At 37.2% G+C, this 288,358-nt stretch overlaps 14 protein-coding genes across 25 annotated transcripts; 6 read left to right on the top strand and 8 right to left on the bottom strand.

Annotated features, from left to right (window-relative positions):
- Window positions 1-27,477: 27,477 nt before the first annotated feature.
- On the top strand, window positions 27,478-28,095 carry LOC137949377 (secreted RxLR effector protein 161-like). Its single transcript, XM_068795449.1, has one exon. The coding sequence runs from the start codon at window positions 27,478-27,480 to the stop codon at window positions 28,093-28,095; it is 618 nt and encodes a 205-aa protein (XP_068651550.1).
- A 43,303-nt stretch (window positions 28,096-71,398) lies between these two features.
- Window positions 71,399-77,812, top strand: LOC137949871 (uncharacterized). Of its 2 annotated transcripts, none has more exons than XM_068796097.1 (8): window positions 71,399-71,519; window positions 71,628-72,771; window positions 73,747-74,054; window positions 74,458-75,192; window positions 75,700-75,828; window positions 76,672-76,875; window positions 76,960-77,160; window positions 77,397-77,812. In XM_068796097.1, the coding sequence occupies exons 2-8, from the start codon at window positions 72,507-72,509 to the stop codon at window positions 77,520-77,522; spliced, it is 1,968 nt and encodes a 655-aa protein (XP_068652198.1). In that variant the 5' UTR covers window positions 71,399-71,519; window positions 71,628-72,506; the 3' UTR covers window positions 77,523-77,812. The 2 variants fall into 2 exon arrangements, with proteins under 2 accessions (XP_068652198.1, XP_068652199.1); XM_068796098.1 differs by having other exon boundaries at window positions 71,613-72,771.
- Window positions 77,813-84,611: 6,799 nt separating this feature from the next.
- On the top strand, window positions 84,612-98,936 carry LOC137950093 (uncharacterized). Of its 2 annotated transcripts, XM_068796467.1 has the most exons (4): window positions 84,708-84,723; window positions 84,989-85,216; window positions 86,948-87,070; window positions 98,572-98,936. In XM_068796467.1, the coding sequence occupies exons 2-4, from the start codon at window positions 85,063-85,065 to the stop codon at window positions 98,787-98,789; spliced, it is 495 nt and encodes a 164-aa protein (XP_068652568.1). In that variant the 5' UTR covers window positions 84,708-84,723; window positions 84,989-85,062; the 3' UTR covers window positions 98,790-98,936. The 2 variants fall into 2 exon arrangements, with proteins under 2 accessions (XP_068652567.1, XP_068652568.1); XM_068796466.1 differs by having other exon boundaries at window positions 84,612-85,216.
- A 438-nt stretch (window positions 98,937-99,374) lies between these two features.
- Window positions 99,375-143,135, bottom strand: LOC137949563 (structural maintenance of chromosomes protein 3-like). Of its 4 annotated transcripts, none has more exons than XM_068795639.1 (30): window positions 142,741-143,135; window positions 142,382-142,425; window positions 142,213-142,288; window positions 141,934-141,972; window positions 141,707-141,774; window positions 141,541-141,612; window positions 136,913-136,992; window positions 136,740-136,818; window positions 136,539-136,656; window positions 136,279-136,454; window positions 135,893-136,138; window positions 135,655-135,776; window positions 135,415-135,559; window positions 131,012-131,184; window positions 130,798-130,897; window positions 130,527-130,663; window positions 130,219-130,420; window positions 111,996-112,083; window positions 111,746-111,895; window positions 111,362-111,513; window positions 111,099-111,290; window positions 110,833-111,016; window positions 110,679-110,749; window positions 110,437-110,588; window positions 109,410-109,578; window positions 109,150-109,296; window positions 107,184-107,279; window positions 106,815-106,989; window positions 105,057-105,248; window positions 99,375-99,666 (listed from the first exon to the last, which is right to left on the bottom strand). In XM_068795639.1, the coding sequence occupies exons 2-29, from the start codon at window positions 142,394-142,396 to the stop codon at window positions 105,058-105,060; spliced, it is 3,615 nt and encodes a 1,204-aa protein (XP_068651740.1). In that variant the 5' UTR covers window positions 142,397-142,425; window positions 142,741-143,135; the 3' UTR covers window positions 99,375-99,666; window position 105,057. The 4 variants fall into 4 exon arrangements, with proteins under 4 accessions (XP_068651740.1, XP_068651742.1, XP_068651741.1 ...); XM_068795641.1 differs by having other exon boundaries at window positions 99,375-99,618; XM_068795640.1 differs by lacking the exon at window positions 99,375-99,666 and adding an exon at window positions 104,704-104,814.
- Window positions 143,136-144,585: 1,450 nt separating this feature from the next.
- LOC137950858 (uncharacterized) lies at window positions 144,586-152,709 on the bottom strand. The gene is made up of 7 exons (XM_068797511.1): window positions 152,427-152,709; window positions 151,659-151,701; window positions 151,490-151,582; window positions 145,343-145,405; window positions 145,163-145,258; window positions 144,921-144,998; window positions 144,586-144,846 (listed from the first exon to the last, which is right to left on the bottom strand). The coding sequence occupies exons 1-7, from the start codon at window positions 152,549-152,551 to the stop codon at window positions 144,760-144,762; spliced, it is 585 nt and encodes a 194-aa protein (XP_068653612.1). The 5' UTR covers window positions 152,552-152,709; the 3' UTR covers window positions 144,586-144,759.
- Window positions 152,710-160,046: 7,337 nt separating this feature from the next.
- Window positions 160,047-163,215, top strand: LOC137950885 (3-ketoacyl-CoA synthase 11-like). Of its 3 annotated transcripts, XM_068797544.1 has the most exons (3): window positions 160,047-160,100; window positions 160,333-160,346; window positions 160,788-163,215. In XM_068797544.1, the coding sequence occupies exon 3, from the start codon at window positions 161,208-161,210 to the stop codon at window positions 162,735-162,737; it is 1,530 nt and encodes a 509-aa protein (XP_068653645.1). In that variant the 5' UTR covers window positions 160,047-160,100; window positions 160,333-160,346; window positions 160,788-161,207; the 3' UTR covers window positions 162,738-163,215. The 3 variants fall into 3 exon arrangements, with proteins under 3 accessions (XP_068653645.1, XP_068653646.1, XP_068653647.1); XM_068797545.1 differs by lacking the exon at window positions 160,333-160,346 and having other exon boundaries at window positions 160,058-160,100; XM_068797546.1 differs by lacking the exons at window positions 160,047-160,100; window positions 160,333-160,346 and adding an exon at window positions 160,400-160,456.
- Window positions 163,216-163,462: 247 nt separating this feature from the next.
- Window positions 163,463-174,291, bottom strand: LOC137950886 (probable histone H2A variant 1). Its single transcript, XM_068797547.1, has 2 exons — window positions 174,075-174,291; window positions 163,463-163,961 (listed from the first exon to the last, which is right to left on the bottom strand). Exons 1-2 carry the CDS (start codon window positions 174,177-174,179, stop codon window positions 163,665-163,667), a joined length of 402 nt encoding a protein of 133 aa, XP_068653648.1. The 5' UTR covers window positions 174,180-174,291; the 3' UTR covers window positions 163,463-163,664.
- Window positions 174,292-174,798: 507 nt separating this feature from the next.
- Window positions 174,799-188,039, bottom strand: LOC137949513 (uncharacterized). The gene is made up of 8 exons (XM_068795575.1): window positions 187,500-188,039; window positions 187,216-187,413; window positions 186,381-186,516; window positions 183,790-183,871; window positions 176,149-176,324; window positions 175,531-175,668; window positions 175,307-175,446; window positions 174,799-175,198 (listed from the first exon to the last, which is right to left on the bottom strand). The coding sequence occupies exons 2-8, from the start codon at window positions 187,331-187,333 to the stop codon at window positions 174,927-174,929; spliced, it is 1,062 nt and encodes a 353-aa protein (XP_068651676.1). The 5' UTR covers window positions 187,334-187,413; window positions 187,500-188,039; the 3' UTR covers window positions 174,799-174,926.
- A 6,162-nt stretch (window positions 188,040-194,201) lies between these two features.
- Window positions 194,202-210,898, top strand: LOC137949512 (26S proteasome regulatory subunit 8 homolog A-like). The gene is made up of 9 exons (XM_068795574.1): window positions 194,202-194,508; window positions 195,375-195,472; window positions 207,974-208,198; window positions 208,331-208,393; window positions 208,893-209,056; window positions 209,243-209,399; window positions 209,528-209,626; window positions 209,875-209,985; window positions 210,317-210,898. Exons 1-9 carry the CDS (start codon window positions 194,316-194,318, stop codon window positions 210,455-210,457), a joined length of 1,251 nt encoding a protein of 416 aa, XP_068651675.1. The 5' UTR covers window positions 194,202-194,315; the 3' UTR covers window positions 210,458-210,898.
- Window positions 210,899-216,116: 5,218 nt separating this feature from the next.
- Window positions 216,117-225,389, bottom strand: LOC137949982 (uncharacterized). 4 transcript variants are annotated; one of them, XM_068796286.1, is made up of 8 exons: window positions 225,294-225,386; window positions 225,018-225,191; window positions 224,659-224,912; window positions 222,937-222,989; window positions 222,657-222,803; window positions 222,324-222,447; window positions 216,875-217,161; window positions 216,117-216,736 (listed from the first exon to the last, which is right to left on the bottom strand). In XM_068796286.1, the coding sequence occupies exons 3-8, from the start codon at window positions 224,825-224,827 to the stop codon at window positions 216,644-216,646; spliced, it is 873 nt and encodes a 290-aa protein (XP_068652387.1). In that variant the 5' UTR covers window positions 224,828-224,912; window positions 225,018-225,191; window positions 225,294-225,386; the 3' UTR covers window positions 216,117-216,643. The 4 variants fall into 4 exon arrangements, with proteins under 4 accessions (XP_068652387.1, XP_068652384.1, XP_068652385.1 ...); XM_068796283.1 differs by having other exon boundaries at window positions 216,118-216,736; window positions 222,937-223,022; XM_068796284.1 differs by lacking the exon at window positions 225,018-225,191 and having other exon boundaries at window positions 216,118-216,736; window positions 222,937-223,022; window positions 225,294-225,389.
- A 13,693-nt stretch (window positions 225,390-239,082) lies between these two features.
- LOC137949376 (EG45-like domain containing protein) lies at window positions 239,083-239,576 on the bottom strand. Its single transcript, XM_068795448.1, has 2 exons — window positions 239,477-239,576; window positions 239,083-239,372 (listed from the first exon to the last, which is right to left on the bottom strand). The coding sequence occupies exons 1-2, from the start codon at window positions 239,574-239,576 to the stop codon at window positions 239,083-239,085; spliced, it is 390 nt and encodes a 129-aa protein (XP_068651549.1).
- Window positions 239,577-245,455: 5,879 nt separating this feature from the next.
- On the bottom strand, window positions 245,456-251,195 carry LOC137950590 (uncharacterized). The gene is made up of 6 exons (XM_068797147.1): window positions 250,973-251,195; window positions 250,049-250,207; window positions 249,186-249,353; window positions 248,896-249,050; window positions 246,240-246,409; window positions 245,456-245,711 (listed from the first exon to the last, which is right to left on the bottom strand). The coding sequence occupies exons 1-6, from the start codon at window positions 251,133-251,135 to the stop codon at window positions 245,657-245,659; spliced, it is 870 nt and encodes a 289-aa protein (XP_068653248.1). The 5' UTR covers window positions 251,136-251,195; the 3' UTR covers window positions 245,456-245,656.
- A 9,478-nt stretch (window positions 251,196-260,673) lies between these two features.
- LOC137949374 (boron transporter 4-like) lies at window positions 260,674-263,670 on the top strand. The gene is made up of 11 exons (XM_068795447.1): window positions 260,674-260,756; window positions 260,889-260,971; window positions 261,097-261,289; window positions 261,373-261,511; window positions 261,594-261,759; window positions 261,842-262,008; window positions 262,081-262,254; window positions 262,337-262,432; window positions 262,533-262,649; window positions 262,749-263,068; window positions 263,163-263,670. The coding sequence occupies exons 1-11, from the start codon at window positions 260,731-260,733 to the stop codon at window positions 263,668-263,670; spliced, it is 1,989 nt and encodes a 662-aa protein (XP_068651548.1). The 5' UTR covers window positions 260,674-260,730.
- A 17,704-nt stretch (window positions 263,671-281,374) lies between these two features.
- On the bottom strand, window positions 281,375-288,124 carry LOC137949619 (potassium channel AKT1-like). 2 transcript variants are annotated; one of them, XR_011111879.1, is made up of 12 exons: window positions 287,766-288,124; window positions 286,295-286,660; window positions 286,091-286,148; window positions 285,660-285,977; window positions 285,136-285,381; window positions 284,945-285,043; window positions 284,792-284,824; window positions 284,494-284,679; window positions 284,206-284,400; window positions 284,028-284,103; window positions 281,652-282,986; window positions 281,375-281,561 (listed from the first exon to the last, which is right to left on the bottom strand). XR_011111879.1 is itself a non-coding variant. In XM_068795721.1 (11 exons), the coding sequence occupies exons 1-11, from the start codon at window positions 287,948-287,950 to the stop codon at window positions 282,106-282,108; spliced, it is 2,643 nt and encodes an 880-aa protein (XP_068651822.1). In that variant the 5' UTR covers window positions 287,951-288,124; the 3' UTR covers window positions 281,375-282,105. The 2 variants fall into 2 exon arrangements, 1 of the variants encoding a protein (XP_068651822.1); XM_068795721.1 differs by having other exon boundaries at window positions 281,375-282,986.
- Window positions 288,125-288,358: the final 234 nt, after the last annotated feature.

Genomic DNA, 288,358 nt, shown 5'->3' with positions numbered 1-288,358 from the left:
CATATGAAACAATTTGTTTCTTGATGTAATATAGAGATTTAGGGCTCGATATATAGTATGAATGTATGAAAAAAATAACCAGAAATCACTTATATTTCCATGGTTGAATCTCTTCCTTCAAGAGCACCTTGCATGAAACCTTCAAAGGTACTTAAGCATCACTTCAACATGGGAATCCTAAATCATTAGCTCAGATACCATGTAGAATTTAGGACTCTTGACCGCGAGCCAAAGAGGGAGAGGAGAAGGAGAAGAAAGAGAGGAAGAAGAGAAGAAGAGATAAAGGAGAGAGACTTTAGAAGATGGGTTCAAGTCCACACGTCCATGGAAGAAAGTGTACATGTCCAAGAGGTGGCAAGTTGGTAAATAAGAAGCCTTCTCATAAAGATGGCATGAATATGTAATTACATGTCTATTTATGTCTCTTCTCTTGTAAGGATTGTATCCCTAAGGGAATTGTAGTAATTGTAACATACAATAAAAAAACTATAAATAGAGGCCCTTGGCTAAGAGGTAGAGCATTAATTTCTCTCCTCTCTTTTCAAACTCGTCCAAGCTCTCCTCTCCCTTCTTGTGGCAGCTGAGCTCTAAACTCACTCTCCTTTCTCTCTTCTTCTCTCCCTCCGTGGCTCAAGATCAATATGATGAAGTCCTAAATTCTACATGGTATCAGAGCTTAGGGTTTAGGATTCCCACATTGAAGTGATGCTTAAGTACTTTTGAAGGTCTCATGCAAGTTGCTCTTCAAGGAAGAGATTCAACCATGGAAAGATGAGTGATTTCTAGTTTTTTTTTTTTTTCATACATTTATGCCATGTACCGAGCCTTTAATCTCTATATTACATCAAGAAACAAATTGATTTCATATGAGAAGTTGTGAAAGTTAATACTTGGTGTTTAGAGGATATTATGACCTTGATCTTCTTGTACTCAAATATTGCAAGTTTGATCAAGATAACTTGCCTACAAGTTCTATGAAGATCTATTGATTACGAAGTTGATGTTTATATGATGGAAAATTATATGAGACTTGCATAAGACTTAACTTGATCTCTCATTATTAAAGACTAGTAATTTTACTTTATTTTTTGGATTAAACAAAGTTGCTTTATGGTTTATAGTACTCGGATTCTCCAAACATGAACAAATTGTTTATGGGATTTTTTCGATTTCAAAGAGCAGTTGTTTTTTGTGATTTCTGAAATTTGGAAGTTGCTAAGAACTGAAACTGTTAAAATTTCATTTTAAGCACCTTTATGAGCTCAATTGTTTGACTTGTAGTTTCCCTTTGAGAATCTACACTGTACAAGAAATATTCAAATTGGCATGCTCACACTAGAGATACGTGCATCCAGCCTTGCGAAGCTGTCAAATTGGCCATCTACACCATTTTCCAGCTGAAAAGAAACATAAACAGAGTTTGGAATTAAAACAGAAGAAAGCACAATCTTCTCTCTCTTTGTCCCCTTCCTAATTCCTAATTTAAAGGAATATGATTAAAGAGGTTTTGGTTACTAGATAGAGTAAATGAAGCTTCCATTGTGACACTCCATAACAAAACAGAAATTTAAAGAGAGCCACATTTCATCAAAAAATAGTTAAGCTTTGTCCTTTTCTTCTTCCTCTTGACTTTTTCTTATTTTTCAGAAACAAATCACTGCTCACTTTTCAAATTAGTGCCCCTAAACCTTTTTTATCTAGTCACTATCAAATTTTCCCAACTATTTTGAGGTTAATAGCATGAATCCTCCCCCATTCTGCTTTGGGACTAAACTAATTACATTCATAAGTTAGTCTTTTTAAAGTCCTTTTTTTATCACCTTCATCTATGTCAATATTTGGCCTTCCTCCAGCTCACATTGGTCTGTTAACTGACATGGACAAGACTTACCACATAATTGAACTATTTTGTTCTCCTTGGGTATGTCGAACCATCTGATGAGTCTTATTCTTTCTACTTGCATACTTTTGCATCCATCTCAATGGTCTCATGTATGTGACCATAATATTTTAGGGTGTTGCTTCCTTATTGATCACAATTCCGCACCAAATAACACATGTTTCCTAAAAATTGTAATACTAAATATTTCCTTGTTAATCATTTGTAGAGTTGGATTTAATACAACTTTGTGAATATAAGAAAATAGGATTACACGAACAAAAACAAATATGATATAGAGTCAAAACTAACCTCACTTATTGTCTTTCTATGTTGCGCATCCTGATTGGACACTCCCCTCTTGAGATTGAACGGTCTTCCATCAATCTTTATAGAAGTTAATATCCCAATCAAAATCAGGATAATAGAAGATGAACGGGAGATCAACAAGGAGTTCTATGATATATGATTTTCTCACCAGAATTTCTCTTGGGATACAGTTTTATCTGGCGTACTTGTCAATTCCGTGGATGAGGTCTGGATTCCGATTGCTGACCATGGGCCTCATCTCCTTCAGTGCCATGGATTAAACTGCAAGAAAGTAGACCTTCATGGAAGAAGCTATGGAAACGAAGACGTCGAAGAGCAAAGACGAACATGGCAGATAAATGAGAGACACGACAAGATCACTCCTATTTTGTTGTTATTGTTGAGGGAAAATCGATGGAGGTTGCTCTAGTTTCTCAATGTTTTGCTGAATGCTCGCACGGAGAGTCTCGACGAAGGACTCCTCTCTCAAACAATCCCCCTGGCTCGCTGGTTTAAATAAATGAGCCGGTTTGTGAGCTCGCAAACCGAACCATCTCTCATCCGAGTTCGGCTCGTTTACTTAATCCAATCTTGAACTCGAATAGAGATCAAATTTTTTAAAACCGAATAGAACCGAGCCGAATTAAAGCTATTTGCAAACCCCTACTTATAAGGAAAATGTAGTACTTCCTTCTCTTTCCTCTTTCTCTAGCCAATGGTACCACTCGTAGATACGAATTGATCAGCTAGGAATATTTGAAGACAACTTCCATTAGAAGAAGTCGAATTATTTTTACTCAAATTGGTCTAGTTAAAAAAAAAAAAAAAAAACAATGGTGTATGTATGTGTGTGTCTGTGTGTTGTGTGGAGGAGGGGGAGTGGGATGGTGGGTTCCCATCTTCGTCTCATAACATAATTGACTAACTACTACAATAACTCATAAAAAGTGACAAAAAGTGTCTCAAGATTTCTACATATACTTCCAAGATGAGATTTGCTAGTATCAGGGAGTAACACCAGGCTAGTCTCATAATAAGTAAGCTAGAGCAAATGGGACCATTCACATAGGGGAGAAAAGTCCAATTCCACACTACACTAGTGGTTGGATAGGACTGGTCTCATGATGCTCCATGGAACTAGCAAATCCCACTCCAATAACTACTTGAGTTCATTGAAGGTCAAAGGCACAAAAAATTACTTACTCTACATAATTTTTGCCTTGAAAAACCGACCAATAAGTCAAAGCATGCCCCAAGAGTTCACCCAAGCATGTACTATTTATGCATTAATATTTTAGCTTTTTTAACCCTATCAAAATGGAATACATTATTAAATACTTTTTCTTCTAAAACAAATTCTCTACAAGAAATAAGTTATTTAGTAACAATTGAAACTCTTACCGAATGTTAACAAATCGTTATAGATTCTTTCATGACTATATTTTGAGTTGTTGCAATTTGTTTAAAAAGTGTGTAACAAAAAAACTTTTATAATGAATTTTTTGCATAGTTGTAAAATAACAAGAGGAAAATAATATATTCATTTCTATTTAACTCCCCATTTTGATTTGATCCACTATATCTATAGCTAAGTTGAGGGTGATACCTAAAATGAACGAAACATTCTTCTCCTTCATAAATTGGTCGAAGTCTCACGGGCACTATCATTTGCTTGATGAAATCACACAATTTGAAGAACAATTAAAACTGAAACCTATGGAAAAGAAAAAAAAAAGAATTTGACCATTATTATTCCCAAAAATAGTCAATAAAAAGAAGAATTTGATCATTATCTCATTTTTATTAACTATGTTCTAGAATAATAATGGTCAAATTCTCATTTTCTTTTCTATAGGTTCCAAACAAACCCAAAGGAATATTGTCGTTTGGGTAACATAACTGGTAGTTGCATTGTGGATAACCAGGCATCTTTCTCTCTCTAAAAAATATTGATATTGGTTCTTTAATCTTTTTTGTGTTCCATTGGCACATCTGTTTTGTATACACGTCCTCCATTAGGAGAATTAAGGAGAAAGGCTTTCGTTATATTTTTCTCTGTTGAGAACTTAGACTGATTTGCGTCATTTGATGTCGAAATGCATATAGAAAATGTTGAAATGGATATATCTTCCCATGAAACTGGCCAATGTCATCCATGGACTACAGAATACCAAGAAATAGAGAGGACTCGTCTCGTCTTCCTCAGGACGTAGACGCGACAAAAGTCATTTGAACCAGAAAAAGATTCTAGCATCCATCAACGAGAAAAGCGTATAAACCATTGACGTTCCTAACGAGTAACAGTTCCCGGAAGACTGAAAGACTAAAACACAAAACGAAGAAAGGACCCAATAATGCATGGTCTTGCCTAACAAGAATCAGGGCTCTCTTCCCTTTCATGCGGCTGGAGCATAATCGTATCCATCGTCGTCGTCATCGCTGTCGCCTTCCGTCGAGCACCCATGAGCGCAGACCTTATCCCCATTATCTTCAAACGATAAGAAGAAGCAGTCATCTCCCTCCTCCCTTCTCGGCGACCTCATCCTTCCGGTAGTAGGAACTTCTTGAAACTTCCAAACAGTTGCAGAGAAGAGACACGATCAGACTTTCAGATTTCGATGTCTTAATGACAGTTTGGGAAGGAACTGGAAACAGTTACAGTCAATTTAAAGGGAAGGGGAACGTGTGTCATGTTCTGGCAACATGTCTGCTCTTGTCTGGAGTGTGCTCGGGTGTCTCTGGTGTGTGCACTGCACGATGGCCTTGAAACGTTGTACCAGGATATTTCGTGACTAGGCATGCCACGTATTGTTCCACGTGTAAGCTTTCTCTCCAAGACAGCAAGATTCTCTCTTAAGCCACTTTCGGTGGTCAGGCAGTAAGTGGCCAAGAGTTGAGAAACTAGAGAAAATCTGACTAGGTATGCCACGTACATGGAACTTTCATTTTCATCTCTTTCACTTTCATGGCTTGGGGAAGTAGCCTTTAGCAAGCATATCCCATTATGCCATAGCAACTGGTGTTTGAACTTTAAGGCTGAGTTCGGAACACAGAAAGTGGAGAGAAAAGAAAAAGAAGAGAATCGAAAGAGAAAGATAAAGAGAAAGAAAAGACTTGCATAATTTTCTCTCTAATTTCTACATCTTTTCTTTTTTCCTTAGATTCCATAATTTTGTTAGAGTAAATTTATTAACTAAGTGAGAAAGTGATTTCCTCTCTCTTATTTTCTTTTCTTTCAATGATTATTGGCCGCCAAACAACAGAAAATAACTTTCTCTCCCCTTTTCTTTTCTTTTCCTTTCATTTCCGTGAGTTCCAGTTCGGAACCCCTAGAAAAAAAATGGTTTTTTTTATCTTATCTGGATGTCCATGGAAAATAAAAGAGAAATATAGTTTATTTTATTTGGATACACGTGAAAAAAGAAAAAAAAAAGAAAGTTATTAATATTTTAAAATTTTGATGATTAAAATTTTCTCTACCCCTTTATATTTTTTTTCTTTTCTCTTGGAATTCCATCATTTTAAGATAGAAAATATTATAACTGAGAGACCCTAATGGACCCAATAATCAGTTGAAGAAGATGAGCCAATCCAGTATAAATGACGTTTGAACTTCAATGATGAACTTCAATGGCTCCAATCATCAGTTAAGAAGATGAGCTAATCCTATTATAGTTTCCCACTAGCTTATCTTTTATGTGTCTGGTCATGCACAAGGAGCCAGGAGGGACTGATGACTCCTGTGATGTGATTAACTCTTATGCATTCATGACCTCAGCTTCCACTAACCTCTCTTGATGAGCTGCAAATGAACACGTTCCTTGAATTAATTAAGGCATCTAATGACACTGGAAAACATTCTCTTATAGAATATAAGCAAGTGTGATGCCCTTGTCACATTTTCTTTTCTCTAAGTGAAGGATTGTGGACTATCATCTCCAGTTTGTAGACATCATATGTGAGGGCACAAGGATGTATATCATCTCCACATGCATTAATAGAACAATATAAATAAAATTATGAAGGCTTAGAAGTACTAATATGAACCCATGTAATTAAACTGGGCAAGGGCATATTTACCATGTTGGATGGGTAGAAAATTAGGACAAAATTGCCCCTACATAGGTGTAGAGATGGAAAAAAATTCATTAAAAAACCCTAAGTTTTATTGAAGGTCCAGGTCAATTATTGAGATCAGAATTCAGCCAATGGTTAAGATTAAGGTGAACATGGGTTGCACCCAGCCATCAAAATAAAATTGGATGCTTTATGAATCTCTATGATTAAATCCCATGGTCCATTTCTTATAGATGGGAAGTGGACCAGTTTATTAAAGAAATGACATTGAATCACACTAAGCCACCTAAGAGAGTGAGATGGCCCCAATTAAGAAGACAAATTTCTTCTCCTCATGGAAAGAGAGTGAGTCATCCAAATGTCTCTCTCCCCTTGCATGTGGAACTAGTCTAAGAGAGAGGGAGATGATAAAGGAGAAGGGTGGGTGGTTGAACAAACTCCTCACCTTATAAATTGAAAACTTCCCTAAACTTTGATGAAATTTTTTTTAAAAAGGTAGAAACTCAAACTGTTGGAGCAAAACTCTACCACAACTCTGCCAAAATTTCTTTATGGAGCTTGCAACAAGCAAACACTCTACTGTAATTCTTCTATACTTTCTAGGATGGTCAAACATAAACGAGATCAACGTTCTCTTTGTGAATATGTGGCTCAAGCTTATTATAAGTTTCCAAAATTTGATGATAACAAACCAAGATAACTAACCTTGGTCTATGAGTGCAATTTGGCAGAAAACAAAAGCATCCAAACCATTTTTGAAAAGGATTTGAATCTACAATAAAGGAGTTGAGCATCAACAAGAATTGACAAAAAAAAATGAATTGAACCCCACTTACAGTAAGATCCGGATTTAAATAATATAAGGAGTCGACCCTTGTACTGAAGCTCATAAGGATTTGAGTACATAATGTAGGAGTCGACTACATAAAAAAAAGAAAAAGAAATCAAATCCCGACCAACAAAAAAAGAAAGGAGTTGACCCCCTATGTTGAAGATACAAAAGGAGTTGAACCCATAAAGTTGACTTCTTTAGATATGTAGAAAATAAAAAGGAACAAATCTTGCTAACAATAAATTTTGGAGTAAAATGAGGAGTCAATCCCTATAGGGAAGAGCACACAGTAGGAGTTGATCCCACCTAAGGCAAAGGTAAGAAAAAGGAATCAAATACCACTAATTTTAAGTTTTGGTTTAAAATAAGAAGTTGACCCATGTAGGAAGTAGAAACCAGAGGAGTAGAGCACAGAGAAGGATTAAACCATTGAAAAAACCAGTTAAAGCAAAAAGAATTCAACCCTAGGAAAAGGAGTCGGCCCAAATACTAAAAATTCAGCTTTTCAAAATATCATCAGTGGATTCAAAAGGCTATAGGTCCTCAAGTTTTGTAAGTGGCCTACCAAAGTTTTAAGCAAAAAAATAATGTTTATTGATTATTTTTCATAATTTTGGTGCTTATATTACCTATTTTTATAAAATGTCAAAAGACCTTATCCACTTATAACAACTACTTTTTTAAACGTAAGGAAATGTGTTATATATATCAAACCTCACCCAAACTTCAAGATATGCTTGCTCACACAATTTTCAAAGCTCCCAACTTTTTTCAACTGTTTTCTCAAGTGCTAGTGCCATTTAGAGCCAAAGAAGAAGTGTTTTTGTAAAGTTTTAGTTTTCCATTGAAAGCTAAACATTAATGAGCATTTATTTTAAAATTTTGGCTAGAATACTTGGTTTCTAATTTTTAGATGTTTGGTCTTACATTAGCACATCATTACAAACTCCAATTTCCACATTAATTGTAAATTTTTTTAAAAAAACTTCCCATATAGCTAGTAGAAGCAAAGTTTCAATTGCACTTATTTTAACATCTAAATTAGTAGAACTACTAATATTGCTAGTATATTCACCTTAGAATCAGGTGTAATCATTTCTCATATGCTAGATTATTTTATTTCCATAACAAGAGGCTTATTGTACTTTGAATAGAAGAGTACGCCACCCTTGCAAGAGAGGGTGGCATGATCGTAGATAAGAAATCATCTCATAAAGATGACACTAATATAATTAGTTGAAGTTTTTGTCTCTTCTTCACTCTTCTAGGTGTGAAGCGCTTAATTATAATATTGTACATTTTTTTATCATTTATAAATAGAGATTCAGGGGGAGAGTTTGGACACAAGTCCATAACTTCATTCATCCCCCTGTTTTCTCTCCAACATGTCTTCTCTTCTTTTCTCTATGGCGTAATTCGTAGAATCTTGAAAATCAACAGGCAACAAAGGTTAGGGCTCCATGCATAGTTTTAGAATGAAAGGGCTTCATGCATAGTCCTAGAATCAAAGCATTAGTAGAGTTACTTATAGAATCAAAGCATTTCTAGACTTTCTAAACTCGATTGATCATGAACAAAAAAAGACAAAAAAACTACATCTTTTAAGATTTCCCTCCAAATGCAAGTTGACAATGCCCAAGTTGTTACAAAAATTTTCAACATTTTCATGTCTGGCCACCCTCAACTCCTCCCCTTGTCTTTCATGCCCTACTTCATCTTGGAACCAAGGGCTGACCTGCAACCTTCTAACATTCAATAACATGACATGAAAAAAAAAAGGCAGGACAATAATACGAGCAAAAAAAGAAAGAATTATTTATGACCAAAATATGTAAAGTATTTTTTAAGCTCTTATATTCAGAAAAATATACTAGCCGGATAAATTTTCAAATAAAATATCGAAAACATTTCAATGAAGAGCACAATTTGGGGAAAATCTCTTCGTGTTCTTTTACAACAAAGCAATAGCGCCAGAAAAGAAAACATTCTCTATAGAATATGAAAAATAAAGACAAAGAGGACTTCGTATTTTAATCATTCACTGCTTTCTTTGCACATCACAAAGCAGACGATTGACGAGCGGATCCATAGATTGTTCGATGCCAACGATATTTTCTTTAAAGATACTAATTTCTAACGCCAATAGGAAGCATTTTGAACACTTCTCTACTAGTGAAGGGCAATGTTTCCTCTTTCATGTCCAAACAAGGACACTCCATCTACTGCGGTCATCGGTATGCAGGGATTTCACATTTTTATTACGGTTACCCTAGTTTCATCATTTGCTTCTGAGAGAGGTTAGAGAAAAAAAACATGAGTGTGTGCGATTTCTCTTGTAAACTACTTCATCATCATAATAAAATATTGCAGAGATGGAAGATAGACAAGTCTCACCTTGAGGTCACTTGTATAAATCTTGTGCTGTTTTTTGTGCTTAATTATTTCTTCTTATGGAAATTTATAAAGAAAAATGACGAATAACTCTTGCCATAAATATAAATAGATGCAGCATCGGAAGCAATCCATATATCAAGTAATAAATCTAGTCATGGTTGGTATCGTTTTAACGAGAGTTTTGGTTCGTATTGTGCTCCAATAAACTGACAACAAGTCTTAAACCCAGTAAAGAGGTCTTTAAGCCCCAAGTCGAAGGGGGCTTCCTGATTAGAAGCCAAAACCTTTTAAACCAAAAAGCACAAACCCACCACTGATGTAACCAAAACCTGATCTCTTTCCCAAGACAAGACACAGCAAAAACCCTCGGCTCAAAACCCTAGAAGGTACAATTATTATCTTCGGTCATGTGAATATAGCGGATTACACATATATGCGTAGCCACTGTCGTCGTCGTCTTCATCTCCATCACCTTCCATTCATGCTGCAGGGGCGTAATCGTAACCACTGTCATCGTCATCATCGCCATCACCCTCCAGCAACACTGGGGAGAGAAAATTACAGACATCATCAAAGATACTATCATCATCTCTATGACTCTTGCACCACGACCTCATCACACTAACGGGGGCCATCTTCTTGAAAGGGAGAATGTAATGTTTACACTTCTCTCTCTCTTTCTCTCTCCCTCTAGGAAGTTAATGGGAAATGGTTCTTTAATGGTCTGTTAGGATTTTACAGGGGAGATGCTGTTTAAATAGAAACGAGGAACGCGGCTGCTCGGTAGGGGCAGCGGGTTTTCTCGTTCCGGAGTGTGCCATGGCTGTGCCTTCTCTGTGTAAAAGTGACAACTCAGATGCCATGTGTCCAGAGAAGTGCACGTAAGTGTAGAAGATAGTCTGCTGCCATGTGTTGTGCGAGGGTGAAGCTTTTTTGCGTTAGTGGAAGAAAGTGGCCATGAAAGGCATCTCATCCAGTAGAAATATATCTTCGTAAAGTAATTTGATCTGACTCTCTTGGAACTAAGTGTCCACTTGTTGAATATCATCCTTGACCATGGGAAAAATCATATTATAGAAAATAGAGAGAAAAATCAACAAAAGATCATCTACCTCCAAACAAACTCTCTACATCGGGGAAGGGGCACCCTTTTGCCTTTATGCCTTCCCCCCTTTTTTAAAGCTGAGGACTGAAGGGAATGGATGGAGGGCTCTTGTATATAAATTTTAAATTAAACTAATAAAGAAGTGATGTGTCCTTCCGGAAGGATGTCTTCCTTCTATTTTAAGGGTTTTTCTAGGGAGGGATGCAGTGTCCCTTCGCATGCTAGAAAAAGTTGTGTGATGCCCCCTCCTACCAATGATCAAAACAAGGGTAAGGACTCCTTTTCTCTCTCTTTCTCTGGAGAAGAGGAAGATGGAGAACCACTTTTTTCAGTAAGAGAAAATGGACCCCCCCAAGGAGACTTAAAAGTGTCTTCCAACATAGAACTAACAATTTACATCTCTTAATCTCTGCAGGTGCATAATTGTAGCCACCACCGTCGTCGTCATCTCCATCACTTTCCAATGATGTCCAATAATACAGCTGCAAAGAGAAAACCTAACCATCATCAACGACGCCATCCCCAGCCCGTTGCTTTGCCTCCTGAACCACGAACTGGTCATATAATAGTAATGGAAACCATTTACTTGGTAGGTAGAGGAAAATATTTGCCACTCTTCTCTAAAGTAAAAGAAAAAGTACTGTTTTTTAATGGTTTGGTGGGGTTTTACTGAGGAGAAGTTGTTTATATAGAAGAGAAGAGGAATGTTGTTGTTCACTTGGGCCAGCAACTTTTTAGTCCCTGGAGTGTGGGATCGAGGAGTCCCAAGTGTGTAGAAGGACAATTCAGATTTCATATGTCAAGAGCATGGCAGACGAAGTGGAGGTGCACCAAATTGTCAACACAAGGTCTTAGTTGTTAAAGTTGTTAGAATGAACTATTCCTTCGGTAGATCATTTCTTTTGGAATGTTAAACAAAAGAATTTTTTGTTTCTCTGTAAGGCTATTTGTAAGACATTTTGATTTTTGAATAAACGGATTTTTCAGCTCCCGAATTCATGCTTTGTATACGAAATATTCAACATCTGGTGTCAAAGCTGGATTAGTGACTCTGGGAAAAAAATTCAGTTCGGCCACCACTCGTCTTCCTGCGCCACAGCCGTAGAAGGAGAGAGGTTTGACATCAAGAGAAAAAAAAGGAAGAAAAGAAATTTGAGAGAGGGAGAGAACGAGATCCCTCTAGAAAAGAAAATTTCGTTCGAGAAGAAAATCTTGAAATCAGAGAGAGAGAGACCCCTCCCAAAATTAGAGACAGCGAGCGAGACCCCTCTAGAAAAGAAAGTTTCGTTTGAGAAGAAAATCTTGAAATCAGAGAGAGCAAGACCCCTCCCAAAATTAGAGACAGCGACCGAGACCCCTCTAGAAAAGAAAATTTCGTTCGAGAAGAAAATCTTGAAATCAGAGAGAGCGAGACCCCTCCCAAAATTAGAGACAGCGAGCGAGACCCCTCTAGAAAAGAAAATTTCGTTCGAGAAGAAAATCTTGAAATCAGAGAGAGCGAGACCCCTCCCAAAATTAGAGATGGCGACAGAGATGGAGTTCACCCGCTCACCCATTGAGGATATTTGATCCTTCGTCGGAAGTCCCTAAACCCTCACCCACGAGATTCTCCTCCAACGAGGAGAAGTGGCCGGAGAGTTCCTTCCAGAGGAGAGTGCACCTATTCATGAGCATTGTCTGCCTTTCCATGTCCTCAAAGCTAGCTTGCACGGGGTGGGTCCATGCCTACCGCGGCAGTCCCCATATTCCCTTAATTCCCTGGCACAGAAAAGACCAAGAAGCAAAGAAACCTTAAGCAGGGCTGAGATGGATAGAGACAGAAAGAGATAGAACCAGGAGAAGCGAATCGAGTGCAGACCAAACCCGGACTAGACCGAACCGGATAGGAGTTGAGCCAAGTCAACTTTTGAGGCTTAGTAAATTGGAGCAGATCAAACCCAGATAAGACCAGACCAGCGACCCAGACTGGACCAGACTAGAGTCGAGTCAACTATTGAGGCCTACTAAGAATGGCAACTGAAAGTATCCTTACTTGACCAACAATTTCAAAGTTTGATGAACACTATGATCACAGGTGTATGCTCATGGAAAATTTTCTATGCTCGAAGGAATATTGGGACTTGATAGAGGAAGGGATCCCTACACCAGAAGGTGATTGAAGATGCCAAACTGAAGGATTTGAAGGCTAAGAATTATCTCTTTCAAGCCATTGATCGATCAGTCTTGGAAGCTATTTTGAACAAGGATACATCGAAGAATAATTGGGACTCCTTGAAGCAAAAGTACAAGGGGATGACACGGGTGTAGCGTGTACAACGACAAACACTTCGAAAGGAATTTGAGGTGCTCATCATGAAGGTAGGAGAATCTGTGAATGAATATTTTGTTCGAACCCTTACTATAGCCAACAAGATGAGGGTTCATGGTGAGAAAATGGAGGATATTGTGGTAATTGAAAAGATTCTAAGATCTATGACTACAAATTTTGACTATGTTGTGTGCTCTATTGAAGAGTCGAATGATTTAGAAACCTTATCCATTGATGTGCTACAAAGCAGTCTTCTAGTGCATGAACAACACATGAATAGTCATGTTGTGGAAGAACAAGCATTGAAGGTTACTTATGAAGGACAATCAGGATGAAGAGGACGAGGTCGTGGAGGATTTAGAGGAAGAGGACGAGGCAAGCAAAACTTTGACAAGTCTACCATTGAGTGTTACAATTGCCATAAGCTTGGACATTTTCAATATGAATGCCCAACAAAGGGGCATAGACAAAGATACACTATGCAGAAGTTAATGAAGAAGTGTTGTTAATGGCATATGTGGACTCCAAGGAAGCTAGCAAAGAGGAGCTATGGTTCCTTGATTCAAGTTGCAACAACCATATGTGTGGCAAGAAGGAGTGTTTCTCCATGGTTGATGAATGTTTTAGAAATTTTGTAAAGTTGGGAGACAATTCAAGCATGGCCATGATAGGAAAAGGAAACATACGAATGTTGGTGAATGGACTTGTACAGGTCATCACTGAGGTGTTTTATGTTCTAGAACTGAAGACTAATTTACTAAGTATTGGACAACTACAAGAAAAGGGGTTGCAATTCTCATACAACATGGGAAATGTAAAATTTATCATCCTGAGAGAGGATTGATCATGGAGACTATTAAGACCTCAAACAGAATGTTCATCTTATCTGTCCAGAAATAGCAAAAAGAAGAAATATGTTTTTCTTCTCGGCTCTGGCACATTTAAGCTTCAATGGCTTAAAAACTCTTCAACAAAAAAGAAAGCACGTGGAGGGCTTCTCAGAATCTTAGATTGGTGCTTGCAAACGTCTATGGACCAATCAACCCTACATCAAACGGCAAGAAAAGATGTCTTCGCACTAATCGTGGAGGAGAATTTACATCACACGAGTTCACAAATATTTGTAAAAAAAATGGCATACGTAGACAACTGATTGTAGGATATATTCCACAACAAAACGGAGTTGCAGAGAGAAAGAACCAAACCATTATGAATATGGTTCGAAGTATGCTTTCGGGTAGAAAGATTCCAAAAACTTTCTAGAATGAAGCAATCAATTGGACTGTCTATGTTTTGAATAGAAGTCCAACTTTGGTACTTAAAAACATGACTCTGAAAGAAGCTTGGAGTGGAATTAAACCATCAGTCGATCATTTCAGGGTGTTTAGCAGCATATCACATGTTCATATTCCTGACAATAAGATGACTAAGCTTGATGACAAATGTGTGAGATGTATTCTACTCGGAGTTAGTGAGGAATCGAAGGCATACAAATGGTATGATCCAGATTCTCAGAAGATAATAGTAAGCAGAGATGTGAAGTTTGATTAAGAAAACCATTGGGATTGGAGCAAGAGTCATGAAGAAGCTATTATAGCTGATCTGGACTGGGGAGAAAGTGGCCAAGGATCTCTCCCATTAAATAACAATAGAGGAAACATTGAAGCTGATCACAGAGAAAATTCAACAAAAGATATAGAGGGTGATAATTTAGATGAGTCAAATGAAGAAAATAGGAGTAATGACAATGAAGAAAGAGTCAAAAGGCCACCAACTTGGATGAGAGATTACGAAAGTGGAGGTCTTTCTGAGGAAGAAAATACTGCATTCTAAGCTTTGTTTGTATGTAGTGATCTAGTCTCATTTGGCGAAGTTGTGAAAAGTATGAAGTGGAGAAAAAAAATGGATTCAGAAATAGAAGTCATTGAGAGAAATGATACGCGGGAGTTGACAGACTTACCTGCTGAAGCAAAGAAGGTTGGGGTAAAATGGGTTTATAAGACAAAGGTCAATGAGAATAGAGAAGTGGATAAATACAAAGCCTGGTTGGTCATAAAGAAAGTAGATTATACTGAGGTTTTTGCGCCTGTAGCTCGGTTAGATACAATTCGACTAGTGATTTCTCTTACAACTCTAAAGGAATGGACAATCTACCAATTAGACATAAAGTCAGCCTTCTTGCATGGTGAACTAAGTGAAAAAGTATTTGTCGATCAACCACCTAGCTATGAATAGAAGGACAAAGAGCAGAAGGTTTTAAGATTGAAAAAAGTATTGTATGGACTTAAACAAGCTCCGAGAGCTTGGTATAGTCATATAAAGTCCTATTTTATGAAAGAAAGATTTGAGAAATGCCACCATGAACATACTTTATTCATCAAGACTGGAAATGAAGGTAAGATCTTAATTTTGTGTCTCCATGTCGATGATCTTATATTTACTGGGAATGATGAATGTATGTTTGCTGAGTTTAAAAAAAAAACATGATGATTGAATTTGATATGACTGATCTTGGAAAAATGAAATACTTTCTTGGCATTGAGGTGATGCAAAGGTCAAATGGCATCCTTATTAGTCAAAAGAAATATGTACAAGAAGTGTTGGAGAGGTTCAACATGGACAAGTGCAACCCAGTTTGCAATCCAATTGTTCCTGGATTCAAGCTTATGTGGGAAGTGAGGATAGACAATACTTTTTATAAGAAGATTGTGGGAAGTCCTATGTATTTGACTGTCACTCATCCAGATGTTATGTTTGTGGTAAGTCTCATAAGTAGATTCATGGATTGCCCTACTGAACTTCATTTGACTCATCTGAATGATCACCCTCTATATCTTTTGTTGAATTGTCATTGTGATCAGATTCAATGTTTCCTCCTTTGTTATTTATTGGGAGAGATTCTTTGTCATTTCCAAACAGCATAGAGGATATTAAGGTATTTGAAAGGTACTATTGATTTTAGTGTGTTATACAAGAAGGGAGGAAGTGAGAAATTGATTGCCTACACAAATAGTGATTATGCTGGGGATTTAGATGAGAGGAAAAGCACTTCAGGTTATGTGTTTATGTTGGGCTTAGATGCAGTGTCTTGGTCATTGAAGAAACAACCAGTAGTCACTTTGTCCGCTACTGAAACTGAGTTCATTGTTGCAACCTCATGTGTCTGTCAAGCAATATGGATAAGAAGGATATTGGAAAATCTCAGTCATGCTCAACATGATTCCACAACCGTTGACTGTGATAACAGTTCAGCAATCAAGCTTTCTAAAAATCCTGTGATGCATGGTCGCTGCAAACATATTGATGTTCATTTTCATTTCCTTTGTGAGCTAACATAAGATGAAATTGTAAAGATGGTTCATACGCAAGAACAAGTTGCATATATAATGACTAAGCCTTTAAAGCTTGATGTGTTCTTGAAGATACGCGATCTGTTGGGTGTTTGTTCGGATCCAGGCGTAAACTGATTGTTAAAAGCATTCAGTTTAAGAGAGGATATTAAAGTTGTTAATGTTGTTAGAAGGAACTATTCCTTCGGTAGACCATTTATTCCGGAATGTTAAACAGAAGAATTTATGTTTCTCTGTAAGGCAATTTGCAAGCCATTTTGATTTTTGAATAAACGAATTTTTCAGCTCCCTAATTCTTGCTTTGTATACGAAATATTCAACATTAGCTGCCTAGCGATGGTTTTGTGGCTACTGAAAAGCTGAGATTTTTGGGGTTAGTAGAAGAAAGTGGACAATGAAAAGCATCTTGAATAGTTAGATAAAGCAGTTTAATCTCTATGTCATATTTTTCTTTAGCCAAGGAACCGGTTGAATTATATTAAACAAGAATCTTTTTATGTTAAATTAGGTATCAATTTAAAGATATTTGAGTCTAGTTTCAATAAGTAAATCTTTGTGCTTGGCCACTTGTTTAAGATCCTACAAATCACGAACAAAGAGACAAGGGTCATTCAACATTCAAATGGTTTCCTAAACACACTAGTCGTGAAGAGAAAATCTAGCCTCACTCCCTCTCACTAGTCATTTTTGGCTTGAACTTTTTCTCTCTTTTATAAAGTTGTGCAAAGAGTTCATATCCATCAGCTACTTGTGCATCAAATTATTCAATCAATGAAAAGATAATTGTATTTACTACAAGCAGGTTTTCAAATAGAGTAATTTTTATAACAAGAGCATGAGATAACAAGAAACCAACTATTGATAGTCATTAGGATAAATGTACTTACTCATCCACATGATAATTTTGTAAGTTGATCAGTGTGGTGGAAGACACCACTGACACCTTGACACAATGATTCCTCACACTAGGTTCCCAGGGGCTTTGAAGCCAGGGCTCCTCACCCCTCTGAAATGTTGAACCTTTGTGCATAGTAGAGGAGAGAACAGGGATCCCTCCCCCATCAGTAGATAGAATAGGGAGAGGTTAGGCTATGTTCCTCCCACATCTCAAAAACTTGGCATGGAGCAGGGTTGTAGCTCTGTCCCTTCCTTAGAGGTTTGACCCTCACTTTACTTTATGTTTACATATTTTTATTTTAAAATGGTGTCATTGTGAATTCAACCAATAACCACAACCAGATGGCCCAAATGTGCTACATTTTTAGGTCTCTAAGCAACCGGATTTAATAACAGTGCCTATATCATGTTAAATGATCTTAGATTACGTGAAATACTAAACAAAACTCTATCCACACATGAAGGAAGGAGATTGAACGCAATAACGTCAGGCATTCTCTTAGAAAAAAATTAACCTAATTGGCGAGGCGAGATCGTATGTTTTGCCTGCATTATATTGAAGTTAATACATGTAGATGACCTTACACCCTCTTTAACAAACAGAAGAAAAATAAAAAACAGCTTTCGTTATCTCCACAAGCTACTGAGCGAGAAGTTACTAAAAACTACGAAACACTGAGCATCAACTGGCCTTTCATCTGAGTTCTAAACCGGAAGCTATGATCTTATCTCTCGTTGCGTGACTAAGTGAAGGACAAGAGCAGCTTCTAGTCATGCAGCTGGTGCATAATCATAGCCGCCATTATCGTCATCATCGTCTCCATCTCCATCTCCTTCCTGCAATACTGCGTACAGAAAACCATAGTCCCCATCGATAGTATCATCTCCATAACTTTTCTTCTTCTTGCACCAGGAGAGGTTTCTAGAGACGGGAGCCATGTAATTGTTTCTATCTGCTTCTCTGTTGGGGTAGGAAAGGGTAGCTGCTATTTAAATAGAGAGAAGAGAGGACACGGTGGTTCGTTTGGCAGCTGGTTTACTAGCAAGAGAGTGTGCCATGGCTGAGTGTTGGGCGTGTCAAGGGACAACTCGGATGCCATATGTCATGAGAAGGGATTTGCAACATGTGGCTGCACGAGAAAATCTGCAGGAGTTTATGCTGCCATGCGTTGGTCTTGTGGCTTGTGAGAAGGTATGATTGACTCATCTTTTAAGCTAGTGGCTGAAAGTGGAGGACCAAAAGCATCTGCACGTCGTAGATAACCTATAGCTTTGTAAAGCAACTTGAACTCCTTGTGAGATGTTGCTTTCTTTTCCCTGTAGTAGGCATCTCAAACTTTTTAACAGATGTTTGTTTACTCGAACAGATGCCAACGAATAAAAAGACCTTAATCCTTTGATTTGGATATTTGATGTCTAAGCCACAAAATTTTCGCATTTCAGATAAACACTCAGACAAGGTCATTATTCTGGGTAAGATCTGCTCGTAGTTTATTAATACAATCATTATCTCTCTCTCTAAGGCTCTGCAATATTTTGCGATGCATTCCGTAGTTAAGGTGCAAAGTAATTCTTACCAGCCATGGCTATCCAATCTTTCTCGAGTACACTCAGAAGGCATAGATACCTTGCTAATGCCGCCGGAGTTTAGCTTGCAAATTTAGAGATGGAAATTCTTGGGCTCATGAAAGATATACAAGAGTATTTTTTTGCATTGTTAATGTGAAAGTTAAGGATATTATTTGGGTTACATTCTATTTGAGGAACATGCTTCATTAAAATTCCGTATAGAATTTTAACTGCTTCCAGCGTTCTGCTTTGGATGTCTCCTCGCTTGAAGAGAACCCCATGAAACGATTCTTGCTTTCTTCCACTGACACAATCAAACACCTGAGAAAACACAAGATTGGCGACAACCAGTGGATCATAAAGTAAAATAACCAAAGTTACTCTTTTCACTGTGTATCTGTAGGCAAATGAAGATCTTATACATCATCAGTTATGATAAATCATGTCCATAATTTTGTAATATCAATCACCAAGTGGGCTTGTACCCACTAGCCCAGTTTATGAGGTATCTAAATGGACAGCCATTACACAAACTTGTTGGTAGGGGTAGCATCAAGCCAAATTGGCTCGTAAACTGTTCGAACTCAGCTTCAAAAAAACTCAACTCAATTCAGTTTTTACTTGAACTCAGCTCGAGGTCAAACTTGAAATAAAGTTCATTAAGTATAAAAATCCAACCTAGAGATTTTCCAACCTTGACTTATTAGTTCATGAGCCGACTCGTTAGCATAGATTTTTACGAAAATACCCTTTACTCTAATTGTTCTCTTCAATTCGCTCTTCAATTGGTTGATAATTGCTCTTATTTACCTCAAACCTCAAGGACGATTGTTCATTCAACCTTTTTGGGTCTCTCAACATATAATGTTGTTGTTTACCAATGAAAACTATAGATGGAGGTGTTTGCTTTTTTTTTTTAAGTTATTAAGCCGGTTGTTATACATTAATATGCTATTTTGCAAAGTCTTGGATTCTTCTGTGTTAACTTTCAATTCAATGATATTAAATTCATCATAATATTTTCTTTATTTATTTTTATAATTTTTTATTTTTGTAGTTGTAAATGTAAGTTGGAACTCGAACCCGGCTCGAGCTCGAGCTCAAACTCGGTTAAAATTTTTAGGCTCGAGATCGATTCCAATTTTAGTCTAGAGGCTGAGCTCGAGCTCGAGTTCAAAGTGTTCAGATCAAGCCACGCTCGAACATATGTAGGTTCGAGTTTGGCTCGACTCAATGTCACCCCTACTTGTTGGCCATATAAGGCTTCACAAGAAAGGAAATCAATTTTGGTGGGATCTTTGATGTTGCCAAGATTAATCTCAAGTAATTACTTTTTGGATGGAGAATTTTCTCCTCAATCCACCGAGGACATATAATTACTTTCCCTAATGGTTAATGGTGATGATTGAAATCTTCTAGAGGATTTAGATTAATGTTGTCAAAACTAGACCGGAATGGTTGGTTCAACAGAGTTAAAGTGAAACTAGATCTTTTTTCAAAACTTATTTAAGTAGAAACCAAATTTACCTTAAAATTAGATGACTTGGTTGATTGGTCCAGTCCAACCAAAATCGGAATGGTTGAATTGCGTCTGGTTCGATAATTAGTGTAAGAAACTAAAAAAAATTGTTGGAGGGAGAATTCAAAATAGAGATCAAACACTTATAGAGAAAACTTCATATTAACTTACAAAACTATTGAGTTGTATTAAAAGTTAATGGAATAGAAAAAAATATAATAAATCTAATGGTAGCATCACACTTTGATCAAAACTACAGTTAAACCTTGTCTAACTCGATTACATCAAAACCAGCCATCCTACTGGTTTGATAGCCGGTTTAGTTTTAATAACATTAACTTAGATAAACACTATGAAAAAGTGTTCTCTCCCCTTCCTACAATACCAATTCCATGATAATCTCTAAGACAGTCCATGAGAAGAAAAAAGAAACATTTCTAGCCTCGTTAGAGAAGGATCATGTGAGGGGAATTAAGGTATCATATTTTTTTTCTTGCTCCTCCAAGTGACTAGATTGCCTCCAACTATTATACAATAACCAGAGGTAGATTTTCGATCATCAGGAGACCCTTCCCAATTTGCATCAGCAAACCCCTCAATTTCGATGTGTCCATGATATTTGTATAGCAATCCTTGTCCTGGACTCTTCTTTAAGGACCAAATGATTCTTTCCAATGCTTTCTACTGTGATTGTTGAGGTTGTTGCATATATTGACTAATAACACTGACTGGATAAGATATATCTGGTCTCGTGACTGTGAGATACTGAAACCGACCAACATCAACATCACTCCCAGTTCCACCACATGGCTTAACATTAAGTTCCATGGGTGTATCCGCTGGCTTACATCTAAGCAGCTCGGTTTCCTTCAACAGATCAAGTACATACTTCCTTTGTGATAGAATTATACCATGTCTGGACTAGAGAACTCCAATCCCTAGGAAGTACTTCTAAAGCCCAAGGCCCTTGGTTTGGAACTCCTTGTTTAGGTCATGCTTAACCTATTGATGCCACTAAGATCACTGCTCATAATAATAATGTCATCCACATATTGTTGTTTAACCTACTGCGAGGAGAATAAGTACTCAGTTGGTGTTTACTCACTTGACAGTCTTCACAATTGACAAGTACATACTTCCTTTGTGATAGAATTATACCATGTCTGGACTGGAGAACTCCAATCCCTAGGAAGTACTTCAAAAGCCCAAGGCCCTTGGTTTGGAACTCCTTGTTTAGGTCATGCTTAACCTATTGATGCCACTAAGATCACTGCTCATAATAATAATGTCATCCACATATTGTTGTTTAACCTACTGCTAGGAGAATAAGTACTCAGTTGGTGTTTACTCACTTGACAGTCTTCACAATTGACACTTGTAATAGACTACAAGGTGGGAATAATATGTTTGAGTGACTGAATGGATGGATGTCCTAACCTGTTGTGCCACTAAAGAGTTGTATGTTGAGCACTAGTGGTGGTTGTTAGTGTAGGTGAATCAAGATAGTAGAGTAATCTAAAACAATAGGAGCACCAATCTATCCAGACATCAAAGGAGGCACCAACCTTATCAAAGCAGATACCAGAATTTATTCATGCATGAAATAGGTGCCAAAGACCAGTATGCAAAACCTTTTTCATGGAGAAGTAAAGAGGAAAAAAACATATCTTTTCTTAATCAGTATAGGCAGTCTTCTTCAAACCGAATGACCATGAAATATTCAACATAAACCATTATCTTCATGTCTCATAATCCGAGAAGTAATGAAGGAAATTAGAATCCTAAAATCAAAGCTATGATACTAGGTTGATTTTAGGATTCCATAATATTAAGTTCTTCAACTTAGAGTGTAGGTGAGAAGAGGGAAGGAGGAGCGGAGTAGTGATGTGAGTGAATGAAGAGAGAGGTGAGGACGGATATGAGAGAAAGAGTGAGAGAGATGGACACATAGAGAAGACAAGAAATGGGAGAATAAGGGTTGTGGAAGATATCAAAACCCTCCGCCTTGGCCTTTATTTATAGATGTCAAGAGTACATCAATTACAAGTATATCTTTCACCCTAAAGAGTGAAGAAGAGATAAAAAAAATTAAGATATTTACAATAATGGCACCCAAGCTTGTCTATGTCTTTTAACATAACTCAAATTTGATTGTGAATTTCTATAACACTTGGACTCTAATATTTCATTCTTCATTTCTTCTCTTTTTAGTGCTTCTTCGAGATGACCTGACACATTAATAATGCTTGAGGTCTTAAGTTGCAAATGTTTGTTCTTTTGAAAAGACGTTATTTTTTGTCTCTTGAATGAAAGGCATCTGAACGGCTAAATTTATAATTGTTAGCATTATTAAGTTTTTTATCATTTAAATATAGATGGGAGTCAACTCTAGTCAACAGATAGCACTCAAGAAGGGGAATAAAATGTGTATTACAATTTGACTATCTTTGTTTTTTAAAAATTACAACACTCTATGTATGAGATGTGCTAGTAAGACATGTTATGGATTTCCTTAGACAATGGCATATGTATGCAAATAAAAAAAAAAACTCAATATCCACAAGTACACATGAGATTCTTACAAAGATCCTCCACCATTAGAATAGTCCTCGCTCGAGTACCCTACTTGATTTCACTTAGAAATTCCATGTGGATTTAGCACATATTTTTTTCTAACACTTACAATGTGCACTAAGCACACGCCTTGGTACAATTTTCCTCCAATAAGCTTAACTCTCTAAAGATTCCCAAAGAAAAATATCTCTTATTTTCACTGTACATGCTAGTCAGCCATTTGAATAAAAATGAATATGGAAGTTGAATAACAACCTAAGTAGTGGAACTTACTGATTTCTATAACCAAGAAAAACAAGTAATGAATTACAAAAGGTTTAAGGTGAGTTTTTTTTGTATAAATACATTGTAGGATCTAGTGAACGATTTGCAATTTGTAGTTTAATAAAATTGAATAAGTTTTGCTACAAAAGGATTTGTGAAAGTTTTAAACTGAGGAATGTAAAAATTTATAGAGCAAGACCCTCTAAGGGTCTGTTTGGAACCCCTAGAAAAGAAAATAAAAATTTGACTATTATTATTCCAAAAAAAGATAGTGAAAATGAGATAATGATTAAATTCTCCTTTTCTCCTTATAGACCCTAAAGGTGGCCATAGTACTTGAGAAAAATCCCAAACTCGAACCTCAAGGTGACTCAACCACAACATGAGAGCATGTCAACTTTCTATCAAAGGTATATGCGACTTAACCCCAACATGTGAGCAAGAGAATATTTGTGAGAGAGGGCAAGGTGCCCTCAGTATGTCTTGAGGCCCCTTGAAGGCAAATTTAAAATATTTGATTTTTCTACTCTTGATGAGTCTCGTCCCATTCAACTTTTAAGTGAACTTAAAACTAATTTCTCCATAGTGATACACTCATCCTTAGAAAAGAGTTTACCCAAATTTAAGAGCAAACATCATACCTAAACTGAAAAAAAATACAAGTGGAAATTCAAGTCTTGGTATTAGGTATCATCTTAATTGCCTTCTTCTCAACGACAACTTTCAAGTTTAAGGTCTTCAATTAGCTTCATGAATTTTCAAAATTCTTGGTCAATCACTCACCATTTGGGCTGCAATTAAATAGGTCAAACTCAAATTGAAGACCACATCACCCATATGTAATCCATTACTAATCAGTTTACAAAATTTTCACCCATAAACACTATTGTGGATTAGATTGGATCAGCTGAATTAATATTTATTTTTCATCTACGAATGTTGTGAATGTGATAGAGTAAATTTGAAAAGCACATGTGTGATCTTTTTCTATGCAAATAGGATCGGGTGCAAAATGGAGTGGATAATAATGTAGATGGAACAGATTATTTGATATCTTAATTAGGTTTATCACATACTACTATTTGATTCAGTTAATAAATCAAATAATAAAATGGAGACATTTAGAGCTTCATAGGATAGCAATGCTTGATATCAATGTTATTAAATTATAATCTTCATAATTAATATATTAATTTTATAAATAAATAAAAAATAAATTTTTTACTTATTACATAATATATTCACATATTAGACTGGGTTTAAATTTTTAAGATTCAATGAAATCCATTTTATGTCACAAATTGGATCAATCCAGGTTTAATGTTCCTTGTAACACGTCCAAACACTCATCCAGAATTTGCATCATTATTTATTACTTAGAACATGATTTTATAGGCGACAAGTAGGAGCTATGAATGATGATCCGTAATAACCGTAAGACCATTTCCCAGCTGAAGACCAGTTTGCATTACCGAAAATAAAGGACGAAGACCGGATCGAATAATTGTAAAATCTTTTTGTAAATTTTATTATTAATACATGTAATCCTCACCATTTAAGGTGTGGTGATCGAATTAATTTAATTCAATTATTTATAATGTATCAAGAGTCCTTGTCGATCCTGTCTCTTGATTAATTTTTTTTCTCTGACGAGTAAGCCCTCTTTCATCGTTGTAGTCACGTTGTACTCGCCATGGCTCTGGTCGAACCCGTGGCCGAACCAATTGATTTTGGCCGCCATTAAGTCAACTAGGGCCGAACTCATTCTGGACAAGGGCACCACCCTCCTCGTTGCCAAATATGATGTCTTGACTATCATTATGTTGATCGATGCAATCTGCATTATGCCCGCAGTGAGTCTAGTGAGTTTCATGCCCATCTTGTTGAGGCTTTCACTGGATTGTGCTCTCTCACTGGATTTGCGCCCTCTAACTAGTTCTTGGACACTACTAACTAGTTCTTGGACACTAGGGCTTCCACTCATATGTGAAATAACGCATCCATCCTGGATCAGTCCGCTCCGTGCACGAGTAAGGATTCTGTAATTGTGTTGAATGGTGCCTCCTTACCTATCTCACATATTGGTATTCTCTCTCCTACCCCAAATATTCAGTTGTTAGATGTTTTAGTTGTTCCTCATCTCACAAAAAATCTTCTCACCATCAGTAAATTAACATATGATTTTCCTTTATTCGTTACCTTTACTAATAATCTTTTCACTGTTCAAAAAATCATCTCACAGGAATGGTGGTGGCAACCGGTAAAAGAGATGGAGGCTTATATGTGCTGGAGCATGGCAACCCTGTCCTTCATTCTGTCCTTAAAAATAAATCTTTACATGCTTCCTATGATTTATGGCATGCTCACCTTGGACATGTAAATCATTCTGTTATTTCTTCTTTACATATACAAGGACATCTTTATCTTACCCCTTTATTGCCCTCTCCATCACTGTCAACTTGCGAAAAATCATTGTATGCCTTATCCACATCATGAACATAGTTCATCTCATGTGATTAGGTCTTATTCATTATGACATATGGGGTCCTATAAAATCTTATTTAGGATTTGCATATTATGCTATTTTTATTGATGATTTTTCCCGTTTCACTTGGCTTTATCCTCTGAAATTCAAATCCAATTTTTATGATATTTTTACTCAATTTCAAAAACTTGTGGAAAATCAATATACAACCCATATTAAAAAATTTCAAAGTGATGGCTGGAGCGAATTTACTAGCACTTGCTTCCAGACTCATCTTCGTCCATCTGGAATCCATCATCAAATTTCTTGCCCATATACACCTGCCCAAAATTGACGTGCAAAACGCAAACATCGTCCTGTGACTAAGACTGGTTTGACACTTCTTTTTCACTCCCATCTCTCTCTTTGCTTCTGATTTGAAGCCTTCAGCACCACAACTTACATCATCAACCATTTGCCAACATCACTTCTTGAAGGTAAATCACCATTTGAACTTTTATGTGGTTCCTTTCCAAATTATGAAAATTTTCATCCCTTTGGTTGTCTTGTTTATCCTTGCTTACGTGATTATATGTCTAATAAATTTTCACCTCGTAGTATTCCCTACATTTTTTGGGATACAATCCCACTTATAACGGGTTTTTCTACCTTGATCCTGTCACCTATCGGATCTACATCAGCCACCATGTTCAAATTGATGAACACAACTTTTCTTTCATAAAATCATCTCTAGCTCAACCCCCTTCCTCTCTCCATTTTTCCAACTTTTTGGAACCGAGTTTTGTCCAAACAACAGCCCCTCCTTCTTCCTCCTCACACCATTCTCCGTACATTATTCAATCTGGATTTACCCCATGTTCTTTTTGTACTGATCCAGTCGATGAGTCCATGCAGGCCACTGAGTCTTTTGTCAATCCATCCTTGCCGCACCAGGCTTCCTGCCCAAAACCTATCGAGGCACAAATCACTCCTGCTCTTGGTTCTACACTACCTTTGGGTTCTCACCCCATGCTTACACGAGGTAAAGTTGGTATTTTCAAACCACCCACATCCAATCAACCTCAGCATCGTGGATCCTCTAGACTTCTCTTCGCTCTCAATGCCTCTACAACGCCTAAAGGATTCAAAATTGCCACTAAAAATCCTATTTGGCTTGCTACCATGGATGAAGAAGTTCAAGTTCTGTAAAATAATCAGACCTGGATTTTAGTCCCTCAACTTGCCAATACCAATATTGTGGGTTCCAAAAGGGTGTTTTGGACCAAATATCTTCCTAATGGATCCATTGAGCGTCACAAAGCATGCCTTGTTGCCAAGGGCTGCACTCAGCTCCCTGGTCTTGACTACACTAACATCTTTAGCCTTATGGTCAAAGCTACTACTGTCCGAGTTGTGCTCTCTATTGTAGTGACCAACAAATGATATGTTCACCAACTTGACATAAAAAATGAGTTCCTCAATAGTACTCTCACTGAAAATATTTATATGAAACAACCTCCTAGGTACATTGACCCTCGTTTTCATCATCATGTTCGTTAGTTGTAGAAAGCTCTCTATGGTCTCAAGAAAACTCCTTGTGTGGTTCCTGTGCTTCAACTCCTTCATCACTCAACTTGGATTTTCTTGCAGTCATACTGACACTTCTCTGTTTATCTCTCATAAGTACTCTGGCACTATATATCTGCTCCTTTATGTTGATGACATCATTATTACTGGCAACAACTCAGCTCTTATAACTAGGTTCACTTGTGAGCTTAATTTTGAATTTGCCACTAAAGATTTGGGTCCGCTCAATTACTTTCTTGACCTTGAAGCTTCACAAATTACACATGGATTATTTATCAGTTAGCTCAAATATGCATGGGATATTCTTACTCAAGCTCAGTTACTTGATCGCAAACTGGTTCATACACCTATGCTCAATTCACAGTATTTGTCCGCTGATGGTTCTCTATTTTCGGATCCCACTCTTTATAGGTCTCTCGTTGGCGCCCTTCAATATTTGACCATAACTCACCCTGACATAGCCCATGCGGTCAACTCTGTTAGCCAATTCCTACATGCTCCCACTGAAGATCATTTTCTTGTTGTTATGTATATTCTTCACTATGTCAAAGACACCATTCGCTTTGGCCTTACCTTTCACCCATCTGCAACTCCTGGCGCTCTAGTTGCTTACTCTGATGCTGATTGGGCTGGTTGTCCTGATACTCGTCATTCCACCACTGGTTACTCCATTTATCTTGGAGACAATTTGATATCTTGGAGTGCTAAAAAGCAACCTACAGTATTATGTTCCATTTTTGAATTTGAGTATCATGCTCTTGCGCACACTGCAACTGAACTTATTTGGCTTACGCAGCTCCTTTGCGATCTACATGTTCCTATTCCACAACCACCTCTTTTCTTATGTGACAACAAAAATGCAATCTTCCTCAGCTCCAATCCAATTTTTCTCAAGCGCGCCAAACATGTTGAGTTAGATTATCATTTCTTTCGAGAACTTGTGGTTGCTGAAAAATTTCACACGTAGTATGTGCCATCTCACTACAGATTACCAATATTTTCAACAAAAGTATTTCACGCCTTCTCTTTGAATTTTTTCACTCCAAACTTCACGTCTATTCCAATCCGACGCTCAGCTTAGGGGTGTGAAAGATAACCCGTAACAGCCGTAAGACCATTTCCCAGCCAAAGATCAGTTCGCATTACCGGAAATGAAGGGCAAAGACCAGATCAAAGAATTGTAAAATCTGTTTGTAAATTTTATTATAAATACATGTAATCCTCACCATTCAAGGTGTGGTAATTGAATTAATTTAATTCAATTCTTTACGGGAGCGCGGATCTACTCTCGTGTTGATTTCCCCTTCACCTTGTTACTTCGTAATGAGATGGAATCCTTTCAGGTGATTTGAATCACGGGAACACGATCAAGGGACGATATGATATTCTCTGTGTCGATCGATTTGTCTTTTCCAAGAACTATCATTTGTTCATCTTACATGGGACAAAAAATTATTCAGTAAGCTTTTGCTGCATTTACCACTTCAGGAGTGAATGGGCGCAAGTAATTTGCAAGTTGCTTCGTGTTTCAGCCATTCAAGATCACAGAAAGAAAGCCTTTCTTACCTTTGCATTCTCTTTAGAGTCCTTTCTAAAGGGTAAAAATCCTCCGAACGAGCAGAACGAGCACAGATCAAAAGAAGAAAAAGAAACTAAAAGAAGAAGAAACACTCGCATGATATCTTCAAACTCTTGACTACAAAGCCAAAATGGAAAGCACCGTCGGAGAAAACTGGTTCTGAAACGACAAAACAGAAACAGTTTCGGAAACAGAGACAAGAATTCAAATTACTGAGAATAATCCACGTAGTGTCAGCAGGTGCCTTCTATCGCCGTGAATCTCTCCGTCGAGTTGCATTCTCTCTGTATTTGCATTCCACTTATCTACAGGTAAATTCACATGGTGTGCCTCAACGGCACGATTCAGAAGAAGATGATTGAATTCTCTGGACGAGAAAACTCGAAGCCTCGATCTTCAATCTGTACCCAGTATAGCTGAATCCAGAGGAGAAGATGATTAGTAGGACCCAGTCATCGTCACTACCGAATCGGAATGACAAGATGATTCCCTCTTCCCAGTTTCAGGCTTTCGGATTACCAAAGCGTACTTCCTGTTGACTTGTCTTGGCACGAATTGCAGGGTAAAGGCTGCCATTTTTTTTCTTTTTTGTTGTTAAACGCTAAAGCCTGCCCACGGTTCAGTATCTTTGGATCAGGCTTGGTTTAACCAACTGGCCGTGACAACTCATATTTGTTTATTATTTCTGTATTATATTATTACATTCGTGACACTTCCAACTCAGGAATCCCATTTTCACCTACTCCTAAGTGTCTCCTTCAATCGGACTAGATCTGGATTTCTATTAATTTTAACTTGGGCAGGTTCGGTGGGCTTTTGTTAAATCACCTTTTGAAGAACTAATCTTATTCAATGAATAAATATTAAATAACAAGCATTTAATAACTTACAATTTATTTTCTTTTTAATCTTATTTTTTATTTTTAAATTCAAGCATTTAATATTTATTATTATTATTATTTATTAATTTCAACAGTAAAAAATTTTAATTGCAAGATTTTCCCTCATTTTGAATACTTCAAATAACACAGCTGATCAAATACGAAAATCCATTTGGTACAAAACATGTGAAACAGATTGATCAGACGGTTGCGATAATCATTGATCGAACGACTGCAATAGCCGTTTATCGGATTGTTAAGATTGTCATTGATCAAACGACTGCAATAGTCATTGATCGAACAATTGAGATAGTCATTGATCATGATCGGGTGGTTGAGATAGCATTTCACATGTTTCACACCAAATCGCTTTTGGCATCTCACGTAATGATTAGGTGGGGGAGTACAACATGATTATGCATTTAATTAATGAAGATGGGTTTAATTAATTACAGAGACAGGGTGTGTGGAGGTGGAGCTCATGGGGCCGAGAATCGTCTGAGAAATTTGACCCCTTACGCAAAGTTATTTTTTAGGGGATGTAGAGGTCGTACCGGATTGAACCGTGTTGGACTTCCCAAGATGATAGAAGCAGAGGTGGGGCCAGTCGTCGCTAGGTAAGTAGATGAGGTGACAGCTCGTAGAGTATGTTTTCGAGTCCTTTGGTTCTTATGGTCCAACCACGACCTCCACAATGGCTAACGGTCACATTCTTGAAATACGGTCGAAGTACTCAAAGCGTTAAAGAAGCAAAGACCATTAGCTATCGAGCAAATCAATTCTAGTATTTGATTCGAGTAGTACCTTCATGGGTCACCTCTAATGTGTCTCAAATTTATTTGGCAGTTTTGAGTGTGGAGACCCTATTGAACTCATTGGGATCCAAGGCACATAAGAGAAGGGTTATGGCCTTTGAGTTTGTTCGAAGTTGGTTTTTGTCTTTCCTAGTCAAGTTTCCATACTCCTTGGAGATAATATGACCATCAACTAATTTTTGTGGTTTGAATAGGTTATTTTTTGTTACATGTAAAATGTCCCAATCCATGGATTGAAGGACGAATTCTACTTTTACCTTCCAATATATATAATTTATCCCATTAAACATTGGGAGACGATTTGTAGATTGTCCTTCAAGCAGAATCAATCTATCTTGAGATGTCATTTGAAATCTGTTACAATGTGGGACCCACCATGATGCACGAGCTAGTGGGACCCACCATGAGGATGTGGGATGTCAAGAAGAGTCCTCATCCAAGCTAACATGAGTTAAGAAGATAAGAGGCACAAGCTGAAATGAGTTAGAAGACTTGAAGATCAAGTGGGACCCACAAAGATACCATGAGCTTGAATCTTATCAATATGAGCTGGAAGATCACGTGAGACCCACAAGGATAAGGCCACAAGTTCACCTCCTCCCTTATTTTCACGTTATTGAAGAAGAGTTATAGTTCGACTTATATTAGAACTCTATTAGATTGTGTTATCCTTTCAAGATAGACTTATCTTAGAGACTTAGAGTTTGAATGTAATTAGGATATTTAAAGGTCAATTATATAAGGACTCTATCACTTCCTCTACTATAAATAGAGGTGTTTTAATTCGGAATTAATTAAGTTCTACAATTTTCTCTTGAGTAAATCTCTCGCTCTTTGCTTGGCACACACCTTGTTCCTCTTCTCTTCTTCTCTCTACCCGAGAGCCTTCTTCCCCTTTTCTCATTTTTTTCTTTCTCTCTTCCCTTGCTTGGATTATTGGAAAAGGGATCCTAAATTAACATGGTATCAAAGCATTAAATTTAGGATCCCTACATCAAAAGGAATGCTCTAAGAAGATATGATCAACATCACTCATAGAAGGCTCCTTGTGAAAGAAGATAAAAAAGCATGAGATAAGTTCCATCATTATTTTTTTTTATTACTTCATGTTCCTGGTTTCCAGATTTAGAAGATAATTTAAAGATGAGTATGTGAATGTTTTTCATCTTATGAGAAGTGGATATGAATGCCTCTCGATCTAGAAGAAGCTATCAAAGCAGTTTTGTTAGTTTGGAATTTCTGTTAACCGAGACCAGTCCATGATCAGATTGTTGAAATTTTTTTTCGTGGGAACAAGATTCCCCTGATATAGAAGATTGATATTGAGTCTATTATGAGTAGTTATTTACTCAGAAAAAATCAGAATAATAATTGTTTAGTATCAATGCTAAATTTCTCAATGCACCAAATTGTTTGAAGAATACTACTTGGATATTTTGATTAGAATTTTTTGGAGAATTATTTTTTTGAAGTGCCTATTATGGCTAAAGAAAATGTGAGTAGCAACGGTGGTATACTCAGAATTACCACAATACCCTTACGAAGGGTATCAAATTTTATGAGTTGGTCCACATTGGTTCGAAGGTTTCTTATAAAAAAGGACCTACTTGGTCATCTCACCAACCGTGGACCACCTATTGATCAAGAAGACATTTTTTATAATAAATGGTTAAAAAATGATACCATTGTGATTAGTTGGCTAATAAAAAACATGGAAAATTGTGGAAAGAATGCACTCATTGTGGGAGATATCGATACATATTATTAAAAGGAAATGAGTTATTGTGAAAAAAATGGTCACTATGGAGAAATATGTTATAATGTTAATGACAACTCAAACTTGACAAAAGCTAATCAAGCCTTGATAGGTGATACAAAGGAGGATCAACCCACAAAAACAACTGAAAATAAAAATTTTACTGATGAAGAATATGAGTTGTTTCAGAAAATGATGGGTTCTTCTCAAAGTTCCTCATTAAATACCGCGGCCACCACTGCTTCATGTATGCTATCTGGCTCATCTTCATCCTGGATAATTGACTCAAGAACCTCCAAGCATCTTACAGGTAACAGACATTTATTACATTCTGTATCTCCGTGTCTTTCACATAAGTTTGTTACCATAGCTGACGGTTCTCAAACCAAGGTTCAAGGGCAAGGATCCACTTCCGTTACACCATCACTTCCGTTTACTAATATTCTATTTGTTCCTACCTTCTCTTGGAATCTGTTAACTGTTAGTCAGCTGACAAAGTATTTTAATTGTTCTATCACCTTCTTACCCACTTCGTGTATTTCAAGATCTTATAACGAAGCAGGTGATTGGTGGTGGCCATGAACAAGGGCGGTTATACTACCTGGATGTGCCAAAAATAAATATTGTTTCCACCAGTGAAAATGAGACAAGGTTATGGCACAACCGGTTGGGACATCCATCTTCACAATCTCTTCATTATATGTTTCCTACTCTTAAAGTCAGGTCCGAGTTTCATTATGAAGTTTGTCAACTAAGAAAACATCAAAGGAGTCAAAAGTATTACTCCATTTTCATTAATTCATACCGATATATGGGGACCCTTGAGCATCTCAAATATTTCTCAAGTCAGGTATTTTATTACATTTATTGATTATTTCACTCGTACCACTTGGTTGTTTCTATTTAAGGAACGTTTTGAGATACCATTGATTTTTAAGTCTTTTCATGCTATGGTACTTACTCAGTTTGGTTAGAACATAAAAATACTTCGGTCTGATAATGCCAAAGAATACATTTCAAAAGAACTTGATTCTTTTTGTCAAGAAAATGGCATTATCCATCAAACATCATCTGCCTACAGTCCTCAACAAAATGGTGTAGCCGAATGAAAAAATCATCATATTCTTGAGGTAGCTCGAGATTTATTATATGTCATGAAAGTTTCATACTTTTATTGGCCTCATATAATTATGACTGCATGCTTTCTTATAAATCGTCTACCATCTTATGCTCTTGGTAATAAATCTCCTTACTCTATATTGTTACCAAATGATGATCCGTTTTCACTGCCCTTGAAAATCTTCGGGTGTCAATGTTTTGTCCATATTTCCTCCCCAAAACACAATAAACTTGATCCTAAATCTATCAAGTGTATCTTTCTAGGATACTCTTGTACACAAAAGGGTTATGTTTGTTATAGTCTCACTCTTCAATGTTTACTTATGTCCAGGGATGTCACATTTTTTGAAGACTCTCCATACTATTCTAACAATGCACCTCCAGATTTATGTTCAGTATCAGGTTCTCCTCGACCGGTTGTGCCCCATGCTATAGAAACTTCTCAGACCCCAGAAACACCAAATGACACCATACCTGCTGAGTTTACGGATCCCACCGAGGTAAGTCCATCTTTTCCAGTTGTTTTTGGCCCACAATATGATACTCGTCCTATCACATAAAGAAAAGAACCCAGATCATGCACCATACCCTCTACGTCTCATCCCATATCAAATTGTGTATCTCATCATCGTCTGTCTCTTGCATGTTGCCAATTTATCTCTACTATTTCTTCCATATCTGTACCATAGTCCTATCAGGAGGCTCTCAAACATCCAGGGGGAAGGCAACAATGGATGAAGAAATGCAGGCCCTTTATGAAAATTAGACATGGGCTCTATCCCCAATTCCATTAGATAAGAAACCCATCGGTTGCAAATGGGTGTTTACTATGAAACACAATCCGGATGGGTCTGTGGCTCGGCTGAAGGTTCGCCTCGTGGATAAGGGTTATTCACAATGTTATAGAATTGATTATGAGGAAACCTTCTTTCCAGTGGCAAAAATGAAGTCGGTACATGTTATTATCTCTGACAGCTAACTCTTACTGGCAGGTATATCAACTTGATGTGAAAAATTCCTTTCTGAATGGGGACATCAAAGAAGAAATTTATATGCAACAACCACCTGGGTATGTGGTTGAGGGGGAGTCAGTATATCGTCTAAAAAAATCTTTGTATGGTCTAAAACAGTCCCCTCGTGCATGGTTTGAGAAATTTAGTCAAACCCTCATACGGACAGAATTTACAGATGCTCTGAAGATCACTCAGTTTTTATTAAAAACACACCTAGAGGCAAGGTAATTATGGCAATATATGTTGATGATATCATTTTAACTAGTAGAGATTCCGAGGGCATCCTAGAAACAAAATAAAAAATATGTGCTGAATTAAAGACAAATGATCTTGGACTACTCAAATATTTTCTGATATGAAGCATTACAATCCAGACATGGGATTGTGCTATCCCAAAGGAAGTATGCCATTGATATACTAGAAGAGATAGGATTGCTGGGATGCAAACCAGAAGACACTCCTATGGACTCAAATACAAACATATGTGCAGGTATTGGAGAAGATGTAGATATTGGGAAATATCAGAGACTAGTGGGAAGACTTATTTACCTATGTGTAACAAGGCCAAATATATCATATGCAGTCAGTGTGGTCAATCAATACATGTACAAACCACAACTTAGTCATTGGCAAGCACTTGACAGGATATTACGATATCTAAAAGGAGCTCCAAGAAGAGAGCTTCTCTATAAAAATCATGGTCACTTCAACATCGAAGGATTCTTAGATACAGACTGGGCCGGATCCCTGGATGACAGGAAATCTACTTTGTGATTTTGTACGATGGTTGGAGGGAATTTAGTTACATAGAGAACCAAGAAGCAAAATGTAGTAGCACGGTCTAGTGCAGAAGCAGAATACAGAGCCATGACACACACCGTTAATGAACTCCTATGGATAAGATCTCTTAGCACTTAATTGGGATTTTACAAAGAAGCTATGATGGATCTATATTGTGATAATCAAACAGTTATACACATTACATCGAATCCAGTCTTCCATGAAAGAACAAAGCATATTGAAGTGGACTGCCATTTTATATGAGAAAAGTTCCAATCAGGACTTTTATCTCTAAAGCATATATCATCACAAATTTAAGTTGCAGATATTTTCACCAAGTCTGTCACTCACAAGATTAAGTCCACCATCTGCAACAAGTTGGGCATCTACGATATTTTCTCACCCCCAGCTTGAGGGGGAGTGTTACAATGTGGGACCCACCATGAGGATGTGGGATGCCAAGAAGAGTCCTCATCCAAGCTAGTATGAGTTAAGAAGATAAGAAAAACAAGCTAAAATGAGTTAGAAGACTTGAAAATTAAGTGGAACCCACAAAGATACCACGAGCTGGAATATCACATGGGACCCACAAGGATAAGGACACAAGTTCACCTCCTCCCTTTATTTCTACGTTATTGAAGAAGAGTTATAGTTCAACTTATATTAGAACTCTATTAGATTGTGTTATCCTTTCAAGATAGACTTATCTGAGAGAGTTAGAGTTGGAATTTAATTAGGAGATTTAAAGGTTAATTGTATAAGGACTCTATCACTTCCTCTACTAAAAATTGAGGTGTTTTAATTTGGAATTAATCAAGTTCTATAATTTTCTCTTGAGTAAATCTCTCTCTCTTTGCTTGGCGCACACCTAGTTCCTCTTCTCTTCTTCTCAATACCCGAGAACCTTCTTCCCCTTTTCTCCTTTTTTTCTTTCTCTCTTCCCTTGCTTTGAATATTGGAAAAGGGATCCTAAATTCAACAAAATCAAATGTGGAAATCAAATAGGTTTTTAATTTCAAAGAATGGCCTACTCTAATACCAATTGGCCTAGGTGGCTTTTCCAGAGGGGGTGAATTAAGAATTTTTAATTAAAATTTGAGTGATTATAAATAAATCAAATGCAAGCAAGGCAAAAAACAAAGACGCACAATAATAGGCGACAAAAAAAATATATTATCGATGTTCCCCTATCAGTAGTCACTACCAAATAACCCTGGTTTGTGATAATTTCACTAATAGCCCAATGAGCTGAAATTTACATAAAAGAAATTTTGACTCTCTTTAGAACCACATGCATGTTCAAATACACCAATGTAAATCTCTCTTTGAGATTAATCGGCTATCTAGAAACCTTTGATGCAAGTTGGAGAGACAGCAATCTTCTTGAGATATCCAAGTCTCCAACCTTTGATACACAAGAGAAAAAGTTTCTAGACCTTAAATTGCAAGTATGCATAGAGAATTTGAGAGAGATTGAGAGTCTATGCAAGTATATAACTCTTTTCTCTAAAAAATAGGTTTATGAAGAAATTTCCAATATAAACAATGGTTGAATGCAATAAATTGTCAATAAATGCTCTCATTACTGTTCATAAGACATTTGGAGAGGTATTTATAAGTTTCCCATAAAACTAACCATTTATTGTTTGTTTTCAAAAAGGTGCAAAAATATTTTGATCAATCAACCATGTATAACGACTATATTTTTCTGTTCCCCAAGCTTCTTGATTTTTCGATCACTTGAATTTTGAACCTTTCAAAGATGATCGGTTGATCAATCAATCTCATTAGTTTGTTTCATCATGCTTTATGGGCCTGGTAATGCAGAGTTTTGGATGATTGATCATGTTTAGGGTATGATCAATCATGTTTTATAGTTCAATATGACAGGTTGTTGGATTATCAATTAATCGGTTACATTGATCGGTCATGCTTTATGTGTTTCTATCAATCTGCATTTTGTATGACCGATCAAGCCTATATAGGTTGATTGATTATATTGTTTGCCAAATTAGGAAAATTTGATTTTAACCATGATGATGTAGCTGAGGAATTTTTCAAATTTTAATATTTATAATGCATCGTTTAAACATGATTGTGAAAAATATGCCTTAAAGCACCAAAGTCTCTTGTTTACCTCAAAATCGAAGTTTGGTGATGTCTTCTTTACATGGATAAAGTTCTTGAGATGTTTCTATACATCCTAGACTCTCTTGCAAATATGAGTACAAATATAGATGCAAGTCAATCTAGGTCAACAAATTATTCTCCTACAAATCTTCAACTAAAATTTGTTCCACTAGATCCTTCAAATCACGAAGAAAGGGACAAGGGTCATTCAACATTCAAATGCTTTCCTAAACACACTAGTCATGAAGAGAAAATCTAGCCTCACTCCCACTCACTAGTCATTTTTGGCTAGAACTTTCTCTCACTTTTATAAAGTTGTGCAAAGATTTTATATACATCACTTACTTGTGCATCAAATTATTCAATCAATGAAAAGATAATTGTATTTACTACAAGTAGGTAGGGGTGGCATTGAATCGAGCCGAGCCTGAACTTGCCTATGTTCAAGACGAGTTTGATTTAAATATTTTAAACTTGGGCTCGAGCCGAGCCTAGCCTCGAGCCTAAAATTGTAATCAAGATCAAGCCCAATAATTTTATCCGAGTTCGAGCTCCAACCTACATTTAAAACTTTGCATAAAATACAAGTCAAATAAATTATATATAAAATTATACATATATTTTACGTAAAATTGGGCATAATCTCTACTTAAAATTGGACATAACCTCTGTATATTAACCCTGAATAAAATTATCTATACACTATGCATAAAATTATTCATAAAAGCTGCATAATTATGCATAAACTTTATTCAATAATCAAACACAAAAAAATTCCTTGGAAAAGCAACGCTTGTTTTGTCCAATTGTACTCAATTAGATCGTTCTGATTCAAGGACTTGAAAACCAGATAATCGAGACAGAGAAAAATTTTATGAAAAATGATTTTGGATGACTTAATCGTATGTCCATTTTTGTTTTTTCTTCGAAGTATGGATTCATACAACAGTACTTCTTAAATGCTACCAATATGTTCTTCTAAAAAACTTGAGTGGAGTTAGCATTAAGAGAGTACCTCAAACAATTTTAGCCTCTTCAAGAGCCATGAGGAAGAGACAACTGGAGTTCAAGAAACAGTTTTTTTTCAAGTGTTTGAGATCTCGCACAAGCGACGGTCGCACGTGGAAAATCACACCATGTCTTCGTGCGTGCAAGGGGAAAAATTATTTCTCCCCTAACTTAGGTCTCTGGTTTTCTGCCGAGATGACACGTGTGGTAGGGGGTTTAGTAGCGCCAGCGAGGAGCTGTCGTCGGGGATGACGGCTACTCCAAAAGCAGCAGTGAAGGTAGCAGTTACCGAGACAATGCGGGGTTAAGGGAGTCTGTGATGAAGGCGGCCCGCGAGCAACTGTCGATGGCAACCACAACAGCGGACGAGAGGGGATCGGCAGTGATAAGGATCGGCTACGGCAGACGAAGGGAGGAAGAAATCAAATTCGAACTCGAAGATTCGAAGACGACTCCCACTTTCGGCTCCCACCTCTCAGGCCCTCGTTAAGTCAATGAACCGGTTTGCGAACTTTCGAACCAAACCATGGTTTGGTCGAGCTCAGCTTGTTAACTCAAATGAGCTTTATCTGGATCTCGACCTCGGTTTGAGATCTAGATAAATCAAATTGAACCGAGGTGAGCTCGAGCCGCTCGTAAACCAACTCGGTTCGGTGCCACCCCTACAAGCAGGTTTTCAAATTGAGTAATTTTTATAAGAAGAGCTATGAGATAACAAGAAACCAACTATTGATAGTCATTAGGATAAATGTACTTATTCGTCCCTATGTATAATTGTAGACAATATAAGCTATTAGAAGAAGTGCCACTTCAAACTTACATATGATAATTTTGTAAGTTGATCAGTGTGGTGGAAGACACCACTGACACCTTCACACAATGATTTCTCTCACTAGGTTCCATGGGGGTTTGATGCCAGGGCTCCTCACCCCTCTGAAATGTTGAACCTTTGTGCATGGTAGAGGAGAGAACAGGGATCCCTCCCCCATCAGTAGATAGAATAGGGAGAGGTTAGCCTATGCTCCTCCCACATCTCAAAAATTTGGCATGGAGCAGGGTTGTAGCCCATAGAGGTTTGACCCCTCACTTCACTTTTTGTTTACATATTTTTATTTTAAAATGGTATCATTATGAATTCAACCAATAGCCACAACCAGATGACCCACATGTGCTACATTTTTAGGTCTTTAAGCAACCGGATTTATAACAGTGCCTATATCATGTTAAATGATCTTAGATTACGTGAAATACTAACAAAATTCTATCCACCCATGAAGGAAGGAGAATGAACGCAATAACGTCAGGCATTCACTTAGAGAAACTTCAACCTAATTGGCCAGGCGAGAGCATATATTTTGCCTCCATTATATTGAAGTCAATACATGTAGATGACAAAAGTCTTACACCCTCTTTAACAAACAGAAGAAAAATAAAAAAGTGCTTCGTTATCTCCACAAGCTACTGAGCGAGGAGTTACTAAAAACTACGAAATACTGAGCATCAACTGGCCTTTCATCTGAGTTCAAAACCGGAAACTATGATCTTATCTCTCGTTGCGTGACTAAGTGGAGGACTAGAACAGTTTCTATTCATGCAGCTGGTGCATAATCATAGCCGCCATTATCGTCATCATCGTCTCCATCTCCATCTCCTTCCTGCAATACTGCGTACAGAAAACCATAGTCCCCATCGATAGTATCATCTCCATAACTTTTCTTCTTCTTGCACCAGGAGAGGTTTCTAGAGACGGGAGCCATGTAGTTGTTTCTATCTGATTCTCTGTTGGGGTAGGAAAGGGTAGCTGCTGTTTAAATAGAGAGAAGAGAGGACGCGGTGGTTCGTTTGGCAGCTGGTTTACTAGCAAGAGAGTGTGCCATGGCTGAGTGTTGGGCGTGTCAAGGGACAACTCGGATGACATATGTCAAGAGAAGGGATTTGCAACATGTGGCTGCACGAGAAAATCTGCAGGAGGTTTATGCTGCCATGCGTTGGTCTTGTGGCTTGTGAGAAGGTATGATTGAGTCATCTTTTTGGCTAGTGGCTGAAAGTGGAGGACGAAAAGCATCTGCACGTCGTAGATAATCTTATAGCTTTGTAAAGAAACTTGATCTCCTTGTGAGATATTGCTTTCTTTTCCCTGTAGTAGGCATCTCAAACTTTTTAACAGATGTTTGTTTACTCGAACAGATGCCAACGAATAAAAAGGCCTTCTTCCTTTGATTTGGATATTTGATGTCTAAGCCACAAAATTTTCGTCTTTCAGATAAACACTCAGATAAGGTCATTATTCTGGGTAAGATCTGTTTGTAGTTTATTAATATAATTATTATCACTCTCTAAGGCTCTGCAATCTTTTGCGATGCATTCCGTAGTTAAGGTGGAAAGTAATTCTAACTAGTGAGAAGATTTAATTAAATCTTTGTAATCACCACGAATAGATGGTGAGGTTCGCGGAATTTACCCCCCTCCACCCCACAAGTTGAGCGTTGGATTGGAATAGACATGAACCTTGGAGTGAAAAAATTCAAAAGGCGGACATGGAATACTTTTGGTAAAAATGTCAGCAACTTGCAAGTCAGATGACACATACTACGTGTGAAATTTGTTAGCAACAACAAGTTCTCGAAGAAAATGATAATCTAATTCAACATGCTTCTCTCACTTGTTAGAAACTATATTGAAACTCAGGAAGATTGCACTTTTGTTGTCTCATAAGAGAAGGGATCGTTGTGGAATAGGAACATGAAGATCACAAAGGAGATCCATAAGCCAAAGAAGTTCAGATGTAGTATGCGTAAGAGCACGATACACAGATTCACAAATGGAACGTGATACCGTAGGCTCCTTTTTAGCACTCCAATAAATCAAATTGTCACCAAGATAAATGGAGTAACTAGAGGTAGAACGATGAGTGTCAAGATAACATGCCCAGTCAGCATCAAAGTAAGCAACTAGAGCACCAGGAGTAGCAGATGGGCAAAAGGTAAGGCCAAAGTGAATGGTGACTTTGACATAACAAAGAATTCACTTAATAGCAAGAAAATGATCATAGGTGGGAGCATGCAGGAATTGGCTAATAGAGCTGTCAAATATTAAAGTGCGCCAATGTTAGACCTATAAAGAGTAGGATCCAAAAAAAGAGAACTATTAGTCGACAGATGTTGGGAATGACCATGGGCATATGAACAGGTTTGTTGTCATGTAATCAAGTGAGAATATCCCATGCATATTTGAATTGACTGATAAATAGTCCATCGACAGTTGGTGAAGCCTCAAGGCTAAGAAAGTAACTTAACGGACCTACATCCTTAGTGGCAAACTTAGATTTGAGCTTACAAGTGAAGTTGTTTATAAGAGTTGAGTTGTTGCCAGTAACAATGATGTCATCAACATAAAGGAGTGGATAGATAATGTTAGAGTACTTATGAAAGAAAAAAGAGAAGTGTCAACCCAACTGCATGAGAAACCAAGTTGAGTGATAAAAGAGCTAAAGTTCTAGAACCCGGCACAAGGAGCTTGCTTGAGACCATAGAGAGCCTTCAGCAATTGATAAACGTGATGAGGGAAAGGAGAGTCAATGTACCTAGGAGGTTGTTCCATATAAACATTTTTAGTGAGAGTACTATTGAGGAACGCATTTTGACGTCAAGTTGCTTAAGAAGCCATTTGTTGCCCACGACAATCGAGATCACAACTCGGAAAATGGTAGCCTTTACAGTAAGACTAATGGTGTTAGTCTAGTCAAGACCAAGTACCTAAGTGTAGCCCTTGGCAACAACACGTGCTTTTGAGATGCTCAATGGATCCATTAGGTAGATATTTGGTCTAAAACACCCATTTGGAGCCTACAATGTTGGTGTTGACGAGTCAAGGAACTAAAATCTAGGTGCGATTATTTTACAGAGCTTGAACTTCTTCATTCATGGCAGCAAGCCAATCAGGATTCTTAGCAGCAAATTTGAAACCTTTAGGCACAGTAGAGACAAGGAGAGTGGAGAGAAGTCCAGAGGATCCCACGATACTGAGGTTGGCAGGATGGCGAGTTTTGAAAATACCAGTTTTAGCTCAAGTAAGCATATGGTGAGAACCCAATGGAAATGTAGAAGCAAGAGTAGGAGGAGTGATCCATGTTGCAGTCGGTTCTGAACTAGAAGCCTGGTGCGGCAAGGAAGGACCTACAAAATAATTAGTGGCTTGCAAGGACTCATCAATCGGATCAGTACAAATAGCACACGGGTTAAATCATGATTGAGTAATGGGCGAAGAATGGTGTGCATAGGAAGGAGGGGGGTCTGTATGGAGAAGACTAGGTTCCAGAAAGTTGGAAAAATAGAGAGAGGGAGGGGGCTGAGCCTGAGAGGTTTTGATAAAAGGAAAATTGTGTTCATCAAATTGAGCATGGCAGATGATGTAGAACCGAGAGGTGATGGGATAAAGGCAACGAAACCTTTTATAAGAGGGAATGTAACCCAAAAAAAAGCACGGAATACTAAAAATTGAAAATTTATTAGACATATAATCATGTAAGCAAGGATAAACACAACAACCAAATAGATGAAAATTTTCATAGTTCAGAAAGGAACTATATAAAATTTTGAACGGTGATTTACCTCCAAAAAGTGATGTGGGCAAACGGTTGATGATGTCAACCCAGAAACGAGGAGAGAGATAGGAGTGAAAAAGAAAAATCAAACCAGTCTTAGTCACATGACGATGTTTGTGTTCAGCACAACCATTTTGGGCAAGAGTTTATGGACAGAAAAGTTGATAGTGAATGCCCGAGCTACAAATATGAGTTTTGAAACAAGTGCTAGTAATTTCGCCCCCACCATCACTTTGTAAAATTTTAATACGGGCAGAATATTGATTTTCCACGAATTTTGAAATTTGGTAAAAACATCATAAAATCGAATTAGAATTTTAAAGGATAAAGCCATTGAATTATGAAAAATCATCAATGAAGAGAACATAATATGCAAATCCTAATTTGGATATGACAAGTGAAGAGCCCCATTTGTCACAATGAATAAGATCTAACGCATTAGACGACCTATGTTCATGATGTGGATATGGCAAATGATGATTTCTTGCAAGTTGACATGTACTATATAATGATGGAGAGGGTAATAAAGATGTCCTTGTTTATGTAAGGAATAAATAATATAATGATGTACATGTCCAAGGCGAGTATGTCATAAATCATAGGAAGCATGTAAAGATTTATTCTTAAGGACAGAAAGATGGATAGAGTTGTCACGCTCCAGCACATATAAGCCTCCATCTCTCTTACCGGTTGCTACCACCCTTCCCATGAGATGGTTCTGAATAGGGAAAAGATGTTTAGTAGATGTAATGGATAAAGGAAAATTAGACGTTAAATTACTAAGGTGAGAAGATTTTTTGTGAGATGAGGAGCAACTAAAACATCTAATAACTAAATATTTGGGGTAGGAGAGAGAATACCAGTGTGTGATATAGGTAAGAAGGCACCATTCCCCACAATTACAGAGTCCTTACATGTGTATTGAGTGGATTGATCCAGGATGGATGGGTCATTGGACATATGGGTTGTAGCTCCAATGTCCACGAACCAGTAAGAGGGATCAAATCCATTTAGAGAGTTTGATCTGAAGAAAACCTTAGCAAGATCAGCACAAGACTCATGGGACTCCCTACGGGCATAACGTTGATTGTACCGATCAACCTAATGATCGTCAAGAAGATATATCTAGCAGTAAAGAGGGAAACGCCCCTGACCAGAATGGGTTCAGCCTTAGTTGGCATAATGGCAGCAAGAACAATTGATTCAGCCATGGGTTCGACTAGAGTCGTGGTGGGTCGACCGGTCAGAAACAGAGGATGAGCTAGTGAAAGCAGCAGCAGCAGGAATAGGGCTTCGGAACAATTTTTGGAAGAGGTCAAAGCTCTCAGGTTTGGAGACGAGGTTAGAGAAATAGGGGAGAGGCATGAGGGCCATTTGTGTGATGGAGAAGGTGGATAAATCGACTCCGTGTCCATGGAGAAACCAATGGAATTTGTCGATGCTATAGACAAGTCTACCAATCACTTGAAGTTGGATGTAGAGACCCTTGAAAACGCAGGTGTAGATGGCTATAGATTGATTTCGATGATTCAACTATCGAAGGTCGTTCTTGAGACGGATTTCTCAAGTCTTTGACCGGTGGCTGAAGGCATGTTCCAAAGTGAACCAAACTTCGCTTGCAGTAGAGAGGCCAACAACTTCAGCCACTGCCTCCTCGGTGAGGATGGAAAAGAGGAAGCTCAGAAGGCGTTGATCCATCTCTTTCCATGCAAAATATTTGGCAGTAGGAGTGGTAGAATCGGCTACAAAAAACTGAGGTGGAAGCACTAGGTTTCCATCCACATTGCAGAGGAGATTTTAACTCTCAAGAAGGGGAAGAAGTTGGCTTTTCCAAAGGAGGTAGGTTGTGGGGGAGAGTTTAATGATAATCATGTAAATAAGGGTATGAAAGAGGAGAAGATGAGGAAGGGATTCAACGGCCATTGAGGAGGTTAAAGAAGATGGATTTCAAGGAAATCGTCAGGAGCTTTTGGGTCACAACATCCGTTTTCATTGAGAAGTTAAATCAGAGACAAGAATTAAATCATCCTTGGAATTAAATCAGTAGGAAATTAAATCAATTAGAGGATACTATAAACTTCCTCGGCATTGACAGAAGTAGAGGAAGGGTCTTCCTTTTGGGTAGCACGTGATGGTGCTACGTATCGGCATCAGGGAGACTACAGCTGCACGTAGGGGTGGCTTCGAACCGAGCCAGCTCGAGCTCGACTTAGTATCCTTGGATCTCGAGCCAAGTTCGAGATCTGGGATCAGCTAGTTTAAATTAACGAGCCCAGCTCAACCGAATCCAGGTTCGGCTCGATAGATCTCGAGCTGGCTCAAAAATTTAACGACTAGCACGGGATTTGGCGGATTTGAGGGAGTCGGGAGCGGGGAACGGGCTGCCAAACGGAGCGGGAGCGAGAGCGAGGGGCGAACACTTCTTCCTCCCCTCATCACCGTCAACCCCCTCTCGTCTGCTGCCTTTGTCGACGTCTACAGCTGACTTGCCGGCCGCCTTTTGCCTTTCCATCGCCGCTCGATTTCTTCCCCCTTGTCTGCCTTCGCCTTTGTTTCCATCATTGTCGTTTTCATCGCAGACGCCTCCATCGCAACTGTTATCCTTGACCAAAGTTCCTTGTCGACGCCGCTAGAAGCTTTTCCCTCCGCGTCGTTCCTCGCCCTCGGTAGAAACCACAGGACGAAGGGAAAAAAATCCCCCTCCCCCTGCGAGAAGGCGATTTCTCACATGCGAGATCATAAACAAGCGAAAAAAATTAATAATAAATTCTAGGGACTAAACTATTAGTGGTTTTTAAATAAATTTTAAAAAAAAACATTTTTAGTAGAAATACAATTCTAGGGACTATTAGTGCCTCATGTTTTCTTGAAATATTTTTTAATTGGAAATTCTTATTAAAATATCATATATTTTTCTAAGTAAGATTTTCCTGCAAAAATTGAATAGAAAATTTTTGAATAAGTATTTGACAGTTGATGTTGTAATACTTTTAGCATGAGGAAATTTTCATAGCAATTTTGTGTTTGACATTTTATTTTATTAACAAATTATTTATAACTATAGTAATATATTAGATTAAGTATAATTTTTATTTATTTCCCTAGAAGAGGCAATAAGAGGTCCATTTAACTTTCCTAAGAAAATTTTAAAATATTTCTTGTAATTTACTAGTAAGTCACTAATAGTAATAGGATTTTATTTAAAGGTTTTTTTTTTAAATATGTATCCTAGAAAAAATATTTCTAGTTTTTCCTAGAATTTAAATTTTCAACTTGTGGCACTAAGGAAGCCATAGTAAATTTATGGCCAGATTCAAAAATTACAAAATAAACTAGACAACATTTGGGGTAAAAAATATTATTATTAGTGCGTTCTAATCCATTATCGAGATTCAATCCCGAACCTCCCCTATCATCCTTTTTAATCAAATATATGCATAATTTCATGTATAATTTATTTGACATATATTTTATGTAGAGTATTAAATGTAAGTTAATCTCGAACACAGCAAGAGCTCGAGTTTGAACTCGATTACAATCATTAGGCTCGAGCTCGATTACAATTTTAGGCTCGAGGTCGGGTCGAATTTGAAATATTTAAATCATGTTTGGTTCGAACATAGGAAGGTTCAGTCTCAGCTCAATTCAATGTCACCCTTATGCCCAATTTTAAGTAGAGGTCATGCCCAATTTTATGTAAAACGTATGCCCAATTTTATGTAAAATGTATGCATAATTTTATATACAATTTATTTAACATGTATTTTTGAAAAGTTTTAAATGTATGTTGGAGCTCAAACTCGAGACATGTATTTTTTGAAAAGTTGAAAAGTTTTAAATGAATGTTGAAGCTCGAGCTCAGCTCGAACTCGCTTAAAATTATTGGGCTTGAGCTCGATAACAATTTTAGGCTCGAGCTCGAGTTCAACATATTTAAATCAAGCTCGGCTCAACCATAGGGAGGTTCGAGTATGGCTCGGCTCGATGCCACCCCTAGCTCCACTCTTGCAGAGTGACTTGTGCTTGATGTTGAGAGAGTGTTGCAAAAGCTTGACGCCCTCCTGCCTCTATAGGCGAAAAATACGGAGTGATCTATGGTGGGTTCATTAGCTATAGTATGGCCACACAGTTCCCATCAACGATCTAGAAGGTGATGTTGTGTTGCATCGGACCGTGCCTATAGGAGAAGGACTTGGCGGAGGGGCTTTTTGTAGTGAAGGACTTGGATGAGGCCGCTAGCATTCTAATGTTGTAGACCCCCAACAGGCTCTAGCAGCTGTCTTTATGAAGCCAGCAAAGAGAAGAAGGTGCTCGTCAAAATTTTGATGCTCTATGGGGCCGATGCACAAATCTCCATCGAAAAAGTGAGAAATTCAATCACAGAGAGGAAGGGATTGATGAGGCACTCTAATACCATGAGAAGATTTAATTAAATTTTTGTAATCACCATGAATTGATGGTGAGGTATGCATTTAATTTATATGGATTTTACAACAGAAAAATTACAATGGCTAACTGGTCTTCTGACTCTAATTTTGGTAAAAGAAACCTAGTCTTCGGGATTCTATTACAGCACGATGTCCTCCACAACCAATACATACTAGTGTCAATCAAATATACTGATCTCAGAATATGGTTAGCTATTCAATCTTTCTCGTGTACATTCAGAAGGCATAGATACCGTGCTAATGCCACCAGAGTTTAGGTTGCAAATTTAGAGCTAGAGATATACAAGGCGTAGGTGAGCAAATAAAGCTTGTAAGGAGTGTTTTTTTGCATTGTTAATGTGAAAGTTAAGGATAATGTTTGGGTTACATTCTATTTGAGGAACATGCTTCATTAAAATTCCTTATAGAATTTTAACTGCTTCAAGCGTTTTGCTTATGATGTTTCCTCGCTTGAAGAGAACCCCATGAAATGATTCTTGCTATCTTCCAGTGACACAATCAAACACCTGAGATAACACAAGATTGGTGACATCTTGTGGATCATAAAGTGAAAAAACCTAAGTCACTCATTTCACTGTGCATCCAGTAATCCACGTTGTAGTGTAGGCAAATGAGGATGTTATACATCATCAGTAAAATTATTCCATACCTACTCTTCAATACTCCCCCTCAAGCTAGAGTTTATAACTTCAACTTGCAACAAAAAGAATTTTTGGTCTTCAATCTTCTTTTGCTGAAAAAAAAAAACTCTTCATAGATGCAAAATTCTTCATCTTTTGTGCTCTCCCTTTCTTAAATATTTTGGTCACAGAAAAATTACCATAACATGTGGAATAAAATATCTCTTTCTTGTATTTCTTCTTTTACTTCTTCCCCTCAAGTTGGAAGGTATCAGTGTAATCCCAGCTTGAAACAAAAACATAATTGTATTTATTATCTCCTCCATCAAGGCCTCCAAAGCATAAGAATTCAATCGGACACATACTCCCAAAAAATAAGATGGGTGATGCATGTATAAAAAGGTCAAAACCAACCTTATAGAATTTCAAACAAAAGTAGTGAAAATATTCACTAAAAAAATTAATGCATGACACTCAAAGGACGACAAAAAAAAACCCACTTAAGGGTACTCATAACAGAAAGACTTAATAGACTTAAAACACCCATATGTATATAAAAATAGAAACCAACCAAAACAACGCACAAGAGGTTGGCCCAAAGGGGTATGCGAGGGTAAAAAAAATTATGGTAGAAGAAAGGTAACCAATAAAAAAGGGTATGTGAGGAATGTAACAAAAAAAAATAACCACCTCGATAATAAGAAGGAGACTGTAACGATAGAAAAAAACTTAACAAAATTGACCAATTATGACCTCATGATAATTTCATGAGGGTGAGCAAAAATTTTCAGAGTTGACAATGCAGAAAAAATACAACCAAGTAACAAAAATACAAAACTCAAAAACAACATTGACAGTGGAAACTTTGATAACTGCATAACTTAACTTACAAGTTTCTATTTCCAAATTGATAAGCCCATATGGGGAAAGTTTCTAATCAAATACTCAACGAATTGCTATCTAGAATACTTTCCAAATTTGGCATAATCAAAACAAAAACTTTCCAAAGATAGACTTTCCTGAATTAGCAACACTATCCTAAATTAGACTTTCCAAAGAAAAGAGGTTTCTAAGATACAAAGAGGTTTTAAAAAAGAAGAGTATTGAAGTCGGACCAAAAATCTCTGTTTAGAAGACAATTTTGTCTAAAAAACTCAGATTTTAGGTGAAAATGAAACACAATTCATGTCAATGTCTGGAGAGATAATAAGAGATAAAATAGGGGAAAAAAGAGATTTTTGGTAGAACTGACCTTTGGTAATTTTGATATCAATATCTCCAAAAATATAGCTCATAATCACAAATGGTTTATTGTACAAGAAGCTTCTCTCGAAAATCTTTAATTTTATACCTAATTTGGCACAAAAATATTTGTTCTTGAATCTTTTATGTCCTCTTGATTCTCTTTGTTCTATAGTTTGACCTTTGTCGACTCCAATACAAATATCTCCATAAATATATATCAGATTGACATAAAATTTTCGCATTCTGAAACTAGAATTCAATAAATTTCATCCAAGTATAACTTCACTTCAAAAAATATAAATATTTTGATAAAAATAATCTAATAGATTACGGACTCTGTAATCTGGCCAAACAGAGTACTTTCTTCCGTGGCCTGCATGACCATTGACTCTTCTGAGATTGATATTTCCATCTGGAAAACTCAAATTGAGAATTGGTTGAATACGTAAGAAAATCAACTTATGGATATTTATTTTCATATATAATCTCCACATAAAGTCTCATTCATGATGACATAAAATGGCTTGAAAGTTTAACCTTTATGTTGTTGGTCGAACCTCTCCTGCAGTCTGACCTGTTCTAATTCAAATACCGATTTCTCTTTGTAGAAAACTTTGATTACCAAAATTATTTTTGTGTTAGAAATTACACTCAAAGATATTATCATCAATATATAATTTTCAATATGAAAAGATCGGTATGGAGGTGCAAACGCCAAGATAACAACAGGTACTGGGTCTAGAAAGAGAGAAAAAATGTAGAATACGAACATAAAATTCTAGAGATCATAGATCCGAAAAGGATCACATTATCTCTCTGGGTTGACCAAGTCAACTCACTAAACCTGCTCTGATATCATGTCGAATTTTTGGAAAAAATAAAAAATTCATTAACTTGATGTAATTTTAAGTACATGGGCATCTATTTATAATAGAAGAAATAAGTAGAATCCAATTACAAGTAAACTAACATTGTCCCGGTTACACCCAAAGTTAAATATTAAAATATAAGCCCTAAAATAATTGAAAATTTGAACATAAATAGAAGACTAATATAGCTAAGACACCTTTAATTGGGACTATTCTATGAGACCTCCTTCTGTGAGACTCCTATAAGACTCTACCATATAAATTCTGGCTCTGTGAGACTTCTTACTGCAAGTGTCATGTACTTTCTCTTCAACACTTTAAAAGCAAGAAACACACTTTTGATCATTCCAATCGCATGTCTTTGAGCATTTCATTTTGTCTTATATTTATTTAGACTATAAATTGATTTTTTTCCCAATAGAAATTATAGCTTATTTTCATAGTTTGAGTCACTTACCTCTTCCAAAGTAGTTGAGTTGTCATCTTCAATAGCCATGAGACCCACATCACTTTCTTCTTCGTCAGAGTGGCTGGACTATTCTTCCATTGCACCCCAAGCGTCAAGACTTTTTCCTTCTTTTTCTTTTCATCTTTGCTTGCGAATGGGGTTCTACCTTCTATGTGTGGGCATTTGTTTCTTCTATGCCTGAGTTTTCCACGCTCATAACAATTATCAATTCTTGTAAAACATTTATCATTTTGGTTCTTGAATTGGCCTCTTATTAAAAACATTATTTTTCCTATACATCTTTTGAAGATGCCTAGTGATAAAGCCACTTAATCGAAGATTTCTTTCTAGTGTCATCATTCACACTAGACTTGGTCTTAAGAGCAAGAGTCTTCATTTTGGGTTTCTCTTCCTCTTTTTTCTTCAAGGTCCATCTCATATGCTAGGAGGATCCCAAGTAGCTTTTCTGAGCTCATTGTCCTAATATTATCATTTTCATGAATATTTTCCTTCTTCATATCCCATGATTTTGGAAGGGTGTTCAGAAGCTTGTCATTTTGTCCATACAATGAGATATCCTCTCTTAAGATATTCAATTTATTCACTATACGAGTGAACCTAGAGTTTATCTCAACAATTAGAGCCTTTGACCCGAGTGGTTCCCTCATGGGTCACTTCAAGTTTATACCAAAAAATTTTGGTTGTTTTACATGTTGAGGCTCTATTGAACTCATTTGGACCTAAAGCACATAATAAGAGGTTGATTGCCTTAGAGTTTGTTTTGAGTTATTTTTCGTCCTCCCTAGTGAGCACATTGAATTGTTTTATTATCATGCAACTACCTTCTAGTTTTTGTGGCTCAAATGGGTCATTCTTGATCACATGCCAAATGTCCCAATCCATGGATCGGAGGAAGAACTCCATTTTTTCATTCCAATATTCATAATTTACTCCATTGAATAATATGGGATGGTTACCTAATTGTCTTTTGGGAAGGAACAATTTTTTTTTAGATGTCATGAAATCAAGATTAAACAATAACTAGGATTTTATTTTCAAATGTATAAAGGTCTACTCTGATACCAATTGTTGGCTCAGGTGGCTTCTTAAGAGGGGGGTGCATTGAGTTATTTCAAAATAAAATTAAGTGTGCCAATTTAAAAATTAAAGAAAATATGAAATCTTAAAATGCACATACTAAAAATTAACACAATGATGTTTTGTTATTGATGTTCCTCTGGTGTTATTCACCACCCAAGGACCCCTTGCATGGGAAATTCCTCTAATTAACTCTTTTAATTGTAATTTTAAGTAAAAGAGATTTTAGCTCGCTTTTAAGCCTCAAATACATGATTTACAATAATCTCCCCTGAGATTAATAAGCTAGATTCTAGCTCTAGTAAGCTCTTCTATCTAGAATTAAACGATCTAGATCAACCTATGAAGTAAAAGATAAAAGTACAAAAGAAAAAAAGGTTTCACCCTTTGAGTTTGGAGGAGAGATGGCCTTCTCTTTGAGATTTCTGAGCCTTCAACTTTGAATCACGAATCAAAATGAACTTTGAGGAATTTTGCAAGGTCTCTAGCTCTTTTTTTTTCTTTCTCAAAAGTGGTTTTGAAATGAATTTGAAGTAGGAACAACTTTGAATGCAGTAGGTTTACAAATAAATGCTCAATAATTCTCCTAAGGCATGTTTGGTGGAGTATTTATAACTTTCCCAAGCCAAAGTAATAGTTATTTGGTGTCTGCAAAAAGCTAACAACTCAATGATCAATCAATGTAAAGGTATGATCAAGTAATTGTGTGTAATGGCTATATTTTTTTTTCAGAATTCAAGCTTATTGATTGATTGATTGATAAATGCCTTAGAAATGAACTCGATCGATCCGTCCACCTTGACTAATCAATTATACGTTGATGCTCTGGTTATACAAAACTAAGTATGATCAATCAATGAATTGTATATGATTGATCATGCCTTGTGTCCCTTATTGGTATACTTTGGTATGATCGATCAATACTATAGGTATTATCGATCATACTTCATCATTTTTCAATGCCTGGACATGGATGATCTATCATATAGTGGAAATGAAAGATCATGCTTTATAGCTCATTCTGGCAAAGGTCTATTGTTCAAGTAGTTTGAGTGGTATTCAATGTGCTTACGAGAGTGAGTGGCATAAGCTATACTGAGTAGTTAGTTTAAGTGTTCTTTTTTATTCTTATGTATTAGGGCATCTATGCCCCCCCTATATATATAAATAAATAAATAAGAGAGAGGGGGGAGGGGAGGAGCCTCATTCTTGTGCTCTCTCTTAACCCCTAAAGTTTCTCTACTAAACCTGTGCCCTTGCCTTCTCCTTCTCATCTTATCTTCTCTTCTTCCTTCTTCTTTCTTCTCAAACCAAGTTATCTATAGATTAAACCCTAGAACTCAACGATGTATCAGAGCAGGAATTCTAGGGTTTAAAGTAAAGTTGATTAAGTTCTGAAATTTTAGTGAAAAAGGAACTCAATTCATCCTTGAAGCAAAGAAGGGTTCAGCTAATTTTGAAGAGAAGCAAAAGGCTGAAGTCAATTCAGCAAGTGTTCTCTTTATTCAGATAGTTTCACTTTATGTTTCACATTATGAGGGATTCAATACAAGTTTTTGATACTCATAAAGTAGTTTTTACTCAAGCCTAATAACCCCCGTCAAAGTTCTTTTTTTTTCATATTGAATAGTTGAAATCACCTTTTTTGTCATGCACATGAATTTCCTTCATTCCTTGTTTGTTTGATTTAATATTTATGCCAAAAAAATCCTCCTTAGGAATTTTGAAAGTCCTCTTGTAGCTTTCCTTAAATTCTGGTTTATTGAAGGAGTGGTTGAGCAATTATGTTGTTAAAACCCTAAGTTAGGTTTTGAAGAATAGTTTTGGAAAATAATCACTAGTTCAAGTTTTTTCTTATTACTTTCTTACCAACACCTAGTTCATTTTTTTTAATCACCATTGGTTATTGAATGGTAAGAATTCTAGTTTAGAATCTCCACCACCAAAAAAATTTGAAAAGGTTGTCATGCTTGTGTGATCTATTGGTTGGTTTCTTAGCTTGTTACTTGTTGAAGCGAACTTGAATAAATATTTTTGTATTTTCGTGCTTACTTTTTTCTTCTTCTGCGATTATTATTATTGCTCTCATTAGTTTGGAAATAGGGCACCTAATTCCTAAAAAGTGGTATAAAAGTTTTGGTTCGTGATTGAGAGCAATGGTTGTCGAAGAAGGATCGGTACTTGGAATCAACAAGTTTGATGGTATGGATTTTGAGTTCTGGAGGATGCAGATCGAAGATTATCTGTATAGTAAAAAGCTGCACTCACCAGTTTTGTATATGAAACCAAAAGGTATGAAAAATTATGAGTGAAATCTCCTTGATAGACAAGTGTTGGGAGTGGCCCAATTGACATGGTCAAAGAACGTGGCTCATAACGTGGCATCGGAGAAACTACAACAGGAATGATCAAGATTCCGTCTGATATGTATAAGAAGCCTTCCGCAAATAATAAGGTACATCTCATTAAACAATTGTTCAATGCATTTGAATGAGGTTTGCAAGATTATCAATCAATTAACCTCTATTTAGATTAAATTTGATTATGAGGTTCATGTCGTAATTCTTTTATCGTTTCTACCAAATTGTTGGGAGCCTATGAGGGTTGCAGTCAGCAACTCTATACGCAATGGGAAGTTGATCTTTAATGATGTTCGGGATATTATTCTTATTGAGGAAGTTTGTAGAAAAGACTCCAGAGAATCGTTGACATCTAATTTTACTAAATGTTGATACTAGGGGCAGGAACTTCGAGAGGAATTCCAACAAGGGAAATGGTAGAGTGAAGTCAAGGAATGGAAGAAGCAAGTCCAAATTCGGAAGGAATGTCGAATGCAGGAATTGTGGCAAGTCTGCTCATATAAAGAAGAACTGCAGAGCATCGAAGAATGATGAAAAAAATGATGTTGCAAATGCAGTGACTGAAGAAGTGTTGGAAGATAGGCCCCAAGCCCACACGACCAAGGAAGGCCCACTTATCCAAGTGTGTTGGAAGATGGGTCAAAGCCCATAAGACCAAGGAAGACCCATGCATCCAAGAGATATAGAAGACGGACTCAAGGCCCATAGATCAAGGAGAAGGCCTATAGGCAGAATGGTAAATAAAGAGTCATCTCATAGAGATGGCATTGATGTAATTAGATTAAAGTTTCAGGGTTAAACCCCTAAACCCTAAGTTCAGGGGTATTATTGTAATATAGTAGTTTGATTAATCTATAAATTGAGTGTTAGGGGAAGGGTTAGGATAATCAAGTCCATAACCTCTTCTCCTCCAGTTTTCTCCTAATGGTGTCTCTCTCATTTTTCTCCATGACCTAAATTCATGGAGTCCTGAAAATCAACATAGTATCAGAGCATTGATTTTCAAGACTCGTAGGTATAGTTTTTTCAAGATTCTTGAAACCCATTATTTTTATTTTCTAGATGGTTTTTAATAGTTGTTAGAATTTAGTTTTTAGATTTTGTTGCTCGTTAGATTTTATTTTCTCAAAAATGTCAATTGTAGATAAAAAACTCCCTCGAGTTTTACTTTGACCGTTGATCATCTCTTCAAACCTTAAACCCGCCTCAAAAAATAATCACCACAACGTTGACTCCAACAATCTCTTGCCGATACAGTCGTCAATGGGTCTCTGAGTGACGGCAACCAGGTTGGAGATTACATGAGTCAGATGGTTCTCGCCCTTGGAAAACTCTTCAACCTTGAAGGATTCGTCCGTCAGGCTGATAATCTACGGCAACAGACCCTACACCAGATGATTCAAATTCTAACCGTCCGGCAAGCTACTGAATGTATCGTCATCTTCTCCTGAATCCAAAAAAAATTATTTTGAACCAGCTGAGACGTAGTCCCGCTCAGTTCGTCGTCGGGGAGGAAGACAATGATTTTTCAGCCAACTTAGGTGCTGCCTTGCCGTTATGCCAATGTTCAGTTATGTCAGGATCTCACTGAAAGACTCTGTTTGGCGCCGTTGCCGAAGAAGAAGAAGAAATCGGCCACCAAACCCGACGAGATTTTAGTCTTCTGCCCAAGGCGCATCATCCTAGTCCGAGTTAGCTCGGAATATTGGTATTGCTCTCTGCTTCGCTGAATTATTTCCTTTGCCGCATTATCTTCAGAAAATTATAACTGGTTCATTGTCGTGGCCGTGACGATACGTCTCATCTCTCTCTGGATTTCCGATCTGTTCAGAATCGGAGAAGACGACTCTATTGTCCGAGTCCTTCAGCGCCGTGGGGAAGAAGGAAACTTTTTCCCGATTGTTACTATTGTCGATGATATTGGGAAAGAGTACAGAATCCGGGAAATGTTTTTTTTTTAAGAGCCGATCTGTTCGGCGCCGAGAGGAGGAAGAAACCCTGGTGAAAAATTTACGTTTCTTAACTTTGAGCCTATTAGTGTGCAGCGTAAGTGAAATGTATTTCACTTACGCTGAGGAAAGTGGGCCGAAACGCGTTAGTGCGCACCGTATGTGACGGGGGAAAGTGAAATATAGTTGTATTTCGCTTTCCCCCATTTCAGGCATAAAATGATGGTAAGTGGAATTAGAGGGGTCGAGCTCTATTTTCACTTACCATCGCTCAAATACATCTCGGGCTCGAGCTGTCAGGGAGGAACCTCTGTCTAACGAGGGTTTCGAAGAAAAAAAAATTTCTCCCTTGTTCGCTCGCGACCTTCAGAGATTGCAATCGCCATGCGACCTTGTCTCTAGCACTCCTCTCGCCGTCCCCAGCTCCAACGACCTTCGACAACATCTCTCCCCTCTCTCTGCAACCTCTCCGACTCCTTCCTCGCTCACGACCGTCGGCGATTTCAATCGGCCCCTTTGTGGCCTCTCCCCGGCGCTTGATTCTCTTCCTCTCGCCGTCCCCAACACCGACTACCATAGCTGAAACTGTCTCCCCTCTCTACAACCTCTCCAGCTCGATTCAAGGCTTACCATGTCACTATCATTTTCCCTTTCTAATATCTTATTTGTCCCTCAATTTCCATTGAGTCCTATATCGGTTAGTCAATTTATTAAAAGACTAAATTGTTCTGTTACCTTTTCTTCCATCTCATTGTGTATTTCAAGTCATCAAGACGAAACAAGTGATTGGTGGCAGCCATGAGAGAGGGGGCCTTTACTATATGGATCCTATGACATTGACAACAGTAACAACAACCACAAAAAAGAGGCTTCCAAATTGCATAAAAGGCTTGGCCATCCGTCATTGGAAATTTTTAAAAAGTTTAGTTCCTTTTCTTCATTCAATTTCACAGTTGTCATGTGAATTTTGTGAGCTTGGGAAACACCATAAATCGGTTTTTCAACTCGGGCAAAATAGTATTGCTTCTAGTCCTGTTTACTTTAGTTCATTTGGATGTGTGGGGGGACCTATTAATATCCCAAATATACCTCAAGCTAAGTGTTTTTTTTATATTTGTGGATGATTACTTGAGTGTAACATGGTTATATTTGATTAATCACAAGGCTGAGGTATTCCCTATTTTCACCTCCTTTTGTGCTATGGGGGAAAATCAGTTTAAAACGAAGGTCAAAATCTTTTAGTCTGATAAATTGAAAGAGTATTTTTCCACTAGCTTTCAAAAATTTTGCAAGGAAAAAGGGATCATTCATCAATAGTCTTGTGTTTATACACCTCAAAAAAATGGTGTATTTGAAAGAAAACATCACCATCTTGTAGAAATTGGCCGAACTATTATGTTGTCTATGAATGTTCCCCTGTTTTATCAACCTTATGCAGTCCTCACTGCTTGTTTTTTAATTAACTGTATGCCCTCAAGTGTACTTAAAGGTGTCATGTTAATCATTTAGACAATACTACCCAAAAGACCGGCCTGTTAGGAGCGGAAGGCATAGGTACTTAACCCCAGGACCATAACAGTACACCCCACCTTTGCAAGCTGATGTCCACAGCAGCTTAACACTCAACGACGGGTGTCGGGTCAAGATCCCATAATCCCTTATGGCAACCACGATCGAGGGCTCGCGACACCCGCGTCGAGACTCCCATCGGGGATTCGAATTCGCGACGTGGGAGCTCGCTCTGAAACCAAATGTTAAGCACCTAGTCAATACTACCCAAAAAACCGGTCTATTAAGAGCGAAAGGCATACGTACTTAACCCCAGAACCATAACATGTCACCCCCCCCCCCCCCCCCCCCCTCCCCCCCTTCTCCACATTGTTTCCTAATTCAGTTACCTTCCCGTTGGCACCTAAGGGTTTTGGGTGCACATCTTTCATTCACCACTTGGGCTTCCCCAGGGTAAATTCCTTCTCCAAGCTGTTAAGTGCATTTTCATGGGGTATTCCAAATATCAAAAAGGTTGTGTGTAACTCTTTGTCCTTGAATAAAATATTTATCTCAGCCGATGTTTCTTTTTTTTAGCATCAAACCAATTTATAATCTAGCTCTCCTTCTGGTTTTTCTTCATCTACAAGGATGCCAAAGCCACTTATTTTTGTGGATTATGATTTTTAAACTGTGGACCAACCTTTTGAAGACCCTCTCTCTACACTCGTTGATTAGACACATGTGGAGTCTTCAGATGATCCTGAGGTATGTGTTAAGTTGTGGAGCCTAATTAACGCCCTATGCTAAGTTGGCCCCCAATTTTTATGTTAGCTCTCTTCCACAATATATTAACTGTTATTTCATTAAGGGTAGTTTGGGAATTTCACTCTTGTAATGTGATTGCCCTAATTTTCTCTTTATAATTGAGGGGTGCCACTATTAGGGTTTGAATCATCTTATACCGAGGAACATCTCGAGTTACGGCCCAAAAGGTTAGAGAGAAACACCTATAAGTGTGTGATTTCTCTACTAAAATATTTCATCTTCATAGTGGATTACTGCAGCGGTGGAAGATATGACATAGTCTCACCTTGAGGCGAACCCGTATAAATCTTGTTGTGCTTTTTCATGCTTGTTTGATTTTTCTTTCTTCCATGATTATTATTATTGTTCTCATTAGTTTGGAATTAAAGCATTTAATTCCTGACAATATGTTCTCCTCCTTCATCTCCAGTAGTTTATGGACCACCTCATGATACTAGGCCCATTGCTCCTCGCAAAGAGCCATACTCCACTGCTATTAGACCTCCATCCACTTCACATCTTATCTCTTAATAAGTTTCCATTCACTGTTTGTCTCCGAGTTGTGCCCCTTTTTTCCATAGTATTTGTGAAGTTGTGAAGCCTAATTAACGCCCTACACTGAGTTGGTCGCAGATATATTAACTATTATTTTATTAAGGGCAGTTTAGGAATTTTACTCTTGTATAGCGGTTGCCCTAATTTTCTCTTTATAATTGAGGGGCGCCGCTATTAGGGTTTCTGAGGAGCGTCTCGAGTTGCAACCCGAGAGGTTAAAGAGAAACACTTATAAGTATGTGCTTTCTCTTGTAAAGTATTTCATCTTCATAGGGGATTACCGTAGCGGTGGAAGATAGGACGTAGTCTCACCTTGAGGTGAACCTGTATAAATCTTGTTGTGCTTTTTCATGCTTATTTTTCTCTTCTTCCATAGTTATTATTATTGCTCTCGTTAGTTTGGAAATAGGGCATTTAATTCTTAATAGTGTTTTCTTCCACCATTCACAACTACTATGAGATGGCCTTCACTGATCTGAGGAAATCTGCCATGGATGAAGAGATTTAGGCTATGTACCACAATTCCACTTGTGTTTTAGCCACTCTTCTGCCAGGAAAAAAGCAATTGAGTGCAAATGGGTTCTCTCCCTAAACTATAATTCAGATGGTTTTGTTGCTAGATATAAGGCTTGGTTCGTTGCGAAAGGTTATACTTTGTCTTACGGTGCTGATTGTGATGAAACTTTTTTCTCTCATTGCCAAGTTGAACTTGGTTAGAGTTCTTATTTCTCTAGCAGCCAATTTTAAAAGGGACTTACATCAATTAGATATCAAGAATGCTTTCTTGAATAGTATACTCTCTGAGAAAGTTTACATGTGCCAACCAGCTGGCTATGTGATTGAGGGGGAGAAAGTATATCAGTTGAATAAAAAAAATATGGGTTGAAACAATCTATGTGGGCTTGATTTGATTAATTTACCATTGTGGTTACAAAACTTGGGTTCAAGAGGTGTGAAAGTGATCACTCAGTGTTTACCAAAAACTTGTCAAATGGCAACATTCTTATGGTGATATATGTGAATGATATTGTTATTAAAGACAGTGGCCTTAGTGGCACTCATAAGGTAAAGTATGACCTTAATAAGGAGTTCCAAACCAAGGACCCTGGGCTTCCCAAGTACTTCCTTGGGATTGAAGTTCTTCAGTCCAAATATGAAATAATCATATCACAAAGGAAGTACATACTTGATTTGTTGAAGGAGACCTGGATGATTGGATGCAAGCCTACGAACACACCTATGGTACCTAATGTTAAGTTGTATGCATGAACTGGTAGTTATATTCATGTATGTCGATTTCAATGGTTAGTTGGGAAGCTGATCTATCCCATAGTCACAAGACCAAATATTTCTTATTCAATCAGTGTTATCAGCTAGTATATGCATCAATCACAAAAACCACATTGGGAAACGTTGGAAAGAATCCTTTAGTATCTCAAGAAAAGTCTAGATCTAGAGCTGTTATACAAGTATCTTGGTCATAAAGAAATTGAAGGTGTTGCTGACTAAGTTGGGTTCCCTTATGACAAAAAATCCACTTCTATTGGGAGGAATCAAGTCACCCGAGGAAGCAAAAAACAAAATGTAGTGGCTAGATTGAGTGTGGAAGCTGAATATAGAGTTATGGCACTTGCAGTAATTGAATTATTATGGTTAAAATCATTCATGATTGAGCTTGGATTTCGGATAACTAAGCCTATATAGCTTCATTGTGACAATCATATAGTTATCCATAATGCAACCAATTCAGTCTTTCATGAGAGAACCAAGCACATTTAGATAGATTCCAAAAACTTGATCGGTGCAAAACTGCAAGTGCATAGTATCGTAATTTTATAATAAAGTGATGAGAAGAGTATCATCCTCAAGGATTGGTAACTTACTTTTGACAAATACCGAAATTATACTAATCTTAATTTTATCTAGAGAAATCACTAAGATGTTTGTAACTGCAATTCAAAATAAAATCAATTCAAAGAAAAATACGCAAAGGAAAAGAAAAATGATGTTTGAAGATCAAATTAATGGGAAAAAAAACTTCTAGGAAATCGATTTCACCTGATTCCTCATTATGCTTTACTCATCTAACTAATTTAATTTAAGTCTTTCTGTTTATTAGCAAATCTCTAATTCATCCAAAAGCCTCTTTCGATAGTCAATTGGAAATTATTCTTGTTCATCATTTTACACAAGAGTATGCAAATTGATAAAGCAAGAAAACAATAAGACTAATGATTTAAATACTACATAGGTTCATACAATCTTTCAATCTTTATATTTACCTATGCCAAAATATTCAATATCTATCCTATAATTCCCTCTTTCCATAGCAAATCATAAGATTAAAATCATCTAATTAATGGGCAGTTAACTAGAAGCAATAAACTCAGAATAAATCAGATAAACAAAGAAAGAATTACTTTAAATTAGTATCGAAAATCAAGCATAGTTCAGAACTAGATTACATCGTTTTCCTAGAACAAATAAAATTTAGCTCATGCTAAAAAATAAATTTAACATAAACGAATTCACCATAATTTTTCTGAGAATAATGGAAGGAAAATGAAGAATGAAAAATAGTCCTCGCGTTTCAGCTCTGTTTCTCTTCCGTCTTCGCATTCGCAGTTCTCAGTCCCCGCGTCGCAGTCGCTCTGTTTCTCTTCCGTCTCGCAGTTGCCGTTCTCAGTCCCTGCGTCGCAGCTCTTTTTCCACAAACACTAGGAAAATATTCACTATCTCAGCCTCCTCGTCGTGCGTCAACTCTTTTTTCCCAAAACAGATCTCCCGAAATCTCTATTCTTTCGTAGTTATTTTTGTCGCTTGATCAGCAGTCCATTCCGATTCTCCTTGCTATTTTTCGGAAGTCTCACTGGATTCAATTCCGAGTTTGGTTTACTGAATCCGAGTTTGTCTCGAATTTTCGTTGTCCCGCGCTATTCGGGAGCGAGCATTGCAGAGAGGAAGATCATGAAAAATCAGATTTCCTAAGGAAACCTGATTTAAATTTCTGGTTCAATCGGCTGCCGAGTCTCGGACCAGACCTTGTCGGGTCAACAGCGAACCTGGCTACCCTTCTTGCTGCTGTCGAGCAGCACCTATCAACTAAGTTACCTCAGGCCAACTCGGTCCGAGTCAACTCAGTGGGTCAGCTAGACTTGGGCCACTTATTTTCATGCCTCGGTATATGTGTCTTTAGCATCTTAAAAATATCAAACTTGATTTTTATCCTCAAATTGCACCGGTAAAATTTAGATCTTTATTTTCTTCAAATCTGACATAAATTTTAAATAACAAGAATGAAACCTAAAATCAATGAAAATAAATAAAATTAGACTAAGTTTTAATGTAAAGAGGTGATAAAAATATATTAAACTATGCCAGTCATCAATTGTCATTTCATACGAGAAAAACTTCAAGCCAGAATAATGTCTATGCAGTATATCCCTTCAAAGAATCAATTGGTGGACATCTTCACAAAGGCTATTGTTGCAAAGTCACTCACAAATACCTGCTCCAAGTTGGGAATATTTCATGTTTTCTCCCCAACTTGAGGGGGAGAGTGTTGAAGTAGTTTGAGTGGTATTATTCTATGTAATTATGAGAGTGAGTGGCATAAGCTGTAATTAGTAGGTAGTTTAATTTTTTTTTTATTCTTATGTATTAGGTCATCCATGCCCCACCTATATAAATAAGAAGGATATGGAGAGGAGCACCTTCCTGTTCTCTCTCTTAACCCCTAAAGTTCTCTCCTCAACTTATGTTTTTGCCTTCTCCTTCCCATCTTCTCTTCTTCCTTCTTTCTTCTTATTTATTTTTCTTATTTCTTCTTCTTTCTTCTTCTTCTTCTCAAACCAAGTTATCCATGGATTAAACCCTAGAATTCAAAATCTATCTAATCGATCAATAACCCTGATGGATCGATCATTCTTTATATTTTTTGCTTGGTTGCATTATGGATAATAGATCACTGTGAAGTAACGATTGATTATGCCAAACCCAATTTTCTAATTTAGGCTTTGAAGCATGATAAAGCTATCCTAAGTGATTCTAACATGTTTAAAACTCTGATATGCATCGATAAAACATGTTGTGAATGAAATATGCCCTACAGTCCAAAAACATTATTTGTACCTCAAATTTGAAGCTTTGGATTTGGCTTCTACATAGTTAGAGTTCTTGAGAATCTCTACATAACTTGGAATTTAATCATTCATTTTTTATTTCTTTACTTGTTGGTGCATCTTCATAGTGTGTATGAGTGTGTGTGATTTCTTTTGTAAACCATTTCATCTTCATAGTGGATTCTTACAACGACATAAGACAAGTGTAGTCTCACCTTGAAGCAAGTCTGTATAAATCTTGTTCTTTTTCTTCGTGTTTGTTTTTCCTTCTTCTACGTTTATTATTATTGCTCTTGTTAGTTTGGAATTAAGTCATCTAATTCCTTACAATTAGAATAATCCTTGCTCGAATACCCTATTGATTTCACGAAGAAATTCCATGTGGATTTGGTACATATTTTTTCTAACACTTACAACGTGCACTAAGCATACGCCTAGGTACAATTTTCCTCCAAAGAAAAATCTCTCTTATTTTCATAGTACATGCTAGTCAACCATTCAAATAAAAATGAATATGGAAGCTGAATAACAACCTAAGTAATGGAACTTCCCGGTTTCTATAACCAAAAAAAACAAGTAATGAATTCCACAAGGCTTAACATGAGAAGTTTGTATAAATACATTGTTGGATCTAGTGAACGATTTGCAATTTGTAGTTTAATAAAATTGAGTAATTTTTGTTGCAAAATGATTTATGAAAGTTTTTAACTCATTTGAGGAATGTGAAAATTTATATAGCAAAAACGCAAACTAGTCATTTTCTGACCATTGGAAGTTAAGCCCCTAAAGGTGGCCATAATTCTTGAGAAGAATCCCAAAGAACAATCTCAATGGTATATGCCACTTAACCCAAATATGGGAGCAAGAGAATATTTGTGAGAGAGGTCAAGGTGCCCTAAGTATGCCTTGAGGCCCCTTGAAGGCAAATTTAAGATACTTGATTTTTCTACTCTTGATGAGTCTCATCCCATTCAACTTTTAAGTGAACTTAAAACTAATTGCTCCATAGTGACACACTCATCCTTAGAAAAGAGTTTACCCAAATTTAAGAGCAAACATCATACCCAAACTGAAAAAAAAAAAAAAAAAAAAAAGTGAAAATTTAAGTCTTGGTATTAGGTATCTTCCTAATTGATTTCTTCTCAACCACAACTTTCAACTTTCAACTTTCGACTTTAAGGTCTTCAATTACCTTCATGAATTTTCAAAATTCTTGGTCAATCACTCACCATTTGGGGCTGCAATTAAATATGTCAAAGTCAAATTGAGGACCACATGACCATATGTAACCCATTACTAATCAATTTACAAAAGTTTGACCCATATACATTATTTTGGATTAGATTGGATTAGGTGAATTAATATTTATTTTTCATCTGCGAGTGTTGTTAATAGGATCGGGTGCAAATTGAAGTGGATTATAATGCAGATGGAACAAAGTATTTGATATCTTAATTCGGCTTATCATATAGTAATATTTGATTAAGTTATAAAGTTGAATGTACTCTTATTAGAACCACCATAAAGGGCAAAATATCATGAATCCAACACACATATGATTATAGTTTGCTTGGATTTTTAAGTATGGACATAAGTTCCTATGGGGACATTTAGAGCTAGGGCTTGAAGAATGATATAACGAAGGAACCGTTTGATTGTGATCAAGAATTGATCGAATGGCATAGGTTATAGGATAGAAATGCTTAGTTAAAATGCTTGATATCGATGTTATTAGATCTATAATCTTCATAATTAATATATTAATTTTAAAAATAAATTATTTACTGATTACGTCATATATTCACATATTAGACTGGGTTTAAAACCTTAAGATTCAATCAAATCCATTTTATATCGCAAATTGGATCAATTCAGGTTTCATATTCCTTGTAACACGTCCAAACGCTCTTCCAGAATTTGCAGCATAATTTATTACTTAGAACATGTTGTTTTCCCCTTCACCTTATTACTTCGTAATGGAACTCTGTAATCACACTCCCTTTTTCTGGAAATCACACGCCAGAAAAGAGAAAATAGTTCATTCATGGAACATTTTGTATTTTGGCTGTTGCCTATGATGAAGATAATACAACAAGTGCAGACGAAACCAGTTTTATGTCGGAAGACTTCAAATCGTCCATTTCCGAGAGAAACGAGTAAAAGAGTCGAAGGCAAGGATTAAGATATCAACAGAGCTGGACAAAGGAAGACGAAGGTGTCAGGCGTGTACGGAAAAGCTACGATCGCCTCATTAACAATAACCTCAGTGCAGAAAAAGAATCAACAGAGATTGCGAAGGACACCCAGATATGCAGATAGGCTCTGGATGGAATCCTTTCAGGTGATTTGAGTCACGGGGACTCACGATCAAGAGACGATATGATATTCTCTGTGTCGATCGATTTGTCTGTTCCGAGAACTATCATTTGTTCATCTTACATGGGACAAAATATTATTCAGTATAAGCATTTGCTGCATTTACCACTTCAGGATGTTTCAGCCATTCAAGATCACAGAAACAAAGCCTTTCTTACATTTGCATTCTCTTTAGAGTGCTTTCTAAAGAGTAAAAATCCTCCGAACGACCACACTGCTCACAGATCAAAAGAAGAAAAAGAAACTAAAAGAAGAAGAAAACACTCGCATGATATCATCAAACTCTAGACTACAAAGCCGAAATGGAAAACCACCGTGGGAGAAAACTGGTTCTGAAACGACAAAACAGAAACAGATTAGTAGGACCCAATCATCGTCACTGCCGAATCGGAATGACAAGATGATTCCCTCTTCCCAGTTATTATATCTCCCGTTTCAGGCTTTCTGCATTACCAAAGCGTACTTCCTGGTTGACCTGTCTAGGAACGGATTGCAGGGTAAAGGCTGCCATTTTTATTTTTTTAATCTTTTTTGTTGTTAAAAGCTAAAGCCTGCCCACGGTTCAGTATTTTGAGATCAGGCTTGGTTTAACCAACTGGCCGTGACAGCTCAGGAATCCCATTTTCACCTACTCCTTCGCATTGTCTCCTTCAAACGGATTCGATTCTGTATTTAATTAATTACGGAGACAGGCAGGGTGTGTGGCGGTGGAGCTGGAGGTGGAGCGCGCGAGGCCGAGAATCGTCTGAGAAATCTAACCGGGGATTGAACCGTGTCGGACATCCCGAGACGCGTCTGAGTAGATGAGGTGACAGCTCGTAGTGAGTATTTTTTTCCGATCACTTTTGGTTTTTATGGTCTGACCACGATCTCCACAATGGCTAACGGTCACGTTCTCGAAATACGGTTGGGGAGTACAGAAAACCGGAAAGATGCAAAGACCGTTGTCTCCTACTAGCCTCTATGAGGGGAGTTCGGAATGTCTTGTTCATACAGAGTGTGGATTGACGAAAATGCCCTCGCAGGAACCTTTTCAAAAAAATTAAATAATTTAAATACCTATCACTAGGGATGTTGCCAGGTGGAGAATTAGATAAAATATATATTTTAAATTGACTATAAAATTTGATTTCAAAATGTGTTTTGAAAAATGATAAAAATTCTGTTTTTATTTATAAAAATATTTAAAAAAATAAACTAAAAAGTAAAAAGATATAATTATAAGAATCTGTTAAAATTTTAATAATTTTTATTTTTATTTTTATTTTTGGTGGTACAATTATCTAATCGTCAAGGCTATTTAAAGCTTTAAATGTCGGTGCCTCAACAGAGGAGTGCCAACGCAAGGAGCATCTAGGGGTGAATTGTGGTTGCAACCGGAGTGAAGACCGGTTCATTCTTGGTTGCATGGGACCTATTGACTCAAAGGTGACCTTGCCCTAATCAAACTATAAAAGGTTAGACATTAAAGCAATAAAGATAGGTCACTAAAGCAAGCTTTAAGGTCATTAAGGGGGTAGCCTGTGTAAAGTTTGTCATAAAGCAAAATTGCAACCTACGTCGTTATTGTTGGTCTCTAACCGACACAAAGGGGGATATGTAACGTTGCCATAAACCCCATTGATTTTTAGTTTTTATCTTGCTTTGTGTTTTGCTATTTTTTTGCGTCCGTGTGCAACATTTTGGTAGGTTTACTAGCCATGAGAGTTCCATTTAGCAACTGGGCCACATGATTTTTGTTTAGAGTTTTTTGTTAGCAATCCTAATGCACCTAATAACAACTTGTATCAAAGCAGGATGAAAATGGCAAGTTCAGAAGTCACTTAAGAGCAATATTGTCTAAGAAGAAGAGAATTTCATCCAAGAAGGAAGCAGTGGAAGCATATGAAGCTTGGAGGCACTACTAGAAACTATAGAATTTATGGAAAAGAGAAAAACTTTATTTACTTGTTGTTATCAGAGTACATGAACTCTTATCTATAATAGAGGAAAGTAGTAGAATCCAATTACAATTAAACTACCCTTGTCCCGATTACACCCAAACTTTTACACTTAAAGATAAGTCCTAGCATAATTAAATAACTCAACATAAATAGAAGATTAACATAACTAAAACACCTTTAAAGTGAGATACTCTTGTGAGACTCTTGTAAGATTCCACCATATTAATTCTAGCTCTGTGAGATTGCTTACTGTGAGAGTCATGTAAGAGACTTTCATATCTTCACTTCAACACTCCCACTCAAGCTGGAGTTTATAACTTCAGCTTGCAAAAACGAGGATTCTTGGTCTTCAATTTTTTTTGCTGAAAAAAATTCTTCTTATATGCAAAAACTTCATCTTTTGTGCTCCCCCTTATTCTTAAATATTTTTGTCACATTAAAATTACCACAACATATGAAATCAAATACATTTTTCTTGTAATTCTTATTCTACTTCTCCCCCTCAAACTAGGAGGTAATGGTAGTCATCCCAACTTGAACCAGATAACATAGATGTAGTATCACATCTACCGTAGCGATGGTTGGTGCATGTTTTGTCCATATCACATCTGCCATAGCGATGGTTGGTTTATATTCTGCCAGTGGGATTTCCTGGGCCTAAAGTCATTCTATGAAGCTTGGGGGAAGGAATAGATGCCACTATATGATGACGGATTCGATGAACCTTGGGGACAATTATAGTTCCATGAAGATGGATAGAGAGGCCTTTCCTCTTCCAAGAAATCTGTTGTAAGTTATCTTCTGAATATTTTGCCAGCCGACCTTCTGATCACTGGAAAATTTGTCGCATCACTGGAGAAGAACGTGCTCTGCCTCATCTAGCCGCCCCTTTTACCTCTACTGATGGTTAGATCAATTTCTCATATGCCTTTGAGTTAGAAATTCAAAAAAATGAAGCCTCAAAATCTTACTTCAAAGAAGCCAAAATCTTGTTCTTATTCTGCTGGTAATTATTAGAAAAGTAAAGGTAAGGATCTGTCTCAATTCAAGACTACCACATTGACTGATCCGCTTGGACAGGATTCGGTCAGAGAAGCCAACAACCATTTTTAGCATATCGTCATCAGGAGCTTCTATTATTGGCAACTTTGTTGGTATATTTTTTTCGAAGCACCTATGCTGATTGATCCATTGTCATCTAACTTGTTATGCACTGACGGAACTTGCTAGTTCATCATTGGTTCATTGCCAGCCTATATATTCTTCTGAAGATTATCTTGCTGGATCTCATCCTCTTATTACGATGGATTGATTTTCGAAAAGTTTCCTTCACACTGCGTATTTTGGAACAACTGATCTCTAGCTAGCTGTTATTATCTCTACTTTTTCGGAAAGTCTCATGACCTTCCTTCGTGTTGCCATTTCTGGATGATGACTCTACTAATTTTAGAATCTCCTTGTTGGTCCTCGTTGTAACTTCTGTAACTTCTGAAGATAGAATCTCTTTGCTAGCCTTTCCTTTGGCAGCTTTGGTGACGACGACGTTGTCTCAAGTTGTTCGGCGCTCGGGGAAGAAGAGATACTGTTGCAAAATTAAATGTTTCTAAGTTAGGAAACTAGGTTTAATGGAGTGCGGGCTTTGACTAGTGACCCGAACCGGGTCTATTCTATTCCGCCAGGTTAACCTAGCGAGTGTGCGCTAGACTCATTCTGTTTCACTCAGGTTAACCTAGCGAGTCTGGGTCAACTCGATCCAATAAACCCGACTTTCCCACTTATTTTTTTCCTTGGTTATACATGTCCGGGTCCCGAGGTCTATACGTATTTCTTCCGTGACTCGGGTTGACTTGGTCCCTTTTTCTCCGGCTGGATTATTATTTTGAAGTATTGGCAGCTTATTCCCTGGTCAACATATTATTTGGTGCACAGACTCGCAATGGATTATTTTATGAGTCTTTTTTATGGATTTTCATTATTTGGTACGTGTTATTGGGCCTAGGCTCATTTCAGCTGTTGCTATTGTGTCTCTTTGGCCGAGACATTATTATTGAAGAAGGACTTCTCTCTTGTTAACTGTTGTCAGCATTGGTTATCCCGATGAAGAAAAAAGTACATGGTGGCCCCAAAATATTATCTTCTGGGTGATTACTCGTTATCCCCCTGAATTGACATTTATTACTCCTACCATTTGAGAGTCGGTGTCTTGTGGAGGGACACGGTGATGGAGGAGTTTTACTACACTTCTGAGCAATGCCTATAGACCTACTACCTACATAATATATGAGTGTGCCCAACATCTAGCATGAGTTATTTGACTGGAGTATGGAGCGATGTTACGATTAGGAGTGATTTTACTCTCACTTATATTATGTCAGATGGGCCTCATGGAAGAGACCACCAACTTGAGGGGGAGTGTTGGAAGATACAGTGGACTACCATTTTATACAAGAAGATCCTATACACTATTTACAGCAAGCTAATCATTCATGATGTTCTCACACCCCCTACTTGAGGCGGAGTGTTGGAAAATGGGCCTAAGCCTACATGACCAAGGAAGGCCCACATATCCAAATGTGTTAGACAATGGGCTCAAGCCCATAGGACCAAGGAAGGCTCACGCATCCAAGAGATGTGGAAGATGGGCTCAAAAGGCCCATAGACCAAGGAGAAGGCCCACATAGTGATGGCAGGATGGTAAATAAAGAGTCATCTCTAGGACCAATTGACTGAAAGGGGTGAATACACATCCTTGATTATTTTGCTACATTTTTATATTCTTTTTAGTTTATTTTTTGTGTTCCCACTTTCGAACAATTTCAATCCTTGTGTAGGGATTATTGAAACTAACTTTAGTCACTATTTATTATAGATGTCGTTTGCCTCCCCGAACATTATGAATTAACTTTTGAAGTAGAAATACCTCAAAATTTGATTAACAATTTGAGTTACACCACTCAATTAACCATAATAATTAATTTACAATGCATACCCTCACATAGATTTATAATACATTGGGCTCTCCCATTTAGAATCGCAAAGAGAATTTCTTGTAGCTAACTAAACCCACTTACCCACTTACCCACAAAGTGATTTATTAGCAACACTTACCTACACTCGGACTTACGACTTCTACAATAACAAACAAGATCTTCTAGCTTATGCCCTCAATGAGATATTAACAACCAACTATGCGACACAAATTAGACCCACAAAGGGTTTATCAACAACTTAGCCTCAGCCACAATGATTTATCTCAACAATTTTTTTATAGGGGACATTCTTGCTTACACAAGGCTTGAACAAAGCTTGCAATAATTACTTGCTTATAATTCAACCCTTTACAAATGTGTATTTTCTTAGGCAAAATTTATAATATAACCATAAACTAGACAAAAGCCTATGCACCTACTCTATGTAATAGTAGTTCAAAAAATTCTTAATGACTTGATTTTAAAATTAATGCTCGAAATAAAACTTGGATTCATTTTCAAATAGGGGAAACACTTAAAGCAGCTCCATGCTAACATAAATTTTAAAACTCAAACTAATGATCTGAACAAAGTAATTTGATTTCAAAGTAAAAAAAAAAAAACTCTAGTTGACATATACTAGACCAAGTATAATCAATTAATTTTAAAATACATGCATGTTGACACTTGGATTCCTAAAATCTAGCTCCAAATCTTAAAACCCTAGAATGAACAAATATCATTTCAAAGTAGAGTCCTAAAAATGCTTATTTTTTGGGAGATTATTTGTTTGAAAATGTGTGAGAGTGCTTGGAGTGATATTTGGTGCCTTAGAAATTGAGGGTATAAAAAATTGGAGTGAAAGCAACTTAAATAAATAAGTTCTTGTAAAATTTGATGAAATCTCAACTAAAAATTATGAGAAAATACTTAAAAATTTGTTTTAAGTCACTTGTAGATTTGGGAAACTGATCTTAGCAGAATCGAAACATGAAATCTCTTCCTGCAACTTTTTTATATCGCATCATATGAATCCATGGGGGTTATTTGAACCGTCTTCTATACACAGTTTTTTTCTCTGCTTTCAATTGTTCAATTATTTTGAACTGGTCACAGTATCCTTCCTCTTTCATGATCGGTGGCTCTGTGTTTTCTTCTTTTTTCTACATTTTCATCGAGATCTTTCTCTCTTACAGTGACATTAATTCCTTGTTGGGTAATCTCCGCTTTCTCATCCTCGCACAAGAAGCAGCTCTCTCCCTGAATTCGCCCTTTCTTTCGGAACAAGAAATGCCACGACTCCAGCAAAAGCATCACTTGCGTGGTGGGAAAAACTTCACTTCTCAATCATCTGCTCCATCTGCATCGTATTCCGAGGAGCCAAAACTCTCGCAATATCGTTGTCGCTGAGGTGATTTTCTGGACCTTCAATGGTGTCTTGACGCTCTTTCATTATCTATATTTTGGGTCAAAAACTTATTATTCGAACTAAGAAAACTGGAAGACTTTTTTTATTTAGAAAAGCCGCCACCACCTTGTCTGCCACGCGAAAAGATTGATGCAACCTCCGTGAAAGATTGATGCAACCCTCTTGAAAGATTACCTCCACTGAAGTCTCGTCTTCAAAGATCAAAAGAAAGATGTCTCTGTGTTGAAGTTGATCGATGCACGACCCGAGATGAAAAAACGATCGATCACGATCACGATCACTTCGTTTTATCTTTACAAAATGCAAACTGGTTCGTGATACAGCATTTCCTACTTGAGATTTCATGTCTTTGATCCAGTGAGGGTAGTGCGTTACTGCTCTTGGGATTTCAAATGGAAGGGTAGTACTGTCAGAAAAAGAGGAGGGCAAATGGGCAAGAAGATAGATTACAGATGTCATGTCGCCACAAGGAAACTCCATTAAAAGCCAAAATGTGTGTAACCTCTTTCCGTTAAACACATTTTTAATTGTTAATTACGGGATTAAAAGTGAAAACCAAGAATACAAAATTTCAAAACAAATCAAAATCCAAAGCTTCAAATAACAACCCATGCTTCTCTGTCTCCGAGCAGAGAGGCTGGGAAGAGAAAAAGTGCGGATTTTGTAAAGGAAGCGATTGGGAGACTGAAGACACTCTCTGCCGGCCTTCTACGAATTTGAAACCCCTAGCCATGGCCTCCTCTTTATGTCTCTGCTTTTAGCGGAAAAACTGTCTTTTCAGGTTTTGGGGAAATGGCCCGTAAGTTGCAGTCGCCAAACTCGGAAACCTTGTGTCTTAGGGTTTCGATTCTCTCTCGATCCTCTTCGAATTTTTACGATTGTCGACCGGCGGAATCGCGAGCCACTTGATAGCCCCGAGGGCAGAGTTTTTTGTTGGTCAGATCCGGTTGCTGCGGCGACGTTGAGGTCATGGCTGCCGCAAAGGGGAATGTGGAGCGGATACGCAGGGCTTTCAGAACCATCCTTTTTATGTTAACCATGGTCTTTTCGCTTATAATGTTGTCTGCTCCGGTCCTTGTCGCGGTTGTGGACGTGTTGGTACCCTGCGTTCTGGTTTCTAGCTTTACATGCGTGAGATGTTACAGCTTTAATGGTCATTTGGCGAGATACAGCTTCAGACGCTCTTTGATGGACATTCCCGTTGCGTCGATTGTAAGGTCGCTAGCAATTACTTGTAAGAACATTTTCCCTTGTTGCATTTCATGATCTCTATGCCCTTTTTTTTCTGCCCACGTTCATTGTTTTCCCAGGCGAAGATTTATATGTCTCTTTTGTTGCAAATGTTTTCTTAACTTAGCAGACTTCTTCTTATAACAAGAATTATATTTTCGTTTTTCTTCGTAATTCCGGAAATTGTACTAATTTTCTCAAACTGGGTTTTCGTGCTGGAGGGTCTTTACCGTTTTCATGATCATCATTTCACCAGTGACGGGAAGTGGAGGTACTTTTTTCCATAAAAGCTTTAATTTGAAGTTGGAGACGTAAAAAGTAAATTAATCATGTTGTCTTTTATGTGCATGAACTCGATATTTGGACCTCTTTGTGGCTCATTTCTGTAAATAGTTGAAGCTCAAGATGCTGAAAGATTGAGATTTCCTCCAAATTTGTATAACTTAGTCAAAGTAAGCTCCTCTTTGGTGTATGATTAATTAAATAAAAAAAGAAATTAACTTCATACTCATTCACGATCAATGATAGCTAACTCCTATAGTTGATTTTGTGATTACCTGGACATATTTTTATTTCCTTATCCATAACTGAGCTTCCTCAGGAGCCACTTCTCAGATGTTAGTACCAGAAATGCATACCAAATAGTAGAAAAAAGGCTTTTCTATGGTTGCATAAGAAACGGTATATGTTAACTGAGTTGAATTATCTCACGTTTATGATTCTCAGTACTGTTTGAATTAAAACCAAAAGCTTTGATTGAAAATCTTCTTTTGGCAAGTGGAATGAACTGTTTGTGAAAATCTGCAAGCGTCATACTTCTTTTTATTTTTCCTTGTTTTGGTGCATGTAAGTTCAAATAAGAAATGTATTAAAGAGCAGAGAAAAAGAAACGTACTGAAACAATTTATACTTTCATCTTACAGTTTCCTTCTGCTCCATCATTGCTTTGGATTAAGAGGTGTTAGATTTGTGATTTCAGGTGTTTACTCTTTGTGTGATGGGCCTGGACTCTCCCACGGTCCTTATCTTGGAACGACAACACTCTGTTCATTTATTTCTATCCTCATCTTGTCTGTGAAAGCCTGTCTTTTTACTACACATTCAGAAATTGAAGCTGAGACTTCATCTTCATTGGCTACGCGGAAGCTCCATTTAAAGAAATCTTGGGGGATGCCTGTTCTTTTCCTTTCTTCCCTAGTATTTGCTCTTGGTCATGTTGTTGTTGCTTATCGGACTAGCTGCAGAGCGAGGAGGAAACTACTATTCCACAGAATTGATCCTGAAGCGGTAACTTTTTATTTTATTTTTCTGAAGTCAAATTCTTTTGCAACTTAAGTTTGCCTAATGCATCGGATAGAGTAATTTTTTGTCTGTATGGTGCAAACTGAAAACCTGACAGTTGTATTTCATACAATGCTTATCACCTGAATGGTTTATGTAAAAATTGCTACTTCAATCTCTTCCCATCAACCAAGAATCCGAAAGTGGCAAAAAACATGAGACAGTTTCAAACTCTTTATTCTTTCATTTTTTTTTAATGCCGCTGAGTTTACTATATCCTATTTAATTTTTATTTGTCTCTTGATTTGAATTCAAGTCTTACTTGATGCTGTTTATGTTATTTTTTAATCCATTATCATCGCAGATGATGAAGTCAGAGACTCACTACTTTTATATATCTTTGTCACAGGTTCTATCTTGCAAGAACGTTTTTTCTGGTGGCTACCAAAAGGTCCCCCGTTCTCCTACTCCTTCCACTGGGAAAATCTTGAAAAATGACATTGAAACAAAAAGACGACCTATCTCTAACCGTGATGAAGGGGAGCTCCCAGCTAGATTACTTGCTGACTTTGACAGCTTATTTATCTCCTGTCAAGGTCTCCTAATCCATTACAAGCTCAGCCTGCCTGAATCATCTCTCTCTCGCTCCCTGACCTCAGTGACCTTCATCGAGTCCAATCCCTGTGTTAGTCCGGAATGTATCAGCCCTGGAGGATTGAAATTTGATTGGACACCTCTAGCAGCCTCATCCAAGAGTCATCAGTATCATCTCCATAGAAGTTTCAGTAATCATTTCCAGAGTCCGTCCTCTCTGTATGCCCCACTTTTGGCTAGTTCTGGATCTTCAACACATTTTTTTTCTGATGAGATTCCAACTTTGACCCTAGAGGATTGTAATAAAGATGAGAGTCTACCTAAGTCTGTGAACTTGTTAAAAGACAGGGAAAGTGGGAAGTTTGGTATAGTTCTTATTCATGGTTTTGGGGGAGGGGTGTTCTCATGGAGGCATGTGATGGGACCACTGGCTCGGCGAGTTGGTTGCACTGTTGCAGCCTTTGATCGACCAGGCTGGGGTTTGACTTCTAGGCCACAACGGGAGTGGGAGGAGAAGCAATTATCAAATCCTTATACAGTTGAATCTCAGGTTATTTTTGTTTCCACTTTTTTATAGCTCCTTACAAGTGGAAAAATTGAAAAAAAATTAATGTTCACTTGATCGAACAAAACAAGCAATGGTCTATCCTACATAACAAGTTTTGTCATCAATGTAAATTAGATACTGTTGCAAAGAAGCTTCTCTCTCTCTCTCTCTGTGCCTCTTTCAATTTATAATAAGATGTCTGAAGGCACAAACACTTCAATAAATTTTCTCAGAGGAATTGGTACAAATGGTCTTATTGAACTAGGTGACCTTTTCTCATTTACGTTTATTTTCTCTAAACCTATTATCTATTGATTCTTTGCATTAATATCATGACAATAGTGTGCAAAAGAGCAGTTGTATTATTTAATTAGAAGTAATGGTATGAGAAATTTGGGTGTACGTTAGTGATCACGTGCTTAACAAAACTGAGAAGTTCATTCAAATTCATTTGGGTTTACCTCTGTTTTTGCATTGTTTACATCTGTGTCTTTTGGTGTAATGTTTCAGGTTGATCTACTGCTTGCTTTCTGTTTGCACATGGGCTTTTCTTCTGTGGTGCTAGTTGGACATGATGATGCGGGTTTACTCGCACTAAAAGCTGTTGAGAGGTTTCAAGCATCTGCTAACTCGATCAGTGTAAGCTGTGGTGCTTGCTTTCACGTGCCAAAAATTACTAAAACATTTCCGGCACACTGTGTCTGGTTGATTACTCAGAAAAAAAGCACTGCACAGAAAAAGAGCAACAGTAATTGACTTTTATTCTGTGATGACTGTAAAAACTGTTCGCTTTGAAATGACCACCCTGGTCATTGCTATACCTTGGAAACTGAGACAGGTTTCCTCAGGCAACTTTTTGATAAGATTGTTATTAATGCAATATTGTTGTCATTAAAAAGTACTATTGCATAGAAAAATATAATATGAAAAAGAGAAATATTGTAGTTAGTCCATATTATTGTGGGATAACCAGATTTTATAGTATGACGAGATTGTAATATTGATTTGGTTTTGTGACTGTATTAAATAGTATAGTGAAAAACTATTGACTGATGCTGCAGTAGATCCCATAAAAAAAAAGATACAACAATAATAAGGTGGGATCAATCTCATCAAACTGGCCACATCCATGTGGAAGAGATTGGTGAGTTGGAGATTTGCCTTCTCTTCTGGCTTTTAACCAACAAAGCTATATGATTATGGAACAAATCTCTAATTAGAAATTCATACTGTGAATCTCTTTAAAAATTATTGAGAATTTTTATTATAAGTCAAATTATAATTTCATTGTATGTTGCAACTTCTGCTTTATAATATTTTTTTACCAAATAATATATGACTTCCTTGCTAGAATTTAAAACTTTAAGAGAAGTTGCACCTATAATCAAGATACTAATTCTTTTGGAAGATCTCCAGCTAAAGCTGTGTAATTAAATCAAATGTGTGGCTAATGTTTTGTTCCTTTTTCATGTATTTATTCAGGTAGAGGTGAAGGGAGTGGTACTACTGAGTGTCAACTTGTCAAGAGAAGTTGTGCCAGGATTTGCTCGTATCCTGTTGCACACTTCTCTGGGAAAGAAGCATATGGTCCGTCCTCTATTGCGAACAGAGATAACTCAGGTGGTTAATCGCAGAGCATGGTATGATGCTACCAAGCTAACATCAGAGATTTTAAGTCTCTACAAGGTAAATGCAATTAAGGTTTGTTTTCAAATTGAAGTCCTGTTGGCCTCCTATCACTAACGCTGGTCTCTTATTGGATTATGGCAGGCACCTTTATGTGTTGAAGGATGGGATGAAGCTCTTCAAGAAATAAGCAGGCAGTCATATGCTACAGTCCTTTCATCACAAAATGCAGCTACCCTGCTTAAGTCAGTTCAAGACTTGCCAATTTTAGTGGTTGCAGGTGCTGAGGATGCACTGGTCTCACTAAAATCTTCCCAAATCATGGCTTCAAAACTTGTAAATTCTGTAAGTTCATGTTTTTTGGTTCTTTTAGTTGATCCTCTTTGATTAGGTCTGCCATTTACTATGTGAAATTTGACTCTTAAGATAACTGGCCTTCTACTTGAGGGTTTTTATCGGTGACATTGCATGGAAAAAGGAGGTTCAGTCATTTCCAAATGAGGAGATCAACTGACCCTTTGTGCTTTCTCAGGTATCCTGACGAAATGGTTTAATTTATATATTATTTTTATTTTTTGCAGAGGTTAGTAGCTATCTCAGGATGTGGGCACCTTCCGCACGAGGAGTGCCCAAAGGCACTACTTGCAGCACTTGCCCCCTTCATAACCAGATTGCTGTCGTCAAGAAGACATCAAGAGGGCTCATAAAAGCTAAAAAGCTTTCACCATATTGCTTCTCTTCGTGGGTATTTTTGGAGGGGGAGGAGTTTGGAGCCAGACCCTCGTTTAGGGTGTTGGAGCTCCCAAATGTTTTTGTTTTTTTCTCTCCTTTTGTCCATCGATTCCTCTCCTCTTCTTCTGCCTTCTCTCCCTTGTTAATGTTTGTTTTAACAGTGCAGCTATTTTCCACTACGTGGGGTGGAGAATATCTCATATTATGTACATTTATTATCAGTATTGATTGCAGATGCCAAAGGAGCATTGTTTGCATTTCACAATGATTCAAATTGGAGAATATCTCATTTTATGTACGTAATACACACACATATATAGGATAGACAGAGTATTAAGTTGTCACATTGCCTTTGGATAAATGGATGAGCAAGAAAGACATATATCATTTTGGTGTGATGTTGTTGTTATTGTTGTTTGCTATCCAACATATAACACCAACCAATATTTTCTTATATTTACACCGTTGAACCATCATGGCCAAACAATGAATATTGGTGTTGGCTTTATTAAAGATAAAAAACTGAAACATTTTTTTGGTTGCTTGAGACAAGGTTGGAAGTAATGTCTAGGCATCCATCTAAGGCTATCATCACATATTGAATAGGTTGATAGAGAAATTGGATTACATGTTTTCTTAATTGCACATATAAGTCTATTAGTCATAGTGACTTTGAGATGAAGTGAAACCATATAATAGAAGAACATGGTTTCCAAAATAATGAGTGGTCATGATATGTCTTATTTTTATGGCAAACATGCATACTACCAAAAGAAGTGAAAGTGTAAACTTTTACCATGATAAGTGTTTGACAAAGAAGACTACATTATCATATTCTTTGTGTTTTGAGAGTACACTAAAGTGTATTAGACAGCGTAAATCTGAGGCGGATCATGATAAACCACAAGTAAAGACAAAATTTGACATAGAAAGACAAATGGTTTGCATATACACAAAGCTTATTTTTATAAATTTTAGAATGAAATGGTTGAGAGTATCATGTATCATTTATTGTACATTGGGGAGAAGAGTCTTACTGTATACATGAGGGGTCTAGAACTATGTTGTCATAACCTGTAAGAAACATGATACAAAAGGATTGGTATCATCCTCATAAAAAATCACAAAATATAATTTTATGTTACTTAAATTCTAAGGAATCCCTTTTAGGCATATTCTCATTGTTTACCATTTGCCAAAGAGTCTGATCTTAAAAAGGTGAACAAGAGGATGCTAGTGGTGTTGAATTGCCTAGATTTAGATGAATAAAACTGCGTAAAATAAATGAACTTACTAGAAAAATAGCAAGAGTTTTAGATAGAGCTTTCTATTTGATGAAGGATACTTACATCCTATGTAGAAGATTGTGCTCTTTTTTAAGAACTTAACCCAATTCTCTATAAATCTAAGTCAAAAATTTGTGATACCTGAAAAAAAAAAATACAAGTATATCCTCTTGATGTTGCAAGAACAAGACGTACAGGGGAAAAACTAAAGGGTGGCCAATAAAGGGCATTGGAGCAATCAATTGAAAAAACTATACTTTACCACAGATGTGGTGCACATAGTGACCATGACAAAATAAATTATCCAAAACTAAGAAAAATGTAATTCATTTTATAGGCTAGCATTACTGATCATTTTTAATTTTCTTTTAAGAGGTACAAACTATAAATAAATATGTTTTGATAGGCTCCAAACAACTCTAATTGCATAAAAATTCAAATGAGGATTTACAACCTTCCGAATGTGAATCTTATAGTCAAAGATTGTTAGAATGATTATAAGCCACCTTATTTGACTGTCTTGACTTTTGCAGGTACGTAAATCACTTGTTGCAGATATTGTATTTCAATGTGGGATTAAGGGGAATTTTTTTGTATAGAAATGATATTTTCTATACTATGCAACAAAAATTTGTGTACTGACAATAAAATTGATATTTCTATGCACTAGAAAAATCGATTCTTTTTTTACATTGATCTATGTGATCATAGAGGAAAAACATTGAATGAGGTGCATACATTTTGTATGGGAAGTGTTTGTGTGGGAAGTTTTTTGTCTACCTTGGTGGAAGATACTAGCTGAAAATCAATCTTTCATGATAATAGCTAATCAGAAGATATCTTGGTAGAAACTTTTGTCAATGTTCTTACTTTTATGTTATCAATTAGGTAGAGTTGCTTACTAAATGTTGAGCTCCATTTTATTTTTATTTAGTTGATCTACTTGCTCTATATAACTTCTTTTAGCTCGTGATTTTCTAAGTTTTTAGTAAGAAACCTCTTTCCAAGTTCATTTGTTCTCCTTTTTTTTTTTTTTTTTTAATCTCTACTTCTTGTCTAGTTTCTTCTCTTTGTTTCTATTGTTAGTGTAAGTTTCTCAATTATCTAACCACAAAGGTTTATGGTTTCATTGTGAATGCAGATTGATACTTGCATGTTTATTCATTGATTTCCTTATAGTTGCAAATGAATTTTCTTGTTAACGATATCTAAAGGTAGTGCGTTGGGATTTAATATGCATTGATCTCCATATTCTGTTTGATTGATGATTTTGAGACCAAGTTTGTGATTCACAACTCATATGCATTTCCCTTATTCAAGGATCACAAGTTTGAATACCTATAATAGGTCTTCGCTTAAGGTGCACAAATATTTTTAAAATATTTTTTCATATACTTTCTTTTGTGGTTTTCTAGTGTCCTTCATACTTTTATTATGCTAGGATAGGTTTAGGATGCATATTATTTTAATGTAACTAAAACAAAGTGGTATATACAAAAAGACATGGATGGAGTAAGACCTTGGAAGCTATACTCAGATATGTTGATGTAGCAAAATATTTAAAGTACATTACACCCACGTATCTAGAAAACTGGCATAGCTCATTTTTTCACATTCGGATTCCGAGAAGGAAGAGGAATGAGTAAAATGTATTTTTTATTTTTTTTTATTTTTTTATTTATAATGTTGAATTTGTGCTTAGTCTAACATACCAATTCAAGAAGTTTTTCCATTCATTTTTGGCCGACTTTTTTCCAGAGTATTTGGTTACTTGACTAAATCATATTAAACATCAGATAGTCAAATCATATAAATTTTACTTGTAAACGAAAAACATTGAGATTGAGGGCATTAGATGATTATGTATGCTTAAAGTTGGATGTGCTTTTTGTGCCTATTAATCATTTCTAATTTCTTAGTTTTGAAACATTGCAAATACTAGTGTTCAAAGTAGTTGTGAATAACATGCGATAAACACCTAGGGATGTTTTGTTTTTATCAAAATATTTTCTCATAATTTGACTGTCTTCATTCTCTTTGGATTGGATATCCCAAAGCAAAGAAAAGTCTTAAGAAAACTATAACATTATCACCCTTAAAAGAGTGTTATAGATTATATTTTATGGTTTTCATTGTTTAGTCAAACATTATAAACCCTTTTAAATAAAAATTTGTGAAAGACATATCTTTGTGGTAGTGACAAAAATTTGAAACATATAACCCTAAACCTTGAAACATATCGCAACAATTTTTTAATCTTTCTTTCACATCATCAAGCTAAGGAAGGATGAGTGTTTCCTCTACAACTAAGTGTGAAATGCTTGGCAGATGGCCCCTAACAATGTATTAGAATAAGAGCAAAACAAATCAAAGGCATCTTTGTTTTTATTCTTAGTGGCTATGGACTCTACACCTTTGTACTTAAAATTTAAATCGAAGATGATTGTGGTAGCAAAAAATGGTTCTACATAACACTCAAATCAAAACCATAGAAGCGGAAACCATAAAGAGGATGAGAAATGGTATCTTTCTTAAAAGGTAAAAAACTAGCCACATCTTTGTGCAATTTTTAGAAATATACTGCCATAGAAATCAAGTATAAGTCCCTTGTCATACAATTGATCCAAAGGCTATTACATATTTCATGGATAGAATTTTACTAGGAATTGAACCTAAAATCTCCAATTAGACTATTGTATTATCCAGTAGGCTGCAAAGTCTTAAAATAATACAAGGAAACTAGTTATGGTAACATAAAAATAATAAAAAAAGAATCACATAATGTTTCCTATAAAATAGAGGAGTCACATAATGTGAGTAATAACAAATGACTTTGGATGGTTATTCCTCTTAGTAATGTTGGTGGACTCTACTTTTTTTGTATATACTTAAAGTTCTTTGTCTACCAATCTTAACCTTATCTGCACCCTTTTTTTTTCCCCCTTGGAAACCTCATTTCATTAACAAAAATGCTATTGAGTTTGTTATATTTATAATAAATACTATTATCTATTATTAAAATTGGTTATAAAAATTAAAAAAACTCAAATATGCATAAATATAAATGCATGGGATACTAAATCAATGTAAGATAAGATTCATTCAATTCAAATTTGATAATTAAATAAAACTTAGGTGCACCTAATTTACTTTTGTAGACTTAGGCTCATATTCTTTTCCAAATTTTAGAGCATTACATTTTTCAGTCGTCTTGCATCACATTTATATGTCCACATTGTGGCTTGTATTTAGTATGTTTCATTTTTTTTACGGGAGGAAAAACAAATCTTCCTTTTATAGGAGTTCCATTTTCTAGTTTCACCACATGCAAAGTTATTTTCTTCTCTTCTAGAATGAAAGTTCGAAGTAACATCTTGTTGGGGAGTATTTGGCTCCTTCAAGAATTTTTTTTTATTCTATAGAAGCTTGCTTGAGAAGGCCCTTTTCAAAGAGTTGTTCTCTTTCATAATCATATAACATAATATTTTTAAAATTACAATATTAAAATAATTTTTTACATTAAGTTTTATAATAAAGTAAATATAATATGTAAGACATAATTTTATTATAAAATAAATATTATAGATTTAATAACCAATTTAAGTGTTGGATTACATATCCACCAATTTGTAGGATCATTGGAACCTGTATCACATGTGTAAACACATATTAGGTAAACCTTTTTATGTATAATTTGTTTGTAGGTTTAAAATATGTATGAGCCATGTTAATGAGTTTTTTTTGTTGTTGTGTCTATTTATTGAGGAATATATATATATATATATATATATGCAATGTGGTAATATATTATAATATATATTTATTAAATAAATATTATTATTTTCTAGTTTTTAAAATAAAAAAATCATTTTTACCTTTTTTCTTCTTTGAAAGAATTTTTTTCCAAACAAGAAGTAAAGGAAATACATTTTCAAACACTAGAAGTACATAGGAGTAGGGGTGGCATCAAATTGAGCCGGTTCACGAGCGGCTCGAGCTCGGCTCAGTTCAATTCGATTTATCTGGATCACAAACCGAGTTCGAGATCCAGATAAGGCTCGTTTGAGTTAACAAGCCGAGCTCGATCGAAACCATAGTTCGGCTCGAAAGCTCGCGAGTCGACTAATTAACGAGCTCAGGAGTGGGGGCGGGAGTGAGAGCAAGGGGGAAAAAAATCTTCCTCCCGTCATCACTGTCGAGCCCCTCCCATCCGCTGTTGTGGTCGCCTCTTTCGCCGTCGACAGCTACTCGTTGGCTGCCATCGCCGCTGGTCGATTCGATTTCTTCCTCCCCTTGTCTGCCTTCACCATTGCTTTCGTCGTCACCTCCTCCATCGCAGTCATCAACCCCGACAATAGGTCCTCACCGACATCTCTAGACCCCCTTCCCTCCGCATTGTCTCGGTAGAAAACCAGAGACCTAAGTTAAGGGGGAAATAATTTTTCTCCCCTGCGTGAAGTCATCGTGCGATTTCGCACGTGCGACTTTTAACACGTGCGAGATCATAAGCAAGTGAAAAAAAAAACTTTTTCTTGAACTCCGGCTGTCCCTTCCTCATGGTTCTTGAAGAAATTGAAAAAATATTTTTAGTAGAAATACGTTTCTAGGGACTATTAGTGGTTTTTTCAAGATACATTGAAAAGACATTTTTTTGAATAAGTATTTAATAGTTGATGCTGTGATACTTTTAACATGAGGCAATTTTCATTGTAATTTTGTGTTTGACATTTTATTTGATTAAAAAATTATCGATAAGTATAGTAATATATTAGATTGCTTATTAATTTTTATTTATTTCCCTGTAGGAGGCAATAAGAGGCCCATTTAACTTTCCTAAGAAAATTTTAAAATATTTCTTGTAATTTTTTAGGAAGTCACTAATATTAATAGGATTTTATTTAAAGGTTTTTTTTAGAAATATGTATCATAGGAAAAACATTTCTAGTTTTTCCTAAAATATAAATTTTCAACCAGGGGCACTAAGGAGGCCATAGTAAATTTATGGCCAGATTCAGAAATTACAAATAAGTTAGACAACATTTGGGGTAAAAAAGATTTATATTGGTGCGTTCTAATCCATTATACAGATTCAATCCCAAACGTCCCCCCATCATTTTTTTAAAATATATGCATAATTTTATATATAATTTATTTGACATATATTTTATGTAGAATATTAAATGTAGATTGAAGCTCGAACTCAGTTAAAATTATTAAGCTCGAGCTCGATTACAATTTTAGGCTCAAGGCTAGGGTCAGCTCGACTTCGAGTTCGAAATATTTAAATCAAGCTGGCTCGAACATAGGAAGGTTCGAGGTCAACTCGATTCAATGTCACCCTTATGCCCAATTTTAAGTAGAGGTCATGCCCAATTTTATGTAGAGGTCATGCCCAATTTTATGTAAAATATATGCATAATTTTATGTATAATTTATTTGATACATACTTTTTGAAAAGTTTTAAATGTATATTGGCTCGAACTCGAGACATGTATTTTTTGAAAAGTTTAAAATGAATGTTGAAGCTCGAATTCAGTTAAAATTATTGGGCTCGAGGCTGGACTCGACTCGAGTTCGAGTTTAAAATATTTAAATCAAACTCGGCTGAAACATAGGCAAATTTGGGTTCGGCTCTGCTCAATACTACCAACTTGTTTAAAACTTTAAAAGACATGCCAACCAAGCTCGAATTCGAAATATTTAAACAAACTCCGCTCTAACATATGAAGGGGTCGGCTCGGCTGGCCCAATGCCAAAACAAGCTTTAGAAGCCGTGCCAAGCGCAATAGGAAGGATCAAAGGACAGGTTGTTGGTTTTAAAACGCGCTATGCGGCCTAGGGCTTGGAAAGCTGGCATTCCCACAGTTTCTTCCGTAAAGATACTATGCCGGTAAATACATTTTCTTCTGTTATTGGCGTTCTACACGGCGGTCGCAAACTCGCAGCACAAAGTTTCCGGGCGATATAACTGCTGTTTTACCTTGCTGCTGAAGGGTGGAGCTCCCTCTATATTGCTGCGGTCTTTGCTTTATTCTCGATTTTGATATAACTGCTGTTTTACCTTGCTGCTGAAGGGTGGAGCTCCCTCTATATTGCTGCGGTCTTTGCTTTATTCTCGATTTTGATATAACTGCTGTTTTACCTTGCTGCTGAAGGGTGGAGCTCCCTCTATATTGCTGCGGTCTTTGCTTTATTCTCGATTTTTCTATTGAATAATAATTGTTAGACAATGGGAGCGGGTCGAGAGGTGTTGATATCCTTGGATGGAGTAAGGGACAAAAATATTATGCAGCTGAAGAAGCTCAACGCCGCTCTCTTTCCGGTTCGTTACAATGATAAATATTACGCCGATGCCCTGTGCTCTGGAGAGTTTACTAAGCTAGGTATTGATGAACGGGTTATCTGCAACATGATGTTTTCATTTCCTTCTGCTTTTGGTTTCTAATCCTTACAACAAAATCCAGCTAGCTCGTGGTTGTGCTATTTTTCATAAACTTCAGTCTATTTTGACGGTCTGTGCTATCTCGTTAACCGTCGTCAAATTATCTTGTTTAAATTTTTTTAGCTATCCTTGTGCACGTGGATGCGGTTTTCATGAGATTCTAGTTTGTAAGCCCAGGAAATTGGGCGGAATCAGATATACTGATTTTATGTGGGTTTAATGATGGGAAGGCAAATATGACTGACTACATATTGAATGATCAAATAAGATATTTCTTATTAGATGGGGTATTTCGTGTGTGATATAAAGGATGGAATTTATCCGTGAATGGCCTGAAAGACTGTAGGGCTATTTTGCTTGTGCAGTGAAGCGCAGAGAAAGAGGATCTGAGTGACCAAGATGAGGATGTTCTAGTGGGCCGATAGCAAAACTAGAAATAAACATAACAGAGAAATACAGAAATAAAAGAGGAGAGAGAGAGACATTCGGCTTGGATGGGTTAGGTTATGTCATTCTTAGTTGAGGGACTAACAAGAAAAGAGATCAAATTTTGAAATGGATGGTAAACGTGACAAAAGATTGAAGAAGACCAATCGAACAAGGGGTGGGATTTACGAAATTGACTCTAATAAGGTGAGGAGGTCAAAACCTCTCGTGTGCAGCAGCTTATTACTGATGCCATGTAGCATTTCTCTAATGGGTGTCATCCTGGCTTTCAAACCCCAACGATCTTATTTGCAGTAGCTGGTGTCTCGTGGCCTCCTAGCTGCTGGATGAATCAAGGTAATCTTTGACAGGTGTGCCAAGGACAATCCGGGGCCAGCCGGGTACGGTGGTCTGTTATGAAACCAGGACGGGGATGTGATCCTCTCTTTCTTGTGGTCTTCTGGGGCAGACGTATTCTGTTTCTGCTGAAATTAATGCGATCCTCTATGGACTTAGATTGTACTGGCATTACTTTTCTGCCCCCCTTGAGGTTGAAGGTGATTCAAAAGCAGTAATTAGTTGGTGCCAGAATGACAGAAAGCCTCTGTGACAATATCTCACAGTGTTTCTTGAGATATGTAACCTTGTTTCTAATGTTGCTTGAAAGTGTTCTCATGTCAATATAGGTGCTAATGGTTCAGCTCATAAGTTTGCCAATGAGAGGCTGGCTAAGCAATCTCTCATTGTTTGGGCGTCCACCTCCCTGTGATTGCCTTTGCTGTCTGGCATCTTGGCAATAAAATCACTTATTTAAAAAGAAAACAAAATGGTGAGGGACTGATATGACATTGACAGTGTTTTGCCTTCTTTTTTTTTGAGTTCTCATTTTCTGTTTGGCATTTTTATTTGATGAGCTTCGAGGCATTTAGTTATTCAAAACAATCAATTTCCCTATCATGAAAATATAACTTTGAATGGCATTTTATTTCTTGAGAATGTGTCAAACATATTCCATTGTAACTGAAAAGTCATTTTTATACATAGTATTGTAGCTTAAAATATCAAGCATAGAAACTTGATTGCGTTTTAAAGCTCACCTCCATGATATAGTTTAACAAGTTCTAAGAAAAGCATGCACTGAGAAAAGTTTCTTCCTCAAAGTTGGATTTACTTATATTTCTGGTTGTTCTAATGATTAATCCACTAGTGATGACTGAGAGGACAAGTATGCTTTGCTTCTGTGCAGCATATTTCAGTGATATTTGTGTTGGTGCGATTGCATGTCGCCTTGAGAAAAAAGAAGGAGGAACAGTTCGTATTTATATTATGACTTTGGGTGTTTTGGCTCCATATCGTGGGTTTGGAGTAGGTGAGCCTTAATTCAAATTATTTCTGCTTTAGACAGTGATTTTAGCTTTTCTTGTGGATTTCCTTTTACTTTCTCTTGGTTTAAAGTGCATGCCATTTCAAACTGGAACCTTGTTAGTTTTTTTATAAGTTAATGGAATGAGTTAAGTTTTAAGATTTTCTGTTTAAAAATGTATGTGTTTAGCTACTCCTAGTTAAGAATTAAAGAATGTATGAGTGGTGGCTGAAGGCTATGTTATCTTTTTCCTTGATTTTTCAAATGGCAAAGCAGCAATGACTAGGTGGAGCCATAAATAAAAGTTAGCTCCATTCATGCAGCTTTGTTGTCAACCCCAATTTTTACCTGGTATACAATGGCAATAGTGTTCTGCCACCGTTACTGCACAATCAAGGTTTCTTTCTTGTCTGACCATCATGTGCTTGTGGCAGATCATTGTTGCAGTTCACCTGTTCTCATTCAAATAAACTTGGTCCTCGAGGTTTGAAAATTGTCATGCCACTTCTCCACAACCTGCTGTTGACTACCTACAATTTTTGCTTTAGATGCTTTTGAAAACAATGCTCTTGTCATAAGTCCTCTTTCTTAAGCAAGTAAGTCCTGTCAAAAACCATTCACTAACAAGATCAGCGGTTTACCCCAAAAAGAGTCTCATGTACTGTACTGTCCTCATCATATCCATTTGTACCTGTTCTTGATGAAACTCTCGTCCATCACTTAACTTCAAAGAAAACGATAGGAATTGTTGTCTACTTTCTTGCTTGCAGATTTTTGTCAACAACAGAGAGATCTAGTGATACTGTTGGAACTCTCATAGCCTGGTTCTCTTTGTCAAAGCCATCTCTCGTGTGTCTTGGTTACTCCAATAAGCTGAAGTAGCCTCTTGTTTCAAAGATACTTGGGCATCATCAAAGTCATGGGACCTGCCACTTCCTCTTTAGTACAAAAGCATCGTAATCAGGCAAGTAGATTGCAGAGGTGCAGAGCTTCTCTTCTATCTTGATTTTCTGCAGCCGTTGGCAATTGTAATCTGTCTTGACATGTCTTTTGGTCGCAAGTCCAAGCAATGTAATCTGTGCTGGCCTGTTTGTCCTTTTCATTGTTTTCCTTGCCTTCCCAATTTACAAAATCTTCTCTTTTCGGTCCTATACTCCTCAATGACTGCTTTTATTGTAGTTTAAACTCCACATAACCTCCAAACTGTCCAAACACTGACAGATGCTGACAATAATTTAAATTCATTCCTTGATTGTTTTGCCAGATTTGAAGTCATTGGTATTGAGATTTCTTTCAAGAATGTTGGTGAACATCTTGTATGCTATGCAGCCTTCTTTTTAAGAACTTTCCTCTAAGACCTATTGTTCTCTTCGTCAAACCAAAAGCATTCTCCCACCCTTGTTGTGGCCTCATACTTGGTGTTCCACAGTTTGCCTCCTGCCTGCTTTTCTTTTTGGTTGCATCTTGAATTTTGAAGCGTAACGACCTTGCCTTTTTTCTTGTTCCTACACCCTGCTAGTATTTCTTTAAACTCTTACAGTGCTGCTTGTCTTACTTTAGCTTATACACTTGAAGGCGTCCAGCTTCCAACAACCAAACCAATGTGCAACCTAGGTGAATTTGCTCCCTGTGATGTGCATTGGCTTGCATCCTGCCTGTGTGCCTTGTGTCTACACCTTCTGTCTTACTCCTTCGTTTTTCCCAAGTATATCTTCTTCTTTTCCTCAATGTCACAATTCTTCTATAATAGCGGAAAAAACAAAAAGTTAGCTTCTTTGACACCAATTTTTAGGGTCTTGTCAATAGTTTATGTACTTCAGGATTACCATAAAGTGGGCAGAAATGGATTGTATTGGTGATGGAAATGGATTTGGCATGTGATAACTATCTTTGTTCAATGGGATCTCCTAGATCAGTTGGTTGATTGGTTTGTTGGAAACTCACTTGCTGGTCTCCTTTATGTAAAGAATAGCTTAAATACAAATGGGTCCTGATATAAGTGGTGCTGGCACTTATATGGTGTGCTTAGCCCTTGCCCGGCTCACTTATATGGTGTGCGTAGCCCTCGCCCAGCTCACTTATATAGTATGCTTAGCCCTTTTATGAGTCCCAAGTAAAAAATAGCTGATTCATTGGCAAAACAAGGGGTCTCCCTCTAATCACTTGTTGTAATGGGAGACCACCTTGCTTAGCCTTTGTAGTTTTCTTCTTGGTTTTTACCATGAATAAAATTCACCTTTATGAAAAAAATAAAGGGTGCCCGACCTTTACCCTAGCTCACTTCAATCTCTAATCTAGCTCTCAACAGCTCATCCCCTTATAAAACACCCAAATGATCAACCTAATCTCAGACTCATCCTTATTGCCTACTAACCACTTGCCCATTACATATCCATTATTGACGAACTACTGCATTGCCAGTATCTATCCTCCTTAATGTTGCCTGTATTGGTGCTACATGTAACACATTGGATGACATATATCAGGTTTATAGTGGGCAAAATGATGCCATACAGTTAAATATGTTGTGCTTTTCATATTTCTTATTACATATTTTACCCAACACCCACCTGATATGGTACTGATAGGTGATATGTATAGGTGTGTCATATCAGATATTAAGTGTCCCATTTCGTTTCCTAACACCAATATGGCACCCTGATCCATCTGATTCTGTTGCTCACTAATAGACATTTGCTATTTTGGTTCCTCCAAATAAGCTGGAAATCAGTAACATCTAATTTCATCACTTGAGTGGACCAAAACACTCACTTACTTCTCTAACTCCCCCATTTGGATTCATTGCTCTCAAAATAGGACTTTGAGCAATGTTTGAGCGATTTTTTTTTTTTTTTTGCTGATCTTGAGCACTGTTTGAGGTAAAAAAAGTGTGCTCATCTTCTGAATCCGTAATCAAAATAGTCTTTTCTACATGAAGTTTCTCTGACCTTCTGTGGCATTTTGGATGCTTTGATTTCTGCATGAACTTTTGCTACTCTTTTGAAACATCAAAGGCTTTAGCAGGTGGTGCCATTGTAATGAGATTCCTGTGCCTAATTGATGTCTTAGTACAGTAAGAACTAGAGAACAGGAACGCTGATTCGGCTATAACATGTTGTATGAGGTAAATAAAGGCTGACTAGTTGAAGGAGTTTGAGGTAAATCCTGATGTTACATTGGTCTTCTAGGAAATTAATGCAACTGTCCAAACAAAAAGTCAAATTCTCACTTATTAGGTGAAAGCTGTTTTTCTCTGGATCTGCTGGGATCTTATTATAACACATCTTTTGTTTGTCACAACAACGGAGTAAACCAATATGTTTTGTCTGTGTCTGGATTCAAGAGTTCTAATCTACAAGTCTTAGATACCTTCTAAGGATTAAGTCAATTTTTCTGCTTCAGAGAGGAAGTGATAAACCAGAAGTCTTAGCAATAAAAGTCACTTAAGTTGGTGTAGAGGGCCTGGCACCTGGTTATGGGTATATCATTTCAACTTCTTTTCACAATCTGAACTCTCCTTTCCTGCTGGACAAGATTCCTTTCCCGCCCCTCCATCTAGAGCCCACAAGGAAGGAGAAAAAGAAAGGAAAAGAGAAAGTAAGCATGCAGATCAGTAAGAAAGAAGTAGAACTTCTCAACCTGACCTCTAGAGGCTTTATGGAAAATTAACGCAAATGATTCTAAATAAAAAAACGTGGAACTCATTCTTTTAAAAAACTTGCACGAAACTTGTCTATTTGCATCAATTTTTGCTGGGCTTGATGAGGAAAATGTTAGGAAAGGCCTTAATTCCAAACTAACGAGAGCAATAATAATAATCGCAAAAAAAGGAAAAACAAGCACGGAAAAAAAAAACACAAGATTTATACAGGTTCGCCTCAAGGTGAGACTACGTCTTATTTGCCACCGCTACATGAATCTACTAAGAAGATGAAATAATTTACAAAGAGAAATTGCACACACTTACAAGTGTTTTTCTCTAACCTCTCTTAGGCTACAACTCAAGGTCCTTCTCCGTGATGATGATCAAACCTTAATAGCGGCCCCCCAAATATAAAGGAAAAATTATGGCAACCGCAATACAAGAGTGAAATCTCCAAATTGCCCTTAATGAAACAACAATAAATATATCGTGAACCTTTTGGGGGCTCCCTACCCCCTTTCCAACCCGCACGGTGACTTTATCATGAAGGTCAATCCATGCACTAACTCAGCGTAAGGCATTGATTAGACTCCACAACTTAACAAAAAAGATTCTCATGAACTAGGAGCATATATTCCTAGGACCCATGTGTAATTTGAACCATCAAAACTTGACATTCTTTGGGTTTCCTTGCATTTGCATTTACTATGACTTTTGACTTCATTTAAAAAAAATAAGTTTTGATTTTATCCAGGTAATCTGTATCAAAGGTCTAGTGCAATCACATCTACTATTTGTCACTGTTGATTTTTAAGAATCCATATGTTGCACTTTCTGGTAAAGAAGAAAAGGAGAGAAAAGAGAAAGGAGACGACCAAGAGGAGAAGAGAAGAAGGTGACCATTTTGAGAGAGAATGAGGGAAGAATTAGGGTTGTGGAAGATATCCAAACCCTCTCCCTTAACCTTTATTTATAGATGTTGAAAGTACATAAATTAAAAGTATACCCTTTACCCAAGAGAGAGTGAAGAAGAGGCAATAAACATAAGAAATTTACAATAATGCCACCTCAGCTTGTCTATGTCTTTCAACACTCCTCAAGCCGGTGGTGAAAAAACATCATATATACCTAGTTTGGTACATGCAGTGGAGAGAATTTTGGAGTTGATTGACTTTGTGAACATATCAACAAGTTGTCTATGAGTTGAGACATGTTTAAGGCTTATGATTCCTGCTTGCAATTTTTCTCTTACAAAGTGACGGTCCACGTCAATATGCTTAGTTTTCTCATAAAAAACTGGGTTGGATGCAATGTAGATTGCTGCTTGATTATCACAATAGAGTTCCATAGGCCCTCTTTGTGGAATCCCAATTCTGCTAGAAGAGATTTAATCCATAGAAGCTCACTTACTGCATGTGCCATGGCTCTATATTCTGTTTTTGCCTGGACTTTGCAACCACATTTTGCTTTTTACTTCTCAATGTAACAAGGTTGCGTCCAACTAGAGTACAATATCCTGAAATAGATTTTCTATCATTTGGTGATCCATCCCAATCCGCATCAACAAAGCTTACAATATTAAGATGGCCATGGCACTTATATAAGAGCCATTGTCTTGGTTCCTTTTTCAAGTACCTGAGAATCCTTTCCAATGCCTACCAATGAGACATATGGGGTTTATGCATAGACTGACTGACCACATTGACTGTAAAAGAAATATCCGGTCTAGTCACAGTGAGATAGATAAGCTTGCCAACTAGCCTCTGGTACTTGGCCACATCAACTTCTTCTCCCGAGTCAGCACAAAGTTTTGTATTTGTCTCCATAGGGGGTGTCAGTAGGGCGACATCCCATCATTCCTATTTCTTCAAGCAAGTCAAGAACATATTTCCTTTATGCTAAGATAATACGATGTTTGGATTGAAGAACCTCAATACTAAAAAAATACTTAAGAAGTCCCGTCTTTTGTCTTGAATTCATTGCATATCTTGGTTTTTATTTGATTGATGTTATCTGTATCACTACTCATCAACATAATATCATCCACGTATACAACTAGTACAACTCCTTTCTTAGTATGCTTGACAAATATAGAATGGTCCACAGAGCACCTTGTGAACCCAAATCGAATCATTGATTGACTAAACTTGACAAACCAGGCCGGCGGAGATTGTTTTAGACCATATAATGATTTTTTAAGGTGACACACCAACTCCCCCTCAACCACATATCTAGGTGGTTGCTGCATATAAATTTCCTCCTTAATATCACCATTGAGGAAGACATTTTTACATCTACCTGAAAGATATGCCATCGAGAATTAGCAGCCTGAGATAATAAGAGATGCACCGAGTTAAACTTGGCAACTGGGAAAAGGTTTCCTCATAATCAATCTCATAACATTAGATATAACTTTTAGCCACAAGGCGGGCCTCTATGCCATCCGGATTTTGTTTGATAGTGAAGACCCATTTACAGCTTACCAGCTTTTTGCCAGATGGTAGGGGAACAAGGCGTCATGTAAAGAGCCAAAAATAGGTGTAGGGTTGGCCAATGCTTCAAGGGGTAGGAAAGGAGAGCCAAAAATAGGTGTAGTGTGGGCCAATGCTTTAGGGGGCAGGGCAGGTACATCAATACGGCCATGAGTTGCGAAGTCATCAATTGTCACAATAGGTTTAGAAAACTCATTGGCGGCTGAAAAACTAGGTGGGGCACTGATGGATAGATAAAAAGGTTGGTCCTCAAAAAATGTGACATCACTAGAAACAAACAATTTCCGAAGGGACAGATTGTAACAAACATCCTTTCTGAGTACGAGAGTACCCCAAAAAGATATATTTAATTGCTTTGGGGTCCAATTTAGTAGTATGTGTGGAAGAATTATGAACAAAACAGATACTCAAAAAAACTCTCAAAGGAAGAGAGACAACTTATCACCAGAAAAAATATAAGAATATGGTGTCTATTGACCAAGCACTGAAGAAGTTAACCTGTTAATAAGCTAACTTGCAATAAACAATTTTCGAAGAGACGGATTGTTACGGACACATCCTTTCTGAGTACGTGAGTACTCCAAAAAGATATATTTAATTGCTTTGGGGTCCAATTTAGTAGTATGTGTGGAAGTATTATGAACAAAATAGGTACACCAAAAAATTCTCAATGGAAGAGAGAACAACTTATCACCAGAAAAAAGATAAGAATACGTTGTCTGTTGACCAAGCACTGAAGAAGCCAACCTATTAATAAGATAATAGGTAGCGAAGGGCATGGGGCCAGTAGAAATGAGGCACATGCATATGGAGTAGAGGACGGGCAACCTCAAGGAGTCTATTTTTCTTTCAGCCACACCATTTTGTTGTGGTGTGTAGACACAAGAGGTTTGGTGAATGATGCCTTTGTCTTGGCAAAAACTTTGGAATCGCTTTCGATATAGCAATTAAACTTCTTGTTTGAGTCGTTATAGCTCTTGTCCTAGGCTTTTTAGATAGTTCACTCTACTTCAGGCCGAGGCCGGCTTTTGAGTTTCCCTGTTCGAGAGAGCTTTTGTCGTCTTAGTCATAGTAGTCGGCATTCGGATAGGAATGCCTCCTTGGTCGAAGAACCTGCTCAGCGTATTGGTAAAGTACCCAAAGTTGGGATTAGGTGTTTGATACTGCTGTTAAGGCTGTTCATGCCCTTCTTTTTCTTTTTCTTTTTCTTTTGTGGCCAAGGAAAGGAAGCGGAGGGGAGTTTCGGGAACAAAGCCCCCGGATTTCAAAGTGCAGCCCTATACTATAGTAGAGTATCTTTTCCCTATCTAAGCTATATCAACATAGCCAACTAGAAAACTCATTTGCTTGTCAATTCCTTAGCATTATCGGAGCGAATAGCCTTTAAGGTAGTGTTGAATTCAGTAGACACCATGGCACAAAAATACTTAAAAAGAGGAAAGACTTCTGATCTCTCTTTTAATAGGAACAACCATGTGGCTCGGGAGAAATCAATCACAAATGTAACGAAATACTAAAAGACCTGGAAACATTGGAGATGTTTATAGGGCCCCATATATTAGTATAAACTAAAGAAAATGGAGCAGCACTTTTGGTTTCACTGCGAAGAGATTAAGTACTTTGCTGGTGTTTACTCACTTGACAATCTTCACTGTTGAGACAGGAAATAGACTATAATGTAGGAATAATCTGCTTGAGTGACTGGAGGGATGGATGTCCTAACCTATTATACCACTGAAGAGCCGTATGTAGAGCCCCTCTTTTACTTCCTCCACCAATAACTTGCTTTGTCTTCAGATCCTGAAGAACACAAGAAGTGGGAGAAAAGGTGATGGAACAGTTAATTTTTTTTGTGAGTTGACTAACGGATAAAAGATGTAATGGAAACTCAGGAACAAATAAGACATCTTTTAAATGAAGAGTAAGTGTAGCGAATGTGGACCCCACCCCACACATATTGGTTTGGGATCCATCTGCTATAGAAACAAATTTGTCAGCTAAATAAGAAGATATAGAATTCAGGAGGGTACCATTACCTATCAAATGCTCAGAGGCCCCAGAGTCAATGATCCAGGATGGAGAAGTAGCTGAAACCATACCTGTTATAGAAGTTGCAGCAATAGGAGAAATCTTGTTGGAGGCGGTCTAGTTGTTTGTATAAGCCATCAAACGTTTGCTCTTCTGAAGTAGTGCCAACTCAGCGGCAGAGACAATCTTCTAGCCTCTGGTGCTCTTAAGAGCCATTGTAGTGCAAGCTGACAACAATAATAACCGAGGATAATCCAAGGTAATAATGCAAGATAATAATCACGCTGATAGCAGATAGTAGATAATAGCTTTGATAGTGAGTGAGTGAGTCAAGCCTAGTTAATTACCATAGGATCCTGAGTTAAGCCGAGTCACAAAAAAAGTCACGCTGAGTCGAGGCCAGCCGTTACTGCTCGATGGTGTTGAGATCCAGAAATTGAAGCTTAAATGGCTGAGACAAAAAATGGGGTTGGTCAGCCAAGAACTTGTTGTTTAACAAGGCAATCTGATCCAATATAGTGTAACTGTAATTGCCTTGCTGCAAAGGTTCTATGACCCAGACTCTGGTCGAATACTGCTTGGAAGACAGCTGCAAAAAATCAACCGGAGACTTCCAAATCCGACTGAAGTGGAAGATCAATAAACTCACTGAATTAACTCGCTGAATTACGGTGACACGCTGGAAGGAAGACAGAGCTTTAATCCATCCACATGGGCAACTGAATTAATTGAAACTGGAAAGCAGTGACGTGGTCATAAGTGCAAAGAGAATACAGCTCCTTAGGAGATCATCATTTTAGCTCGCATAGATATGTGCTTTAATGAAAGAAATAGCAACAAGACGATTTCAGAATGAATCTGAATGTAAGGAAGTCTAGATGAGAGCTTCCAAAAATATAGGGATGCCCTTAATCCAGCTGGCTAAACGTTATCGAGATATAAATTTGATGGAGCCAACAATGCCTTTAATCAGCATTAATCTAGCACAATATTGGGTGTCTAGACAGCAATGCAAACAAAAATTTTTGCTGTTAAGGAGATACTTATCTGCAGTAATTCAGATGGAAATTCTGCTGCTAACATCTCAATCTTAAAGGATTATGATTCGGAATTGCATGGGCCCTCTGATAAAAACAGGAACTTCCCAAATGTAGAGTAATACAGCACACCTCCGAGTTGGCTAATTACACCATCTTGATGATTTTCATTATTGCTTTTGCAGCAGCAAGGAATGACGATGATGATAAATCAATGTGATGTCAAGACCACCACATACTAGACTGTCAAAAAGACTTCTTCTCCCCCTTCTGAGATACCATAGAGATTACTAACGAATCCGTAGAGAGTCAAGCTTCCTTATACACAAATCTGATCAGGGTTTGGGCAGCGATTGGCTGCAGAGAAGAAACAGATAAAATTAGTAGAAGCTTCAATCCTAACAAGCTCTGCCTTGTCGTCATCGTTTCCCAGTATTCATGATAGAGTGTTGTTGGAATCTTCTTTATTTCACCCTAAGGAGGTGGTGGTTCATGATAGAAGGTAGGCAGACTCTGAAACTATGACATTGGGCATATCCATCTTGCCCAATGCCAAATAACAGGACGCCAGAATTCCCGTCACCAAACTATCGCAGGTGCACCTTCTGAACCAAACTAAAACGACATTCCAATTCGTCACCAACCAAAGCGAATTCCCAACTTTCGTGACGGTTATACAAAGCAGAAGGCAAGAGTAGCACACTGGATTCTGGTGGAAAAGCCAAAGGTTTTGTAGAGTGGAATAAGCATATCAATCGATCTCAGTTCTCTGTTCATCGATAGGAATGAATTCCTAGATGATTCAGAACCCAAACAATTGCAAGCACCAGAAACCATAAACATATCAGTCTTTAGTCAACGCCCAACACTGCAGTGCAGCGATGCTCCAGCTTCCAGTTGAAGCAGTAACTTCAATTAGCAGAGGCTCAAAGATAACAAAGGCTTTGAATTGTATATGCTATCTATTAAGTTGGGTCCAAAGCCCATCGCAAAATGACTAGCCAATTTAGGAAACTTCTTTCCCAATTGATAAACTCAAGATCTTTGTACTCACTAATCCATGTGGGGCTATTCCTTAATACTCCCCCTCACGTGTAGGCCCTCTTTTGTGGTTCTAAAAGTGGATAATTTAAGTGTAGGCCCTCTTTTGTGGCTCTACAAGTGGATAATTTTACGTGTAGACCCTCTTTTGTGACTCTACAAGTGGATAGTTTAGGTGTAGACCCTCTTTTGTGGCTCTACAAGTGAATAGTTTAAGTGTAGGCTCTCTTTTGTAGCTTTACAAGCGGATAGTTTTAGGTGTAGGCCCACATATGAGTACTTGCTCTGATACCATGTGAAGTTGGGTCCAAGGCCCATTCCAAAATGACTAGCCAACGTAAGAAACCTTTCCCAACTAAGAAACTCAAGTTTTTTTTACTCACTACTCCATGTGGGATTATTAATTAACACTATCAAGCAACCAACAATAGTTATCCAATACCATCAACACATGATTATCAAATATTAAGAGAACATCTCGAAGAAACCAAGAGACCAAGAGATCGCCATCCAATATCAAGTTATGTAAAAATGAAACTTTCTTAAATAGTAGTAGTAAGTGGTGGATTACTAAGGATTCGTCATGGACAAAGGCCTGTTAAGGACAAAGCATGCAGACTATTGCGATATTAGAATAAAGATGATTAGCAGTAGCATCTTTTGATTAATCATGCAAAAGGGAAAAAAACTGATTAAGTCCTAAAAATCATAGCTGTGATACCATGTTGATTTTTAGGACCCCATATGTTGCACTTTCCGGTAAAGAAGAAAAGGAGAGTACGAGGAGAAGAGAAGAAGGTGATCACATTGAGAGAGAATGAAAGAAGAATTAGGGTTGTGGATATCCGAACCCTTCCCCTTAACCTTTATTTATAGATTTCAAAAGTGCATAAAGTATAAATATACTCTTTACCCTAGGAAGAGTGAAGAAGAAACAAAAAACATAAGATATTTACAATAATGTCATCTAAGCTTTGTCTGTCTTTCAACAATCACCATTTACAACTATATAAATATTTGGTGCACTTTTCCCAATGTAAAGATGGTGATATTTTAACCTTAGGCAGGAGAAGAAAGGTGAACAGAATGAGACACCACGTAATTTGGATTCTAACTTTCTTTCAAGATTATTTATTCCACTTTTTTGGACATTGGATATATCTAGGAATTTGCCTTTGGATTTGATGCTTGATTGCTATTTCTGTTTTTAAGGATCAAGTGATATGTATCTTAAATTTGGACTGATCTACTGTTGCTCTTCCTTAGGTACAAGACTCTTGAACCATGTTTTGGATCTGTGCTCAAAACAGAATACCCTGGAGATCTACTTGCATGTGCAGACAAACAATGAAGATGCTATCAATTTCTACAAGAAATTTGGCTTTGAAATTGCAGAAACAATTCAGAACTACTACAACAACATCACTCCACCAGACTGTTACGTTCTTACCAAAATAGTTGCGCCTACTAATCCCAAAAAATGACTCAATTGTACAAGTTACAGAATTGATCCAAGTAAAATACACGGGAACAATAGATCAGGTGTCTTAAGAGAGCTGTAGTCGGGGGTAATGGTAAAGATGCTGAAATCAAGAACTGTGGTTCATATTGTATCTTCGGATTGGATGCTAGATCTCTACTCCAGCACTCAAGCCCATCTACATAATTATGAACGTACTTGGTAGCAGAAGCTGGTGAGCCCAACTCATCAAGGCTAAACCCTTTTCATAAATTTTGGTTTATCTAAAACAGGCCATTGAGTGGTACATGCTCATCCCAGGCCTCTGCAACTTTCCGTTTGCTCATACATGACCTGATGGGTGTTAAAGAGTACACGCCAATAAATTGTTGAAGTTGGTGTCAATCTATAGTCACCGATCGAAGAATATTACGTTGCCGAGAATATTACGTTAAAGCATCTAAGAGCTTCTGTAGAAGAGTAAAACCTATGAAATAAATTGAATCAACGTTGCTTTCATCGTTTATAGACAGTGGCCGTTTGTTTCCGATTCTTTGATATCTATTGTACAGCTTTTAAGGTCAGATGGGAAGATCGGGATTCACCAGAATATCAGTCTTTGATATTTGCTTTCTATTTTATTATTCGTAATCGCTGGTAGCATGAAATGAGCTTACATTGAGCCTTGAAATTGAAAAGAAAGCAATCGTGACTTCAAATTTACAATCAAGGCTCAACTCTACGAGATAAATGTTCCTGGGCAGTAGACACCGAAACAGGCCCACACTATTTGCACGTTTATATGATCTTCTTCCTCTACAATATTCATCTCACAGATGTTCTGAGCAGCCCATCTTTCAGATATTTAAGTAATATGAGCAGCGGATAAAATTTATGATTTCCTGAAGAGAAGGGAAACGATGAGAAAGACGCTATTCGATATTAAAATATCCATTGCAAGCAGTCATGCATCTTCTTTGATATTTCCTGCAAAAGAAATCATTCTATCTGGGAGACTCACAGCAATCCAAAATGGATCCATCTTTCAGCCAACAGGCTTGAACATATTGGGGAAAACCAGGGTTAATCAAATCATCAGATTCACATAGAAATGCTCCAAGCCAGTATGGTCCCGCAGGAACTATTATGCACCATCTAAACAGAAACAGCGGAACTAAAAGATAACTCAGCATTAAAATTTGAGATATTCTATGTCAGAAAACTTGGTAATTTCATATAATATACGCCTCCTAGATATAGTCCAATCTTGTTCAGCATGCTTGAGAGTTCATGTAGTTCGAGTTTCATGTAATTTGGAGCTGTAATATAGGATTTATAAAGGATTAAGTGTATGAGGGTATATTAGTCTTTGTACCTGTTTTCATTTAAGCTATTTGAGTTAGGGGTTGATTTAGAACCCTAACGAGGGCTCTTCATGCTCTCTTGCAGCAGCCACCCTCTCTCCTTTTCTCTTTTCTTCTTCCCTTCTCTCTCTCAACCCTCTTTATTACCTTATTTCACATGGTATCAAAGCTGTAAGACGTAGTTACAAGCAAGTGGAGCTCCACCCTCTTCTCCATTGAAGCCAACGATCTCTCACAAGGGAGAAATTAAAGTTTGACTGTGACTTGTTGACAATAATCTGATCTTTTGCACTTTCTCTACCATAACCTAAGGGTTAATGGTTTCAATTGCCCCTAGAGCAGTTTGATGACTATTTCATGCCCTAAAGGGATTATTAACTTAGGATTTTTCCCATCTGCCTGGTGCGCAGCCCATAACTGGGCTAGCTTTGCCTGCCATCAGCCAAATCTTTGAATTTTTTTGTGAGATTTTTGAAGTATAGCCATCAATCTTGGGAATTCTGGATTTTGGGGGGAATAGGTGTTCAAATCGTAGAAACCCTAATTCTCTACGAAGTGGGGCCCACAGTACCCGCACAGGCAATTGCTTGGTGAGAAATTGTAATTGTTTATAGTTGTTAATCTTGGTAACGACTGATTCTGGTGAAGTTATCACCTCTCGAGGTAGCAAGAAAACTCAAAAGGAAAAGATTCAATCTTAACTACTTCTAAAGGTTGAATGGAAAGGATTATCTCAATTGGTGAAAATCCATTCAAATTTATCTCAAGGCCAAGAGGAAGTCTAAATTCATCAGGGAAGACACACCATTTCTCTTGGATGATGACTGGGAAGTACATGAAAGTCGAGTCATGACCTGGCTAATCAACATAATTGATACCAAATTAAGGAATCAAATTATGAACTGCAAAACAACAAAAGAGATGTGGTGATATTTGACTTGAATGCTAAATTGTTTAGTCTCAAGGGATGAACGATTGATTAAACAACTATAGTGAACTGTTTTAGAGTTTTGTAGGAGATAAGCATTTTTCACCCCTACACTAATAATGAAAGAGAGTTGGAAAAACAACCAGGACAACTAAACGTAGCAAAATTCCTGGATGATTCGGGACAGGAATTTAGATGCAATTAGAGCATAATTATTGGCTTCAGATGATATCCCATCACTGTCTATCGTGTTCAATAGAATCATGCAAGCTGAAAATGTCGTTATATCCAAAGGGAATAAGGAGGCTAAACATGTTGATGTACCTGCCGTTCATACCTTGGGGCAACTCAAAATCAATCAAAGGATGTGGTGGAGCTAGTAGAGGCAGAGGCAGAGATAGATCAGGCAGAGGCAAAGGCAGAGGCAAATGCCGAGGTGACAATAGACTTGACAAGAAGTGTATTCATTGTGGCCGGTCGAATCACTTCTTTGACCGACTTTTTTGACAAGTGTTGGAGTAAATTTGGAAGCCTGCCTGGGCAGATTCCCTCATCCTTCAGATGATCTTCATACTACAATTTCACCACTCCAATGGCTTCTATGGTTAGGACATCTATCTCCAACAAAGTTAATTCAGCTATTCCAATTTTCCTTCTAGTTTGTCATTTCAGTGTGACTCATGACAAGTGGGCAAACATCACCGACCTGTGTTTCCCCTAAGTAAAATAAGAAGTTCAAATTCATTTGAATTGTCCACTCTGATGTATGGGGACCATGTCTCATGTCTAGTGTCTTTGGTCACAAGTATTTTCTTTCCTTTATTGATGATTTCAATAGATGTACCTGGGTATATCTCCTATAGGAAGAGAATGAAGTATTTATTGTATTTCAAAACTTTTATAGTGAAATAAAGACCCATTTCGTGTTCTTCGTATTGATAATGGTTTGGAGATAATAAATCACTAGTTTGATCATTTCTAGCCAAATCATGGAATCATTCATCAATCTTCGAATGTGTTCACTCCCCAACAAAATGGGGTAGCTGAATGCAAGAACTATCATATATTGGAAGTTGCACGTACAATGCTTCTTCATATGGATGTTCCAAAAACACATTGGGGTGATGCAGTTCTAACTAAAACTTTCTTATTAACAAAATGTTCTATTTTTTGGGGAAAGTTCGCATTCAGTTGCTAATGCCCTCAGTTTCTCTATTTGCCTTGTCTACTCATGTTTTTGGATATGTTTCACTCATGTGTTTGGCTCCTCCACATATAAATTGTCTCCCTATATTGAGAAATGTATCTTCCTGGGGTACTCACATCCACAGAAGGAGTACAAATGTTTTTGTTCTTCCACTAGGAAAATATTTGTATCTACTGATGTGACATTCTTTAAAAATGTTTCCTTCTTTTCTGTGGTTGTCATTAATATTACTCCTCCCTCTTCACATCCAAAAATTGTAGCTCCAACTCCTGTAGAGGATAGTCCTACCCACTCACCAGTTGTTACTGTAGAGAAACAATTACAGGTGTATCATAGAAGACATGCTACAGAACGCCATGCACTGGCTCCCTATCTTCCGCTGGATCCAAAATCTTCCTCATCTGCAAATCCTGAGGTAAGTGATATGGACCTTCCTATTGCCCTCCAGGAAGGTGTACATAAGTCCACTAGACATCCATTATCTAATTTTGTCTCATTTGACTCGTCTCACTAATACAAAAAGTTTACCTTGTCTTTGTCTTCATGTACAATTCTTTCTTCTATGTAGGATGCTCTTTTATCCCTTCAGTGGAAAACAATTATGGATGTTGAAATGGAGGCATTATATAATAGAGGTACATGGGTTCTATGTGACTTGTCCTCTGGTGTAACTGTGGTTGGATATCGCTAGGTATACACAGTAAAATACCATGCAGATGGTTCAATAGAGCTATATAATGCCCTCCGGTGACTTACTCAAACATATGGTGTTGATGTGTTTCAGACTTTTTCCCTTGTTGCTTGTTTGACTGTGGTACTGCATTCTTGTATCTGTAGCTGTCAACAAGGGTTGGCCATTGTTTCAACTTTACATAAAAAATGCATTCTTGTAACCGAGATGAAGAGGTGTATATGGAACAACCTCTGGGTATGTTATTCAGGGAGAGATTCAGAAGGGTGAAAACTTGAGAAGGCAATTTATGGGTTTAAACAGAGTTTGAAGGCATGGTTTGAGACTTTCCACCAGGTTTTTATGTCTTATGGGTTCTCTCGTAGTCACTGTGACCATTCTCTGTTTGTCATGAAGTGATCATCTGGTGTTGTTGTCTTGCTAGTATATATGGATGATATCACTTTATCTCGAAGTGATACAAATGGTATTGAAGAAATAAAGATGCATCTCTCAAAGCATTTTCAAACCAAAGATTTGGGTTCCTTGAAGTATTTTCTTGAAATTGAAGTAGCTAGAAGCAATATTAGACTCGCACTTACATAGAGAAAATGTCACTAATATGTTACAAGAGTATGACCTCTCAGGGGCAAAAGCTAATGGGAACCTCTATAGAAGATGGTCAAGATCTTCACAATGAGAACATTAATGAACTTGAGGACAAGACCGTGTACAACAGATTAGCTGGGAAACTGATCTATGCTATAGTTACCCGTCCTGATATATCGCTCTCAATCAATGTGGTCAGTCAATCCATGGATTGTCCACGATAGGTTCATCTCGAAGCAGCTTAGAGGATATTAAGGTATTTGAAAGGTTCCCCTAGAAAATGCCTATTCTTTAAGCCTCATGATTTGAAGATAAAAACATTCTCAAAAGCAGATTATGTTGGGTCTGAACTAGACAAAAAGTCAACAACTGGTTATTGTGTGTTCTTGGGTGAAAACTTGATAAGTTGGAAGAATAAGAAACAGAATGTTGTGGCCCATTCCAATGCTGAAGCTGAGTATAGAATGGCTCACAATGTTAGTAAATCGATGTGGGTCAAATCAGTAGTCCAAGAATTGAACCTACAAAGCAATGGACCCATAAGCATGTACTATGACAATCAAGTTGTTATTATTGTTGTATGAAATCCAGTTTTTCATGAGAGAACCAAACATATAGAAGTCGATTGTTAGTTAGTTCGAGATGCAGTGATGAATAAGGAGGTAGTTACTCCCTATGTTCGGTCTAGTGATTAAGTTGCTGATATGTTTACCAAGGCCTTAGTCAAACATGATTTTGGAACTTTCTGTAACAAGTTGGAGGTTATCGAGATTTATGCACCAACTTGAGTGTTAGAAAACAATTTGGTAATTTCAAATAGTATACACCTCCTAGATATAGTCCTATCCTTTTTTGCATGCTTGAGTGTTTATGAAGTTCAAGTTTCATGTAATTTAGACGTATAATTCAGAAGTTATAAGGGATTAAGTGTATGAGGGTATATTAGTCTTTGTACGTTTTTTCACTTCTGCTATATAAGTGAGTTAGGAGTCGATTTAGAACCTAACAAGAGCTCTTCCTTCTCTCTTGCAGCAGCCACCCTCTCTCCTTTGTTTTTCTCCTTCCCTTCCTCTCTCTCAACCCTCTTTGTTACCTTATTTCACATTCTACTAGTAAAAATTCTAACTGTACATCTAAAGAGAGCTAGAATAGGTTAGAACAATACTGAAACTAAGAGGTGAGGTGGCATATCCACAGAAAGACAAACAATCAGCTTTTCTTATACAACAGATAATCAAACTGATCTTGAAGAAGTGTTGGGCCTGTTAAATCCTGTTAAAGCATTAAGAATTCACAATCAATTAAAACTGGAATAGGATGAGAAGGATTGGCCCGCTGTTGATATCATCTGTGACTCATGGATTTGCATTTTGGAGCAGTTTTTGAAGCTTGTAAGTTTCAGTTCGTCTTCCAAAGAAACCCAATGCCTCACAGATAAGTACAGAGCCAGATGACTAAAGCAGTCTGCCTTCCCAAGAAAGAAACAAGAAACAATGAACTGGATATACAAATACCTCAGTCAGCATGATGAGTCTGATCATGCTCAATAAAATCCAATGCTTCTTCTTTTATGACAACATCAACACGGCTGACACGGTTCTTATGTGTCACTCCATATATCTTGTCTGCTACTTTCACAAGCTCTGGCCGGAATGTGGTGGTTATAAACTGAGTATTAGCCATGTCAGCTAGACGACGAATCATATCTTTGAAGAACAGGTCAGGGTTGCAATTTTTCAACCAAAAAGCAATCAAACATGTAATGCAAATTATACTCAGCTTCTTTGCTAAACCACAAAAGTATACACAAACATTTGTACTCCCTCACCCTTTTATCTCTTCTCTAGTCAAATCTCCCCATTCAAAGTCAAAAGGAAAAAACCCTCCTCTTCCTCATCCTATTACAATCTATCCTTTCATGTCTTAACAAGGATAAGAGTTTTATGTTTCATCTTGCTGTAGTTAAACAGGGTGCTTGCAACTCAAAATTTTCAAGTTGTATTTTTTTTCTTTTTTGAAGTATATGTTGAGTTAAAACGTAGTGTCTTGTCTATCCATTCCATAGAAGACAATGCTACAATCCACAATCATCTAGTCAAATTTTATGACGCCAGCTAAAACCTGTCCCAGACAGGACCATAGAATTTCCTAGAGTCAGATGACGATTTTATTCTGAGTTATAATAGAAAAGCTGTTTGAGACTACTGAGACAGACCCTTTCGAAATGATGTCTCATGCAGAAAAACTCCTAAAACATGCACATTCACACCTGCGAGCAGCCCCCACATGCTCACTAGTTTGAAGAATCCTCACATAGATCAGATGTCACAAGAAAGTGAACCCGATAAAATTCCTAACCTTCAATCAATGTCTTTCAAGTATGCAGCTTGTAGGTGTAAAAAGGCCTACCAGTCTACTTTTTTACATGAGCACCACATCTCAGGCTAGTTGTCTTAGAGAAAAGAGTTATTGTGTGTAGGAGAATTGTCCTACATTGGCTTGGGCATGAAAAGCTCCTATACTTATTAGTTGAGAAGAAGTCTCAAAACTTCAACTAATCATTTTTGAAAGAACCAGCAGAAATTGGCAACAGGGCCAACCCAAGCCATACTAGTATTCTATGTGGACTCTGTATCTGTTTTCAATGGCCCGAGTTTCTATGTTTTGTCTAGATCTAGGTTGTCAAGTTTGGCCTGGACACGAGGGAGAGAGTAATAAAAAAAACTCACCAGTGTATAATTATACATGTGCTCCACATATCAGGTTAGTTGTCCGAGAATGAGATTTGTGTGGAAGAATAATCACCCATTAGTTTGAACTGGAACAGATCCATGCCCATTCGTTGGAAAAAACTGTCTACTAACTGTGGCTAGTGACTTTGGGAAGAACTGGCCCAACTTTAACACTACTGAACAAGGTATTAGACAGAGAATAGCTTAAAATCCACATCTATCCTCATCAGCAAACTTAAAATGACTGGGTTCAGGTATGAAATAAAATATAACTACTCATTTTTTTTTTTTGAAATGATGCTGAATTTTATTAAGAGAGCTCGAACGAGCAGATTACACGAGGGGAAGCCTTCCCAAACAATGAGAGATTGCTAGAAGGTTCCGAATTTATATATATATATATATATATATATATATATATATAAAATATAACTATTCATAAGAAAAGATAAACCCTCCCACCTATGAGTTGTACACACACATGCACACAAAAGTTTTTAAAAATAAAAAACGAAATACTGAACCCAAACCAAAGGATACTTCCCACAGCTGTTCTGTATTGAGGATCTAATGCTGCATCTATCTCATCAAATAGGTAAAATGGGGCAGGATCACATCGCTGAATCGCAAAAATCAGAGTCAAGGCAACAACGGTTTTCTGGCCCCCAGATAATTGCTTCATTGACTGTGTCTCCCCTTGGCCAGTGAATGAAACCTGAAAAATATGAATGACTATCAATGACTGTTTTGATAAAATCCAGTACAGACTTCAGTTTCAACAATACGACAACCATAATGATACAGGATTCAACCAAATGGAGAGAAACTGGAAAGTTCATAACATCTTTATATTAAGACATAAAACAAAACAGAACAACAAAGCGAGTGTTTAAGCAGGTCCATACATACCTTCACCTTGACACCTATGTATTTTTCAACTCTACCATCTGGATCTGCATTGTGGGGTCCATCCTCATCATTATCATCATCACCGGGTGCACCATCCTTGAAAACAAGAGAAATTCCCTTAACAAACCAATTCAAAATAAAGAATAACATCATATATTATGCTGCAATCATATATGGAGCAGCAATAGCTTCATCACTGACCCTGTTACTTTGAAATTATGGAGCTTTTTAATTCTATTGTTTGTAATTGGACCCATGTTCCTAGAGTGGCCAACAGCTTGGCTGATTCCCTCACCAAAGAGGGGGTTTCCCTCCAACCCTCGTTGTCAAGGAAGATGCCCCCTACCCCCAAACCCACCCACACACACACCCCGTGTTGCAATTTTTGCTGTTGGGCTTAATGAAATCAAATTTTCCTAAAAAAAATATATTATGCTGCAAATTATACATGATATTATCCTGATTGAAAAAAAAAAAACATTTTTGGGGGTAGTAATCACGGGAAAGTAAAGATCTATTGTTTTCAATTGATCCAATTAGTGAGGGACTTAATAATCAGATGTATCTTTTATTTGATATTACAAATTTAAAGTCTATTAAGTTGGACTAAGTCTATCCCACAATTAGTAGTTAGGAGGTAAATTTCCAACTAATGCTCCTCCTTTAGGCCTAAATAAACAAATGACAAGTCTGAGAAGCTTGAGACCTGCGCAACATAAACAAAGCACAAACAAAATATGATGAAAACTAGGTCCAACTGAATAAAAGCCCTACTAAGATACTATTGTGAAGTTTGGTCCTATTCTATAACAAAATGACTAGCCACAATTAAAGGAGCCTTTGCCCAACAGGTAACTACAAGATTTTTTCCAAGCATCAAATAATATGGGATTGTTCCCACAAATAGAGTCAGGACTAGGAAATTTTCTTCTCTTATGTTAAATTTGGGTCCATGTCTATCCCTAATTGACTAACCAAAATTAGATTTCCTTTCAACTACTAACCATACAATTTTTCCTGACATTTACCTATGTGGGATTGTTCCCACGAACACTCCCACACATTTAAAGCCTTAATAATCAGATAATGGAGGCCTGAGGCATCAACAACAAGGTGCAAACTAAACAAAGCATGAACTAGGCCCATCAGAAAAGACACTCTGCTTTGATACAATCTAAAGTGTAGGTTGAAGTTCATCCACAATTAACTAACCAAAGTTAGGAGATCTTTTCCTAATTAATAACCACATAATTTTTCCTAATATTAACCTCTGTGAGATTGTTCCAATAACATCTTTATGTTCACCATCTTATATGCAAAGTAGAACCTACACCAACTATTACTGAGGAAAGCAATGACTAATGGACCTATATGGTTGCATAAAATCTACAGACAGGACACTAGGTTGCCACAATGGTGCCTAAAGCACCTAATGAGAACAGATCTCCTTTGAGCCCAAAAAGTAGAGAAAAGGATTCAGTAGCAAACAATAGAGGAAAATCTTAAAGCAGACATATAATGGCAGCACTTCAGACCAGGACACAAAACATTCCAACAAATACTAACTTGCCTCCTATTGCAATGCAGTGGCCACAAATTGGATAAGAAACCTAATATAGGCTCTCAGACTGTGATACTTAAATATTAACAGTTGTACTTCAAATCATAATTTAGAACCAAAGATAGGTCCGCAAGCAGTATTTTTTTTAATACTTAAATATAATTTTTTTTAAAGTTTAAATATTAATATTTAGAAGTTGTACTTCCCATCATGATTTAAAAACCAAGCCAAATTCAATACAAAAATAAATAAAAACATTCGGGCAAGGAAAAATTTCACCACAGAATAAGAAAGATTCATAGCACAAGGCAAAACAAGCAACTGAAACCATCAATAAAGATACTGAAGTTAGCAACAGGATGAAAAGAAAATGAAAATTGGTCAAACAAAAAGGGTAAGAACTACCTTTTTCTTCATCATAACTAAGTACCCGTGACCACCTTGCACAAGCTCTGAAAAAGCTTCACGGAAATGCCTAGCCACTCCTTTGAAAGTGCGTTCAATTGATTCATCCTTCCGCTGGTCTAAGACTGAAATCAGTTCTCTGATTTTCTGAAAAAGTAGAGACACAAACTTAATGAACTTAATTCGATGTTCTGTCTATTCTATTGCAACTGTACATGCATGATAACAAGCTCATTGTTTATCTTATTTAATGACATTACCTCATCACCAGCATCAAGTTCAGCCTGCCTTTTCTGAAGTTCTTCTCGTTGCTCAGTGAAACTGATATACTGGTCTAGTGCTTTTCTGTTGACATGACTAAACTGTTGTAGTTGTTCATTACACTTGTGAAGCATCTTCTGCAATTCTTTGATATTTTTGCGTCTATAGCTGTAAGGTTATTTCATAGTCAGAGATATTATTTCACAGACAATCTAAATTATCCAAGGAAAATAAACCAGGTGAACCAAGATAACGTGCATTTGAATGCAAAAATCTCACCATAAGATTAGTGCTAGAAAACAGAGCATATAAGTAAACCTCCAACAATTATAACAAAAAATTATACACCTATCATTGTAGAGCCTTTTCAGTAGTTAATGTCAAGATTGAAAGATAAACTGTAATTGAAGAAAAGAGTATAAGTGAATTCCATCATGGTTGTCTATATCCAAACTTCTCTGACTCAACTCAGGGCCCGACTTTGGACCTGGTGAAATCTGGGTCGGATTGCCTGCGTCCCAAGGCAAGACAAGGAGCTCTTTTTTGTTTCCTGTTGGGGTTGGGGTGGGATCCTAATTTACATTATCAGGTCAGAGAACTCCAAGAACGCACAAAAAAAAAAAAAAAAAAAAAGTTTACTCTGAGTTGCCAAATATATAACCTATGTAAAAAACTTTTTTTTTTTAAAAGTCCACTTCAGTTCCACAACCATCACATCTCAAAGCATAACAATGGCTTCTTATGCACCTATTTTTTGGTTTTACAGAGCCATTTCAAAAAAAATGAAAATGTCCATGAATATTTAATTCTTCCATGACATATCAAAATTCCATTTAGCTTGGACCAGCAAAAATGTAAAAGAAATTTAGATATTTCATAGAAAAAACAAATATTCACATATTTTCCTTCATGATTTCCACTTTTTACTAACTCTGAAGCAATAATTGCACACCTGCTCCAAAACATTACTAGGACTAATAAATTATCCAAAACAAAAGGAGTTTACAATGCGGACAAGATCAATACGTTTCAAATGCATCCGATGGTAGTGATCCCAAATCCCTAATTTTCTTGGTGTACTCCTCCTGCCTGGCAAGGAGAACCTTTCTCTTGTTCAATAGTTGCTCCAGATCCTTTCCTTCATCCTGAATAGATTGCTGATAGTCATCTTCTATGGCCTGCACCATACAAGATTGTGTTACAATTCATTGAACCCTTCAGTCTAGATTTGGAAAATGGTGATTTTGTACAACATGTGCTTTTCGGACCTTCAGTTCATCTTTTTCTTTTCTAATTTCCCTTGTTCTCCTCGTCAGATTCTCTAGTCTCTCCGCAACACCTACAAATTGACAGCAGTGTAAGTAAACAGGTAGGAAGAATACAATTTTGAGGGGGGCTTACCAAATACAGTTAAGAACTCACTCTTCAGCTGCTGTGTTGTTTCATCAAGAGATGCTTTGGCATCCCTTAGTTCTTGCCTTTTGAGATCAGCTTCAGCTGGTAATGTACCAGAATCTGCAGAATTTACTATGCTTTCCAACTCTTGCTGCCTCTTCACAAGGTTCGTTGATAGATTAGCTTCAAGCTCAGTTTTTCTTGTTTCAGTCTATAAACCAGATGAAAATGTCACCACTCTGAAGGAATCCAAATAAATACAAGAAAGGTCATATCTAGGCTAAACCACATACCTCAATTCTGTTTGTTTTGCAGGCAATGAACCTTTCTTTCAATTCTGTAATTTCAGGGTTCAATCGGGAAAGGAGTTCTTTTTCTTCTGGTGTTAAATGATCAATAAGTTCTGTCCCCATTTCAGCCTTCTTTGTGGCTACACTAGCTTTAAGTTGTTCAATATGGTTATGCGCATTTGCCAGCAATTTTTCCTAGAGCATGAGACATGCAAGACAATTATCTAAGTTGTCAGAGTGATGAACCGACAGAACTTTCTACCTACCTTCTTTTCAAGAGCTTTGGAGGTGGACTCCTTCTGCTTAGTTGCTAGAGCGATGTCCTGTTTAAGTTGTTCCAGTTCTGACTTATCATGGTTTCTCCGGGCTTCAAATTTCTGCTGTTCACTAACCAATCTAGTAATTTTTTGATCGATCTGTACGAGAAATTAAGAGAAAACAGATACGAACCATTGGATCCAAAAAAATTTCTGGACATTCAGGGGCATAAAGAAAACAGGTAATAGTCAAATATAATAGAGAAAAGCAAGAATTAAAATTTGAACAAACCCATCCTAGAAGGAAAGAGTTAATTGATATATGGTTATAAGGTAAACAGCTAAAGAAAATTGGCGCAAACCAAATCAAAATTATCAATTCCATTAGGATATCTTGCAAACTGTTTCTAACTTTCAGTAATTCATCTTCCTTTGAGCTGATAGACTTTGTATTTTGCTTAATGATTTTGATAAATTTCAATTTGGAGCGCCTATCATCATAAAAACCACCAGTCATGCCACCTTTTTTGCTTACTTGGTCACCTGAAACAAGGCTCAAGATGAGCTAGTTTAAGTACCAGTATCAAACATCAGATATATCAATTTAATAAATAAAAAAAAGAAGGAAATCCCTCTATCAGACCTTCCAAGGTGATACAATCCAGATTATCAGTTCGAGCAACCTTCGTGGCAACATCCAAGTTCCGACAGATTGCTGTTCTGCCAAACACCTATAAATGTCCAATCCAGAATAATGTAAAATAATATTATACATTATAAACAAAAAAAAGATGCAAAAATAATAAATATAAGCCATTCATCAGTTTGAGGACAAGTGGTTTTCATTTGTTTGTGTATTGCCATTGAATCCATGTACATCACCCACAAGAAATTTGATTTTTTTCTTTTTGCAGGAAAGATCACTTTGTATTTGTTAATCGATAAGAGGCAAAGTTTTTTTTTTTTTAAATGATGCTGAATTTTATTATGAGAGCTCAAACGAGCAGATTACAAGAGGGGAAGCCTTCCCAAACAATGAGAGATTGCTGGGAGGTTCCGAATTTAGCCAATTTATCAGCCAAAGAATTGGCTAATCTAGGAACGAGGTTCCAATTACAATGAATGGATGACACAATGTCAGCAATACAATCAGTGATTGGCCAGTGACACCAAGGAGGGGAGCTATCTTTTGAACACCAGTTGATGACAATCTTTGAGTTGCCTTCAATAATCAGCTTGCCATGAAGCCGCTCTTTAAAGATTTGGAGGCCGAATAGAAGAGCACGCACATCAGCAATATTTGAATCAGCAATACCCACCGGCCCTGCATAGGATAAAATAGGGTCTCCACTGTTGTCTCTGAAAACACCACCAGCTCCAACCGGCCCAAGGCAGCTTAAAGCAATGCCATCAAAATTGAGTTTGGTGCAGTCGTAAGGGGGAGGATCCCAGGTAGCCATAACCGAATTCCTACAGGACCCCACCATGTGCGCGATCAAGCCCCAATTTTCTCGAAGGGAGACGCCTGATAGAGAAGCAAACTCCTTCCAAGAATGTAGCCAACTCGAGATAAGGCCCACTACCTGAGAAGCTATATTATCCGGGTTGCTAGCCTTGGAGTTGAATCTCCGGTTGTTTTGCTCGAGCCATATGCACCATGGGACATGCGCGGGCATACCAAGAGAATTATCTTGCCCAACTTGGGAAGGCATATCCCCATAACCATCTCAAAGGTTCCGAAAAGGTCCTGATGTAGCCCCATTTGGAGACCAATCTTCTGAAATATCTTCATCCAGGCTTGCCAAGAAAAGTCGCAATGTAAGAGAACATGTTGGACTGTCTCGCCCCACACACCACAAAGGCGACAAGTGCAATCGGGGGCAGTGTAACCACTTCTATGGAGGTTGTCAAAGATGAGGATTTGTTCCCTGATGGCCGTCCACACGAAGAATTTGATTTTACTAGGCGCTGAGAGCTTCCATGCCAGGTTTGCCTTGTGCTCATGCATGATGTAATCTTGTTTTCTAATGTGAGAGTAGGCGGATGCAACTGTGAATCGGCCATTAATGTTGGGCTTCCATGTCAATTTATCAACTGCATGCTCACGAATAGTAGTGTTGTTGAGTCTGGAGAGGAGAGAGCAAAAAGTTGTAGTTTCCACATCATTTAATCCTCGGCAAAAAGTGAGACTCCATGAGCGATCTCTCCAAGAATTAGCCACTGAGCAAGAGAGGTCCCTCGCCACCCTAGAGAGCCCCGGGAAATCCTCGGAGAGGGGGCGGGGGCCACACCATTCATCTAACCAAAAGAGGAGGGTCCGTCTGTTGCCTGTGTGAAAGGAAGTTGCATCTCTGAATATTGGAAGGAACTTTTGAATTGATTTCCATATCGGGGATAGAAGGCGAGTAGCGCCATCCTCCCTCCACTAGGCACCCGAAGGTTAAAGATAGAACCTGACCATATTGCCCCATAGGTTGTTATGCTTGATGTTGAAGTTCCATATCCATTTGAGCAAAAGTGCATTGTTCATCTCCTTCGTAGGCCGAATGCCTAGACCACCCCGATTGCAGGGCATGCAAATATCATTTTAACTCACCAAATGATATTTGAAGGTGTCCTCTGATCCTCTCTAGAGGAAACGTCGACGGATGGTGTCAATCCTGTTGCAAACGGAGGCCGGACAGTACATGAATGATAATAAATAGTTTGGCAGTCCTACCAAACAAAACTTGAGGAGACTGAGTCGCCCAGCAGTAGATAAAAGTTTGCCCCTCCAAGTAGCTAGCCTCTTCTCAAATTTCTCAATGAGGGGGGACCAAAGAGTCGCCGAAGGCCGAGAGTCAAAGAGTGGTAGTCCAAGATATGTAGCTGGCAAATTTCCCACTGAGCACCCCAAATAGTCAGCCATACCCTGAAGCACCAGTGAGTCGATATGATAGCCTAGGAGGGTGGTTTTTTCTTCCAGTTAATATTCTGACCAAAAGCCAGTTCAAATAGTCCCAATACAGCACACAATTTTCGGATCTGATCCATAGTACCAACCCCAAAGCAAATTGTATCGTCTGCAAACTGAAGGATCAGCACATCAAAGGTTGCACAGTCTGTCGTGGGGAGGAGCCAACCTAGATTTTTGGCTGAATAGATCAATGATGATAGGTATTCCGCTATCACATTGAAGAGCAAAGGGGAAAGGGGGTCTCCCTGTTTGATTCCCCTAGATCGCTTAAAATAACCGCAGGTCGTTCCATTGAGAAGAACAGGGTAGCTCGTAGAGGAGATGGAACTTTGAATCCAGAAGCACCATTTTTCCTCTGAATCCCATCTTTCCCAGGAGAGTGTCCAAAAGCTTCCAGTTAACTCCGTCAAAGGCTTTCTAAAATCAAGCTTTAGGATGAATCTGGGAAGCTTTAAAGCCTTAAAATGGTGGATGAGCTCGTGGCATGCCATGGCCAAGTCTAATATATTTCTTCCCTTGATAAGATCACTATGGTCATGATGAATGGCAATAGGGAGAACCACCCTAAGGCGATTGGCAAGGAGGTGCGCAAGCACCTTATAGGCATTGGTGGTGAGGTTGATCGGCCGAAAGTCAGAAGAAATTATTGCCCCTTCTTTTTTAGGGATGAGGGCAATAAACGAAGCTCCGATGCTCCTATATCTGATGCCATGCTGATAGAACGAGTGAACCATGCAGGCAATATCATCTCTGATGAAGGGCCAGCATCAGCGATAGAATTCCCCATTGAAACCATCCGGGCCCAAAGCATGATCCAAAGGAAGAACCAATGTTGCGTTTTCAATTTCCTTACTGGAGAAAGGGAGCTCGATGAGTCCAGTTGCGGCCGAAGGAATAGCCTGGAGATGAACCCTTTCGAAGAAAGGGCGAACTAGCTGGCCATCAGAGTATAATTCTGCAAAAAAATTCACTAGTGAGTCTGAAATAAGGGATCGATCCGAGGTACTCTCACCATTGACGTTGAGCGTGATGATGCGGTTGGCTCTTTTCCGAGCAGAGGCGGCTGCATGGAAGAATTTAGTGTTGGCATCCCCCTCAACGAGCCATTTAAATTTTGCACGCTACTTCCAGTGCACGAGTTCACTATGAGCGAAGGATTGCATTTGCCCTTGGAGGGCGTATCTCAGAGTAACTTCTGACGAAGAGAGGTTTCTAGGTTCCTCTTCAGAGTCAAGAGTGAAAATTTGAGAAAGGATGGCGGCTCTCTCGGCTGAGGAAGAGGCCTTTCTCGCAGAGGCTCATGATTAGCATCTTGAGCTTGGCTGGGAAATTCCACCTGATCGAGCCCGCCACCACCCTCTCCCAGAAGGACTGGATAGAGGAATCAAAAGAGGGGTTCGCCATCCAAGCATTGTTGAATCTAAAAGAGGCGGCGGGGGGGGGGGGGGGGGGGGGGGGGGGGACTTTACCTGTGGCATTGTTGTATAACTGAAGCCAATCGTTGTTGGTTAAGAAGCGGTCAAGCTCGGAGAGGACGGGGGGTTGTCTACCGTTGGACCAAGCGAAGGTCTTCCTAGATAGGGTAACCTCATCAAGATTCCAGCTGCCACTAAAGTCTGCAAATAGCCTCATGGAAGTATTGATTCTCCGGGAGGGCGGGGATTTCTCTTGGCAGAAGCGGGTAACATTGAAGTCTCCCGCAAGCATCAGAGGGATGGGCCACCTCTAACAAGTCTTCACAAGGTCATCCCAGAAGAGAGGTCTCTCATGGTGTCTAGTAGAACCATACACAAGGCACCAAATGTTCCCAATCCTTTGTCTCTCAATTTGATTCTGAGGGAGTAAATGCCACAGCAGCGATCGAGCACCTCAATGGTATTAGTGTCCCACACAATCAGAATGCCGCCAGCCGATCCAATCACATCCACAGAAATCCATCCAAGCTCCTTAAGAGGCCACAACTCACGGATATATCCAAGGGGTAGAGAAGCCACATTGGTTTTTTGAAAAATAACAAAAATTGCCTTGGTAGAGGCAAAGCGGTCCCGAATTGTGGTACGGCGACGCATGGATCCAATTCCTTGAACATTCCAAGAGATAATGATCATTGATCACTAGTCTTCTTCTTGGACATCTCATACAGGTGGTTATCTCCCTTGAGGGGCTCCGTGTAGACGGCGCTCATCACATTGGCAAGTTCCACTATCTGTGCCCAGGTTTCTGGGTCAAATTTTTGTTGTTCTATCTGAAGAGCAGCCACATACTTCTGAGCTCTTTCACCCATTTCTAGAAAGATGAAGTCCCCTATCTCTGGATTGCAGGGGTATCTAGTAGTGGCACTGGGACCATCCTAGAGAAGTTGTCTTGGATGACCTCTATTCCGGCGCTGGTAGATGGCAAGGGGTGGAGGAGGAGGAATTTTGGAGTGGGAATATCTCAGAGGTGGTGGAGGGGGAGAGTTTATAATTTGAGTGGTGGTTTGAGGGGTGTGAGGATTGTGGGATGGAGTTATAGGGAGGCCTGCGGGGGTTTTAATGGGGGGGAAGGAGGGGGTGTGGTTATTTCGGGGGGTAAAGTGGGAGGGTAAATGGCCGCAGTAGGTATCTGGGGGTTGGAATAGATTCTATCAAGGATAATATATGTGGTGGGTTAAGATGGAATAGTGGGTGGGTGGTATGGCAGGCCGAAGGGAGGGACAACCAAGGAGGCAGCTGGGATAGAGTTAGCACCAGCTAAAAGATTGGCTGGTTCAAGACGCATCTTCTGGGGAGAAGAGTCAGGGTTGCTACTCTCACTGTGTGGACAGGTTGTGGAGAATATCTAGATATAGTTGTAGGACTCAAGGTCACATTTCTGAAATCTTGCATATGTGCCAACTAGATACGAATCCAGAATCAAGCATTACCCACCATGATGCATCAGAAGTAGCGTCCTTCATAAGGATGAATAGGATTGATGAGAATCCGATCCTCATCAAGGCGATGCCAATGCTCAGTAAGGGGGTCCAGAGCAATTATGTCACCAAATTCCGAGATGATGCTCGTGAAGACCTCATTGTGCCATAGTTCTGTCGGGAGGTAGGTGACTGTAGCCCATTGCCCAAATTGACTGGAAGGAGTTGAGGGGAGCCATTCTGATATCCCAATGATGCCCAAGGGGGTGTGGGGGTGTGAGAGCAAGGGCCGCAGAAGACTCTTGTTGGGTTTCAAAGTGAACTAGCCAAGAATGGGGGTTGAGATAGAAAATTCTGGGTGTGTAGGGGAGGTGAAGCTCATCAGTCAGCCATTGAAGGATGCTGGATTTGACGATATTGGAGGAGGTGTGGACTAGGATAGAGCGGGAGGGGTTGTCGCCCTTTATGGAGTAAATTGGGAGGGATTTGAATTTTTCTGAAGGAAGATGTGTAGGAGGAATATAGTGATCTGAAAAGAGGTTCTGCATGGCTGGGTTAGGGAATTTCGAAGGGAGGGGAGGGCTGGTTGGGGGGAGAAATGGGCTTAGAGGAGTGTTTTGTCTTTGGTGGGGCTTGGTTATAAGGAGAGGTGTGTGTGTGTGTGTGTGTGTGTGTGTGTGTGTGTGTGGGGGGGGGGGGGGGGGGGGGCAGGTGGCTTGAGTGGTGCAGCTGGATCTGGGGGCTTCCCCTGCCGGAGTCTGCGCCGGTGAGAGGCTCCGGCTGGCTTCTTCGAACTCCTTCCAGCCAAATCCCGAGTTGGTGGCCTCGGGAATATAGATCTTGGCGAGCACTGTTGAGCCACGCCGATGGACGACATGACACTCTCTTTGTCCCCGAAAGGAGCTCACCGACAAGAAGAAAATCGAATCCCGTGTCCAAAGTTCACGGGTTAAGTTAGCTTCGTTCGTGACTCGTTGGAACTGATGGACGAAGCTTGAAGTGGCCTCCATCGGAACACTGATGAAGGACATCTTTGATCCAATGGCAGAGGAGATGTGCATCACCTGTCTGGAGCTCCGGGCGACTTTCTCCACTGTAACTCTGTGTTTTCCGTAGTTGAAACGGAAAGGGGGATTCCTTTTCTTTCACAAGGAGATCATCTTCCAACTGGCGTTGAAACCTTCTGTAGGAGGTTCCGTTGGCTCTTCGGAGGGAAGGTTCAAGGTTTCCGAGCGTCTGGATTGACCTTCTTCTGGTTCGGAATTTCTGTGTCTTATTGGAAAGTCAACTTCTTTCCGTCGATCGGCGTTGGAGAAGGAGTATGCATCTTTACCGGAAGTTTGCCGTCGAGGGTTCTGGTCATCGGCCATGGGGATGGTGACCAGAGAAAAGTCTCTGACCATTTTCGAAAATCAACTCATGTTAGCACCTTCGAAGCTAACGGCACACGTTACGCGTTTCACCGGCGCACAATACGCGTCTACCAGCACACGTTACGCGTCGACCAGCACATGTTACGCGTAATGTTATTATTTGCCTAAGAGGCAAAGTTGTAACTGCTGCTCTCTCGAGTTTCAAGTTACTAGTTGCAGTAAATCATTTCTTTGTTTTGTTTCAATTTACGCGGGCATCAATGTAATCTTTTAAGTTATGTCACTATTAAAATAGCCATTAAAAAAAATGCTACTCTAAAATGGCCATTCAAAAAAAAAAATGTTACTGCTAAAATAAAGCAAGGGGCGTCAAGCCTAAGGGGCCTATTCAAATCCCTGCTTTCTCATCAGCTCCTTATCTCTCTTCCTTTCTCCCTTTTCATCTCTCCTCACTCTCCACCCTTCCTTTTATTCTACAAAGTCCTGGAGGTTTGTAAATTTTACAAACATGGGTGCAAAAGGAGAAGAGGAAGTAAGAAAGAGAAGTTAACATAGAAAAAGTATGGCAGAGACTAGGGTTACAATTGACCCCTCTCTCCTATTTATAACATCGCTTAAGATAAAAATTACAATAATATCTGCTAGCCTAGGAAATAAGACTCCATAACTTTTCTAGAATACTAAAAATGCATCTTCTAAAACTCACCCTCAAGCAGAAGCATATAACTTCAGCTTGTTATATCGTAATGCAAATAAAAAAGTTCCTACTAAGTCTTTGATGAGAAAGTCAGCTCACGGATCTTCAGAACATACACAAAGATGCCTAGCTTGAAGCACAAAATTGGAGTCACATGTCAGCTTCAACTGGTCCCACCATCAACAGCTAAGCACTATAGTTTTGGAAAACAAACTCATCTCTCGCATGTACAAAACTTCAAATTTAGCCCAGCACTACTAAGGCACTATTCAACCACCAACTACCAGTCCAGAATACTTTTAGATTCTTGGATATTCTTCACCGACATCACCACTATTATCCTGTACTTCTCCCCATCAATTTGCAGAATCATAGCATAGAAACCCAGCTTCTACAAGAATAATACAAGTGAGCCCACTTTAGGAAGGCATATTGAAGCAAAAGACTCACAACCAATACTAGAGAGCAAAACCACAACTGGAATTTACACCACCAGAACCCAAAAAAAAAAACCTAGAAGCATATAGGTGACACAACTAAGGAAAATTTTAAAACCAACAATAGACACAATGTATAATTTTGAACAAAAAAAGTGATAACAATCATTACGTAAGAAGAACTTGAAGTAGATTGTGTGAGAACAGGGGTTGCCCACTGATAGCCAGTGAAGCAGAGTAAACCCAAGTAGTGTCAGTTAAAGCTCTAACACAGCAAGGCGTAGCATAAAAACCCACCAAATGGTCGCAAAGAATCATCCCCACTGGGCAGAACAAAACCATCCACTTAAGAGCAGCAACTTGTCCCCAGGGATGAAAGCACTCCCCATACCCAGTCACTTGAGAGTCCTCTGAAACCGTTTTAATCTTTTATTCAAGATTTTATTAAATTCACAGGTTAGGAGGGACAGATTTGTTATTTTGAGGAAGGGATAGCTTTCTGAATTTTCTAAGTCACAAGGACCAAAATGTAAAATCTTTAATAATACAAAGAGAACGTGCAGCCAAGGGATGGGCTGACGTGATTTCCCCAATGTCTCTGTGTTTACAGTAGGAGAGAATGCCTCTCTTGAAAAAGCATAGTTTTTTTTTTAAATGGAAAAGGCATAGTTATCCCAGCACTTCAGCATTCTTTCCTCTTTTATGATAATTAGAAATGTTCAAGATACAATTATCATATCAACCGGTATTAGAGTAGACGATCTGTGGTGTCTCAGGAAGGAGAAGTGTGAAGAGTCTGGAACAAAAAATTTGGGGGTCCATAGGCTGAGCTTAAGAGTGGACAGACCTGTGGAAAGTCTGAAATTTCAATCTTCTACATAGAAATTCATGGTGAGATCCTTACTTGGAGTCAATGAGGAATTCAATAGTTTTGTCATCTCACACTGAGCAATCGAGCAAGGGGAAGAAGCACCAGACCGTGAGAGGAAGACAAGGAGATACTGCAAATTTTCTTTTCACCAAGCACACACTTGTGAAAGGGAGGACAAGCAACCGACTTCATTGATCAAGGATCTCACAGTGCAACCCAAGAAAGTATAGGGTGACCAACATTAACAGGTGCATTACTGACACATGCATGCAGCAACAATTTTGCTAATCCACAGTCACCGGCGCTAGTTTGCATGCACAGGAAAGACAACAACCTTTTTTTTTAAATAGTGATGATTTTATTTCAAGAATGAAAAGAGTACATCAAGGGAGGCCTCCCCTTACAAGAAGAGATTGAAGGGAGGGACCCAATTTAGCACAGGAATCCGCAGTCGAACTGGCTGATCTAAGTACATGGGACCAGGAACATGGGATAGAGGAGACAAGATCCATAATATCAAGAAATAGTTGTCAATGACGCCAAGGCTGGAACGTGGAGGAGGAGCACCATCCAATGACCACCAGGGGAGTCTCCTTCAACAATAAGCGAACCGCTAAAATAATCATGGAAGACACATAAGGAGACCAAAAAGCTCCGCAATAGTTGAATCAACGATAACTGCTGTATGAGTGACAGGGGGCCTGGTCCAACCCATGAGGAGAGCCGGTAAGCCAAGGAAATCGAAAAACGACCGTTGTCATCAAGGAGCCAAATCATCTGGTCAGCCACATGAACCTGAATCTTAACATCACCAAGACCATCAATCAAGTCACAAATAGCAATGGCCTCTTCATCAGTGAGATCACATCTCAAATGAAAGTTCCAAGAGCCACTTCCCTAAGCATCAGCAATAGAGAGGTCATAGTAGACACCAGTCAATCCAAAAATTGACTAGAGCCGTCAAAAAAAAAAAAAATCCCTATAGCGGATCAGAAGACTAAGAATAAATGGAACGTCGCTTTCCAAATGGGGGAGTGGTTGCACCTGCTACCATCAGTGATCCATCTAACCCCGAGAAGATGGAGCTTGGAAGCCACCATCGGTTTCAGAAGGCCACCAAGCTAGAGTTGAGCTTCTAAAACCACTTGAGGAGGAACACAAATCCCATTTCCTTAGTGCGTCTGACCCCCAACCCACCCATGATCTTTGGCATACATACATCATCCCAGTTGACGAGGTGATAGTGAAACCCATTGTTGGTTCCGTGCCACAGGATTTGCCTTTTAATCATATCAATGCTCCGACAAACAGAGGCAGGGCAAGAACAAATGAGAGGAAGTAGTTGGGTATACCGGCCAGACAAGAGTTGAGAAGGGTCAATCTATCAACTTTGGATAGGAGCCTCCCTTTCCAAGTAGTCAATTGCCGTTCGAGCCTCTCAATCACCGAGGCTCAAAGCCCCTTTCCGAGGATTGTAGTCAATGAGGGGGATGCCAAGGTAGGAGGTAGGGAGAGTCATGATTGAGCAACCTAGAGTGTCTACCATAAGGTGGAGAAGAGGGGGATCAATATGGAGTCCTATAATAGTCATCTTCCTCCAATTGATCTTTTGACCATAAGTGATTTCAAAGAGTCCAATAAGTGCCTTGATATTGCAGATTTGATCAAGTGTGCCAAAACCAAAGCAAATATTGTCATTTACAAATTGAAGTAGCAGAATATCAAAGTTGCTCTGATCTGAGACAGCATCAAGCCACCCAAAGATGCGAGCCGAGTAGAACATGGAGGACAGGCACTCGGCGATAAGATTAAAGAGCAACGGGGAGAGGAGGTCTCCTTGCCAGATGCCACAGGAGCCATGAAAGTAGCCGCAGACAGTGCCGTTGAGAAGCAAAGAGTAAGAGGCCAACGAGATGCAGCTCCAAATCCAAAACTTCCATTTGTCCCCAAAGCCCATGTGTTGTAAAACATCATCAAGGAAAGACAACAGCCTAATAGGGTAAGTATATGCCTATCACGTGTTTGAGAAAATTCTTGTATTAATGTAGATGAAAAACACCAAACAGGCAACCATGGATAATCTAATAGCGCTATGATGCATTTGATACAGATTTAAGGTTGTTCATGCCAGAGTCGATGCCAAATTCAAATTATTGTCGCAGACGATTGACACAAAATTCGCCGCCTTGTAAGAACTATTGCAAGAAAGAGTGAGAATTGTAGACCAAGGGAGTAAAATTAGTGTAGGGGGAGATCTATCAAATAATTCTTCTCGGGCTGGGGATGAGCACACGTGTCATGCTACTTGACTGTCTAAAATAAATTGATTAAAAAGACCCCACGACATGGATCAAAAAAGTTGAGTAATTCTTTGATTAACATGGGACGGTTGAAAAACAGCGATGGCTGCTTTTGGATTATGTCTCTAAACTCGAGTCTAGATACCACTCAAGTGAACAATTAACAAAATGCCAAAAATGCCCTTAAGTACAAGTACAATATATATCAGAATTGAATGAAATTAAAGGCATAGATAGATGAGAAGTAATCTAACAGACTGGAATTGATGTGGCTTCCATATATGATGCTGAAATGACCAAATTGCCCTTCCACCAGAATTTCAACAAGAAACATTCGAGATACAATTATCACATCATCCTCTTCATAGTTTGAGACAGAATAGAAAAATAGAATATCCAAAAGTATTCAAATAAAAAGAATCCAAACCCTTCCAACACTGTCAAGATAACCTGACAGCCATTGTTGCTCATGAGATTGATTGTGAAATTAAGGGTACAGAAGTAGAAGACTCGCCAGATGGTAGGTTGCCAACAAACTACTTCTAATGGCCATCCTTGTCCTTTTTTATGCTCAATAGCCTCTTGAAGTCATCCTGTTACTCAATGTAAAAACTTAAGGAGAGCCAGCGGCAACTGGCAACCTAGGAGGACCAAGCACTGTCCCTACAGTACCCATCAAGTTCCAAAACTTGACTGAAATCTAATTTATTTATTTTTTGAAAAATGTGTGAATAGACTATAAAAAAGAGAATTACTAGTACAATCAAACCTAGGTCAGAGGGCCTTCCTCCACAACAAGGTGTTGGAGTGAAATGCCCGCCTTGGCCTGGATGTCTGCCAAGTGGTTGGTAGAACAATTCATAAAATCCTTTTTAAAAAAAAAAAAGTAGTTGGCAGAGCAAGGAATGTGATTCCAACTACAAATCATATGGAAACTTAAATTACATATTTTTGAGTACATATCCTAGTGACGCCACAGAGACCTGATGGATTTTGCACACCAACAAACCTCTAGGGACCACAGCCGACGAGTCCTCCAACAGAGGCTCTGTCACTCCTTTTCCCCTCGCATACTCCAAAAGAACTTCAAAACAAAAAAAGCCCTGACCGGAATCTAAATATGAGACACAGTAAAAAAAAAGGACTCAAAATAGACAATATTGGGAGTTGATGTCACACGCAATCCTGGGAATTTCTCAGGGAGCAGCTTCAAAGATCTGACATCACAATGATCATCAAGGCATTATGTAATTAACAGAGAGCCAATTTCAAGATGATCATTAAGCTGGAAATTCCTCAAGACCCCCTGGTGGCATCAGAAAGCCAATGAATTTTAAAGTCTAGATTGCCCACAAAGATAGAGTTGACCAAAATTTTCATTCCACTAACAATCCCCTTCCCACTAAGTTAAGGTGACAGGGGCAGGGCCAGATGTCTCCGGACTAATCCCACTTGTTTCAGAAACCAGAGCAGAAATAGGACGCTGACACAAGATGAGATTATGAATGACATGACTTTCCTTCGAACAATACAGATTGAGAGTTTTGATAGCAGCAAAGAAAAGGGGGATTGCCAAAGTGGAGCTCACCATGGATGCAGGCACCAGAGAGTATGGCCCCAACAGTAAAAAAGAGAGAAAAAAAAAACAGAGAAAGAACTGAAACAGTATAAGGATTGGGAAGGAGCACGAACAGAAACAGAGTTAGAAAGAAGAGAATAGTTACAAGCAAAAAAGAAAAATCAGACATAATGAAACTAATCTCTTTTGTTTTTCTTCTTCTACCTCTTCGTTTTCACCTTCTTTTATTTCTCCATTTTAGTTCTCCTTTTCTTTCTCCATCTTAGGATTGTTACTACTCTGATACAATGTCACTACTTACACACATGGGTGAAAGAGGAGAAAACAAAGTTGAGAGAAGAAAGTTAGCATAGAAAAAGTAAGGGAGAGAGAATAGGGTTAGGGTTAATCCCTCTCTCCAATTTATAACATAAACTATGATGGAAATTACTACAATATCCCTACTCCCTTGATACCCTAAGAAATAAGATTCCATTAGGAAATACTTTCCTAAAAAACTAAGAAAACTAACCAAAGTGAAATTACATCTTCTTACAATTTTCACCCTCTTTCACGCTTTTTTTCTCTAGTTATAACTACTTATATGAAGCCTTAAGATGTATCAAACTTAACAGTATTAACAAAAAACAGTGCTTACATCCCAAGACCATTAACTACTACCAGTAGTCAATTTTACATGCAAATGACTTAGAGAGAAGAGATGGGACATGAATTCCTCCCAGGTCAAAAGGAGAAAACAGCACCTCCATCCACAATATTCCTGTGAATTCCTCCCAGGTCAAAAGGAGAAAACAGCACCTCCATCCACAATATTCCTGTTAATCAGGAAACCTGCCTCTGAATTGGCTAATGTAAGAAAGTAAGACTACAAATCTGAAGGTAAGAGGTTGACGAACTCCTTGAGAGACAGCTGCTAAACCCCAAGGTAGAAGATGGCTTGATTTCACTGAGTGACATGAAAAGACTCCTCTTCCTGATGGAAACCAGGGATGACAGTATTGTACAGAACTTGGGAAAAATAAGTGCAACAGAAGAATGCTTTGTTCTCTGTGGAGAGAAAAAAAAAACTATAGGTGACGCAATGCCCGTGGCTGTTAACATATAAGAGAACAAGGTGATGAATCAAGGAAAAGCCAACCTAAGAATCTTGGACTAAAAAAGCTGCAATGATCTGGTGTTGATTAGGATTTAAAAACCACAAAATACACATTTTTGTCAACTTGAAGGGCATTCACTTAACATGATTTTTCCCTTTTTTGGAGTTATCACTAATAGTTTTTTTGACAACTATCTTGTTTAGTAAACTGAATCATAAAGTAAAATCCATATGCTTTCTACTTAAAAACTTTAGAAGTTAGTCCACAGATAACTGAGCTTATCAAATTTGGACTTAAGAGAATAACTTCTTTGTTTTTTCTTTTTTCTTTTTTTGTGGAGAACATAAGAGAATTACTTCCCAACTGCACCTTCCATAAAGAATGAGAAAAAACAACTTATTCTACTCCTTTGCACATCCTTTCAGTCAATTACTACCCAAATAGACACCAAACAAGAATTTTTCTTACTACAGAAACCCAAGAGAAACAATCCCACGCAAATTGAATTAGGACTCAAACAAGCTGAAAAAAAAGACTAGAGAAACCCAAGAGAAACAATCCCACACTAATCGAATTAGGACTTAAAACAAGCTGAAAAAAAAGACTTTCAAGTAACAAACTCTACAGTTTTTTTTTTTTTTTTTTTTTTTGAAATAGGTAACAAACCCTACAGTTAAGAAACTAATCAAAACAACTGCAATCCCTTAAGCACAACCTTCGAAGTACCTATGTTTGGAGCAGATCTCATTTCCTAGTCCAGCCCCAGTAGTAATATTGATTCCAATGAAATAATAAAGATTAAAGCTCTCCTTATTGGCGTAATCTTCAAAGATTAATCCTCTCAGGCCCCTTAGTGATTGAAGTTGACACTAATTTGGTCAGTGACTTGTGCAAAACACAAAATGGACTCTCCTGAAGATTTTGTCACATCTTTGAAGAGAATAAGACATTGTGGAGCATTTCTGTAACTTGGTTCCATGGTCCTGATTTAGGAAATTGTTGTGCGAACAAACCAGCTAAGGATAGGGTTTTCCTCAAAAACCTTATTGTGCATGGTTCCCCCTTAGGTGCTTCTCAAGTCATATCTAGCCTGATGGCTAGTTTATAATTTGCTTCAGTTTGATTACGGTTGATAAACTCTCACCATTCAAAAAATAGGGCAAACTCCAAAAGCTGGTCAAGGATATAACCAAGACTAAACTTTTATGAGGAATACCATGCTGACTAGGGTATGCAGCATAAGCAAAATTCAAAAACAATTCCAAGAAACCCGAAAGTACTCCATTCCAACAATAAAATTGAAACCTCCTGTCTGCCCAAAGCTTAATCCCAAGTACAGGTGTAAACTAGAAAGAGCAGACAACACTTTTTTCATGAAAAGCAAATAGCAGACAACAGTAAATCACCAAAACTAAAATTGTTTGCTCCAAACATTGAAAGTTTGAGACAACATCTGCACTTAAATTCATTGGATCACTTCACCACACAGGAAATGATACAAGTTCTTGCATATAACCTTAGCAATGTATGCTAAGATTTTCATAAAATTGTTTTTTTTTAAGAAGGATGTATAAACTATTAAAAGAGGGAGAAAGAATACAAACCTAACTAAATGGGCCTTTCTCCACAACAAGGTGTTGGAGTGAAACACCCAACTTAGTCTGAGTGTCTGCTAAATGATTGGCAGACCTAGGGATGTGCATTTTCATAAGATTGTTAATTGTTTCCCTAGAGGAAATCAGTTGAGAATTATTCTAAAGCTAGATTTTGAAAAAGCATTTGATTGTGTTAGTTGAGTTTTTGGATTTTATATTGTTATGATGGGGTCGTTGGAGCGTTGAGATATCAAGGAGTCTAAGACAAGTCTCATGCAAAATATATCTCACAAGTTTCATTAAGTCTAAGGTGAATCTCATGCAAGACAAGTCTCACAAGAGAAGCAAGCACAAAAGAAAAGGCTAGAATAAAGGAAAAGAAAAGGCTAGAATAAAGGAGGATGTTTAGTAGTTATGCTTTATCTATTTATGTTTAGATTAGCAAGCAATATTTTGGGTGTCATTGAGAACTTTGGAAAAGTTTATTTTTGGTAGGATGTACATTATATTTCTTTATAAAGGGACATGATGTAAGAGAGCATAACACATCTCTCTCATATTTTTCCTCACATATCAATCTACACATACTCTCTCAGTTCACTCTTTTCTCACCCTTTCTTTCCACGTTTTCACTTCTCTCTCTCTTCCATGCTTCCTCCTTGAAATTTAGCGTGGTATCAGAGCGCACAAAGATCTAACATGGAAAAGGAGAAAAAGATGGAGAAGAAAAGGAGGGAGAAGAAGAGAAGAAGACAAAGAAAAATAAAAAACTTTTCATTTTTCTCTTTAATCTTCTTCTTTTCCAGCTCTTGTTTTTTCATTGGATTTTGCACTATCTTACCACACTTTCGTATAGAAAATTATATATTTCCGAAAAGATCTTTGAAAATTTTCCAACTCAAAAAGAATTTTTACAATCAAAGTTTTGTACAAAGAGAAATCGACATCTGAAACAGCAAAGGTCAGGCAATAGAAAAGTTTCGAACAACATAAAGCTTCAATTTATGGGACATTTTGTGTGAACGAGACCTAGATTTATATAGAGAACTATATGTCAAAATTTCAGTGAATTTATTTTCTAACCCAACAAACCGTTTCTTAATCTGATTTTTCCAAAGAAAGATATCAGTATTAGAAGAATCAAAAATCAGGCTGGAAGTATGTTGATTGTGAAAATCCGATTCTTTAGCACCCGTTCCTCTTTTTGCTCTCCACATTTTTTTGAGAAATTTCCAATTCCAGTCCTTGTTTACAATAGGTAATTTTGAATTTTAATTAGGACTTTATGAATTCAAACATCATGTACATGAACTGATATAGCTGATCGGATAATGTCCCATCCAATACCTTGGCTATGTTCTCTTGATATGTTTGAGGAGATTGATGGAAGTCCAATCAGATTCTAGTGGCACTTGATTTCTAGTCTATCTTCTCACAAGAAGCAAGTGCAAGTGAAGTGATTCCCACCAAATGAAGGCATTCTTAAACTCAATTTTGATGGGTCTTCCTTTGACAACTAAGTCCTTCTAGGTTTGGGAGTATTTTCAAAAATTCAAGAGGTGACAATTTTATCTCCTATGCAGGGCCATTGGGTCATTCACATTCAACTATTGTTGAGCTTCCCACTAACCTGCATGGTTTGCATACATTTCATGATAATTTTCAAGGAATGCTTTAAGTTGAAGGGGATTCTACAAACATCGTTAGCTGGTGTTTGGGGAAAAAAAGATCTCCTTGGAAATATTTTTGTATTCTTCTTGAAATTCAGGACCTTAGTTTGAACTGTGTTAGTTCTTGGTCTCATGTATCTCAATCAGTAAAGGTCATGCAAATGCTTTAGGTAAAGAGGGGGTTATCCTACAATCAGTAAAGGTCATGCTAATGCTTTAGGTAAAGAGGGGGTTATCCTACAATCCCTCATTGTAAAGGGTTCCCCCTTTGATTTTATTCTCTTGCCTTTGGGCTTTGGAATGAAATACGCCCACTTCAAAAAATAATAATAATAGCAATTTATCCATCACTGCTTAGTGGAAACACAAAATAGAAATTTACCAAGTAGTTCGCTTGTTTCTTACAACTGCTAGTTAATAAGAGAGTCACTACCAACAGCAGTTTCCAATCCTTGAACCTCTACTTGCTCAAACCAGCCATCACATAAACCAATCAAGACCATTCAGAACTTATTTTGCATCTAGATGTAACCTGAACTGTCAAAAACAATTTGCCAACAAGAAAATATAAACCTTCAATCCTCTGAAACTAAGTTAACAGTTATCCCTCTTTGAAGCAACCTAAAACACATACTCTTGAAGCCTTCATATGAGATTAAGAAGGCCAGATGTGCGCATATCCACACTTAAGGTCCAGATACATTTGGATATCATGTAGGTGCCAATATGTCAATCAGATATCCTAATCCTGGCATAAGGGGTTGACTAACATAAACAAGAAATTTCAACATGTGGGTCCAATTTCACCCCTCGATACCACATGGCCCATTCAGTGAATTTGAATTGCCAGAACATAACAAAATGCCAATTTTGCGGCAACAAACACAGATCTGAAGGCAAAAACCTACTCTTTCCACCAACAAGCTAGGCTAACATGGAATTAGCAAATAAAGGTTACAATTATACAAGTAATCAGATACCAGTGCCAAACATGAAGCAGCCTGTCAAGCCCCCAGGTCCGATGGATAAGCAGAACCACATCTGGGACCATGTGAGCATGCTTATCAGATAGCAAGTCCAGAAAATTTGTTACCAAGTGCACCAGATGTTCAGATATTGGGCAAATGGACCGTCTACTATCAGGAATGAAACAATTCCCTCAAAAAAAAAAAAAAACACTTATCTCGCCATATTCTTAACAGTAAATTGATAACCATAACATAACACTCTATCAGTCATTACAACATTTTTATAATATGGGCACAATGAACTCAAGATCAATATACACATATGATCTTTATAGTTCTAAAGAAATGCTCAGCAATACCTCCCCCATGGAATCAGAACATGAACTATGAAACAAAAGGAGCCAAGGACAATCTAGCATACAGATCTAACCTGTTGGAAAGCAGGGGCAAAATGGGAAGAGAACTTCAACTTCTTCAGAAGAGGCACAACATCAGAAGACTGTGGATATGTAACATAGGGAGCCTTTACTCGATTCAATGGTATGAAAGTGATCCTTCCACCTTTCCGAGAAGTGAGGTGCCTTATTATATCTGCTGATATTTCATCAGTTTCAACAACTACATGGAATAAACTGTACAAACAGAAAAAAGAAATGCCTCAGGCAAATATTTCCACCCAACTACATGGATACCACATCAAAATGTATACTGCATAGTAATCACATGTATGGATCAAACCTATTTCCAGCAGTAACCTCAACTGCAGTGAAGAACTTTTCATCACAGTCAATCAACTCATAAATTGAACCATAAACTCCTTTATAAGCATAATCTTTGCAAATCTTCCTGACAGAATTCAGACCCCTTCTGATTTCCTGATTAGGTTAAAACAGAGTTAGTTTGAAGATGAGAACCCAGTCTACTGTTTAACAGTCACAATTTGACAGTAATACATCAAACTATATGTACCCAGTAAATTACTAAAACCAGAAAACCATTGACTACTCACACCAGGAGTTGCATGATCCAGACTCTTCTGTGCCTTAGCAAGTTCTCCTCTAAGCCTATCAATCTCTGAAGAGAGCTCACTTTCCCTCTTCCATAAAGACCTTGATAAAATAAATAAATACATTATACAAGATAAACAAAGGGACCATTAGCTACATCTGCAAATGATGGCTGTGATCAGAGAAAAAAAAATGCATAATCAAAAGCAGCCATACTTCCGTGTATCTTGCAGTTGATCCCTCTCTATCTTCAAAGTGCTGAAATCTTCAAGACTGTCAGACATGAATGAATCTAACTTTTGCAGCTCAGTCACACGACCCTCTATGTGTGCTTCTTGCTCTTTCCAGTCACCTTTTACATGTTGAATTTCATCTTGAAGTTTCTTCTCCTGAAATAGAAACAAGCACATAAGAGAAGGAAAAGGTCACAACCACTGTGTCAGGCAATGAACAAAAAGAATACTTCGCCGAAGTTGGATTAAGCAAGGCAGCTAATATATTAAATTTCATTATGTGTTTTCTCTCTATTTACTGAAACAAATCGAGATTGATCAGAAAGTTGAGTGGAAGTAAGAGAATTGTAGAAAGTGTGAAAATCCAAGAAGAAAAACAAAAAATCTTTTGAATGTTGATCACACAAAAAAGAGCGTGCCGCCCCCCCCCCCGGGTAAGACGTGAACTCAAGCATTAAATAAAAAAGAGAATATTTACATAAAAGTATATGTAAAGTAACACTCCCCCCTCAAACTAGAGAATAGACATTAATCATTCCAGCCTGCAGTGTGTCTTGGAGTAACTTGTTGTAGACAGGCTTCAAATGCAACACATGAGGGGTGGACACAGGTTGGGTTTAGGTTTGATTTTTAAAAACCCTAACTCCAAACCTAAAAAATAAGCCGAACGAGGTAGGAAATCCAACATCAAACCTAAAACCAGAAAAAAAAAAAAAAAAAAAAAAAAAAACAGAACGGGATTGGAAACCTAGACCCAAAAGAAACCTGAACAGGTTGGGAAATCCAACCAGTCCGGTTTCCCTGCCTCTTCCTCTCAACCCCATCCCTGCCTCAGTCCCACCCCCGCCCTTTCCTCGGCCTTTTCCGGCTTTAGTCCAAGGCCCATTCCACCATTAATCAAAGATTATAAAAATTCTAAACAAAAAAATAACAAATTTGTTATGAATGCATAAATCTATTTTATAACATGAAAATAGAGAATAATCAAGAATATCCGAAGAAATAAAGGAAATTCTAGCTTTTTATTTGTAAATAAATACACTATTTTAAACTTTTTAAAAAAAATATATCAGGCATTCAGGTCAGGGTCATGATCAGGTTCAAGTTCAAGTAGGATCAGCTTCCCCATTTAGCCGACCCAATGGGCATCCTTACATCACACTCATAAAAAAAATCGGCTCCTCTATCTTTCTTCATATCATATGTGTTTTGAGGTGTAAGACTAAGAAGATACACCTCTTCAGAACTCTTTCCCTAGCCTCTTCAGAATTTCAAGATTAAGGAATATTACCATTGCTGAAGTCGCCAATAATGGGGGATGGAACATTCAACCTCGTTGTGGTCTATTGAAACTTGAAGGTTGTTGAATTTAGGACCCCATGACTGAAATCTCGAGCAAGGTGAGAGAAGGAGAAAAAGAGAAGGAGAGAGAGAGCTCTGGGGTAGAGAGGAGGGAAGAGAAAAAAATGGAAAAAAAGAGTTTAGGCTAGAGAGAGATACTTCACGAGTTGAGAAGTGGAAAACTACTTGACTTGATTATAATTCGAGTACATGAACCTCTATTTATAGTAGAGGAAAGTGGCAGAGTTCAAATACAATTAAACTACCCTTGTCCCAATTACACCCAAACTTTAACACTTAAAGATAAGTTCTAACATAATTGAATAACTCAACATAACTAGAACTGAAACTCTTCTATGAAGCACGTGATCATGTGATAAGGATGCCAGCTCATGGTTATCATGGTGGGTTCCACTTGATCTTCCAACTCATGTGATAAAGATACCAGCTCGTGGTTATTATGGTGGGTCTCACTTGATCTTCAAATCTTCCAACTCATGCTAGCTCGTGTGATGACCCATCATGCCATCTCACGTTATCATGGTGGGTCCCACAAACTCATGTAACCATGGTGGGTTCCACTTTGTAACAAAGGTCTTGAAGCCAATCACCTTTAAGACACTTTACAGCCAGCCAGAATTCAAGCTAACAAATAAGATAAATTAATCTGGTGACCAAATAAAAGTGGCTCCTTCTCCGTCTCCTCTACTTACCTTGTTATTCGAAGAGAGATTACTCGTGGTCCCAAGCATGCAGTGGAGTTTACAAGGCATCTCAACGCGCCCCCCCCCCCCCCCCCCCCCCCCCTAAAGTAAAAATTTTCATGTGGAGTGCATGCCACAACAAAATCCTCGTTGCTGATAATCTCAAAATTCGTGGCTAGCTCGGGGTTGACCCCATTTGCCCTTTCTGCCATACCAATGAGAAACTGTTAGCCACCCGCTTCTCTCGTGCCCTTTCTCTTGGGAGATTTGGACATCAATTATTAGCTGCATTGAGCTCCATCTCTGCTTCCCAGAGGACTTGCCCGCCGCCTGTCGAATGCTTGCAGGGACCCCAGTCCCCGATCTTGAAAAATTGATGATCTCTGCCCTCTCCTCATTCATCCCCTAGGGCCTTTGGCTAGAGCACAATCTAAGGAGATTCAATGCCAAGTTCAGCACTCAAGATAGAGTCATTGAAACCATCTCAGGCAATATTGCTACATGGCTCCACTCTCGAAAAGCCCTCACCCCCTTCTCAGGATCTTCCATCAGAAATAATTGGAGATGTCTTGCCCAATTCCACATTTCTTCGAAGCCCCCAGTTATTTCTGAGTGGACCCCACCGCCTACTGGTGTCCATAAGTTGAATTTTGACAGATCTTCTTTCGGTAACCCTGGCTTAGCGGGTTTTGGCGGCGTGATTCGTGACTCTCTTAGGAACCAGATCGTCTCCTTCTCCAGCCCTCTCAGCGTGATTCGTAACGATCTTGGCAACCACATCATCTCCCCCAGTTATTTTTGAATGGACCCCGCCGCCTGTTGGTGTCCTTAAGTTGAATTTTGACGGATCTTCTTTCGGTAACCCTGGCCTAGCGGGTTTTGGCGGCATGATTCGTGACTCTCTTGGGAACCAGATCGTCTCCTTCTCCAGCCCTCTCGATATTGCGGACTCCACAACGGCCGAGTTTCAAAACCTACTTAATGGGCTTCGTGTTTTCCGCGATCATTGCTTCGGGCCCATCCTGATTGAGGGAGACTCCAAGGTGGTGATTGGTTGGTGTGAGAATTCCTCTGTGCCTCCGTGGTACCATTGGGATGCCTTTTTTGAAATTATGGATATTGTCAATTTCTTTGACTGTTTTTGGTCTCTCATTCCGAGATCAACAAATTATGTGGCTAATGTTTTAGCCTAGCAAGGAGCCTCCTTGCAATCTCTTGTTGTTAGGAGTTAGCTCTTCCTTTTTGTTCTCTTAATAAAATATCATTTCATAAAAAATAAAAATAAAAAAATAAAAAGACTAAGAAGTATAAATTTAAGAGTTGCAAAGCACTTAGTCAAGTCATGCTCTTGCCACTTGAAATACTTCATGCGGTTTCAGCAAATTCTTTTAGTCCATATCTCTTTTTTTTTTTTCCTAATATATTGCCAAGGAATAAATATGATCTTCCATACTGTTGACCAGCCAATGGATAATCTGAGAATTATCCCTAATTCTGTTGTTACTATCTAGAGGTTCACTGATCAGATGATTAGATAAAGCTTTGATTGTAAATAATTCTTTTGCAAATAGAGGGAAAGGAGGCTCAACTCAAGTCCAATCTTAATTTCACCCATATTTTTCTTCTTTAAAAAAGTCGCACTATTTACATAAATGCCATTTACTTCAATATGTTAGCAACAATGGCATTATACTCATTATATCATTAAAATTTGATAAAAATAAGAAAAACTCAAATGAACATCAATCGTGAATACATGGGATAGAAAAATTAAAACAAGAAGAAATCAAGTTTGAAGTCATTCTATTTAAATTTGGTGACTTAATTAAAAATTGGGCATACCTAACTTAGATGGACTTAGGTCTACACTCATTTTTCCCTTGCAAATCCTAATTCCAAAGACAATCAATGAAAGCTGTCTCCAGATCCTCTATCAATTTGGATTATTATAAGATACCCAATTTTTTTGGTAAAAGGATTATAAGATATGCCGTTCTTTGTTTTTTTCTGGCAAAAGGTGGTCAGGACACATTTCGTCACCACAGAATACCATGAAAGAGAGGCAACAATAACAGAAAATGAACATAAGGTATACAGTCATGACACAAGGCATTAATCTAGTTTCAATTTCTCTGTTTTCTGTCCCAATTTTCTGAGGTCCATGGATTGACAGGTAAGAATAATGCAATTCCCAGATGACACAATCTACTGCACACAGGCAGTCAGAAAACCACAGACAAAAATAATAAAGCACTGTATGAATAGGATTTGTAAAAGCAATCTATCAGCACATATAGCACAGAAAGGTTCTAAACTTCATATCACAGTTGAATAGATTTACCTGCACCATGTTTGATGAAAGGACACGTTGAAGGTCATCAATTTCCTTTTGAAGCCATTTATCCCGATCAGCCTTAGTGGCAAATTGCATTGCCCGACCTTGCTTCTGATATAGAATACTTAGCTGCTTTTCCCGATCCATTATTCTATAAGATCCAAGAATAAAACATGACAAATAGATTCAATCACCATTTATGAGAATACCACAATCTGTTAAAGAAAAGAATTCCATTAGACATACCCTTTTGTTATTTGCTCCTCCTCAATCACTTGAGCTTCATGCAAAGGTCTGATTTTATCTAATTCATCTCTTGATTCCCCTATTTCTTTCTGCAGGCTCTCAAGTTGCCTCTTAGCTTCATCCTGAAAGCATAGAATGCATGTTCTAGACTCATATCGGATCCATATATTACTTCATTCCTTTCTCCATTCAAGTTTTGACAAACATGCTTTTCTCAGAATAGAGATCCTACTCATACCTTTGCTCGGATATCTGCTGAAATTCTCTCTTCCAGGTCTCTTACATCAAGTTCAACCTGTGCATGTAATTTCATTGCCTCAGTTCTACGTTTCTCTATTGCTTCTTTCTCTCGGTCCAAACCACTTTTGTCTTTGGCCAAAATCTTCAGTTCCTTTTCACATTGTTTATACTTTTCTTCGGCCTCCAGCACACTATTGTACATTCTAGTTGATTTTTCAGACACCCTGGCCCGAGCTTCTTCAACCTACAGTAACATTCAACAAGATTAACACCACCAAAAGATCAGGTGATTAAAATAATTGTGCACTTGGACAGCAACACCATGATAATAAAAGAACTTAAGGCTTCTTAACTACTTAAAACCAGAAGAAACCTCAAACTGACCTCTGTCAATTTTTGTTTAGCTTCATGTAGCTCCTTATCAAAAAACGCATACTCTAAGGATCTTCGTTGTCTGTCAAGCTGCTGATACTTTTTGAGTTCTTCCTTTTCTTCATCAAGCTCACGTAATCTCTCCTCCAGATACTGAACAACTTGAATTATCTGCTTCCTTTTATTACCTGATCAAAGACAAGAAACATGAAAGAAATTAGAAAAAAAACATGATTAAAGGAGCTGTAGTTTAATTCAAGAAAAGGACTTGCCTGTTTCTTGCATGATTTTCAAACTCTCCCGACGCCTCTCCTCATAAACCCGTGTTCCACCAATTTCCTTGAGCAGGTCAAGTCGTTCAGAGTCTTTCATTAGAGTCAATGATGCTATCTGTGAATCATCTCAGCATAAGAAGACTTAACACTAACACAAGGAAAAAAGAGAAGAATCTGCCTGATTAGTTCTCGGTATACCTTCCCTTGCTGGACAACATAATATGGATTTGAGCGAGAAAATCCAGCACTCTCTAGCAAATTCATAACTTCTGTTTTCCTGAAAAATCAGACAAAAATGCAATGTATTGACAACAGAGACAAACAGGTTCCTTTACTTATAAAAGTGACTGAAAGCAAAAGAATGTAGTTACGTGATATGTTTTGAATCCAAGAAGTACTCATCCTTCTTAAGACCAATAGTTCTCCGAAGGCGTACTTCATCCTTGTCAACCTGTAATTGGTTTAAACCCAAAAAAAAAGAACATTATACATTTTTTATGATGGTGTAGTTGCGCATTCCAACAAACAGTTTTGAAAGATGCCAGATCGGTATACAATTCCTTATTAACATAAGAGTTATATGAAAAACCTGGCCATGCAATGGCCAAGTATTCATTTCCAAGTCCAAGGCATTTAATGAACAAACTTTAATTAAGCGCCAGGTCTCATGAAGTAGTAAGCATGCCTAGTTCAAAGCCCCAGCTGTCATAGCTTAACTCCAATCCTACTTGTTGGTAGGTCAAAAAGTTCACCATTTTATAGCTATACACAACTTCCATGTCTCAGCCTAGTCATTGAAAGAGTGGAACAATAGTCCCACATTGGTATTAGCCTGAAAGAATGCTAGGCTTAATAGTTAAGAAGAGGTCCCATAACTTTGTTAATCGTTTTGGGAGAATATAGCCTAACTTTTACATAGTATCAAAGTCCAGCCAAGCCCATAAGTGTGCTTTATATGGCTCATTGTTTGTTCCCTATGGCCTACGGTGTGTATGTTTTTCACATCTTGAGCCAAGTTGTCTATATTGGTCTATACGTGAAAGAAAGTGTTGATGGGTAAAAAGTCTACTATTATCTTGTTTTATGCATGCTTCACTTCTCGTGCTAGTTGTTTAAGAGTGAGAATTATTCATATAAAAGAGTGGGTCCTTGTTCTTTTCAACTTAAAAAGATAATGCGCTCCATCATTAAGAAGAGGTTACAAAACTTCAGCTAGTCATTTCAAGAAGAATCAACCCAGCTTCAAGATGGTATCAAAGCCAACCCAAGGTTGTGATTGTATTCTTTGATCTATGCATGTATATACTCTACATCGTGAGAGAAATAACTTATTTAGGAATGGATGTGAGGGGTACTGCACAGTCTATCATTCTATAGTTGAACTGTTGATTTTTAGGACCAACACAAACACAAAATATCTCAAGCGAATGAGAGAAGAGAGAAACTCTAACTCTAGGGAGAGAGGAGAAAACAAATCAAGGGAGAGAAAGAAGAGGAAAGGAGAGAGAGGTGTAAGGATGAATTTGAGCTAAGAGGAAGAGGCGTGAATGGAAAAAGAAAGGAAAAGAGATAGAAGAGAGAAAGGGCTGTTATACAGCCTGCTGGATGGGGAGAAAAGTCGACCCCCCATCTTTTTTATTACTCACTTAACTGTTTTTACAAAATGACTAAAAAGCCCCTAACTTAATGACTTACACAGAAGTATGCAAACACCTTTCTAAACCCACAGAATTTACACAATAACCACACCACTTTAGATACTCTAATCAGGATTCTTTTGTCTAATAAATCATAGATCTATTCACATGAAAATTATAAAATACCCTTGACTTTTAACACTCCCCCTCAAACTGGAGCATATATATCAAGTAATCTCAGCTTGGTAAAAAAATTATTGAAATCTCGCTTTCCAAGAGGTTTTACGAATGCATTATTAATTTTCTTAGTAGTCCTAAAATGTAGGGTAACTACCTTACCACTTATCAGTCTATCCCTAACAAAGTGTAGATCAACTCCAAGGCCAGCACTCCGGACAATATGGCTTCTCATGTAGTGGGCCTTATCTCGAGCTGGCTACATACCAGGAAGGAGTTTGCCTCTCTATCGAGTGTTTCCCTTCGGGAAAATTGGAGTTTAATAGCACATATGGCGAGCCCCTCCAGGACTCCGGTTATGGCCAACTGGGATCCTCCCCCTTGCGACTGCATCAAACTCAATTTTGATGGCAGTGCTTTAGGCTATCCTGGGCCGATTGGAGCAGGTGGTATTTTTAGAGATAGTAGTGGAGACCCTATTCTATCTTATGCTGGGCCGGTGGCCATTGCTGACACAAAATACTGTTGAAGTGAGTAAGACTATTCGGTCTCCAAATCTTCAAGGACCGTCTCCATGGCAAGCTTCTTATTGAAGGAGACTCAAAGACTGTCATCAGCTGGTGTTCTAAAGATAGCTCCCCCCCTTGGCGCCACTGGCCTATCACCGATTATATTGCTGACATTGTGTCATCTATTCATTGTAATTGGAATCTCATTCCTAGATCAGCCAATTCTTTGGCTAATAAATTGGTAAAATTTGAAACCTCCCAGCAATCTCTCATTGTTTGGGAAGGCTTCCCCTCTTTGTAATATGCTCGTTTGAGCTTTTGTCTTAATAAAATTCAATATCATTTCAAAAAAAAACTTCATTATGCTTTATTCTCTCGTGGAATACTAGATTGCTTGCAATAAAGATGGTTGTTTGATTGTCACACTTAAGTACCATAGGGTCCTCTGAAGCAAGTTTTAACTCTTTCAACACTAATTTTATCCACATAAGTTCATTGACAGCATGAGTCATTGATTCGTATTTTGCCTCAGCACTAGAACATGCTACAGCATTTTAATTTTTATTCTACCAACTAACAAATTCCCTCCAACAAATACACAATAATATTTGGTGGACTTCCTTGTCAAGTTGAGAGTCAGCATAATCTGCGTCTGAATATTCCTCAACTTTGAAATGATAATGTGGAGTATACAATAGGCCTTTTCCTAGAACCCCCTTCAAATACAGTAAAATTCTTGGTTTGGAAGTGTCTACTCAGATAATCCTTCACTTCATCAATCCCCTTTGTGTCACTTTTAGATGATAAAATATCATCAACATACACCACAAGAACTACACTTCCAAATGCTTGATACAAAATGAACAACGAATGATCACAATGACTCCACACAAACTGCCTTGGCACCCCTGTTCACATTGAAAAATTTTACATACAACTCATAAACCCAAGACAAGTTGCTCTCTTGATAAAAAAAAATAGACTCAAGAATCTTCCACATAACCTTTACAAGACCACAACTAATAACTTGATTACTAACATGAGGCCGCATAGAATTTACTATCCATGTTTGAATTTGATGATCTTCTACTTCCAAATCTACGGTTATGTGATCGGGAGGATCCTCCTTTATATACTCAGCCATCTTTTTTTCAATCAGAAATTTCTTGACTGCTTGAGACCAATTCAGATAGTGAGCCCCATTAAGTTAATAGAAGTAATCAGAACATACTATTTGTTTTCTGCGGAATCAGTGCCTGGTGGGAGTAATGACCTCTCAAAAACTGCCATAACAATTCCTCCTTACAACCACATTAACAACAATAATACAAAGCCAAAAACACTTCAAAAGCCCTTTCTGATAAACACCTTTTGCAGTCAAAAAATAGGTACGTGCAGATACCTATGGGCTCCACACTTTGAAAAATTGAATTAGTGTTTAGAAAAAACTCATTTTGATATTCAATAACTTCTTGTAATAACAATTTCTGAGATTGAGAGTGAAATCACCTCAACTAAGAAGACTTGTGAAGTCTGTGCAGGCAAACCTGTCTCCCATACTATGTGGTGCAGGCAGTAAGTCCCCAGATGGCACTTCCAAACTTCATATGATCCTTGTAGGATCACAACAGCACACCTAACTGCTTCAGATAGCAGATACTATGTGGTGCCTTCAGTTGAGGCACAAAGAGGAATAAAAAACTGACTTTTGATTTCAATCAGCAGAAGACAATAGAGAAAATCCTGTCTTAGATGAACTCGCAGGCTTTAGGAAGAGAGAAATTCGACTTTAGGCTTGAATTTATGGATCAAATCACTCTGATATCATGTAAGAAAGTAGAATAGAAGAGAAGATGAAGAAAAAAGAGGGAAAGAGGTAGAAGAGGACAGAAAGAGTCGTTGTACAGCCCGCTGGATGAGGAGAAAAGTCGACCCCCTATCTGGTTTTATTACTCATTAAGTGTTTTTACAAAATGACTTAAAAAGCCCCCCACTTAAGGACTTACATGAGTATTCTAAACCCACAGAATTTACACAATAACCACATCACTTTAGATACGCAGATCTGGACCCTTTAGTCTAACATATTACAAATCTAATCACATGAGAAATTATTAAAATACCCCTGACTTTTAACAATTTCTTTGCTCCTCCTCCCTCAGGAGTATTCTTCTTAATGAATCTCCTCTACACTTTTTTTTCTTTTTTTTCTGTTTTTTTTTCTTTTGAAAGGTGGAACCCTCTCTTCATATTGCCATACAAAAAATAGGGGTAGTAGTAGCCAGATTAAACAGGAAGCAGATGCACACCACAAGGCCATGAGAACAGTCCCTCAACCCATGTCAAAAAAAAGATTCTGAAATTGAATAGCTTCCAACTACCATCAGATACCCAACATGGAGCAAACACGTTCAGTTTCAATTTCCTCCAAAGTTAATCCCACAGTGGGAAACCTTTTCTACTTACCATCTAAATGTGTTTAAATTTTTCCTTTGACAGTAAAAGTCCAAGAGATATAATCATATACTTAATAGAAATTTCTTTTGAAAAGCATTCGCTCAATAGGATAATTATGGCAATCTACAATATATCTTCTCAAGAAACGTATGTCACAGTAAACTGTTACCTTAGCCTTAAGTAATTCAAAAGAAACAAATGAATAGAATACAAACTTACTGGAATACGGTTATCAGAGTTATCAAACACTATTTCCACAAAGGCTGATAACACTTGATGCCCTGCACCTTCCTGTATTAATTGTATCACAAAAACCAGTATTTATACAAAAATGTAGAAAAGTAACATGAGAACTAACATTCAATAAAAAGAAAATGGATCTTACATGCAAAAGTGCATGTCTGTCTTCACTTCGGAGGTTCTGAAACAGGTCACTAAGAACAAAACGGATTGCTGAAAGGAGATTTTTGTTTCCAAAACAGCACAAAAGAGTGAGTTTCATTGAATATATATATAACAGCAGTAAGCACACTATCGCTTAAAATTATAAACAAAATGTTAAACAACGATTTATGGAGACAGGATCCCACAATCAGTTACATAATTACATACCATGAAAGAAATTCGTCTTCCCAGAACCATTTGCACCAACTGACAAAGATAGCAACATTTAATTTGTCAGAGTACGCGACATAATAAAGAGAGCCCACAGAAAAGTACCTCAAGAACTCCAATTATTAGGACGTTTTGAAAATTAGTGGTGCAAACCTAATAAAAAAAACTCTCACGACCAACAAACAACTTACACCATCCAATTATAAAACCAAAAATACAGAAAATATAGTAAATAAATCGCAATAAAGAATAAGCAATGAAAGAAATTTATCATACCAACACAATTAACCTTTGGACTGAATGGCTCTGTCGCAATCTGTTCTTTATAGCTCTTAAAGCCTTCAATAATCACCTGTTTGGGTAGAACCATGGAAGGGAGAGTTAAACCATATTTAACAAAATTCTGTTGGACAAAAAATAATAAATAAACGAACGGCACATTCACCTGCTTTATATACATCTTGCCAGCAAGCCTTTCACATCATTCTCCTGCCGAGAGAAAAAATGAGATAGTTGTAAATTACAGAGAATAATGCTCAACCACATGGAAATAGCTGGGAAGTAAAAACCCTAATATTGAGTCGCCGCCAGGAGCCTCAACAGAAATTTTCAGCCAGAGTTCAGCAAAGAAGGAATGCTCGAACCCAAGTAGTATGTTCGTCGCATAAAAAACAAAAACTAAGTAGTCAATTAGTCGCAAAAAGAAAGTAGTCAGTTCTCACAAAAATGAAAACTAAAAGCGCGGGAAAAGGAGAAAAAGAATGGACAGATGGGGGAGAGAGAGAGAGAGAGAGAGAGATTCACCGGATCTATTGCAGGGGAAGTACAGAGAATTTTGCTAGTCGAGCTTTGTCTCCTTCGGATGGACTGGACGGAGAAGAAACCTACCAACTTGAGTGGTGTACACCGGAAGGAAGACGACGAGAGCAGAGGTGGGGTTGGGCGGACAACCACTTTATCAAGTTTCATTTGACACGAGTGCTACCCAAGTTAAGAGAAAATTAACTGCCATATCGACCTCTTATTGGCGGGAAAGATGCGTTGCTCGTCGCTGCAAATGACTTTTTCAGTAGAGCTTCAACAGCCAGTTGATTTTGTGTTTCCTTTCTCTCTTGAGTAACACAGTCGATTTTGTTGTTTACTGTAACCTGCTCGTTCTTGGTCGCTGAATAAAGATTTCTTGTATCAGCATCTCCTTATCGACCCAAGCTGCCCTTGGCTTTGAAAGAATGGCAATTGCCTCTACCTCACCTGTCCGTGAGTACGACTTGCTAATTGGATCCAAAAACCGAGTCGAAAAACCTGTGATTTCCGACAATCCGTGTAAGCACTACTTAAGCAAATGGATAAAATATGATTTTTAGATTATCTTAAAAAACAGTTTCACATACTGAGCTCAATAGTAAAAACCCTTCGTAAAATCATTGAAACAGGCCCCAAGTCTTGTGACTAGGGTGGCACTAAGCCAAATAGGCTTGCAAACCATTCAATTCAATTATATTTTTAAGCTCAAGATTTTCAAGCTCGGCTTATTAATTCGTGAGATTTTTTTGTGAAAATATCTTTTACTTTAATTACTTTTATCAATTCCCTTAGTTGGTTGATAGTTCGTCTTATTTACCTCAAACCTTAAAAACGATCGATAGTTTACCCTTTTGGGTTCCTCAACTTTAATGTTGTTGTTTGGAGGTATTTGTTATTTCTTTTAGGGTTATTAAAGTGATTATTATATATTAGTATACTTCATTTCATCACAATATTCTCTTAACTTATTTTTGTATTTTTTTATTTTTGAAATTTTAAATGTAGGTTGGAGCTTGAACTCGGGCTCAAATTGGTTAAAAGTTTTGAGTTTGAACTCAATTCTAATTTAGACTAAAGGTTGAGCTCGAGTTTGAAGTATTTAGATTAGGCCAAGCTCGAACATATGCAGGTTCGAGTTTGGCTCGACTCAATGCCACCCCTAGTTGCCTCTACGTCACCTCCCCGTGAGTACAACTTGCTAATTGGATCCCAAAACTGAGTAATAAAACCTGTGATTTCCGACAATCCGAGTAAGTATTACTTAAGAATATGGATAAAATGTGATTTTTAGATTATCTTAAAAATCAGTTTCATATCCGTGTAAGATCATTGAACCAGGCCCAAGTCTCACGACAGATTCCTTTGTTCGAAAGCCTTTACCCAAATCTCTTTTTTTTTTTTTTGGTAAGTTGAAAATACATATTTCTTCTCAGGCTTGTATTTTACAATTAAACTTTGTTATTCGAGGAATGTGTTAACTTCTCATTAGGTATTTTTTCTTTCTCCTAAGCTCTATTTGGTCTTCTCTCGCTTGCTGTTTTTTTATCATATATTAACAATTACAGTACTTCGTTTGGAATCCTTATTAGATGTTATGTTTCTAAACATCACTCAAATTGTGTATTTCCAAGCATGATCATGTAATTAGAATGGTTCCAAGTAGGCTGAAGCCATTTCAAACTTTTATAAGCAAACACAAACCAATTAGTGGGTCACGATTAGAGTCATGAACAAGGTTGAAAAATCAATCCTATCATGGAGAAAGGCAGGATTTTAAGAACTTGCCCAATCTACTGCAATCCCTAGTGAAGTGAACAAATGCGGCAACTTAATCTGCTGAGAAAAATTTATCATACGACACAGAAGTTTCAGTTACATGCTTTTTTCTTACATACAAATGGCAGCAACATTAGCAATTTTATATACAATAGAAGGTAAACTCAAGAACTACAAGACCATTATTTACTTATACAGTTATTTACAGAGCCTTGTTTGGTATTAGCAGAAGTATTAACCATTTCAGTAAGCAATGCCACTGGAGAATCCATCACCATCATGGAGTAAGCTTTCAGTAAGCCAGTAACCATCCCAAGAACCACCAATCCGCTGTCCACAAGTTTGTAAGAATGAGAGAGAGAAAGAGAGAGAAAGACAGGGCGAAGATATTGTAATTAGCAAACCTGAACCATTGTAAATTCAAATATTTCTTCTTCCTCCGGCCGAGCCCCGCTTATCCAAACTCTCTGCTTGAATCGATTCTGCTCCAAGATGCATAAGAATTGAATAACCATTAAAGAATACCATACAAGAAGTAGCTTGAATAAAATGAATGGTTTTGAAATGATGAATCTAGGTATAATAGTCAAGAAAGTTAAATATTTTGAAACAAGCAAATAAGACCGTTGGGGAAAAGTGTCATCACCTCTTTCACCCATAAACTGCTTAAGATCCTCCTTTCCCTGTGACAAAGCAGAACCCTGTACGTGGAGTGATGAAAAATTCGTCTGAATCGCTCAAACTACACAAATTCCACATCACAAATTACTATATTTTCCTTTTCTTGAACACCAGAAAAGAAAAAGAAAGTTGTGCTGAGATTCACCTGTCCCAAGTCAAAGAATGGACCAAAATATGTTGACCTCTCAAATGGGTCAAAACCAGCAAACTGCAAAATGAAAAGAGTAGCATGTCACGCCAATTTTGATTTCACATCTTATTAACATTGCAAAACATTAATTCTTTTATATCAATGTAGTGAGATATGGAGAGACAGATAAATCCTGTTCAACACGAACAACCAAAGCTAGTGTTTAGCTGCTAATCCCAAAACCACATAAAGCAAGAGAATCATGTAAGGTAGATTGCTAATCGACATAAAACCTTTCTTGCAACTCATATGAATTTTCCTTATTCAGATGCTAGTTGCAATAGCAAATAGCACATGAGGACTCCATTGTGCTGTCTACCAAAGTGCGGCTCTTTATGTTGCAATAAATATGAAAGGCATTCAAGCAACATGCTGGCATGTGCCAAATGGATTGGTGGTGACCAAGGAGCTAATTAGACAGGTACTTGAAATGAGTTGCATGTTTTTTAGTGGATCGGGCCGCTGGCTTAGTAGCTACATGAGGGGATTTCTAGTGCACGGTCTTGAATTCAAGTATCACCAAAGTGCTGTGGTTAATGCACAGGTGTAATATATATTCAAATACATATTCTAAATATATATAAATAAATATTATAGTTTTTTAGAGTTTTGTCTTGTATTCAAGTAACACTCCTGTATGCTGACTTTTCCAGAATTTTTTTTTTCCATTTCACAAACTTCTGCAAGTTTGTACTAATAAAAAAACTAGATTGCTGTAGCTGGTTTTCTTACTTTTTGATAAGAGGATCTATGAATTCACTCACCCTCTAAATCCATTCTATTTTCATCCCTCTGCCCATGGTTTTCTTCGTCCCTTATAATGGACTACAATCTTGTTTCTTTTCAGCTATTTCCCTACTTTTTACTACTGCAAACCTAGGCTGATGAGAAGTTTAGAAAAGTGAAAGAGTAAGGCATAAAATCACGATGAAAAAGAAACAAGAATGTAGTTTGAAATACAAATAAATAAAATTCTGGGCAAGCAGATGCTTGGCGTAAGGAAAAAAATAAAAATAGTATGAATTAAAAGGACAGGAGATCCTTAAATCAAAAGAAAAATCCAGCTGCGATGATCAGATTTTGTTCTGGATGCACAGTTAGACATAATTGAGATCCAAAACTCAAAAAATGAACACATTGGATAACTTTTTTAAAGAAAAGAAACCACTCAAAAAAATAATTTTAAACTAAAAAAACACATTGTTGTTCCTTTTTATGCACCCTAAGCTTCTTTAGTAATATCTAAATCCCTTGGTTGGGAAATGGTCTACAGCAATAAGGTCAGCATAGAGGTACCTTCTCCAAAGGAAACGACATGCAACAATAAGGTAGCTACTTCGTTGCCAATACCCGAATATTTTGTAGAACAAACAAAGCATATCAAAGTAGATGGGCATTTTACAACAGATCTCTGAAAGTAGGAAGATGATACTCCTTATCTTCATTCAAAGAATCAACTGAGATAAATTTTGTTAGTTAAAGCTTTACCTTGTAAACTTTTTTCTTTGTTCTATATCAAGTTGGGTATGTTGGATGTCATTGCTCTATCACGATGGGAAGTGTTGAAAGTTAAATAGATAAAAAATTTAGTAAGTTAACTTGGTAGTTGGTTGATATCTTATGCTACAGGTGGGTACACTTGTAATTTTATTGTGTAATTCACTGAAATTAATAATATTGAGAAGAACAAAAATTGATAGCCCTAATCTATCTTTTTTTCTATTTGAAATGGGATTGTTTGGCTTCCCTTCCCTTCCTTTCTCCTCCTATTCTTCATACTCTCCTCTCTTCACTTGTCTTATTTTCTTTACAACATGAAATAAGATGCTGAAGTCAGTTGCAGGAACATAAGCGAAATGTAACCACAATTTTAAAGCACATTTAGTCCCAGCTTTTGCCTGCTCGTGTCCATTTTTCAACATTTTTTGCTGGTTTCATTCTTAAAACTATCAGTAGAAAAAGACATGAAGAAGTCTGTTGAACAGAGAAAAGTCTCACATTGAAAAATGAGAAGAAAAATTAATGGGTTATAAGGTTGAGCAATAGGCCTACCAAGTTGTCAGTCATTTTGGGATGGAATCAGGCTCAACCCAAAACTCAACATGGTACAAAACAGGTTGTGTGTGTAGGTTAAGGTTCAGTTTATGTTCACCAGGTTATCTGTGTATTGTGGGCTCCATAAGTAAGAATATGTGTTTTGTGAGGTCCATGAAAGAGTTCGTGTGCCCCATTAAAGGGTTTGTGCCCATGTCTCAAGCCCATTATGCATAAGCCTAGACGTGAAGGGGAGTGTTGAGTGAGAAAAAGTCCTACATTGAAAATAAAATAAAAAATATTGGGTTATAATGTTGAACATTAAGCCTCCTAAGTGGCTAGTCATTTTGGGATGGAACCGAACTCAACCCAAAAACTCAATAAAGGTCAAGTTAGCAATCGTGTTTGCATCTGAGACGGTAGAATAGACAACAATAACAATGTGATGACGATTGGAAAAAGAGCCATGCTTTTTAGAAATAGAATAAAATTGGAAAAGAAGCAAAGTGAGAATAGGAATGTATTCTTCATTTATCAAAATTTCAACTTCAAATCTTTTTTGGGATTCTAAAATCAGGTCAGCAAATTCAACTTTTATGACAAGAGCTCCAAGAAGCATAAAAGGTAAACAATTGGACATCCTATTAAACCTAGGGATCTCTCAAATTTGATATCTGGTGTGCTGAATTCATCCAACCTGTAAGAGCAAGTAAAACCACTAGAGAAAAGGTGAATAAATTGAATTCATCTTCTCTCCATTTAAATTGAAAGAGGATACCACAATACTTTGTAAACTCTAGAGAAAAACCTTCGTTAAAGAAATTCTTAGAATGAAATCTGTAATGGTGTCATCTAGTGACAGAGATTGATGGTGGAGGTGGAGAAAGAATCAGAGAGGAAATGAGTGAGCATCAGAAGGTGATCAAACTGTCTCGTATGGCTGCAACAATGGCTATGCACCAATCTCACTGCGGATTATGGCAACACGGAAATCAGAATTCTTCCTCAGAGATGGAATTGAAGATTTTTCATCGATGTTTTTCCATTTGCTAATGAATTAACAGTAAAAATGGCAATGAAATTGAAGCATCAAAGGGCTTTCGTCATGGTGCCGCTAGAGTTGCTCCATGATTTTTTTTTATATTGCAAAGAAGAGATGGAAGGAACTTGACAAAAAAAATCTTTTTTTTTTTTTTTTTGATCAGGGAAGAAGTCTTGGTTCCTTCTGGAGAAGATAGTGGCATAATTGCGTGCAGAATTACTGAAAGCAAGGCTGGAGAAGTAGTCGGCTATTTTTCTATCCTGCCAACAATAGCTAACGGATATGGGTGGAAGTGGGTCTGATCTTGTCTCACTGAGATCAAAGTCAGAATGTTGAACACTTAGCCTTTATCACTAATCGTCACTATTACACTGCCGACCACCCTACCACTTGACATCCCACCTCAACCACAGCCTGGAGTTTTCCAGCATGTTGCGCCCATGCGTAGACTATCACCAACTTCAAAGTTACTCGACAGTAGGATACTCTTTCAAACAACTAAACATTGATGCAAAGTAATAAAGCTGAAATGGCAAATAAGGCAGCAATCACATTAAACCAGATGTGCCGAAAGAGAAACTGGTGTGGCTAGGGAAATTTCTGATGATTAAAACTAAAATAAAGTATATTAATGAAGAGAAATTAAAGGAAATTGATTGTCAGTGGTGTACTTTAAACCCATCCCAAGTTCATTACTTGGGACCAAAATAGTGGTTCACATCTCTTCCCTCTACAAAAGAGTGCAAGCACATTCTCCTTTTGGGTGAGATAGCACTTGGGGAGATACTAGAAAACATCAAGAATGGACCCCAAAAAAAAAGGCAGAAATAGAGATGGAATGGATTACTATAAAAACATGCCTCCATCTCTGGGCAGAGAATACATCTTGGAAGATCACCAAGGCTACAGAAGAGGTTATTGAAATCGACCAAGAAGCTTTGGAGGGAAGGAAACTTGACCGAGTTCTTATGAAGTTGAGAATGTCAGTCCCATTTTCTGGTTCGATCTGGAACCCATCTCCATGAGGGATGAGTGTTACCAGGTATCAATCCTAAAAGAACCTCCACTGAGAGGGTCAGAAAGATAGGGCCTGACATCTCCCAAAGCGCCCTACAAGGTGGAGTTGTCGCTGGAACAGAAATACTTGCCAGAATCGGGGCCCTCAAGGGGAAGAAATTGATGCATTAAATGCTCCTATCTCTCATACCATGTGCTGTGAGTATAATAAGAAAAGTTGAAGCCATTCAAAGAGATTTTTATGGTGCTGAGCATAAAATATATTCAAATATCCTTTAGTGAAAGGGGAGGACATATACAAGCAAAAAAAAATGGGGGTTTGGAATTAAGACACTGAAACTTATGAATGAAGCTTATCTTACCAAATGACTATGGCGATTTGCCCCATCTAAAAAATCCTTGTGGCAAGCACTCAATGCAGAATATGGCTTCCACCCAACATCTGACACCTGTCTGGTTTTCATTCATATAGGGCATCCGACATATGGAGGAAAGTCTGCAACTATACATCAAATTTCATCCAGCATATCAGGTATCATATTGGAGCAGGGAGCTCTGTGCTCTTTCGGTCAAATATATGGCTGGATGACACATTAAACGCAAGTTTCCAAAGCTATACAGTACTGTCGCAAACAAGGAGGTGGCATTTCAAGAGGTAAGAGAGGGAATGGGTCCCCTCAGTTTCCTGGAACTTTGGGTTTAGAAGAATACTAAATGAAAAAGAGGCCGAAGACATTTCCCAGTTGCTAGGTATGTTGAGAAGTTTTTATTTTAGATGCCAAGGCAGGTAAGATTCTTTGGTCTCTTGAGCCAAAAGGGAACTTTTCTAGTTCATCCTTTTACAAAATGTGGCTTGGACCAACGAGTTACACTGATGCATAGAAGGTTAATTTATCTTGGAAACTCATTGGCCCCCCAGAAAGCCGTACATCTTGCATGGACTGCACCCACAAAAAGATCCTCACATGTGCTGAACTGCAGAAAAGAAGTTGCCCAGTCAACTCTCTGTGTAAGTTATGTGGCAAGGCAAGAGAAGGTTGATCGTCTTTTATGGCACTTGCCCCTCAGCTTTGAAGTCTGAGGAGCTATTTTCTGACAATTTGGCTTACATATGTGTTTCCCAACCCTCCTTTCCGGATTTTATACAGCAGAACCTTTCTCAAAATTTATCAAAAGTGGGCCTTGATCTCTAGAAATCTGCTATGGATGCTGTTCCATGACATTTATGGGAAGAAAAGAAATAGCAGTAACTTCCATAGTGCATCTTCCAAAGGAATCCTGATTGAAAAAATTCTGCAAGCAACTTTAACTTGGACAAAATCTTATAAAGCTCTCCCCCTTATCCCCCTCTTGTTAATCAGCACGCATTGGAGGGTCGTGCCTTCATTCAGTGCCCCATCCATCAGTGCTAGTTTCTTGGTCCCCTCCCCCATAGGCTCCATCAAGTTTAACTTTGATGGTAACTCAATGGGCAATCAAGGACCTGGTGGTGTTGGTGGAGCGTTCAAAGATTATAAGGGATTGGTTCTTCTAGCTTATGCAGGCCCAATAGGCCATTCAGACTCAGTGTAAGCAGAAACCAAAAGTCTAGGGCAGGGGGTGAAGTTGTTTACCCAAAACTTTTCTGGGTCCCTCATCATCAAGGGGGATTCTACCTCGGTTATCAGCTGGATGAAAAGGAAATCCAAGCCTTCTTGGAGGCTCAGATTCATCTTTAAGGAATTCGCGATCTATGCAGTCCTTTTGATGCTTCCCTGGCAGCATGTTCTCAAGAAAGCCAACTCCACAGCTGACTCTCTCGCCAAAGATGGCATCTCTTGCCCATTGTCTTATACCTGGGTCCTCCTTCCCAATTGATTGAAGGATCCACATCGTCTTCTATTATTTCTCGCAGATTAATAAGTGATCACCTTTTAAAAAAAAAATAATCTTTAATGGTGCCATTGACATTTAAAAGAAAATCGAAAATATAGTTCAACTTCTTCAAATAAAAGGATTCAGAGAATTACCCTATACATGACTTCCACCCCATAATCTGGACGTGGTTGATCATTGTGCTTCAATGCATCAAGCTGCCACTGAACGGCTTCCTCTGCACTAAACTAAAATTACTTGATCATATTAGACACAGAAAGGGAAACTAATAAGAATAGATGGCCATTTTCTGTTTGAACTTACATCCAATCTGGGGCCAAATGGTCTTTTTCTGCGAGTTTCCAGCCTGCAATGAATGAACACCGATTCAACTCTTTCAAAACATGACCGCAATTCAGTTTATCTACACACAATTTGGGGTGATATCATGTCAATCTTCTCCTACAATGCAGAGTGGCCCCAAAACTCCGTAAAGCTGGTAAAACACTATAAAGCACAATTACAGAAATAATGGAGGTTGCTGATTAATTAAGTGGAAGATTGAGCTTCAATCTCCAAAAGTTTCACAATACAACTAATGGGAAAGCAACAGACGTGTTCAGAGCGGATAAGTTTCATTTTTTTGCTTCAGACTTAACCAGGCAATCATGCACTTCGAATATCATGTCAGAAAGGCATTAAAAAAATAAAAACAACGACAATAAAAACAATTCCTTACTACACTATGAAAAGCAGCACAAATCAGAGTATCAATTACTGGTGTCATGGAGTATCATACCACAGTGAACTTCAGATTCACATAGACTCCAATTAATTACCTAAAAACTCGGTTTTCAGAAAAGTCTTGAAGAACCAGAGCGCCAGTAATATTATTTGGTCTTAATTTCAAATTTAAGAATTTGAGGGGAGCATAAATATCGAATCTTAACAGTGACGACAGGAAACCATGTAAATTTCCAGAACCATCAATCAAACAAGAGCGGAATGATTCATGTAAATTGGCTAAATCAATTCTCATAAGAGCACACCAATCAAGAACGGGTAAAACGGTAAGGAAAAAGAACAATCTACCAATCTGCGGAAAGAAAATCGGGGACGTCCGCGCTCGCCCTGCAGCGCGCAAAAGACTGATAACGACCACCACTCCAGGACGGTTTTGCGAAGTAAGGAGAAGAAAGCGACGAGCAGAGCGCCATTGATCCCTTGAAACTTGTGGAAAACAAAGTGAACGTAGACGAGAGCGCAACTTATTTTACAGCGCCAAATGCGAATTACAGAAAATCCTGCTTTTCAGTTTAGAATTGAAAATCCGAAACCCGAATCCATCCTTTCCGGTTGCTCGATATTGACGTCCTTCCCCTTTTGGCATCCGATCCAAATGGCCAATATTTGTTCTCGCATAAATTGTGCAGTTACTCATTTAATAATCTATAGAATGCCATAAACCCAAACTTAAAACCGACCCATACTTGTAAGCTCAACCCATCCTCAACTCATACCAACCCAGTTTTATATCCTTGTAAGTGGTTTCGAACCGAGCCGAATTCGAGTTTTATATCCTTGTCAGTGGCTTCGAATTGAGCCGGCTCGAGTTCGGCTCAGTTCGATTCGGTATATCTCGATTTCCAGCCAAGCTTGATATTCGAAATCGGCTCGTTTAAATTAACGAGGTGAGATCGACCAAAGCTAGATTCGGTTTGACTGCTCGCAAGCCGGCTCGTTAATTTAACGAGCAGCGGATTCGGGGGGATTTGGGAAATTTTTGACAGTTTGCCATCTCCCGATGTTTTTTTTTTCGATCTCACACCTGCGCTCTCACTCTCTTGGTCTCCTCCTTCCCTTCTCTCTTCTTCCTCCAAAAAAATTTTCTCCCTTCTCCCTCTCGCCGTCAGTGCCCCTTTCGCCGCCGCCGCACCTAATCCTTCCCCCCGCGCATCGCCTTCTCTGCCTCTCATTGCTATCGTCGTCGACTCCCGTAGCGTCGCCCTCGCCTCGTCGTACCCCAACTAGAGCAGCTGCTCTAAACCCTCTCCCGTCGGCGTCACCCCCTACTACCGCCTACTGCCGCCGTCAAATCAGTCGGCCATCGCTCTCGCCGAAACGGCACAGAACGCCCCCGATACCTAAGTTGAGGAGGGAAATTATTTTCCCCCCTCAATGCTCCGTCCCGCACAGCATGCGAACTCGCACGTGCGATTTTATATTAAAAAAAAAAACTTGCAAATCCTATTCTCAGCCTGTTTTTCCTCTGGACGATGCAATTTTGTCAGCCCTAACCGCCTCTAGTACTGCTTTTCCTCCGAACAATGCAATAATACGTAAAAATATAATGTATTAAAGTTAGCATTTGATCAAATTTTCCTGTTTATTTATTTATTTTTTATAATTAATTATATGCACAGTTAATTGCCTCACGTAATTATTGTATTAATGTACAATAAATTGTAATCATTAAATAATATAATATCTAATTTAATTAAATAATATATTAATTTATTTTAATAATACATTAAATTACTTATTCGTGTTGTAATCATGTTTGTTTTACCTAATTTGGGGTTTAAGTATTATGTTTTAATTAAGTATACTATTATAAGTTACTTATTTTCTTGTTTTTTATATTTTTCTCATTTTGGGACACTACCACTGGAAATTGGTTTCTAGTATACATGAACTTGTCCACACTAATACCAAGTTTAAAATTGAATTTCATGTAGATGAATTAAATGAATTTGAAGCAGGAGATAAAGATGAATTTCAAATTTTAAGTTTGTTAGCTAACCCCCCCTTATAATTCTCATATCCGCACTAGCTTCAAAGTCTACAATTAGTAATAGACTCAAATCGTTCTTCCTTAGCACCAAATACAGTTCAAGCTTTGATTTGTGGCAGTGATTGGTTCGGGCTCTTCACGGTGTAAAGAAAAATTGAAAGGTGAATTTCTTTGATTAATTATTTATTATGATATTTTTAGTTTTATTTATTAAAATTTTGTTTTATGATTACAGCCTGAGAGATAATGCTACCAGCTACATGATTTTTCATGTTTTTCTCATCATACTAATTTTAATATTTTTAACGATATTAAGTAACTAGTAGTGGAAGAGTATTTTTTATCTGACAATAACTAATTTTATTTTTTTTGTTTTTGTCATAGGTGGAGATTTTGCTCATGCAGGGACGTATATTATTTTCTAGCATGAAGAGAAACAACTATACTTTGTAAATTTATAATGGATTTATAGTTTTTATTTGGTGATTGTAAATTGATAATGATATTTCATTTAATTTTGTTGTGTTTTATTATTGTACGAAGTGTTTAGACTATTTTATGGAGTATATAAACAATTTCATAGAGTGTTTATGGAATATATAGACAATTTTATGGATGTTTATGCAGGTATTATGTATATAGATTATGCCCAATTTTAAGTAGAGGTCATGCCGAATTTTATATAGGTATTATATACATAGATTATGCTCAATTTTAAGTAGAGGTCATGCCCAATCTTATACATGTATTATATATATAGGTTATGCCCAATTTTATGTAAAATGTATGCAAAAACTTGATGCAAAATTTAATTACATCGGCTTTAATACCTCGCAAGCGTACGAATCGTTCATGTAATCTAGCAGGAAGCGAGGGTCATATCCACAAGGAGGACTGAATTTTTGTGTATTCTTCAGTCAACTAGCCTAACCAAATATGATGAATTAATCTAAACTAAACACTAATTATATCCTAAATTATCAAGCCATCATCTGGTTAACTACTTCCACAACAGGAAACGTCAACTCTGGATTTTATCGTGATACGTGCCTCTCTCGAGCGCCACGTAACCACGAATCCAGATTCTCAATCCTTGCGCCTAGCCCCTCTCAGGCGCCTAGAGTTAATGACAGAGATCGGATTACAATAGAATGCAGATAATCAATTTCCTATTGTGATGATACTAAAATTATTAACTCTGGATTTTACTGTGATTCGTGCCTCTCTCGAGCGCCACGTAACCACGGATCCGATTTCTCAATCCTTGCGTCTAGCCCCTCTCGGGCGCATAGAGTGAAAGACAGAAATCGGATTAAAATACCAAAATCCAACCTAAATTATAATCCTACCCTAACTATTTACTTTAATCAATATCGGGAAAACAAATATTCAATAAACATTAATTATCAAATCACATTTAATAAACATTCAAAACCTAAGTTCAAACTATAGAAAAATTAAATTCAAAAATGACGGATTACTCCCCTTCTCCTTCCTCTCGCTCGGGCAGCAACTCGTTCTCACGGGTGCTGCAATTTCCCGAAATCAATGGCTTCGGGTTGGCAAGAGTGAGTGACTAGAGGTAGAAACGACGCCGGCGACGAAGGTTGGAAGTCGACGGACAAAGGTAACGTCCGGCGAAGAAAGAAACAGAGCTGACGTTCTCTAACCGGCTCTCTCGAGTCTCGGTCGGAGTCGGAATAGCTCCGGGAATGATCGGAAATATGTGATAGACGCCGGAGGATGGTCGGAAAGCGGAATTGGCACCGGAGAAGCCCTCTCAGATCCCCTCTCGGCCTGGCGAGCGACGACTGTCGAACTCACCTCGACGGAGACTCTCTCGAGCTCTCCTCGGGTTTGTTCTCGGTTTCTAGATGGCGGTGGACGACGGTGGTGCAGCGAAAGGCAGTGACCCGACGAACGACGGTGGGGAACTCCTCTCGGATCCTCCCCTGTTTCCGATCCAAGGTCCTTTGTTTTGGTCTCTGTTTTCTCTTCACGCTCCTCTCTCGGGTCTCCCCCGTTTTCCGTTCGACGCTCCCCTCTCTCCTTTAATACCATCTTATTTATTTTAAAACGATTTGACCTAAAAATCACCTCCATTTCACTAAGGGCATTTTGGTAAATATCTCCTTCTCCACCAAAATTCTCCTGAAATTCCATAATTAAATCTATAAAAAGCATTTCAGGAAGAAATAAACTTTAAAAAAATGAAATATAATTCAGGAGAGAAAAATATGCAATATCGACAGTGATTAATGCCAAATTAAATAAATTTTCATTTCATTTGAAAACCGATAAATAACCACCTATAACACAATTATAAAGGTTATTCTATTATAATTAACTTAGTTCTCATGTCAGAATATGGCATCTATCAAATGTATGCATAATTTTATATACAATTTATTTGATATATATTTTTTGAAAAAATTTAAATGTATGTTGAAGCTCGAGCACGGCTCGAACTCGGTTAAAATTTTTGGGCTCGAGATAAAAATTTTAGGCTCGAGATGAGGATCAACTGGAAGCTCGAATCGAAATATTTAAATCAAGTTTGGCTTGAACATAGGCAGGTTCATGCTCAGCTCGGCTAGATGCCACCCTTACTTGTCACGTCCGTAGGGACAGGTTTGTATTGGATTTGAGAAAACTTGTCCCGACTCGAAACCTTGCGAATTTTTTTTCTATCCCATCCCCGACTCCAAGGTGGAACCAAAAACCCAAACCGGCCTGCCCCCCGCGGCCCTCTTTCTCTTTCTCTTTCTCTCTCTCTCTCTCCTTGGTTTGCTCATTTCAAGAGGTAGGGTCATTCCCCCTCCCTCATCTACTTTTTTTCAGCATATCCCAACGAGCGTTGTAGTGAACGTACACAGTGTGTCCAACGGGCGTTGCAATATTTTGCCCAAGGGGAGCTACAACGTTTCCCAAGCGCCCAACGGGTGCTGCAATGTGGCTTCCTCCGTCGCCCCCCTTCCTGTCGGACGTCGCTGCAACGTTTCCCAATGGACGCTGCAATGTAAGTTTCTTCCGTCGAACGTCGGCCTTCGTCTTCCAACGGCAACGCCGGCCAATTCACAACCCCAAGACGAGTTCTGTGGAGAAAGTTGATTGTTCTTCAAAGCGTCGACGCTCTGTACATCGCTCTCCACAGAATTAGTCCAGAAATCCTAATAATCTAACAGTAGTGTACTGCGCTGATACCACTTGTTAGAAAACTATAATCTTAAATTCTAATCCAGAATTTACATCATACCAGAATATTAGGATTCGGGTTAAATACCTAGATCCATTCCAAACGATCACCTACTGTTGAGGAATTTTGCGGCAATCGATACGAACGAATGATTGGTTTTTCTGATCTTCCTCAACGAAATCTCCTTAGTTCCTCAATGGGACCTTCGTCTCTCTTTCAAATAGGGAGAAGAGAAATTGTGTGTGATTTAGTATCTTGGGGACCATAACCATAATGTGTCTCTTTATATAAGGTTCTTATAATTCCCTATAGTTTTTACTTAATTTCGGCCCATTCCATTTCATGGAGACAAGTTTCATCAACAAATGTTTAATGTTTTGTGGCTCGTGCATAGCTCCAACCAGCAAATATATTTCATGAATAAAACAGATTTGGCCGACGAAGATGACAACAAGTGCCTGGAAAAGTAAACCTCTCACAGCTGGATGCGGGTTATTGCAGGGTATTTAGCTCAACCCTTCACGTGCAATGTTTTCGTGAGAAGAGAAGAGCTGCTTTACGTGCAGGGTATTTAGCTCACTCCCTTCACATGCAATGTTTTCGAGAGAAGAGGAGAAGAGCTGCTTTACACCATGGACGAACTATGTAAGCCGGGAGGAGGAATCAATATTACTTTAAAGACAGTTGACAGCGCACTGGGCAGCCCAGCGTTTTTCCCGTTGCAGAGAAGATAGAGACGACTAAGGTTCTCTACTGGGCGGTTGGGCGTTGTGGGTTTTCTATATATTCAAATTTAATACTCACCGATTTGGTCGTATTGCCCGGAGCAAATATCGGTAATCTGGATGCGATATGTATCACTGATACATGATTAAAGTATAGGCGCCACCTCTCCCACTCTCACTTTAATTTTTGTTTCTTTATTATAGATAAGAGGAGGAAAGTGAGTAAGAGTGGAAGAGACTCCTTTGAAAGTGTTTTTTTTTTCTTCTTTTCATAACTACAAATAGGAGAGGTGGGTGCATATCTTTTGATGATATTAGGCATATCATAAAACATAAATATCATTTTTATATTCATATAAGAAAACACAGAGAGATAAATGCAATTGTTGAATAAAAAAATCAATATAATTGAGAATGATTTTGAGCTTGTCGAGATCATTTTGTTATTCGAAAAAGAAGACCTCTTAATCTTATTTCAAATCGCCAAAAATTTTTGATTACGACAGTCTAAAAACAATTTCCACCAATATAATGTTTTTTATCAATTTTGTGTGTGTCATATAGTTGCTAATTTTAAGAAGTTGTTCCAAAAAAAATAAAAATACTTTGATTGTTGTCATATAGTCTTGTACAAGGAAAATAATTATTATGAAATTCGATTATATAATAGAGTTGATTAGACAATAAAGTGAGTGACCTAAAGAATTACTAACAGAGGAAGATTTGAATCCTAAGTTGTGGTCACTAACATATGACGGTAATATTTGATTGGTTTGATTACTACAAATATATCTGCGAGCTTCAATAGTATTCTAAAAGGTGTTAAGAATCTTCCTATTCAAGCATTGGTAGCATCAGCTTTTTTTTTTTGTGAAATAGGGAGAAAATACGACAAAGATGAAATATTTTGTACTCCTATTTATGTTGCTTTGGGAAATAATAGAATATTGCAAGAGAGTTTCAAGTATGTTTGTCTCAAGGGAAATCTTATTAGGTTGTGTATAATTTGATAAGTAAATTTCAATCAATTATGTAGGCATTGGTACGCAAGAGAAGCATAGAGACAAACAGATACAATAGGTTTATATCACTCTTATTTACATCACATTATTTCAATTATTCAAGGTGGAATCTAGTTTTTATTTCTTCACTTTATTGTGCTCAAATTGTTTTTTTTTATTTTTATGTTTTTTGTATGAGTTTATTGAGTGAAAAAGACTAAATGCAAAAGATAAGAGATCATAAATGATTAACAAATTATGTTGTTTCCTGTATTTATCTTACAATATTTTTTTCATTGACCAATTAGTCATAGTTTTGAGAATCAATTTGAGTTTTTTTACTCATAACACAAAATTGAGACTTGTTCAGGTTCCTGAAGTTCTTATTATTAGGTGTGGGCATTGGTCTAGTCAGGTTTTTTGAAAACTCAAACCTCTACCTGGAACTTAACCTTGTAAAAAACCTAAAAAAATCTATCCCACTAGCGGTTAAAAGTATCTGATTATGTATTTAAATAATTTTACTCGATTACTATTTATCAAATAAAATAGAGTAAAGGGTATTTTGTACCCTAATTAACAAAAAAGTCAAAATACGTGTTTTTACCCGTTTTACCGTTTAATAGATGGTAAAAAAATAACTTATAAATAATAAATAAAATAATTTATGCATATTATATATATTAATGAATATATAAAATTAAATATAATATATTTATTTTAAATTAAATATATACTTAATTAAATATATAGAGGTTTAGTGTCACTAATATAGTGACACATAATTTTTTGTTAATCCAATTGTTTAATTATATTTTATTTTTAAATATCCTTTTATATATTTTATTTTATATTTATTTATGTGGAATAAAAAATTTCAAAATTTGAATTTACGATAGAGTCCGCAACGGTCAGAATTTGGGTCAATTAGTCAATCGTCTAGAAAAAGAGGGATGCAAAGTGGGGCCACAGAAAAGTGGGAAGATGAGACGGAGTGGGATTTCAATTTCGTAGGAAGCACCGTGGCGCGTCAAAGGCTGGCGGCCGCCGGTAAGCTCTTATCCGCATCTTTCTGGCCGATTCCAACCTGTTACCGCCTTGCATTATCCTCCACTCGTATATATATATATATATATATATATATCCAATTGCGTCAACCCCTGCATTTCGTGGATCCTCTGAGCTTTTTTGCTTTTTCCATCGTTAGTTTCCTTCTTTTTGCTTCCCTTTCTGTTGGATTGGTTCTCTAACAGCCGGAGCCTGCGTCCTTTCTTGTCTGCAGAATCGGTGCGCAAGGTGAGTTGTTCGTGGATTGGACAACTGTGGGTTGGCATTTGATTGGCTTTTTCAGCTTTGTGGAATGGCTCTGAATGTATTCCTTTTGCTATGTTATCTCGATTCTCTGGGTATGGAGGTCTTGATGCAGATTGTCTGCATGAGGTTTTCTATAATGAATCTTGATCAGATTGTGTTTAGTGGTGACGTGATCTGTGTTTGAAATCTTTGTTGGATGTTCAATTTTGGTCAGATCTGTTGTTTTTGTTTTTTTTTTATCGAAACTTTAATCGAAACTAAAGAAACGGATTTCTGGTTTGTTATTGTGTACCTGTTGGAAAAAAATAGCTAACAGAATGAGAAAAAAAAAACGAGCTTTATGGAAACTCGTATTTTCTTTACTTTCAATGTTTAAAAAACTGTTTTTTTTTGTTGATTATAGGTTCTCCATTCTTCTTGCAGGGCTGTCAAATTGCCGGAGGACCGTGGGAATACTCTAAAAGGGCCCTTGGTAGGCCTCATTGTCCTTTTCTCTATCTGATCTTTTTCGAAGGAAAGTTTTCTGGAATCCCTAACCGGCCAGTACCTGAACCGTTCTCTCCCTCTTCATTGAACTGATTTCAGAAACTCACTTTCACCATCAATTTAGGATTGTTTTGAAAAGTTATTGCAGTTTTTCTCCCTGTGTACTTCGTTTATTCCTGGATTTAGTTTCCAAACTCATTTTTGTCCTAGATCTCCCATCTTCTACATTCAAGGGCAACCCTTTCTTTCCTTCAAGAATTCTTTTTTCTTGCAAGGATATATTGCATGCTTTATCGCTTCATCTAGATCTTTTCATCCTAGTATCTAACCAGTTTATTCCTTGAACAATCTCCCAATATGACAGAGCCAAGACCCACTTCACCTTTGCTTCCATCTTCTCGAATACTTCCGGATTTCAAACAATCTATTAAATTAAAATATGTTAAACTTGGCTACCATTATCTCATTACCCATGGAATGTATCTCTTTCTCACCCCTCTACTTGCTCTCATCGCTGCACAACTTTCCACCCTCTCTTTTCAAGATCTCCATGACTTATGGGACCACCTCCGCTACAATCTTATCTCAGTCATTCTCAGCTCGACTCTTCTTGTCTTCCTCTGCACCCTTTACTTCCTTACTCGTCCCCGTCCAGTGTATCTAGTCAATTTTGCCTGCTATAAGCCTGATGAAGCTCGTAAATGCACTCGTCAGATCTTTATGCAGAGATCTTCATTGACTGGTTCCTTTACTCCAGAGAATCTTGAGTTCCAACGTAAAATTCTTGAAAGGTCAGGTCTTGGGGAGTCTACCTACCTCCCTGAAGCTGTCCTCAATGTCCCTCCCAACCCATGTATGGCTGAAGCAAGGAAAGAAGCCGAAGCTGTTATGTTTGGTGCTCTTGATGAACTCTTTGAGAAAACGAATATAAAGCCAAAAGATGTTGGCATTTTGATTGTGAATTGCAGCTTATTCAATCCAACCCCATCGCTTTCTGCAATGCTCATCAACCACTACAAGCTCCGTGGAAATATAAAAAGCTATAATCTTGGTGGCATGGGTTGCAGTGCAGGTCTGATCTCCATTGATTTGGCCAAAGATCTTCTTCAAGTTCATCCCAACTCTTATGCATTGGTCATCAGCATGGAGAACATAACCTTAAATTGGTATTTTGGTAACAATCGGTCAATGCTTGTATCAAATTGCTTGTTTCGTATGGGTGGAGCTGCTATACTCCTTTCTAACAAGAGCTCTGACCGCCGTCGATCCAAGTATCAATTGGTTCACACTGTTCGGACGCACAAAGGTGCAGATGACAAGTGTTTCGGCTGCGTCACTCAGGAGGAGGATGAGAATGGAAAGATTGGGGTTTCCCTATCAAAAGATCTCATGGCGGTTGCTGGAGATGCTTTGAAGACTAACATAACAACCTTGGGCCCACTTGTGTTGCCCATGTCAGAACAATTGCTCTTCCTTGGCACATTGATTGGGAGGAAACTTTTCAAGAGGAAAATCAAGCCTTACATTCCCGATTTTAGGTTAGCTTTTGAGCACTTTTGCATTCATGCTGGAGGAAGAGCTGTTTTGGATGAACTGGAGAAGAACTTGCAGTTAACTGATTGGCATATGGAGCCTTCAAGGATGACTCTTAATCGATTTGGGAACACTTCAAGCAGTTCACTTTGGTATGAATTGGCATATACAGAAGCTAAAGGGAGAATAAGGAAGGGAGATAGAACATGGCAGATAGCATTTGGATCTGGTTTCAAGTGCAACAGTGCAGTTTGGAAGGCTTTAAGGACTATTAATCCAGCAAAGGAGAAGAATCCCTGGATGGATGAGATTGACAATTTTCCGGTGAAAGTTCCAAAGATATCATCAATTTGACGAGGCAGTTGTCATGGTGTGGCATAGGCACACAAGAAGGGAATGATGAGTTCATACTAATCCGAAGTGCTTTTTTATGTGTTTAGGAGTGGTTGGAAATTGGATTTGGGGTGTATTTTTTTCGGATTAGTATGTAGGACAATGGATGTCTGGGTATAGGAAGTGGTCTGTTTAGGAAGTTCAGTATTTCATTTTAATTGTTAGAGAACGAGAGGGAAGGGTATATATATTGGTTATTGGTGATGTAGTTTAGTGAGTGTAGGACATTGGGCTGGAAGCTGTTTCTAGTAGGGAGGGATTCTTGTGTCCTTCTCTCATGATTTGGGGTTGGTTTCATTCGTTTTAAAGTTTAATTTTACTTATTTCATTGATCCAAAACTGTGGAATTATTTTCTCTAGTGTCTTGAATTTATATTCTCATATTTTGAAAAGATTGAGAATAGGATGATCTCCTCATATTCTCAGCTTGATTGCACCACTTTTGTTGGCTTCCAAACCATGCGGCACTTTTCAGCTCCCAAAATGGTCTAATAGATTTCTTATCTTTCTTTTTTCATTTAATAAACTGCTTTCAGAGTTAGCATGAATGGTTTTGTAATTCTAATGGAGACATCTCAAACCTCGTGAGATAGCCTTTGTTATGGATCTAAAGCTGCCTTTTTACTCTGCAGCTATGAAGAATCCCACGCGTATGCAGATTCAGAACATGAAAAGCGACCAACGAATTCGTTAACAAATACATATATAGGAAACCTTCCAAGAGTTGCAAACAACTATAGGAAGAGAATGAATTTCAATCCTCAAAAACTGAAGTAAAAGCAACCATCCTGTAACGAGAGGTACAGACTAGCACAGGACTGATACCTTCCATTGATGGCAAGGCCAATAAGATATCAGAAGCGTGGATGGTAAATTGGGTAAATGCAGTTAGTCCTTTGATGACTTGTTGATGAGAGATTTGTGAATGTGCGGGATTACACCCCCTCCTGCTATGGTTCCTTTGATGAGCGTGTCCAGCTCCTCGTCTCCTCTAATAGCGAGCTGCAAATGCCTTGGGGTGATACGCTTAACCTTTAGATCTTTGCTAGCATTTCCTGCTAGTTCTAACACTTCAGCAGTCAGGTACTCCAAGATAGCAGCCGAGTATACAGCAGCTGTTGCACCCACTCTACCATTGGCTGCAATACGCGACTTCAGCTGCCGATGGATGCGACCTACTGGGAACTACAGAAGAATATGAACAGCAATAAGGTCATCAATATAGAAAGTATATTGTCCAAAAAGAAGAGATTATCGTCTTTTTATGGAGCCTTCAATGAACACCTTCAGTGCTATCTTTATCAGTAGGCACAAAATAGCACAGCAAGTAGTATCTTGAGTAATATTTAAGGGTCAAAAATCGAAATGAACGATAAGTGTCTATTCTCCCTCCAATGAAAGAAGCAAAAAAACATCAGCATTCATAGCAATTGCAAGGTCATGAGTATCTCCAAGCAGGGTAATAATGCTGCTTTAACACGTACATTAATCATGTGAATCATGGTGAAAACAGATGACATTTTGAATGAAATCATTATCTCAAGTACTTGTTCACAGAATGATATTAGATGAAGAGAAATTCCTATCATTATTAACTTTCATTCAAATAACAGATCAGTATGATACCATATGGCATTTTTTGAAATTGGACTACATAATAGATCCTTGGCTTCAAATACAAAAAACCTAAATTTAGAATTTGGAACTTACAAAGTCCAACAGTTTATTTATTGAAAATTTACACTCACGGAATGTAGACCATTTATATTCCTAGATTGTACTACTTACTCTGCGAAACCTAGAAATCATTCTACTTCTGATAAAAGAATTTGTTTTTTTTAAACATAGCAAGTTCTTTTAGGGGAATTAAGAGAACAGATCTCCAGTACTTACATGTTCTCATCACACAATTCAGAAAAAAAAAATCCGGTTTCTATATTCAATTATGTGATATTAATGTTCATTTCACATAATAAGCTTACACCACCAGGGGGAGAGAGAGATAGAGAGAGAAGCTGCTGAGGTTGTTCCAGTATGACAGTCAACTTGTAAATAAACGTTCAGAGAAACCTGAAGCAGGTTTTGCTGAAACCTAAAATAGTCATCATTCTCTATTTCCATTTTGATAACAACCATAGTCTTCATTTTTATTATCCAACAACAGGTGTTGATTAAGCTTACATCATTCTAATCAACCCTCTCTTTGACACTTGTAATTATGAGCTTATGCTTTATTTCCATAATGCCATTTCCCATCCAGCTACTGTCTCTAGTCCCTCAAGGACAGCTGAAAAATCCACACGTCCTCCACTTTTGTAAACCACATGAATGAAAATATGCAAGCTTGGACCACTCACTCAGTATTCAATCATTTTCGAAAGTGATTGCTACATAATTGGATATGCTTATCAAGCAATCTAAGACAAATGAAAATAAATGTTCCTTAAATCCAAATTCCCTTCAAGCTCCTACAGTTTCATCCCATACAACTCGGTTATCTATTCTAGAATGACCAACCTGCTATATATCATAAGCTAACACCATTTTCATACAGAACAGCTACCATAAGCTTTTGTTTTATTTCCTAGACACTCAAATAGATTACCATTTCATGCATAAATGTCCCTCTATCTCCATGCATAATCCAGACTCCGAGAGCTTTTCATAATGTCTGCTTTATGGAGTCTGTTTCAAAGAAAAACCAACTTTTTTTTATAGACTATTTTTTTTTTATGAATGTTGGTATATTGATAAACTGATAAAGGAATACAAACCTAGCTTTGGAGGGCGGACTCCACAACAAAGTTGGAGAGACACACCTTTTTTAGCCTGAGAGTCTGTTAAGTGATTAACAGAGCGTGGAATTTGTTTCCATATACAATTTAACCCAGAAAGTAAATTACAGATTTCTTTAAACATATCCCAATGTCGCCACGGAGGTTGACCATGGTTTGCACACCAATTGATGACTACTGTTGAGTCGCCTTCGATACAGAGGAGGCCTGTGAGATGGCTGGTGAAGACCTTGAGACCGTGCAAAAGACCAGAAAGTTCTGCAGTAGTCGAATCTGAGCTGCCAAGGGGACCCACATAAGAGAAGAGGAGTTCACTATTTTTTTTTTTTTTGAGAGAAATGTGTACATGTATTACGAAAGAAAAGAGGTTACAAACCTTGCTGGCTAGAAAGACATTTCCTCCACAACAAGATGTTGGAGTTCACTATTTTCATTATGGATAACACCACTGAAGCCAGCAGGACCAGGGCAACCTAATGCACTGCCATCAAAATTGAGCTTTATGTATCCAGGTGGAGGAGGGGTCCATGTGGCCATAGAGGGGGGGCGAGAGGGCAAGGACATCTCAGCAATAGATTGCCAATTTGCTTTGAAGTTTAAAATTTTCTTCTAATTAGAGAGTTTTGGTCAGAATTAATCACTCCATGTTGTGTTTGTGCAAGGTATGCAAAAATTTCATGTTTCGATGTTGTTTTCAAGGTTTGCATTTTTATTACCTGGTTGTGTATCTTAAGCATCATCAACTCCAAATAATTGTGGTCACCCTCAAAAAAAGTTATACTTGGTCAAATTTATTTAGTTCTACCATTATAATCTCCCCTAATTTTTTTTTAAAAAGGTATATTTTAGATTCGTTTAGAAGTATGAGTATTGCATAGTCGCCTCCTTCTGGTAAAAGTTGTTTTCTTCTAGTATTTCTTCAGTTTATTTTCTTTTGTTTCATCATTTCAGAGCAATGCCTAGACCCACTACCTAAAAAACATAGGAGTGTGCCCAACATCCAGCTTGAGTTATGTCTTTTATTCTTCACCCTAGAGGTGATTTGTGTTCAAGCTACCCTTAAAAAGTGAGTAGTCTCTTTGTTAAACCCTAAAGTTATGCCGCTTTTAGAATTGAATGGAGTGTGTTTTAGACTATGACCGTTTTGACTAGTATATGGAGCTTTGTTGTATGGCTATGAGTGATTTTCTTTTTCCATATTATCTTTTGTCCAATTTGGGTCTCTATGTTCTTTTTATCCCCAGCTTGAGGGGGAGAAGTAGAAGAAGAACTACAAGAAAGAGGTATTTTGTTTTACAAGTTTGTAGTAATTTTTATGTGACCAAAATATTCAAGGAAGGAGGAGAACAAATGATGAAAATTTAACATCTATGAAAAAAATTTAGCCAATGAAGATTGAAGACCAAAATTGCAGACCAAGAATATTTTTCATTGCAAGTTGAAATTATATACTCCAACTTGAGGGAGAGTGTTGAAGAGCATATATGGAAGAGTCTTACATGACCCTCACAATAAGAAGTCTCACAAAGCCAGAATTAATATGGTGAAGTCTTACAGGAATCTCATAGGAGGAGGTCTCACTGAAGAGTTTCAGCTAAAGATGTTTTAGTTATGTTAGTCTTCTATTTATGTTTAGTTGTTCAATTGTTCTAGGACATATCTTTTAATGTTTAACTTTGGGTGTAATTGGAACAAGGGCAATTTAATTGTAATTGGATTCTACTTGTTTCCTCTATTATAAATAGAGGTTCATTGTACTCGAATTACATCAAGTTAGTGAAGATTTTCTTTTTTCCAGAAATTCAATAACATGATTATGCTAATACCTTTTTTTTATTCCTTGATGAGTTTCTAAACCCCCTTGTAATATATCTTTCATCATCTTTTCTTTTGGAATTTCAAAATCAAAATTTTCATTTTTGTCGCAATACAAGGTATGATTGATCAATCGTTGTCTCAATCATCAATCATACGTTTTAAAATCTCTTCATTGTGTTTTGTATGATCTATCATCCTTATAAGAACTAATCGATCATACGTTTAAACTCCTTCAGTTGTGTTCTATATGATCAATCATCTCTTACTCACATTAATTGATCATACATTTAAGGAATGATCAACTACTCTTTGTCATATTGATCATATGTTGTTTACACTGATTGATCATCCTTGTTAATTGGAGTGTTTTTTTAGCAACATACCCTGATTATTCACTATTGTTGCTTGAGTCATGGCAAAAGAAATCTAGTCAAAATGTTTGAAAAAAAACGATCTTTCAAAAATTACTACTATCCCACTCAAAGCTCTATAAAATTACTTGTCTTGGTTTCACTCTATTAAGAGATTCCTGATCACTAGGGATCTTGCTGAGCACGTAACCAAACCAACACCTATTATAGATGTTAAGGAATAGTCCCACATAGATTAGTGAGTACAAAGATATTGAGTTTATTAGTTGGTAAAGAGGTTTCCTAAGTTGGCTAGTCATTTTGGGATAGGGCCTTCGACCCAATTTAACATGGTATCAGAGCGGGTACTCATATGTGGGTTTGCACCTAAACTATCTACTTGTAGAGCCACAAAAGATGGCCTACACCTAAAACTATCCACTTATAGAGCCACAAAAAAGAGGGCCTACACCTAAACTGCCTACTCCTAAATTATCCACTTATAGAGCCACAAAAGAGGGTCTACACGTGAGGGGGAGTGTTAAGGAATAGTCCCACATAGATTAGTGAGTACAAAGATCTTGAGTTCATTAGTTGGTAAAGAGGTTTCCTAAGTTGGCTAGTCATTTTGGGATAGGGCCTTTGACCCAATTTAACAATAGACATTGAAAATGTTGCTTACAAAAATTACTTCAAAGAGGATACTCTGGTTATCACTTAGCATGGAAGCTTTTATAGCATGGAAGAACATGTTGCTAAAATTGTTGTTCATTTAGATTGCAAGGATATTTAGGATACGTGTGCCAAGTTATATTCTAGTCCTGACAATCTATAGAAGCTTTATGATGTATTTTAGACGATGTTTAATACCAAATAGGGGGACATATCTTGAGGTTGCAAAGTCACAAATTCTTAGCTCGACAGTCAAACCCTCTAATGATATATGAGCAACAATGCTTCATATTCCAATCCCACCTTCAAAGTCTCAAGTCATACAAACAAAGACATCTGCTAAGTACTCTTAAGGAAGAGGCGAAAGTACTAGTACACGAGGAAGAAGTAGAAATAGCCAAGGTAGAGGTAGGGGTAGAAGTATTGATCCACAACAAAGACACTATACCTACTGCAGCAAAATTATATAGCAAAGACATGTTGGAAGCTCCATGGAACACCTGAGTTAGCTACAACCAATCAAGCTTTAACAAGTGAAACAAAGGACGAAGGACCTTCAAATCCAACCAAAGGTAAACGAGTCCTTTTTTTTAATGAGGACTATGAATCCCTATAAAAAATCCAGAGTATGTTTAACTCTACCTCCAAGACTACTCCTACCACAATTGCTACAATAGGTATACATTCTTTTTTGTTCTATAGCCCTTCCCCTTGGATTATTGACTCAGAAGCTTTTAGACATTTGACTGGACAAATTGGTCACTTATTCACTTCATCTCCTTGCCCTATTACCTATGTGTTTCTATTGCTGATGGATCTCAAACTGAGTTCAAGGCATTGGGTTCAGTCATCCATCACCATCCCTCTCTTTTTCTAATGTTCTCTTGGTGCCTCAATTTCCATTGAGTATTTTGTCTACAAGTCAGTTACCTAAGAAACTTGGTTACTATGTAACTTTTTTCTCTCCATCTCATTGTGTTTTTCGGGACGTACAAACCAAGGAGGTGACTGGTGGAGGTCATGAGCAAAGAGGACTTTATGTTTTAGACAACCATATCATTTTAGATATGGCAACTTTAGATCAACAAGCTCTATAATGGCATAATAGGCTTGCCCACCCTTCTTTACCTACTTTACAGTTCTTAATTCCTTCTTTGCAGTATTTCTCTAACTCATTTTGTGAAATGTGTCAATTGAGTAAACATCATAGAACCTCCTTGCATTTTCGTATTCATTAGTACACTCAAATGTTTGGAGACCATTAAAGGTATCTAATATTACTCAATCCAAATATTTTGTTATCTTTGACAATGATTATATTTTACATGGTTGTTTCTCATGAAAGAAAAATCTGAAGTTTCATCTATTTTTAAATCTTTTTGTGCAATGGTTGTAACTCAATTTCAATCAAAAGTTAAAGTTCTTCAATCTGATAATGCACGCAAATAACTCTCATCCGAGTTTTTTTTTTTTTTTTTGAACAAGGTATTATACATCAGAACTCATGTGTTTATACACCTCAACAAAAGGTGTTGTTGAAAGAAAAATTAAACGTCTATTAGAGGTAGTAGTACATGCCTTTACCATGAATGTTCCTCACTTTTATTGGCCTTACACAGTTTTGATGGCTTGTTATCTCATTAAATGAATGCCCTCCAATGTGCTTCATAATGTTTCCCTTTATTCAACACTTGTCCATGAAGATCATGCTTTTCCTTTACCACTTGGTTTGGATGTGTATGCTTCGTTCATAATTTATCACCTAGTTAACTTTATCCAAAAGACTTCAAATGCATCTTTCTAGGATACTCTAGAACACAAAAAGGGTATATTTGTTATCATCCATTCACGCAAAAAAAATTTGTTTTGGCTGATGTTAGCTTATTTGAAGATCAGCCTTTCTATTCTACCAAGTCTCCACCAGGCTTCCCTACTACTCCTGCCATGTCGAGACCCATAGTGCCATTGAAATAGCCACTGGATGATACCCTCTGAGACTACTACACCGTTGGCCAACCAATCTCCTGTAGTCTGTGAACACTTCTAAGGTTAGTGATACTCCTAGCTCACCTATTGTGTTTGGACCCCAGTATGTTGATATACCTATTGCAATTCATAAAGAGTCTCATGCTTTCACCCAATAGTCATCCCCATCTCACCCTATTTCCAACTTTGTTTATACTCACTGGTTATCTTTCAATTGTTGTTCCTTTATTACAGTCTTATCCTCCATACCTATTTCCCAATCATATTAAAAGGTTCTTCAACATCCAAGGTAGAAAGTTGCCAAGAAAAAAGAGATGGCAGCCATGAATACGAATATGACTTGAAAACTTGAATTTGATCCCCGACCACGAAACCTAAACCCAAAAAAAAAAACCGGAGCTCCAAACCCGACCCTGACCCGATCACCATCCTTCTAACCCCGTCCCTACCTCGTTCCCATAAACCCGACCTATCCCCTTCATGTTCCCATCAATCCGACCTGTCTCAACTCCGTTTTATATCTGTCTCGTCTTTGGGTTGGGGGTTTGGGAAAACCAATCCTTGACCCGAAACCCAACGGGTTTTTTTCCCGCCCCATCCCCAACTCACAGGGTGAAATGAAAAACCCGAACCAAGGTTTTCTAGTCGGATCAGATCGGGTTCCCCGTAAAACCCGACCCAATACCCACCCCTAGATGGGTGTTTACCATCAAACAAAACCCGGATGGCAGCATTGCATGACTTAAAGCATGGTTGGTAGCAAAAAGCTTCACCGGTTATAAAGCATAAGTAGGTAGTATTCACATTTCTCTTACTGCAAATTTTAAGTTGTCTCTTTATCAACTAGATGTGAAGAATGTCTTTCTTAACAACGATTTACTGGAGGAAGTCTATTTATAACAACCCCTCGGATTTGTGGTTGAGGGGGAAGGTCTACCGACTCCAGAAATCTATTTATGGGTTTAAACAGTCACCGATGGTCTGGTTTGAAAAGTTCAATGCATCTAGGTTTTAAGCGGTGTGTAGTTGATCATTCAGTGTTTGTGAAACATACTAATGTGAATGTGATTGTTATGGCAATCTATGTGGATTAAATGATCTCGATAGGAAAAGAGTTGGCGGGCATTCACGTAGTCAAAGATCTATTTTAAGATTTCCAGACTAAAGACCTTGGCTTGTTGAAATATTTCTTTTGGATTGAGGTCCTACAATTTAGATAGGGTATAATTTTGTCACAAAGAAAATATGAACTAGACTTGATGGACGAGACAGGTATCCTTAGATGTTGACTAATGAACACCCCTATAGATCTGAATGTAAAATTATGTGTTGGCTCAGATCATGATGTAGAGGTTGGAAGATTTCAAAGGCTGGTTGACAAGTTGATCTACCTCATTGTAACAAGACTAGATATTTTCTTCACTCTAAGTGTTATCAGTTAATTCATGCATGAGCCACAGACTACTCACTGGCAAGCATTGAAAAGAATCTTTTAGAATCTTAAAAGATCTCCTAGACAAGGGGTGTTGTACAAGCCTCATGGTCATATGAATGTAGAACGTTATACAGATGCAGACTCACCAGATAATAAGAAATCTACTTCAAGCTATTGCACTATGGTTGGTAGAAATCCAGTCACGTGGAGAATAAAAAAGCAAAATGTTGTTGCAAAGTCAAGCAATGAAGCTGAATATTGAGTAATGGCACATGCAGTGGTGAAATGCCATGGATAAGATCTTTGTTGGCTGACGTCAGATTTCCTATGACCAGCCTTAGAAACTAACATTATTGAATCCTTCTACGAGATAATTTTCAGGCAGGCTCCTACTGCTTTCAAGTAAGACTTTCAAAAATAACAGGGCTATTTGAGCATCTATCTGGCTTATTAAGACTGGAACTCCAAATAGTTGGATCCAGGTCCAAACCATCAAACAGTGCCACATATACTCTATAGTGGGTGCAAGTCCATATTCAATCCACTGAGACTTGACAAAATGAAACTAAATGATGAGAAAAGGCTGCAGGTTACTGGTATTGAAAGATTCTCCAATAGACATAGTCAATGAGATTCACACACTTACAAGATGGTGGAAGAGAGTTTTTTTTTTTTTTTGAAAAAAGTGTGAATATATTACTGAGACAGAATAATACAAACCTTACTAAACAGGACCTTCCTCCACAACAAGCTGTTGGAGAAAAACATATTTTTTAGCCTGACTATCCGCCAAGTGAAGATGGTGGAAGAGAGTTGTTTCTTCAGTATAAAAGATTTAAGTTGCCCAAAAGAATACAGTTGCTTTAATACATGTATTGACTGATATCTATGACAACCTAGTGATGATTCAAGATGAAGAAAATTTGATACTGAAGATGATCTTTCCACTCCAAGATACATTAGTGTAACAGCATCAGAAGATTTATTTCATGAATACTAAAATTAGCAAGAGGAAGGGAGAAAAAGCCTGTATTTTTGTGCTTAATACCTACGTGGACCTTTGGACTGGATAAAGCAATATTTAATATTTTGTCTTCAAAGGCTTGAAGCAACTGTTTTTTATGCAGATTCATATTTAGCTGTAAGTTTTAGTATCGATATATCCGGCACATTCTGCAATATTTGCTGTGTACTCTCTGTTGACAATTATCTTCATGCAAGTACAAATGGAGCAATCAGAGCAACCAACATAGATTAATGAAAAACAATGGATGAAAGTATGCAAGAAAAAGTAGCCTTGCAAGTTTAGGATTTGATTATAGCACTCATGCAACTCAGCATAAAAAAATTTCCTATTTTTTTATAACAGTCGACCAGCTGAAGAATTCAGAAACAAAGAACACCCATTATCATTCCTCCATCCCCTCTTCCTCCAAACCCTAACAAAGAAAAAAGAAAGAAAAACAAGAATGATATTTCAAGTATCCCAGTTCCTGGAAAATTGCAGGTCTAGAAACCTATCTCATGCAGTGACCACGCTGTTAACATCTGGCAATCACCCAAAAACTAAAGAGACATGAAAAGTTGATTTTTTTTTTTTTTGTGAGAAATAACTATGAAAAAGTTGTAAGAGACTATTTAACACCCAAACCACAGGTGGTACTTCTGATATCTAATATTGGATCTGTTCTGAAGCAGGCATTCCATAGATCTCTGTAGATGGGAGAAAGAAAAAAAACATGTTTGCACATTTTTTACACCACACATACTCCAAAAGTGAAAACTGCCAACTTTGGTTAAAACAGAATAATCAACGTTTAAGCGTTTCTATTACTAAAAAATTGCTCCTATTGTGGGCAACAAAGATTTGCATAAACCACGCCAGAACTCCACTTAGCTCGTCCTTTACGTTAGCATCAGTTGCCATAAGTTTACATCCGTTGTTGTAATCGGCGATCTCCCTCACAAACTTAATAACAACAAAACTCAAAAAGGATTCCAGAAAACCACAAAATAATTCAAATCTAAATAGAAAAGACGACCTCATCTAAGAAAAACACAATTGAGAACTCACTGAACAATGCGAGACCTCTCTCTTTCTCTCCTTGTATTACGTCAAAAACAATCTCATTCTCGTATAAAACACGATACAACTAAGTAATCATCTTGTCAAAATGTTAAAGTAAAAGGTAAAAAAGAAAAATAACCAGAAAAGAAACAGAAAATTTAGCAATGTAGGTACCTGAAGGCCAGCTCTTGAAGAACGGGAAACGGGTCTCTTCTTGTCTTTGTCGGCGCTGAGTCCAGTTTTGCCTGTGAGCAGACCTTTTGCGCCTTTCCCCGACATTCTCTAATGAGCTTCGGTAAGAATCATGTCGGAGATCTATGAAGGGATCGGAAGAAGGTGGACGTCTCCAGTTCAGACCGGGTGACTGTCAAATGACGAAACGGCCACTGGAATGATAGTTACGGTTGGTGTGATAGCATTTTGCAAGTGACAAGATTTTATTGTACTCATCGTGATTTTCTTCATTTTGTCCAAAAAATTAATTTATTTTTATTCTAATTTTTTATTTTTGTCTTAAATCAATTTCAATGATAAATAGATAATTAAATATTATTATAAATATAATAAAGTAATTGACATTCTTATAATTAAGGAGCAACAAGCTGGGTGCAACCAATATGTTGAGTTAAATTGCTACTAATAACCAATTAAGAACAAACATAAAAACTATACAATCATCAAAGCTCTCAAGTAAAATTGGAAAACCAGAGAGACAGTGAAGGGATGGGGGAGACAGAAATTTTGAGTTTGAGCTAGGATTGTTCATTAAGATTTATTTGGTGTGTCAAATGGGGCAAATTTTTAAAATTATCTTTTCCTTTTAATAATCAATATATAAGTAAATAAATAAAATTACCCTAATATTTATATATGTAGACAGACAAGTAAAGAAGTCTAATGGATAATAATCAGATAAAATTGATCAGAACTTGTATAAAACTAAGCCAGTTTATTCCCAGAGATGAAAAGATAGGATTTGAGCATTCCCCAACTCCCATCTAACTAACACAAACGCATCGAGTTGCATCAGGCATCTCTATTTCCACCATCTTCCTTCTCATCATTCTGGGCATCTTTTCCAGCAATCTGAAAGCCCTCGATTTTGTGTGCCACATCATCAACAGTTACCTTCACTTTGCCAGATGATCCATTTGCTGAAAAGGCTTCAGGTTCCTCATGCGAAGCAGGACCCGTCTGCCAAATTCTGATGGTTCCATCCTCGGATCCAGATGCATAAGATTCACCACCAGGTGAAAAACGTACACAGTGCACAGGGCCATGGTGACCTTTGTTACATGCTGCATCCCAAGTATAGAGAATAAATTCATGCAACTAAACAAGCCAAGTTTAATTCACCCGCTCTCTGAACCATAACATAAGAACCTCTCCTAGATTGAAGTACTCACCGATCTCTTCCCCGGTATGAAAATCAAAAAGTCTAATCCACATGTCTTCTCCTCCGGCTACAAATTTGTTCCCTAGTTTTGGTTCCAGAGAAGCTGACTCCACAGGGCATGGCATATTGTAGCTCTTGACCAGCCCAAAACTAAAAGCAAACAAATTATGTCTAACTACAGTGATGATACAGAGAAAAGATTATTTAATGACAGTAAGCCAAAAAGAAACTTACTGATTGGCATCCCAGAATTTCACCGAAGATCCATCACATGTTGTGATATAACGTCCATCTTGACTCACTTCTGCACTCGTTACTGGAGCTTTAGTGTCAAGGGTTTGGACAATTTTACCACTTCTCAAATCCCATAATCTGCAAAGTTCCCAATAAAAAATTAAAATAGAAATAAAAGCTGAGGTTGAGCCACGCCAGGCCTGACAGACTCAATACAACTGGAATCCTGAATGCAGAGCTCCCTAACTTGGGAAAACAAACAGGAGTCAATGACTTTATCTTGCTGATCAATAATACTTGCATAACAAAAAACATAAAATGCCTGTCAAGAGACTTTATGTATCCTTTCTAGTTTTGTTTTTAATAGTCATAGTTCTCATGAATCCTTCTACACTCAAATCACCTTAAAAGCATGAGCAAATACCAAGCACAGCACTTCTTGCATGAAGCATTAAGGTCGTTTACCAACCATGTCTTGAAGAAAATCTTAGAGGGCCACAACGCCCACTAAAAATGTTGTAAATGTGGATGTGAAAATATTTCCGCAACCCATCAATGTAAAATGCACAAAACTATAAATAAGAAAAGACAACGGAATAAATTTTCACAGTTGTATACCTCACGCCGCCCATATCAGTACATGAACTTAGAATAGTTTGGTCACTATGAAGCCAAGCCACAGTTCTAACCGAACCAGGCGATTTATCAACTTCTCTTGGAGGAGCATCTGGATGATTCAAATCAAAAATCCGAAGGATCTTCTCAATCCCCCCAGTAAGCAAGAGGTGTGTATCCTGTAACAAACATCAGAATGATGAAAAAGTGAAAATGCTAGCATAAGCAACAGCATTGGAACTAAAGCCAATAAAAATGAAACTAATATTTTTGAAACAGTAGAGTTGCATCTCAATTTTAAAAATGAAACCATGTAACAGCACAGGAAAAAAAAAAAAAATTAATAGCACATAAAACTGTTAAGTTTGGTCTAAGGCCCATCCCAAAATGACTAGTCAACTGAGGAAACCTCTTTCCCAAGTAATAAACTCAAGATCTTTGTACTCATTAATCCATGTGAGATTATTCCTTAACACTCCCCCTCACGTGTAGGCCCTCTTTGTGGCTCTACAAATGGATAATTTAGGTGTAAGCCCTCTTTTGTGGCTCTATAAGTGGATAATTTTAGGAGTAGGCCCTCTTTTGTTTTTTGAAAAGATGTAGGCCCTCTTTTGTGGTTGGATAGTTTAGGTGTAGGTCCTCTTTTGTGGCTCTACAAGTGGATAGTTTAGGTGTAGGCCATCTTTTGTGGCTCTACAAGTGGATAGTTTTAGGTGTAGGCCCACATATGAGTACCTGCTCTGATACCATGAGAAGTTGGGTCCAAGGCCCATCCCAAACTGACTAGCCAACTTAGGAAATCTCTTTCCTAAGTAATAAACTCAAGATCTTTGTACTCACAAATCCATGTGGGAATATTCCTTAACAAAAACATATAAGTGGAGACAATAAACAAAATTGTGAAAAGGCAGTCACATCGGATCATTTTTTTCATTTTTTTTAGAGGGGCATAGCACGATTCGAAGTCGCGACCTGACGCACCTAATGTAAACAGAATACCACTAGACCAAACGGCCTTAGGTAGTCACATCAGATCATTGACAGTAAAAATCTCAAATAGACAATACATCGGATCATTGACAGTAAAAATCTCACAAATAGACAATGCATCAGATCTTTTTCAAAGAATGCACCACAAGAAATAACTGGGAAAATGGTATACCACAAATTGCAACAAAGGATAGATTCAAATGATAAACCACAAAACTTGTTGACAATTATGTAATAGGGAACTCTTGATTCAAACTAACACAAAGAGTTCTCTTTTACATGTAATGACACTTTTATCTTGCACTCGTGGGAAATTCATTAAATTTCATAGAGAACAAAGTCAGCAAACGTGAGAGGTAAATCCTATGCTCATAGAAGGAAGAAGGAGAGAATCCTCCATCAATAATACATTATGAAACACACCTTCCTTTGCAAGAGCATCGGGTACACTGTTGGCAGCCCTCAAGTTGTGCTGCTAAACAACCTGACTTTGGAGCTCCTTGGTGTAATTTTGTCAAAGATATGTCTTAACTCTCTAGGAGAATGAAGCATGCTTTGATAACCAATTGAACACAAAAATGAATCCATTTCTATGATCACTGGGGCTGATAACCGCTTCATATTCCAGTTAGGGTTGCCAATAGTTCGGCATTTGCTGAGTGATAGTGGTCAGCAGGCCCCAAGTAAGCTACTTTATCATTCCATTCTGGTCTCAAATAACCCCAAAATGCCCCATGAAGAAGATACGTATGCAGCTCTCATCACAGTTTACCTTTAGCCAACTGTCAGAAGGAGAGGAGAGGGGATACAACACATGCAAATGTGAAAGAGCTAGCTGAAGAATATCTAAAGACCAGAAATCACCCCAAAATATCTCATGTTAAATTTCCTATTTTGGGCTCAATGTCCAAGAATAATAAGTCCTAAATTAGAAAGTCTCTTTTAGTTGCAATTTTCTATTTCAGGCATAGTGAAATTAGAAGTGTTAACTAGACAAGTAACTATGCAACTTGCTGTTTAGGTGAAAAACTTCAATCTTTTCTAGAGGTAGTCTCCTATTCTAAGTTTGTGTCTTTTTTTCTAAATTAGTATAGCCTAAAGTTAACAATTTATGCCAAACTAAAGTTAACAATTTAAGTTAGAAAAAATTTCCTGTTTTGAGTTTCTTTTCCAGCAAGTAGAATTAGACTAAACAAGTTCTGATTGGAGTTTATTTCTTATTGTGGACAGCGTAGGAGTTTCCCTTTGGTTAATTTGTATGCATATAAAAGCCAGCATATGTAACCCAGATATCACTCTTTTGCCATTGAACAAAGTTCTAGTTTCCGTTCTCTTTTGGATAAACTTATCTTTGGTGTTTTTTTCTCTGTTTGTTATTCTTTCCAATAGCTGTAGAAACCCTACTTTTTGTCTTTCAAGTTTTACTCATTAAACTTGAATCCAGATTGTAGTTTTTTAAATTGTTGTTGAAATTTAGGTCACCCATACTCTTAGAAGAAGCATTCAACTTTGTTATTCCTTGAATCCAAAACACTATACTGTGTCAAAATGGTATCAAAAGTATGGTTCACGTTTTAGGTCAGATTCCAGGCACCTTTCATACAACTCAAGGAATTCGTTAATTTCATTGTAATAGAAATATGGAAGCAAATCAAAGCACAATCACCTGTGAGGAGTTCCTAAAAGCCCAAGAGGAGCTACGAGTGGAGATGAGCTGCAAGCTTGATTTAATTCTTTGACAATTTTCAAAGCTTTATAGAGCTGGAAGTTTCAAATTGGAGATAAATTTTTGGAGTTAGTAACCCCTCAGCCACTTGATCCAAGCCAACCATCACCAATCAAGGGCTCACGTCCAAGTAGTTTATGAGAAAAATCATGACAATAATTTTGCCAAAAAGGAGTCCCACGATACTCCAAATATCAAATGGGATTCTGGTTTTAAAGTGGACATTCATGAATATTAATGGTGGACAAGAAACAGATGATTATATACATAGGACATATATCATTAACAGTGTATTCAAAATCAAGAAGTTTCGGCCTGACGTCAAAGTTTTCATGATTGCAAGTAGATTAAAAGGACAAGCTGCTTGGAGGCAAACCCTCAACATACACCGAAAGAAACTTTTCAAGAAGAACTTCAAAGATGGAAACACATCAAGCATCTTATGAATAAAGAGTTTTTTCCTTTCACTTATAAAAAAACCAGGGTTGAGAGGTCTAACAAGCTCACTCCAGCTTAACATTTTGTTTATGAATATATTGAAAATTTTCATAAGCTAATTGCTATATTTAGAGTTTGACAAAGTCAAGAGGACAAAGTGGCAAGATAACTTAGCAGCCTAAAACCTCGCGTAAGCAAAAAATTACATTTCAAATCTATAATGGAAGTTTTCGATGCTATCCAAAAGGCCAAGTTTCTTTGGTAGTAGTATAGCCAACACTCTTCCAAGCCTACCACCATCCAAAACAGTACCCAAAATTTTTATAGCCAACAGTACCTCAATTAAACCCTCACTATCGAATAGACCAACTATCCAAAGTTCCATCTCCAAACCCACCTACTTAAGCCAAACATTACAAATTTGGTCATTATAAATCTCAATGTCCTCAAAAGGAATTGCTAGTCCATGAAGATGGGAGTAGGGGTGACGTCGAATCGAGTCGAGCCCGAACCTGCCTATGTTCGAGCCGGGCTTGATTTAAATATTTTGAACTCGAGCTTGAGCCGAGCCTAGCCTTGAGCCTAAAATCGTAATCGAGCTCAAGCCCAATAATTTTAACCGAGTTCGAGCTCGAGCTCCAACCTACATTTAAAATTTTGCATAAAATACATGTCAAATAAATTGTATATAAAATTATGTATACATTTTACATAAAATTGGTCATGACCGCATGACCTCTACTTAAAATTAGGTATAACCCCTGTATATTAACCCTGGATAAAATTATTTATACACTTTGCATAAAATTATTCATAAAGGCTGCATAATTATGCATAAACTTTATTCAACTTAGGTAAGAGCATACAGAGAACACACAACAAATGCAAATACCCCACATCAATTAAAATGAAAAAAACGATTGTCGTCCAAGACAAGCAAAAACTGCACTAAGATAAAATTGTAAACAAATATGGCATGGTTACAGGAGTTTATCCATCACATATATAAGACGGGATGGAGGTAAATTGATGTGAAGAATCTTCGTAGGTGGATCTTTTCGTCCGAGTTTAGTAAGAAATGATGTTGGTTATTGGATTTTCTGACGCACATAATGTCGATAGTTGAGATCGTATAAAGCTCTACAGAATCTCTGTATTTTGTATGGTATGAATGTGTGAAACATAATATAAAGTCAAAGCGAGCGTAAAAAAACAGATTGCAGAAAACGAAGGAACGAGTAGATCGTCTTACCTACATAGCGGGTGAGGTAAATCCAGTGGCGGACTGTATGACGGACAAAAGCCCCTCTTAGTCGATTCCCTTGCAATGAGCCTTGCATCGACGACAATTAGCGGCATCCAGTGAGATCTAAAAATCAGATCCCCCACTCTGCTTTCAGCTCACGGAAACGCTCTCTTCTAGCAAAATTGTTAAAAGCGCTTCAGAAACAAAAAGAAGATTTCGACAAATTCTCCTACCCTCCACACATGGAAAATCGGCAAGATTTCAAAGCATACGAGGGTACGAAAGGAAGCCGAAGTGTCTCCCAAGCTCAATTTTCGGCGGGGATCAGATTGCCTTCGAGTTTGAAATCGGACACTGTAAGCTACTCTCTCCAAAATTTTCAACTTTGGACAAGAAGGGGGGAATCCTGGTTTCTCCCTCCTCTATTTATTGCGGGAGAGAGAATGATGGCAGAAGCGTCGGGGAGTGGCGAATGAGAGACGGAGACAGAGAAGAGGGAGAGAAAGTTGCAAGAGGGGCTAGGTGGTGATAAGGATCGGTGACAGCAGACGAGGGGAGGAAGAAATCCTACCTCCACCCTCGGGCCCTCGTTAAGTTAACAAGCCGACTCACAAGTTTTCGAACCGAACCATGGTTTGGTCGAGCTTGGCTCGTTAACAGCAAAGGTTATTATTTATTCAAGTGGTAATGAGAATGTGATCTCATAAGATGCAGTTTCTAAACTAAACTTGAAGACCGAAGTCCACCCACATCCTTACAAACTAGCATGGTTCAATAATGCCAATGAAGTGCAAGTGTCTCGAAGATGCTTAGTTACTTTTAGAATTGGATATAGGTGCACGAACACCATTTGGTGTGATGTTATTTATCCCCATGGAGGCATGTCAATTCCAGCTAGGAAGAATTTGGCAATTTGCTCAAAAAACTATACATAATAGGGAGAAGAATACATATAATTTCCTTGTTAATGGCAAAAAGTCATTCTTCGGCCAGTAAAAGACGCTAGACTTCGTACCAAGTCCATGTTTATTGCATATCTTGCTTTGGTAGATTTTGAGCAAAAATTGAAAACCAGTAAAGCAGTTTTTGCTCTCATCTCTAAGTATCACTCTACACCAAAGGAGATTTTAACTATCTCAGACATGTCCAAGGAGTTCTAGATGAATTCCAGGATGTGTTTCCCACATATCTACTCTCAGATTTGTTCCCCATGTGAGATATACAACATGCAATTGAGCTAGTACTGGATTCTATTTTGCCAAACAAGCCGCATTATCGCATGTCACCAAAGGAACATGAAGAGCTGAGAATACAAGTTGAGGAGTTGGTGCAAAAAGGATTAGAACGAGAAAGTCCTAGCCTCGAACAAAGAGTAGATGGAATAATATTTTTGTAGCAGATGATAGATTCTCTAAAATGGCCAAGTTTATACCTTGCAAATTCACTCATGATGCAAGCAAAGTGGATGAACTCTTCTTCAAAAAAGTTGTTCAATGTTATGGATTATCAAAATCCATAGTTTCTAACAGGGAACCAAATTTTGAGCAGTTCCTGGAAGAACTTGTGGAAGCAATTAGAAACTGATTTAAAATTCAGCACTCTACATCACCCTCAAACAGATGGTCAAACAGAAGTTGAGAACAGAACTTTGGGCCATATGTTGCAGACTCGTGTCAAAGAATACAAGAATTGGGATTTAACCTTACCAAGATTGGGATTAGAGATCAATTGTCCTAAGAATGGGACTACAAACTTTTCTTCATTTCAGATAATCTATGATCGCAAACTGCAAGGTGCTCTTGATCTTATTCCTATTCCTACTGTTGGATGTCCAAATAAGACAGCCACATATATGATTTCTTATTTGAAGGCAATACATGTGGAAGCCCATGAAATATTGAAGTCAGGTATTCAAAATACAAAGAACATGCCAACAAGTATAGACATGAACTTGTTTTTCAAGTTGGTGTTGAAGGTTGGATTAATCTTTCTAAAGAATGTTACCCTAGCTGTGAATATCATAAGCTGAAAACCAAGAAGCTTGGACCTTGCAGATATTGGCAGAGATGAATGACAATGCTAACAATGTGGAACTAACTACTGACTTTCAAGTTCGTGATGTCTTTTAATGTGAAGCATCTTTTCCTTATTAACAGGAACACAAGAGAGAGAACTCAAGGATGAGTTCCTCTCCAAAAGAGGAGAATAATGCCGCACATGCCAATATGGAGATCTAGCCAAAGAATATCTACGATAAGAGATCACCCCAAAATCTCTCATGTTTATGAAAAAAGAGAAAAGGAGACTCAATTTGAAGAGGTCTAAGTTTCCTATTTTGGGCTCAAGTTCCAAGAATAGAAAGCTTTTAAATTAGAAAGTCTTTTTAAGTTGCAATTTCCTATTTCAAGCACACTAAAATTAAAAGTTTTAAGTAGACAAGTAAATTTATATTTTAGCAACTTGTTGTTTTGGTTAGAACTTCAATTAGAAAGTATTTTCTAGTGGTAGTTTCCTGTTTTAAGTTTGGGTCTTTGTTTCCAAATTAGTATAGCCAAAAGTTTACAATTCTTTAAATTAAAAATTTTCCCATTTCGAGTTTCTTTTCCAGTAAGTAGAACTAGATTCAGAAAGTTCTAATTGGGGTCTATTTCCTATTGTGGACAGCAAAGGAGTTTCTTCTTCTTTTTTTTTTTTTAAGCCTATAAAAAACCTCCATATGTAACCTGGAAATCACTCTTTTGCAATTGAATAAGGTTCTGGTTTTTGTTCTCTTTCAGATAAACTTATTGGTGTTTTTCTCTGTTAACTATTTTTCCTAATGGCTTAAAAAACCCTACTTTCTGTTCTTCAAGTTTTACCCATTAAACTTGAATCTAGATTGTAATTTTCTAAGTTGATGCTGAAATCTAGATTACCCATTCTCTACAAGAAGCATTCAATTTTTTTATTCCTTGAATCTAATCATCGCGCTGCATTAGGAGGGGAGGGGGGATCAAACTTCATGAGGAGTTGAATTGTGCACTATAGCAGACAAATGACTGATGGTTTTTTACAAATGATAGAGCTAGGGAAAAGTGGGAAGGTCTCTAGCACATGCACCCATAAAACAACAGAGCAAAAGAGATTTTAGAATTGCCCCACTATGATTAAAACAAAAGCATAAAACAAAAAGGAGAAAGCACATTGATCCAAGTTCCACTGCAAGAGGAAAAAGATTCATGGAACAAAAGGTAAATTAACATACCTCTGAAAAGGCACACGCGCGAACTATGTGCTTGTGCTCAAATGAATGTAACTCGTCCCCAGTTAAAGCATCCCAAATTTTCCTGAAATGAAGCATCTAAATCCATCAGCATATATGGTGAATTTACTACCATAGCAAAGAAAACTTCTAAAACTTCCAAAAGGTCATGGAATAATCATGGACATGCACAAGTAGTATGACTATGATAATAAAGCAAAAGCCACTAAACATTCAGACTGAGATAGCTGTGCAACATAATCACCGTTATCTACAGTTCTTTCAAATGGTGATTTATCTAACAAGTATATCATTATTTTCCTACAACTGCATCACAAGATTGTTGGTCCCTCTGTCTTTGCCCCTGTTTAGACTGTATATCCTCGTCTTCTTGCTGCTTTAAAATAATATCTCATCACTATACAAAATAAATCACCTAATAAAGAAGTACCCGTAACACTAACTAGACTGAGTAATCCTGAACTGCTTTTAAATACAAACTAATCACCATTCAAAAATAACGCAGCAACCCACAACAACTTACTAGACTGAGTAACTGAGTAATCGTGCACAGCTTCTGAATAAAAACTCATTACCATTCAAAAATAAAGCAGCATCCACAACACTTACTAAACTGAGTAGTCCTAAAGTTCTATCACCTAGATATCAGGGCAATTAAAGAAAAAACCTGGTTTATAAGGTGTCTGATTTACAATATAATTCCTACTTTGTATAATTCTATTAATAGTAAGGCCTCAATGCAAATTTCGAAATATTAAAAGTATGAACTGAAAGTAGAGGATCTTAAAAAATAACCAAAAATAATAAAAACTATTAAAAAAAAGAGCTTTACAAAGGATTTTTTTCCTACACAGGAATTTTAGCGAGTAAGACTCCAAAAATTTAAAATCCTTCTGTGGAGACCAAAGAAGAATCTTCATGGAGGCTGAAATCTCAATGTCAGCCAAACCCATACTCACCCTTAACAACCAAACAACAGACATTATCACTTCCATATCTGCCTGATGCAGAAGAAAAAAATAGATACTTCAAGTCTCTTTCTTTTTTTAGTTGGAAAAAATAAATGACTATCTCTAAGTAACAGCTCTTCATGAAGCAAGCATTGGGAGAGGATTTATGAAGTTCAAGTAGCAGCCCACCTGGTTCACTACTATTTACAGAACTAGGTGGGCAATGGGGATTTTTGTTCCAGAAACAAATAAAACATTCACCCAGTGTTATATATAAAAATTTTGGTGAAGTGTTTTTGCGAAAATAGTGTGGAGACAAAAAGAAGGCAAATGAACCTCTATTTCACACTCTACAACGAGTATGCTAAAAAAAATAGTTTCAACTAAAGCCATGAGTACCAAGTCAATTAGTAAGTGTTGATACAAGAAAAGAAAACAAAAAACAAAATGTCAATACACAAGTTGACCCATACTAATAGGTCAAGTATATCATGCAATAGAAATCACTTTTTCCTGTAGTATCCCATGGAGGGCAAGTTACTAACTTGGAGTTTGAAGATGCACAAGTACAAGTTTCATGAAAATTGTAAAAAAACAATTTGAATGACCACATGGGAAGTGTTATTAATTTACAATATTGACACAAGTCTCATGAGTGTGGATCTACTTCGGGAGCCACCAATTGGCATTGAAGTTAGTCCCCAATTAGTTATGAGATTTTTAAGTGGGAAATAACTTGGTTTTTATCACCATCCATTCAGATTATTGTCTTTACTTCAACTAAGGCTGCATTTGTCTGACACTGACCAAAACAATAAAAAATCAACAGAAAATACAACATATTTACAAATGTAAATTCCTCAAAACTGTTACATCAAATATCATCAACCATTCAAGTTTTTATTAAAAATAGAAAAAATCTGGTCCATTTCATCATCAATATATAGATCAAATTTTCTTGTTATCCATACTGAGACACTAAATAAGGACTTATTGTTCAAGCAATCTACATAAGTACTTTTGGAACTATTGAAAAACTATTTCAATGTTGGATTTGAAACTATCTACGCGAAGGTCAGCATGTCAAATACAAACTAAACATGAAGTTACCCTTAACTCCGTATGCATCATCTGAACAGTCAAAATATAGTGTGTGAAGCAAAATCCATGAAAAAAAAGAAAAGGAAAATAAGGAAAATAACATGACTCTTAGAAAACATAACAACTGCATGTAAAATATGCAAGCAACTAAAGTCTCATATTATGTAGAAAATGAAGCTATTCCAAACATAACCAACATATTTCAATGTTTAATGATTGCTTCACTACACTTTTCTCCTATTTAATTGAAGACCACTTCATTATAGAAGAGAGTGCATCTTTTAGGCTAAGATTGAAATACAGAATGGCCAGTGCAACTCAACTGCCTATAACACAGCAAAGACTGACAATCTCATACCAACCCAAAAGCTGACTGCTCAAGTATGAGCTTTTGGAAGTCAGTAATGGACAACCTGCCAAGCAACAGTCTCAAAATGGCACAAAGTGTGCAACACCAACTGTCGTGCATGGGCAAACACTCTCAAATTTAGAAAAGAAAATGCATGTTAAAGAATAGCTTACGCTGTAAAATCAGCAGAGCCTGATGCAGCACGCAGGGCATTGGTGTCAAGGCAGCAACTCCAGACTGCACCTTTGTGCCCTTCAAAGGTTCCAATCCAGTCTCCAGTTTCTCCATTCCTCAGCATGGGACTGGAATCTGATTCACTCAAAAACTTCATCAATTTGATTATAGAACTACAGGAATGAGAAGCATCTTATAATTAACTACATGCCTGAACCAAATGTGAGGTGACAGTGGAAAACTTAGCAAAGACAGAGAGAAGTAGAACAGCTACAGGAATTAGTTCTCTGGAGATTCATATGGTTACTATATACAACATTGTGCATGTAAAAGATGCATGTCTAGCAAGTTCACCCCAGGAGTCCCTTGATGAAGAATTTGAAAATGCATCAAAGAAAAGTGTCAGAACATAGTTTAAAAACAATGTGCCGGAGCTCCTTAACTAGTTCAATGCAATGTTTAAAACATAAAACTTAGTGAGCGAAGTATTCCATATTTATATCATACTCAAGATGCAATCCTCGCCCGCCCAAATTGAAAGGAGGTAACAACTACATAGAGTAGCTGCAGTTTGAGCTTAAGAGTTAGTTCCTCAATGAAAAATTTGTGATAAAACTGTTAAGAGACTAAATTCTAAATGTTACGGAAACATGTCATGCTCTCAGTCAGGAAGTTTCTTGAAACAGACGAGTAACAAGAGTAAAAAATATTCGGCGTAAAGAAGTATAAGATTTATAATGGTTGAAGAAAATTAACTGATTCCAGTTATTACTTAAATCAGCCACTAAAATTGGCGATACAGAGGTTATCCAATTAAGACGGAAGAACACTTACCTTTGCTTGCACTGATGAGAAAAAACCCGTCAGGCGTAACTGGACTGTAGAACAAATCTACAACTGGACGAGAATGTCCGTGACAAACAAGGGGAACTGCCAACTTTCTTTTATCCATCCCTATCCAATTCAACACCTAAAACACCCTATCTTACAGGCGTCTCCGAGCAGGACAAAAAACGGGTAAAAATATCAAACCTGAAGCAGATCGCGGGTTCTATAAATCAAGAAATAAATGAAGAGTAGATTTATAAGAAAGAAAAAAAAGGTCTGACAGGGAATACCTAGCCCAAAGTCCAACCCCGAAAGAACAAAAACCCTAACAGTAACTACAACATTCAAAGAATGACCCTGGATACAAAAAGAAATAAAACCCTAAACAGAAGTCAGTGACAAGATTAAGGTCAGAAAGTGCAATTTACAGCAATGCAAGAGGACGAAGAAGATTAAGGTTTGGCATTAAGGTGGGATGCACACTACGTAAAAGACGCAATTTAGGTTTTCTTTGAAATTCCTTACGTCGCGGGAAGCAAATTAATCCTCACCCCCCAACCCTCTAAAGCTCTTATGTGTATCTGAAGAAATGCAAAACTCTCGAGAGGCCAGGCGCAGGCGACATTGTTACACAGCGCCTTCTCTTATAACTTCTCGATTTGGAGCAAGTCAGACAATGGAGGAAGTCTGTTGGGGCCCATAAAATGATAGTCATAGCCATAGCCTGTACAGTCAAGAACGTTTGCTCAGGAGAGGACGAATGTCACCAAGCCCGCTAAACTCGCTTCGTTTCCCTTTTTTTTTTCTTTTTTTTTTCTTTTTTATCGCGATTGCTGAATTCTCTTCATTTAATCCGCTCGAGAAGGAAATAGCTTCAAGTCGAGTTCGATCTTTTAACGTTAAAAAAATATAAAATATAAAGTATAAAAAATGAAAAATACAATATATACATATATAAATGTTGTGCCTTCTTACTTTTAAGTTTTTTTTTTTTCATATTGAAGCAATGGTGACTTTTCATTACTTTTCCTTTGTCTAAAAATAGTAAAGTTGTAGTGGTCGTTGGGTAGGGGTGGTATCGAACCAACTCGGCTAGTTTCGATTCGATTCAATTCGGTTTATCTAAGTTCGAGATCAATCAGACTCGTTTAAGTTAACGAGCCGAGCTCGATCGAACTATGGTTTGGTTAAAAAACTCACGAGTCTAACTCGTTAACTTAATGAGGGCCCGACAGCGGAGGCGGGATTTCTTCCCCCTCCAATTCCCGCAACTTTCTTTTCCTCTTCTCTATCTCTGTCTCTCATTCCCCCTTCCCTGACGCTTTTGTTGTCATTTTCTCTCCCTCTATAAATAGAGGAGGGAGAAACCAGTATTCCCCCCATTTTGTCCAAAGTCAGAACATCTGGAGAGAGCAGCTTACGCTATCTGATTTCGAACTCGAAGACAATATGATCCCCGTCGAAATCAAGCCCGGGAGACGCTTCGGCTTCCTTTCATACCCTCATATCCTCTGAAATCTCGGCGATTTTCCATGTATGGAGGGTAGGAGAATTTGTCGAAGTCTTCTTTTGGTTTCTGAAGCACTTTCGACAATTTTGCGAGAAGAGAGTGTTTCCATGAGCTGAAAGGAGAGAGGGGGATCTAATTTTTGGGTCCCTACTTCACTTTGATGGTTATGCTATGATATCCTCACTTGATGTTGCTAATTGTCATCGCTGCAAGCCTCGTTGCAAGGGAATCAACGAAGAAGGGCTTTTGTCCGTCACATAGTATGCCATTGGATTTACCTCACCCGCTATGTTGGTAAGGTAATCTACTCGTCCCTTCATCTTTTGCAATCTATTTTGTTATGCTCGCTAATATTTGTTTTATTTGACTTTATTTTATGTTTCACACATTCATACCATACAAAATACAGACCCTATACGATCTCAACCATCGACATTATGTGCGTTAGAAAATCCAATAACTAGCATCATTTTTTACTAACCTCAGTCGAAAAGACCCACCTCTGAAGATTATTCACATCAATTTACCTCCATCCCGTCTTATATATGAGATGGATAAATGCTTTTAACCATGCCATATTTGTTTACAATTGGGTTTTTATCTTAGTGCAACTTTTGCTTGTCTTGGACGACAGTCGTTTTTTTCATTTTAATCGTTGTGTGGGGTATTTGCATTTGTTGTGTGTTCTTTGTCTGCTTTGACCTAAGTTGAATAAAGTTTATGCATAATCATGCAGTCTTTATGAATAATTTTATGCATAGTGTATAGATAATTTTATGCAGGGTTAATATACAGAGGTTATACCCAATTTTATGTAAAATGTATACATAATTTTATATATAATTTATTTGACATGTATTTTATGTAAAGTTTTAAATGTAGGTTAGAGCTCGAACTGGGCTTGAACTCGGTTAAACTTATTGGGTTCGAGCTTGATTACGATTTTAGGCTCGAGGCTAGGTTCAGCTTGAGCTCGAGTTCAAAATATTTAAATCAAACCCGACTCCAACATAGACAGGTTCGAGCTCGGCTCGATTTGATGCCACCCCTAGTTGTGGGGTATTTGCATTTGATGCACGTTATTTTTCTGCTCTGTCCTAAGTTGAATAAAGTTTATGCATAATTATGCAACTTTATGAATAATTTTATGCAGGGTTAATCTACAGAGGTTATGCCCAATTTTAAGTAGAGGTATCCAATTTTATGTAAAATGCATACATAATTTTATATACAATTTATTTAACATGTATTTTATGCAAAGTTTTAAATGTAGGTTGGAGCTCGAACTTGGCTCGAGTTCGAACTCGAACTTGGTTAAAATTATTGGGTTCGAGCTCGATTACGATTTTAGGCTCGAGGCTAGGCTTGAACATAGGTAGTTTGGGCTCGATTCGATTTGATGCCACCCCTATCCTTGGGTACTATCCTAGATATGGATGTTGTAAGGTATGAATAAGTTGGGGTGTCATTGATGTAGTTAGCTTATGATTTTTTTCTTTTATTTACTCCTTTTAAGGTGAAGGGTATACTTATAATATTTACACTTTTTGCATCTATAAATAAAGCTTGGGGGTTAGACTAAAAGTTCATAACCTTATTCTTCCTCCTCTTTTCTCCCCAACGTGTTCTTTCATATTCCTCTCTCTCTTAGACTTCTCTCATCTCTTATCTCTTTTTCCTTCTTCTTCTTCTTTCTCTCCTTTACAAAAAAAACTTAATTTATAGAGTCCTAGAAATCGACATGGTATCAGAGCAGTGATTGATTTTGAGGACTCAAAGCTAGAGATCCAACACGATAAAAATTTATCTCAAGGCAAAAAGTGCGCCTTTTGAGAAGAAATTTCATTGTTGTCCCGTATGGCAGTAAGTATTTGATTTTCCTTTAATTTTTCAAGACTCACTACTCGTGCTTGTTGGAAATCATCTAAAAGTTTGGCTTGCAAACTCTGTTTCACATTGTTGTTGTTCGAAAACAACAACTTCCCTTGCTTAAGAAAAGTTTTGAAACAACAAAGTTCATAGAAAAGAGAAAACATAAATTTTCCTTACCAGAAGTTTGAGAGCTTAGAAACTAGATGTTTTATATGGAACTATGGAATAATCTTGTACATTGATCACTATTTCTGTATCTTGGCTTTCTCTAGGCTTGATGGTTTATGAACTTGAATTCATAGTTTCTTGGCTTAAATAGGCTCCTCGTTATTCATCCTTAACTTTCAAATAACAACAAAGTTTCATACTTGTTCTCTTCTCTGTTTTGAGAATATTTGTAGCAGTCTTCGATTAGCATAGGAGTAAGGGAGAACTCGATTTGATTTCTTGCTTCGTTACAATAGCAAGAGTGATTATCGTTTTGCTACTCTTGGTTCAACACAACTGAGACCTTGCACCTTGAATTCTTGAGTCCTTGAGTTATTGAGCTCGGAAGTTCTAGAAAATTGAGCCCGATTTTGAATTTTTTAAAGTTGACTGTTGTCCGAGAGGTTACTGGTATTATGCTCCTGATATAGTGCTAATCAAGAAGATAACAAGTTATGCATCATCGTTTTTTTATGTATGATCTTGTACGACGATGAAGAAGCGATGCTAATTTGAAAGGCTTTGTCTGCTATTGAAGAAGAAGGATAATTCGATGTTGCTAATAGGAAGCTTCACGTGTGTCAGCTTGTTGATATTATTGAAGAAGCATATCTCATTTGTATTGCTTGGGGCGTTTGGAGTTGTTACTGGTGCTTATAAACATACTTAAGCATGAGAAGCTACGGTCAATTAATTGGACAACTTTTGTTGTGGGCATCTCTTGCTTTTTAGTTCCTCTTGTCTCAAACTAAATTGTACTTGAGATCATCTATTGATTAAAGGTGTAGCAGCAAAATTACAACATTGAAGCAAGCTCTAAGATTTTATGGTATGGCTAGTTCTTGGTTTGGTATTCGAATTAATCACTGATGTCGTAAGCATGGAAGTAGCATCCATTACTGTTTTATTCACTCTTTTTTGTTTTTTAGAAGTCCCTGCAACTACTCTTGAATCTAGCAACGCTTGGTTTAATTATTCATTTCAAGAAGATTAACAACACTCAATTCAACTTATTATTGGCCGCTTATTACTCGGTTCCAGTTTACAATTTATTACTTGGTGCTCAACTTCCTTTCTCATGGTTGGACTTGTTGAAGATTATTTTATGTGTCCTTATTACACTTAAGGACTTTCATTATTTACATGTTATCCATTGTTATATAACAACATATGTGGTATGTGTTATTCAAGCATTAGCTCGTTAAAGCTCCTATTGAGACATTATTATTGAAAAAAAATCTTTGGTTGATTACGTTGGGTTCATTATTTATTGACTATTGTCGGTTTAATTTAACTTTAAGACTTTGGTTGATTCAAAGAGTTTAGTTCTACAATGTCTCTTAAGAAGCCCAAAGGGAAGAAGACTGTCTTTGTAGAGGAGTTTGAATTACTCAGAAAGATAAAGTATACGAAGACGTCTATCCTCATAAAGAATTTGAATCACTTAAAAAAATAAAGGACGTGATGGCACCAACTTTTTCACCCTTTTTTCCTTCAATTCCCCATTAACCTTTTACTTGGCAATTTTTCGCTTATCATCTTTTTTTTTTACTCTTGTTTACCTCATTTGGCCAACCATTTTGTGTGTTACTTTTTTTGGTCCTATATATATAGGTGTTTTTAAGTCCAATGATACTTTTTTATTAGTACCTTGGGTTTTTATCTCAGTCTTGTGAGTGATAGGCGTTACCCATTTTAGTGATTATTATCACTATTTTGTTCGAAATCCTTTGAGGTTAGTATCGACTTATGTTTTATCACCCATTTTTTACTTTTTGAGAATTTTTGTCCGGTTTTATACTTATACTTGGGATACCTTGATGGAGAAGATCTTTACTACATCTATTTTATCTGTTTAAAATTGGGATCATTGCCATTACCTCCCAGTTTGAGGGAAAATGTTAAAAGGTATGAATAAGTTGGGGTATTATTGTTGTAATTAGCTTATGACACAAGTTCATAACCCTATTCTTCCTCGTATTTCTCCCCAAAGTGTTCTCTCATCTTCCTTTCTCTCTCTTGAATGTCTTTTATCTCTTTTTCTCTCTTTTTCTCCTTTCTTCTTCCCTCTTCTTCTTTCTCTCCTTTGCCAAATAATGTAATTTATAGAGTCCTAAAAATCAACAATGGGAAAACTACAAAAGCTTTTATTGGTAATAAGATCTAATTTGAGATCTTATTAATGTCATTTTTAAGGAAATAGCCTAGAAATTTATTAAAAATTGATTTTATAGTAATTATTTAAATTATTTAAAATAAAATTTAAGAAATTATGTTGTATATAGCCAAGTTGACTTGAATTTAGACTTTGTGCAACATACGTTATCCAACAAACTCGATTAGGCTTCCTATCACGCAAAGATTTCAATTGGTCTTAGTCGGATGATTTGAGCAAGGGGAAGAAGGGTTTACTTCCCCTTCCCCTAGTCACTCTCACCGATTGTTTTTTAAGAGAATTTTTTTAGTATTTTTTTTTGGAAAACTCTCGTCACAAAATTTCAAGGAGATACTTTTCATGAAATGGAGAGGCACTAAAACTAGTAATGTCATCCTACTTTTCCACCTCTCCATGCATGACCAAGTTTTTCTCCTTAATCTTTTTAAAAAATTAAAATAACGATGAAAGAGTATTGGAACATTCCCTACATGGTGTCCCAATGGGAAAAGGTCCCCACTTTTTATTTGATTTCTAATTAAGAATGTGAGGGATGGGGGAAGGCTCATCCTACTAAGAAATTGCCCTAAATCTTTATAAGATTTTCCTTGGAGTTATTATTGAAAATCCTAGGAATGGGTCTATACTTTTGAGTCCACTTAATTGTTAACTGTATTTAAACTTTTCCTACGGTTTTATATCGGTGCAAACACACCCACAAGAATGACTTTCACTCTCATTTTTTCCATTCATAAATAGGGTTATTCACTTTGGCCCTGTTAGTGCCTTTTTTTTATGAAATGTTGGACAAATATTTCTAGTAAAAATATTTTTCTAGGAACCATTAGTGTCTCAAGGTTTTTTTGGAAACATATTTCTAGCTGGAAATTCTTACCAGGAATATCATATAATTTTCCAGCTGGAAAAACCATATGAAATTTTTTAATAAATATTTTACAATTAATGTTATACTACTTTTAGTACAAGACAAATTTTCATGATAATTTTGTAATTGAAATTTTATTTTACTAAAAATTTATGGGATAAGTATGGTAACCGTTGTACATGCATTTTTGTAGTTGACTAACTCATTTGCCTATCCAAATGTTCAGTTCTGCCCAATGTTGAAGCCGTGAAAATTTCTCACTTCACGAATCATTATAATGGTCATGAAAATTGAAGCTCTGGTAATTACAAAATTTATTTTTTCCTTACATGGTATACGGATCCGTATAACTTGGGGGTCACCCTGCCTGCTGTCTTCAAGCCCAAGGTGCAAAATTGATTTAAAAGAGCAATACCGAGTCGGTGGAGTGCCAGAGCCTTCGTCCCGAGAGAAGAAATCAGCCGAAACTGAAGACAATGGCGACGGCGATCGAGACGAAGCAGGCACCAGTAGTGGCAGAAGAGATGTGTTCCGCAAAACCAGGAAAACAGGGTGAGGGCCTTAGACAATACTATCTCCAACACATTCATGATCTCCAGCTCCAGGTCCGCCAGAAAACTCACAATCTCAACCGTCTGGAGGCGCAACGGAACGATCTCAATTCCAGAGGTTCGTCATGAAGCTGAAAACTTCTTTCAACTCTAGAGGCGGGTCACAATCTTTCGTGTTTTTCTCCGGTATTCATGTTTCTAGGGTTTGGTAGTGGGAATTGGGAAGAAGACGAGACAAAGTGATACCGCATCAGAGGTGAAAAAGAATAAAATCGAACACGCGCGCGGTTATAGCCGCTTTTTCTTAGGTCGCTCAATTTTCTAGGAGGGAACTCGTATTGGAGCCCTAGTTTGGTATTGGTATCTTAATTATCATTGTACTTTTGTTTTTGTTTTTGTCTGTCTTCTGATTTTTTGATGTCGTATTGTTTTTTTTAACAGATTTTTTTGTCGTATTATTGTGACTCTCGACTTAATGTTGCTTCCTGTTCTGAATTTTCTCTTGCTTGTTCTTTATTCAGTAACAGTTTATAATTTTGACGTGTCTATAGCATGGTTCAGTTATGAGCTAATAACTATGAGCGTCACCACCTTTCCTAATCCATTGTTAAGCTGCGAGGGTTTTAAGCAAGAAGGTTGTTTATGTCGAAAATTAGGATTAGGACTGTTATTACTGTTTAAGTGCTACTTTAATCTGTTTAAATGTAAGAACTTCTAAGAGGTTTGATCATTTGCTTCCTGTCTGATTTTTCCTACTAGGACTTACCTATGGCTCTGGGTACTCTGCTGGTTTGTTAGTTTCCTATATTTATGTTTTCAACGTATAAGAATTTTGGAGGATTAAAAATTATTATCAGAATGTTGTGGTTGTATGAATTATCGCATTCTGGATTCTAAATTTATAGTATCCAATCTTAAAAAAATAAAGAAAATTATACTTTCCACTTGTGCTCACCTGAAATTTTTGATATCTTTACTAAACAGTGCGGATGCTGAGAGAGGAGTTACAGCTTCTTCAGGAGCCTGGTTCATATGTTGGTGAGGTTGTGAAAGTTATGGGGAAATCAAAGGTCTTAGTAAAGGTATGTTTTGATTGTTTTATCTTCTATGAGAGAAAATATTTGACTTTCGCTATATGAAATTGTCAAAGACAGCAAATATGTACTTCACTTTTATTGCATTAAAATTGGTTGGTTTGTCAAAAATATTCTTCAAAGACAAACATTAGGTTCCTCTTAACAAATGCAATATGTGGAGTTGGGTTAACAAATCCTGTTTATGGAGTTGGCAGACTACCCATTTGAAGTGTTTTTTTTTTCTTGGCTTGAGGAAGTATTTTTCCCTTTGGTACTTATTGTGGTGATGCGTTGCATGCAGATGGGTTGCCATCATAATAATATGTGTGCTATGCTTAGTGAGGAGATCTGCTCTTAATTTTGATGAAATTCCCTTTATGTCTTTAATACGTCATTCCAAAGAAAACATAGGTAAATTTCAAACTGTGTATTTGTTGAGCAAGCAGACGATTTTTAGGTGTATAACAGTCCCCTTTGATCAGCTGCAAGGGTAATTTTGTGGGTTGTTTAGATATATATTGTTTTTCCATTAGTGATTCTTGTTTTAACAGGTTCATATGTTTTTCTAGATTACTTCCAATTCTCAGTGGTACGTATTTTCTTTATGTGAATACCAACTCTTTATGGACAGATGAATTGAAGCCTATATTGAAGCAAAATAAGAATACAAGAGAAGTATTATCTACTTCGAAAAAAATGTTTCCCTTCATGTAATTTCAGCAGTTGAACTCTGAGTTTCAGGCTTATATGATCTCTCCTCTAACTTTCTTATGTAATTTGGGTGCTCTTCTGCTCTTGTATAATGTTCTTTTACGTAATACCAATAGAAACTATTAGCCAAAATTCCTGTGTTTTAAGTTTTATCATATTGAATTTTTTGCATTTATGTTCGATGTACTGTATATCTCTAACCTTAGGTTCTTAGAGAGCTTTTCTATGTATTTGCTTCCTAATGGCCAACTGTATAATCGGCCTCTGTAGAAGAAAATATCAGAAATATGATAATCTTTCCTAAAGCTTTTTTCATCCTATTAATGAGCAAATTCTGTGTTCTAGTAGCATCTTCTGCAAGAGTGTGATTTGATTCAAAGTTAAACTATGCCTTTGCTCGGTAAAGTGCTATATACTGAATTGCTGAAGGTCATTCTCAAGCAATAATGGTTCATGACTCCTAAAAATTTGCATGAGTTGAACCTTTTACTTGCTAAGTAGCTAGGACTTCTTGTAATAATAAGAACGTAAGAGGTAGTGATAGGACTATGTGGGGTGGAAGGGATTTTCCACGAGTTAATATTTCATCCATCAAAGTTAAAAAAATATCATCAATCAAGTTTCATTATTTGACATTTTCCTACTTAAAGGTTTCCACGAAGTTGTGAAATCGACAACCTGTATAAGTTGTTTTATATATAATAAAGATTCAGGTGAAAAGTGGAGGAGAAAAGGAATGATAGTTCAGATTTTTTTTTTTTTTTTTTTGAAAATATGATAATTTTGTAATTAATGTTAGAATAGTAGGAGAAAGAGGAAGAAGAAGAAGAAAAAGAAAGGATACATGTAGGGTTAGACTAGTTCAGTAGTAGATCCCCTGCCACTCTCTAATTTAACAGTTGCACAAGTTAAATGGCAAATATGCTCTTACTTCAGAATGTGATAATTTATTGGTAGTTTAACCAAAACATCTTTCCCTTTCCCTTCTCAACTGTTTTGAAGCACATGTATCATTACATCCAACTTATTACAAAATGAAAAAAAAAAGTTATGAGATTGAAGCTTGAAAAATGTATCTCCTAGCTGATGTTATTTTGAAAAATGTGGAGTGCACATTTTCCTATTCACTAAACGATCTAGGATGACAAGGAAATCCACGTTAATGTGTCTTAAATGCTCATGAAATATAGGGTATCTATGCATATAGATAGTTGCCTTGGTGCACATGCAGTTTTCAAAGTGGCAGTAAACAAAGAACCCTTGGAACAAAACAAAAAAAACTGAACTCCTAGATCAATGATTTAATCCACATGAGCTCTGAATTTGCATGTGCTGTTATTTTGTGTTCATTGTTTTGTTGTAGACATTGCTGTTTCTATTGTGTTTTACTCTTTCTTGTAGCCAAATTTCCTCCAATAGGTGAGTAGAGCCATGGTGTAGGCCTCCTATCCACTAGACCCCCTATTTATCCTGCATCAAAGTTATGTACAATCTCCAAAGGTCCCTGTGACTTGTTGGCTAAACTCTTCCAGGAGCATTCTTTAAATGTTTCAAACTTCCATGTGCATTCTGATTGTTCTCGTGTTCTCCGCAATCTGTCTTACAACTCCATAATCTCAGTTCCTGTCAGATTCAAGTTGATCAAGTTTCCTACATTGTTTATAATGTTTCTTTTTATGTATCAAAACTCTAGTTATCATGCAAGTCCATGTGAAGTCTCATAGCAGTGTCCATGCAGACTTTCTCTAAAACTAAAACAAGTTCATCTCTCCCTTAGCATCCTACCTTGGCTTTTCCCCTCCAGAGAGCTGGTTGAAGCTAAACTTTGACGAGAGCTCCTTTGGCAGGCTATGTCCAGCAGCTGTATATGCACCATCAGAGATCGCTTGGTTCTTCATCCTCTTTTCATTCTCAGGACCAGCAGGTTTTTTGACTCCTAAGAGGCTGTAACTGGGGTTCTTTTATAATTTTCCACTTCAATGGTAATTGGAGGTGATTCAGCAATCATAATCTCATGGTTCACAAAGCTTGCTAACCCTGTTTGATGAAATTGTCTCCATCACTTGGAGACATTCTCTTTGATCTGCATAGTATTTGCTGATTCATTAGCCAAAGGTTTCTCTTGGCAACATCTTGTTCCGGTGAATGTTTTCCCTTTGTAAGTGTGGGGGTAAAACCCCCTCTTAATTTATACTCACTTTTTATCATCAATCAAAAGCTTGTCACTATTTCAATAAAAAAAAAAGGTTCTTCTCAATTTCTTTCGATCTCAATACTGCTGAAGCATCTGAACTGACCCAAATATTTGGTTCCAAAATTGTTGCCGACCCAATGTTTTTACTCTTCTATGCATATTATGAAACTATATATAATATCATCAACATATGTAATCACTTTTCAAAAATAATTACATTGTAGATACCACAAGACCCCATGATGGAGAAAAGACACAAAATGGTAATAATTAATCTCTCTTAAACCTAGTTGCTGATACAAATTGGAATGGAGAAAAGAAAGAACTTATCCCTTACATAATAGATAGCACAAAACCCAATGATGAAGAACAAACACAAAATGATAATAACTAATCTCTCTTAAACCTAGTTTTTTTTTTTGATAAAAATGTATTTATATTAACAAGAGAAAATTAAAAAGGAAGAGGGAGTAGATCCCTCACAACAAGAGATTGCAGGGATGCTCCCTGTTTAGCTAGCACATCTGTAGCCGAATTTGCAGATCTCGGAATGTGAGACCAAATAGTGTAGTGAGGTAATAACTAAAATCTCTCGAAAGATGTCCCAATGGCGCCACGGTGGATGGGAAGCACGCTCGCACCATCCAATGACCACTTTCGAGTTTCCTTTAATGTGAATGAGACCACTGCAGTTGTCTCTGAAAATGCGAAGCCCATTGAGGAGGCCATAGAGCTCAACCGACGTAGAATCAAAAATGCCTAATGGACCGGCATAAGATAAACAATTGCCAGATGGATCCGAAATAACTCCCCCAAAACCAGCGATCCCCGGATTGCTGAGAGGAGCCATCAAAATTCAACTTTAGGTATCCAGCTTCCGTGGGGGTCCACTCCTGCATTGTTGGAGCCTTGATCCCAAAGTGCATCCTTGCCAAAATACTCCAGTTATCACGGATAGAGGTTCCTTTGAAGGATGAAAAAACCTTCTTAGTTAGAAGCCAAGAGGATATTTGCCTCGACACCCTGTCCGCTACTCTTACTTTTGATTCACTTTTATCATCGAACCGCCTTTGGTTGCGTTCATTCCAGAGCCCCCATGGTACAAAACTGGTACATGCGGAGATTATCACTTTTCAGAGACCAGGAATGGGGAGGCCAACGATCGACTTGCAGAAGGAGATCAGATCAACTGATATACAGATTACAGCCCCATCTTGCATAGAACAGAGGTCCACACATTCCATGAGAAGGAGCAATGTAAAAGAATATGACTGGCGGTTTCTGCTTCAGTGCTGCAGAAAGGACAGAGGGGGTCGATAGATGCGTGGCCCCTTCTACTAAGCACATCAGTCGTGAGAATCTTACCCTAGCAAGCGTTCCACATGAAGAATTTTATCTTTGGAGGTGCGCAAAGACGCCATACAAAGTGGATATCATGCTCCCTTTGCGTCGAATCCCAGCCATTAATGTAACTGTATGCAGATGAAACTGAAAATGTGCCACTTTTATCAGGCCACCAAATAAGCTTGTTCGCATCGGAAGGTCTCATTCTGACAGAATTCAAGGAGCCTAATAAACTACTCGCTTCCAAGGCTTTTGAGTCTGAAAGGCCCCTTCGAGGGTGCAGGTTCAGACCCCCCCTCCCCCCCTCAAAAGCATCGACAATTGACATCTCCCTTTGTGTAGGAAGGAGGAATTCCGCAAAGGCTCTTGCCCTGTCCACAAATCATCCCAAAATTTAAGCGATCGACCGTTTCCAACATAGAATCTACTGGTTGAGGAAAATTTATGAAGAAGTGGGTACAGTGATCTCCATATTGAGGCTAGTCCTCTCCGATTTCCACTAGACATCCACCAAGGAGAGTTCCAACCCAGCTTGGCACGAACCATATCCTTCCATAGATTAGAAGAATTAGTGTTGAACTTCCATAACCATTTAAAGAGCAAAGCTTGGTTCATTTCTTTTGTTTTTCGAATCCCTAGTCCACCCAATCTCTTTGGCAGACAAACATCATCCCATCTGACCAAATGATATTTAAATGTATCACTTGATCCCCTCCAGAGAAACCTTCTTTTCATCTTATCCATGGCTTTACATACAGAAGAAGGGCAAGGAAAAAAAGACAAAGTATAATTTGGGATGCTCACAATACGACTTAAGGAGGAGTAGCCTACCGGCTTTACTTAGGAGACGCCCCTTCCAAGTTGCTAATCGGTACTCCATCTTTTCGACCACCGGGTTCCACAAACTTTGGGAGCCCATTGAAGAGGGGGAGGCTAGTATTTGAACAACCAAATAAATTTGCCATCTCTGCAAGAAGCTCAGGGCCAACATTGAATCCTATGAGGGAGGTTTTCCCCCAATTAATTTTCTGCCCAGACGCTAATTCAAAGAGGCCCAAAACTGCTTTGATCTTTTTGGCTCCATCAATATTTCCAATTCCAAATAATATGGTATCACCCGCATACTGTAGAATAGGGATATTAAAAGCTTGCTGGGGACTAGTAGGGGGAAGCCATCCAAGATTAACAACCGAATAAAACATAGTGGAGAGGAATTCTGCTACTATATTGAATAAGAGTGGAGAGAGAGGGTCACCTTGTCTGATCCCCCTAGTTCCTTTGAAATAGCCGCATACCTAACCATTGAGGATGAGGGAATACGATGCCAAGCCCACACAACTTCTGATCCAAAATCGCCATTTTTCTCCTAAGCCCTTTTTTCCATTATCTCATCAAGCAGGATCCAATTTACTCTGTCAAAAGCTTTTTCCAGATCAAACTTAAGGGCGATTCTCGGGTCCTGATTATGCCGAAAGTGATCCATGAGCTAGTGGGCTGCCATTGTTGAGTCTAAAATTTCTCTCCCCTTAAGGAAAGCTCCTTGCCCTCTGTGGATGACGATAGGAAGCAGTACTTTTAAACGATGAGCTAGGATTCTTGCAATAATTATATATGCACTCGTAATAAGATTGATTGGGCGAAAATCCTCTGGTTTCTCAACACTAGCTTTTTTCGGAACCAAAGTGATAAAAGAGGCACCGATGCTATGGAAGGTGATGCCATTTCTAAAGAAACCATGAATCATTGCAATAATATCTTCTTTGAGTCGAGACCAAAATCTTTTTAGAAAATCTCCATTGAAGCCATCAAGGCCAAGGGCCCTATCGCTTTCCATGCCCAAAATTGCCCGCTCAATTTCTTCATAAGAGAAAGGGGACTCAATCAGTGAAGCGGCTATTGGAGAGAGTCGAGAGAAGTTCATGTGTTGAAACTTCGGCCGATTGGGGCACTCCTCCGAATATAAATCTGTAAAAAACTTAATCAATTCGTTAGTAATCGAAGTCCGACACAACGTTACCACATTATTAATGCATAATGAGGTAATTCAGTTGGATCTCCTCTTTGTCGAGGCAATGGTGTGGAAAAATTTAGTGTTTGCATCCCCCTCTTTCAGCCATTTGAATCTGGCTCTTTGCTTCCAACGGATCTTCTCTTGGTGCAAAATGGTATTAAACTTAGAATTTAGAGAAATTCTGGAAGAAAACTCATCAGAAGTTAGGTACTTTTGTTCCTCCACCAGGTCCAGGGCCGCGATCTGAGAGAGAAGGGAGGCCTTCTTGGTACCCCAAAGAGGCATGTCGACTAGTAGCCCACTCCTTTATTTTTCCTTTTATGAATCTCAGCCTTAGAGGGAAGGCTCACTCCCTTCTACCAAAGCTAGAACCTTCAACCCACCAACCATTGATAAGAGCTTCAAAATTATCCTCCATCAACCATGAGTTTTTGAAATGGAAAGGAGAGGGCCCCCATTTTTCAAAAACTGTGGTCAACATGATAGGCCACCAATGATCAAACCCTACCTTATTGAGAACTCGTCCAGTAACATTCCCAAACAGCTGCATCCAATCATGACATGCCAAGAAACGGTCCAATTTTGATAGGATAGGTTGCTGCTGGCCGTTTGTCCAAGTGTAGTTCTTTTCAGAGAGAGGAATCTCATCCAAACCACATTTGCCAATGAAGTCCGAGAAGCCTCGCATTGAGGCAGAAATTCGGGTTGACGAAGGTTTCTTCTCATGACAGTATCTGATTGCTTTGAAATCCCCCGCAAATATCCATGGGAGAGTCCAATTCTGCTGAAGTGAACTGAGCTCATCCCAGAATAGGCTTTGCTCCCTATACTTGGTCGGACCATACACGCCGCCCATGCACCAAATTCTGTCGGAGGAGAGATCTCTAATTTGGATACCCAAAGAGAAACAACCCTCAATGACATTAAGAGAATCAAATTTCGTCGTGTCTCAAGCTATAAAGATCCCTCCGGAGTGACCAATAGCATTTACCGCCACCCACTTAATTGAGGGGCATGACCAGAGCTCCTTGGCAATGTCATCTGTCATCTTTTGACATTTTGTTTCTTGGAAGATAATCATAGATGGCTTGAACTGGGAAAGGAAGCTGGATATCATGCTACGCTTCTAGACAACACCAATCCCTCTGACATTCCAAGATATCAAAATCATTTGATACCTCGAATTTTGACTCCTGACACAGTACTATCACCAGGCAACTGACCTTTATAGACAATGCCCATAAGGCATGCCAAATGCATCATTTGATTCCATGTCTCGTCGTCATATCTATGACGTTCCACTTGGAGTTCCTCCACAAGACGAGTTGATCTGTCATTAGGAATAGAAGGATGTTGAGCAAAGTATTTCTCTCAGGGAGACGAAGAGATTCACCCTGAGGAACATCATTTTCCATGCGCCTTCTTTTTCTTTGATATGTAGTCAGGACAAGGGGAGATACTGGGTGTAAAGGAGGTGTGTTTTCTAGGTCTGGATGGTCAGGATATCCGGGTTCCATGAAGAGACGGTTGGGAAGAAGGCTCGTGGGTGGACTCGGGAAAGTTGAAAAAAACGAAGTGGACACGGGGGAAAGTGTATTTTCAGGGTTTGTGAAGATTGATGAGGTAGACCTTTCTGGCAGAGGCGACGAGAGACCTGATGAAATTTGACAACTTGGAGCCGAAATATGAGAAGACTCCATCTTGGGGTTCGGGAAAGGGAGTGTGTAGTCTGACGCATTTTCTTTTTGGGAGCCCGGTTTTAAATTTGGATCAGATAAAGTGGACTCGTTAACCAAAGCTAAATTTGAGGGGACACATCTCGGGGATCTCACCTGACACTTTAAATTTGAATTTTGAAATGTTTGGGTTGGAGCCCGAGGGGCTTTGGATATCGGGACATATAGAGTGGATGGTGAATCTGACACATATCTCACTTTTTAATTTTGGGAATCTGGGATTGATTTAAACCCTTCTGTTAGAGGGGCATCGTGAGTTGGGACCACACCAGATCTCGAAGAGCTACCCAAAGAAATCAAACCCGAGTTTGAGTTTGAATCAGAACTCGGGAGTGATGTGGACTCACCTGAACAGAAGGAGTCTTGTTGAGTTCCCACTGAGTTGACTCATAGGGGCGTCAAGCAGGTTGGGAACTCAGGAGTCGTGCGTCTCCTTCACGTCCAGTGACACTTCGGCGACCTCAAAATATTGGTTTCCCCAAAAGAAACCTCGATCCATACAAACTTCTCACCGAAAATAAGTTTCAAGAAACAAGGTTCAATCCAGCGTGAGTTTGGGTCTACGAAAGCCGTTGCAACATCAAGCTTTGATTTCTTCGACGTGGTATTTGACCACTGTATCAGGTTTCCGAATGAGCTGAAAATTTGATTTAGCACTTCATCTGTCCATAGTTTGATTGGGAGGCCTCGGACCGAGACCCATTGTCCGAGAGGTTGGCACATCGGGGTCTCTTCCCATGCTGACACCAAAATGCCATCTTCCTTCAGCCGATTCCCCTTATCTAGAATATCTTCTACCTCCTCCCTCGATTTGAAAATAACCAGCCATTTCCGGGGCTCCATCCAAGCTATTTTGGGCTCAAGCTGGAAGGAGTTGCGGAACCATTGCTTGAGACTTGTGCTATTCCAGCACTCATATATTGCCGCCACGATTACGCCATTATTGAGCTTCATCTTTCCGGTTACGAAGGTGTTTGAGGGTAAGTTTATAGACAGGTTTTGGGCCGTGAGGTAAGGGATTTTCTGGGGGGGGTGGGAGGAAGGTGATGTTTGGAGTTTGTGTATTAGGGGTTTAGGTTTACCTGGTTGGGAGTTTGAAGGGGAGGGAAGTGATAGAGGTCATTTCTGGGGGGGATCTTACTTTTTAAGTTTCTCGTCGGAGGGACCTCGACAAACTTCTCACCTATGGCTATGATCGAGCTTCACAATTCTTTCTAGTAGTGAGAGGACCCAAAAATTTCTGGTAGGTGGACGCGCGCCATGATGGTAGTCCCCCTTCCCTAGATTATCTTGAGCTCTCTAATCCCCTTTTTCCGAAACACATAAAGGGAGAAAGAGACCTCTTCGATCCGGATTTCACGTAGTCTCGGTGCTCTCCTCGTATCCCCATCCTCGAAACTTCGCGCAAAATCCAAAATTGAAGCCAGAGGGATCGAAATGAAAGAGCTTCTTCGTCCATTTCTAATCGTGATTCATATTACCTTTTCCCTTTGCCCTTGCTTAAGTTCCAGAGAGATTTCTGACTCACCGCAAGCCCACGATGATTTCCAGGCTTTAAGATTTCCTTTCCTTGCCGAAGATCTTCCTTTCGCCGTGCTCCAGGATCCATCTTCCACCGTCGCCACCGTTTTTCCGCTGTTTGCTGGCCAGTGTGAGCCTCCCCATCGTCGATGATTCCAGGTTGGGGAGGTCGGCGTGCTTCTTTCTCTTGTTCCCCTATATGTGAGGGGGATGTTTGAGGGGACCCATGCTTAGGCACCGAAGTCGCTCTTCACGCTCTCTCTACCAATGCAAATTGGAACATAGAAAATAAAGAACTTCTCCATTAGGAACAAATTGTTAAGTTGTGGAGCCTAATCAACGGCCCACGTTGAGTTGGTACGCGGATTGACCTTCGCGGTAAGGTCGTCGTGGGGGTTGGAAGGGGCGTGGGATGCCCCCTTCCTGGGGGTGGAGTCCCCGCCTAGTCCACGATATCTTAATTGCTATTTCATTAAAGGAAGTTTGGGAATTTTACTCTTGTATTACGGTTGCCCTAGTTTTCTCTATATATTTGGGGTGTTGCTATTAGGGTTTTATCATCATTCGAGGAGCATTGGTTGCGACCGAGAGAGGTTAGAGAAAAACAACACCTGTAAGTGTGTGCGATCTTTTTTGTAAACTATTTCATCTTCGTAGTGGATTACTGCAATGGTGGAAGACAGGACGTAGTCTCACCTTGAGGCGAACGTGTATAAATCTTGTTGTGTTTTTCTGTGTTTGCTTTTTCCTTCTTCTGCGTTTATTATTATTGCTCTCGTTAGTTTGGAATTAGGGCATCTAATTCCTAACACAGATGATATCATGCTTGTTTTTTTCTTTGAAATGTTGTCGTTGGTATTTGTTAATAAGAGATTAATATACAACCGACTGTTTTAAACTTTCCAATTCAACATTGATGGGCAAGTTGCATAATGGAGATTATGATTTTTGTTTTTAGCTGCACCCATTCTGTTGTGGTGTTTAAATAGATTAACTATGAAGTAAAACACCATTCACTGCACAGAAATCATAACTATCTTTCTGTACTACTCCAAATCATTATATAAATAAAATACATAACCTTGTATTAAAATTCAGTTTTTATTTCATAGTGAAAAGCGTTGCAAACACATTATCTGGGCTGTCTTTACAACAGACTTAAGAGGCACGGAGGAAGGTGCTCAAACTTGTCCTTCTCCTCCAACTCTAGTTTTTTATGAATCTACTCGCCTAACATTCTGAAAAGAAGGACAAGAAGATAAAGAAGAAAAAAATTGAGAAGTACTAGACATATGAGTTGTACCGGAGTCAATTACCCAAGATGAGGCTGGATGAAACAGGCTGAATTACCTGAGTGAGTGGTGGATGACCTGAGACTGGCTATGGCTGGCTGGCCACTAGAAGTGGGTGTAAAGGCTGACATAAACTGCTGCAACATGTGTTGGAGGTCGTCTTTAGTGACTACCATATATTCAGGCCGAGAAATACCAAACCCAATCTGTGAACCTTGTTCTACAATATTTACTATTGGGGGTTTGCCATACGTAATCCAGCATTTATCTGAAAGATGATTGGTTTGGCCACAATGAGTGCATGGTTTAAAGCCCTCACTCTCTCTACCTTTGCCTTGTCCTTTAAAGTTTGATTTTTTTGAAAAAGCTTCAGGCGTAGAAGAGGAAATTAAGGCAGAGGATCACCTTTAAGAATTGTTGAAGCAATAGCTGGCTTAGCTCTTATCACTTGTGAGAGTGCATCTTCAAAAATTGATTTTGCCTTGCTTGCAAGGATCTGAACTTGTATGCCTTCAAATTCAGGTTCGAGGCCATGAAGGAACCTTGTGAAGCCCACATTACTTGGCAATTGACAGAATGCCCATGCATTTGAAAGCACTATCAGAAATGGAGATGTGATCCTTTTATTTGTTTTAGAAGGGAAAACAGGCTTGTGATGCAAGCTAATTCACAAGCTTCACACTCAGATGATTACATAGACTCGAAAACAAAGAAATGGCTAACAATGTTTCAGCTGATATCAACAACCAAGCCACAAGTGGTGTTAGTGAGGTCATGTTTTGGCACTAAAAACACATATTTGTACCAACATCTTTTTAGAGCTATGTATTTGATTTTTCTGGTTTCTCTGGAACACCATTTCTGGAGGAGCAAATGGTCCTTTGAAAACAATAGATGTATATATTACTGGGCCATTAGTGTTATGAAATGCCTTGACATGGTCTGTGCTTTCTTTGTTGTCCCTCTTTTACTTCTGTTGGGAATTGATGGGTCTAAGTATGCAGAGGTCTTATACTTCTACAAGTAACTTAGTGACAGGTATGTAGCTGATGATGGAGGCATATGTTTGACCCATTTTTTCTGCCAATTTTATGTTAGCAGCATCATATTGTTCTTGAAGACATAATGACTTGCATAAATCCTTTATACTTTTTTGTATGTATATGCACCTAGTTACCATTGTGGATCAAACCAATTCTAGATCAACTTTGCAGACAGTGGATCAGTTAGCTTGCTTAGAGAAGAGATTGTGTTAGTAATTGTTCTTCTTCATTGAGAGACGGATTAGATGCTGAAAGATGTTATTTTAGACCCTTCTCTCTATTTTTTTCTCTCTGTATCTATCTTTCTCTTTCAGAGAATGCAGTTGTTAATTGAAAATAAAAAATAAATCAACAACTGGGAAATGGTATGTATCCAAACTTAACCGAAATTCTCTATGGGTACGCATACTTGTTACTTTCAGACCTCCCAGAAGCATGTCTTTTTTTTTTTAACCTACCATCTCCATGAGTATATTTCCTATGTGTTTAAGTTGTTTTGGTTACGTTGTTTTATGGATTGTCATTGGGTTTGAATCCTGTCATGCATTCCACATGGATGCATGGATTATATTTTATTGGTTTTAGATGTTGATATGTAAATTACAAACTTATATTGTTCTCTATGATCCATTTTCTTGTTGCATCTGCTTTTCAGGTTCACCCTGAAGGGAAGTATGTTGTTGATGTTGACAAGAACATTGATATCACAAAGATTACTCCATCCACTAGAGTTGCTCTTCGAAATGATAGCTATGTACTTCACTTGATTTTACCAAGCAAAGTTGATCCATTAGTCAATCTTATGAAAGTGGAAAAGGTTCCTGATTCTACATATGATATGATTGGTGGACTTGATCAACAAATTAAAGAAATAAAAGAGGTTAGTCTCTGATTCTTTGTAAGACTTTATACTATCTCTACACTATGATCAAACTGGACTTTACAAGGTTCTCTTTTTTACTCAAAGAAGTTAACATATAAATATGACCTTCATGCATTCATTTTTTTTCAGGTCATTGAACTCCCAATCAAGCATCCTGAATTGTTTGAGAGTCTTGGGATTGCACAGCCGAAGGTACTTTCTACTCTTATTTAAATGGCTTTTTTTTTTTTGTAGAATTGAAAGATAGAGAGGATTAAAGAGGAAGAAAAAGGGGAAAATAGGGAGACAAAGAAAGAGGGAGAGACAGCCTTGAAGAGCTGCATTGAGTAAGGGCTGAAAAAGTTGAACCCTCTTATCCCATTTTTTTAAGTGAGTTTAGCATAAAAGGACTGTTCTGCTCTTATTACAGTAATACTCATAACTCCTGGAATACATGTCAGAATAGAATGAAACTTGAAACATGAAGTCATGATACGTAGTCTAGCTTGCTGTAAACATGTGAGATCCATATTATAATGTAATGATCAAAGTACCCCTATATCAATATTCTAACACTTTTCCCGTGTCCACTTTTAACTTAGTTCCTGAGGGATTTTTTTTTTTTTTTTTTTTTTCTGGATTCTTTCTGATAGATCTACTTGCTTGAGTATTTGTATGAATTTCTTTATGTTTATGATGACTTGGTACACAGGGAGTTTTGCTTTATGGACCACCTGGAACAGGAAAAACTTTACTAGCAAGAGCTGTGGCTCATCATACAGACTGCACATTTATCCGGGTTTCGGGTTCTGAATTGGTTCAAAAATACATTGGTGAGGGTTCTAGAATGGTTCGTGAACTATTTGTTATGGCAAGGTTTGTTTTATTTATCCAGAGGATGATTTCTCCACAATCTTAACTTCCTTTGCATTTAAAACATCAAGCAAGAGACATACCAGTTTGCAGAAAGCAAGTGGCTCCATCTATTTGATGTCCATCTGAGTATGTGCTTGTAACTTTCTATTTTATGAATATAATAGTTTTGTCTTTTGTCTGCGACAGAGAACATGCTCCTTCCATCATTTTCATGGATGAAATTGATAGTATTGGATCTGCACGAATGGAATCTGGAACTGGTAATGGTGACAGTGAGGTGCAGCGGACCATGCTTGAGCTTCTTAATCAGCTAGATGGTTTTGAAGCATCAAATAAGATCAAAGTATGGTTAGGTCTTCTTTTAGTTTAGGTGAAACTCTTTTAGTTCAGCTGTTAGACTTTGTTTTTATTCTTAATGCTAATATGTGTTTTTTATAACTTGTCAAAAAAAAAAAAATGTGTTTTTTATAGGTGTTGATGGCTACAAATCGTATCGATATTTTGGATCAAGCACTTCTCAGGCCTGGCCGAATTGACCGAAAAATTGAGTTTCCTAATCCCAATGAAGAGGTGAAGTTGCAATCTTCAGGATTGTCATGATATCTTTGTTTCTTCTTAGAGTTTCTGTTCTGGTATTCTATTGCTTTAAGGTTCTTAACCTGAGCAAGAGCCTTCTAATTTCTACTGCATCATTGACCAAATGTTTTCTCCAGTAAAGTTGGCACATGGTGATTCATATCTGCTTTTCTAGGTAGTCTTTTTGCTAATTAATTGTTTGGTGATGTGATATTGTAACACACTCTTGTTGTGTTATATAGTCTCGATTGGACATCTTGAAGATACACTCAAGAAAAATGAACCTGATGCGTGGAATTGATTTGAAGAAAATAGCTGAAAAGATGAATGGTGCCTCAGGCGCAGAGCTTAAGGTCCGTCTCATTCATTCCCAAACTAACAAGTATTCATAAAGTACATGTTTTAGTGTGTTCATCTCTGGCCATTTTACATGAGGTGTGGGCACAAATTTGGCAGGGTAGTAAACCGTTCTATTGAGATTGTTTCAGTCTTCCTGCAGTGTCTATAGATATTTTTGTGGATTCTTGCTTGATTAGCTTGTAGTAGTAAGCCAGTAGTGCGAACACATTGATTTGTATAATTTGTCAGAATTTAATATTGCTCTGCCAGTAAGAAAACTGATAAAAAAGAAAGAATTTGGAACTTTTTTTGCCGAATTTCTGCAACTCTTCTTTCTTTGCGTAGGCGGTATGTACGGAAGCGGGGATGTTTGCACTGAGGGAAAGAAGAGTCCATGTGACACAGGAGGATTTTGAGATGGCTGTCGCCAAGGTTATGAAAAAGGAGACCGAGAAGAACATGTCTCTAAGAAAGCTCTGGAAGTAGGCTCTTTTGTTTTGTTTGTAGATCATAGCAAATCAATGATAATACTTCTATTATTTCCTACAATACTGTGATATACTTCTTAAGTATATTTAGCATACTCAGTTGCATCTGGCTCGACCCTACACAGTGAATTGCTGTTGATTTTAAGCGCTAAAATAGCTTGAGTTTTAACTTTATATTTCTCCACTTTCCTGTAAAAGTAGAGAATGTAAACGGCACCTTGTGTACTCAAATTGTTGAAGATATTAATGCTGTTGAAGCTCCTCTGTTTGATGTCAAACAAGGTATTTTACTCTCCCAAGCCTAATGCGTTAATGCAGGGAACGTTAAAACAAGGAACGGTTTTTTCTACCTGTACAGACCCCTATGTGGGAGAAGCTATAGCATGACTGTTTTGCCTTACCTTTCAAGTGGTTGTGTATAGAGATGGATTTTTTTCTTCTTCTTTTGTGTTATATGTGTAGGATGGGTTCTGTTTTACTGTGTTATATGAGTAGGATGGGTCCTCTTTTACTGTGTTATATGAGTAGGATGTGTCCTTCTTTTGTTATAAATGTCATTTAGGAATAACAGCTAATTATCTCATACTGGCTCATTAATTAGATTTATAATACAGGAATTGCTTGCTTTATAGTATAACACAAAAGTTGCATATTTGATATGCTGATATTATAATAAGAAGATCAAAATATATACTCAACCTAGAAAAGCTCAACGTCATTGATTGATTTTTAAATCCAATGAACAAATATATACTTAGCCTAACTTGAAATCAAGAGATGAATCTATCTCATCAAATCAAAGGGCACACACACTTATAAATAAGAGTACGAGCAATTTTTGTTAAAAAACTAAGCCCAAATCTGCTTAAATAAACAAAACCCCAACATTCCAAAAGCTATTTTTTTGCAGATAATGGTTTGGGCTACCCTACTCTCAAGTCTCAATTGTGGTCTCGAGTCACCTATGTTTGCCATATTCAACTGAGGGATGATCTAACACTAAAAGTTATTTGGTGCGAAACATGCGGAACACTATCTCAATTATCCGATCATGATCAACGGCTATTTCATCCGTTCGATCAACGGTATTTTAGCCCATGAAATTTTGACTTAGAAAGCCAATCCCAACCCTGACCCTAATTGTTCTCTCTTCTCCCCCAAGTTTTTTGTATGCAACAAATTTCTCACTCCTATCCCCATTTTTCTCTACCAAACATTTTTCTCTTGATTTTTCTCTCATCTCCCCATATTTCAGTTTGAAAATTAGTTGTAAGCATATGAGTTTCCCATGATAGCTATAAAGAGAGTTCGGTCACTGCTATATCAGCCAAAAAACTCCCATTATTAGGGCTAACCTTTTTTAGAAAATTTTAACTTGGCTTTATGATTTGAAATTTTGATTTTTAGTCAAAACCTCAGTCAAATTACACAAAACACATTTCGAATAATTCAAGTCATGTTATCATAAAGTTTTGTAACTTATCATTTTTTTCTAAAATTTTCATGAAATTCATGTATAATTTTCATGAAACATCCATCTCTACATTGGGCATTCCTTTTTTTCTTCTAATATTATCTCAAAAACATGTATAGACATTCACGAATTTTACGAACTTCTTCCCTTTCAACGATGTACAACTTTTGATATTAAAACTCAATTATGTCCAGTTTATACCTCCTCGGATCTAGCACAACTCCAATGACCAAAATTAAAGAGCAATTCTTCCAATACTTGTACAATTTAGTAAGCATTGCTTTTGCCATCAAAGAAATACTATGATCCATGGACTCACTCTACCTAATTAAAAATAACTTAATATCACTCATTTTTGCAAAAAAAATGTTCAAAGTAAGGTATTTAGTACCTGAGAATAACTCAATGACATCACAAAACACCTCCAATTTAGAACAAATTTCATTCGCCTTTTTCTATTCTTCTTCAATTGGCAATTCCATGTTTAATTTTTCACATTGCCTCAAACTTAAAAATATATTTTTGTATTCCAAAGCCATTGAAGCATTTTATAGGTGGACTTATATCGGGTTTTACAATCCAAAATCAACTTCTTTTTGCAAGAAACTCTCAATTGACGAGTCGTTTCTTCAAAATTTTCAATTCTTTGAAGGCATGCAATCCAATACAAAATCCAATCTCTCAAAACCTCTATTGTTTTTTTTATTTGTCTAAGTCCTTCTTGAACAACTATGTCTAAAATGTGAGCAACACATCGAACATGCAAAAACTCTCTATCAAGTAAAATAGCGTGAGAAAGTTGTTCCCTAAGTAATGGTATACAAGCATCATTAGTAGAATAGTTGTCTATAGTAATATTAGACAACTTGTTTTTTATATTCCATTTCAAAAAAAAAAAAACAAAATCCAATAGACCTTCACATCTTTCGTATGAGGACAAGGGACATAAACAAACCTAATGAAAAAAGTACAAAGGATCTTATCAATGCTAGTATAAACATAAAATAAGATATATAACTTGCAAATAACATAAATAAAAAGTATAGATATAAGTCTAAGACCTACCTAAAGATGCGCTTTTGTAATTTCCAAGAGTCATCAATGTAGTGAGCAGTAATGGCCAAGTAGCCTTTCTTTTGCACTAAAGTCCACATGTCAGTTGTAATGACCACTCTACTACTATATAGCTTATCAAATTCGTTCTGAAGTTTTCTCTTCTCATTGTTGTACATCTTCGAGAGGTCCTTTTTCAAAGTGGTACGAAAAATGGGTTGATACAAAGGGTTCGCCTCATTTATCATATTCCTGAAGTGAACTCTCAACATTATATAATGGATGCTCCTCTAATACAACTCACTTAGTAAGACTAGATCTAAGTCTCTCTTGACCAAACATATGACTTGAAAGACTTGCAGTTCCATTGCTTTGTCGTGTAGAGGATAATAACCATTGCTTAATATCTAGATATTTATTTTTTGGGCACCTCCTCAAATGCCGAAAACAACCAGATGTTCCATTCTTGCTAGGTGCTCTCAATTCAACTTTACAATGATTACATCTAGCCATGTCAATCCCATCTTTTTTGATTTTTTGAAAATTGTTTCACACTACTAAAATAAACCTTTTTATTCCCTCTTTCTTGTGTTTGAGAAGATTCTTGAGCTTGATTAGTACTATCAATGGGTTGAGTAGAATTACCAATGACTTCAATAGCAATGCCCTGATGATTTTCTCTTTCGGTGCCAGTATTTTCTTCACTTACAAATGGCTGATTTTCAGTTGTAGCATGGTCAGCCATAGAGCAATAATTGAAACCACAATCTCCTCAACAACAAGAAACAAATTATGGAAACAAAAACATAATTGCACAAACAATAACAAAACATATAAAGAAAATTGATCAAGATTATTTTATTCTCAGATTTGTAATTATGGTTCATCTCTTTCTCATACATGACCCACATATGCATATAAAACAAACCAAAAAAAGACTATAGTGATGTAATAAATGCAACAAAAAGTAAAAATTTGATTCTAACAAATTTTGTTCGGAGAAATGAAGAAAGTTTCCAACAAGTATCAAATTTGGTTTGGAAAAATGAAGTCAATATCAACAGTTTTAAGAAGTAATTTGGCACAAATTCAGCAAGAATATTGCACAATTTGGCACTGGGCACTCAAGGTTCTCAATAGTAGAAAAAATCATTTTTTTTTTCTCAATATAGGTTATCATAGATAAGAACAAGAAAGGAGAATAAGTTCAAGTGGCCTGGAAGGAGAATAGAGTAAAAAGGTAGACAAAAATGAGAGCGAAGAAGGAAATAGAAGTTCCATAACTAGGGTTGAGTTTGACCCCTAGATACCTTATATACCATTAAGTGAAAATAAAGCACAATTACTTGGATGTCTTGTCCTTAGTTACACAAGAAACAACTGTCTAAAACACGAGAAAGTTTCCTTAGGAAAAGGAATTTAAATAATTAAAATACCTAAATTACCCATAACACAAAATAACTAAAGTACCCTTCCAATTACATAATTTAATAGCTTCATTGTGGTGATGTTGTTAAAGAAAGTCATTGCAATTTGATAGTAAATAAAACGAAATTACATAAAATAAAATGAAAGCAATACCTCTCGGTAATTACATAAACAACCAATATTTAAAAATACCCCTCAGGTGAATTGCATAAATGTAATTGCAATTTAATTGTAACTACAAAAATGTAAGAGGAATTGTAAATAAAACGAAATTACATAAACAACCAACATTTAAAAATACTTCATGGTGGACGGATTCATCGATGTCGGTTAATAGATGATCCGGTATTTTGGTTTATCAGCTAATGCGAGTCCAAAATGGTGACGACAACAGGAAGAACGGATGAGGATGAGGGAAAAAAAGCTTTCGGTTAGGGTTCTAAAAACGTTAGAATGAAAGTTAATTCAAAGATAAAATTTGGGATTTGAGGAGTAAATGACTAGCCACTTAGGAAAGAGTTTTTGCCAACTAATAAATACAAGATTTTTATACTCACTAATGTATGTAGGACTATCCTTAACAATGACAATTGGTGGCTTAGCGGTGGCGGTGGCTACAACTTTCCAGCCGACATAGGACGAAAAGGCCAAATGCAGTCGATGTTGGATAGGAAAGATCGAAGGAGAAAGGGAAATAAGAGGGTAGGGTAAGAACGACGACGATTGCGGCACAACTAGGGAGGGGATGGACAAAGGGAAATCGATCGGAGCCGGCTGGGGAGGGGACAAGCGACAAGTTGGGGAAATTTTGGGTTTCAAAAGGGAAAGACGAAAGCAAGATTTGGAGAAAAAAATTGGGCTTTTTGGAATCCCCTTTTTTTCTTCCAAAAATACCCTTTTAATAAAATTTAATACCTATTTTTAAAGAAAGAAGTTTAGGATTTATTTTTAAAAACATGGTATTAAATTCTGTTAAAAAGTCATTGACTTAAATATTTCTATAAATGCCCCAGATAATATTATTAAATCACATGACTTTGGGATCCCTATGGAACCTGACCCGATGCCCACCCCTAATCTTCACTAAGGGGCTTTGTGGATATGTCACTAGTTGTTTTTTAGTTGGTGCAAACTCTAATTGCACCTCACTTGATTGAAATATCTCTTTTATAAAATGATGCCTACTTTCAATGTATATAATTCCATAGTCTTGAATGAAATTTTTACTTAAAGTTATCACGCTGGATTGGGATATTTTCCAAAGTCACTTTATATTCTTGAAGTTATTGTCTCATCCAAAGGGCTTGAGCACAACAATTTTGGGTGGAGGTGTACTTAGCCTTTCTAATAGAAAGGTCCTGTTTTATGGTAAACCAAGAATCCGAATTTTCGAATCAATCTTGAACTCATCAAAATTGGCATTAGTATAGCCAATAAAGCCGAAGCTGGAATGGCTTGAATAAAAAACACCAAAGTTGGGGGTGTCTAGAAGGTATCCAAAAATTCTTTTCAAAGCAACTAAGTAGGAATCTTTAGAATTTGATTGAAATCTAGACTGTTTTGACTTGCAATGAAGAACAAGTTCATCCAAGATGCTCATCATGCTCATTTCTTGTACCAAGAACGAAGTGCCTATTTGAAACCATTAGTGCCTAGTGAAATTTACACACATGGTTTGATATGTTTTCATGCTCAAACAGGGTGGTTCCTCAATATAAACTCTCCTATGTGAACCCATTTACCACCTGAAATAATCTAAAACCTTCATGTAGCAACTGGAGTAAAATTTCATCCAAATCTAACCTCTTACAACCAACCTTAACTTGTTAAGAACGTTACTCATTGATCTATAGTCCATAAATAAGGGGAAATACTTACCGAAGTTTCGATCAATTCATTCCATAACATAATCCTGCAACGATGTCAAAAGCATTTAGCACATCAGTGGGATCTGTCCTTACAAAGCTTTCAGTAGTCGTACAAAGACTCGGTTTTACTTCCACAAGGTACTCACGTAGCTCGGTAGAACTGTACAAGATGAATTGTAGGGCAACACTTGCAACTGTGATTCATACACCTCCGCGGTCAGCACAGCATCCCGTGTGAGAATCCAGAGTTACAAACTCTTCTAATTATATATGTGGTGACCACCGTCTTATGTAACCATATTATAAGAGATTCTCAAATATCAACAACAAAGTTAAAATGACCCAAAAAGGCCACCGGATCCTACAGAAGCTTGAGCATTTTCAGACGTTCTTCATGCTCTGGATCCAACTTCGGTGGTGTATAGCACCCATGTAGATCCTCTACCACATACTCCTACAGACGCAAAAACCTCAACAAGGTGAGTCAGTAAAGACAATCAAACGTGAACACAGAATACAATAGAGCGCGTCTCAGCAAAGGGGTAGTACAACTCTGTACGAATATGATACTTCGGAAGCATGGAAAACTTACTTTAGTGAGCTCCCTTTTGGTCAGTATGTGGTAGTGCCTCTGCCAGATCCTCTGGATAGCCATGGTAGCGGCAAGGAAACCATAGGCAATCCCAAGAATGGCAAAAATGATGACAAATACTATGACCAGAGCAAAGCATGCCTCCATGGACGCTGGAAAGCAATCCAAGATGCCCCAGCCGTAGCAACAGTTTCGGCATCCAGTCATACAAGGATCATTGTTGTTTAGAGCGGAACAGTGGAGTATTAACCCGAAAAATCCCAGAAGAACAAAGAAGACAAGTACACCTGCATCAAGAATTTGCAAATGTCAGAAAAGTCTGGACAGTCATACTGGAAGTAGCCAGCAAACATAGTAAAGATAAAGAAGAAGTTAGTACTTGAACCGTAGCATTCTCAAGACAAATATATAGATATAATTAGTTTGACATCATATGCTATTTCTGGAAAGGAAGGCAAAAAGAAGATAAAATAACAGTCCTATATAGTTATGTCTGCTCCCAAGAATAAGACCATCCATATAGCTAGAATTAATAATTGTATGAGATAACACAGCTTCATGAAGATGCAAGACATCAGTTTGGCCAGCCAGACCATCAAGTAGACTGTTGCAACGGAGAGGTACTTTTATGAAGGTGAGTGTTGAATGGACAAAAATCTTATCATGTGATAAATTAAGTTACTCGCATCAATACCAAATGTTTGGAGTCGGATACCCTACTTAGACGTTCAGGATGCTCTGAACGCAGAACTGATGTGGGAATTACCCATTAATATCCTCTCTCCTATCCGAGTCCAATAGAAAAGATACGCATGGGCTTGACACCTGAAACACCATGGATTGAGATACAGATACTTTCACCCAAGCACAAGATTGGCAATCAAACACCATAATTGATTAGCCTTTTTTTTTTTTTTTTGAATGACAAGGAGTTGCCAATGTTAGCAGACTTATTTCCAACTATTATTGAAAGCGAAACCTATTTCCCACTAATAAATTTAGAATATTCGAAACCCATTGCGGATGTGATACTTTTACCCACTAACATGATGGATATGAGCAAAATAAGAGAATTAGGAATGAACTAACTAGAGAATTCTTATGGGTAGCACCAATGAATAAGAAAATAAAAGTGTGACATGTAAAATGGTCTGGACATGCTTGACAAAGATGTGGAGCACATAGATAATACTTTTACTGAAAGAGAGGACAACATGGCCATGGCACATAAAACAAAAAACAAAACAAGCACGTGTGAGACTTCCCCATGAACATGATGGATGCAAGCAACGCAAGGGAAGAAATTAACAGAACACACTTAAAGAGGGACTTCAATAGGTGAGAAAATAAGAGGCTGGCATCTAACATTTAAACATGTTGACAAAAGACTATACAGTGTAATACTGAGGCTTTATTGTTATTGAAAAATAAGTGATTTGGGGAGAAAATAGAAGAGAAAATAGATTTCTTGAAGAGAGGCAGCTTTGCTGCCTTGGAATCCGAGCTTGAAAGGCCCTTCCTGCTTCTTTATAATCAGGGTTTAAGTGAAAATTTACAATAGGACAAAAATGCCCCTCAACACTCAAAATTACTTATCTCCTAAAATACATGTCTAAATTGAATGAAAATTTAACTAGAGATAAAATAAGACATTCTCTATCTAATAGCCATACTATAAGAGAAAAATGTAATATTGAAAATCTAAGAAATAACCAAAATACCCCCGAACTTGTATTTTAACACTCCCCCTCAAGCTAGATAGTAGATATCAAACAATCCCAGCTTGTCACTAAAGGATACATGTTCACGTCTCCCCAAAGGCTTGGTATATATATCTCCCAACTGGTCTGAAGACTTTACATAAGGAGTTACCACCTTCCCCTACATAATTGCAACTCTAATGAAGTGGCAATCAACCTCTATATGTTTCGTCCTCTCATGGAAGGGTTGCTGGCAATAAAAATAGATGCATGTTTCTCACAATTCATAACCATAGGGTCAGGTAACATAAAACCAAACTCAAGAAGCATAGACTTAATCCACATAAGCTCACTAACTGTATGAGCCATTGCTCGATACTCGGCCTCTACACTGGACCTAGCCAAAACTGTTTGTTTCTTACTTTTCCAACTTATCAGGTTGCCTCCAACAAAACAACAGTAGCCTGATGTAGAATGTCTATCCATCTTACACCCAGCATAATCGGCATCAGAATACCCAAGTACATCAATTTTCCCATTATGAGTATACAGAAGACCTTTTCCAGGTGCACCCTTCAAGTACTTCAAAATCCTCTGAGCAGCTTCTAAATGAACCTTTCGAGGATTTTCCATGAACTGGCTTACAACTCCCACAACAAATGAAATATCCGGCATGGTAACTGTAGCATAGATTAGTTTACCTACTAACCGTCGGTATGGAGTTTTATCCTTGAGTGTAGGACCCTGGGTGTCATGTAGATTACGATTAACTTCCATGGGGGTGTCTATAGGTTTAACACCTAATAAACCATACTCTTGTAACATATCCAATATATATTTACTCTGAGAAAGAACAATACCTCGCTTGCTACGAGTAACTTCAACGCCAAGGAAGTACTTCAGAGAGCCCAAATATTTTGTTTGAAAATGTGTGACCAGATATTGTTTAACTTCTGTAATACCATCACCAGATAACCAAATGTCATCTACATAGACAACCAAAACCACCATACCAGTCTTCCTTTTAAGTATGAACATAGAATGATCACAATGACTCCTATAGAACCCAAATTGTAGTACCACATCACTAAACTTTTCAAACCAGGCCTGTTTAAGTCCATAAATAGCCTTTTGCAGCTTACATACCTTTTCTGTCTCCCCCTGAGCAACATACCCAGGAGGTTGCTCCATATACACTTCCTCATGTAGATCACCATATAAAAAGGCATTCTTCACATTGAGTTGAAGGAGAGGCCAACCCTTATTAACAACCACAGATATTAAGATACGTACCAAGTAAGACGGGCCACAGGAGAGCATGTCTCAAAGAAATCAACTCCAAAAGTCTACGTATACCCTTTAGCTATCAACCGAGCTTTGTACCGTTCAATAGAGCCATCAACATTATATTTGATAGTATAAACCCAACGACACTCCACAATAGCTGCTCCTGCAGGTGGATCACATAGATTCCATGTTCCCCGAGACACCAAAACACTCATCTCATCATCCATAGCTTGTTTCCATTCTGGAGAGCACAAGGCTTCCTGCATTGAACGAGGTATATGGGAAGTAGACAATAACATAGCAAAGGACTTGAAGGATGGGGACAAAAAATCAAGTGACACATATGTGGATATCGGATGAGAAGTACAAGACCATTTACCTTTTCGTAGACTAATAGGCAGGTCCAAATCAGAGACAACAGAATCTGCAGGCAATGAGGAAGCTGGTGGATCATGAGGAGAGAGCTCTGTAGAGGTAACTGCTGGAGGCATTGCAGGAGTACAAGAACAACGACTGTAAACACAAAGAGGCAATGAAGAATGCGATGACGTTGGTACATCCAAAACTACAATAGGAACATGACGATTTGAAGGAGATTCAGGTGATACAGGAAGCTCAATAGATGATGAAAAATATGGAGTATGTTCAAAAAAAGGTCACATCGACTGACACATATTTTTTTCGTCGAACAGGAACATAACATTTGTACCCTTTTTGTTGACAAGAATATCCCAAAAAAACACATTTGACAGACCAAGGTGATAACTTATTGACCGAAGTACAAGCATATGAACAAAACAGGTACATCCAAAAAATACGAGGAACCACACCAAACAATTTACAATTGGGTTTTAAAACCCGAAGTGGAAAACAATTGAGTGCATACGATTAACCAAGTAGCACGCAGTTAAAACTGTATCTCCCCAAAAAGATTTAGGAACATTCATATGCAATAATAGTGTCCTTGTAGCCTCAAGGAGATGTCTATTTTTACGTTCAACCACCCCATTTTGTTGTGGCGTATAAGGGCAGGATGTTTGATGGGTAATAGAGCCCAATTATTGGTTAATGAGGATGTGACCACTCTTGAGCAAGCTTTTAACAAAGTTCTTCGAGCTGAAAGTGCAGTTGTAAATAAGAATGAGTCAGGTGGAGTCCTCTCAGAAACAGCTGCTCTTAACCTTCAATCTTCTACTGGTAAACCCAACGGTTAGTTTCATGGTAGTAATAATAGAGGTAGAGGTCGCTCTTACACAACCCGTGGTCGTGGTCGAAATGATCGGGGGGATCGAAAATGTGTTTATTGTGGTAAGACTAATCATATTTCTGAGAAATGCTGGGACAAATTTGGTAAACCTATCTGGGCCAAATCTATAGTCACAGATAAGGACGCCTCCTCACACAATGGATCGTATGAGGAAATTCAACAGTTATTACAGCGACTGGGTTAACTGACTGCTTCATCTACTACTTCTCAGACTACCGAGACTCCTCCTTTTTCCTCATTGCCTGCAGATCCTATTGTCTCTGATTTGGACTTGTCTATTAGTCTACAAAAAGGTAAACGGTTTTGTATTTCTCATCCGATATCCAAATATGTGTCACTTGATTTTTTATCCCCATCCTTCAAGTCCTTTGCAATGTCATTGTCTACTTCCCATATACCTCGTTCAGTGCAGGAAGCCTTGTGCTTTCCAGAATGGAAACAAACTATGGATGATGAGATGAGTGCTTTGGTGTCTCGGGAAACATGGAATCTATGTGATCCACCTGCAAGAGCAGCTATTGTGGGGTGTCGTTGGGTTTATACTATCAAATATAATGCTGATGGCTCTATTGAACGGTACAAAGCTCGGCTGGTATCGAAAGGGTATACATAAAATTTTGGAGTTGATGTCTTTGAGACATTCTTTCCTATGGCCCGACTTACTTTAATACGTATCTTAATATCCGTGGCTGTAAATAAGGGTTGGCCTCTCTTTCAACTCGATGTGAAGAATTTACAACAACAAAAGAAAGGATTCATGACAATGGTAAAAGAACCATGTGTGCCAACTTTTAAAAGTGAGAATAGGGGTGGATTTTCTCCACAAAAAAGAAAAATGACAGTCCCTTTTGTTAAACATATTGTTCCAACACATAAAAACAAATAACACAGACTAACGCTTTATCGCATAAAAGGGGGTTAGCATGCTTTCCTTTCACAGCCAAATTAAAACTCAAAAGCTGCTACAAATGCTTGCTATCTGGTGTTCACATGATTTAGTTCAGCATTCTAACTAGCAGATTTTTAGGCCAGTTTATGTGCAGACATATGGCTCTATGTGCAGGCTGAGTTATACATACTACTTGATAAGACATCAGGAAAACTAAAAAGTGCAAAAGCAAACTATGGAAACTTTACAATAAATTCATAAAAATCATAAACACATAATTGACAGCAAAGAAAAACAGCAGCATACCTAAACAGTAGTAAAAGGGAATAGGATGCTTCGACAAGATACGGTCCCAACCATCACTGAAGGAATTTCTGAAGTTCCCATTTTTATCCATCAAATATGCAAATCCGCCCATTGCAGCAATTGCCTAAAATAGATAACTATCAGATAATACAGTCACACAGTAATTCCATTAAAGATCAGAGTGACCACAAAAGAATGAAGAAAAGCAGGAAAGAATAAGCAATGATACAAGTTCAGATCTGCACAAGGATACAAAACTGAAAAAAGAATCAGAGCTAAACTTTTTTATGAAGTCAAATTTATGAAAAGAGGAGACAATCAAATCATTCTTACAGTTTGAATAGCCAGGAATACAAGGAGAACATCTCTGGCAACGAAAAGTCTAAATTTTATTTTACGCCACGAGTAGTCTTCCAAGAACTCTACACGAAGATGAAATTGTGCTTTACACGTAGTGCAATGAGAAAAAGCAAAGCCTTCCTGTAAATAAGAGAAATCCATCAAATTAGCAGGTTATTACAGAGTAGTTGAAGGATAAATACACTTTCAGATTGGCATTACTTTTACCAGCCTGGTACTAAAATGTATTTAGGAATTGAAGAACAGGGGCTACCTTCACAGACCGCCAGTGATCAAGGCATGAACGATGAACAAATTGCTGGGTACCTTTGCACATACAAGGTGATATCAATTCTTCACCTACAACAAAAGATTTTGATACTTAAAACTATTGTAACCTAAAAATACTCCCATATTGCACACAAGAATTTTTTTTTCAGGTTCAAAAAAACAAGATATTATCATATTCATACATAAGATTCATGTGGTGATTGTGAATCATTAAATTTCAGAGCACCCAAAAGCTTATACTCAGAAGCATAACCAGTGCAGTATAGGATGCCAATATTATGAATTGATGAAGTTGACAAAACTGAAACTTTCTTTGGGCTTATCTTGTTGAATTTATGCAGCTGACAGCAGTTAAGAGGTCAAACCGACAAGCGAATGAAAGTTTTCTTCCAGAGTTCTTATTGAGTTGTGTTGCATTATTATTAAGATTGGCCGCATAGAGTGATAATATCCAGAAACACATAATATTGAATTCCAGTTTGCAATTGAGGGGAAAAATTGAATGTTAAGCAAACCACTACAAAAAGTGTGAATCAGTAGAATTTTCTCATTTGATTCACCATGATCCATCACTAGCTTCAAGTAATCTTATTCCATGCTCTTCCTCAAACAAACAAATTGCCCAAAAACTCCACTGAAAATCCAACAATCTATAAGTCAGTGTTTCATTATCTCACATGATCTCCATTTTCGAACCTTTCTGCATACAACAACAAGCAGAGATAATGAAACACCTCATTGGTGGTAGTGGATTAGGCTCTTCTTTATTTGTTTCTTTAACCAAGCAGGTGCTGTGCCTTTTCACTTCTCATTTGTTTTTGCCAGGCACATATATTTGTTTCATAAAAGGTTCAAAAACTGATCATCACCGGCCCTAACCATTCTTCATTTCTCATCCTTCTTCATTGATTTTATTCTCCTGTTAGAGCTTGGGATACGTCAGATAGACTTGAGAATGTCCAAGTTGACTGAACTGAATAGACAATAAAGCAACTCTTTCTTCACCACTTCTATCTGTGTCGTTTAACAATTCTTGGACAATCAATTGAGATTGAGGAGATTCATCCACCAGCATGCATTTGATCAAGTCTCTGTAGAACACGCCCAGACTATCTCAAACTCTCTTTTGCCACTTTAAAGTCTTTCTTTAGTCCTTCACTTTTAATTTCTCTTTTGTAATTTTGCTACATATCCATCTTAACATTCTCATATTTAACAGCCTCACCAACAGTCAATGCAGCTTGTTCACTGCCAACAAACCAGTGCATTAAAGATAATTGGTTTAGCTATCTTGTAAAACTTCGCATTCATTCCTACCTGCATGTACGGATATAGAATGCAAGTTTCCACTTCAGTCATCTAGCTATCAACTATGAGATATATCCTACTTAATCTCCCTTTCTCTTTTGAAGAGGTTGAACCTCGGTATTAAAAGAAGTCGATTTGGGGTATAAGGTGGCCCTCAAGCGTTTTCATAATTGATCCAAAAAAGACAAAATTCAGATATTTGGTCTTAGATCCACTAGCTTAGAAATATTTAGTTCTTAAGATTCAATTTTCCTACTCAAAATAATCATTTAATGAGGACAGACAAACAAGCATCACGATAAAAACATTTTCTTGTATGCCAAAAGTTTGATTCCAAGATATATCTATAATGAGCTCCAAACCTTTCAAGTGGGCCTGGAAGAAAGGACAACATTACCTGGTTCGGCATCATATTCCAGGCATATACGGCAGCACATGGCGGAGGCAGCTTCAATCTCTTCATCTCTTATTTCTGTGCGAGATGACTCCGCCCGGTTCTGAAGGAGAGGATCGGAGTCGGCTGGATTTACCTCTCCCGACATCTCCAGCTGCACTTCGTGTTTCATTGAAGAAAGCTAACTGGCTAACCAAGGCAAACTGCTCTAGAAATCTAATAAGATCCAAAATGAGTGACCAATCGAAATACAACCCCTAACAAAAAAAAAAAAAAAAAAAAAATGAATATAGGGAAGTCATAAAATAGAATTTTAAAAGCCTAAAAAGTCAAATATCCGAGTAAACGGAGAAAGAGAAGACCAGAAGAACCAAGAAGAATCACGTCCGAAAGCCCAGCAGAACCGCGAGGTACATGAGGTGCCAATATTGGGAAAATGCACAATACATAATCGCAAATACAATTAAAACATAAGCAGACGAGACGAAATCATGGAACATCAACTATGTCGGAATTACTTGCTTTCAATGCAACTCCTGCGGTGAAAAATTGGATAAGAGGAAGAAAACGGGATCTATTCCGAATGGAAAAAGAAAAAAAGAAATGCAAAATTAAAGAGAGGAAATCAGAGGAAGTACCAGAGAAGAAAGATAATCTCCTTTTCAGCAGACAAGAAAGACGGCAGAGGACTTCCTCAACACGGGTCTGAGTCTCGACTCTCAGAGTTGATGAGACTAAATAAAATCTCGCGGAAATCTCAAAATCGCAAATAAATGACTTTATCCTTTTGGGAAGTCCAAGAGCGTCTTTTGTGAAATGAAAAGGTTCACATATCCTTCCTTTATGAAATTACGATATTATACAAGATTTAACAATTTAATTGAAATTAATTAAATATTTAAGTAGTACTAAGAAAATATAATTATTTTATTTTATTTAAATAAATTCATTAATGTAAATAAAGTGAAGTAGATTATGCATTTTATTAAAATATTAGTCATTGTAGTTATCATGTTACTTAATAAAGAAAATATTGTTAATAATCATTTTATCAAATATTTATTATTTATTCAACTATCTTAAAATTAATATATATATATAATAATAATAATAATAATAAGTTAAATATTTTAATCATAAATAATTATATAGTTTATAAACTAAACTTAAATTTAGTATTATTTAATTATATTGATTTAAATAGTGGATTTATTTAATCACAGTTAAATTTATTATTATTTAATTATATTGATTTAAATAGTTGAATTAAAGTCGATATCATTATGGGGTGGGTAGGGTTCTAGGTTAAAATAGGGTTGAAAAATCAACTAAGTTATAGGGTAGGTAAAAAATAGAGTTGCAAGGTGGGGTTGAAAAACCAATCCCCTTCAATAGGTGGTGACAAGGTTATTGGGTGGAGTTGAAAGACGATAATAGGGTTGAATAATTAACCCCCGTTGTGGGACATGATGAGATGAGGTGGTGACAAAGTTTCATTGTTGGGTTGCAAAGGGGTATTTAGTTCTTAAAACCCACATTGAACCTACCCCATTACCATCCTCCACCCCTTGCCCCTCACTCTATTCAAGTCTATCACTGAGACAGTTTTATCGTATAAAAATTTGTACTATAAAATTTTTTAGTGATAGTTTTGTTTTTTATATATATATGTGTGTGTGTGTGTTAGGAATTAAATGCTTTAATTCAAAACTAACGAGAACAATAATAATAATCGTAAAAGAAAGAAAAAGTAAGCACGAGAACAAACAACAAAATTTATACAGGTTCACCTCAAGGTGAAACTACGTTACGTCTTTCGTAGCTACAGTAATCCATTATGAAGATAAAATAGTTTATAAGAGAAATCACTCACACTTACATGTGTTTTTCTCTAACCTTTCGGGCTACAACTTATGATGATCCTCCAATGATGATAAAAAACTAATAATGGCGCCCCTAAATATAAAGAGAAAATTAGGGCAACTGCATTACAAGTGTGAAATCTCCAAACTACCATTAATGAAACATCAATCAATATATTGTGGATCTTGTGGGGGACCCCCGCCCCCACACCCCTGGAGTGTTAATTAGGCTCTTCAACTTTATATATATATATATATATATAAGAAAATACATTTACTTAATGGTTTTTGTTAAATTTTAGAGGGCCATATTTACAATTTACGTGGCCCCTTAACCCCCCGTTTCCTTTACGTGGTGAATGCCTCTTTGTTCACTCTCAGTGGGTCTGACATTGATGAATGCCTCTTTGTTCACTCTTAGTGGGACTGACATTCACCCCTTCCTAGAGTAGTGCTGATTTTACTAATTGTAAAAAGAAGAGTATTTGTGGTAGTTTTTAAATGATTGAAAACATGCTAGTTTCTTGGCTTTTCAAGAAACAACATTTTATGTCTCTTCCTGCCACCATGGCTGAGTACATAACTATTGGAAATTGTTGTGCATAACTCCTATGAATGGAATAACAATTCTAAGACATGGATTGAATAAGATGAAATTACTATCTATTGTGACAATTTGAGTGCCAATAACTTAAGTGACTCACCAATCTTGGTCCAATCACTTTGGACAATACTTTACTTGAGATTTGGTTTAAATTAGGCCAAAATTGAATTTGTTCCTACCAAAAAACCTTGAACAAACATTTCTAAAAGACATTAGGAGTGGAATAATTCTCTAAGCTAGGAGGAGAATTTGGCATGAACAACCCTCCTTAGACTAGCTAGCTCAAGAGTAGTGATGATTGAGGGTATCCATTGAAAATGAATTTAAAAGTCGAAAATTCAAGAGTAAACCTAGGATAATCTTTTCTCTACTTTTGTCTATTCTTGTGCCTTGAGTACTATCTTTTTAATGTATGATAAAAAAAAAGGTGGATAAAAGTGTAGCAAAGATTAATGGGGAGTCTAAACCAAATAGAGTACATTAGAACAACGACCGTGCATGATAAATTAAGGGGGAGTTAATTACCATGCACGTAAAAATCTAGGGGAACCCATATTTAGGAAGTTAAGTCTTTGTGTTGTAATGCTAGGACCATTAGGACTTTATTTCATATGATTGATGAATTTTGGAATATACACAACAATATGATTCTTTGGCAATAGCATACCGTTTCCAAAATTATCAATATGTGCTTTTAATGTATATAAACTTCAAGGTAGGGATTTTGTCATCATCAAAGAGGGGTGGATGGCTTGAACATAGCATGAAATCTCTTGGTTTGGTGCTTATCCAACTCAGTTGGTTTGCGCTTCTCACATAAGAGAAGCTACCTTGAGAAAGTTTATGAACTTGGACCTATTACTGTTGTGTTTGCTTGATGGTCAATGTTGTGGGTCTATTTATGTGTGTTTATGCTTAAGAAGAAGTTGGGATGAGTTTGACTAGTCTTGTGTTTGAGTTTTAGAGGTTGGTTGCTGTTGATTTCCTGGGACAAACATAAATTCAAGATAACTCAAGGGAAGGAGAGAACAGAGGAACTCTAGCTCTTGGAAGAGAGGAGAGAAGAAACCAAGGGAGAGAAGGAAGAAGAAAAGAGAGAGAGGTGTATGGACGAATTTGACCCAAGAGGAAAAAAATTGAATGCTTTGCCCATGCCTTGAGGGTGTATTTATAGTTGTGTGAAGGAGTTTACAATGATTACAATGCCCTTATGGTTGTATGGTTCAAAAGAAAAATGATATAAGAGGACATACACTAGCTTACATTATTATAACTCTATGCCATCTCTATGGAAGTTCTCCTTTTTTACTAGCCATGCCACCTCTAGACGCATGGGTGTCTTTTAACACTCCCCTCCAGCTGGTGTTTATAACTCCACTTTGCAAATAATCTTAGTCAAGAAATTTGCATGCTTGAAAAAAAATTCTAATCTTGTGTGCCTTGAAAATAAATTTTAAATGCCTTGTTTTGTTTCATCTTTTTCTTGTTCATATCTTGTTTGTAATCTTCATCTTGTTCTCCTCCTTACTTGGATATTCTAGTCACATAAAATTTGATTACCACAACACGTAGAATTCTTCATTATTGGTTACCTCTTTCTTGTACTTCTTCTTCTACTTCTCCCTTCACATTTAGGATCTCTTTGTTCTTATCCAAAAGACCTAGCTTGTACATCATAGTGGTGAGAGAAGAAAAAATATTCCTAGCCGTACGACAAAGCTTTGTACACCAGTCAAAACAGCCATACTCTGAAACACACTCCGCTCCATTTCAGTGGAGGAAAAACATCAGTTGAATTAATGAAAAAGAGAACTTCATTGACTTGATGTAATCAGAATACATGAACCCCTATTTATAATAGAAGAAAGTAGTAGAGTTACCCAAACTCTAATACTCAAAGATAAACCCTGGCATAATTAAATAACTTAACATAAATAGAATACTAACATAACTAAAACACCTTTAAACTAAAACTCTTCCATGGGACCTCATTCCATAATAATTTTGGCTCTATTAGACTGCTTCCTGTGAGAGTCATGTAAGAGACTTTTATATCTTCTCTTCAACACTCCCCCTCAAGCTGGAGTTTATAACTTCAGTTTGCAATGCAAAGGATTTTTGGTCTTCAATTTTATTTACTGCAAAAAATTTCTTCATAGATACCATAACTTCATCTTTTGTTCTCCCCCTTTCTTGGATATTTTTCTCACATAAAAATTACCACAACATATGAAATAAAATACCTCTTTCTTGTACTTCTTCTTCTACTTCTCCCCCCTCAAGCTGGGAGGTAATGATAGTGATCTCAACTCCTCCATCAAGGTGTCCCAAGTATAAGTAAGACACTAGATACAAACTCTCAAAGGGTAGAAATGGGTGTTAAAACATAAGTTGAAACCAAACTCAAAGGATTTCGAACAAATATAGTGATAATAATCTAAAGTGGGTAATGCCTGTCATTCACAAGATGAAGATAAAAGACCCACGGGTACATATAAAAAGTCTCAATGGACTTTAAACACCCATATATATATATATATATAAAGGTAAACCAACTGAAACAACACACAAGAGGTTGGCCCAAAGGGGTAAATGAGAGTCAAATAAAGGATGGTAGGAGAAAGACTGCCAAATAACCAATGGGTAATGGGTAATAAGGAAGATAGGATACTGAGGCCACCATGTTCTTTATTTTTATAAGAAATTCAAATTCCACATCAAACGAACCAATGTCGACAACAGTCAACAAATAATGAACCCAAGGCAAGTGACCAAGGAGTTCTTCTTCAGAAATAAAGTCTCAATAAAAAAGACACAATAGCAGTAGCGAAAATGGGCCAATGCCCAAATAACATGTACCACAAATGCAGTTTTATAGCAGCGGATGACCGGTAAATAATAGAAGTCCTTAAGAGTAATAAGGACACATGAAATAATCCGTAGCAAGTCCATCAGTAAATAAGGAAGTTGCACCAAATAATATATTGGAATCGAGTAATAATCCAAGATAATAATCCAGCCGAAGATAGAGAACTGAGTCAAATAGTAGACTAATATAACCAAGTTGCTAAAGAAATATGCATATAACTCAGGACCTGAACACATATAACCGAGGCAGAAAATAAGTGGGCCAAGTCGGGTTGACTCGGACCCAAGTTGACTCACTGAGTTGACTCAGACCTAGTTAGCCCGAGTTAACTCAGTAGACAGGTGCAGAAGCAGTAACCTTGGGTCTCTAGTTTTTGGCTCAACTCGGACTGGACCTGGTCTCGATCAGAATCTACGCTCGATTAAACCTAGTTTTCTAACTTAGGAAAACATTAATTTTTCAACAGTGTATCTTCTTCTTCCCCACGGGGCCGTACAGGACAGAATTAGAGCCAGAGAGGATAGCCGACGATGAACCAATGAGAGAGAAGGAGAAGATATCTTCTAGTAATAGTATCTCAAAGAGGCAGCATCGAGTGAAGGATCAGAGACAGAAGGCTGGATACTGAATGATAGAGCAAGTTTACGGAAGCTTGCAATCAGGATGCTGTGGTAGAGTATTTTCGACAAGATTGATTTGTTGTCCAGAAATGGCAAAACAACAACGGAGAAGATGATAAATCAACAACTTCCCAACTTTAGGGCACAATAAAGAGACTACTCACTTTTAAGGGTAGCACAAATACAAATCATCTTTTGGGTGAAGAATAAAAGACTTAACTCAAGTTGGATGTTGGGTAAACTCCTATACTTTTTAGGTAGTGGATCTAGGCATTGCTTTGAAGTAATGAAAACAAAAATAAATTGAAAAAATATGAGGAATTAAGGGTGTGAATAAAAAGAGAGCAACTTTCATATTTCAAAAGGAAGGAGGTGCACAATGCAACTCTCCATGCTTCCAAGTAAGAAGGAGGCGTTTTTAGACCAATAGATGGATAAAAAGTGAGCAGGTTTGACTCAAGAGGGAGATCAAAAAATAATTTATCTATTAACATGATAACTAAGAAAACTCAAAAAAAGTTCTTCAATAAGAAAGTTTTGAGATAGAACATTATAATAGAAACTTTCTAAACATAGACTTCTCATATAAAACAATTACTTTTTAACACAACTTGACCAATTTGGAAACAAAAGATTCAAGAGATAATTTCTGAAATAAGAGAGATTTAGGAACCTAATATTTGGAATCTAGAATTAGGAAACAAGTCTTTCTAATTAAAAAATTTGAGACTTTGTCAAAAAGGAAACTAAACTCATAATGGGAAAGATTTCTCTTAAGGAAACTAATGTAATGTGATATCAAACAAAAGAAAACTTTAAGGAAGAAAATATACTCAAGTTGGTAAAATCTTGAATATATTTTGAAAGAAAATAGGAAATTTATCCAACATTAGCAACTTAAAAAGTAAAGGAAAAAAATGGCTTAAATTTGTATCATTGCATGCAACAGGATACCTGCATGACCATTGATTCTTCCAATATGGATATCTCTCTAGAAGATCAGATTGAGTAAGGGATTTTTTGGGATTGAAATTAGACTCACATAGATTTATTTTGAGATATAATTCCCAATATAAATCCTTAGTAATGTTGGTACAAATCATTTAGGAAGTTGATGTTTTTTGCCGCAACATGAAACTTTTCTCTTGATTGACCTTTGCTCTTTCAGATATCAATTTCTCTTTCTAGAAAAATATAATTTCAATTATTCTTTTTGAGTTGAAAACTTGACTCAAATATCTTTCCAATGTATATTATTTTCTATGGGAAACATAAGGTAAGAGAGTAAAACATCTAATAAAAAACAAGAATTGAGAAAGAAAGATTTAAGGAAAAACGAGAAATTCCTCTTTTTTCCTTTTCTTCTTATTCTTCTTCTTCTTTCTCCCTTTCTTTAACATCTTTTCCTCCTTTTCTGTCTCAGATCTTTGCCTGCTCTGATACCATGTTGATTTCTAGGGACAACACATAAATGCAAGAGAACCCAAGGGAAGGAGAGAATAGAAGAACTCTAGCTCTTGGGAGAGAGGAGAGAAGAAACCAAGGAGAGAAGGAAAAGGAAAAGAGAGAGAGAGGTGTATACACGAATTTGAGCCAAGAGGAAGAGTCTTGAATGCTCTACCCCATCCCTTGAGGTTATATTTATAGTTGTGTGAAAGTATTTACAATGACTACAATTCTCTTAGGGCTGCAAGCTTCAAAAGAAAAAAAGACATAAGATGACATATACCGACTTGCATTATTACAACTCTATGTTATCTCTATGGAAGTTTTCCTTATTTACTAGCCATGTAACCCTTACACACGTGGGTGTCTTTTAACAATTGCTTACATAAAAATTTTAGAATTTGAATAAGAGGTTTTAGATATTAGGGTTTTGCCGATCTAAAGTAGTGCATGGTTGCCTATGAAATCTATGTGGCTTAGTGTTCTATTATTATTTATACTAGTTTCTCTTGCTATGAAACATATATATTCCAAGATGGATGACTGGGTTGATGTCATTAATTTGGATATTGAGTTAGGAAGTTCTTCAGAGATGAAAGAACAATCTAGAAAGATAATTATTCTTAAATTGAATGGTGATAAGTATATTCTATGGGCCCAATGGCTAGGATATATATAGGTGCTAGGAACAAAGATAAATATATTTATGAGGATCCTCCATCGACTAAGACACCATATGTATGCATAAAATTACTAAATATTTAAATTGCTTTGTCTTTTTATTCACATATGTGTGCTTTTTAGGTCCAACAGAGGATTAAGATGATTAGTTGGGGTCTTGCGATGGCCAGTCTTTATTACCTTGAGAAAGCATCACAATCATCAAAAGTTGCCTTGAAGACCTTGACTTTAGCTTACAAGTGGCACCTCCACAGTGTTCATCTAGGAGTTGACAAATTACTGAAGATGGTATAAATTCGTAGGCTCCTTTGTCAATTTCAATTGTGATGCATGTCAGCTTGGCAAGTGACATAGTGTTTATCTTCTAGCAAAATGTAGTCGTAGTAGTGCTACTGAATTGTTTCAAGTTGTCCATTCAAATGTTTGGGGTTCTGGTCTTATCCCAAGTGTGGGGCGCCACAAGTATTTTAGGTCTTTTGTGGATGATTTTAGTTGTTAAACACGAGTCCAATTGCTTAAAGTGTGGTGAAAAGTAGTTCATGTGTTGAAAGTTTTTTTTATGAAATTAGAAATCAATTTGGTTCTACAGTTGGAATTATTCATTTAGATAATGCCCAAGAATTTTTAGTCTTTCCTTTCAAAAAATTTGTATGTCAAATAGAGCTATACATAAAGTTTCATACGTTTAATTATACCCCTCAACAAAATATTGTTGCTAAAAGTAAGAAGTGCCATATGCTTGATATTGGTCGTGTTTTTTTTTATTTCATATGCATCTTCCTCATTGGATTTGGGGTGAAGTTATTCTCATAGCTTGTTCTTTTATTAATTGCATGTCATCTTCTATACTAGTCGACATGTGCTCTTACTGGTTCTTAATATGACAATTACTTCGTTTCCATTGCCACCAAGGTGTTTGGTTGTGCATGTTATGTTCACAACTTCGATTTTGATAAAAAGGAAAATTGTTTGTAAGGTCTATCAAATATGTTTTTTGGGATACTCTAGGGGTACAAAAGGGCTATAATTGTTCCTAGTCGATTGTATGACTACTAAGGTGGCAAACAAGTTTATTTTTATTATGACAAGTCTTAGAGGATCCTCCTTCCTCACGCATTACCACTTCTAGTTTATGCTCCAAACCTGTTGGAAGACAGGGTCCAAGCCCACACGACCAAGGAATGCCCACATATCTAAGAGTATTGTAAGATGGGCCACACGACCAAGGAAAACCCACATATCTAAGATTATTGTAAGATGGGCCCAAGTACATAAGAAGTAGGACCCACTATGATTACCACGAGCTGACATCCTTATTACATAAATTGGAAGATCAAGGACTCACAAAGATAACCACAAGGTAGTTGGAAGATCAAGAAGGACTCACAAAGATAACTATGAGCTGGCATCTTTATCTTATGGTCACGTCCTAGAAGAGTTCTAGTTTGATTTATGTTTGTCTTTTATTTATATTGAGTTATTTAATTATGCTAAGGCTTATTCTTAAGTGTTAGAGTTTTGGTGTAATTGGGACAAAGGTAGTTTTACTGTAATTGGACTCTACTACCTTCCTCTATTATAAATAGAAGTTCATGTACTCTGATTATAATAAGTCAATGAATAAGTCAATGAAGTATTTCTTTTATTCATAACTTCAATAAAACCAAGAAACTTCCTCATCCACCACACCAAACAAAGATTATGTTGCTCCTCCTAGTTTTCCCTCCATCACTTCGTTTGATGGTGTTCATGAGACTACAATCCCATCTAACCTAGGCCTTCCCATTGAACTTCAAAAAGGGGTAAGGATCTACACTGAACTTCCCATTTCTAAGTTTATATAGGGTACTTGCTCCATTTCTTACATCTATCTCTATTCATAGTCCTAATATAGGGTTTTGTAGGTTCTTAAGTGGAAAGCTGCTTGAAGAGATGGCGCTAGCTCTTCTATCTTTGAGCACATGAATAATATGTGTTATCCCTGAAGGTGCTACTATTGTTGGTTGTTGTTGAGTCTTTATAGTCATGTAGAATGCAATGAGCAAGGTGGCACAATATAATGTTAGAATTGTGGCAAAGTGCTACATCCAAACTTATGGGGTTGACTATTTTAGATTCTAGGGTTCAATTCTCTAAGGTGTAGCTTGTAATGAGAAGAAAAGAGAAGAGAGTTCAACAGGAAGAAGAAGGAGAGACAATTAAGGCTAATGAGTGTGTATGCGAGAGAGGAAGAGAAAGGAGAAGAGTGAGAGGAGAAATTGTGGAGGAGCTCAGCCTTAGATGAGAATTAGGCTTGGATCCACTCTCTTTTATATTTATATTGAGAGTTGTAAGAAAATTACATACATGTCTTTGAGGCTACTAAAAAATAAAAGAACATAAACAATAACTCACAAAGCTTATTACATCATATTAGTCAACAAACTATTGACCATTTTCCTAGTTGCTCACTTAAATTCTGCATCCCAATCTTAGTAGTGGTTAATAAAGGTTTGCCATTACATCAATTGGATGTTAATAATAACTTTTTCTATAGTGGCCTATATAAAGAGGTTTATATAGAACGACTAACAAGGTTTGTTGCTCGGAGAGAGACTAGTAAAGCGTTTAATCCCTATAAGCTACTTTATGGACTTAAAAAAGTTCATGAACATGGTTTGAAAAGTTTCACCATGTTGTGATATACTTTGGCTTTAGGAAGATCACCTTGGATCAATCGCTATTCATTCTTAGCCGAGTGACTGGTTGTGTGGTATCATTGTCTATGTGGATGATATACTGATTTTAGGAGATGATACACAAGGGATTAGTGATATAAAGAAACATTTGGTACATAACTTTTATACTAAAGACTTGGGGCTTATACGATTTTTGGAATTTGCAAGAGAAAAAAGATAGAAAATATTAGAGTTTATAAACTCTTCTCTCCTATTTATAGTTAAAAAATTCAAAAATTAGATCCATGTCCCTATAGACCTTAAACCCTAGGAATCTATTATCTAGAGGAACTGACTTTCCAAGAAAATAAAGTAAACCTAATTATAATTTCCAAGAATGATATTTTCTTTATATTGAACTGGTTTGTAGGAAGACCCATATCTTTCTCTCCCAAAAGAAATATATTAATGGCATGTTAAGTGAGATAGATGTATTAGGAGCCAAGCCAATGGATAGTCCATTAGAGGCTAATTTCTTTTGTTTGATAAATCCTCACCTCTTCCAAAGGACAAAACTCAATTTGAAGGGGTAGTTGGGAAGTTAATATATGCCACATTGAGAAGACTTGATTTTTTGTTTGTTGATGGAATGGTAGTAGCTTTATGGAAAGTCCAAGAAAAAATCGCTCTGAGACGATGCATATGATCCTTCCATATATGAAAGGTGGACCGAACAATGGGCTCTTATATAAAAATCATGGCATACAAATGTGAGTAGTTTCTTTGATGTGGTTTATGTAGGATCCAAGAAAAACTACAACTCAACTAATTGATTTTGTACCTTTATTGGAGGTAACCTAGTTTCAAGAAGAGTAAAGATAAAAATATGGTAGCTAGGTCGAGTCCCAAAGTAGAACGTATGGCAATGGCCCATACAAGATGTGAAATAATTTGGGTGCAACCGCTACTTACCGAATTCGGGCTCAAAGTGCCTTTACCAAAGCCTTTGGTGTGTGACAATTAGACATCAATTTTCTTTGCTAGCATGAAGATGAAAAAATTTCATGAAATATTAGATATAATGACATTTAAAAAGATAATTATTTTTTATATTTATAATTATTTAGTAAATATAAGTATTATAAAGAGTGTAGCTTCATAATTATATAGTTAAATACAATATTCAACATTGTTTTTAATAATATATTTACTAAATAATTTTTTATAATTTGAAATTATGTTTTATAAATGTATGAGAGATAAAAATATTATTTAGTAAATCAATAATTTAATAAAATAAAATTATTATATATAATTTGTTAAGTTGTGGAGCCTAATCAATGCCCTATCTTGAGTCAGTATGCGGATCGACCTTCGCGGTAAGCCCCCCCCTCCGGGAGTGTTGGGGCAGAGCCCTCACCAAGTCCACAATATATTAACTACTATTTCACTAAGGGCCGTTTGAGAATTTTAGTCTTGCATAGCGGTTGCCCTAATTTTATCTTTATAATTGAGGGACACCACTATTAGGGTTTTATCATCCAAGGAGCATCAATTGTGGCCGAGAGAGGTTAGAGAAAAAAAAATACTTGTAAGTGTGTGAGATCTTTCTTGTAAACTATTACATCTTCATAGTGGATTACTACAATGGTGGAAAACAGGACGTGGTCTAACCTTGAGGCGAACCTGTATAAATCTTGTTGTCTTTTTTATGCTTGTTTTTTTTTCTTTCGTGATTATTATTATTGCTCTCGTTAGTTTAGAATTGAGGTGTTTAATTCATAACATAATTTAATTATTAAATATGGTAAAATTATTTTTAATTATTTAATAAAATTATATTTATATTTAATAATTATAATTATATAATTATGTTTAATAAATTATATCTAATACGTGTTAAAAGACACCCACATATGTATGGGTAACATGGTTAGTAAAAAAGGAGAACTTCCATAAAGACGCATAAAATATTAATTATGCAAGATGGTGTATGTTTTTTTTCCTTTTAAAGAATGTAACCCTAAAGAAATTATAATCACTATAAACACCTTCACACAACTATAAATACAGCCTCAAAGTATGGGGTAGAGTATTTGAGCCTCTTCCTCTTAGTTTAAATTCATCCTTACACCTCTCTTTTCCTCTTCTTTCTCTCCCTTAGTTTCTTCTCTCCTCTTTCCCAAAAGTTAGAGTTCCTCTCTATCTTTACTTTGAGTTATTTTGTGTTTGTGTTGGCCCTAGATATCAATATGGTATCAGAACGGATAAAAATCTGACATGGAAAAGAAGAAGAAGATGGAGAATAAAGGGAAAAAAGAAGAACAAAAATAAAAAATAAAAAAAAGAGTTTCTCGTTTTCCCCTTTTGTCTTCTTTCCTCATTCTTCTTTTTTCAATTGATTTTGCACTCTTTTACCATAATTTTCGTATATCAAATTGTATACCTATGGAAATATTTTTTAGGCTAGATTCCAACTCAAAAATAATTATTAAAATTATATTTTCTCGAAAGATAAATCAATATTTGAAGTACCAAATGTCAATTTCTATCCCAATAAACCTTTTCTCAATCCGATTTTTTGCCTTCACTATTTGAGTTGCCAATGTTGATTAAGTTTCTTATTTGTTTTAAACTCTAGTCAAAATTTTACCAACTTTCGGTTTTTTTTTTTTTGCGAAGATTTTTTTTTTTTTTCACAGAATCTGAAAATTTTAAAGTAGAAAATTTTGTTTCCTAATTCTAGATTCAAAGTTTCGATATTCTTGCAACTTGGTTGGACTCCTAATCCTAAACCCTAGAAAAAATAGATAGTGAACCACAACGCAATGGTAGTTGGCCGTCAATTTACACCTAAAATGCATACAGGAATTGAGTCACATGATCTGAAAGACTTTAATCAGAGCCGGTGGGACAAGGGCTTTTCGGTGATGGTAGCATTTGACTTCTTTGACCATCCTTCAAAAAATCTAACCATAGCTATTGTACCTAGCTGTTTCCGACTAGAACAAGCAGTTCCTCAATTCTTTTCCTTTTTCAATGCTTTCACACATGGATGGGCTTTGAAGTTTGAATGAAGAAGTTTCTGAATTTATTAATGGAAGTCGACGTTTATCCAAAACTTGCAGAAAATCCGTAGGTAGAAGATGACCTCTTTAATTTGATTAAACAGAATGTTTAAGTACAGATTGCAAAAGGTGAAAATAACTCATAGGCTTCTGTTCATGGATTCAGAGTCTCAGACAAACAATCCAACAACAATCACGGGTAAAAAGATCCAGCCGCAGGGACTATATAAACTTGCTTCTCGATAGAGGCAGAGACTTGAATAATAAGTTCTGAGCAATCCTCGTCAAGTCAAACTCTGCACCAGTTGATGAGTTCTTCTCAGAAACATACGTGGTAAAGTAAAAGAAAGACAAAAGAACAAGACTCGAGAGAAAAAAAAACGATTAGTTCTTCTCAGAAACATATGTGGAAAAGTAAAAGAAAACAAAAGAACAAGACTCGAGAGAAAAAAAAACCCTTTTTTTGTTTTTTTGCAAAATTAGAATAACTACAGTAAATTCTTTTTTATTCATGCAAAAGGATGTTCTGTTATCTAAGCCATTAATGGAGAAACCGCAGCTACCAGAATGTAGGGAGAGCTGAAATAAGAAAACTGGAATAGGAGATGTCGAGATGGAACTTACTGTTGGAACTCTATGTTGATCTGTGAAGCTGAAATATCGGCTATAGTCGCGAAGGTACCCGCAGAGAGAACCATGGTCGTATCCATCACAGACGGCGAAGAAACCGAACTTTTCGAATAATCAACTATGGTGATCCGAATAGTGTCGTCCGATATACAGGCGTCACTGAGGCATCTCACCAGGTACTCCCTCCCGCAAGCCGCTCCATTATCCCAAATTCCATCTGCGGCCGCCGCGAAAAGATTGTTCACCGGAAAAGAACTCGAATCGTAATTACAAGCGGTGGCTGTAGCAGAAAAATCAAATTTACAGATCCAATCATCAAGGAAACGGACATGTGCCGTTACAGGAAATTGGGAGGATTAAACGATAAGTTTCCGTTGCACTTACGGAGGTAAGGCGAGCTGTAATGTGCAGCTGTTCCGACGTCGGCGACGGAGAGGGGGAAGATCGGGACGAAGAGGAGGAAGATCAGCTGGAGTAGATTCATATCAGCTTCGATGTGCGGTCGGTGGAGGAGGAGCGAGAGGCGGAGAAGAGTCAATTAAAGGAAGCGATGAGGCAACTCTGCAATAAGCATACACATTGGAATTGAAAAATTGAGGCAATCATGCAACGTTGACTCCAGTCTTCCTCTTCTTACAAATTTATCTTTATTTATTTTTTATTAAAAAATAATAATAATAAAAATCATGAAGTACTAAAGTGATTCTTATTTTAAATTCTTTTATTATTTATAAAAATATTTCCTTTTTAATTTCATAAATTTTTTTATGATAATAGAACAGATAGGAGATTTTTTTAATAAAAATTAATTAAAAATATTTTTTCGTCGTTGGTAAAAACTAAAGGAGATTTGATTGACCCGCCCGCTCCGATAGTTTAATGGTTTAAGCTAGCTGGATTTATATTATTCTCCAAGTTTTGTAAATATATGAGTCCGGAAAAGGATTGAACCTTTTTCAAACGCGGGTATGTCACTCTGAGTATGTCACTCTTACTACTTAATTATTTTTATTTTAATTATGAGTATGTCACTCTTACTACTTGTATATCCAATCTCCATGATGAAGCAAATCAAATGCTTAAATCACACCAAGATCAATTGTAAAGGGCATGTCAAAAAAATCCACTAATGCAACTTGGAAGATCTGTGGACCAAATCAGGCACTAACAAGGAGAGATATAGAATTTTTTCCACAAGAGTTGGCACTAAATCATCGAAGAATTTGTGCTTATGTCAAGTGGAGACATCAACAAAAAAACCAATCAATTCCTCTTATATCCTTTAAAAAAGAGGATAAATTTAAAACCCTTATGCCTTAATCCAAACTAAAAAAAAAATTGTGGCCAAACACTTAAGAATCACAATCTTTTTTTGAGATCCTTAATAGCAAGTCAAGTCTCTTCTAACTCCTCCACTCATGCGAACAATCTAACTTCAAAGAAACAAGTGTTGGAGTTCAAGGAAGTAGAAGGGGCAGTAGAATAATAGAAGCAAGTAGATGCTGGAATTTGAACCAAATGATGATCATCCAGCAAAATAACAAGACCCCATGAACAACGCCAAGTGTGAGAGAACTTACATTAACATGGGCTGGAATTCCAACTCATAGAAAATTGATCCAAGTTACATGTAGGGAACCGAATCACAAATCATTTTCTTCAACACATCAATCATGATGAAACACTAGCAACAACCAATCTTGATCAAACTTGCAATTTAGCTACAAGAGGATCAAGATTATAACATCACAAGAGATTAATCTTCACAACTTCTCATATGAAAATCATCTTGTCTTGATGTAAATCAGAAATCAAGGCCTCAACTTATAGAAGGAGAATATGTAAATAATGACCAGAATTGACTTATCTCTTCATGGCTGGACTCCTTTCATGAATAAATTCTTGGATAAATCTTCACAAATATTTGGTTGTATACTTCATCAAGGGGGATCATAAACTCCTACCTCTGATACCATGTAGAGGACTTAGATCAACCAAAAAGAAGAAGAGGAAGGAGAAGAGAGGAAGAAGGGATCAACTACAAAAAGGAAAGAGCTTGGACTAGGAGGAAGGAGAGGTGCGCCGACCAAGGGAAGGAGGGAGGTTGGACAAACTTTGGAGAAAGGAGGAGAGAGCTTCAATGCTCTACCTCTTAGCTAATGCCTTTATTTATAACTTTTACAATGCCCTTAGGGCTACAATATTATAAAATAAGAGACATAAAAAAGACAAGTATTTCACCTTCATGCCATCTTTACGAGAGGCATCCTATATTACCCATATGCCATCATTTAGATGTGTAGGCTTCCTTGCCTTGGACTTGTGGGCTTGAGCCCATCTTCTAACAACTATTATTCTTCATCGTCTCCTGATCCTGAGGTAAGTATTCTTGCACATTCTTATTGCTCTTCGAAAAGGTGTTCGTAAAGGTACCCGCCATCATGTATCTCATTTTGTCTCATTTGATTCCTTATATGATAACTATCGTAAGTTTGCTTTATCCATCTCTATTGTTTTATTCCTTCTTCAGTGCATGAGGTCTTGTTGCAACTTCATTGGAAGAATGTCATGGATGTAGAGAGAGAAGCATTAACTAATAGAGAGACTTGGGAGTTATGTGACTTACCTCTAGGTGCTGTTGTAGTTGGGTATCGATGGGTCTTACTATTTTTTTTAAATGAGGGTCTTACTGTTAAATATAACTCAGATGGATCAATTGAACGATATAAGGTTCGTCTTGTTACCAAAGGGTATACAAATACGTTTAGGGTGGATGTGTTTGAGACTTTTTCTCCGATTGCTCACATGTCCTCTGTTCGTATACTTATTTTTGTTGTAGTTCATCAAAGTTGATTTTTTATTCAACTAGATATTAAAAATGTCTTCTCATATGGTGACCTTGAGGAAGAAATATATATGGAGAAACCTATAGGGTATGTTGATCAAAGGGAGACAATAAGGTGTGTCGACTCAAGAAGACTCTTTATGGCTTAAAACAGAGTCCACGAGTTTGGTTTGAAAATTTTAGTAAAATGGTTATATCCTAGAATTTCGTAGAAGCCATTGTGATAATTCCTTATTTATTCTAAAGTGACCATCTAGAATTATTATCTTACTGGTATATGTAGATGATATCATCCTATCTGGGAGTGACAGATCAGGTATTAAAACTGTTGAATCCTATTTGGCAAATCAATTTTAGACTAAGGATTTGGGTCGACAGAAAATATTTTCTAAGTATTGAAGTAGCGAGAAGCCAAAAAGGAACAATACTAACTTAGAGTAAATATGTTACTAATATACTTCAAGAATATGATATTTTGGGGGCTTAACCTGCGGATATGCCTATGGAGGTAGGACTTGATTTACATGATGATCACAGTCCCAAATTGAAACATAAAACAATGTACCGAATGTTAGTAGGCAAACTCATCTATGCTATAGTTACTAGACCAGATATTTCATTTGCAGTGCGTGTAATAAGACAGTTCATGAAGCATCCACGTAAGATTCACCTAGAGGTTGCACAAAGAATCTTGAGATATCTAAAAGGAACATCGGGACAAGGTCTCCTTTTCAAATCTAATAATCACTTGAGGATTGATGCTTTCTCTGATGCTGACTATGTAGGATCCAAGCTTGACAGAAAATCTACCACTGGATACTATGTATTTCTATGAGGAAATCTAGTCAGGTAGGAAAGTAAAAAGCAGAATATTGTTGTTTGGCCCAGTGCATAAGCTAAATATTGAGCAATGGTTTACACTGTTAGTGATTTAATGTGGATAAAATCTATTGTCTAGAAATTTGGCCTCGATTAGAAGGATCCTATGACTATGTATTGTTATAACCGGGCGGCAATCTTCATTGCAAACAATCCAATCTTTTATGAAATAACAAAAAATATAGAGGTAGATTGTCACTTCATTCGAGATGCAGTAATGAGGAATGAGGTAACTACTCCATATGTTATGCCTAGTGATCAACTCAACGATATCCTAATTAAAGCATTAGGAAAGTGTAAATTCTTGAACTGTTGCGACAAACTGGGATTGTTTGACATATACTTTCTAGCTTGTAGGGGTGTTGAAAAATAAGAATAAATGTGTTTTTGTCATTTTACCTTATCGTTATTCATATTTCTTGATGTAATCTTGTTTTACATGTCAAACTATGTCTATGGACTCAATTTCATGTAAAAGAAGACACATAAAATAGAAGAAATAGAGAATTAAGGTTTTTCACTTAAAGTAGGGGCAAAATTATAACTTTTACTCAACCCGCTCAACCCTAAACTAGAAATAAAAGCTGGGGGGACGTGCGGGTCCCTCATCTCAGTTTTTTTTTCTCAATTTACTCTTTTCTAATTTCTCCCCCTTTCATTCTCTCTCTTCAACCTTCTTTCTTCTTACTTTTTATAGGAAGCATTTTCATGAACAAAAAAAAAAGAAAAAATCCTCTTTGGGCAGATAAAACTAGTTGATTTACAGTTTTGGAAAGAAAAACTTACCTACAAAAGGATGCAAAGTGTGGTTACATTTTTGTCTTTCTTAGTTATCTGTTATGCATAGATAATGTCTGGCTGGAGTAGAACAATCAAGAGATGATAGGTTTGGCGTCTAGACACTGATGACTTTAATATGTGGATGTCATGGCCAGTATTAATTTGTTATTTGTGTTGCTAATATTGGTTATCAGATAGTTGTCATATTGAGCTGCAAGAATCCTAGTTAGGAAGGAAAATTACTGTGTGGACTGCTTGTTGGCATAGGTTCCATCATCATGGATTGAGGACGTGTATGAATTCATAGAAATTGTAGAGAATTGTTGAAACAGCTTAGAGAATAATAGGGTTACAATGCAATCTTCCAAACTATGGCACAATTGTTGATATTGAAATGCTGGTAGATGATGGTTGGGTGCTTAAAGACTTTTGGCCAAATGTCATTATTTTCTCTAAGTTCCTGAGTTTCGGTTGACTTGTCCAAAATGATATATTCCTTTCATGTGTCCATATCATATGAAAAAAATCAGTATTTGCAGAGTTATTTATTCCTGTAATCCTACTGAAGCTTCTCAAGAGGTGGACATGAGTGGAATCAGGAAAACGGTTTGTTTTAAGTTTGATTTGGTTCAATTGGCTTTTGTGACATGCACATCTGCTTTACTGAGTGAAATCTGGTTTAAAGGCTGCCCTGCCAACCATCCATCATCTTGTCAGTATCCTGGTAAGATCCATATAAATCCTCCTCCAAAGAACCAGGGGAGGCCCAGACTCCCACTACAATTGAGGCACAATTAATTTTTTCTCTCCTGATCACCCAGTTGAGGCTTAGACTCCTCTATACAGATAGGGCACAATGTTTTTCCTCTCCTGATTATCTAACTGATGCTTAGATTGCCCGCCGCAATTGGGACACACAAAAAGGATTTTGAGTCTACTTTCCAATAAAAAAACAAATCTCATCAATCTGATTTTTCTACAAGGAGAAATCAGCATTTGAAGTAGTGAAGGTTGACAATAGCAAGATTACAAGCGACAGTAGGAAGCTTTAATTTTCGAACAACTTGCACCATCAATCACATGACTTTATATATCAAACAAAATATCGGTTAATCTAGTTTCTTATGCAAAAAAAAAAAAGGGTTTCTCATTCTAATTATTCTACCGAGAGAAATCAATATTAGAAGAAGCATAGATTGTTCTGCTTGCAAGCTAAGAGTAGTAGAAAACGATTTTTACTTGTCTATGCCATTGTTGACACTTGCTATGATGGATGAAAAAAATTGCCGCCTGTTTTGTTAAAATCTGCTTCCCAATCATTGTTGCTAGGGATGAAAGAAGGTCTGTGACCACAGAAAGTTTCTAAAGCTTAAGGCAACCATGGGAGACATCAAAGAGGCCTTAAGTGAGTTCATATTACTCTCCCAGTTGGAAACAAATTAAACCATATGAAAGAAGATGTTTGATAGTGGAAAAATTTGCAGTTCTTTTCCTTTCAAATCAGATTGGGGGAATATTACAAAACAGTACAAATCATTGCCCTGTTAGATATGATTGGTTTCTATCTATTCTTTCACTTTAGCCTCATGTCTGATTTCTAATTGATGAGATTCATATGTTACTGTGAACTTCATCCAGTTTCTTGGTAAAGTTAATAAAGTCCCAGAATAATAAACTTCAAAATTGCAAACTATTTTGACGATCTGGAAAGTGAGATACCAAAGTGCAACTCTTTGCCTAAAAAGTCATAGCCAGAAGGCATAGTGGAATAAAATTAATTAATAATAAAAAATCAACTCTCTAACATAAATACTAAGGATTTATACAGTGGCTAGTTATTCCCTGTGAACAGATGCAAATAGAAAACCAACCAATATATGCCAACAATCATGGTTTTGTCTACAGTAATAACATGTAAAATCATATGCTTTACACCGCAAGCTTCGTAGATGTAAAGAAGAAAGAATTTTCGCTCGTGAAAATAGATAGTACATGGTACAACAGCAAAAAGTGTACATAAGAATTTTCAATCACAAAGATCGTACCAAAAAAATTATATTTCATGAATAACCTTCTAGCATGATATAAACAAAGCCACTTGATGCTGAATTTCTCCTGTTGATCACAACAAGAAGAATAGTTAAACTTTATGGCATTACGAGCAAGTGAACTTATAATTTGATATTGCTTAAAATCATAGTCAAATCCGAATAATATGAAAAATGGCTGACTCAAAGCTTCCTAGACTTTGTGCTGTGGGTGCTAGTGACCTCATATTGAGTTGGTCCCAAGAGCACATTCAAACTAAGTTTTTGTTGTTGTGATGCCCTCTTGCACATTTAAAGGTAATTGCTTCTAGCACACAGAAAGATGGTATCTGCTGTGCACCAACCTGAAGGCTCTACACCATATGAGGTGGTACAGTTTTTCAATCAGTTCATCTGATGTGGAGCCTCCTGATTAGCTCCTTAAAGAGTTTAGAAGAACTCACAGCCAAACTCAATTCATAAGTAGCCATGAAAAGGAAATTTAGAGACCTGATAAATGCAAAATAAATGCACTAACTGAAGGCATTTGACCCTTGAACAATGTACAGGAGACGCAATGAGAAGCTTGACTAGTAAAATATAGAGGTAGCCTTACCTCTTGTAGTATATGTATCCAGCAAACCCAAGACCACCTGCAGCAACAAGCCCAAGAACCACAAGAAGCGCAACCAACAAACGCGACATTCTACGATGTTTGTTTGTGTTTGGATATCCATCAATTAGTTCGTCACAGCTTGTCAAATTACAGGGCTCCTGTCTTGTAGGCTGCAACATGATAAGAACACAACAAAATAGAATGAGAAACATTATCTTTACAAGTACTATAGACCTCAAGTAAATTCTTTGCAAATTTATAGACTTGAAATACCAGCACACAAGGCTAGAGCACTTCAACACATATTACAGGTGCTCAAACAATAGCTACAAAAATATGGTACAGAAATCGTAAGAAGGTTTGAGACAAACTCCAAGGAAAAACTGGTGTAATATAAATTTTAGAAGGAGCAATCGACAAATTCCAAAATTAAGATGAAGATCTCTTCAGCGCTACACTAACCGATTGAAATTTTTACACTCTAGGCTGGTGATTTTGGTTGGATTCTGATTGTACTTGAGCAACAGCAGCATCAACCCCTATTGGTTTCCTTCTTCCCCAAAAGAAAACAAAGCTCTAGGCATTTGTGCTCACTTTGGCAACCTCTCTCACTTGCCACAGCCCTCTTATAGAAGATAAAGAGTTTCAGGAGTCGAAGACTGTTCTAGACAAAAAGTAACTTGTATTATAAGAAGTTAGACATTATTCAACAATTTACTTTTGCATTTGCTGTTTTCCGTGACGAATTTATCTGTGAAAAGCTGTTCTGTTCCTTCTGCTCAGTTTTTCTCTCATCCACTCTTCTTATTCATTGCATTGAAAAAACAATATGTTTGCATTTATGTGAGAAACCATACAATACTGACAAAAAATTGGATTCCATTACCTGAATATTCCAAGCTTAAGTCATCGAAATTTCTTACGTATCATTAAACATGTTAATAAATAGTTAAGGAATAGTCCCACATGGATTAATGAGTACAAAGATTTTGACTTTTTTTTTTTTTTTGTTTTTTGAAAAATGATGTATATTAACAAAAGAACAAAGAATTACAGAGGGACGGGGAACAATTTCCTAACAACAAGAGATTGTAAGGAAGCTCCTGACTTGGTAAGCACATCTACCACCGAGTTAGCAGATCTCAGAATGTGAGATCAAATACAAGAAAATTGAGAAGAAATTTCAAGGATTTCCCGCAAGGAATCCTAATGGCGCCATGGGGTGGGGGGGGGGGGGGGGGGGGGGGGGGGGAGGGAGGAAGCCTTATCACACCAACCAATAACCACCTTCGAATCCCCTCAATGTGAATAAGACTACTGTAATGGTCACGGTAAACGCGAAGCCCATTGAGAAGACCTTGAATCTCTGCCGTCGTTGAATCAACAATGCCAGCATATGATAAACATTGATTGCCTGAGGGATTTGAGATAACACCACCAAAACTCGCCTTTCCGGGATTACCCTGGGAGGAACCATCAAAATTTAACATAAGGAAACCAAGCTCTAGGGGGGTCCATTCTTGCATGACCGGGGTCTTGGTCCCACACCTCATATTTTCAATAATGTTCCAATTATCACGGATGGATGAACTAGCAAAGGAGGAGAAAGGCTTCTTCGTAAGGAGCCAAGTAGAGATCTGGCCAGTCACACAATCTGCCACTCTAGTCACAGAGTTACTTCTAGTATCAAAACACCTCCGGTTACGTTCATTCCAAAGCCTCCACAGAATAAAACCAGTGCATGCGGAAATCAAAAGCTCACCAAGCCCAGGGAGGGGAGTACCAATGAGCATCTTACTAAAAGAAATCAGATCCACTAACATACAAAATTATAAACCCGTCTTACTGAGAATGAAAGACCATACCCTCCACGAAAACGAGCAGTGAACCAAAATGTGGTTGACTGATTCAACCTCAGAGTTGCATAGGGGGCAGAGAGGGTCAATTGCTGGATGACCTCTTCTTCTGAGCACATCTGTCAAGAGTATCTTTCCATGGTAAGCACTCCAAACAAAAAAATTGGAGTACAAAGATCTTGAGTTTATTAGCTGGGAAAGAGGTTTCCTAGAGTGACTAGTCATTTTGGGATAGGCCTTGGACCCAACTTCACATGGTATGAGAGCAAGTACTCTTATGTGGGCCTACACCTAAACTATGCACTCATAGAGCCGCAAAAGAGGGCCTACACCTAAACTATCCACTTGTAGAACCACAAAAGAGGGCCTACACCTAAACTATCCAATTGTAGAGTCACAAAAGAGGGCTTACACGTGAGGGGGGAGTGTTAAGGAATAGTCCCACATGGATTAATGAGTACAAAGATCTTGATTTTATTAGCTGGGAAAGGGGTTTCCTAAGGTGACTGGTCATTTTGGGATAGGCAACTTCACAAAACATATGATAAATGAAGGTAGATATAAATTTGATGCAAATGAAAAACATTCAGCAGTTTGTGGACAACCCAACAACTTTAGAATATAAAGCAATCCAGGATATCAATGTCAATTTATAAGCAAGTAGGGATACAAAGAGTATTGAGGGTAATAAAAAAAAATGAAGAAGAAGTCAAAGTTAAAATATAAAGTCGGTAAAATCATCAGTATACAAAAAAAATAAATAAATAAATAAATAAAAAATTGTATGACATGTTTCTCACCATTTCTTCTGTAGGACACATACTATCATCAACAACAAACTGTCTTACTGCCATATCTTCAATACTTCCAAAGCATGTTACATCACGATACCGTACTCCGCCATCACATGGGGATGAGCATTTCATCCATGGACCAGCAATCCATTTAAAAACTTCTGCAAACACAAAAGTGTATCATCAAGAACCTCTATAAGTACTGTAAAGGAATTCATAACAACTAACTGACCAAAAGATATTCATGGAATGACCTTGCTACTTGACAAAAACACAAGGCACATAAAAGTACAGACCTCGTGGTTTTATCTGCACAGCAAGCTCTGCACCACTCTTGCAATAACCCAACTTGGTGTTTTTGTCACTGATGTAAGGTTCTGAGCAATCCGTGCAACATATGAATTCATCACCAAAGTCAACCTTGTTGTCACACTTTACACACCTATCTGTTACTTTCGGAGTTTCTAAAAGCAAACCAGGAAAATAGTAAGTAAAGGGCATATACAATCATGTTGAAATCATGACAGTGAGATATAGAATATGGAAATATTTCCACTGAAGCTTCATCGACATCCAATGATTTCCATTTTCTTTAGTCCTTCAACTATTCCAGTTCTCCATGAGCAGGAAGGACACTGGACAGTATCTTTGGCAGATGTAAGAGTGGTGCTACTTTAATGTACTATTAACCATGAATCAACGCAAATCGTTTGTCAGTGATAATGGTTGGATAGCAGCCAAACTGCAACAGTGCAACACAAAGTGATGTATGTTTTGGGGCATGGTATTAAACTTGAGAACTTCACATTTAACACCTCATACAAATGCTTCCAGACATAAGAAACACTATTGCACTGAAGTGTCCTTACAGACAAACATAAAACTGTTGATAACACTGGTGAAAGCAAATATCTAACATTTATGAGTTAACTACTTTCAACAAGCATGCACTGGCAGTAATGTAGTACATATTTTTTTCTTGTTCTGATCCCTTGAATATATGACTATTGCAGGTGATCAAACAATGCTATAGTTTTGTGAAATATCTATATTTAATTCCTGAAAATGGAGCATATGAAGCAAGGGTTTTAAAAAGTCAACACAATAAATCTTTACTTGTCTCACATACTTTATCACAGGTCACTAAAATCTTATCCACCTGGTTTGCAGCAACGAAAATGGGTGTAGAGAGGGAGACATGACGGATACTTCGACTCAGGACAAAGTCCATGGCAGTCGTCTGATTGATCAACAATGACATGGCCCACACCACATCCTCCAATCCATTTGTTCTGACAGGACTCAGTCCAGTGGCACCCTACCAAGAAAAGTGAAAGTCACCATCTAGTACAAGATCTCACCAATTTCAATAATCACATAAAATGGGGCCTCACTACTTTTCTATCATCTATTCCATCCAACTATTAGCCTAACAAAATAAGGAGATAAAAAGCAAGGAATTGTTTAGAAAAACTGCCCCCAGTATTCTTTGTGGAAAGATGAAATAAAATCAGAACCTCAGAAAACTACAATTAGTTGAATCCTAAGGATATCTAGAGGTAAAATATAATGAGAAATAGGCAATTTGTTGGACATACAACCATAAAAAACATGAAACAGTAAACCTTCACTGCTGACACCTAGAGATCCACTAATTGCATCTCTAAATTTGCCACTCCTCAAAAGTCATGGTGAATTCGCTTTTTAAAACTGCCTAAAAACTTGTTTTCACCTCTATTAACATGTCAACATTATCAATCTGTCGATTCTTAACGTTATAACGATCGACAGATCTTGATTACTTCTTTTTCTCCACTAATGACCTACTTGCAGACCACTTAAACGGCTAAACCAACAGCAATAATACAAAAGTCAGCAAAAAATCCCAACTGTTAAACAAACTACAATACCATTCAATATTCAACTCTTAATTCACAAAAATGAATGAGAACGATAGATTCTACAGTAATAACGTAAACCAAAAGAAAACATTGTCATATGACGATGAGAGATGAATCCGTATGAAAGATGCGAGAAACATACAACAGAGAACACAACAAATTTAAAGTACATTCAGGGATACCATGTGAAGGCGTATTGAATGAAAAAGCTGAGGAGAGATGAGAAAGAAAGAAGATCAGAAACAGACGCGGACGCCATTTCTCCATCTTCTCTTCCCTTTCCCTACAGTTTCCCGGTGGTCGGCGTGGAGGAGGTAAATTAAGAGGTGACGTGTCTTCTAACATCGCCGGAAGTGAGGAAATGCGCGGCTGCAGGTGGGACTGACCACTCACGACACAGCTAAGTCACCGGAGTGTCTGGAGAGGAAACTGACAACTCATTTTACACTTCCCTTGACACCTGTCGGTCGGGTTGAAGCCCAAGTAACTGGGCCATTTTAGAATGTGGATGGGCCAGCTGATGACAAATCTAATTTATCAAGGTGGCATGACTCTATAAGCCTGATAATGAGTTGAGTATCCAATAAAAATACCTTTGATTGAACCTATGACATTTTTGGTCTTTGAAAATGTCTTCAAAGAGTTTATTTCCAAATCCACCTCTAAGATCACTCCTAATCTTAGAGATGAAACAAAATTTTTAGTTCATACTTATGGGGACCTCTTATCAATCTTTTTTCTAACTAGATTGTTCATAAGGTCCATGACAACATGACATTAGAATTGCTAATTGAGTTTATGTTTACTACAACACATTCATATATTTGTGTCATTCTAATATGATTTCATCACCTTTCTTTCTACTTCACTAAACAATGAACTTTCTTAAAAATAAAAATATTTTCTCTATCACCCAATTGACCCGTGCTAAACAAATACTGTTACGGATTGTATATTTTACCAATTCCCTCAATTTTTTTTATCTTATTATATCCATATTTGACTTGATATCCATCCTGTGTTCAAATTTCACCAAAAAAGTAGTCGATTACATGTCATATGCTTTGAGCATCTACTATCTACAATTTATATTCTCAATGTCATAGCACATAGACACACATACAACTAGGACTTTTCCATTAGGTGCTCAAAGTGTGTCTCGAACCCTTAGTAGCAATGTCAATGGTCAAGATTAAAGTTCAATTTAGAACCCATACATGACAAATGACATACTAGTATAATTGTTGTCATTTGAAAGGAGCATAGTGTCATTGCAAGAAATAGGACATTTTTCGAAAAAAAATCTTTTATTGGCAAGGTTTTAAATTTCTTTGACAAAACCTTTGCCCATAAATTTCTGTAGGTAGAGTTCGTTCAATACGTTTCTATCAATACAGGTTCTTTTGACAAAATTTAAACTTCAGGTATATAGATTATAACTAAGATGGCAAAAATAATTTTTTGCTAGAGAGATTTGAAGACATTGCCCCATGAAAATAATTTTTTGTAAAACAAAGTTAAAAAGTTTGCTCACAAAAAATTAATTTTCATGGGAAAAAGTTAAAAGCTTGTCGATGAAAATGAATTTCAAGGGTAAAAGTTAAAAGCTTGTCGATGAAAATGAATTTCAAGGGTAAAAGTTAAAAGCTTTGTAGATGAAAATGAATTTCAAGGGTAAAATTTAAAAGATTTGTTGATGAAAAAAGAATTTTCATGGGTAGAAATAGAATAAAAAATTAAATTAATTATCATTCAAGAACAAAGTTTTTTATGTCAAATTAGGTATCAAATTAAAGCTCTTTGAGTCATGTTTCTTTAGCAACAAATATTTTGTGATTTTGAGCTATATTGTGGGGAATATAAATATCATAAGTACTAATGGTTAGTTCTGTAAAAAATCTCTCATTTTCCTAATTTTCTCCTATTATCATTCCATGCATTGAAGTGAATTGAGTTTCTTTTTCTCCTAGAGTCTGAGTTTTTTCGGCGAATTCCTCTTCTAATCATAGTTTGTTTGGTCAGTCTTAACCATTCCATGATGTGCTCGTTCATGGTATTGATATCCTGCTTTGATGTTGTTTTAATTTTTTGCGTTTTTGTTGCTTGGTTGTGTATCGCATTGTTATCTCCGAAAATTATGCCACCCCTAGAAATTTCTTTGAGATTATACTTGATCCAACTTGTTTGTTATATTTATAGTTATATTGTTACAGTCTCTCCTATTTTTTCTAAAAAAAGAAAGTCACTTTCTAAATTCATTTGGAAGTACGAGTGTTGTAAAGTTGCCTCTTTCTAGTTAGAGTTATTTTTCTCTAGTATTTATTCAATTTATCATCTTGTGTTTTCATCACTTCGAAGCAATACCTAGACCCACTACCTACAAAATACAATAGTGCGCCTAACATTTAGCTCGAGTCACGTCGTTTATTCTTCACCCAATAGGTGATTTGTGTTTGAGCTACCCTTAAAAAGTGAGTAGTATCTTAGTTGTGTCCTAAAGTTGGGCTATTTTGGTTTGTATCATTTTTGCCTTTAAAATTGAGAAGAGTGTGTTTCAGATTATGACCATTTTGATTGGTGTATGAAGCCTTGTTATACGACTAGGAGTGATTTTCTTCTCTTATATTGTGTTTTATCCTAGTTGGGTCTCTATATCCTTTTTATCCCCAACTTGAGAGGGAGAAGTAGAATAAGAAATATGAGAAAGAGGTATTTTATTCCACATGTTGTGGTAATTTTTATGTGATCAAAATATTCAAAAAAGGGGGAGAACAAAAGATGAAGATTTTGCATGTGTGAATAATTTTTTCTACAAAAGAAGATTGGGGACTAATATTGAAGATAAAAAATCCTTTTTCATTGCAAATTGAAGTTATAAACTTCAACTTGAGAGGGAAATTGATGAGCAGGTATGGAATAGTCTTACATGACTCTCACAGAAAGAAGTTTCACAGAGCTAAAATTAATATGAAGTCTAAAAGGCGTTTCACAGGAGGAGGTCTCACAGAAGAGTCCTAGTTAAAGGTGTTTTTGTTATGTCGGTCTTTTATTTATATCCAGTTATTTAATTATACTAAGATTTATCTTTTAGTGTTTAACTTTGGGTGTAATTGAGACACTGATAGTTTAATTGTAATTGGATTCTACTAGTTTCTTCTATTATAAATAAAAGTTCATTGTACTTAGTTATGAACAAGTTAGTAAACTCTTTTCCAGAAATTTAACAAGATAGACCATTTTTCCAATGAATTTGGAAATTCACTGGCAGAGGGTAATTAATTTTTATATATTTTTTAATTATATATATTTTTTTATAAAATAGATAAATTTAAATTATTTTTAGTAATAATATAAAAATAAATTAATTATAAATCAAAATGTATAAAATAAAATCCAAAAAATTAATCAATTAAAATATAAAATAAAATATATACAATAAATCCCTAGATATTACCCTAAATACCAAAAAATTTAAAAATTTCAATAAATTCTTCTTCTTCTTCTTCTTCTTCTTCTTCTTCTTCTTCTTCTTACTCTCAGCATCAAGTTGTTTTCCCCTCCTTAAAGCCTGCAAATCTCTTTTTAGATGGTGAGCTAGTTATCCTTAAATATGAAAGAGTTAACAGTAAATATCAGATCTCCACATAAAACTAGCTAAAGTAAACTGCAACTGCATCGAAACGCATAAAAGTAAATAGAGAGGTTTGAACTATCACTAAGCCAAAGGCCTATCCACACGAGTCATGCTTATAATAGAGGAATAACACATACCTGCCCACATGTCACAACAATGTAAGTGAATATAACACTCACCAAATTTTAACTCGACTTGTTGTTGAATTCCCCAAATTGAGTAAGTGTTGCTGTTGAACAAGTTGAAGGGGAAAATAAATAATTTGCAATATGAAGAGACAAATTTGAAAACAAATTGGAGAACGATTCGCAAAAACTAATGCTATTGAGGAACATGACTCAACTAAATTCAGAGAACATGATTGGAGGGTTCATCCAATACGGAAAATCATTTGGTGCAAAACATGCGAAACGGCTATCTCAGCCGTCCGATCATGATCAATGACTATCTTAACCGTCTGAACTGTTTCGTATGTTTCACAAGAAATGGTTTTTCGTATTGGATCAGCAGTGCGTTGTATTGTTATCTAAGTCAGATTAGGACTTGATAAGAATTTACATGGACAACTTGTTTTAAAAAGTGACTTCATGGGTTGTCATTGATTTTATATTTCTTTTGGATTCTCTCACTTGAGGCGGATCACCAATTCCAGTCTTTTGTAAACAACTAGACTGGTATGTCCACTACTGTTTAATGAGAAGAATTTTCTTCAACAGCTATAGTTGTCTCCTTAGTCTAATAGGTGCTACTGGATAGTAACATTACACAGTTTTCTGATACAAAAGGTCTCCGATTTCCCTTTCATTCATGGAATATGAAAGGTGCCGTCAGCTCCGGCCGGCGCAGCCAGGAAATTATGTGTTTTCTTCATGACGAACAGTCCATGCATGGACCATTCTGGAAAGGACTTGGAGCCAATGCAACCAAGTCCAGATTGCAGTTTATTTCTATCACTCTCTTCAAAAGCCATGAGATCCCTTGAAGAGGCACCTAAGGAGACCCAAGGAATCTCCTCAAAAGGTGGTTATTCTCTGTATTTGGAACTCATCCTGTCTCTCGTGAACCAGTCATTTCAACAACAAATTTATGCTAATTTTCTCCAAAACTATTAGCAATCTTAAAGACTGCTTCTCCTGATATGATTCTCAGTGAGAAATAACAGTAATCGTCTCGTTATCAGATTCTTGAGTGAAAGGGACCATTAGAACCATTCCAAGATCAACGTAGCGCAGTGGCATCCACAGGGTTAATACGAGATTCAAGAAATCAGAACTGTGATCTGGAGTTCAGAGCTTCACATCCACGGCAGAGCTATCGAGAGAAAAACAAAGATGATAGAGTGTTCAAGGCAGCCATGCAAATACATGGGATCCACATCTTGCCCTGAACGCACGCATGGGATCCACATCTTATATATGAGGGAGAACCCTCAACAACGTCTAGAGCCAAGCGCCGTCACCATTTTCGTCCTCGACTTGCAAACTAAAATGCAGATAAAACAGCCGAGTCTGTCCTTTCGTTTGCATGAGAAGTACTTCTGGAATGATTTCATTGATCTGGTTCGTTGTTCTGCTCTCAGGAACACGAAGTTCTGATCCGAGATGGCAATACGTGGAAGAATCGTAGCCCAAATGCAACGGTTAGGAGTTGAAAGCCAGAAGCATCTCTCCTTGGAGTCGAAATGAATCGCCAGAGCGACGACCACCCCGTTACTGAATCTTCATTCGATAACCAAAAGTGACGACCACCTCTTCTGCTTCTGTTTACGTGACCTGATTAAGTTAGTCTAACCGAAAGTGATAGTGAAAGTTAAAACTCAAGTTCAATTGGATGAACCAAGATTTCACTTAGAATCCTGAGTTACCAACTTTACTCACAAGCGAGTTCAAGTGGATTGGATGAATCGGTGCGTGGTGCGTGCATTAACACTTCCGGGTCAAGTGACAATATAACGTAGTTCACTTTACTAACAGGCCCTTAGTGAAGTTTTGGACGTTTGAAACTCACTTGACTTTGATGGCCCATGGGACCACGTCTACGAAGTCCTAAACACTTTCCACACGCGTCCCCTGAGTACGGGGTCGCACACGTCTCTGACGGATAAGTCCTTGATATTAAAAAGGGAATTTTACCAAAATACTGATTAAAAATAACTTATTTATAATAATGACGAAGACCACAAAATATTTACAAAACTACCGAACTTTGACCGGTCCACTGTATATGTGGACAGTCAAAGGTGACACGTAAGCTTTGACTGCTTACGTGTCGCTTCATCATCGGAGCGATGCTGTAGATGAACAGATAGGCTGCCACGTCATTACTTTTGGCACGTCATCTGCCACGTAATTTACCACATCAATATAAATTACTTTGTTTTTTCCCTGTCATCTGGCCACGTAAGCACCCGCCACGTCAGCCCTCACTTATGTTTTTAATTCTAATCTCTTCCACGATTTTCTCCTCTCCTCTTGTCGCTCCCCTGCCGCTCGCCTCTCCTGCTGCCGCTCGCCTCCCTTGCTACTGCCGCCGCTCGGCCTCGCCCCTGCTTCCGCCGCTCGCCTGTTGCCGCTGCTCTGCCTCGGCCTCGCCCCTGCCGCTGCTCTTCCTCTGCCTCGCCCCTGCCTCTGCCTCGGCCTCGCCCCTGCCGCCGCTCGCCTCCTGCCGCTGCTCTTCCTCTGCCTCGCCCCTGCCGCCGCTCGGCCTCGCCCCTGCTGCCGCCGCTCGCCTGCTGCCGCTGCTCTGCCTCGGCCTCGCCCCTGCTGCCGCCGCTCGCCTGTTGCCGCTGCTCTGCCTCGGCCTCGCCCCTGCCGCCGCTCGCCTCCCCGTCTCAGCCTTTTATCTCTCCTCTGTTCATCCTCTCGCCGCCGACGTTCTTCCCCTCTGTTCCCCTCCTCTCGCCGCCCATTCCCTCAAAAATCAGGGGGGTGATTTTTTAGGATTTTTGTTAATTGAATCGAATTATTGTATTTAATTATAATATTGATTTGAATTTAGGTGTTTAATTACTGTATTGATTTTTTTGTGATTTACTGTTTAATTTCTGATTTTATGTTAATGAAAATTTTGCTAAATTAAAATTATTGTAAAATTTTGTAAGATTTTTTAATAAATAATATATATTTTTAATAATTTATTATTTTATAAATAAGGTAATAAAAAGTATACAAATAAAATATATTTTTAAACACTAAAACAACTTTTTTTATATATTTTTTAATTTATAAATATTTTAAATGGATAATATATGGTTAAGACTTAAGAGTAAATTTTTTTCTATTTATAAATATTTTAAATAGATAATATATGGGTAAGACTTAAAAAAATTATTTATAAATATTTTAAATCCATAGTAAATGGGTAAGATTTAGATTATTTTTATTTATAAATATTTTAAATTTCTAAATATTATTATTTTGTAAATAAGGTGATAAAAATATACAAATAAATTATATTTTTAAACTCTAAAATAGTTTTTTTGTATACTTTTTTAAATTTTTAAATATTTTAAATCGATAATATATGGGTAAGACTTAAGAGTAAGATTTTTTAAATTTATAAATATTTTAAATTCATAATAAATGGGTAAGAGTTAGATTTTTTCTATTTCTAAATATTTAAAATTTTAAATATTATTATTTTGTAAATAAGGTGATAAAAATATACAAATAAATTATATTTTTAAACTCTAAAATAGTTTTTTTGTATATTTTTTTAAATTTTTAAATATTTTAAATCGATAATATATGGGTAAGACTTCAGAGTAAGATTTTTTAAATTTATAAATATTTTAAATTCATAATAAATGGGTAAGAGTTAGATTTTTTCTATTTATAAATATTTAAAAATTTTAAATATTATTATTTCGTAAATAAGGTGATAAAAATATACAAATAAATTGTATTTTTAAACTCTAAAATAATGTTTTTGTATTTTTTTTAATTTTTAAATATTTTAAATCTAATTAATTTACTTATTTTATTTTATTTTTTAAAATATGAAGAAATAAAAAGTGTAACGATACTTTTTTTAATTAATTAATATTTTAATTGTTATTAAATGGTGTTAAATAAGTAAGAGTTAATTTTTTATTTTTTTTAAAATTTTTTAAAATAATTTTTTATTTTAGATATAAGGTAATAAAAAGTGTATTTGATTTTTTAATTTTTTTTAAATTTATTCAAAATTTTATCTTATATGGCAACTGACGTGTCAAAATTAATGACGTGGCAGCCTATGTGTTCATCTACAGCATCACTCCGATGATGGAGCGACACGTAAGCAGTCAAAGCTTACGTGTCACCTTTGACTGTCCACATATATAGTGGACCGGTCAAAGTTCGGTAGTTTTGTAAATATTTTGTGGTCTTCGTTATTATTATAAATAAGTTATTTTTAATCGGTATTTTGGTAAAATTCCCTATTAAAAATTCCCTAACGCATATGCTTCCCTTCGTCGATGGATTCAACCGCGCCGGCTTCTTTTGTCCTCTTCTGTCCTGCCGAATAGACGCTTGCCAGCTATAGTAAATAGAATTTTGGGTCCCACCTGCTGACGTGTCAACCGGATTTTGGTCCCTGACCGCCCATCTACGAGAGTAAAGACTCGTTCCTCCTCAGTCTTCGGTCCGTCGGATCGGTGAGACGGTTCGGCAGGGACGAGTGACGACAGCTCACGGAGCGAGGGAGCGACCGTCCTTCGGAACCGCCTCCGCCCCGCGCGTCTCGGCTTCTCGTCCCAAAGAAAACAACAAGTATAAAAAATTGACAAATAACGAAAAGGTGGACCCACCTTCTCCGCGCGGTTTTTTTGAAGAAGAGGCGCAGGCGTCTTCTTCTCCCTCGCTTCCAACCAAAGCAGGGAACGTATAGAAACCGCTCCGTGAAACTCTTCCGCCCGCTTCTTCTTCATCTTGTTTGTTTATTCTTCTCCGTCTTCCATCTTCTCCGCTTCCACTCGCTCATTGAGCACAAACTTGACGAGGTTTTTTTTTTTTTTTTTTTTTCTATCCAATCGCTCTGTTATGAGAGTTTAGACGTCGAAAAGCTCTTTATTCTCCGTTCTTGCCTTTAGTGACGGTTCTTACACAAGATCTAGGTATATTTTTCTCCCTTTTTATTTTTTTTTCTAAAAGTGTTGCATTTACAGGCTCGGTTTTTGTTCAATGTTCCAGCGGTTTACAGAGGTGATCTTTTTTCGTCGAGGATTTGTTTTTTTTCTGTCATGATTAGCTTAGTACGATTAAAGGTATAAATGTTGACTCGTTTTTTAGTTTTGTGACTTTTTTTTTGATCGATTAATGAATGTTCATTGTGTCGGCTTCTCTTTTCAAGTGAGTGTAGCTTTACATTTATGATTTTTCGATCGGGAAGTAATTAAAATGAGTGTTGTTCAATGTGAAAAGGCCTTTTCTATTGAGAATTCGCTGTATGTTCAATTTTCAGGAGGAAATTTTTATGTGGTTGGATTAGTCGAGATCCGTAGCGTTCTTTGGATACGGACACCGCTGGAAAATTAGTTTGTCGTGGAAGACAGATTAAACAGAGGTTCTCTTTCCTACTGAAACTGTTGTCGTTTCTCAGATTGATAGATTTTGTTTATTTTGAAGTCAATGCATCTCCGTTTTCGGATACTGCTGAAGAGCTCATTGATGGACAGAATGTTCTTGTCTGGTGTTCAGAGCTCACTGTTTTCTTTATGATTTTTGGCTTTGTTACCGTTTCCTAAATTCAAATATTATTCAGTTTATATAAATAAATCTCCCAGTCCCCATTAAATGGAATGTAGGGATAGTTCCTTTCGTTTTTTCATGTTTTCGAGCAGCTTATCAGAGCGTCCAACCACTACTCGTTTACCCAGAAAAGACAGAAATCTTTATATGCCGGCTTTATTTTTAATTGGGTTATGTTCAGGTGCCTCTGTTCTGCCTTCCATTCCTTCGGCTATTCTATCCATGTTAAAACATTAAGCGAAATAACACTAACATCTCTAGATTTTGCCTTTTGTGAAAAGGAAATCAAAATCTTTTCATTTGTCTAAACATGGGTTTAAAGATCAATTTTCTTTTTCGTCGACTGAGGCTTCAAAGTTATGTCTCTCTATTGAGTAATACAGACATTTTTCTTTCTCCTATATCTGAAGTTCTAACCAGTTGAAGCATTTCTCGCTACTTCTTATTATCCCTTGAAATGACTAACCCTGATTCATTTAATCTTTCACAATCAGCAATGGGCATCTTCGATGCCCCACTCGAAGGAATTATCAAAGATGTAAGAGGAAGAGCACTGTGCTATAAACAAGATTGGATGAATGGATTCCAAACAGGCTTCCGGTATGGTCGTTCAATTCTTCTTTTTCATTTTATGTTTTGGCTTTTCTGAATTATTATGACAGAATAGGAGCATCACTTGTTCTTGTTGATTGAAGCTCGTAGCAGTTAATAACTCTGGTTCACTTTTGTCAGGATATTAGCTCCAACAACATATATTTTCTTCGCGTCTGCACTGCCAGTCATTGCCTTCGGAGAACAGCTGAATAGGGAAACTGGTGGGTATTTCAGAAAGGAATGCAAACTTCCATGAAAAACTGCGTGTGAAGTATTCAAATATATGCTTCATTTCATAAGGCTTTGCACTCTTTGATGCTTCTCTTTGTTCATTTTTTCTATTTAGATGGACAATTGAGCACGATAGAGGCTCTAGCTTCCACTGCTATCTGTGGCATCATACACTCAATTCTTGGAGGGCAACCAATGTTGATTGTCGGTGTTGCGGAGCCTACCATTATAATGTACACTTATCTCTACAGTTTTGCGAAAGGCAGGAAAGGACTCGGGTCAGAACTCTTCTTGGCATGGACTGGATGGTAACAAGAATCAGCCTCCTCTTCACCTGGTTAATAAGATTTTAAAGTCCTTTCCAACTCATGTATCTCTATTGTTTTTCTAGGGTTTGCATTTGGACATCTCTCATGCTAATTCTTCTAGCAGTATTCAATGCCTGTGCTATTATCACTAGATTTACAAGAGTTGCAGGGGAACTGTTTGGAATGTTGATCACCGTCCTCTTCATACAGGAAGCTATCAAGGTACGTTTCAGATTTACATCTTATGATATGAGAATTTAGAAGCCAAGAAATTATAGTTGATCTGATGCTGTTTTAATGACAGGGTGTGGTGAGTGAATTTAATGCACCCAGGGGAGAAGATACAAATTCAGAAAGAAACCAGTTTCAGTGGCTTTATGCTAATGGATTGCTTTCGGTTATTTTCTCCTTTGGCTTGCTACTCTCTGCACTAAAGAGCAGAAGAGCAAGATCTTGGCAATATGGCACAGGTTTGTTTGATAACCAAATCAAAAGTGTATTTTTGCTTGAAGGATTAACTCCTATAAACTGAATACCTTTCGATAAATGCAGGCTTCTTTAGAGGGTTTATCGCAGATTATGGGGTGCCCTTCATGATTTTAGTGTGGACGGCATTATCATATAGCTTGCCGAGCCAGATTCCTACTGGAGTTCCCAGAAGACTATTTAGTCCTCTTCTCTGGGAATCTGGTTCCCTATATCACTGGACAGTGGTCAAGGTACCCAGTTCTTGAATTTCTCGTGTTTCCTTGACATTTTATAATCTCATTTTTATTATTGCAAAACTGCAGGATCTGGGGCGGGTTCCTCCAGGGTATATTTTGGCAGCTATTATACCAGCTCTGATGATTGCTGGACTTTACTTTTTTGATCATAGTGTAGCATCGCAGTTGGCACAACAGAAAGAGTTCAACCTGAAAAATCCATCTGCTTACCATCACGATATTTTGATACTAGGGATTATGGTGATTCCCTCCCTGATATTTTTCTGTATTCTGGTACCCATTCTATAAAGCTTTTGCCTGATTGAGAAATTCCATATTTCAGGTTTTAATTTGTGGATTGATCGGAGTTCCTCCTGCAAATGGGGTCCTTCCTCAATCCCCTATGCACACTAAGAGTCTCGCCGTTCTCAAAAGGCAGGTCTGTTGAATGAGCGCGCTTGATATTAATTAACCCAACTGTTTATTCCAAGATTATTGATTACTAAAACCTTAGGGACCACTTGGTATTTGATTTGCAGCTAATGCGCAAAAAGATGGTGAAGAGTGCCAAGGAATGCATAAAGCAGCAAGCTACTAACTCTGAGATTTACGGCAAGATGCAAGAAGTGTTCATAGAGCTGGATAGAACTCAATCTGTAAGTTTGTTTTGGAGGATTTCAGTTGACTCCATAGCACACCCTAGTCAGCCCAAGCTGTATCCAGCGACAATTTTTGACAATTTCTTGTGCATGCAGACAAACTCAGCAGTCAAGGAACTAAAGAATTTGAAGAATGCCGTGGTCGGTAGTGGAGACGGAGGGGCACCAGAAGGTGCATTTGATCCAGAAAAGCACATTGAAATTCACTTGCCAGTTCGAGTTAACGAGCAAAGGCTTAGCAACCTTCTCCAATCCCTTATGGTAGCTGTTAGTCTTGCTGCTATGCCTGTAATCAAGATGATACCGACCTCTGTTCTTTGGGGCTACTTCGCGTACATGGCCATCGACAGTCTTCCTGGGAACCAGTTCTGGGAAAGAATGCTGCTGCTCTTCGTCACACCTGGTCGTCGATATAAGTAATTGTTTGTCTTTCCTCCCTTATTCTGGTAACTTCTATTTATCTGGTCGTCTCGCTGACGAGTTTCTACTTATCCTCGTGCTCCGGTTTAGGGTTCTTGAAGGGGATCATGCTTCATTTGTGGAAACAGTGCCGTTCAAAATCACTGCTGCTTTTACCATCTTCCAGTTAGTGTATCTTCTGATATGTTTTGGTGTGACATGGATCCCTGTAGCTGGAATACTGTTCCCTATCCCATTCTTTATGCTCATCTCCATAAGGCAGCACATCCTTCCCAAGTTCTTTCGGGCAGATCACCTGCAGGAGCTTGATGCTGCTGAGTACGAGGAAATTGCTGGCGCTCCACATTGTGATCCGAGCAGCGAAATTGGAGACGATGCCGACACTAATTTGGACGATGCCGAGTTATTAGATGAGCTTACTACCAGAAGAGGAGAGCTCAAGCTTAGAACAAAAAGCTTCAGCGAAGATAGGCGTTATCAGGCAAGACGATATTCTTACCTTGTCCTTGCACTTTATACGGCTCCATATTCTGCTCTAATTGAAACAGTAGAAATGCTGAACGTAAATATTATTCGCAGGTTTTCCCTGAGCAAGTGAGCCCTCGAAACGAGTGAGAGCTGAGTTGATTGTAGGAGATGACGACCTTGATGATTCTGTGGAGATTGGTTGCAAGGAAAAAGACTTCTCCATAACCAATCAAGCCATGGGCTAAATATATGATGAACAGACAAGGAAAAAGGAGAGTAATCACGAGGCGTTGTGATGTTTTTGTTAGTGCCCATTATAATGTCCAGAGAAGGTTGCCAAGGTTCATCTTATCGTATGTTCCAAACTCGCTCGAGAATAGAATATCCTTTTATCTACTCAAATGTCTAATCTACTGCTGTTGCATGATAAATACGACAAAACCCTTGCCTCAATATTTCCTAATCTCGTCAGCTAACGCTTGGAGGGCAACATGTCAAAGGATTTGGAAACCAACCCACTCTCCACTCTGCAACTTCATCTCCAATCCATCCACGTAAACCATGCAAGCTAGGGTTTCCCTATCTTTGCCTGCCCTTATGCCCCATAACAACACCCTCATATTATTATAAACAATCTACCTCCTAGGACTTTGATCATGCCAAGCTCACATATTAGAGACTTGAGTTGTGACTAGAACATCAACAACCATGTAAACGAATGAAGAGGATGGCTTTCATATTGACAAGGAATGGCTTGAAACAATTGACATTCCAACAATGAGGAAAGTTGTGAACAAGTTCTAATTTGGTGATCTCATTGAAAGAAATGTCTTCTGGTACACTTGTTGAAATGGGCATTACGTTAGAGAATTTTAGTCTCTACAGCCTCTTTTCACCTAACTTTGATGATAACAAACATTTGAAACTAACCTTGTGTTTTTTATTAAGTTTTTTTTTTCAAAATCTTAAAACAATTCAAGCTTTTACAATAGTCATTGAAGAGTGTTTGTACTCGGAGAAAAAAACACAAAAAAAATTAAATTAAATGAGAAGAATTGATTTATTGATTTTTAACAAAAGAAATAATATAGAAGATAAAAACAATTTGAATGATTTTTTAATCAAAGAAGCTAAAAAAATAAAAAGCATTTGCATGATATGGTTCATTCATATGGCTTTTGAACAGGACAAGCCTAGAAATTAAAAAAAAAAAAACATTACAATGATCATTTTCAGTAAAAGTATTTTTTACTAGAAGCTGCCCAAAAGTCAAGAGTCATTCGAATGATCCCCTGCATTAGAATGACATGCCGAACATTAAGTTCTTGGATAAAGAAAACCACTCGAATGAAGTAGAACACTCTAATGGTGTGCCCATGAAAGTTGTGGAAGAAAGTTTTCAAGCTTTGATTAGGCTAATATAGGTCTCCAAATTTTACAAGTGACGTATAATGTGATTAGTAGCTCAAATCAAGAATTTAAAGTATTTATTTATGATTTTTCATTGAGGATTGATAAACCTTACAAGAGGACAAAAGATTCCTTTAAAAGCCTAATAGCTATATTTTGGAGCATAATTGCTTCATCTTTAAAAGTGTTTTTTTTTTTTTTGCCTTATTTCACAAGTTTAGCATGTCACAAAGACCACAAAGTATTCCAAAACTTTGAAATCATGTATGTAGGTCAATTTGGAGGTTAGAAGCTCAACTGATCTGGTTTACTGAAAGGCTAACTACACTAGAGCTTTTATTTTTAAATACTTGATATGACTTAAGATTTGTACTAGAACTGATCTTAGGGATTTTTAAATAATTCTCCTTTGTCTAATACGTTTACTTGAGTTTGAAATTTTAAAATTTAGTGTATGATTGGATGATTTTTCTCAAGCTAAGCAAGAAAGAACATCAATATTTAAATCCTTGATTATTTTAGCTTTTGATTGGAGTTGGAATTAGTGTTCATTCATTGTTAAACCAATTGCAATAGTCCAACAAGTTATCTTGAGCCTAAGTTTTAGATCTTTTATGTGATTGAGTTGTATTTATAGGAAAAAGTAAAATAGTTTTTTCCTTTTGTCAAGGGTAAAATCATAATATGGTCTTGTAATACTAATTATTTCTGTTGTTATTTTTTATTGTTATCTTTTTTTTTAAATTTATGGTATTAATCCAATTAATCAATCATAGGAGCAAACATGTTTCTTCTTTAAGCTTATTAATTATTATGTTGGGCCGAGGTTAGATGATAAACCGGATTCTTAGACATTGTTTAGTTGACTTTTTTATGTCAAGTTAATATTTTTTTTGTTATAACCAACCTAATATGCAGTTCTAATATGTTGTTAGTGTGCATACTTTTTTGTTAAATATGTTTTTGATAACTTTAAAAATGAATGTTGTTAATCCTAACCCACCCTAATTCTGAATATGATTTTCTATATTTTCATCCAATTATATTTTAAATATTTGTTTTATGTTGTTATATGTGCATGACTGTGTATTCTTGTTTTATGTTGTTAAAAAAGCTTCAATTCAAGTTGGGTAGGTAGTACAAAAATTAGCAAACATTTTATTTATTTATTTATTATTTATTTATTATTTATTTCATAATCTACAACTACAATAATGTAGTTGTATTATATGTTCTATTTCTTATTTTTATTGTAATTGGTGTATCATTCATAGTTCTATGGATGAGTTGAATTATACGGCAACTGAAAATCAGTTAGTTGTAACTTTAAATAATGAAATCACAACTTTAGAAGCTACTTAGGATATTGATAGCTCAAGTCACATTACACAACCTTGTGTAGGATGAGCGACAAAAAGGACATTTTGTAGTAATATGGAATGACTTTGTAAATTTATAGAAGGAAGGTGGAAATGGCTAATTACAAACATTGTAAAATTAAACTAAAAGCATCAAAGCAAAATTGAACTGTGCACTTGCTTTCATCCCTTCAAAAAGTGCACAAAGAGATATAAAGGTTGATGTTTGATAGTAGTTATTATCCTCTAAAAATATAGTGAATCAACAAACCCCACATGTTGTATGTTTAGTTAGAAGACTACTTTGAGAGCTAATGAGGAACAATATGACTTGTTAGCTATCTCAAATTCACATTTGAAGAATATGATATAGGATACCAACCATTTGTATCAACTCATTTCTTGTACTACTATCAAAAGAGATATCTTAAACCTGTATAAAGACAAAAACAAGGCTTTAAGTCATTGTTGATAAGTGCACTTTAGGTGAAGAGAAAGGATTTATGACTATTAATGCACCTAAGTCCTTGCACTTGACAACCTATTGGAGCAAGTTTTTTTTATCAACCTAGTTTTCTAGAAATTGTATACCTTTGTTTTCTTGTGGCATAATTGTTATTCTATGTTTTTTCTTGGTAAAAGTTTTATCCATGCTTCCAAGAATTTTTGCTTCCTTTGTTGAAGAAAAGATATGGAAGGCTCTTATAGAACTCTCATAATAGGAAATCTCATAGAGCCAGAATTAATATGGTGGAGTTTTACATGAGTCTCACAGAAGGAGGTTTCACTAAAGAATCTTAGTTTAGATGCGTTTTAGTTATTTTAATCTTCTATTAATGTTTGTTTATTTAATTATGCTAGGATTTATCTTTAAGTGTTAGAGTTTGGGTGTAGTTGTGACAAGGCTATTTGAATTGTAATTGGACTCCACTACTTTCCTCTATTATAAATAGAGGTTCATGTACTCAGTTTACATCAAGTCAATGAAGTTTTTCTCCTTTCTATAAATTCAACATGGTATCAGAGCAGGTTTGTGAGTTGACTCGATAAACCCACAAAGATAATGTGATCCTTTTCCGATCTGTTATCTCTAGTAGTTTAGGTTCGTATCTATATTTTTTTCCTCTATTCAGTCCCTATACCCATTGTTGTCTTTGCACTTTTACCTCTGTACTAAACTTTTCATATTGTATATTATATATTGACTGAAATATATTCGAATCTACATGCATTGTGGAAATTAGAGTTTTCTATACAGTGAAATCAATATTTGAAGCAACAAAGGTAAGATTACAATAGAGGTTCGAGTAGCAGTAGAAAACTTCAACTTTCAAGCCGGCTTATGCCATCAAAAACAAGATATTACAGGAAGAATTATATATTTAAATAAAGATTTGTAAGTGTATTTTTATTACTTATTCAATCAATTCTCAATCTAAGTTTTCTAGATGTAGATATCGATCTTGGAAGAGTCAATAGTCGCTAGCCAAAGAAGAAAGAGTACTTAGTTCGACCAGATTATAGATTTCAAAATCTATCAGATTCTTTTTCTCAAAAGAAGTATATTTTATGATCAGAAATTATACCTAGATTAAAGGTATTGAAGTCTAGTTTCAAAAGGATAAAATTTTATGTTAATTTGTTTAAGGAGATATTCGCATTGGAGTTAGCAAGGGTCTTGCTACATAATAAAGAGAATCAAGAGATCATAAAAGATTCAAGAATTAATATTTTTATGTCAAATTTGATATCAAATTAAAGATATTTGAGTCTAGTTTCTTGATAATAAACCGTTTGTGATTTTGAGCTATATTTTTGGAGATATTGATATTAGAAGTATTAAAGCTTCCTTATTCAGGGATGGACTCACAACAGATTATTTCATGTGTCCTTATTAAGGAATTTTATTATTTGGTACGTGTTATTTGAGCATTGACCTATATCCGCTATTGCTATTGTGTCTCTTTGACAGAGACATTATTATGGAAGGACTCCTCGATTGCTTACTATTATCAGTATTGGTTATTCTGATGAAGATTTGAATAAAGAACATTGAGGTCCCATCATCTTATCTTCCTTTGATTCCCATTATCATGTTATTATTATTTGACAGATTTACTCCTACCATCCTTTATGTGACTCTCACTTACACCTTTGGTACCAAACCCTTTTGAAGCATTGCTTTGGTTGGTCCCTTTTATTTATATGGGTGTTTTAAGTCCATTGAGACTTTTATTAGTACCCGTGGGTCTTTTATTGTCGTCTTGTGAATGATAGGTATTACCCGCTTTAGTGATTATTATCACTATATTTGTTCAAAATTCTTTGAGTTTGGTTTCAACTTATGTTTTATCACCCATATCTACCTTTGAGAGTCGGTGCCCAATGTTGAGACCGCATGATGGAGGAGCTTATTACTACATCTATGTTATTTGGTTCAAACTGGGATCACTGCCATTACCTCCCAGCTTGATGGGGAGTGTTGAAGAGAAGATATGGAAGGCTCTCACACTCTCACAGAGCCAAAATTAATATGGTGGAGTTTTATAGGAGTCTCACTAAAGGAGGTCTCACTAAAGAGTCTTAGTTTAAAGGTGTTTTAGTTATGTCAGTCTTCTATTAATGTTGAATTATTTAATTATGCTAGGACTTATCTTTAAGTGTTAGAGTTTGGGTATAATTGGGACAAGGGTAGTTTAATTATAATTAGACTCTACTACTTTCTTCTATTATAAATAGGGGTTCATGTACTCAGATTACATAAAATCAATGAAGTTTTTCTCTTTTTCATAAATTCAACATCCTTCATTAGTTCTATATTTCCTAATCATCTATAATAATTTTTTATTTTTACGCGTTTTTATTTAAGAGATAGACTCAAAGAGTCAAAGATTTACTAGTGTTATGATGCAACATATTAAATGATTCACATAGAGAGAGAAAGAAATTTCTTGTTTATTTTCATGTGATTTGTGGGGACTAACGTAATGGGATGGGACTAAGTGATAACAAACATGTAATACAACATTCTCTTGCTACATCTAGCTCATGCACAAGAAACTTCTTCTTTTTTGTCATTTTCTATCCTATTTTATCCCTAGCCAATATCTCTATAGGTTGAGTCATTGGGTCTCTAAGGCATAAACATAGAAGGGTTTAGGCACACAATGTTATTCCTTAAAGACACTTCAGGAAGAATACACTCCCAAACCAAATATGCAAGCAAACACATTCTCAATCTTTCAATGAAAGTTAAACACAACGACTTCTATAGTAGTTCACATACCAAACGTAGGATGCTATTTCATTTCCAAGTTTTCTCTATACCTTGGAGTTAAATCAACTATAAAAAATCAAACAACACTTATAAATCATATGACTATACAACTACTTCTATAGTAGTTCACATACCAAACGTAGGATGCTATTTCATTTCCTAGTTTTCTCTATACCTTGGAGTTAAATCAACTATAAAAAATCAAACAACACTTATAAATCATATGACTATACAAGCCAATTATGTTATTTCAATAAAAGGATTATAATAACACAGTCATAGAGGCCTTATAGGCCACACAAGCCTAAGAGTGAATGAGTAGAGAACCCACTAAAACAAAGGCTTAGCTTAGGCCACAAAGGTCTTTCAACTTGAGTTCTAGGCTAGACAAGTCTGGCAACAATTGGATACAAAGCCCAAACCAATTAGATAAACTGCCTGAAGGTTGCATTACTACTATGGAGAATAATACCTTAAAGCCAAGTATAGCTCCCTAGAAAAAAAGAGATTGTAACAAATACATTTTTGAAAAATTCTCTCGGAGTAAAAAATAATTGGATACTTTGATTCAATAGAGTAAAGTTGCCCATGATGTTAGTGGTCTAGGCTATCATGTAACTTTAGTTTATGACACTCAGAAAGAGTACTTCGTGAGGCCTAGTTCCGCCAAAGTTGTTGATGTACAGGATGTTCTTACTCCATCAAAGGGGGATGTAGAGGTACCTAGTACCTCTAAGAGCCAAGTTGAAGTATACCAAGGGCAATGAATGTCAAATGTAAAGAAAATTGTGCAAGATGGCACCAAAAAAAAGTCCTAGAAAACCTAGGAACGAAAGGTATTAGAGCAATATACAAAGTGGCAATATTATCACTTGCACTTATTGTGAGACAAAAATTCATGCTAACAATGAAAGTTGGCACAAAAAGAAAATGACCAAGAGATTTGGTCAAAGGATGTGGCAGAGAAAGAATGATTGAACTTTAGAGGACCCAACAAGATTTTTTTGAATGTAAGCTAATATCCAAGAAGTGTGCCTCAAAAGCCATGGAAAGGAGAAACATAATTTCTGAATAGTTGATGCTCGAAATATATGACAATAGACAAGAGCCTATTCACCTATCTAGAGCTCCAGGATGGCAGAACAATGAATTTTGAAAATGGAAAAAGCCACATTAGAGGTATAGGGAGTATAGCTATGCTCTCTTACCTTACTATAATTTATGTTCTTTATGTAGAAGGTCTTAATTGCAACCTCTTGAGCATAAGTTAATTTTGTGACAAGTAATTCAAAGTTAAGTTTGAGCTGAATGGGTGTAGAATGTTTGACAATTGAAATCCAATAGTTGTAATAAAAAGTAAAGGGATATGTATGTGCTAAAAATGAATGACCTTATCAAACAGAAAGTTACATGTTTCGTTGGTAAGAACGACAACATATGACTATGGCATAGAGGATTAGGAGATGTGAACATGAATTTTTTGAAAAATATTTGAACAAAAGATGTTATCCTTGGTATACCAAATCTTAGTTTTTAATAAATTACTTTGAGATACATGTATGAACGGTAAGCATTTGAAAAAATTATTCACCCCAATAAAGTAATTTATATTGCCAAGCCTCTACAGCTCCTCCACATGGAGTTGTATGGGGACATTTGAGGTGCTAGTATTGGTGAAGAACATTTTGTTTTTGCCATTGTTGATGATTACTTCAGGAACTCTTGGACTTTGTTTTTAGCTCATAAAAAAATTGATGTTTGTGATGAATTTGTGTGTTGGGTTGTTAAAGTAGAGAATGAAAAAGGATATATGATCACAAGGATTAGAAGTGATAGAGGAGGTGAATTCTTATGAGATTTTGAGAGATTTATGATAAGAATGGATACAAGCATGAGTTTGTAACACCTAAGATTCCACAACAAAAAGGAGTAGCTATAAGGAAAACCAAAGCCCTCCAAGAGATGAGTTGAACTGTGATGCATGAGTTCAATTTATCAAGCAGAAGTTGTTAACAATAGTTGTTATATTGTCAATAGGGTTTACTTGAGACCTGGTTTAGGAAAAAGTCCATATGAACTATGGAATGGAAGACCACCCTATATCAGTTACTTTGGTGTTTGGATGTGGGTGTTACATTCTAAATACAAAAGATCACCTAGATAAACTAGGCTCCTAATTAGATGAAGAAATCTTCACGAGCTACTCAACAAAGATTAAGGCATATAGAGTATTCATAATGATAACTCAAACTAGAGAAGAACCAATTCATGTAAAATTTTATGAGAGTGATCCTAGAAAGTCTTGTTCCATTCAGGAGACAATGATGATGCAGAAAGTGTACAACAGTTCCAAAAAACTCCAAGAAATAAATTTGGAAAGAGAAGCAGAGGAAGATCTCCATGACTAGCCCTTGCCTACTGAAGAAGTTACCCAAGACCTCCCTAGAGTTTGGAAATATACATCAGCTCAGCTCCTAGAATAGATTATAGGAGATATATGTAGAAAAATGTTAACTAGGGGCCAATTACAAAAAGAAATGAATCATGCATTCATTTGTGAGTTAGAAGAAAAGAATATCAAGAAAGCTCTTAAGGATGTCTACTAGATTGAAGCAATAAAAGAAGAGCTAAACATGTTAATGTTAAGTTGTGGAGCCTAATTAACGCCTTATGCTGAGTCGGTACGCGGGGTTCGGAGGCGGAGCCCCCGCCAGGTCCACGATATATTGACTGATATTTTATTAAGAGTAGTTTGAAGATTTTACACTTGTATTTCGGTTGCCCTAGGTTTCTCTTTATATTTTGGGGCATCGTTGTTAGGGTTGATTATCGAAGGAGCATCATCAGTTGCGGCTGAGAACGGTTAGAGAAAAACACGAGTGTGTGTTATTTCTCTTGTAAACTACTTCATCATTAGAGTGGAATTGCAGCGGCGGAAGATTGGACGTAGTCTCACCTTGAGGCAAACCTGTATAAATCTTGTGTTTTTCTTCTTCTGTAATTATTATTGCTCTCGTTAGTTTTGAATTAGGGTGTCTAATTCCTAACAGTTAACTAGGAGCAATGTAGGAGATTTGGTTCTCTTACTAGATGCCCATAATGTCATAGACACTAAGTGTGTATTTAAAAAAAAGCTAGATGAAACTAGTAAAGTCATTAGGAATAATGCTAAGCTAGTTTCCCAAGGATACTGTAAACAAGATATGGCAAAACTAAAGTCATTAGGAACTTTCTAGCTTTTGCCTGCTATAAGGATTTCACACGCTATCAAATGGTAGTAAAACCAACATTCTTAATTGGTTTGAAGAATTCACAAAGCCAAATTGTATGTTTAAAATAAAAAAGACCCTTACAGATTTAAACAAATACCTAGAGTATGGTATGATAGGCTTAACCAATTTTTAGTTAACCATGAATTCCCTAGAGGAAAGGTAGACACAAATATAATCATAAAAAAACAGGGGATCATAGATCCTAGTTGATCAAATTTATGTTGATGATATTGTAGTTGGCTCTACTAATGAATTAAAAGATCCAAATTCGAACTCAAATTCTGATTTCAAAGTATAGAAGTGCTTAAGAGTTAAGAGTTCAATTTTTTTGGGGCAAAACAACTTAAATAGAAGATTTCTCAATATTCAAAATCAATCCATTGAGCTAAAAAAGGGACACCTTGTCCATTTGCAAAATCAATCAAATATTGATTAAAAATTATAATAGAATACTTAAAAATTACGTCCTTGAGTTATTGATAGATAAGTAGGTCACTTAAAAATTTAAGGAACCTATAGTGGCTTAGACTGAAGCTCTGAATCATCTTCCACAACTTTTCAAGGTTGAGTCGCTCAAGCACAAATTACACCACTTGAATAGTCTTCTCCATAGAGCTCACTGTCGTGCTCACCCAATGTAAACTTTAGTGGCTTCTAAGAAAAGGAAATAAAATATAAACAAATCCCCTTCATCATCCATTCCCATGAATTCATTCATAATAGAGGTGTTTAGCCTCACTTCAAGACCCAAAATTATTGAACAAATAGTCCTTAAGATAAGGGGTGTTTGGTCTCTTCTACCCTATGTTAGTGTAGAATTTTCTCACTAGGTCTAATAAAATATTTCTTTAGATCAAGAGGAATACTTCTGAAAATTTAAAAGTTTTGGATTCCTTTAGCATCATATTCTGAGATGGCATCTCTTTGCTATATCCTAAAGGTAAATTTGAGCAAATTAATCATCTTCACATAGGGGATGTGATGAATCTATTGGATCAAACCCAACAATAAGATGAGGTCGACAAACCCTGTTGAATTTAGGACCCCTTTACTGATATTTTGAGCAAGGTGAGAGAAGGAAAAGAAAAAGGAAAGGGAGAGAGAGTTCTCTGGTAGAGAAGAGAGGAGAAAAAAAAGAAGAAAGAGATTAGGCAAGAGAAGAATTCTTCACGAGAGAGAATTGGAGAACTACTTCACTTTCATATTTCATTTTTGAGTACTAGCACCTCTATTTATAGTAGAGGAAAGTAGTAGAGTTCAAGTACAATTATACTACCTTCTCCTAATTACATTCAAATTATAACTCTTTAAAGATAAGTCTATCATAATAAAATAAGTCAACATAATTAGAAGACTAACATAACTCAAACTAAACCTCTTCTATGAGGACGTGACCATAGGATAAAGATGTCAAACACCTAGCCAATACAACCCAAAAGATAGGTCTGTTAAGTAAGGAAAGCCAAGTACCTAACCCATCAGTGGTGGATGGAACCACCCAGCTCTGACACCCACTGTTCCCGTTCCCTACCCCTTCCACTAGGATTCGAACATGGAACGTGGTGCCCAGCTCTGATACCATGTCAAACACCTAGCCAATACAATTCAACAGACCGGTCTATTAAGTGCAAAAAACTAAGTTCCTAACCCATGTGGACCAGGGGTGGACAGAACCTAACCCAAGTGGACCAGAACCACCTTGCTCTGACACCCACCGTTCCCATTCCCTATCGCTTCCACCGGGATTCGAACGCGGAATGTGGTGCCCAACTCTAATACCATGTCAAACGCCTAGCCAATACAACCCAAAAGACCAGTCTGTTAAGTGTGGAAAGTCAAGTACCTAACCCATCAATGGTGGATGGAACCACCCAGCTCTAACAAAAGATGCCAGCTCATAGTCATCTTTGTGGGTCCCACTTGACCTTCCAACCCATGTGATAAGGATACCAGCTCGTGGTATCTTTTTGGGTCCCACTTGATCTTCAAATCTTCCAACTCATGCCAGCTCGTGTAATGGCTCCTCTTGACATCTCACGTCCTCATGGTGGGTCCCATCATCTCGTGCAACCATGGTGGTTCCCACATTATAACACTCCCCCTCAAGTTGGGGGTGAGAAAACATCGTAAACGCCCAACTTGCTGCAAATGGTGGACAAGATCTTATGAGTAACTGGTTTAGTGAGAATGCCTGCAACTTGGCTCTGTGAAGATATATGTTTGAGAGATAATATGACGGTTTGAAAATTTTCTCATATGAAGTGGCAGTCTATTTCAATGTGCTTTGTTCTCTCATGGAATACCTGATTTGATGTGATATGTATTGTTGTTTGATTATCACAATAAAGATCCATAGGAGCTTCTTTATAAAATCCCAGTTCAGTGAGTAGGGATCTAATCCATAGAAGCTCACGAACTATGTGTGCCATGGCTCTATACTCTGCTTCTGCACTAGACCGTGCAACTACTTTTTGCTTCTTACTTCTCCATGTAACCAAGTTTCCTCCAATCATTGTACAATATCCCGAAGTAGATTTTTTATCATTCGGGGATCCGGCCCAGTCTGCATCTGAGAATCCTTCTATGTTGAAGTGACCATGGTTCTTATAGAGAAACCCTCTTCTTGGAGCTCCTTTAAAATATCGCAATATTCTTTCTAGGGCTTGCCAGTGACTGAGTTATGGTTTGTGCATGTATTGACATATCCCACTTATTGCATATGATATATTTGGTCTTGTTACATAGAGATAAATAAGTTTTCCGACAAGTCTTTGATATTTTCCAATATCCACATCTTCTCCAGTACCTGCACATAATTTTGTATTTTAGTCCATAGGGGTTTCTGTAGGTCTACACCCCATCATTCATGTCTCCTCCAGTAGATCATGGACATACTTCCTTTGAGATAGTACAATTTCATGTCTGGACTGTAGTACATCTAACCAGAAAATATATAAGTAGTCCAAGATCTTTTGTCTTGAATTTTGCACATATTTTTTTCTTGGTTTCCTGGATGCCCTCGGGATCACTACTGGTTAAAATAATATCATCAACATATACTTCCAAAATTACCTTGCATTTAGGTGTGTTTTTAATAAATATGGAGTGATCTACCGAACATCTGTGAAATTCAGCCTATATGAGGGCTTGGCTAAAATTTTTAAACCATGCTCGAGGAGACTTTTACATACCATAAAGGGATTTATTCAATCGACATATCGACTCCCCCTAAACCATATAACCAGGTGGTTGATGCATATAAATTTCTTCTTTTATATCCCCATTAACAAAAGTATTTTTCACATCAAGCTGATATACCTGCCAGGAAGAATTAGCTACCAGAGATAATAAAATACTTATCGAGTTCATTTTGGCCACTAGAGATAATGTTTCCTCATAATCAATTCCATAACATTGTGTATAACTTTTAACAACTGGGCGAGCAATGGACCCATCTGGATTGTGTTACACTGTTAAAACCCACTTGATTGACAAGTTTCTTATTTGATGGAAATGGAACTAGAGCCCATGTCTAGTTTTCTTATAGTGTGTGCTTTTCTTTGTCCATTGCCACTTTCCACCCTGGATTTTTGAGAGCTTCCTGATAGGACGGTGAGACTGATATGGAGGAGATAGATAAAATAAATTGACAACATAAAGAGGACGAACGATGGTGAGACACAAAATTGGATATGGGGGTGAGAAATAGAGGACCTAGTGCAAGTTCTGGGTTCTTTTCGCAAGGCAATGGGATGAGTATCATATTATGGGACAAAAAAAATAGGAGCTGATAGACTTACCTGGGTGGGATCCATAAACTCAGTAGGTGTGATGTCAGCCAATGTGTCTGGGGGTTGAGCAGTTTCCATAACACGGGGCACAACCGGTTGAGGAGAATTTGGTACAGAAGATAGACCTGGAGGACCATTGTCATAATAGTATGAAGAGTCTTCAAAAAAAGTGACATCCCTGGACACAAGTAAATGTTGGAGAGTGGGATTGTAGCAAACATAGCCCTTTCATGTGCGAGAGTATCCTAAAAAGATACACTAGATAGATTTGGGATCAAGTTTAATGTGTTGTGGGGAGGTAATATGAACACAACATTGACAGTTGAAGACTTTCAAGGGAAGTGAAAAATGATCATCATTTGGCAACAATAACGAGTATGGGGATTTATTACCTAGAACGGAAGAGGGCAACCTGTTTATAAGAATACATATAGTAAGAATGGCATGCAACCAATAAAAGTATGGAACTGTCATGGTATATAGTAAACTGCAAGCTACCTCAAGAAGATGACGGGTCTTCCATTATGCTACACCATGTTGTTGAGGGGTGTAGGCACACGATGTTTAATGAATAATGTCATTCTCTTGACAAAAGGAGTCAATGTCTTTGGAAATATATTATTTGGCATTATCAGACCGAAGTACTTTTATTTTCTGACCAAACTAAGTGAGTACCATAGCATGAAAGGATTTAAATATGAATGGTAATTCACAACGTTCTTTAAAGAGAAATAGCCAAGTGGTACGAGTAAAATCATCAATAAATGTAATAAAGTACTTGACTCGAAAAATATTTGAGACACTCAAAGGTTCCCATACATCTGTATCAATCAATGAAAAAGGAGTAATACTTTTAAGTTCTGGATGAGCAGAGTATGTAGTCCTCTGGTGTTTGCTTAGTTGATAGACTTCACAATTTAACTCTGACCTTTCTTTAAGAGTAGGAAAAAGACAATGAAAAGATTGTGTTGATGGATGTCCCAACCGGTTGTGCCATAGACATATCTCAGTTTCATTGGTTGAAACAATATTTCTTTTAGGCACGTCCAGGTAGTAGAGCCCACCTTGTTCACAACCTCCACCAATCACCTGTTTTGTTATAAGATCATGAAACACACAAGAAGGGGGTGAGAAGGTGATGGAGCAATTAAAATATTTTGTGAGCTAACTAACAGATAAAAGATTCAAGGGAAAAGTAGGAACAAAAAGAATATCTGTGAGAGAAAGTACTAGTGTAACATAAGTGGATCATTTCCCTAAAACTTTAGTTTGAGAGCCGTCAGCTATGGTAACAAAATTATGTGAGAGATAAGGAAAAACTGAGTGTAGTAGATATTTGTTACCTGTGAGATGCTCGGAGGCCCCTGAGTCAATTATCCAGGATGAAGAGGAGGCAAATAGCATACCTGAAGCAGTGGTGGTAGCAGTAGTTGAGGAGAAACTTGGAGCAGAACCCATCAATGTTTTCATTTTCTGGAATAAATTATACTCATCATCGGTAAAAGTTTTTTTTTTTTTTTATGTAGTAGCCTGGTCATCCTTTGTATCACTTACTAAGGCTTGATTAACCTTCGTCCAGTCCGGTTTGCCATGGACTTTATAACATGTCTCTATAGTGTGGCCATATCTTCCACAATAGGTGCATTCCTTGTAATAGCATGTCTCTATAGTGTGGCCATATCTCCCACACTTATTGCATTCCTTGCCATCTGTTCTAATAGAACCATTCCTTCCACCTCTTCCTCGTCCTACTATATAACTTCTACCACAGCCTCAGCTGCGGTCGTATGATGTTCCCCTATTCTCGGAGTACATAGTGGATGATACTTCAATAGTAGAAGAAGAAGCGTCTGGAATACGAAGTAATGTGGCACATGCATCATCAAAACTGGGAATTGCAGAAGCCCTAAGAAGTTGACTTTTAGCAATTTTGAGATACGGTTTAATGTTTTCAAGGCATATGGCAGTGACTAAGGCTTCTTTCTATTTGTTTTAGACAGAGACATCCGTGGAGGTAGGCTGAGCTATTTTCCATTCTTGAGAAGGCCTCTAAAGCGAGCCAAATATTCATGGATATTTTCTCATTGTTTAGTGCTAAGCATTCTTTGGAGAAAATCATATGGCCTGTGTAAGTTGTCGGAGCTAGAATATAACTTAGCACATGTCTCCCAAATTTGTTTAGCAGTATCAAGATGAATAACATTGTTGGAGACAGATCTTTCCATGTTGTTGATAAGCAAACTAATAATCAAAGTATTATTTTTTAACCACTTGTTATAAAAAATATCTTTTTCATCAATAGGTGGTCCACGGTTGGTGAGGTGACCAAGAAGGTCTTTTGTTATAAGAAACCTGTGAACCGATGTGGACCAACTCATAAAATTTGATACCCCTCACAAGGGTATAGTAGTAATTCTGAGTATATCACTCTTGTGACTCATGTTTTCTTCAACCATAATAGGCAATTCAATTTAAAAAAATTCTCCAATAAAATACTAATAAAAAAAACCAAGTAGAGTTCTTCAACCAACTCGGTTAATGGAGAGGCTTAGCATAGAAGCTAAGTAATCATATTTCTTAAATTCAATGAATAACCACTCATAATAGGCTCAATACTAATCTTCTTTATCATGGAATCTTGTTCTCATAGAATTATAACTTTTTATGCATAAATCTCAACATAAACTGGTCTCAGTAAAAACATTTCTAAACCGATAAAATTGCCTTGGTAACTTCTTCTAATATGAGATGCATATATTTCCATAATCTCATAAGATGAAGATGGCCATAAAAACATCTCTAAACCATCTTCTAATATCTGAAAACCAATATCTTATAAGCTTCAATTTTGCTTCATAAAGAACCTTCTATGAGCAGCTTTGATCATACCTTTTTAGAGCATTCCTTTGACGTGGGGATCCTAAATTTGATACTCTGATACCATGTTGAATTTAGGAGCCCTTTACTGATATCTCAAGCAAGATGAGAGAGGGAAAAATAAAAAAGAAAGGGAGAGAGCTCTCGAGTAGAGAAGAGAGAAGAGAAAAAGAAGAAGAAAGAGATTAGGCAAGAGAAGAACTCTTCACGAGAGAAAACTGGAGAACTACTTCACTTTTATATTTTATTTTCGAGTACAAGCACCTCAATTTATAGTAGAGGAAATTAGTAGAGTCCAAGTACAATTATACTACCTTCTCCTAATTACATTCAAACTATAACTCTTTAAAGATAAGTCTATCATAATAAAATAAGTCAACATAATTAGAAGACTAACATAACTCAAACTAGACTTCTTCTATGAGGACGTGACCATAGGATAAAGATGTCAGCCTGTGGTCATCTTTATGGCTCCCACTTGATCTTCCAGCTCATGTGATAAGGATACCAACTCGTGGTATCTTTGTGGGTCCCACTTGATCTTCAAGTCTTCTAACTCATTCCAGCTCATGCTTCTTATCTTCCAACTCATGTCAGCTCGTGTAATGACTCCTCTTGGCATCTCACGTCCTCATGGTGGGTCCCACCAACTCGGGCAACCATAGTTGGTCCCACATTGTAACAAACCCAATCTAGTTTGGGAGTTTCCACTCAATTCATCCTTAGATGACCATAAGGTCTTCTTTCTTTTAATAGATTTTTGTTTGCTTACTCTTCTTTAGATCTTCCTCTTTGTTTTAACAGTAAAAAAACAAGGATGATCTCTCTCTATTCAAGTCATTTTGTGACTCATTGGCTGCATTTGAATTCCTGGTTTATGATGCCAAAGTACTTTCTCTCCCCCTCATGTGGCATCAAAATAATTTGATTTACTCCAACCTTTATGAAATTGTGAGGAGACTTCAAATAGTCAACAATGTTTAAGCCATGAAATTAAGACCCTTCTACTCTCTTTGATCATTCTCTTTTCAAAAACACTACAAGAAGGCTAAGCTAAAAATCCAATAGAAAGATTGAATCAGATTTTTAGTTTGTAGGATTGGTTTAGCTATTAGCCATTGAGTTTCATTCTAGTAAGATGTTCTAATAGATTGTAATAGTGAAATTGGAACAAGTCCATCTCAATGGGTGTTTGCTTGCTCATTTGATCATTGAAAAAAATTAAAAGTTTTGTTTCATATGAGACACAAACACATTTACCATTCCTATTAGACAATAATAATATACAATAATGATACTTCACTCCTTCCTTACATTACAAGAAATAGAGTTTAATGATGAAAATGTTTTCATTGTTAAATATGATTTGTGGTGTCTTTTAAAAAATCCTAGCAAAAGTCCTTGCAAATAGAGCATTCAAATGAGGAAGGCCTGGTTTTAAATACAGATTTTCTGGTCAGAAGTGCAATGCCTAGAAGAGGTTTTAAATTTGATCACATACTACTGCAATTCAAATGCTCATGAGCAATTTTGTCAAATTCTTTTCTCTGGTTAACTTTACAACTCTGCATGTCAGCCTCATTGAAAGTGATTATAGAGAAACTATAGACCTTGGAAGCTATGCTTATATATACCTTGGAGGCTTTCAACTGAAGAGAAACTATAGAAACTGCAAAGCAAAATATTGCAGAGAAATATTTAGAGAAATTAGAGAATTCTGAGTTGGGAAGTAGTTTGGAGATTAATTTGCAGCAATGTGCACAATATGCAGAGCTTCATGAAATATCTTAACACTTCAACAAGAGAGACTTCCATAACTCTTAATTTACAATTTCAAGAAGTCCCCATTTTGTCACAGTTAATAAGATTAAAATTTGCTTTTGAAACAAAGGTAATAATATTACAAATTGCAGTAAGAAAACGAACCAAGAATATAAAATAATAATAATAGAAAATTAAATAAAACAAAAATCCCCTTCCTTTGCTTGTTGAATGTGGAAGAACTCACTCCAGTGTCTCTTCTTCTCCAGTACTTCCTAAAAAGCCTCAGCAGAATGTTCATTTAGTTTCAACCAAAATTGCAGCAGTAACAGATGTATACCAATATGCATAATTGAATTGCTTACATGTTACATTCATAGGCCTCCTCTCTTCATGTTTAAGTCACCAGATATGAGGATAAAAATAACAGATGATCCTCCAATACATGATATCCTACATTTCTTTACCATAATAGGAACTTGTCCATCTCTCCCACAACCTTCAGACCTTAGCTTACACAGCTCACTCACTATGCAAACCATCTCCACTCTCAGTAAGCTACCGAACATTTTTTATGTTGACTGCATCTATTTCCATCATTCCCTTTATCCACTTTGAGCTCCAACTGTCACTTCAGAGTAACATCAAATCTCAAGGTTAAAAAGCCAAAGAAAATACATGAAACCCATAAACATATGATCCAATTAAGTGCTACTCAAGTGAATATATGAGCCCAAAAAAAAAAGCTGCCACACACTTTCAAAAATTGTGCTCTTTCATTACAATATCTAGTATATATTTTTACTCTTATTCATCAACCTACTGATTCTTATCATCATGGAATCCATCCTCTCTAACAAGAAGAAGATGATCACCATCTCTGATTAGATCTATATCATCAATTTCAGCTCTGTCCTTGGTAAGAATTTTTGTTGGCGAGCATCCAAATTTCTTAGCACCCACTTTAAGCAACTCTTCCAGGGATCCTGGTAACAGTACTAGTTTCCCACCCATCTCATGCTTTTCAGGACAGCTGATTGTAACCCTTACAGGAAATTCCCTGGTCATCCCGTTATATCTGGTTGGACCCACATAAGATGACAAAGCACTCCTCTCATTCACATGAGCAGCCGACATGATCCCAAACAGTGAGTTGTGGAAATTGTTTGCCTTACGCCTCTGATGGTTGCTGACACCCCAAGGCCCTTCACTAGCAATGGGTGCATTACTCTCATTTGAAAAATGACGAATCACAGGTTCACTCTTAAACTTCCCAACGAATTGAACTCCAGGTTCGCACACAGTGATGGAGGACTGACAACTACCCTCTTTTTTGGCCAGGAAGAGAGCCTTGATCTCTTCGTGACCCTGTTGATCAGCCAGATCCCGTGCTGTCCAGCCATGCATATCAGGTGTATCCATGTCAGCACCTTCATCAAGTAGAAATTGAACCATTTCAGTATTGCCTTCACAAACTGCAAGATGGAGAGCTGTTGTTCCATTGGCCTTGGCAAGGGTGATATCTCCTCCATACTTAACAATATCTTGGAGAAGGTCCAAGCTGTTCTGCTCAGCGGCTGTGCATGCAAAGTGTGCTACATCCCCACGAGTGATTTTTGCTCCATTGTCTACTAACAATTTAATTACAGGCTCATGTCTTCCAAGAATTGCTTCCCATAAAGGAGTACTACCTTCTGAATCTGTGAAATACAAACATAAGGGTTCATTTTATGAATAAATCAATTAAGTCAGACCTACACACATGGATACTATGATTTGAGTAAAAATCAAAAGGCAACTAAGTAATCTTAACTTCCAACGATGCTGCATAATAACCATCTAGGTTTCAAGTATCTTCAGGCAGGAATGACCTCCAATTCATTAACTGGCTCAGTGCAACTGAACCACATAAACATATTGCATCTTATTTAATATCTACATTGGAACAACTGCTGAATTACATAATTGGAGCTGCAGCGTAAGGAAGGTCATTTTCAAACTAACAGTGACACGCCCATTTCCATCACACCATTGATCTAAAAAATCATAGAATAAATGATAATGAAAATGCAAGTAAACTTGACATGAACTGTTTGCTGAAGCAGGAATTGTAACCTCCATTGCACACAAAGGATCCCATAGACCTGCCAGTGGTATGCCATCTTTTGGTCAGGTTTGGGTCCCGCCGTGGCAGGACCCTTAAAATTGACATATATCGTGTCAGACAGTAACTTCCCGTCTCAGTCAATAAAAATAATTAAAATAATTAAAAAGTGAGACATAACATATGATGTACCATATCGGTACCTCCCAAATCCAACATATACACCCATCAATGGGGTCAGCAAGGTGTTTCACATGCCTAGGACAGCCAACAGGTGTAACTATGAGCATTTGGTTGTATATAGCAGTAGTTACTAGTAGAATTGCTATTGTGAAGAGCTGTGTGGAAGGCACATATGTGCTCAGAAGCCCCTTTACAGCTTCCAGCAGAACTGCTTTTGCACATACCCACCCTGGAGCTAGCCCAAAAAACGGGGCTAGTGGTGGCACATTGGTAACTGAAAAGTTATGCAGGTTCTATGTAAACCATTTTGTACTTCACAGGACATACATGATGAGTACATTGATTTATAGCTGAACTGGGGATACACCATAAACTCGTAGTTCAACATTGGAGAAATAGACTTTCCTTTCCAGGCTGGAGTTTTTAAAATAGGTACAAACTTTTAAATCCATACCTCGACTATTGGGGTCTGCACCATAATCCAAAAGTATCAGAACACAGCCCTCGCTTCCTCTAGATGCTGCTATATGCTGGTTACATACAAGATAAAAAGTACATAAAATTAAACACAAATGTGTGAGAGGTAGAGGAAAGATTTTTTTTACAAAAACAAGTGAAAAAGAAAGAGATACCAGTGCCGTTCGCCCACTACTGTCTGACTCATTTGGATCCAAACCTCGTCTTAATAGTAGGTTCAATAAGAGATCATCTCCTCTGAGAGCTGCAAAGCATAGACTGAGAGGCAAGTCCATCCTACCCCGAGCCAGCATGTGCTCAGTCTCCGCTAGCACTCCTTCCATTACTGGATCTTTGAGCTCTTTCAAATGCTACTCCAAACAAGTGAAACACCAAAACATTGATGACAGCACAAAAAGAGCTTGAAATTCAACTCCATTTCTATTTCAATGGAATTCAAATACCTGAAGGAGATTGTTCATAACAACAGTTCCATCACCAACATTGGACTGAACAATATTTAAAAATGAAGTACGATTCAACCGCAACAGCTGACACAAACGCTTGGTCCGAACCGTAAATAGCTGTGGCCTATAACAGAGCACTCCAATCTCCCCAAAAACATCTCCTGCTTTTAGCTCTGAAACAACCTACAGTAGGATTCATAGAGGTCATTTCAATAGTGTTTACAGTTTAAGTTGCAGCCAAAGAAATCCCAAAATTTCCTAAACAATTCTGAAAGCTAGTCCAGTTCTGACTTGCCTGTTCAGTTCCATTTTTGTATTCCAGAACATCCTGCCAGAAAAATGTGAAACAGAAATAAATTTTAACTACAGAGAAATACTAGAAATATAAATCAAAATTTATACTCGCTGACAAAAAGAATAGGAAAATACATAAGATAATGTTACTTACCACAGCACCAGACACAAGAATGTAGAAATCAGTGGGAGCTTCATTCTGCAAGATCACATCTTCTTTGGGGGGGAAATACTCAGCTTTCATCTCTGAGACCTTCAAAAATTACAGAAACTTCATAAATAAGAACAAAAATCTGGGAACAAATACCAAGGAATAAGTGACATGATATGTTTACTGTGGCTTACAAGCTGGAAAAGCATGTCATTTGAGACACCACGGAATAAATACACCTTATCAACGAGATTATAAAAGAGGAAGTGGGATATACTGGACCGAATAGCCTTGGGGAGAGAATCAAGAGTTTCTTGCTGTTGTAGTCCCTCTGAATCTGTTCTAAACTTTAAACATAGGTGTGCCAGCATCTGATCTTGAAGGCGGATAGGAAGTTGGTTTCTTTGTGCAAAGCTTGAAGCAGCTTGGATTGTATCTCTCTGTAATCGCAACAAAAAAAAAAAAATGATAACCTTTCCATATCTCCCAAATGGTACATCGGAAAACAAATCACCATGATTTTTATATCTCCCAAAAGGTACATAAGAAAATAAACCACTGATTTACTGTGATATGAACAACTTTGTTGCATTGCAATAAAAAATTCTGAAAAATATGTTTACAGAGTACAACAGGTAGCAGCAGTGTTGCCTTACACAGAACAGATAAAATACTTCTTTCAGAATCTTAGAGGTAAGTTCAAGAAAAAGAAACTCACAAACTTTCTTGTTCGGCTAGTTCCATGGACAACCAAATTGGTCATGTTTCCTATCAGATACGCAGTCAAACCAAGGTTGAATAGCATGTAGAAGATGTCAAAGATCATCTCCCTCGTGTTAGTAGGATGCAGATCACCATATCCAACTGTTGTGAGGGTGGTGATTGACCAGTACATAGCGGTCACATATCGAACCCAAAGGCTTTGTTCTTCAAAGTTACCCATAGCAACTCCAATCCATGTCTTACTGGGATTAGGATACCTTGCGGCAATAAGATAATAAAAGCACCCAGCACAGTGAACAGCAAATAAGGTCACCTAAACAAATGACTGAGACAAGTAAGCAGGGAAAAAATGAAACAATTACATAGAAGAATTTCACTAAGGTACTATCCAATAAATTTAACAAAAATATTATCCAAAAGACTTACACAAACAAGCTTGGCACATCGGACCCAAAAGTAGTTGAACTTCCGATCTTTCTCCAACCTGTGTATTTAGTAACAAATGGAAAGCATGCTCAATATATCCATCTTGCAATTCCTTTTGAATCAGTTACATTAATGCTTAAATATTGAAATAGTAACATAACATCAAAGGAATAGGCAAAAAATTTCACTAGTCTACTGCTTCACCTTGCAAAAAGAGCACTAACTCTACGGAGCCGCCAGAGCCTAAGCATGTTGAAGAAACCATATGAGCGAAGATTTGGAGGTAACAACTTCCTTGCAATTTCATTGGGGATTGTGGACGCAACATCCAAAGCCAACCAAGTGGTTGAGTACCTCAAAGCAATTTTCTTAGGATCATCCACAAGAAGATAAGTTGTTTTGTCAAGGTAAGCCACAAAGAACGTAAGGATTATATCAATGGCAAAGAATCCATTAACAATGTTATCAGCCACAATCAGAGGGCCCCTTGGCCTCTCCAGGAAGCCAAATTCAAATGGAGAAACCCAAGCAGTATAAATGACAAGAGTCACAAGAAATGTCACCCAGGTTCTGCAGGTGCAGAAGAATCAGTGTTAAATACCACAAGAATTATCCTTTTATTGAACAATTACATCTGGAAGATCAACTATAACAAAGAAATCCACTCTTCCAACACCCAAAAAAAAAAATTTCTACTATTCCAGACAACTCTGTCACTTCCTTACAGAACAACGTAAAAGACAAATAAACAGAACTCTTTCAAAGTTAAGTTTTAGGAAGAATCATATAAACGACCATCCGATAAGGTCTTCATATTCATAAAGGCCACAAAACTTTGTAATAGGTTAAACCATATGGACCTGAAAGTTTGAATTGCAGGACAAGCAAAAAAAAAATGCAAGCTAAATTTAAAAGATATAAAATATGCACAAGATGGACGGAGTTTCTTCATCTAATGATCATTACCTCAAGCATGCTCGAAACTAAAGCAACCAAAAGTTCCAGCAAAACTGAACGAGACCGTATCTGTGGCTAAAATTTTCCATTATTGCTTCACTAGGAAACAAGAAACCACACATTGTTTATAACTTTTTGTACAGGAAGCCAATATGAAAACATTGGTTCACGGAAAACACACTTATTCCCCATGTACTTAAACGATCTTTTTGACGAAGAGCTCCACGGCCGATCACCCAATTACCTTTCATGCAATGGATAGCAAATGGGGAAAAAAATTTCCAGCAAGACAAAAGCCATTAATTTAACCGTTCTACACATACGTATAAGAGACTAAAACAAGAATTCGTATGGAAAAAGGAAAATATCAAGCTTCTGATACAAATTCAAGCGTATGAACTCGTTGCGGAGAATTCCACGGAAAAAAAGGATCAAACCGCTTCAAGCATTCTCTCCCGCACGAAATTAAAACGAAAAGTAGTCACAAAATCATTACAACTTGAAATCACAATGAAGAAAGCATAAGCCCAAGGTTGGATGCCAAAAAGAAAAGAAACCATCCGAGAGAAACAGTTTTCCTACGCTGTTTCTCCAAAACAAAAAACAATGAGATCTCTCATGAACTTCTATAGGCCAATGCAGAAAACAGCACCAACCGGAATTCCGTTAACTCCAACACGCAGTCAGAGACAAAAACAGAGGTGGGGGGATGTCTCACCTGTAGCGACGGTCGTAAGGCGAAATAACGAAAGGTCGGAGCTTAACTCTGCGGTTGCTCCGTGCTCCAAGGGAAGGAAGAAGACCGCTTGAAAGGCTGTATTGGCTGCCATCTCTGGAAACCTGCTCAATCCCAGGATGACCGCACATAACAGTAAAAACGCCTCTCCTTTTCTGCCCCGCCATTGTTGAGACCACAGGGTCAAAACTGGCGAAGCAATCTGGACATTCTGCCTCTCCCTCCGCCCCGAGACGTTTTTATAAGCCTCGTCATTAACTTCTCTCGTCTGTTTCTCTTTCGCTAAACCTGAATAAGCTTCTGTACCTTAGACAAGGACCCCTCCAGGCTCTACGGTCGATCGAAACAATAAAGGAATTAGGAAAACATTAAAAATCGCTCGGCAGCAAATGACCTCTTTGCCCTTTCTCATCTCTCTCTGTCGTTGGAGTCGGCGGCACCAACGGCAGAGCCAGTGCTGGGACTGAAAGACGCCATCAGTAGAGGAAGAGTTCTAGAATGGGCGCCTGAGACGATGGCGGTGGAGGGGAGACGGACACGAAAGATCAAAGGAGGGTTTGGTTGTCGGGACGAAA

This window comes from Aristolochia californica, unplaced genomic scaffold (genome assembly GCF_029961685.1).
Source record: "Aristolochia californica isolate CCGP_79_NKW_82.1479 unplaced genomic scaffold, dmAriCali1.0.hap1 SCAF_14, whole genome shotgun sequence".
Lineage (NCBI taxonomy): Eukaryota > Viridiplantae > Streptophyta > Magnoliopsida > Piperales > Aristolochiaceae > Aristolochia > Aristolochia californica.
This window is presented reverse-complemented; position numbering and strand designations above follow the sequence as displayed.

What these genes read in the sequence shown, in the direction of transcription:
- LOC137949512 (XM_068795574.1), top strand. Translation starts at nt 194,316, where the DNA reads ATGGCGACGGCGATCGAGACGAAGCAGGCACCAGTAGTGGCAGAAGAG. An exon ending in TTGGGATTGCACAGCCGAAG is followed by an intron (nt 208,394 to 208,892) that starts GTACTTTCTACT and finishes CTTGGTACACAG; the next exon opens with GGAGTTTTGCTTTATGGACC. An exon ending in TTCCTAATCCCAATGAAGAG is followed by an intron (nt 209,627 to 209,874) that starts GTGAAGTTGCAA and finishes TGTGTTATATAG; the next exon opens with TCTCGATTGGACATCTTGAA.
- LOC137949374 (XM_068795447.1), top strand. Translation starts at nt 260,731, where the DNA reads ATGAATGGATTCCAAACAGGCTTCCG. An exon ending in ATCTTGGCAATATGGCACAG is followed by an intron (nt 261,760 to 261,841) that starts GTTTGTTTGATA and finishes CGATAAATGCAG; the next exon opens with GCTTCTTTAGAGGGTTTATC. An exon ending in TCGCCGTTCTCAAAAGGCAG is followed by an intron (nt 262,433 to 262,532) that starts GTCTGTTGAATG and finishes TTTGATTTGCAG; the next exon opens with CTAATGCGCAAAAAGATGGT.
- LOC137950858 (XM_068797511.1), bottom strand. Translation starts at nt 152,551, where the DNA reads ATGGCGCTCTGCTCGTCGCTTTCTTCTCCTTACTTCGCAAAACCGTCC. An exon ending in GCAGTTTATGGGTGAAAGAG is followed by an intron (nt 144,999 to 145,162) that starts GTGATGACACTT and finishes ATCTTGGAGCAG; the next exon opens with AATCGATTCAAGCAGAGAGT. An exon ending in TTGAATTTACAATGGTTCAG is followed by an intron (nt 144,847 to 144,920) that starts GTTTGCTAATTA and finishes ACTTGTGGACAG; the next exon opens with CGGATTGGTGGTTCTTGGGA.
- LOC137950885 (XM_068797544.1), top strand. Translation starts at nt 161,208, where the DNA reads ATGACAGAGCCAAGACCCACTTCACCTTTGCTTCCATCTTCTCGAATA.
- LOC137950093 (XM_068796466.1), top strand. Translation starts at nt 85,063, where the DNA reads ATGGGAGCGGGTCGAGAGGTGTTGATATCCTTGGATGGAGTAAGGGAC. An exon ending in TGGAGAGTTTACTAAGCTAG is followed by an intron (nt 85,217 to 86,947) that starts GTATTGATGAAC and finishes GCTTCTGTGCAG; the next exon opens with CATATTTCAGTGATATTTGT. An exon ending in ATATCGTGGGTTTGGAGTAG is followed by an intron (nt 87,071 to 98,571) that starts GTGAGCCTTAAT and finishes GCTCTTCCTTAG; the next exon opens with GTACAAGACTCTTGAACCAT.
- LOC137949513 (XM_068795575.1), bottom strand. Translation starts at nt 187,333, where the DNA reads ATGGATAAAAGAAAGTTGGCAGTTCCCCTTGTTTGTCACGGACATTCT. An exon ending in GCGCGTGTGCCTTTTCAGAG is followed by an intron (nt 176,325 to 183,789) that starts GTATGTTAATTT and finishes TGTTTGTTACAG; the next exon opens with GATACACACCTCTTGCTTAC. An exon ending in AAATTCTGGGATGCCAATCA is followed by an intron (nt 175,447 to 175,530) that starts GTAAGTTTCTTT and finishes GTTTGCTTTTAG; the next exon opens with TTTTGGGCTGGTCAAGAGCT.
- LOC137949376 (XM_068795448.1), bottom strand. Translation starts at nt 239,576, where the DNA reads ATGAATCTACTCCAGCTGATCTTCCTCCTCTTCGTCCCGATCTTCCCC. An exon ending in TTACAGCTCGCCTTACCTCC is followed by an intron (nt 239,373 to 239,476) that starts GTAAGTGCAACG and finishes TTTCTGCTACAG; the next exon opens with CCACCGCTTGTAATTACGAT.
- LOC137949619 (XM_068795721.1), bottom strand. Translation starts at nt 287,950, where the DNA reads ATGGCGGGGCAGAAAAGGAGAGGCGTTTTTACTGTTATGTGCGGTCAT. An exon ending in GTTAGTGCTCTTTTTGCAAG is followed by an intron (nt 286,149 to 286,294) that starts GTGAAGCAGTAG and finishes CTAAATACACAG; the next exon opens with GTTGGAGAAAGATCGGAAGT. An exon ending in CTAGCCGAACAAGAAAGTTT is followed by an intron (nt 285,382 to 285,659) that starts GTGAGTTTCTTT and finishes TTGCGATTACAG; the next exon opens with AGAGATACAATCCAAGCTGC.
- LOC137950590 (XM_068797147.1), bottom strand. Translation starts at nt 251,135, where the DNA reads ATGTTAGAAGACACGTCACCTCTTAATTTACCTCCTCCACGCCGACCA. An exon ending in TTTTCGTTGCTGCAAACCAG is followed by an intron (nt 249,354 to 250,048) that starts GTGGATAAGATT and finishes GTTTGCTTTTAG; the next exon opens with AAACTCCGAAAGTAACAGAT. An exon ending in TGTGTCCTACAGAAGAAATG is followed by an intron (nt 246,410 to 248,895) that starts GTGAGAAACATG and finishes ATCATGTTGCAG; the next exon opens with CCTACAAGACAGGAGCCCTG.
- LOC137949377 (XM_068795449.1), top strand. Translation starts at nt 27,478, where the DNA reads ATGCTCAATTCACAGTATTTGTCCGCTGATGGTTCTCTATTTTCGGAT.
- LOC137949982 (XM_068796284.1), bottom strand. Translation starts at nt 224,827, where the DNA reads ATGAAACACGAAGTGCAGCTGGAGATGTCGGGAGAGGTAAATCCAGCC. An exon ending in GGAATATGATGCCGAACCAG is followed by an intron (nt 223,023 to 224,658) that starts GTAATGTTGTCC and finishes CTTTTGTTGTAG; the next exon opens with GTGAAGAATTGATATCACCT. An exon ending in TATTCCTGGCTATTCAAACT is followed by an intron (nt 222,448 to 222,656) that starts GTAAGAATGATT and finishes TATCTATTTTAG; the next exon opens with GCAATTGCTGCAATGGGCGG.
- LOC137950886 (XM_068797547.1), bottom strand. Translation starts at nt 174,179, where the DNA reads ATGTCGGGGAAAGGCGCAAAAGGTCTGCTCACAGGCAAAACTGGACTC. An exon ending in CTTCAAGAGCTGGCCTTCAG is followed by an intron (nt 163,962 to 174,074) that starts GTACCTACATTG and finishes ATTCTTCTGTAG; the next exon opens with TTCCCAGTAGGTCGCATCCA.
- LOC137949563 (XM_068795639.1), bottom strand. An exon ending in GAAGACGAATTTCTTTCATG is followed by an intron (nt 141,775 to 141,933) that starts GTATGTAATTAT and finishes ATCTCCTTTCAG; the next exon opens with CAATCCGTTTTGTTCTTAGT. An exon ending in GAGGTTACTGCTGGAAATAG is followed by an intron (nt 130,421 to 130,526) that starts GTTTGATCCATA and finishes CTGTTTGTACAG; the next exon opens with TTTATTCCATGTAGTTGTTG.
- LOC137949871 (XM_068796097.1), top strand. Translation starts at nt 72,507, where the DNA reads ATGGCTGCCGCAAAGGGGAATGTGGAGCGGATACGCAGGGCTTTCAGA. An exon ending in AAGGTCGCTAGCAATTACTT is followed by an intron (nt 72,772 to 73,746) that starts GTAAGAACATTT and finishes TTGTGATTTCAG; the next exon opens with GTGTTTACTCTTTGTGTGAT. An exon ending in CATCTGCTAACTCGATCAGT is followed by an intron (nt 75,829 to 76,671) that starts GTAAGCTGTGGT and finishes GTATTTATTCAG; the next exon opens with GTAGAGGTGAAGGGAGTGGT.